General features: G+C 41.7%; 1 protein-coding gene across 1 annotated transcript; it reads right to left on the bottom strand.

The window, feature by feature from the left end:
* Positions 1 to 68,968: 68,968 nt before the first annotated feature.
* Positions 68,969 to 238,578, bottom strand: LOC126195566 (uncharacterized). Its single transcript, XM_049934190.1, has 3 exons — positions 238,506 to 238,578; positions 235,495 to 236,012; positions 68,969 to 69,133 (listed from the first exon to the last, which is right to left on the bottom strand). Exons 1-3 carry the CDS (start codon positions 238,576 to 238,578, stop codon positions 68,969 to 68,971), a joined length of 756 nt encoding a protein of 251 aa, XP_049790147.1.
* Positions 238,579 to 288,358: the final 49,780 nt, after the last annotated feature.

The raw sequence follows: 288,358 nt of genomic DNA, 5'->3' as shown, positions 1-288,358 counted from the left end.
AACACAAATAGTTTCTTCATTTCTCTTCTGTAAATCCTTTTGCATCGTTCAACTTATTTCTAATGCTACTAACTGTATGTAATTCACAAATACTATTATCTATGTACGCACTAGTCACTAATGTTCACCAGCAAGCGAAATATTAAACTTAACGAGCTTCCAATGTGCGCTATCGTTCAGCTCAATGTATCTATCTTGGTAACTGATCTCACCAGCATATATGGCCAAAATCTCTGTGCCTAGCAAAATATTGGAGCACAGATTTAGCACCACAAAAAGCCTATGCGCATACTTCAGTCCATCAAGATCAACCTCAAAGATAGCTTCACTTTCAACTGGCTTACTGGGATTGCCAGTAGCCGTCTTAATTTTCACATTGCTGACAGGGTGAAAGCAACATATTCGCTATTTACATGACTGGAAAGTGACTCTGAAACACAACTTACATCACTTCCAGCGTCGAACAGGCAATCTACAGCTGCTTTATTCGCCACAACCTTTATGATAGGCTGAAATTTTCTAAGTATTCATTGTTCAGTTCAGTCTCCGCCAGTAAATTGCTCTCAATCTCCTTAAAGCTGTCAATGCGGATGGTGTCAATTACAACGTCGCTCGGAAGTTCAACGTCAATATTACCATTAAAAACGTTATCGAGAACAGCACGAAATATCAGCTGAATTTCACTTAATATGCAAAATTTCCTGGCCACTTTAAATATCACGGTTGCCCACCCTGGTGGTAACAGTCGACTTACAAATTTGGCCTGCGAAACATAATTATTCGGGTTCAACTCATTCTCCTCTCTGCTGAGCCGGTCAGTACACATACCATTAAAGGCCACGTCCTGTAGATCAGCATCAATCAGCCTCATCTCGGCTATCTTCACTGCTTGAATTACTACCAAACTGCACTCGTCAGACCTCAGTGTGCACTCACCGTGTCTTTAATAGCATTTGCTGCAGCTCATTGCTGTTCAATAAATAAAACGCCAGCACACACAAGGCTCTTTGCGTGCCTGATCACCACTTCCTCTGCCGCGACTGGTTTCTTTTCCTGTAGGCTAGTAGCACAAAAATCTAACACCGACACGATTTCAGCCAAATCCACACTAAAATTATTGTATCCTTTACTGTTTGTAGCCATTAATGATTCCTTTCTCTGACTCACCCGCTCTATAACTGCCAAATTGACATGTTCATCATCCTCGCAAGATTTAAGATTAGATAATACCTTTAAACCTACGTCTACAGATTCAGTTCTCTGCTTCTGCCTGTTTCCAAATTTACTCTCATGCTGCTTCCAGGGTCTTCACAGCTCTTCGTTTTCGAATATCGCCTCCATGTTGAACACTCCGGTTTTCCCATGATCATCACTATTACTGAGCCTTATCCTAAATCCGTCTTCGGTCCTCTTTACGTCATATTTTGTCCTCCCTTCGCGGACCACGGTCGGGAGAAAGCGTTTCCCGAGTGCTGCCGCTGAATATTCCCATTTTCTTGCCCATTAGTGCATCGGCTGTTATTTTCGGGCACATCTCTGCTCAGCTGATTCCCACGGCTGTATAACTTTGGCTGATAATTTTAATATTGCGCTGGATGCGCTCACGGTCAGCGTCTTGCCAGATCCTATTTCCTCTACCGTTTCCAAAATTGTTTAGATTACCAGCACTTCTGTTCCAGTAAATCATTGAGCCATCAATTACTTGCACGAACTCAAGAAAGCTCTCCATTATTCCCATGGGGCTATGGACCAAATTCCATTGCATCTTTTCAGAGTTGAAATCTTTGTCAGAGTACACAAAAATCCGTTCGAATGCAACAATTTTTGTAGCTAAAACTCGCATGTTTTCACGGCTACTGCTGTAGCATGAACCGTTCAGAAAATCGTCCCGAAGTTACATCTGCTTTTCTACGCCCAATACTAATATATCAGTAGCATCTCAGAAGCTGCGAAATCAGTAAATGCTGTTACATTTTGATTTTGCCACGTTTGCACAGGGTGTGCTTTTTTATGAACTTGACTGTCTCCTCCTCTGACATGCCATTCTCAAACGAATCCTTGCGATATTTTCCTTGGGAATTGTAAATTTGTGGTAAGTTCTATGGGACCAAACTGCTAGACTTACACACTACTTAATCTAACTTACACTAACTCACGCTAAGGACAACACAAATGCTCATGGCAAAGGCAGCCGCGCGAACCGTGGCAAGCCACCTCAGACCGCACGGCTACCACCAGCGGCGATATTTTCCTTCCCCACGTAAATATTTTGTGACTTTCCACGAAAGGAATAGTCCGTCTCTTACTCGTGACGACGTTACTTAACGTGGTCTTAAGAGAAGCGGTTTTTCTCTTTCTTTCTTCTATCTCTCACAGGACAGCAGTTTGTAGACTTCTTGTCTCAGATTTTACTGAGTGCAGCTCTGCCTTCGCCTCTATCTGGCACTGAACAATATGGCCTGTGACGTAAATTTTAGTGCAGGCTTCATCTGTTCGTCTTTCCATTGCACTATATCTGCTCCAAATTTATCCTCAGTCCCAAATCTTCCTCGACAGTAGCACTTCGTTTTGAAAGCTACTTTCTAGGCGCTTCAGTCCGGAACCGCGCTACTGCTACGGTCGCAGGTTCGAATACTGACTCGGGCATGGATGTGTGAGATGTCCTTAGGTTAGTTAGGATTAAGTAAAGTCTAGGCGACTGATGATCTCATATGTTAAGTTCCACAGTGCTTAGAGTCATTTGAATCATTTTAAAGCTTCTTCTCTACATTTTGGAGCTAACCCCCTCTAAAATATTCTGTGTTTCCTCATTTAACTCTTTTAAATATTTTCTAAGTTCAGCATTTTGATCTTTTAAGTCATTAAACCCCTTAAATAGATTTTTAATCTCGTCGGTTATTCCCAGATACTGCTAATAGCTTCCAAATCTGCATTCGACCATCCTGATGCAAATATACCATGTTCTTCACCAAAAAATTTTATTTCATCTTCCTCAGGTATAGCGGGACTCCGCATGTTGGTGTCTACTCGGTCTGAACCACACTCTGTGAGCGATTGCTTCATACCATCAGCCATGGCTAACAAGATGTGAACGACGAAGCAACTAGCGAATGCTGCTAACTTTGATCTGCGACCACAGAGCAGGTGGTGGTGTGAAACTGGTGACTGCAACCTACATCTACATCTACATCTACATCCATACTCCGCAAGCCACCTGACGGTGTGTGGCGGAGGGTACTTTGAGTACCTCTATCGGTTCTCCCTTCTAGTCCAGTCTCGTATTGTTCGTGGAAAGAAAGATTGTCGGTGCGCCTCTGTGTTGGCTCTAATCTCTCTGATTTTATCCTCATGGTCTCTTCGCGAGGTATACGTAGGTGGGAGCAATATACTGCTTGACTCCTCGGTGAAGGTATGTTCTCGAAACTTCAACAAAAGCCCGTATCGAGCTACTGAACGTCTCTCCTGCAGAATCTTCCACTTGAGTTTGTCTATCACCTCCGTAACGCTTTCGTAATTACTAAATGATCCTGTAACGAAGCGCGCTGCTCTCCGTTGGATCCTCTCTATCTCTTCTATCAACCCTAACAGGTACGAATCCCATACTGGTCAGCAATATTCAAGCGGTGGGCGAACAAGTGTACTGTAAACTACTTCCTTTGTTTTCGGATTGCATTTCCTTAGGATTCTTCCAGTGAATCTCAGTCTGGCATCCGCTTTATCGACGATCAACTTTATGTGATTATTCCATTTTAAATCACTTCTAATGCCTAATCCCATATAATTCACGGAATTAACTGCTTCCAGTTTCTGACCTGCTATATTGTACCTAAATGATAAAGGATCTTTCTTTCCATGTACTCGCAGCACATTACACTTGTCTACACTGAGATTCAATTGCCATTCCCTGCACCATGCGTCAATTAGTTGCAGATTCTCCTGCATTTCAGTACAATTTTCCCTTGTTACAACCTCTCGATATACCACAGCGTCATCCTCAAAAAGCGTCAGTGAACTTCCGATGTTATCCAGAAGGTGATTTATGTATATTGTGAATAGCAACGGTCCTACGACACTCCCCTGCTACACACCTGAAATCACTCTTACTTCGCAAGACTTCCCTCTGTTGAGAATGGCATGCTACGTTCTGTTATCTATGAACTCTTCAATCAAATTACACAATTGGTTTCATAGCCCATATGCTCTTACATTGTTCATTAAACGACTGTGGGGAACTGTATCGAACGCCTTGCGGAAGTCAAGAAACACGGCATCTACCTGGGAACCCGTGTCTATGGCCCTCTGAGTCTCGTGGAGGAATACCGCGAGCTGGGTTTCACATCATCATCTTTTTCGAAACCCATGCTGATTCCTGCAGAGTAGATTTCTAGTCTCCAGAAAAGTCATTATACTCGAATATAATACGTGTTCCAAAATTCTACAACTAATCGACGTTAGAGATATAGGTCTATAGTTCTGCACGTCTGTTCGACGTCCCTTCTTGGAAACGGGGATGACCTGTGCCCTTTTCCAATCCTTTGGAACGCTACGCTCTTCTCGCATTCGGGAGGACGACGGTTCAATCCCGCGTCCGGCCATCCTGATTTAGGTTTTCCGTGATTTCCCTAAATCGCTCCAGGCAAATGCCAGGATGGTTCCTTTGAAAGGGCACGGCCGACTTCCTTCCCAGTCCTTCCCTAATCTGATGAGACCGATGACCTCGCTGTCTGGTCTTCCCCAAACAACCCAACCCAACTCTACGCTCTTCTAGAGACCTACGGTACACCGCTGCAAGAAGGGGGGCAAGTTCCTTCGCGTACTCTGTGTAAAATCGAACTGGTATCCCATCAGGTCCATCGGCCTTTCCTCTTTTGAGCGATTTTAATTGTTTCTCTATCCATCTGTCCTCTATTTCGATATCTGCCATTTTGTCATCTGTGCGACAATCTAGAGAAGGAACTACAGTACAGTCATACTCTGTGAAACAGCTTTGGAAAACATTTAGTATTTCGGCTTTTAGTCTGTCACCCTCTGTTTCAGTACCATTTTGATCACAGAGTGTATGGACATTTAGTTTGATCTACCTAGCGCTTTTACATAGAACCAAAATTTCTTAGGATATTCTGTCAAGTCAGTACACAGAACTTCTCTTTCGAATTCATTGAGCGCCTCTCCCATAGCCCTCCTCACACTACATTTCACTTCGTGTAATTTTTGTTGGTCTGCAAGGATTTGGCTATGTTTATGTTTACTGTTAAGTTTCTTTTGATTCCGCATCAGTTTTCTAACTCGGTTGTTGTACCACGGTGGCTCTTTTCCATCTATTACGATCTTGCTTGGCAGATACTCATCTAATGCATACTGTACGATGGTTTTGAACTTTGTCCACTATTCCTCAACACTATCTGTACTTGAGACAAAACTTTTGTGTTGAACCGTCAAGTACTCTGAAATCGGCTTTTTGTCACTTTTGATAAACAGAAAAATCTTCCTACCTTTTTTTAATATTTCTATTTACGGCTGAAATCATCGATGTAGTAACCGCTTTATGATCGCTGACTCCCTTTTCTGCGTAATCTGTTTCAAATAGTTCGGGTCTGTTTGTCACCAGAAGGACTAATATGTTATCGCCACGAGTCGGTTCTCTGTTTTACTGCGCAAGGTAGTTTTCAGATAATGCAATTAAAAAAATTTCTCTGGATTCTTTGTCCCTGCCACCCGTTATGAACGTTTGAGTCTCCCAGTCTATATCCGGCAAATTAAAATCTCCACCTCACGTCGGCTGCCCCACGTGCAGACTGCAATCACGTGGCGCTTGGGAAGGAGAGCTGCGGTGCAGTGGGCTGGTGTGGAAATGACCAAGTGGCTGCTACCGTGGCACACTGGAGCCCAGACCACCCGAAGCGTAATGGTGCGATGTCTTTGACGACTTGACGTGAGGGCGACAACGAGAGGGACGGACCCGCGCTCACGACGAAAACGAATCGAAAACTCGTTAGTACGGTTCGTACCTAGTAATCCTAGTCTTCCAGTCTAGTTAGTCAACATACTAGATACCGGACGAGCTCCAATTTGCAACAGCATAGGGAAAACGCTAAAATAATGTTGGGCTGTAAATTACAGTCCGTTGGCTCTCGTTGTCAATTGAATGGTCAAATAAAGTTATGCTGGTGGTATTACCCAGTAAGAGAATTAATCACTAGGTTTATCCAGATGCAAATTACATCAAATGATGACCCGCAGCTACAATCGTTCAGTTCGCACTAATAAACGTTTTTTGACTTTAAAATGTTCACACAATCTTAAAGTGTGCTGAACTCAGCTATTTCGGTAACTGTTTATAAGCAGCTCGAGCTCTTAATACAGAGGAAAGTAAGGTCGCTGTATAAAATCTAATAAATAGAAAAACTGCTGCAGAGCATTACCTGTGTCCAATGCCAATTATTAAAAGAGAATAAACTGCAGACTAACTCACACCTAATTAGAGACAAACCGACACCAAGCGGTAACTTCTAAGTGCCGATTTGTAGCAAAAATCATTGGAGTTCCCAACGGTAAAACTGAGATAGAGTCCTTTAGTGTTCAGAAGCAGAGTAAGAAACCCACTCCAATGAGAATCACAAGCCTAGGATGTCGCCAGGCGGAAGTTAGACACCTGATCAGGCCGTTACTTTTCCAAGTCCTGCTACTGAACTAACCATAAGACTTTTTCCGTTCCGTAGCTTGCGCGGCTGAAATCACCGCTCAACCTGATCAAGGCGTTGCTTCAACGAGCACGCACTGAACACTCTCCTGCCAGCATAGCTCCAGCCCCAACCAGGTCGTACCGAACTCCCCCCACATCACGATAGCCATCGCCCTTACGTAGACTCGGTCAACCAAACCCCCCACCCCCCTCCCCATCCTAAAACCGTACACGTCACTTAATGAGGTTCGCAGTTTCACCAGCTTCACTTACATCCTTTACGCAGAGAACTTACGAATGGTTCGACTCCGTCATTAGCAGAAATTTGAAATTATAGCCTAAAATGATGTATGGGTCTTTGTAACAGTTCGCCCAATAACTAAAGTTCAACAACTGCAAACTTCGTTTCGATGCTCAAAAGCGGTTCTTTCACTTTTTGCTGTTTACTATTATTACAACTATTTATTTGGCAGCAATTCATTCACGGATTTTTAATGTTCTTTCCGTTGTATTACTCGGAATTTACATATATTTAGTACTTCATTACGTAAATACGAAAATATGCAAAAATTATAAGCAAACAAAGAGAAATTCAATAAAAATTTTAAATCTCAGGAGCTAAAGCTTGTAATTTGTGTGTTACGAGTTCCGCCAACGAATACGGCCTCTTGCTGTATGGGTACTTGTTTGGCAGCAGATTTTATATCAGCTTTGAATTAGAGACCAATTAAAATGTGTTTCACTGCTGAATCAATTACATCATAATTCATGTGAATGTACCAATCAAAGCAGCTTGCCGAGAGCTGCAAACTGATTCTCTGATCCTCGTTGTACATTAATTAATATCGAAATTGCCGGCCGCGGTGGTCTAGCGGTTCTAGGCGCGCAGTCCGGAACCGCGCGACTGCTACGGTCGCAGGTTCGAATCCTGCCTCGGGCATGGATGTGTGTGATGTCCTTAGGTTAGTTAGGTTTAAGTAGTTCTAAGTTCTAGGGGACTGATGACCACAGATGATAAGTCCCATAGTGCTCAGAACCATTTTTTGAATATCGAAATTATTATACTTTGGCTGTTTGGCAGCTGCAGGAAAAGTTCTTGACGCTTTAACTACTTATACACAAAGATTACATATAAGATGTACACGTTGCCAGAATGGTGGGGCGCCCCTCTTTCTTACCATGTACCGTCCCTGACTGTATGATTAACTGTTTGCTTCGTATCAGCGCAAACGGGAACAATAGTCAGTTGTCATTGTGCGTTCATCGGCTGAGCTTATTTCACGTCCATATTGTTTTAGTTTTGACAGATAAGCATGGGGCAGCCACTGGACAGTGGCCAGCGTGCGTGGAAACGGGGTCAACATATGATAGCGCGTGGACCAAATCCAGCACTGCAGTCGACAGCACACACAAGCCTAACCGGCATCTCGGTCAGCCTCTATGTCATGGAGCGCATGCTATTCAAACGCCGCTCGCAACTGATCCCTCTGTTTCACACGTAAACATGGTATCTAATACATACACTCGTCCTCCAGTTGGGATTCTCAAAGGCTTTTCCCTACTGGGTAACTCGCCGGCTAACATAAGACCGTAAAAAGAAACGAAAGGCCATTTGCGCGGAATTGTATGCTTGTTACGAGACTGATCGTGACAATTTTCTGTCAAACATCGTCATAGACGATGAAATATGAGTTCATCGCTTCCCACCGGAAACTGAACGACAGTCCTTGTTTTGGCGCAACATCTTTCCTTCGAAGAAAAAGTACAATGTTGCACCTTTAATTAATTCAGTAAAGGCGGCAGTCTCATGGGATTCTAAATAAGTTCTTCTGTTTGATGTCCTCCCTTGTGGTGCAACGATCAGTTCGGAAGTGTACTGTAATGCCTTTAATAAACTGAAAAAAGGACTTCATCGTGTTCGTCACCACAAAAATGACAGCGAACTTTAGCTTCTTCAGGACAATGCTCCCCACAGAAGTCTCGGCACCCGAGAGGATATCGCAAAACGTAATTGGACTGATCTTACTTACCCAATCTAAAGCTCGGATGTCACACAGTTCAACTTCCGTCTGTTTGGCCAATTAAGTATTCACTCCGCGGGTAGCGGTAGATATATGATTGGGACGTTATTGATGTAGCAAGACATCGGGTCTGACGATGACAAGCAGAGTGGTATCATTCGGGCATACAAGCTTTCCCAATAAGGTGGTGTAAGGCCATCGCACTGAACGGAGATGATGTAGAAATACAGGGCTTTGTCGCCAAAAAGACCAGAAATAATACGGTATATTGGAATTCCCCCCCTTATGAATCATGGACCTACCCGTTGGTTGGTTGGTGGGGGTGGGGGGTGGGGGGGGGGCTTACACGCCCCAACGATGCAGGTAGCTGTATCGCAGATGCAACGATATCTGTTGAGAACTCTGACCAACATGTGGTTCCTAAAGAGGGTCAGCAGGCTTTTCAATAGTTGCAGGTGCAACAGTTAAATGACGATGGCATCCTCTTGGGTAAAATATTCCGGATGCATAATAGTCATCCATTCGGATATCCGGGCGGGGACTACTAAAGAGGACGTCGTTATCAGGAGAAAGAAAACTGTCGTCCCACAGATCGGAGCATGGAATGTCAGATGTCTTAATCGGGTAGGTAGGTTCGAAATTTAGAAAGAGAAATGGATAGGTTAAAGACAGATGTACTGGGAATTAGTAAAATTCGGTGGCAGGAGGAATTCTGGTCCGCTGAAGACAGGGTTATAAATGCAAAATCAAATAGGGGCAATGCAAGAGTAGATTTAATAATGAATAAAATAAATAGGAGCGGGGTAAGCTACTACGAACAGCATAATGAATGCATTTTTGTAGCCACGACAGACACAAAGCCGACGCTTACCACAGTAGTACAAGTTTATATGTCAACTAGCTCCACAGATGACGAAGAGATTCAAGAAATATATGATGAGCTAAAAGAAATTATTCAGACAGAGAAGGGAAGCGAAAATTTAATAGTCATGGGGGACTGGAATTCAATAGTAGGAAAAGGAAGAGATAGAAAAGTAGTAGGTGAACATGGAATGAGGCTAAGGAATGAAAGAGGAAGCCGCCTGGTAGAATTTTGCACAGAGCATAATTTAAGCATAGCTAACACTGGGTTTAGGATTCATATAAGAAGATGTATACGTGGACGAGGCCTTGTGACATTGGAAGGTTTCAGATAGATTATATAATGAATTGAGGAACCAGTTCTTCAATTGAAAGACATTTCCAGGGGCAGATGTGGACCCTGACCACATCTATTAGTTATGAACTGTAGATTAAAAGTGAAGAAACTGCAAAAATCTGGGAGTTTAAGGAGATACGACCTGAATAAACTGAAAGAACCAGAGGTTGTCGGGAGTTCCAGAGAGAGCATTAGGGTACGATTGACAAGAACGGGGGAAATAAATACGGTAGAAGAAGAGTGGGTAGCTTTGAGAGATGAAATAGTGAAGGCAACAGAGGATCAAGTAGATAAAAAGACAAGGGCTGGTAGAAATACTTGGGTATCAGAAGAGGTCTCAAAAATGGCTCTGAGCACTATGGGACTCAACTGCTGTGGTCATTAGTCCCCTAGAACTTAGAACTACTTAAACCTAACTAACCTAAGGACATCACACACATCCATGCCCGAGGCAGGATTCGAACCTGCGACCGTAGCAGTCGCACGGTTCCGGACTGCGCGCCTAGAACCGCGAGACCACCGCGGCCGGCAAAGAGGTCTCAAAAATGAGATAGACAGGAAGAGCAAAATAGCTAAGCAGGGATGGCTACAGGACAAATGCAAGGATACAAAAACAGATATTACTAGGGGTAAGATAGACACTGCCTACAGGAAAATTAAAGAGACCTTTGGATAAAAGAGAACCACCTGCATGAATATCATGAGTTTAGATGGAAAACCAGTTCCAAGCAAAGAAGGGAAGACAAGAAGGTGGAAGGATTATATTGGGGTCTATGCAAGGGCGAGGTACTTGAGGGCAATACTATGGAAGTGGAAGAGGACGTAGGTCAAGACGAAATGGGGGATATGATACTGCGTGAATAGTTTGACAGAGCACTGGAAGACCTAAGACGAAATAAGGCCCCGGTAGTAGACTACTTTCCATTAGAACTACTGATAGCCTTGGCGGAGCCAGACTGACCAAACTCTACCATCTGGTGAGCTAGATGTATGAGACAGGTTTCAAGGCTTCAGACTTCAAGAAGAATACAACAATTCCAATCCCAAAGAACGTAAATGTTGACAGGTGTGAAAATTACCGAACTATCAGTTTAACAAATCAAGGTGGCAAAATACTAACACGAATTCTTGGCAAACGAATGAAAAAACAGGTATAAACCGACCTCAGGAAAGATCAGTTATGATTCCGCAGATATGTTGGAACACGCAATACTGGCCCTACAACTGATTTTAGAAGGTAGATTAAGGAAAGTCAAACCTACGTTCCTAGCATTTGTAGACTTAGGGAAAGCTTTTGACAATGTTGACTGAGATAGCGTCTTTCAAATTCTGAAGGTGGGAGGGGTCAAATACAGGGAGCGAAAGGCTATTTACAGTTTGTGTAGAAACCAGGCGGTGGTTATAAGAGTCGAGGGGCACGAAAGGGAAGCAGTGGTTGAGAAGGGACAGAGACAGGGTTGTAGCCTATCCCCGATGTTATTCAATCGGTATATTGAGCAAGCATTAAAGGAAACAAAAGAAAATTTTGGAGTAGGAATTAAAATCCGTGGAGAAGAAATAAAATCTTTGGAGTATGCTGACGACATTGTAATTCTGTCAGAAACAGCAAAGGACATGAAAGAGAATTGAACGTAATGGACAGTGTCTTGAAAGGAGGATATAAGATGAACTTCAACAAAAGCAAATCGAGTGGAATGGAATGTACTCGAATTAATCAGATGATGCTGGGGAATTAGATTACGAAATGAGACACTTAAAGTAATAGATGTGTTTCCTATTTGAGGAACAAAATAACTGACGACGGTCGAAGTAGGAAGGATATAGAATGTAGAGTGGAAATGGTAAGGAAAGCGTTTCTGAAGAACAGAAATTTTTTATCATGGGGTATAGACTTAAGTGTGAGGATGTCTTTTCTAAAAGTATTTGTATGGAGTGTGTATATTGTTAAAACATGGACGATAAATAGTTTAGACAAGAACCGAATAGAAGCTTTCGAAATGTGGTGCTGCAGAAGAATGCTGAAGATAAAATGGGTTTATAACCTAACTAATGAGGTGGTACTGAACGGAACTAAGGAGAAGAGGAACTTGACGAGAAGAAGGGATCGGTTGGTAGGACACGTTCTGAGGCGTGAAGGGGGTCATCAATTTAGTACTGAAGGGAAGCGCGGCGGGTAAAAATCGTAAAGGGAGACTAAGGCATGAATACAGTAAACAGATTCAGAAGGATGTAAGTTGCTGTAATTACTCGAAGAATGTTGTAAAGGCTAGAGTAACATGGAGAGCTGCATCAAACCAGTTTCTGGACTCAAGGCAACAACAACAAATATTCTTTCTGAAGTCCAACCCGTCGCCCATATATGAAAGCATTTATAATCGTTACATGTGATTTTACAAACACCAGGATTGGAAAATATTCTGTGCTTATGGCTATTCGGATGCCGAAGAGACAAATGCAAAGTGTTGGTAGTTTGGATGCCTAATTTTACAATGAATCTGCGAAAATAATTTTTAATATTTTGAGAATCTTTACCCTATAATTTCATTGCAACTGATTTTGTTTTCTTATTATATTTCTGACGTTCAGTCATTTCCATTTTACTCTTGTAATAAATGTTCATTGCATGTTAACTTTTATATCCTTTAGCTACTGGCTTAAAGATGTTGTTCTTTGCTTATTTCTCCTAGAGACAAGATTTTTCATGAATTATACTATCTGTGATGGTTGGTTTCCTGAAAATGAAAAGAGAATGCTTAATGCTTCTTTTTTTCCAGCTTTGAAGTCTAGAAAATTTATGCTATTCTCTTTTCCTATTTCCACTGTGAAACTAGTCTTTGAGTGCACAGAGGTTATTGTTCGCTGAAATTTATTAATTTCATTGTCCTTATTTTGTAAGGAAAAATTATTTCATCCACATATGTTTTACAATAGATAGAATTTCGTTTAAAAATAAGGACTTTGAATAAAAGTTCATTTTCCATCGTTTCGAATGCGGGTCGGCAAAGGACGTTTGGTATTTGCTGCGTCAGATATTGGCTTTTCTCACACGCACGACTCCCGACAGGATAACTACCCGATCACTTCTTTTCCCCGATAAGATTTATTTCCCGAGAGCAAAAACGAACTCTGTGACGTGGATCAGCGGCCACGCTGTTCACTACCTCTTCGGTAATGGCGAAAAGACAGTACCCGATTTTTGGCATTACCTCAACGACCGACATTGTGCGATCGTCAAGAACCGTAAATATAGGCAATATGTTTCTAATTTTCTTTGGAGCGCATTCCATAATCCGCCTCGCAGCTGGATTATCGATGACATGAGAAGATAACCATAGCACCTCTTCCCAGTTCCTTTTTTTATGAGATTGAACAAACAACGGAAACAACACAGCAACGAGAAAGTCATCGAAAAATTCGCAGCGGGCTATAGTATAGAGCATCCTTTGTCGTAACGGGACGACTTCCTATTATTCTGTTTATGTGGCCGAAGAGGAACGGCCTTACTTTTATACATTTGTATAAAAAAAAGGGGGTAAAAAAAACGGCGGTAGCGTCTTTGACTCATAATCAAAACGTCTTCGGTCCCGGGTTCGATCCCCGCCACTGCCTAAATTTTGATAAACAATCAGCATTGGCGGCCGAAGACTTCCGGCATAAGAAGTCAGCCTCATTCTGCCAACGACCTTGTCAAAGAGGGCGGAGGAGCGGATAGAGGTTCAGGGCACTCTCTTGTCCTAGGGCTGGGAAATTTCCCCTAAAGGCGGAAGAATCAGCAATGATCAACGACATGAGAATGCAGAAGGCAATGGAAACCACTGCATTAAAGACACGTAACGTGTATCCACAGGACATGTGGCCTGTAGTTGAAGAAGTGTCATGATGATCTCCCCATTGGCAAAAGATTCCGGAATAGTCCCCCATTCGGATCTCCGGGAGGGGACTGCCAAGCGGGAGGTTACCATGAGAAAAAGATTGAATAATCAACGAAAGGATAACGTTCTACGAGTCGGGGCGTGGAATGTCAGAAGCGTCAACGTGGTAGGGAAACTAGAAAATCTGAAAAGGGAAATGCAAAGGCTCAATCTAGATATAGTAGGAGTCAGTGAAGTGAAAGGAAGACAAGGATTTCTCGTCAGATGAGTTACGGGTAATATCAACAGCTGCAGAAAATGGTATAACAGGTGTAGGATTCGTTATGAATAGGAAGGTAGGGCAGAGGGTGTGTTACTGTGAACAGTTCAGTGACCGGGTTTTTCTAATCAGAATCGACAGCAGAGCAACACCGACAACGATAGTTCAGGTATACATGCCGACGTCGTAAGCTGAAGACGAACAAATAGAGAAATTGTATGAGGATATTGAAAGGGTAATGCAGCATGAAAAGGGGGACTAAAATCTAATAGTCATGGGCGACTGGAATGCAGTTGTAGGGGAAGGAGTAGAAGAAAAGGTTACAGGAGAATATGGGCTTGGGACGAGGAATGAAAGAGGAGAAAGACTAATCGAGTTCTGTAACAAGTTTCAGCTAGTAATAGCCAATACCCTGTTCAAGAATCACAAGAGGAGGAGGTATACTTGGAAAAGGCCGGGAGGTACGGGAAGATTTCAATTAGATTACATCATGGTCAGACAGAGATTCCGAAATCAGATACTGGATTTCAAGGCGTACCTAGGAGCAGATATAGACTCAGATCACAATATAGTAGTGATGAAGAGTAGACTGAAGTTCAAGACTTTAGTCAGGAAGAATCAATGCGCAAAGAAGTGGGACACGGAAGTACTAAGGAATGACGAGATACGTTTGAAGTTCTCTAACGCTATAGATACAGCAATAAGGAATAGCGCAGTAGGCAGTACAGTTGAAGAGGAATGGACATCTCTAAAAAGGGCCATCACAGAAGTTGGGAAGGAAAACATAGGTACAAAGAAGGTAGCTGCGAAGAAACCATGGGTAACAGAAGAAATACTTCAGTTGATTGATGAAAGGAGGAAGTACAAACATGTTCCGGGAAAATCAGGAACACAGAAATACAAGTCGCGGAGGAATGAAATGAATAGGAAGTGCAGGGAAGCTAAGACGAAATGGCTGCAGGAAAAACGTGAAGACATCGAAAAAGATATGATTGTCGGAAGGATAGACTCAGCATACAGGGCCGGCCGTGGTGGCCGTGCGGTTCTAGGCGCTCCAGTCCGGAGCCGCGCAGCTGCTACGGTCGCAGGTTCGAATCCTGCCTCGGTCATGGGTGTGTGTGATGTCCTTAGGCTAGATAGGTTTAAGTAGTTCTAAGTTCTAGGGGACTGATGACCACAGCAGTTGAGTCCCATAGTGCTCAGAGCCATTTGAACCATTTCAGCATACAGGAAAGTCAAAACAACCTTTGGTGACATTAAAAGCAACGGTGGTAACATTAAGAGTGCAACAGGAATTCCACTATTAAATGCAGAGGAGAGAGCAGACAGGTGGAAAGAATACATTGAAAGCCTCTATGAGGGTGAAGATTTGCCTGATGTGATAGAAGAAGAAACAGGAGTCGATTTAGAAGAGATAGAGGATCCAGTATTAGAATCGGAATTTAAAAGAGCTTTGGAGGACTTACGGTCAAATAAGGCAGAAGGGATAGATAACATTCCATCAGAATTTCTAAAATCATTGGGGGAAGTGGCAACAAAACGACTGTTCACGTTGGTGTGTAGAATATATGAGTCTGGCGACAAACCATCTGACTTTCGGAAAAGCATCATCCACACAATTCCGAAGACGGCAAGAGCTGACAAGTGCGAAAATTATCGCACAATCAGCTTAACAGCTGATGCATCGAAGCTGCTTACAAGAATAATATACAGAAGAACGGAAAAGAAAATTGAGAATGCGCTAGGTGACGATCAGTTTGGCTTTAGTAAAAGTAAAGGGACGAGAGAGGCAATTCTGACGTTACGTCTAGTAATGAAAGCAAGGCTAAATATAAATCAAGACACTTTCATAGGATTTGTCGACCTGGAAAAAGCGTTCGACAATCTAAAATGGTGCAAGCTTTTCGAGATTCTGAAAAAAGTAGGGGTAAGCTATAGGGAGAGACGGGTCATATACAATATGTACAACAACCAAGAGGGAATAATAAGAGTGGACGATCGAGAACGAAGTGCTCGTATTAAGAAGGGTGTAAGACAAGGCTGTAGCCTTTCGCCCCTACTCTTCAATCTGTACATCGAGGAAGCAATGATGGAAATAAAAGAAAGGTTCAGGAGTGGAATTAAAATACAAGGTGAGAGGATATCAATGATACGATTCGCTGATGACATTGCTATCCTGAGTGAAAGTGAAGAAGAATTAAATGATCTGCTGAACGGAATGAACAGTCTGATGAGTACACAGTATGGTTTGAGAGTAAATCGGAGGAAGGCGAAGGTAATGAGAAGTAGTAGAAATGAGAACAGCGAGAAACTTAACATCAGGATTGATGGTCACGAAGTCAATGAAGTTAAGGAATTCTGCTACCTAGGCAGTAAAGTAGCCAATGACGGACGGAGCAAGGAGCACATCAAAAACAGACTCTCTATGGCAAAAAAGGCATTTCTGGCCAAGAGAAGTCTACTAATATCAAATACTGGCCTTAATTTGAGGAAGAAATTTCTGAGGATGTACGTCTGGAGTACAGCATTGTATGGTAGTGAAACATGGACTGTGGGAAAACCGGAACAGAAAGGGAATCGAAGCATTTGAGATGTGGTGCTATAGACGAATGTTGAAAATTAGGTGGACTGATAATGTAAGGAATGAGGAGGTTCTATGCAGAATCGGAGAGGAAAGGAATATGTGGAAAACACTGATAAGGAGAAGGGACAGGATGATAGGACATCTGCTAAGACATGAGGGATTGACTTCCATGGTACTAGAGGGAGCTGTAGAGGGCATTAATCAGTTAAACATCGATTACGAACGATTAATTACGATTCTTGGTGAAATAAATATCTCACGCACGTCGACATTTCGGTTCAGCACTGTTACTTTGTGTCACGTCGTCTTCGTAAATTGATAATGATCTCAACACTCTACCGACTGTCGCCGAGTTTTGCCCGAGGCCAAGTACAAGTCAAACTAAATCATCAAGAAGAAGAGGCGTTATATTGTACCTATATTTCTGATGCGCAAACCTCCTGAAACATACCCGGATGTCTCAAATCTCTGTCACACATAATCGATGTTATATTGTGTTCCGAGCGCGAACCCACCCACTTCTTAGAAGGTGGTCATTACGTTGTTGTTCTCAGGGTTTGTTGACCAGGCGTGGCAGCGATCGAGGTTTGGAAAAACAAAGCTTACATTTTAATTTGTGTAGGCACGTTTGTGCGATGATTTTAGTTATGGTACAGTGCTTGTGGTCTGAGAAATATAGGACTTGTCTGGGTAACGCTGGCAGACTTGGAAGGAAAGGCGGGGAACATGGCTTTCAATAAAACAACAAAGTTATGATACTGGCGAAGAGCGTAAGATTTAGAAAAAGCTGGCAATGCGTTAGGTGTGTTTTCGTTGGGTTCCTCACCGCCCAACGGAAAACCGCAGCGAAGGACTATCTGTGCAGAATCGCCGCGCGTCAGGAGGCTGATCATGATAATTGTGTGTCGAAATAGCTTACAATACGTTAGTTCGTCCAGTCTTAGAGTATTGTCTCTCTGTATGGGACCCTTACCAGTTGGGTCTGATTCAAGAGATTGAGAAGCTCCAAAGAAGAGTGGCAAGATTCGTGACTGGTACATTTAGCCATCGCTAGAGCGTTACAAATCTCATTGAAAGTTTGAAGTGGGACACACTTGCAGATAGACGACGCGCTAAACAGAAGGGGCTGCTCACTAAATTCTGAAATCCAATCTTCACCGAGGATGTAAAGCGTATATTATTGCCACCAACTTTCAAATCGCGTAATGATCATCATTCAAAGATAAGGGAAATAAGAGCTCGTACTGAGGCGTCCAGACAGTCGTTTTCACTCGCGCGACCCGCGAGTGGAACAGAGGGGGGTGGGGGGGGGGGGGGGAATATGACTGCCGCGAATTGTGCCCTCCGCCACACACCGTTTGGTGGCTAGCGGAGTATGTATGTAGACGCAGATGTACAACGCACTTTCTATCTGGCACGCTGTAAGTCAGTTTTTATTGTTTTTATAGTAGAACTTTACACACAGATACTTTAGTGTGTTAGGGATGTAGAACGGTTCGTTGTATAGTAAGATGGAATTCAAGAAGGAAGTAATATAAGATGGTTCGTCCCATGATTACTATATTTTTTGAGAGAACTAACTGTTACGCACCCGAATACACAACGAATATGTTATTCTAATGTAGGTGAACTGTTTATTGTAAAATATCAAGGCACAGGGTGCAGGCCAAGACAGGCAAAATTGTTTGCATCCTAGAATAGGTGACTTGGCAAGGTGCCTTGTGCCTAGAGGTGCATTGAGCAAGGAAGTTATAAAGGCAGGAAAGATGGGACTAATGTGGACGGGCTGCGGATACGAAAATCGTATGACTTTGAATTTAATAGGATAATGAAACGAAAGAGGAAGCAATTACAATGATATTACTGAATGTTTACTGGTTTGACTCTGAATAGGAAAGGATGGTGCCTTATGCTATCGATATATTCTTTTATAACTTAGGAATTTAGGATGGTATAGTGGTGTTCGTTCAAATGCTGCTATTGATGATACGTTAACGAGATGTCCTGAAGAATATTACAAACGTACGATACAGTTGGTTTTGCGAAAGAGTATGTACCTTTCGAGAGGCTTATGAATGCTGAAGACAGGGGGTGAAACGGTTAAAAAGATGTATCAGAATCTATCGACAGCTATATATATATTCTCCTACGTTATGTACGGGAGGCGTTCAGTAAGTAATTCAACACATTTATTACCCCGTTATCTTCGACTGAAAAAATGAGAAATTTATTTTGCAACATCTTGGAATAGTCCGGCTTCAGCCCCTATAGTTTCATGACGTTCCGATAGATAGCTACTTTATATATAGCCTAGAAAATGCCGCCTGTAACGGAAGTGCATTCCAAGCGCTGAGCACTTGGCGGACAACCAGAGCATGGCAGATATTCATAGGCATTTGCAAAACGTCTGCGGCGACCTGACAGTGAACAAAAGTACGGTGAGTCGTTGGCTGAAGCGTCTGTCTTCATCGCGGTAAGTCGCGTAAGCCTGTCCAGTCTCCCTCGTGCTGTCGACCGCACGTAGCTGCTACTCCTGGAATGTTGGAACGTGCAGACACTCTCATTCGAAGTGGTCGACGGATCAGATTCACTGACCTTAATGCTCAACTGAGCATCCCTCTTGACAGTACTGACACACTCAAAGATGTCACTCATGCGGTCTTCTGGGACTCTGAGTTATTCTGTTTGATGTCCTCCCTCAGGGTGCAGCAATCAACTCCAAAGTGTATTGTTCTACATTCAGGAAACCGGTGTTCATTGCCACAGAAATGCAAACGAACATCAGTTTCACCATGAAAATACAAGGCCTCATACATATCTGCGCACCCGAAAGAAACTCAAAAAACTTCATTGGACTGTTCCCCTTATCCACGCCACATTCCGGGTCTTGCACATTCCGACTTCTATCTGTTTGTGTCCGAAGGAAGGATGAACTCGGCCCGAAGCAGTACGTGGATGGTGGGGAGGTTATTTAAGCAGCAAGACGCTCTTTCCGACGTCGACCTTCAGAGTGGTAAGATGCGGACATACGGCCCTACCAGTAAGGTGGCGAAGGTCTTGCCATTGAACGGTGATTATGCTGGAAAATAGGGTTTTGCTGGGAAAAGATGGGGAATAACACGGTGTACTGGAATCCTGAATAAGACCAACAGCTTCTCAGTGTCATTACTTACTGAACGCACCTCGAAGACTGAAATTTAGCGAAGAAGGTATAATCAGAGTGTACGATGACAAAAGCGTAATCCTTACACAGGAATGCTCTACACAGCTCAATTCCAGTGAGTTACTGCCTTTCTGCTTCCTGCAGTGAAACCCTTCCGAGTCGTTAGAGGGCCCATCACGTTTCCCATTCCCTCAGTAAACCCTGCTGGTGGAAGTGTTCTGTTTGGAAGAGGGAAACACATCGCTTACATCCCACACTGAAGGCTTTTTAATGGCCAATGTTATAGCAGACAGCAATTTTTATTAGGATCGCATTCGATTTTACGAGAGTCAGCTAATGCCGCTGTGCGAGAGGGAGAAATAATAGTAACGAGGGCAGCCTCGGAAGCCTAACGTTTAGTTGCTGTATTTGATTGTGGTTCACTCTCATATTGACGTAGTTGCACTTACTCCAGGACTCATATTTAAGTAAACGCGAAACATTTCCTGACGTTGTTTACCACGCATTTGCCTGCCGTAGAGTTTAAATGATTGTAGTAAGGCATCAGAGATGAATCTTCGCTGAACTCACTGACGATCCCATCACACAATGTTTTCGAGTGCACCACCGAGCTCTTACATTTATTCAACAAATTAACTCTTTATTTTGAGATTGCCTGAAGAGCCAATCCAAATTAAAATATTTATCTTACGTATGTGGACACCAGCAACTCCAGTTTGTATTGGAAAGAACAAGAAGAGTTTAAAATCGGTGCTGCGAGTATGTGCAGACTAGCGACTTTTCACATATTCACTTACCAAAAGATTTTACTTATAAATTATTAGACAGAAGATTACTCTCTGTCATTCAGATTCATTCTATATCTACATAGCTACACCGAAAGCCACGGTAAAGTATTTAGTTGAGGGTACGCCGTACAACAACACTCCTGGAAATGGAAAAAAGAACACATTGACACCGGTGTGTCAGACCCACCATACTTGCTCCGGACACTGCGAGAGGGCTGTACAAGCAATGATCACACGCACGGCACAGCGGACACACCAGGAACCGCGGTGTTGGCCGTCGAATGGCGCTAGCTGCGCAGCATTTGTGCACCGCCGCCGTCAGTGTCAGCCAGTTTGCCGTGGCATACGGAGCTCCATCGCAGTCTTTAACACTGGTAGCATGCCGCGACAGCGTGGACGTGAACCGTATGTGCAGTTGACGGACTTTGAGCGAGGGCGTATAGTGGGCATGCGGGAGGCCGGGTGGACGTACCGCCGAATTGCTCAACACGTGGGGCGTGAGGTCTCCACAGTACATCCATGTTGTCGCCAGTGGTCGGCGGAAGGTGCACGTGCCCGTCGACCTGGGACCGGACCGCAGCGACGCACGGATGCACGCCAAGACCGTAGGATCCTACGCAGTGCCGTAGGGGACCGCACCGCCACCTCCCAGCAAATTAGGGACACTGTTGCTCCTGGGGTATCGGCGAGGACCATTCGCAACCGTCTCCATGAAGCTGGGCTACGGTCCCGCACACCGTTAGGCCGTCTTCCGCTCACGCCCCAACATCGTGCAGCCCGCCTCCAGTGGTGTCGCGACAGGCGTGAATGGAGGGACGAATGGAGACGTGTCGTCTTCAGCGATGAGAGTCGCTTCTGCCTTGGTGCCAATGATGGTCGTATGCGTGTTTGGCGCCGTGCTGGTGAGCGCCACAATCAGGACTGCATACGACCGAGGCACACAGGGCCAACACCCGGCATCATGGTGTGGGGAGCGATCTCCTACACTGGCCGTACACCACTGGTGATCGTCGAGGGGACACTGAATAGTGCACGGTACATCCAAACCGCCATCGAACCCATCGTTCTACCATTCCTAGACCGGCAGGGGAACTTGCTGTTCCTACAGACAATGCACGTCCGCATGTATCCCGTGCCACTCAACGTGCTCTAGAAGGTGTAAGTCAACTACCCTGGCCAGCAAGATCTCCGGATCTGTCCCCCATTGAGCATGTTTGGGACTGGATGAAGCGTCGTCTCACGCGGTCTGCACGTCCAGCACGAACGCTGGTCCAACTGAGGCGCCAGGTCGAAATGGCATGGCAAGCCGTTCCACAGGACTACATCCAGCATCTCTACGATCGTCTCCATGGGAGAATAGCAGCCTGCATTGCTGCGAAAGGTGGATATACACTGTACTAGTGCCGACATTGTGCATGCTCTGTTGCCTGTGTCTATGTGCCTGTGGTTCTGTCAGTGTGATCATGTGATGTATCTGACCCCAGGAATGTGTCAATAAAGTTTCCCCTTCCTGGGACAATGAATTCACGGTGTTCTTATTTCTATTTCCAGGAGTGTATTTGTCATCTCCGCTCCTGTTCCACTCGCAAACAGAGCAAGCAATAAACGACTGTCTGTACGCCTCCGTATGAGCCCTAATATCTGGTATCTTATCTCCGTGGTCCTTACGCGCAACATATGTTGGCAGGATCAGAATCGTTCCGCAATCAGCTTCAGATTCCGGTTCTCTAAATTTTCTCAATAGTGTTTCCCGAAAACAATGCCGCCTTCCATCCAGGAATTAGCATTTGAGTTCACAAAGCATCTCCGTGACACTTAAGCTTTGTTCGAACCTACCGCTAAAAAATCTAGCAGCCCTCTTCTGAACTGCTTCGATGTCTTCCTTCAATCCGACATGGTACGTATCCCAAACACTCGAACAGTACTCAAAAATAGGTCGCACGTGAGTCCAGTATGCGGTCTCCTTTACAGGTGAATCATTCATTGCCAAAATTCTCCCAATAAACCGAAGTCAACCATTTACCTTCCCTACCACAATTTTCACATGCTCCTTTACTTCACATCGCTTTGCAATATTGTGTCAAGCTCGACAAGAGTAATACTGTATCCTAACATTACAAGTTTGTTCTTCCTACTTATCCGCATTAATTTACATTTTTCCACATTTAGGGCTAGCTGCCATTCATCACACAAACTGGAAATTTTGTCTATGTCGTCTTGTATCTTCCTACAGTCACTGCGAAACCTTACTGTACACCACGGCATCATCAGCAAACCATAAACGTCTGCCTACCCTGTCCGCCAAATCATTGTGAATACAGGGAACGACAACTGTCCTATCACACTTCCTGCTGTGTTGGCAGAAGAGCCAACACCGTGTTGCTAGAGGAGGCCGAAATGCACGCGTTTAATTACACGCAGACTGGCGTGAGGTCTGGAACATTACAAGGAAATGAGAACTTAGAAAAACGGTTAGGTTAGGTTAGGTTAGTAGTGTTTAACGTCCCGTCGACAACGAGGTCATTAGAGACGGAGCGCAAGCTCGGGTTAGGGAAGGATGGGGAAGGAAATCGGCCGTGCCCTTTCAAAGGAACCATCCCGGCATTAGCCTGAAACGATTTAGGGAAATCACGGAAAACCTAAATCAGGATGGCCGGAGACGGGATTGAACCGTCGTCCTCCCGAATGCGAGTCCAGTGTGCTAACCACTGCGCCACCTCGCTCGGTAGAAAAACGGACACAGTTGCTGTAATACTTAACTTTAATCCACAATTGGTGAACATCTCTCTGGACTGTACATCATTTCCATCTTAATATAAACTGGTAATGGCGCCTTGCTAGGTCGTAGCAAATGACGTAGCTGAACTATCGTCTCGGCAAATGAGAGCGTAGTTTGTCAGTGTAGCATCGCTAGCAAAGTCGGCTGTACAACTGCGGCGAGTGCTAGGAAGTCTCTCTAGACCTGCCGTGTGGTGGTGCTCGGTCTGCAATCACTGACAGTGGCGACACACGGGTCCGACGTATACTAATGGACCGCGGCCGATGTAAAGGCTACCACCTAGCAAGTGTGGTGTCTGGCGGTGACACCACACTTCCCTTGTGCCTTTCTGGCGATACCTTTGTCTCTGTTGAACATTAATCGTCAAGGACAACATACTGGTTTTATTATTCAAGAAATCTTCGAGCCACTCTCATATCTCTGAACTTATTCGATATCCTCGTACCTTCGTTAACAACCTGCAGTGGAGCACCGTGTCAAATGTTTCCCGTATATCTACAAATATGGAATCTGCCTGATGCCTTCATCCATAGTTTTCAGTTTATCATGTGAGAAAAGGGCAAGCTGATTTTCGCACGAGAGATGCTTTCTAAAACCATGCTGACTCCTGGACATCAGTTGCTTACCCTCAAAAAAGTTTATTATATTCCAACTGAGAATGTTTTCAAGGGTTCAGCAGCAGACATATGCTAGGGATATTGGTCTGTAATTTAGCGGGTCCGTTCTTTCACCGTTCTTGTATACTGGAGTCACCTGCGCATTTTTTTTTTCAGTCATTGGGAATATTGTGCTGGGCGAGAGATTCACGATAAATGGAAGCTACGTAAGGGGCCAATGCCATATAGTACTCTTTGTAAAATCGAACTGGAACTTCTTCCAGACCTGGTGATTTATATGTTTTAAAATCTATAATTTGCTTCTCTACGACAGGTATGTTTATTTCTATGTCATCCATACGGGATTCTGTCCGATGGTCAAATAACAATATGTTTGTACGGTTCTCCTGCTGAACGATTTCTTGAACGTGAAATTTAAAACTTTGGCTTTCGTTTTGCTATCTACATCTACCACACCAGACTGGTCAACAAGGGACTGAATGGACCCGCTTAGCGATTTTGCATACGGCCAGAATTTTCTCCGGTTGTCTTCCAGATCTTTTGCGAAGGTGTGAAGGTGGTAGTTGTTTTATACTTCGCGCATAGATCTTTTCACAGACGCACGAATCTGTAGTAATCTTGGCGTGTCGTCGTTTGTCCGTCCCCTTTTGAACATAGAGTACAACAGCCTCTGCTTCCTTAGCATCTTACGAATTTCGTTATTAAAACTTGGTGGGACTTTCCCATTCTTTATTCACTTACTAGGTACTTTCCAGACCACGATTTACAATCTGCTTAAACGTTGCCCACAATTCCTCTACATCCATCTCACTGAAATCAAGGGATGCGAATTCACTGTCTAAGTAAGATGTTATTAACTGCTTATCTGCTCTATGTAGCACAAACACTCTCCTAGCCTTCTTGACTCAATCATTAACTTTAGTAACCATAGTTGCTATAATGACATCATGAACTCTAATCCCAGGCTATTTGTAAGACATTTCCATTGCGTTTGGGCTGCCGAACTAGCTACACCAGACAATTTTCATAAAAGGAGTTTAAAAGTATTTCATTATGAACTATTAATTCTACTAAAGTTATTGAGACTTGGAAGTATTAACACACGACACGTATTTCTACAATATTCTTGCTTTGCTAGCAGACACAACAGCGATACGATTCGGCACGCTTTCATTAAAAATAATGTGTCGGATCTGCTTACTAATGAGAAATTTGCTACAAATCAAAGTCTGTGTCAGCCCTCTCTCACACGACAACAGTAAACTTACCAGGAATATCAGAGTGTCAGACCATAGTGAAAATCATTACATTTAATAACCCCAAAAATAACCAAAAAGAGGAAGCCACATCCATGATTGTAGGTTTATAGCGTGCTATAATCAAACAAAACTGTCTTTACGAAGCATTATTTGATACAATTCAGTATCATAGGCAAAGAATTTTGGAAAGAGTCAGCTGATCCTCAGTAAAATACTGTTACTGCTAGAACCTTCAAATGATTCTTATACTAGAATGAGATTTTCATTCTGCAGCGGAGTGTGCGCAGATATGAAACTTTCTGGCAGATTAAAACTGTGTGCCCGACCGAGACTCGAACTCAGGACCTTTGCTTTTCGTGGGCAAGTGCTCTACCAACTGAGCTACTCAAGCACGACTCACGCCCCGTACTCGCAGCTTCACTTCTGCCAATACCTCGTCTCCTACCTTCCAAACTTTACAGAAGATTTTAGACAGAAGTATATTCTTACTAATTCAGTGAGAAACATCAACTCCGCACTAACAAGACAGTCAATATCGCTTCGCACTCACCAATGAGGCTTCCTCGTTTCAACGTTTCACTGTCTTTACCTCAAGACAGTTTAATTGACGTTTAAGATTTTTCCTTTTCGACATTTTTATCCCGATATCCACAAAGCGTCCGTATTAGCTGCTTAACAATAAGATGTAATGTCTTGGCGGCGTCACTTGAACTATACTGGGCAACAAGATTAATCGGTTGCCATTTGCAAAGAACTTTCTCTCATTCTGATGCAAAAGTTCAGAATGACGCTCGAAGATCACCATAAGCTTCCTCTGTAATGGTGCAAAAACGTGGCGTCCGGCGACGTCACCTCAGATTCGGCGGCGCTTAAAACCGCAAGTTGGCAACACCTGCACAAAGGAGGCCGGTCAGATCTCAGGGGTTCATATGTGACGTAAGATATGTTGATGATGTCATATTGACACTACATTACGGCCAAATTGTCCCCATCGCCACCCTGGATGTGTCACACCATCACAGAGTCGTCATACTTGCCCCTAGCGACATCTCAACCCTTCTCTTGACGCCTCTGCGACGAATTTTACAGCCGCGGCGCCTATCGCAGAAATTAAATGGTTCAAATGGCTCTGAGCACTATGCGACTTAGCTTCTGAGGTCATCACATCAGTCGCCAGAACTTAGAACTAATTAAACCGAACTAACCTAAGAACATCACACACATCCATGCCCGAGGCAGGATTCGAACCTGCGACCGTAGAGGTCGCCCGGTTCCAGACTGTAGCGCCTAGAACCGCACGGCCACTCCTGCCGGCTCGCAGAAATCGCTCAGTTTTCTGGTAGGTTGCCGAGGAAGACGGTTAGGACACACCGCCTCATAAGGTGCTTTAAAGGCTCTGTATGAAACCTCCTCTTTTCTTGGGGCGTTCAATTTCAAATATTTCACGGTCTATGATGGCAGAATGCAGTGCAATAAGCAGCAGGACGACGATTTTGACAGCTCACACTACTGACACCCATGAACAACTCAACCCTTCTGTGAGAATATTTGGGGCCACTAACGTGCTCAATGTGATCTCACCCCTTTAGAGCGTAGTCTCAGGACGCTACGCTCTTACGCTGTTACAAAGGAAGGTTGTAGGGCCCTTAGAACCTAATCTTGAACACCTGTGTCACCGTGGGAGAAATTCTTGTGGACTGAAAATGGTGATCCTTTACTTTCGTCATTAATAAGGCATAGCCACAACCACAGACTGCGTTAAGTACCTGTCACTTACATACAGCCTTAAAATTCTTCTTAAACATTTCACATAGCTTTCGTGTTCGTGATCAGTTATGACACAACATCAAAATATGTTTGAGTCATAAGATTCCATGAAACAAAGTTTGAGCAATATGAGCTGAGGACAATAACTACTTTTCCTACGTATTATCTGTTTCAGTTTTCTGCCGTAAAAATTTCGGAATAAACGTTACGTCATGTAATCACAGCAATTGCATTCTTGATATAGACAGTATAAATTACAGAATAGCCTTTAAAAGAAACACCGTAGAATGTGGGAAATGCTGATGTAGTAAATCAAAATTTCAATTCTAAATAAATTTGAAGCAGGAGAGTTTTTTATATTTTTTTCCAAGTTCTATACTGAGTTCCCCTATTTTTCAGAATATTTAGGGTCACTATGATTTCTTGTAAAAACACTTCCCACGTTCTTGTCATGCATGTATCATTAAATTACTGACAGAATTGCTTGTATTTTGCTAAGTTTTGTTCAGGCGTTCAGAATCCCTTTTACCTGGAACTTAGGTCATGAATAACTTTACCTATTTTTGGTAAGGACGCTGTAATTCTGCACTGAGGCATGATCATCAATATTACAATGAGTTCGATAAAGTATAAACAGCAACCAGTTACAATTACTATTGCTGTTTACTAGAAACAAATATTAGTGTTTTTTTATTTTTTTATTCTTTTTTTTTGTCATTCACACTACATGGTCCCTGTAGTAGAAAAACTGTCACGATGATCTTTCCATTGGCAAAACATCCTGAATAGTCCCCTATTCGAATCTCCGGGAGGGAATTTCTGGCCAGATGCGTATAGGGTAATACCTACATCACCAAAAAAATAGCAAAATGGGAGTAGGATTCGCTATGACTAGAAAGGAAGGGAAAGGAGTTTGTTACAGTGAACACTTCAGTGATAGATATTTTTTTTGTCAGAATCGACAGCAAAGCAACAGACAAAGTTATTTCAGGTATACATGCCGACATCGCAAGCTGAAGATGAAGAGATATAGAAAGTATATGAGGCTTTTGAAAGGGTAATACAGTACGTAAGGGAACTGCAATGTTAAATGCAGCGGAGAGAGCGGATAGGTGGAAAGAGCACATTGAACGTCTCTATGAGAGGGAATATTTTTCTGATGTAACAGAAAAAGAAACAGTAGTCGATTTAGAAGAGACAGGGGATCCAGTACTTGAACCAGGATTTGAAAGAGTTTTTGGTGACTTAAGATCAAATAAGGCAGAAGGAATAGATAACGTTCCACCAGAATTTCTAAAATCATTGGGGGAACTAACGACAAATCGATTATTCACGTTGGTGAGTCTGGGGACATACAATCTGACTTTCGAAAACGTATCATACTCAGAAATCCGAAGACTGCAAGAGCTGACAAGTGCGAGAATTATCACACAATCCACTTAACATCTCATGCACCCATGTTGCTGACTAGGGTAATATACGGAAGAATGGAAAAGAAAATAGAGGGCGTCCTAGCTGACGATCAGTTCGGCCTTAGGAAAGGTAAAGGCAATTCTGACGTTGCCGTTGATAATCGAAGCAACACTAAAGAAAAGTCAAGACAGGTTCATAGGATTTGTCCACCTGGAAAAATCGTTCGCCAGCGTAAAATGGTGCAAGTTGTTCGAAATTATCAGAAAAATAGGGGTAAGGTAGATGGAGAGAATGGAAATATACAATATGTAGGAGAGCAAAGAGGGAATAATACTAGTCAACGACAAAGAACGAAACGCTCGGATTAAAAAGGGTATAAGGCAGGGATGCAATCTTTGCCCCCAACTGTTCAATCTTTACATCGAAGAAGCACTGAAGGAAGTAAAAGAAAGTTTCAGGAGCGTGATAAAAAATTCAAGGAGACAGGATATCTGTGATACGATTCGCTGATGACAGTGCTATCCTGACCGAATGTGAAGAAGAGTTACAGGATCCGCTGAATGGAATGAACAAGCTAATAATTCCAGAATATGGATCGAGAGTAAATCGAAGACAAACGAAAGTAATGTGAAGTAGCAGAAATGTGAACAACGAGAAACTCAACATCAGGATTGATGGTCACGATGTAGATGAAGTTAATGAATTCTACTGCCTAGACAGCAAAATAGGCAACGAAAGAGAAAGCAAGGAGGAAATCAAAATCAAACTAGAACTGGGTTGAAATGGCTCTAAGCACTATGGGACTTTTAACATCTGAGGTCTTCAGTCCCCTGGACTTAGAACTACTTAAACCTAACCAACCTAAGGACATCACACACATCCATGCACGAGGCAGGATTCGAACCTGCGCCCGTAGCAGCAGCGCGGTTCCGGACTGAAGCACCTAGAACCTCTCGGTCACATCGGCCGGCAGACTAGGGTTGGGAGAAGGGACATTCTTGGGCAAGAGAATTATACTAACATCAAAGATAGACTGTAATTTGAGAAAGAAATTTCTGAGAATTTGCGTCTGGAGCACAGTATTGCATGGTATGAATCATGGACAGTGGGAAAACCGGAACAGAAGAGATTCCAAGAACTTGAGATGTGGTGCTACAAGCGAATGTTGAAAATTAGGGGCACTGGGAAGGTAACGAACGAGGAGATTCTGCGCAGACTCAGATGTCAAAGGAATATGTGGAAAACACTGAGAAGGGACAAGATGACAGGACGTCTGCTAAGATATGAGGGAATGACTTCCATGGTACTAGAGGGAGCTGTAGAGGGCAAAAACTGCGAAGGAAAATAGAGATTGGAATGCATCCAGTGCAGGAAATGACTGAAGACGCAGGTTGCAAGTGCTACTCTGAGACGAAGAGGTTGGCACTGGAGAGGATTTAGCGGCAGGCCGCATCAAATGCCGATGTTTCAATTGCATTCTTCATACTCAAGTACCTTTACCGGTTTAAAATCGATAGGTACGTTCTCATGTTGCTGTTCTGGTTTAAAATTACATTGTGCTGTACATGTGATGTTCGCTAAATTATTACAACAGTTTCTTCGATTTGTGATGGCCTACAACACAACAAAATATGAGAAGAAACCTGAAAATTTTTATGCTAAAAGCACCTATAGTTAATTATTACAAGTACACGACTTCTTAACTTAAGAAGTGAATTACTTTTGCAGCCAATGGCCTTGCCTCTTTGAATACACTGTTTCTCGTTAGGTATCCGAAGTTTGGCAACGTCTGGTGTACTCGTATGGGTAACGGGTAACCGTCTTGGATCGTCATGTGCTACTGGCTGCTTCTTTTCAAAAGTATCCACAGTGCCCAAAGAAACGGGGGCATGGTACATTGTTGATGGTGATTCGCCCGCCGTATGGGGACGTCAAGCTCGGCGGTGCCCTTACTTTCCGTATCTTACGATCGCCCAACACACACATGACACCACATTACACAAATATATTAAAGTCATTTGCACGTATCAACTACAATGAAACACAGTTCTCACACCTTACAAATCGGAACTTCCATTATATACAGAGGGAATAAATACTTTTTCAGTTAGGTGGCTGAACGTACCCTTTCGGGGTCCCACAAAAAAACATGTCATAGATGTTAATTTTTTAAAATTGTATCTGTGTTACTCACTTCGAAAATTCGGTGTATTTTTATTGCATTGTTGACTCTTTCCAAATAAATGCATGTATCGTTGAACGGTTGGAAGGATTCATCAGTTTCCTAAGCTTTGAAACCACAGTATAGAGCAACACACACACGTAACTATTTCAACCACATGAAAGGTTGTATATAAAGATGGCGATTCCCAAAGACCAAACTGAGACAGACTGCGGCTACGAAAAAGTTATAGTATCAACACTCTTTGACATAAAATCTAGCTGGCTGCCGGCCGCAGCAGAGTCTGTCTGCACCGATCGCGACATGGGCCAAATAAATTTGACAGAATGATAAACTCTTTAAGTCTGGCATCTGCACAACCTGTCTACAATGTAAGCTGTGGCAGTTCCTGGAGGAAATCTTGTGTTCTGTTCTAGGATCTATGCTACGTTTACGTCCGTGGACTACCTGGAAACCACGGAATGTTTGGGTACAGTGTCTCCGGGTGAAACCGATCGTTGCTTTCGTCTGAACCCTGAAGTACTGAGTATAATAGCGGAACAGCTACGACGTATTTCACTTTCCTACTCGCCGGCACTAAAAGTTCCGCGCAATAAAATTTCTGCGAAACATTTCTTGCAGACTATCTGTCTTCGAAGGTCACACGCTCTCTGGAGCATGTTTGTTGGCGCTCAGTTGCCGCATCCCCATTGTCTCTGTACTTCTTCGCCTGTTGTCGAAAGCGTCGGCCATCGCTAAGCGCTTTAGATAGTATACAATGCTTTACAGTTGTTGAGTGAAACTCCACAAAAATTTCAACGATTTCCATATCACGCACGTTAGCAACGGAGGCAGACGACCCTTTTTATATAGTGATTATTGTATTACACTAATATGAACGACATGAGTATGCTGCGAAATAGATCATATTCTTTGTGACCCAACCAGAATGCCACGGTATGTTGTTTCATGTTGTTATTAGTAGTTTATACCTCGTTTCTTTTCCTTTTGGAAGCGATTTATCACGGAATTCTTCAGTTGTTATTCCGTATGCTTTCGTTAAGCCACAGGGTGAGTAACTGTCTTCCGGTAAATGTATAGGACAATAGGACAATATGTGTAACTACCTGAAAGTTTATGAAATATACAAGCACCAACACAGGCACACTGCACAATTAGATGTCAGCGTATGGATTCATAGAGAATTTTAACAGTCATGGAAAATGATATTTAAAGCATTCAGTTAGATTTTGAAACAATGAAACTGCTCATTTTTGAAGGTACCTAGTGGGAAGGAAATTGCTAACGTTGGTGACAGCAAGCAACTAAAGCAATTATGGCAAGCAACAGCCTTAGCACAGAGGTTCTGTGTTCACTTTATAACTACTCCCCTGCCATATGTATCCTACGGGCTGAACAAAACTCAATTTTTTTGGGTGACGGCTGAGTCGATCCCTCACAGAAGTATGTGTAGTGAGCGAGCTTGGAATTTATCAAGCAGATATTTATGACCATTAACACAGCTTACTGAATCGAACTTGTGAGAAGGCCTAACGTGTGAAGGTTTTCATCAGAGTTTGTTAATGAATTTGATCTATCAATTTGCAGCTCTATTAAATAAAACAGAAAATAATAACCTAAAGTACGCCGATCGACACTCTGACTAGAAGTGAGCTCGCACCACCGTTGCAGCAGCAGACTTGTGCGGAACAACCATCCGAACAGAACGCTACTGATAACGCGGCTCTCTCTCATCGCAACACTGGTAGCTGAACCTCATAACACAAAGCTGAAAAAAGGAACGCGTATTACTTATGTGATGTGCGGCATTCCTGGAGTCCAAAACTGGTATTTTCTGTTTCAGTGCCTCGTATTCCCTGAGAATTAAGTAGTATAAGCCATAAATGTGAAGAATGAAATGAAATGATCGTATGGCATTGTTGGCCGGGAGGCCCCATGCGGGGAAGTTCGGCCGCCGTATTGCAAGTCCTTTTTAGTTGACGCCACTTCGGCGACTTGCGAGTCAATGATGATGAAATGATGATGAACACACAACACCCAGTCATCACGAGGCAGAGAAAAATCCCTGACCCCGCCGGGAATCGAACCCGGGACCCCGTGCGCGAGAAGCGAGAACGCTACCGCAAGATCACGAGCTGCGGACATAAATGTGAAAAAAAGAGTGCCAAGAGAATTTAGCGGAACAATTGATGACCACATGCGGAAGTAAATACAGTATCAATGAGCTGCCAAATATTTGCAACGATTCTGGCAGTTCTTATCTGTGCTAGGGGCAGGAAGGTAGCCAAATGCTTATCATGCTCGTGTTTCAGATGTTCTCAGAGGAGGGGTAGTGATCGCGTTTCGATTTTATCCAGTGTTATCTCACGATACTTTCCTTCGTTGTCTTTCAGGATATTTATATTTAAAGGATTCATTCAGTTTTAGCCCAGGGACGACAAATTTTGTAATACTGGTCTTCGCTCATGCAGCATACGACATGTGAAACATTGAGGTATATAATTTTCCAGCACGATTACGATTTATCCAAAAGGCAAAGGCATAATATACTTACACTGATAGTTTGCGACAAAAATTACTTCATTTCATTACAATGTAACTGTAAATCAACCTTTCCCACACTCGTCAGGAAAAAGTAAGACATGTAAAACTTTGCACCTCATTATAGCTTGTATCAACGTATAGTATTGCGGCAAATACAAATTGAATTTCACGGCTACTACTAGGATGCAGAAACACGTTGGTAGGGACGGAAGCAAGAAGAAACGCAGTTAAATAATCAGTACCACATAGCAATCGGTTCAAATGTGGAATCAGAAGAGGGGAAACTGAATATTACGTCCAGTAACACAAAACTATACAGTAAACGTGAGCAATGTGCTATTCTGCGCCTTCATATTTTTTTCAGCTTATGATATATACATACAATGCATACCAACTAGCCTGCTCAGTGCTTTCGTAATGTTCCCTTCATGTTTGGTCCCTAAATAATTAAAGGAATCGACGTCCAAGCCATTGATGGTTCCTTCGAAACTTACCAGTCAATTTTTTGTGTTTTATTGCTTGATACTCATAAAGCAGATAGTGGCGCAATCCACACTGCATACTCAATTATAGAGTAATATGCTGTTTCCACTAGTACCCTGGAAGTCATTCCTTCATGTCCCAGATGTCCAAGCATCCTGTCCCTTCTTCTTATCGGTGTTTTCCACATATCTCTTTCCTCTCCGATTCTCCGCAGAACCTCCTCATTCCACCTAATTTTGAAGGTTCGTCTGTAGTACCACATCTAAAATGCTTCTATTCCCTTCTGTTCCGATCTTCCCACAGTCCGTTTCACTACCATACAGTGATGTACTCCAGATGTACATTCACAAAAATTTCTTCCTCAGATGAAGGCCTATGTTTGATACTAGTAGACTTCTCTCGGCCAGGAATCCCCTTTTTGCCGTTGCTAGTCGGCTTCCTTGCTCCGTCCGTCATTGGTTATTTTATTACCTATATAGCTGAATTACTTAACTTCATCTACTTGGTGACCATCAATCCTGATGTTATCTTTCTCTCTGTTCTCATTTCTGCTAATTCTCATTACTTTCATCTTCCTTCGATTTACTTTCAGTCCATATTCTGCACTCACTAGATTGTTCATCTGTTCAGTAGATCATGTAATTGTTCTTCAATTTCACTCAGGATAGCAATTTCATCAGTGAATCGTATCATTGATATCCTTTCACCTTGCATTTTAATTCCACTCCTGAACCTTCCTTTTATTTCCATCATTGCTTCTTCGATGTACAGATTGAACAGTCGGGGTGAAGGACTACATCCCTGTCTTACACACTTTTTAATGAGGGCACTTCGTTCTTGGCCGAACAAGCGCCGTATAAACCACTTCCTTTTAGGATGACTTAAATTTCCCTAAGATTCATCCTGTGCGTCCCAGTCTGGCATTTGGATTTCCTACTATTTGTTTTATGTGATCATTCTACTTGAGGCCGCTCTCGATAGCTACTCCTAGATATTTTACCACATGTGCGCAGTGTGTTTAATTTCTTTACGTTCAGAGTCAACTGCCAGAGTCGGCACCGTTCATCATTTCTCTGCAGGTCATGCTGCAAAACAGTACTGTCTTTCAGCGTTGCTACTTTCTTACAGACCACTCTCAAAGAGAATCCTGCAGCTTTTGTTCCTTTATGAGCGACATGTTGAACTCTATCTGCAAAAATTCTCGAAAGCAGTCCAATATCTGCTTCAGTACTAGGTAATCTCGTATTTAACGACAGTGTGGGACTGTGTTAAATGCCGTCCTGAAGTCAAGGAACACATCAGCCTGAGCCCCGCTGTCTACAGCGATGTGGATCTCATAGAAGAACGGAGCGAACTAAGGTCCACAGGATCTCTGCTTCCGGAATCCATGCCAATTTTTACAGACAAGATTTTCTTTCTCTAAAATCGTCATAATTCTTCATCATAAAACATGTTCCACAATTCTACAAAGAACTGCAGTCAACAACGATATTGATTTATAAATATATGCATCTGTCCTAAGACATTTCTTGAGAATGGGAATGTCATGCGTCTTTTTCCAGTTACTAGGTACCCTTCGCTACTCCAACGATCTAAAATAAATCTGTTAGAAATCGAGAAATTTCTTTACCGTAATTTTTGTAGAATCTTAAGGTATCTCATCTGGTTCTGATGCCCTTTTACTACTAAGCGACTATCATTTTTTTTTCTTTATCTGCAATCGCTTATTTCTTTACCTGACATTTAGACTGACTGAGACGAGAGACTTTTTTACGGTTTTCCGCGGTGAAACAGTTTCATAAGACTGAATTCAGTATTCGGGCTTTTGTTATATTCCGTTTCAGTGCCAGTATGGTCACTCAGTAAGTGAATAGATGATTGCGAACCGGTTACTGATTTAACACAAGATCTAATTCTGTTTTGTTTTTCAATCAGATTGGTTGATAAAATTTTACTTTCAAAGTCTTTAAAAGCTCTCCTTACACTCTTTTTCGCTTCCTTCAGATTTATTCAGCTATGGTTTGATTTGTCTTGCATCTGATGAAGCTCTATTTACTTTCATTTCGGGACGATGAAAGTGGTGTGACATTACAGCGCCCACTCAAAATGAACACGGTTCTGCTTACAGGTATCAAATTTACAGTTCATTAGAGTAACTTATGCAACAAGTTACAAACTGTACAAACCTTAGATTTACGGTTTGCCATAGGATTTCATCACTGATTAACTATGTAGTACAAGCGTTCGTGCTGGCACCATTTAAGAGCATTCTTTGTCAATGCCGCTGCTCTTTCCTAAAAGCCTCTCAGTTGATCTCACGAGTCTAAATTATGTTTCCGTCAGAGGAGAGTCTGAGGCAGCATGTGGAAATCGTAAAGTGTAGCTAACCACGCAATCAGTTGAATTACTTGTGACAAAATGAGGGTAGAGCGAACATTTTGTCAATATATATTAAATCACGTCAGAGAGAGATACATTCCATTAGCACAAAATAAATGGAATCTAAAGTAATAAATTACCTCGAAACAACGTTATTACATTAGCTAAATCGAAATTGCCAGCAGTATCGGTTGGAAACTGACGATTTGCTGATCATGTTATAGAATTATTCGATTCTCTTTAAAGCGGTATAATATTTTCAGTTTCATGTTATTCTGGCGTTTTCAAACACATGACATAATTTATAGCAGTCATAGGCTTGTTCGTTATTTGTTGCCCACGTGGGACCTACAATAATAGAGGAAAGATCAAACCATTAGTTGCTAATGGGTAGTGTGTAATTGAGGCTTTCATCAGTGTGCGGGACGTGTATCGAATCCGTGATCTGTAGTGGCGACCATTGGTGTGGCGCTGCGGCCATTACCAACAAGTTTTTTCAAACAGTATCCCGCAATAGTCTAGTCAAACACTTCACCTCTGAAAAAATGTGAAACACAAACAGTGAAAATGCAAACACAAGAAAAAAACGATACGATTAACAGCTGTTGGGGAACACATCCTGTTTGCCTGACACAGAGGAGCTTAATAAGAACTGAGATTCTTTATTTTCTCCCGGCGTGTTTGTTGATCAGACAGTCCACTGGTGGACTGACAGTCCACAGTGTCTAACGGGGGCCATATTTCTGCGACCAGGCATGTCGCCATCGTCAGGAGCATGGACGATCTGAGGTCCTGAGTCCGCGCAGCCGACTTATATCCCCTCTCTCCATAAGAAGTTCCTTCCGTGGTTTGCACCCGATGGCGCGCTTCGGCCATCGCGGAGACGCTTGCGGCGGTGTCTGTGGTAGCGTCGATGTAGTTGCTCTCTTCGCCGGATCGTTGTGTTTGCTGAGCCTCTTCTTAATTAGGCCCAGTCGTGGTTTCCAGACTTTGCTAAGATTTAGCTGTAGTCCTGATGGATAAGATTACCTCTGGTGCGAATTTAGAGGGCTTTTCTAACGACACTGTCCCGGTATTCGGAAGTCTGAGCTAAAATCTTGGCATGTTCGTATTTCATCACACGATTCTCTGGCAAGCAATGGTCTGCGACCGCCGACTTGGGGTACAGCAGCCGAGTGTGCCGCTGGTGTTCTCGGCATCGAACTTGGATGGTGTGCCTTGTTTGTGTAATATATATCTTGCTCCATTCTCACAGAATCTCATGTACTTTCCGCAAACCGAGGTCGCTATTGAGACTCCCCAAAAATTCACATGTTTCATTGGGTGGGCGAAAGTCTGTGGCTACCTCTTTACCCGTGTTTTCTTCCGTCCCCACAAATTGTATTGTTGTGATGGGGTGAAGAACGGGATAAATATGCCATCCCGAGTATTTAATTTGTCCGGAACACAGATCTGAGTTGTTTCAGTTCCTGGTGCAGACTGTCTGCTTCTGAGACGGTATCTGACCCTTGTACTAGCTTTTTTAGCAGAGGGGATCATCAAGAAATTGTCATCACAAGGATTTGTACCGCCAATACTTTATGGATTCCCCAAGGTCTACAAGGGTGGGGTGCCGCGATGCCCCATTGACAGCAACATCAGAGCACTTACTTATTTGTTACCAAATATTTGACAGAGATACTAAGTCCCTTTGACGGTAAATACCTACATCACACCCGCAATTCTGTGGATTTTGTGAGTTGACTCTGCAACTTCAGCCTGAAGTTATTTCATTATTCACCAGCGAGCCTCTACGTGAGTAGCTAGAACTCATTGGTCAGAAATTTGACGAGAGAACCATCGACCATTTCAGGCATGTCCTAACCTGTACGTATTTTCTATTTAATGGAGAATACTATGAGCAAACTGAGGGAATGACAATAGGCAGCTCACTCTCGCCAGTGGGAAACTTCGAGGAACAGGCCCAGACGTCATCCAGATGGAAACCCACCAGATTTTTCTGTTATGTGGGCGACATGATCGTCATTTGGCTCCGTGGAAGGGACGTATTCATTGAGCTCCTTGTACATCGAAACTCAAAAAATCACATCAGATTCACTACGGAGACCGACTTCATGTTCAATAGAAGGGTCGATGGAACCCTGGGCCACTGTGTGTATGGGAAGAAAACGTACCATGACCTGCATTTGGACTTAGACAGTTGCCACCACCCTGCGCAGAGGAATGGGTACCAAAAACACTAGCACACAGGGTGCATACCATCTCAAAAGCGGAGAGCCTACCCCAGGAACTAGAACGCTTGAGAACTGTGTTCCTAAGAAACGGATACTTAGAATGGCTAACTAAGGGCAATCTTCTTCCCACCATTGCAATACAACCTGTGGAGACGGAAGAACCCACGGACGGACAGGTAGCCACTAGCCACATCCTTTATACCATATACCGGAGCGCTGTGGGAGACATTCGGGCACACAATGGATAAGCACAGCATAAGATCTGTCTTTTGACTTCCCATTAAAACACAGGCATTATTGGGGACTGTCAGAGATGACCTCTGTTTGCGGAAGGAAAGGGTACATCAGATACCAGCCAACATGGCAAGAGACGTATTGGACAAATAGTGCACACCGTTGAAAATCGACGCAAGCGTCTGCGTTCATGTAAAATATATGAAACAAATAAGTTGTATATGTACACCAAACGTTTGAAAAAAAACTAGAAAAGAAAAGGGGGGAAGCATAAGAAGCTCATTTCGTAAACGCACTTGACGATAGCGACATGTCTGATTGATCGCCGAAATATTGTGCCCGTTGGACAGTATGGATCGGCAGTACACCCGCGGACTGTTTCATCATAGAAATTAATACCAAACAGTATCAGTGTGATTATTCGATAAGATATGTTTGCCACGGCCGGACAAAAGATAAGAAACAAGCATAGAGTGCTTTTCTGCAGCACACTATTCTGTTGTTGCATTCTTAATTCAGCGGTTGCTTTACTACTTAGAGTATTCTGTCCAGTTCCTTCCGTCTCAGCATTGTTACTGCCGCTTATATGCACATGAAATTGCTGAAGATAGTCAAGGTTTGGTCTCCATCTACAATTTCTGCCTCTGGCAGTTTACACACACACACACACACACACACACACACAAGCGCGCGCGCGCGCGCGCTGTGCCGACGTAGCATTGACACGAGTTAGTCCTTGACATATACTCTTTTCTTTTTAGTTTATTTTACGCGTGTAATTCTATTTAATTATGCTGCTATGTATTTATATACTGTGTAAGAGCAGTGAAGGAATAGTGAGGGAGTTTTGTCTTGTGTGAGGGAGACAGACGCCATGATTAGTGTATAGTAGTGTGATGAAGTGTGAGTTGGAGGAGAAGGTGAGGACGAAGAAGTGAAATTAAATTGGGAGGGGGTTGGTTGGGAGAGCGGGAGCGGGTGAACGATGAATAAGGCCCTTTTCTACGCAATTTCATCAATTGTTTTATACAGTCTGGTTTCCAGTATTTATTTGGCCGTTGATCAACTGTTTATTTTGCGTTAATTTTCTCGCAAAGGGAGGAGGTGTCTGTCTTTAGTGATTCTCATGACGTTAATATGGTTGTCAACATTCCTTGGTCTCCGGTGTTCTTGTGTTAGATGATCTGTAAATTCTGAATGGTTTGTACCGTATTTAAATGACAACACCACAAAACAAAGTCAGAAAACAGTGATGTGCGAATATATGTGCTGTGTAAAACATAAAAAATGCATACCCTTCACTTAAAACTTCCGAGCTGATAGGCCGTGGTCGAAGTATAAGTTTTATACTTCGACCACGGCCTATCAGCCCGGAAGTTTTAAGTGAAGACAATACCGGCCGTGAAAGTTTACATTGTATGATCAAAAAATGCATAGTGCTGCAGAGCACTTAAAAATTAGACTACAGCTACCAGTGTCTAAAGAAGGCGGCGTTTCCGATGTAGGAGAGAAATCAAACGGAAATCACAGTAATTAAGAAGCAACATATTGTAAACGAACTGTTTTCCGATCTCACAAATCAAAACTAAATAACTTAATTGCACACCACTGATGATGCTTTACGCCAATAAAGCGAAAAGCGCTTGGTGAAAAAAAGCACACATTTCTTGTAAATAACCTCAAGGATTTTAATAATTGCTTGATGGAATTATTCTCTACCCTCAGAATGAAAACCCTTATTCCTATCTTGTCAGTACTGTTAAGTGTCCACATTTCATAGCCATAAAAGCCTACACTCCAGTCAAATACTTACGGAACGGACATTCCAACACCTAAAATTATCTTCATAGTGCTACAGTTAGTTGCTCATTTCTTACTCTAATGCTTTCAGCACAGCCGGATTTAGTTATCCCCTTGTTATACACTTTTAATATTCATTCGTTTCTTGCAAGACATATCCATTCAAGTAACTTATCATTCAGACATTGTCATGGTTGTTAGATCGGATAACAATGAAGCTTTAGTATCTTCTACGTGCACTTTAAGTTCATTTCCAAACTTCCACTTCAACAAACGTTAGGAGTGGTAAATTGCTGGGGGTTGTGGAGGAGTAAATAACTGCCACCGTCAAGAATGAGATTTTCACTCTGCAGCGGAGTGTGCGTTGATGTGAAACTCCCTGGCAGATTAAAACTGTGTGCCCGACCGAGACTCGAACTCGGGACCTTTGCCTTTCGCGGGCAAGTGCTCTATCATCTTAGCTACCGAAGCACGAGTCACGCCCGGTCCTCACAGCTTTACTTCTGCCAGTATCTCGTCTCTTACCTTCCAAACTTTACAGAAGCTCTCCTGTGAACCTTGCAGAACTGTTTTAATCTGCCAGGAAGTTTCATATCAGCGCACACTCCGCTGCAGAGTGAAAATCTCATTCTGGAAACATCCCCCAGGCTGTGGCTAAGCCATGTCTCCGCAATATCCTTTCTTTCAGTAGTTCAGTAGTTCATGGTTCAGTAGTTTCATGGTTCGCAGGAGAGCTTCTGTAAAGTTTGGAAGGTAGGAGACGAGATACTGGCAGAAGTAAAGCTGTGAGGACCGGGCCTGACTCGTGCATCGGTAGCTCAGAAGGTATAGTACTTGCCCGCGAAAAGCAAAGGTCCCGAGTTCGAGTCTCGGTAGGGCACACGGTTTTAATCTGCCAGGAAGTTTCATGTCAACGTTAATATTATTTGTTAACAATAACCCAGCTAATCAGAGCGTATTAGTTTAAATGAAAATGTCTAAACATATTATCAAAATGGATGAATGCATGTGCGTGTAATATGTCTGTATGTTCCTCATCTTCTACGAAACCACCGCTCCGACTTCAACCGAACTTGGTACACATATCTCTTATTGTCAGACAACAATCTCTGTGAGTGTAAGAACTGCCTACCATCCATAGTTCAGGAGGTAAGATGTCGTAAAAAATGAGGTGCGTGAGGAACTGTCGCTTCATCATGACATTTTAATTTATTACTTCTGTACTGCTAACTCTTTTCGCAATACTCTTAGTAAGCTGTATCCCCATACGACCGTAAATGCACCTACAAAACTATACCATTGTACCACTCACAAATCAAGAGTTATAACGTCACCATAAACACTGAGATGAGTGAAAAAATTAATGTTTAATAGATCAATTCTTTACTGCTAAGATACTCTTGCAATGAAGTCAACTTAAGCAATTCCGTGACGCGTTTTTGACGGCTTTCAACTCGGAGGCGCAGAAGGCTGTAGCCAAAAAAAAAAAAAAAAAAAAATGGAAATTTGTGGTACGTTCCTATGGGACCAAACTGCTGAGGTCATCGGTCCCTAGCCTTGCACACTACTTAATGTAACTTAAACTAACTTACGCAAAGGGCAATACACACACACACACACGCGCGCACACACACACACATTCCCGAGGGAGGACTCGAACCTCCGCCGGTGGGTACCCGTGGGAACCGTGGCCAGGCGCACAAGACCACGCGGCTATCCTGCACGGCTGTAGGAGATAGCCCTCTATAGAGATAGAAAAAGCCGTTGTCATAGAAACGTTTACCGTATCGCATTGTAGACATTCCAAGCAATTGCGCACAGTGTACAGAAACTGTCAGTATTCATCTCCCACCGAGTTTACTGCATGATTTCAAAGGCGCTTTCACGAAAACATGGAAGTGAAATTTTGTCGGTATTACATTACAAACACAGTTAATTTTTGTTTTCTTTTCTAGTGGAAAATTGGCGAAATAAATACCTTCCCAACGTCGGGCTTGTGATATAGTAAGAACGGTAATATTAGTGATCTCCAACAAAAAATACATGAACAATATATCTGATATCAAATGTCAAAGTGACATAAAGTTTCTAGTAAAAATTGGCCAAACGAATACCAACGCAATGCCGAACTTGTCAGCTAATATGTAAGGTAATACTACTTACGCGCTACAAACAAGAAATGAATAGTATATGGCATATCAAACGTCAGTTTAACAGAAATTTTTCATAATTTAAATGTTGCTTTAACAAGAGAAGTGGAAGGCAATGTAATTTAACAAGCGCATAACTAAATATCTATACATGCTGACAATAAAACATGTTTGTAGGGCACAAGCTCAGGACTATTTTCTAAGTGAAAGATAAGTGAGACATGGCTGAAGACATCCAGATGCTAAGACTGAACCTGAAACTCAACCCAATAATAACAAGAAATGTTAAATTTAAACGGCGTAAATTAAGAACTACACAGTGATGAAATAAGTGATATACTGGAGTAGGGTGACCTAGCGGATATGACGAAAGGCTACATTGTTACCAAATTGCCTCCTCCTGTTATCCCAATGATGTCATTGTCATACAGAGGATAGCCTACGTATAAAATGGTGGACAATGTAAACACTGAAGAGATATTCAGAACAGCCTAATCATGCTAAAGATTTTCACCCACCTCTATGATATCATTGTGGAAGTAGGTATCCTGTTGCTTTGAAATTCAAAATAACAATATGGCGATTCAAAAGTGCGTTCTGGAGGTATGAGGACAGCCTCTATGCAGCCAGAATCCTAGATTGCTGAACAAAATATGCGAGGATAGGCTATTTGACAACGTAATCCAAGACGGCGAACTAATATGGAATCTTTGGGACGTGAGGATAGCCACGAAGATAGAATACGCAATGGCTGACCTGAAGATTGGAGGGCAGTCTCTACATTACATAATCCAAAGTCGCAACCTAGAGATTCGAGACAGTCTTCATAATCGCCAAGTCATATAAGTGCAAGATAGGATAAGGGGATATTCTGCATGGCTACCATATTTCATATGATCTAAGATTACACCATACACTAAGAACAACAGGTGCGAAATTCAAAATACATTGGTCCGCCACCTGCTACCACATAGTTTGGAGTTGTCTCAAGCTGAAGTCCATTTGTGTTATGCTCATTTCTACAACCATTTTTGGGTAAATTAGAGTTGTGGGTTGTGATTAAAAAAGTATTGCCATTTGAAAAATGCCGCTGAACCGGTCTCAGTGAAGGAATGCTTTGCCACACCTAGTTCTCCATCTGTAGAGAAAACAGGCACTGAGTCCTAAGTTTGAAATCCCAGATCTCACCTATTTTTAAATTGGAAATTCAAGTTTACTGTGGTGGAATTCCACTACGCAGCAGTCCTTAACCACCTCCTCTTAACTCGCATATCAGAGGCGCTGAGTCTCACTTTAGAATGTAAGAGCCTACTAACCTGAAGTTAAAAATTGAACTAAATCGAAAAAATAAAAGAAATAAGAGGAATATGCAGGTTATGTAGAACATTTTTCATGCAAGAATTGGTCTAGAATGAGATTTTCACTCTGCAACTTAGCGTGCGCTGATATCAATCTTCCCGGCAGATTAACACTGTGTGCTGCACCGGGACTCGAACTCGGAACCTTTGCGTTTCGCAGGTAAGTGCTCTACCAACTGAGCTATAAGCCCAACTCACGCCTTGCCTCACAGCTTTACTTCCGCCAGTACCTCGTCTCCTACTTTCTAAACTTCACAGAAGCTCTCCTGTGAACCTTGCAGAACTGTTTTAATCTGCCAGGAAGATTCATATCACCGCTGCAGAGTGAAAATCTCACTCTGGAGACATCCCCCAGGCTGTGGCTAAGCCATGTCTCCGCAATATTCTTTTTTCCAGGAGTGCTAGTTCTGCAAGGTTCGCAGGAGAGCTTCTGGGAAGTTTGGAAGGTGGGAGACGAGTTACTGGCGGAAGTAAAGGTGTGAGGCAAGGCGTGAGTCGTGCTCGGATAGCTTAGTTGGTAGAGCACTTGCCCGCGAAAGGCAATGGTCTCGAGTTCGGGTCTCGGTCCGGCAGACAATTTTAATCTGCCAGGAAGTGTCAAGAATTGGTCTACTAAATGCATGTCCAAATCTGAATTGTGATACAATAAAAGAAATGAGAGAAATTAAAACTCAAATATGAGTATGAGGAGCGAACGATACTGGTCGTTATATCTTACGAAGTGATGGAGATCAGGTTTTATTCTACGTAACATAAAGGACTGTGGGAAGTAAACCTGGTCGCGAGCTTGTCTTTTGCCCACGAACCTAGATAACGCAGAAACTGTAGGAAACGTGGGAAACAGTGTTCCAGGAACGTCCGGCGTCCCAGATCGGACTCAGAAACGGGCGGCGGCGAGGGACGCGATACGCAGGCCGTCAACGACAGCGCTGGCGGACTAATTACCACGGCCTATCACCCAGCAGACAGCCGGACGGCCGCCTTAATTACAGCTGAGAACACTGCGCACAGCGCACCCTTGCCTGCAGAGGACGGGAATTCCGCGAGCGAAAAGGGCGGCCAGCGGGGCGGGAGAGCTGCACGCGGCGTACGTCGGCGCCCCCTCCCTGTATCGGCAAACGACGAGCACACCACGAGAAACGTGCAATTAACGTCAGCGCCTGAGTGACGTGCCGCTTCCCGCCGCGCCGGTGGGTGGACAAGACTGTCGTCCCTGCTGGGTGGGTTCCAGCTCTCCTACACCTTGTACGGCGGAGTGTGTTAACGGCTGCAGTAACTTCTTGCAGCTCCAACACCACTCTGTACTCTTTATCTTTATGTACCTATCTCTGTCTCTCGCACTGTGTGTGTGTGTGTGTGTACCCCACTCTCTATGTCCCTATCTTTAATGCCATGCCCCTATCTCTATCTACCGGATTGTGTGTGTGTGTGTGTGTGTGTGTGTGTGTGTGTGTGTGTGTGTGTGTGTGTGTCTCCAAGCACTGTACGAACCATTACTATTCTATGCATGTACACTACTGGCCATTAAAATTACTAGAGTACGAATATTAGAAAACAACAACATTTTGTTAATTATTGCAGAAAGAACACATAATTACATTTCTGTGTGATGTGGGATGTATATAAAGTGTGAAATTGAGTACGTATAGTTGCCACTTGTGACAGTAACAATGGCTGTAGCCTAGTGGGCATCGTCAAACAGAGTTCCGATGACAAACCCGTTCACGACACAAAAGTTTTCTGTGTGTGGTACCGCGCCATAATGTATAAAACTACTGCTGCTGGAGAAAAACCAACGTTTCGGCCGTGTTTGCAGCGGCCTTCTTCTAGTTCTACTGGTGCGTTCTAGCTATGCACTATCCCTTACATTTTGTTGTCACTGTTCACTGTGCGTGCCGTTACGTCATAATTTAGAAGGATAGTTCGTTTCGTAAGTCACTTAAGGACGAATGAGAGGGAACATTATTTTAATAGGTTGATGCAGTGGAGGGAGAACGTAACCTCTGTAGCCTATTGGCTCTTGTGCTATGTGCCATGATTGGTAGTCACATCTTTACAAAGAAAATAACATATTAGCAGAAAAATTCTAAAACATAACTTTTATTAGCTGAACACATTAAGACAGGAAAAACACAAATTCACATAGTGTAATAACACAAAAATACAGGACAGGGTTTGTTTTCAGTGTAACATTCGGTACTGCAGTCCAACCCAAAACTTCATTCCATAGATCTTTCGCCTTATTTCAACATTTGTTTCCACCAAAAAAATCCTATCCTGTATTTATATGTTCACATATTTCTTACCTCATTATTTATTTTCCATTATCTTACCCCATCATTTATTTCCAAGAAAATCCTACCTAAACCTGTTGTCCCTAAACCCTACGTTTTTGCTCATATCCTCTTTCAAAATACTTTTTTGGCCAAACCATTTTCTTATAGCTTCTCAATGCATTTCTTCAAATTCATCACAACTCGTTCTCTCATATAGCCTACCCCATCTTAAGCTAACTTAAATCTACTGAGCTCAGATGCTAAACTAAGGGACGAGCCAATGCAGCAGCACAAAACAATTAACACAAACAGCAATGATAAAAAATACAAAAGGCAAAGCAAGCAGCATAAATTAGCAAAGCAAATGCAATATTACAACTAAAATAAGGCAATTCACAGCAAACAAGATAAATAAATTCGTAGTAAAACTGGCTTAACACAGTAATACAAAGTGAAATTTAGTAGCACTATGCCTGACAAACAGCAGCAGCAAATGCAATAACTTATATCCAAACATGACATAGTTCAAGCAGAAAAAAATTACACTAAATACAACAATGCAGACAAGGGAAATGTGTATTTATATCGTAATGTATATGTAATTAAAGTGGTGCACCACGAAAACCAATTCTACAAAAAATTACCAAGTACTTGAAAAGAAAGTTATATATGCAGTTACTGTTATTAGTCCCTTCTTATTATTCTTTCCATTCCAAGAGCTCCTTTTTCGAAGAATGTGGATCATAAAATAATTATTTAATAGATCTGATGACAGAAAGTGTTCACATTAGCAAATGCATTTAATTTTATTTTATGAAACCAATGCTGCAAGACAGCTGGAAACCAGATACCAAATGAAATAAGCAACTATGTACAAAGTAAAGCATAAAATAATCATTCAGTAGTCATGAGGCATTTCATAAGTTAGTATAAATTCTCTGAATTCTCATAGATAGACACTTGTCCTAATCAGGTGTGCAGATGTAAGAACGTTTCCAAGTTATGAGCGTGTCGTATTCGCGGTGCTTTCTGCAAAGGAATGTCAATAGCGAGGTTAATGGCCTCCTTTTTTCTCCACCTGTGCCTCTGAAAGGCACACACTAATGGCTTTGTTCCAGGCGACTGTCATGCAGTTGGGTGCCCCCGACGCATTACGTGCAGGTGGTCACTTAACTTTCTTACCGAAATATTTACGACAGCTGTTTCCGCTACAGTGGCAGTGTCATATAAAAAAATTTCACAGGCTGGGAATTTGCGTTACAAATATGTAGAAACAAAATCCTATGAATATAACAGTGTTCAAAAAGTTTTCGTCGCCATTGTGATACAATCGCGCATTTACACACATTTCATAACTCTTAAAGTACTATTCTTGGTTTCCAACATCCTTTTCCACAAATCAGAGTCCCTAACCACTACTCATTATTCATATACATATTCGTCGACACTTCTTCAATATTTCATCATAATAAATACGTAGCATAATCAAATTCCTCATATACGGTAGCATCATCTTATTGATCATAAACATACCTCAGCAGCATAATACACATCGTCGTCATAATAATAACATCATAACACCTCAGTCAAATGTTGAAAAAGTCGTAGCTTTCTGCAATAATTTCAAAACCTAAAGAAAATTCTCTGCTCATTTCAATAGCGTCATCTACCTCAAACGTACTATAAAAATCATGACCCCATACCAAACACATCATTCAAAGCTCAAATAGTATCACAATGGTTCCGGAAAAAAATGAAGAGTTCCCAAAGTACAGACAAAATACAATTTCATAAGTGTGAAGTTACCCAACTGTGTAATTGCGTAAACATGTGTCACTAATGTAGTAAAAAAAATGTTTATCTCTCAGTTAAATGATCAGATAGCTGTGTAATTTGTGTGTTAGAGAAGTATGGTACCGATGTGTAAAATTTTATAAGCAAATACCATATTAGCTAGGGCTCCTTGTGCTTGCTAAACACGTGGTACACAAAGTAAGCGTGTACCCCCCTGAGGATCAATGTAATTATACCCTAAGGTGTTGCAGATTATTGCAATGGAATGAAATGTATCACAGAAAACTTTCTTTGTAATTCAAAAACCTTTAAAAATAAATGTTTTAAGTATAAAATTAATCATTCAAATACGTGTACTGTAGCGCTAAACTGTGCGTCTTGTTGCAACATAATCTCTGTGGAAGTGTCATAGTTATCGTCCTCCAAAAGTTAAGTTCTGCAGAAGTCAATGTACTTACCTCATGATAAACAAAAGTGAAATGCTTTGCGTATAGATATCTTAGTTAATACGTTTATTGGCGTGATGAAGAAAGTACTGTACAGTAACGTATTGTTGTGCCACGAAAAAGGCTGTCTCATTGTTGCTATACCACAAAAGTTACTACTAAAACATGTTTTACTTTCCAGAATAATTCAGAAAAACTGTGCAGATATAAAACAGATGCACCGCAAAAACAACATTGTAAATTGTCACTCATTAGCAGCGTCGTGATAAAACCGTGTAATTGTCACATAAACTAACCACTATGTCATCTGGTATCTCACAGAAAGTACTTTAAATCCAGAATGTATTTTCAAGTAAACCAAAACGTTGCATTAAAATCTCATTAGCAGTACCAGTATATGTTCTAAGTATGTAAGCCTTATAGTCGTTGCGTAATCATGCAACTAACAAGCAAGAATGTACACATACAATAACACTGTGTCGTCTGTTCACTATAACAATGCTTTCGTAATTATTGTCTAAATATGTTCCCTAGGTTCTAGACTGGATAGTTAATTTTAAAACATAGTTGCATGTGAAGTTTCTAAGTGTGACAAAAAGTACTAGTAACATGAAGTGAAAAAATTTTATAGCAAAGACTAAGTTAAAAAGCAGATTATCACTCAATAAATGGTTTTACATGTGAAATGTGGTGTAAACCTTTACTCTTCCTAGTACGCAGAGTTTAGCTTCAACGCAATCATCGTGTGGTATATGTCGGTAAAGAATACTGGAATTTTTCTCGAGGTTAGCGTCTATGTTATTTTTCTCTGAGCCAGCCGGCGCACGTGGCTGCCTGCGGTGCGAGTCATTGCCTGCTATCTCTTTGTTGGCGTGCGTCGTTCTAGGGATTAGGAAACCTAACTTCTACAAATTCACCTTGCCCAGAGGGCCCAGCCCTGTTTAAATCCCGCCAGTTCTGATGAAATTCAGGTCTGTCGTTATGATTATATCGTCTGTCGTCATGTCGGTAGTTCCTGTAGTTTCTTTCTTGTCGGTTAAGTGATGGAGAATTTCTCCCTGAATTATCACTGCACGGTGGACCGTTGCGTCTGAAGTTATTCTGTCTCCCGTGATAATAATAGTTCTGGTTGCCATATTGTTTGTTTCTGTGATTGTCTCTGTCATATTCATTACTACGGAAATGCGATCTTTCTTTGTAACTTTTTTCTGCCAATGGTTGTCATGCGGGTGGTGTCTGTTTTGGTCACGATTTACGTTGTAAGAATAGCCTTGTCGTGTATTATTTCTGTCATCGCGGAATTGTGACAGATGTGACCTGTAATTGTTGTGCACCTGTTTTCGTGTTCCGCGATTGTCAGTGTCAATTTCCAGTTCTTGTAACAGTCCCTGAAAAGCTTCAATGTCGTCTTTGCAACGTCCTGCTAAAATAATATGTCGTAAATGTTCAGGCAGTTTGATTAAGCAAATGCGGATGAGTTCTGAGGGGCTGTATGTGTTAGACAGGTACTGATTTTTGTGCAACATGTCTTCAAAATATTTCACAAGACTGGAAAATTCACATTGTTCAAAGTGTTTCATCATCATGATGCTATGTTTTACTCGGTCTTGTGTGGCTTGAGACCAATACGCTGAGAGGAAGGCATGGTAAAATTCTCCTTCAATGTGGCAATCGGGAATGACCGATCGCATTCTTACAGCTGGTTCATTCTCTAAGTAGCCACACATAAATTCTAATCTGTGCTCTAATGACCAGTTGGGAGGAAAAAAATGAGAGGATTGATGGAGCCACGCTTGTGGATGAATGTCGTTGCCAGAATTCTTAAATGTTTTGAATTTACGTGTAGTAAAGAACAGCTTATAGTCAAAATCATCATGTCGGCGAGTCGCATATCGGTCATTGTTACGTCGTTTCGGCGGTTCCATTTCAAAATTCGGTGCACCTTGCCAATTTCTTTCATAATTTCCGAAATGTCCTGTGTTATTATTTTGTGGTTGTTCCGTATTTCTATGTCCCTCTTCCCTTACTGGAGCGCGAGTGTCCTCTGAAATATGTACTTCTTGTATTACTTGTGCCAACTGATCTTGTACTTCCCGATTTCTCTTTTGTACTGTGTATTGATTTGATTTTGTTTTTGTTTGAATTTTCTAATTTCTTCATACTCAGTGTCCGTGAAGGCTACAGGTCTTGTGTCATTCAGATCATTATCTACCTTTGTAGATAAGTTAGTGAACTGTGCATGGGGGCTTAGTTAAAATAGAATGCAAATAATTTTAATTTCTTGCTTCAGTAGCTGTCTGTTCGGTTACGAAGTCTCGTAACGGTTGGCCCTGACTAGTATTATTACGCTATCTGACTTCAAAGAACAACAACAAAGAATAAAATGGAAATTTTCATTAACACAATTAATTAATTAAGTCCCCAGCAACCATAAAACCTACGAAACCAAAGCACAAGTGTAACTGTTCTGTGTGTGGAAGTATGACTCAACGTACGCATCTGGCACGGTTCTTCTTCAATAACACAAGAAATTTTAAATATCATTTATACTGAATTAATTAAAGAAAATAAAAATACCATAATTACTCAAGAAAACCAGAATTACACTCTAATACAAGAACACAAGCCAGATGCTTTGTTGACTGAACCTGTAATGACGCATTATGTAAAACATGGAAATAATGAAAAATAAATCAAGTTTCGTTACCTTCATATATTGACCAAAATCACTCTAATCATTACAATATATCTCCACACCGACTCGCTATTACCACATCTCAACAAGAACTTTTCAGTATCACATCTCAGCAAGCACTCCCTACTAGCACATCTCAACACGAACTGACTACTACGAGTCCTCGACAAGCACTGCCCACTACGACATCTCAATAATCACTGCCAGTGGAGGCGGAGGAACAATGCTCTCTAGCGATCTCTGGCGCTGTGGCTCAGTGTAGCCACCTTTCATATGCCCTTCCTCCACGGCTAGAATTTGATGGTATTTTGGCCAGCATTGGTGGTGAAAATACCACCAAATTCGTCAAAAAAAATACAAACAAAAATAAAAGATAATATTAATACGTAAATATCATATAACTAGATAAAATTTTGGCTTTGCACTGACCTTTCAATAACCTATTATATAGAATACAGTAAGCAATACAAATTCTTTCATACATGTGACTTTACATAATAGTTTACACAAGTATTATGTGGTTAAACAATTCAATCAATAGCGTCAGCAATGACGAATATGTGCAGGTAAGAGTCTCATAACTTTTCACAAACAGTAATACACAAAAAATCAGTTTATACAAATATTCACATAAACGCTTTCCATAGCTCAAGAATAAGCAGTTGACAGTTCCAGCAGTAGCACCCAGCAATGGTCAACAGGTGCAAAACCAACAAGTGACATTTTTTTAGTAGAAACAGTCCATCAGTGGCACCCAGTAATGTTGAATAGGTGCAGACACCAACAAGTAACACCATTTCAGTATAAGCAGTTCCATTAGTGGCACCAGCAATGTTGAGCAGGTGCACACGGCAACAGGTGACATCTTCTCAGTAGAAGCAGTCCATCAGTGGCACCCAGCAATGTTGAGCAGGTGCCGACATCAACAGGTGACATCTTTTCAGTAGAAGCAGTCCATCAGTGGCACCCAGCAATGTTGAGCAGGTGCAGACACCAACAAGTAACACCATTTCAGTATAAGCAGTTCCATTAGTGGCACCAGCAATGTTGAGCCGGTGCACACAGCAACAAGTGACATCATTTCAGTAGAAGCAATCCATCAGTGGCACCCAGCAATGTTGAGCAGGTGCAGACATCAACAAGTAACACCATTTCAGTAGAAGCAGTCCATCAGTGGTCCCAGCAATGTTGAGCAGGTACACACAGCAACAAGTCACATTTCTCAGCAGAAGCAGTTCCATAAAATTCACTAGTACTGATCACACTGTTCACCAGAGTTTATAAGCAGAAATTAAACATGTCCTAGTGGCACCAATCATGTAGAAAAGGTACAAGTAACAGTCCATAATTTTTTACAATCACTGATTACACAGTTCATCAGCAGAAATTAAACATGACGAAATGTCACGCATCATGTTGAAAAGTGCAGCACCATCACTAATCAGACAGTTCAGGCATGAACAATAGTTTGAATACACATACAATGCTTTCACACTAAACATACAAATCATAACAAACACACAAATGATATCAGATAATTGTCCTATTAACTATTACAATACACAAATACCAGTAAACCTATAACATTTATGGGTGTCAGTGCAAGCCACTACCAACAAATAAAATAATATTTAGGAGATAGGTGTGTAGGATTAGGAAAGGAAAACACACAAAACACATCCACTCATCTTTCATCCACATTAAGTACTACTGTGTAATTGAATAGTGTTAATTGTGTAAATGTAACTCTGTCCAAGATTTGCATGTGTACCAAGTAGTAGTGGCAGCAATGTATAACAGTCAATAATAGTTAAGTCAACGTCATAGTCATCAAGTCAAGACCAATGTTTGCCAAGCCAGATCAAAATGTACGGTTGCTGACCAACTGTCAGTGTACCAAGATATGCAAATGATTCCTCTCTCAGAAAAAAGTATATACTGCTTAGTGATTTGACAAAGTGTGTGTGTAGACAATCTTCCTTCTACTTGAGTGTTCTAGTCTGCCATCTTCATCCTCCTTGTTCCATATGGACCAACAAAAAAAAAAAAATATGCTCCTCACTTACTTTACCTCTTATCCACCAAAACTCCAATAATCAACATAATCTCAATACTTCACTAATACCTCTTCAATACGTCGATACATATAAACCTTATCATCAATATCATTTACCTTACCTCTTGTCCACGCAAACTCCAATAATCATCACTTAATCTTAATACATCAATAATACTTCACTACGTCGATATATATAACCTCAGCACCAATATCATTTCACTTCCATAACAACTCTTTCCTCTAGTCAGTCTCCTCGAACAAGTACAGACAAAATCCTAGTGCAACTTCAATTCATCATCCCATACAATCCGAAGACACAGTGTCCACACACAACCTCTGTGTAATCCATCTGACCCAAATTTTCTACTCATTATAAATTATAAGATACATTTTGGTTCCTTGTCCATCATTAAATAAAAGAAATGCATACATGACCTCTAACAGACTTTAGTTCGAATAACTCTCAGTAATTAAGTACGATTACGGAGTGTGAATGATCATAATATTCCACAGTGTGTACACCACTTCAAGAATTATGGCAGAAGCAAACATGTGGAGTATTTCTTGTGTCAAGTGTCACTTACTATTTCAATTGCTCACGAATAATGCAGTGTAATAACTGTCAATGGTCTAAACCTAGTATCGGTATGTCATGTCGTTAGCTTCCTTCCTATCAGCATAAATTTATACAGCTTTCATAAAACCTCCAGCTCATGTGACTTCTATGCAGTTTCTTGTACCAATGTCGTTCGTAGAATTATAGCAGTTCATTTTCTTATCTTAAAAATATAAGGCACTAAGCGTAAGCAAAACATGCAATAGCGAGTAAATATACCAGTAGAGAACAGAATGTCAACAAGTGGATGCAGCACAATCCCTACAACGAGGCTCTGCCCAGCGAACAATCTATAATTAATACCACAGTGTAACCTAAACTTCATGTTCGTACACAGTATATCAACATTTCTATACACCAAATTAAAGAGTAGTTATCACAACAAAACAGAAATGTGTAAATATGCAATCCATACGCACAGCAGCAAATATATATCTCACACAATAAACAGGTCATTAGCATCATATCAGCATAAGCAAATAAATGTTCATACGTAATCTTAATAAGTAAACATGAAGGCGCAAGCAGATAAATCACAAAATATAACTTACATACATAACAGCACAACTAATCAGGTGACAATTATAATTTAAATAAATAAGCACAGCAGGCACATAATAAAAAAAATATGACATCAGTGAAAAAGCAGTACAGCCAAGCGATGCATAATATACACAAGTTACAACCCAGTTCATTAATAATCATTGTCAAAATCTGTTAATGTGCGCAAGCACGTCGTTTCATAAGTAAATTCATAGAACATGAAATTTAGCACAAAGAATGAATCACGTAATCGCGAGCAGCAAATTACGTCTAAAGTACGTACCTAAGTGGAATTATGTTACCTGAAAAATAAACTCAATTAATAGTTACCCTTTTTAATTTATTACTTTTTTTTTCGAAATTCCATTCTTCCTGAAATTTTCTCCATAGCAAGTCGTCTTAACGTCGGACACGCACAGAATTTACCTGAAGGTCTTAAATATTTTACACAACCGTATCCTGAAAAATACTGAACGTTAATAACATAATTTATGAAGTCACCATAGCTTTATACAGAATTTAGTCGGAGAAATTACACTGTGTATTTGTTTACGGCTGTCAGTGCATTCACACTGAGCGCTCGATCAGCTGTAGACGCGTGACGTAGAAAGTGATTGTTTGCGGTCAACGACTGCCTTGTGCGGCGCGCAGACTTCACTGTTGCTTTGAGTATCTGCCGCCGCCGCAACACGGCGCGGTATCCTTGTACTCTCCGCATGTTTACGTATAACTGTTGGTTTCTCAAAAGTATGTCATTCCACAAAAATTTTTACGTTCGATATATGATGTATTCCCTTAGAGCGTCGAGATTTAAGAGTTTCTACTTCGACAGTGTTATCATGAATAATTTTGCGAACTCTATACGGACCGTTATAAAGCAGAAAAAATTTGCGACACAAGCCTTTTCCTTTGTGAGACAAACGGTGAGACTTAATTAACACCTTCTGACCAACTGACAAGATTTTTAAACGACCAGGACCTTTAGCTGATTTCTCTCTTCTAGCAGCCGCAGATGCAATATTTTGTAGAGCCAGGTTGACAACTTCAGAATGCCGCAGTTTCCGTGAAGGCGGAAATGGAACGATTTCAGAAATGCGATTTGTTGGTACTTTATTTTTTAATATCAATAGAGGCGGTAAAGAAGTTGAGTCATTAGGGAGTTCATTCAGAATGTTTTGAAAAATATGAAGATACTGATCCCACGTTCTGTGATTCTGATGACAATAAAGACGGCACAATTTATTGATTTCCTTCATCCATCTTTCTGAAGCGTTAGATTGAGGGTGAAAAAGTGAAATGAAGATTGGTTTAATTTTACGACGCCGTAGAGTACGAAGCCAAATTTTAGAGCGAAACTGTGATCCATTATCTGATATAACCTTATCAACATGACCAACTTCTTTAAGAAAATGTTTGATGAAAGCATTAGATACTGAACGAGCTGTTGCTTTGCGTAAAGGTGTAAAACACACATATTTTGATGTTAATTCCACTGCTACCAAAATGTACGCAAAACCATTAGTAGAACGAACCACTGGACCGAACAAATCGACTGCAGCCATGTCCTTTAATTTCGCTGGAATGATAGGAAACAACGGTGCTCTGTGAGAAATTGTTGGCGGCTTAGCCTTTTGACATAATTTGCATTTGGCAAGAACAGATCGAATACGTTTTTCCATGTTACTGAAGTAGCAATTTTCCCGTAATTTATGAAAGCATTTTCTGGGACCAAAGTGTGCATAACTGAAATGCGTATACCAAATCAACTTATTAACCCACTCATCAGGAATACAAACTAACCAAACATAGTTGTCGACCGATTTTCGTTTAAAAAGAATGTCGTTGCGAACTAAATAATGCTGTCTAATCGCTACGCTTTCCTTTCTCCTCCACTTCTCCTTAATGTCCTTCCAGATTGGATCCTTATTTTGCTCCTTAGCGATGTCCTGGAGCGAAGACGAAATAAAGTTCTCAAACGCAACACCTTGAATGTACATCAAACAATAATGGTTTTCTTTGCAGTCCTCTTCAGCACTTTGTTTCAAACCCATAGGTGCACGTGATAAAGCATCAGCAACAATATTTGAAGATCCCTGTATGTAAACAATACTAAAACCAATTCCTGTAGGTACAACGCCCATCGTGGGACAATCTGCCATGAGTTAATTTTGTCGACATAAGAAATTCCAAAGCTCGATGATCAGTGTAAACCTTAGTATGTCTGCCATACAAAAATGCGCGAAATTTTGTGAAAGCCCAAACAACAGCCAAAGCTTCAAGTTCCGTAATCGAATAATTCTTTTCGGATTTAGAGAGAACACGACTGCCAAATGCAATAGTCTTCTGTACTACAACGCCGTTTTCTTCTATCTCTTGAAATAAATGTGCACCTAGGCCTTTGTATGATGAGTCCGTCGCCAAACGAAAATCTTTAGATAAATCCGGATGTGAAAGAAGTGGAGCAGCAACTAAAGCATCACGAAGTTGTTCAAATTCTGATTGAGCTTCCTCATCCCAACACCAATTAGAATTTTTTCCAGATAGTTCACATAAACGAGGTGTGGCCAAATCGTCCAATCTAACAAAGCATCTAAGAAAATTACAGACACCAAGGAAACTACGAACATCACGTTTTGTGGTAGGAACAGCATAATTACGAATAGCGTCTAGTTTCTCTGGATCAGGGAGAATACCTTCTGTAGAAATAATGTGACCGAGAAATTTCACCTGAGAACGACCAAATTCTGATTTTTCTAAGTTCACTGTCATGCCAACTCGTGCAAAAATACGTAGTAATGAATCCAAAATTTTGTTGTGCTCACTCCATGAACGTTTAACAATAAGAATGTCGTCAACATATGAAGTAATATTGTCACGAAGATAAACAGGTAAAATTTCTTTTAAACTACAAATGAATGCTGCAGAAAATATAGTAAGTCCAAACGGTAATTTCCAAAGTCACTTTTGGGTAAAATAGTCAAATCCGGTTATTCTTTACCTACTGTCTAGATAGATGGATAGTAGAAGAGTTGTTTTTATAGATGCAAAGAATAGTATAAGAGTAGGCAGCGGTGCAGAAAACTAAAAGGGAAATAGCACCACTACAGCTCGGGGCCCTGTGAGCTCTACGGCACATATTCACTTAGTGTAGTGAATCCCCTGAGGACTTTAATAGCTGCACATAATTTCCAGTTTGTGACTTTGTGGCAAATCTGGCGGAAGTGCGCACGTAAATCGATCCAACCATGAACATGGACGTATGTCATTCCTAGAATTGCAAAAGATCTTAAATTTCCGAACAGTCAAGAAGTGTTTACAGTCAAAGCTTCCGCCTCGTGGCGACAAAGACCTACCGCGTCTGTCCCAGTCCCAATGTCGATTATTGTCAAGTTCGCGCGCCTGGCGCTCTCTTGTTGCGTCCCGTAAATGAAACAAATTACTTTCTTCAAAGCCCTCTGCTATCTGTGATACTAAAATTCGTCTGCTGTCTTTTCCTACGATTTCGCTTTCAATATGTTTGACTTGCTTTCGTAATGCCTCAACTTCCCTTTTAACGCGTTCATTAAATTTTCCCTGATTTTCAACATGCTTATTTATGTTCTGGTACTCTTCGGTTTCTGCAAATGGTAATGGAGCTGTATCATCTGAATCTCTATCCCCATTTAAACTAAGACTTGTCAATTTATCTGAAATCTCAACTCCTTCCGATGAGTCACCTATTTTTCCTTTCTGTTTATTTACGTCTTCCGTAAGTGTCGCAACTCGGGTTTCGGTATTGTCACATTTAGTAGTTGACTGTTCACACTGTTGCGTTAAGTCATTTGGTACGGATTCCTCGATTCTCTCAATTATTTTTTCCTTATCATGTGCACGTTGTAAATTTAATTCTGAAAATTTTTGTACTATCACGCGATCTTTTTCTTCCCGTTCTCTATCCTGTTCCCTTTGTCTAATCTCTACTGCAATTAATCTATTATTGTGAGCATTCAAAATCGGTTGTACTTCTTCTCTGATCTCTTTCTTTAACTCATCTTTCATGTTTTTGAAACATGTCCCTATTCGTGAGTCTAACCGTGTTTCCATTGTTTCCAACTCTGTTTCTAAACGTGTTGCCACTGTTTTTAATTCAGATCCTAACCGAGTTTCCATTGTTCCCATCCGTGTTTCCATTTGTGAGTCTAACCGTGTTGCCAAAGTTCCCATCTCTGTTTTTAATTCAGATCGTAACTGTGATCCCAAATTTAATATTGCACTCATCAACTGTTCCGTATGATCTGGTTCGAAATTCTTTTCGCCCCTAACATTTCTCGCAAAACCAGTTTCCTTCGTCATAGCTGTAAAGCTATCTGTGTTCGATACTATTACAGAATCTTCTGTCGTTAATCTCTTATTCTGTGAATTTTCTGATTGAGAAAAATTTTGAAATGGTTCCGGACTATTTTCCCGACTTATTACATTGTTTTCCACTTCATTATCCATCATACTGTTTTCCTCTGTTGGCGAGTTCGCCATGTTAACAATTTCGTGATTCTCACTATCCATCATTTTTGCCTTTTTCATTGATCGCGTGATCATTTACAAAATATACAAAACTCGTCACTATAAAAAAATTACACACAATCACACTTTATCATCAACAATATCATTCACACGAGATGTTTCCCTCAAACACGATCATCGAACAATTGAAATAATTGCACTAATTGTCAAACCCATAGACAAGACAACAGAAATGAAATTTTGCAAAAAAAATACCATTAGAGGAATGACAATTACCAGATCTACACATGCAATATAGACTACAATTACTAACTACAAATTACTACAACAATCCTACTGTCTACTATTTTTACAATCAGAAGAATTCCAAGGGACGATCCGAAGCAGCGGTCGCCACGTGCATGGGGGCTTAGTTAAAATAGAATGCAAATAATTTTAATTTCTTGCTTCAGTAGCTGTCTGTTCGGTTACGAAGTCTCGTAACGGTTGGCCCTGACTAGTATTATTACGCTATCTGACTGCAAAGAACAACAACAAAGAATGAAATGGAAATTTTCATTAACACAATTAATTAATTAAGTCCCCAGCAACCATAAAACCTACGAAACCAAAGCACAAGTGTAACTGTTCTGTGTGTGGAAGTATGACTCAACGTACGCATCTGGCACGGTTCTTCTTCAATAACACAAGAAATTTTAAATATCATTTATACTGAATTAATTAAAGAAAATAAAAATACCATAATTACTCAAGAAAACCAGAATTACACTCTAATACAAGAACACAAGCCAGATGCTTTGTTGACTGAACCTGTAATGACGCATTATTTAAAACATGGAAATAATGAAAAATAAATCAAGTTTCGTTACCTTCATATATTGACCAAAATCACTCTAATCATTACAATATATCTCCACACCGACTCGCTATTACCACATCTCAACAAGAACTTTTCAGTATCACATCTCAGCAAGCACTCCCTACTAGCACATCTCAACACGAACTGACTACTACGAGTCCTCGACAAGCACTGCCCACTACGACATCTCAATAATCACTGCCAGTGGAGGCGGCGGAACAATGCTCTCTAGCGATCTCTGGCGCTGTGGCTCAGTGTAGCCACCTTTCAACTGATCTGAAAGTTCGGCTACTTTATCCGATAATGAAATTATTTCCTCTGTGTGTTTTTCTGAACCAAGTTTCAGAGTGTCCATTTGTGTTGAAATCGTATCTACTGTGTCCTTTAAGTTTTCCTGAGTTTTTACGAGTTGCGTAACCGAATCGGTAGATGCAACTGAGTCAATTTTAGCTTGCTAGGTCTCATGATTTTCATGAACAATAATTTGCAGTTCTTTTATGGCTGCTTCGTGATTCTGTAATGCATTTTCATGCCGCGAAAAAATAGGTTGAAAATGCTCACAAATTTGTGTTTTTACGTCATTACAGGCTTTTTGACATTTCGATTCAATGTTATGTAACTCAGTAGTTAAATCTTCACGTGTTTGTTCAAGAGTTTGTTCCAATGAGTCTAACTTTTGAAACTGTTGCTGTGTTTGTCTCTGATTTTGTTCCATCGTGTCTAACTTTTGAAGATTTTGTTCCATTATGTCTAACTGTTGCTGTGTTTGTCTCTGATTTTGTTTCATTTGCTGCATTAATTGCAATAATAATGTATTAGTGTCTGGAATCTGTTCCTCTATGCTTTTCGGCAGTGCATTTGCACCGGCTACATTTACATTCTGATGAGCAGAAAATGTGTCTTGGCTTATTTGAGAAAACGGTGAGGACCCAAAACCTGAGTCTACAGTATTTGCAATATTGTGTTCTGTCATTTCGGATTCCTGAGGCGAGCTGTTGCCGATCGATCGATCGATAATGCTTCCCTGTTCACTACTTGTTTCACTGTCTACACCATGATTTGCAGCCCGCTCCATTTCACTATGCACAATTACCAAATTACTACTTTGAACATTAGTTAATTAATTACTCTGCGGCGCTAACACACTGCTTTCGTCTTCACTGTCATTTCTCAGTTTACTTTGAAGCCTAGTATTACGTTTTTCACACGCCATTATTGTCACAATATTTCACACGACAACACAGAAAAGCACAATTTGAAGAGCAAAATAAGAAAACACATTAACATAGCATTGAAAATATTATCTAGTTAATTGCAAGCGCAGCTGCGAAATACTTGGTGCAAATCTACATACATGCCACAACTGTGTACAACAATGAAAATCTACAACTACAAAGGAAATTCTCTCTATAATCACGCGCTAGCAATAAACAAAAGCTACACTAATTACACAAGCTACAAGAAAAATCAGAAGTTTCCAGTGAGGTATCCTCGGTTAAGGGTCGACATACACTGCTGGCCACCGTAAATGCAACACCAAGAAAGACAAGAGGTAGCACAACAAGATTTATTTTGTAGATAACATGTTGACCAAGTGTCAAATGATTACGTTTACAGACGTCTGTGACATGTGGTTCCTGCCAGAATCAGTAGCGAGAGTAGCCGCCATTGTTGGAGATCACCGCTGCCACACGTCTCGGCATTGAGTCAAAGAGACGTTGGATGTGTTCCTGGGGTACAGCAGCCCAAGCAGCTTCCACACGTTGCCAAAGATCATCTGGCGTGGCAGCTGGGGATGTAATCTGGGTCACTCGTTGAGCAACCATGGACCACATGTTTTCTATCGGCGAAAGATCCGGAGAGCGAGCCGGCCAGGGAAGCAATTCAATCTCTTTATTCACGAAGAACCTTTGGACAATGCGTGCCACGTGTGGTCGCGCATTATCCTGTTGAAATATGGCTGTGGCCGAGCCCTGAAGGTAAGGAAGGACAACTGGCTCCAGCACCTCGGATATGTCGCGCCGGCTATTTAAAGTACCGGCAATGCGTACTAGAGGCGTGCGAGAGTAATATCCAATACCGCCCCATACCATAATACCCGGTGCAAGACCAGTGTGGCGGTGCATAATGCAGCTGTCCAGCATCCTCTCTCCACGGTGTCTCCACACTCGAATCCGACCGTCGTGGTGCTGCAGACAGAAGCGTGCCGCGTCAGTAAAGACAACGTCATTCCATTCTGCCGTCCACATCCGTCTGTCATCACACCATTGGCGACGGAGACGTCTGTGGTTCTGCGTCAATGGTAGACGAAGCAATGGACGTCTTGCGGACAGACCACTCTGCTGTAAACGGCGTCGAATGGTACGCGCAGACACTGGATGATGCGTTACAGACGCAATGTGCTGTGCTATGGTTCGGGATGTCACTGAGCGATCCGTCACTGCCATGCGCACAATTTGCCTATCAGCAAGTGCAGTGGTGCACCGAGGTGAATGCGATCGACCACGTCGGTGCGTCGTACCCTCCTGCATCCAACGGTCACATATCCGCATTACAGTTGTTTGGTTTCGTCCAACACGGCTAGCGATTTCTCTGTACGATAATCCACAATCTCGGTAAGCCACTATCCTTCCTCTGTCGAACTCGGATACTTGATCAAAAGATGTTCGCTGTTGTCTACGAGGCATAACTGATCGTCTTGTGAAACAACCACAAGGTAAACACAGGTGCCGAACGTACACTCGTCGAAATCGCCAAGCCTTAAATGGCGCTATGAGGTGGCGCCACAGGCGCGCGTGATGTGCGTCTGCGCTGAAATTCTAATCAGTTGCATATCTCATCGCTGCAAACCCATGGTGTAAATTTCACTTGATTCGGATGCTTCCTTCAGGGTGTTGCATTTACGGTGGCCAGCAGTGTATGAAACGTCCCCTTTGAAGACTTAAACTGACACACAATATTCTTTAGCGCAACGCAATCTGACATTCAATAATCCCTACAAAAGAATGGCCCTGACTAACATTAACCTATACCTTTCAGAAATCACTTACCTCACAAAAATCTTCGTTACTCGAACCACTGCAATACAGCGAGCGCCACTACTGCCAGCTAAATAAAAGATTCAAACTACGGAAGGCACTGACTACTGATAGTCATAGTTAGCAAATGAAAGATTTTAATAGAGAACAAACAATGTATTTACCTTAATAGTCATAATATATATAGCAGTTCATGACATCCAGTCTTACAAATTTCAAAACTCCGCCATCTCTCTCCCCACATCCACCGCTGCTGGCGGCTCACCTCCAACTGCGCAACGCTACGCGCTGTTCACATCCAGGTGCCCAACACTACAATGGCGAATATTACAACAATGCAAACCAGCCACAGACTTCACACAGCACAGCCAGTGATTTTCATACAGAGCGCTACGTGGCGTTACCAATATAAAAACCTAAACAGTCTACTTACAAGATGGCCATCCATCAGGAAACCAGGTTAAAAGGATCCAGGCTCTGATTAACCATTTGCTAAATGGACTCCGCGCTTTGAAACAGTTACAGATTAGCAAGGAATACGGCTTTCTTTTACAAAAACTGTTGAATCAGATCTAGGAGTTACAATTAGCTCTTAATACTGTGCAGTGGCAACAGGAAACCACTGAGATTGAACAACGTGAGTTCATTCCCCTATTAGGTTCTGCAAGTCCTTCCTTTAGACACAGTCCAAGGGAACTTGGTATCCGAACCTTTTGCTAAATTTCCTAATCCCATTACGTGCGTGCTACAGGGTTTGGAGGTCCTAGATATTGAACATTTAACGCGAGTAGTGCAACTGCAGTGGTTGCTACTTCGGTTAGAAAAACATACCGCGAAGCATTGGGAATGGGCCAGCTTGTGAGTTTCCAATTACTGTATCCTTTGGCCAGGGGACGGTTAGCGTCTAATATTGCGGAAACCTTGCCTGGACAAGGAACCCCGCCAAATTTAGGAATGGGCGGCATTAGGAATAACGTTTCTCCTCGGCAGACTGTTAGTGTCTTAGAGATAAGTGTGAGTGAACTGGAAGCTATTAAGAAACCTTGGAAGTCCTTAACACAGACAATAAATCACGTCTAATATTCTCTGAGAAGCCCGCCACCTTTGACGAATTCGATGGACTGGCACTGAATATCGATTATGTGTGTTTTCCTGAAGCACGACGGGAAGGCGTAGCTGGTTTTTGTGTTGACTTCACCGATGTGCCCTCCTTCGGAAACGATTGGAATGATAGAAACCAACGTTTCCGTTTCAGGGATCCTGGTCATTTAATGAACCGATGTCCAGTGGCTCGTAAGTCTAGTCCGAAGACCTGACACCAGAGGTAGTAGGCGTTTCAAGGGTTATGAAGCTTGTAACCGCATCAGGGCATCCGTTAATTTCTTCTTGCCTTTTGCCTGTCCCGAACTCAAACAAGAACTGGTATGCGCCTTAATCGATTCTGGGAGCAGCCTTTCATTGATGGATTATGACTGAGACCTTCGAAATTGCAGTGGCTGCAAACTTCCCGGCTTGCAACCGATCCGGCAGGGATGTCGTACTGCCAATGGGCAGCTGTGGTCTTTTGTTGGTCTTTGCTAGGCGAGTGTTTCTATATAGGGCTTTTCTTGGCCTTTCCGCTTTGTGGTCACTAGACAGATATGTGTGAAAATTATTTTTGGTGTGGTGGATTCAGCATACTGATCTAATTTTAAACATTTGAAGAAAGCGTTTTCCATTATGTTTTGCCATCAGCGACAGTTTAAGTTGTCACTTACTGTCGGTTACACAGATTAACACGGCCATGAGATGAGATTATAAATTTCAAGTGGACCACCTAGTTTCCGGCTCTTGATATATTCCCTGATGTACTAACCCACAGACTGGGCGTCACAAACAGGATAAAATGTATGATTCGTCTCAACGGTGACGTCAGGGTGGGTCATTCTCCTTATCGATTGTCACCCCTTTAATGACCTTGCGGCAGCTTATTGAACTGATACTCCGGGATGGTGTTTCTAGGCCTTTATCCTCCCCCTGTGCCTCGCTCAACATAAATCAAAGATTTCATTATCATAAATACATGCTATTAGTTAAGGCTGCTATATCATTTAAGCTTGACAGTGGTGAAATAAATATTGTCTAGAATTTTTTAATTGTGAATGGTGTTGCTGTTGTGTTATCCTTGGGTTTTCCTTCCACGCCACTTCCCTTGTGCTGGCTTTGACCATTCCCCTGGTAAAACCCTTTCCACAGCAGTTAGGTCACATATTTTGATATTCGGAAACTCACTCATTAAGACCTGTAGGTTAATTGCCGTTGAGCTTAAATAATGAAATTTGGCAAGAAACCAGGCTTCACAGCGCAAGTAGAGCAAAAAATCAGAAAACCATTAATTTTTAATTATATCATGCGAAAAAATTTTCTTTTACTATTTGTTATCCGACGTCAAACTTAAAAGTAAAACATTACTGTGACCTATACCTTGCCAGTATCAGTGTCGATAGCAGGGAAAAACATCGAGATTCGCAAACATCGGGATGGATAAAGATTGTGCGGAACCATCAAACGGCGAGTCCTACTCGCACACGCCCAACCATTTTTTCTTTGTTACTGTAGAGTGCCCTGCCTTCCCACTTGTTGCTAATCCTTTCATGGTACACGCAAAGCAAGTGCAACTTTAATGTTTAGTTTTTCATGAGCTTCAGGGCTATTGCAGAATGGACAGAAGATACACCTGAGGAAATGGTGGAAGATAATCACATGAACTGTCGATGAAGTATACTACATTTCAGTGTTGTAAAAGATAGGCGTTTGCCACGCCAAGGCGCTTGGAAATCCGCAGCGTTGATGTTTCTGGCACAGAGGAGCATATTTTCTCCATTTGGCTGCCTGCGGGAAAGAGATGTGCCTTTGGGGATCCGACCCCCAGCTGTCTGGCGGAAATGTAAACAGCAGTACAGCAGTCTCATTGTTACCAACACATGTTGGTGGCCGCTTTTTTCAAGATGGGAGAACTTGTGGTCCTGAGTTGCAAGGAGGTGTCTCGCTACATATCATCAAACTAAAGGAGAAAACTAGTAGAAACGGTCGTTTGTAATTAGTATTTAAAGAATTTTTTGAGAAGCACAAAAGAACTAAGACAGATGTCACGACAGTATGTATAGTAGAGGTGCTGGGCTTTGTGAGCAGTTTAGACTTGGATGACGTCGTGTGTTTTTGCGCTTTCAACTCTCCACACGGTGGCATACAGTGGACTGGCATAGGTCCGGCCCACTATCGAGTCGCCGTTCTCGTCAGTTAAGTATCACACAAGCTGGCCGTAATGCAGAGACGGCGCATAGTTGGAACTAAATGGGAGAGATTAACAAGTTCTGGTTCTTGCCTGACTACGCAGCAAAATCTCCCGAAAACATTTGTCAGGTGGTGGGATGAAAAATATTTTAATTTTTGTGTTTAATTTATATCTTTCAGAATGTCATTCTTTTGCCGAAATAAAACCAGTATTTTATGTGTTTGTGTTGTGGAAGAATGGTGAATACTACAATGAATGCAGAGGTTTTTTTCTTCAGCAGAACGTCCCAGCTAGCTGGGAATTGAGGAGACACGATCTCGATCGGGAATATTTCAGAGGAGACTTACGATTCCGCCTTTCCTTGAAAACGAAGTGAAACCTCCCAGAAAACCTAGGTCGGCGTTCGGTCAGTTTTATCTTCCTTTAGACAAAAATTAAAATGTAATGGGTGTTTGTGTGTGTGTGTGTGTGTGTGTGTAAGTAAATAATATCCAACACACTTGCCACGTTTGTAACAAAAGTCTCCGCCATAAACAGTTCCCACAAATAGTGGTTTTTGTGTCGAACATCAAGAGAGTCAGCGTCGGGTATGCAGGGACACGAAACATCGACAAATTATTTGAGAACTTTATCATCCATCAGTAATAAGATCAATTATAGTTGTATATCCAAGCAAATGAACTTATACTTTATAAATCAAAATCATCCAGCAAGAAATGTGGAAAGAGAAATTAAATTTATGATACTCTCATTACTATTATCCCACAACAGTGCTATTACCCCATAGCAGTCCAAACAGCTACGGAAGCGTACGAGAGTCAGCTACTCGCGGTAAGTAAAATGCATGATTTATTTGTAGTTTTGTTTATATCTGTTTAGCAGAGGGATTTTGACATGTTCATAGTGTTTCATGGCAACAGAAAGATGACCATCCATTAAGCCAGCCCACAGAAGTGGCCATTACATGGCCACACATTTAGTAGATTTTAGAGACGGCCCATAGTTACTTCCAATCATTCGGCAAAATCCGCAGGCCAGGTCTGTGCTTTAGAGGAGACGATTTCCCCGCCTCAGCTAGGTCACACGCACACACACATTTCTGTGACGGGCCACGTTCAGAAATTGCGTCACCAACAACGACATCGAAAAACTTTCAAATGTTTCACAAAACACCGTGTTTGTGCAGACTGACCCATGACTATTATGTGAACAAGAACACAAAAAATAGGAGTACGAAAAGATGTTTAAAACATTTATAGACGGTATTCCAACTTGGACCAGAGTGCGATAAAAGTTAAGCTACAAACTTTGAAACCACGTTTCGGAAAAGAATTTTTTCATTTACAAGGTCATATTGCCCTTAGTTGCTCTATATTTTAAGTACGTATTAGGAACTACAAGAAAAGGTATAGTTTTGCCACTATACGCGTTTCGTTTCATTGAAATAAAACATTATTAGTGGCCAGCAGTGAAACTTACTCTCAATTTCTCGCCCTTTCTGGACCTGGACAGAGTTCGTTAGAAAAAGTGTTGGTTTCGCTTACGGTACTCAATGTTCGAAGAGAAGAAGATATACTTCGAGAAGGATGGGAAGTACAAGAAGATATCAGTTTGATCACATCGTGATCACATAGAGACTTCGAAATCACGTATTTCGTTGTAAGGCGTATCAGTACTGACTCAGTTCACAATTTAGTAAAGCTGAAGAGCAGACTGAAGTTTAAGAGGTTAGTCAAGAAGAATCAATGAGCAAAGAAGTGGGATACGGAAGTACTAAGGTACGAAGAAATGCGCTTGAAGCTAATAGAGGCTATGTATACTACGATAATCAATACCTCGGAAGGCAACTCAGTTGACGATGAAATGATATTTATGATGAGGTCAATCACAGAAGTTGGAAAGAGAAATATAGGTTCAGTGTAGGTAACAGCCAATAAACGTTGGATAACAGAAGAAATATCTCGAAAGAGAAATATAGGTGCAGTGTAGGTAACAGTCAATAAACGTTGGATAACAGAAGAAATACCTCAGCTGATCGACGAAAGAAGGAAGTACAAAAATTTTCCAGAATAGAGGAATACGAGTCACTTATGAAAGACATGAAGGGGAAGTGCAGGGGGCTAAGAGGAAAAGGCTGCATGAAAAAGTAAAAATATCAAAAAGGGTCTTTTATCTCTAAAAGCGCCGTTGATGATTTTAGGAGCCATAATGATGCGTTGTGCTAGGAGATCACAATTACAAATGACTTGAGAGGTTGTTGTGAAACACCATACGTATCGCGATACTTGGAGTGATTCCTTTTGAAATGCCGCGGTTTCCCACCAAACCGTATCTGTGTGGACCAGTTTCTCTGACAACTTACATAGAAACCGGCTTCGAGAAACAACTATAAACATCTGAGGTAGTTATTCATCTGTCTGCAGCTTATGACATTGTTTGGAGGCAGGATCTTATTAGCTGATGCACATCGTACCCTGCAGAAGAATAGTACAACTCCTTAACAATATGTTGACTGACAGACCGACCCAAGTAACTAAAAGCAATACCATAAGTGACTAGAAGGCCCTCAACAGTGGCCTGCCTTAAGACTGAGTTCTAGCTCCGCTGCCGTTTAGCTTGTATGTTGCAGATACGCCAACAACTCAGTTCAGAATATTTGATAGTGCCGATGACTGGGTGATATCAACACTGCACAAGCAAATCGAGATCACTCAAGACACATTAATAAAAGAACTAAGCATAATGAGACATCAACCGAACTCTAAGAGGACTAAAACATTTTGCTTTCATCTGAATATTATCCGAGCCACCCATGAACTGGACTTACATTTCAAGTAAAATCACACGGAACGTAGCAAACATTTACGGTACTTTGGAGTTCTAGTTGACAGAGCGCTGCCATTTAGACAACACCTAACAGAGACTGCAGCTAAACTTATGTCAAGAAATACTATTCTGCAAAAAATGTTTCGCTACCATTTCGAGCTTTGACCTTACGATCATCTATTTTGGCTTTGCTACTCAGCAACAGAATGTTGCAGCCCTTTCTGAATAAACAACAGCCACACGACGAAAGGAAACCAAGTAAAACAGTGCGGATTGTTACTGGTACAAGTTTGCTCTAGCATTCTGAATACTTGTCCTGAACTGCATTCCACCAGGATGTCCTTCTGACAGAGTACTTGCAAAATCTGCAACAACCAGCAGCTGCAAATTCGAGGAGACATATCCGTTACCCGAATCACAAGACTTGGGTCCAAACATCCCCTGCACAGAAAAACAAGCAACCTGATGCACAATAATTTCAGTCTTCGTGAAGCTTGGACGCTGAATGGTATAACAACAATCTACCAGAGGTCCAGAGAACCTCCAAACCAACAGCAAACCATTTTCTCCGGAAGACATGGGTGCATTGAACGGGATGTGAACTGACCATGGGAAACGCTGTTACGTATGATACAGATGGAGAAAGAATACTACAGAGTAGGGCATCTGTGAATTTCCAAAACAGAATGTCAGGCACATTGTTCAAACGTTAGCTCAAAATCAGTGTGCTTCAAACCATTCAGACTTCATGGACACTACAGCAGATGTGCTCAATTATATAAATATTTGTAAATTACGTACATCTTTCATTCGTATTCCTAAAGTGATCTGAAACTGTCATCCGAGTAATAAGACGTCCGCAAAATAAATGACCTGTGGGGATAATAGAATTGTTACGCAGCGGTTCACTTACATCGATTTTGTTAATTGACGCAACCGGGTTCACGAGAACAACGCCTTCCTCCCAAAGATCCCAAGATTTTCTGATCATCACCGTTAACACCCGAAAAACCCTACAGTTTTTTAAATAAAACTCCTATTCGCGTTCCTTACTGCTGCTTTAATGTATCTGTTCCACTTTGCATCGCTCTTAGTATTATCCACAAACATTCAACAAAAACTGACTGGCTCCTGAAGTACACATTTAATTTCTTTTATTTTCCCAACACAGCAACACTGACACAGAACATCCAGTAAATCAAGTGGATCTAATATTGTTCAGCATTTCCTCACAAGGACTTTTCATTTCTTCTTGAAGATTCACATTTTCCGCTGTATCTATTTTACATAATTACCTAGGTTTAAATTGTGCAGGTTTATGCCATAGTTATATAAGGAGCTGTGAAATGAGAACGAGAAAGATGATATTTCATGAAATCTGATTGGTGTTTCTTGAAGTATATTCTGTATTGCGTATTTAGTTCTGTATGACCCATATGGAGAGAGTAGCGAAGTTGCTGAACCTTGTAGGACGATCAGAACACCAGGAAGTTTTGTCACAAAGAGTACGGCTACCTCAAGACAGGGAATGCCCTTAAAGACGGCGCTGTTTCGTACAATTATTGCATTACAAAGATGCTCACAAAATTTTGTGCAAGACTCTATAATTTTCTCAGAAGAGCTTTGTCTCTCTTTATTGAAAGCCAGATCTAGCTTCGAAATACGATACCATATTTGATACTGGAAGGACAATACAACGCGTGAGGTGATAGCGAGAAAAAGCTTGAATGTGATTCGAAACAAAAGAAGCCCGAGATTGTAAAAAAAAAAAAAAGAAACGCTATTATACTTTATTTGTCTGTGGATGAAGAAGGTGCGATCCCTATAAGAGAGCGGAACCCAAAGTCGTCGCTAGAGGGACACGAGCGTACACTCACGTGACGGCCAAAGAGAGGACTTGCATGCCTCGTCGCTAGAGGGACACGAGCATACACTCACGTGACGGCCAAAGAGAGGACGTGCATGCCTCGACGGTCCGCTGCACTCAGACGTGCTGAAAATAGTAGCGCTCGGCGCTAAGGCTCCATCGAAGAATTAGACAAGTGCACGAAGAACACTGCATATTCGTCTCAACGGCCAAGGTGTGACATTTGCGTTGCTGGGAAAGAAGGGTGTCGTGGGCCGATGATGCATGGTCAGTAACACCACACCGCATTACCAATGGCGTTGTCCGGCACTGGATGCCCTCATTACTCAAGACCGGCAACTTGTAGCAGCCAGTGCCGTAGAGGTCTGACTGAGCGTCACAAGTGTTCACGTCATCACTGTGCGAGCAGTGACTACCTACCTTTTCTTCAACCAGCAGAGGTAGCTTGCCGAATAGAACTCCATATTGACTGTCTACAACGCTATGCCAAGGAATGGCTCGTGTCACATGTGCTCGCTGGAAACGTGACATGGCGTACTCAACTTTAACAGGAATAAACGAAAATATCTCCCGCCGAATGACAAAGGTTCGCCACCACCAAGGAGATCCAAGGCTGTTCAGACAAGTGTCGGAAAGGTCAAGATGACTTTATTCATTGACCACAATGATCCCGTTCTTCTCGATGTCGAGAAGCCTTGCCCACCCTTAGCAAAGCAAAGAAATCGAAACAACGGCAGCTCACCCATGACGCCATTCTGTTCAACAATGCAAAACGCCAGACAATAAACGCAGTAAGGAACTCTTGCAGACATTAAACCAGGAGTTAATTAGTCACCCTCCACACATTCCGGACATGCCACCAAGTGACTATCTTTGTTAAGTTAATGAAGGCCAACCATCCGCCTCGTACGAGGACGTCAAGCAGACCGTTCGGGACTATTTCACAATGCAGCTCAGGAATTTCACGAGACTTCCATTCAGCGCCTTTTGTCGCAATGGACAATTCCTCAACTGCGCTGAAGAAAATACAGCTACAAATTTCTGTTTACTGACCTCCGGTAGGCTATTTTTAATGCAATCCATCGTATTTAGCGCAAACATTTCGTAGCCTTAATATTACTTCGAGAAAACATATATCTTGAGACTTACTGTATATTGAAACTATGGACGGAACAGGGACTCGAATTGGGTTGTTTACCATTCGAAGACAATGCTCTACCAGCTGAGCTATTCAAACACAACTCAAGATCCGCCACCAGACTTCTAGTTCCGCTGATACGTTATCTCTTCCCATCTAAACTTCACATTAGTCCTCCTGGATACCATGCAAGACAGGCACTGCTGCAAGACTGGATACTGTGGAGAACTGACTTCGCCACCGTCTAGGGGACTGCTTCCAGAAAGATTATTATACAATACAGTGTGTGAATTTGAATCTGGCAGACTAAAACTTTGTGGGGTAATGGGAATCAAAACTAGCAGTCGATATACCACGCAAAGTACTCCGTAGAACATCTGTGAAGTTTGAACGGTAGAAGATCAGGTACTGGTGAAGTAAAGCTGTGACGACAGGTCGTGAGTCATGTTTCGTTCAATTGGTAGAGCATTTGTATGCGAAAGGCCAGTGTCTCAGCTCGGAGTCCTGGTCCGCAAACATTGCTCATAAAAGGTTCACTACAATGATTCATTCTGAACCGGTCTCCGCCAAGGGCAAAATGCAAGTTCGTTTCTTCTGTGTGCACTATGAGATCATTATCTTGGTTTCCGCCAAAATTGTGTTCACAGAAAACGGTTTCGCCTTAACAATGCCTAGAAGCTCCTTGGTTAGAGCATAATGATTATGTGTTTGCCAGAGGTGAAACACCATCACATTTACGGAGAACAGGAAGAAGAAAACGAAGCAACGGTAAAACGAAAGCGAGTTTCCTCACCTCTAGAGGCAATGCCGCCTTCTTGAAAGACGGCTGCTATACAGCTCGACGCCTGATCCTGCTGTTGGAGATAAGGCACGGCGAGCTCTCTCTCTCTCTCTCTGTGTGTGTGTGTGTGTGTGTGTGTGTGTGTGTGTGCCTGCGCACGCGCTGGAAGCAGGGCAGAGAAAGCTGGACTGATTGAGGTTACCGTTATGGGCGAAAGCCTTTCTCCTTCAAGCTCAAATGCAATCGGCACACCAGCGTTGTTTGTCGAAATGATAATCGAAAATACGGCGGCAGGTATGAAAACCGAAGACGCACATCAAGGCTAAGGTGGAGGGTGTCACCATTTTCTTCGTCTGTCATCTTGTTATACGTACGAGGAATAAAAACATTGCGTCAAAGAACGTAGAAACTACAGATTCATTTCTCGAGTGGAAAAATCTGTAACGTCGTAACGTGTTCTGAAACCGCTAAACACCAGTTACCTAACCAGTTTGTTTATCAGAAGGACTACTGAGATCGCACAGTAGATAGGGATCCGGATTACAACTTGTGTTACAGATAAACGTACGTATTTTTCCCTACTTACTCTTGTTTTAATGTAGCATAATAATAAAATATGTAGACACTTTACACGGCTGTCAATACATTTCAAATAAATAGTTCATAATTATCCATTCCATACTTCATAAACACACTGGTAAACGTCATCTCGTGGAATCGGGTGTACTGCCGGTAAATCTGCTTCTTCCCAACACAATATTTCTACGTTGTAACTGGGCGCCTTCATCATGTGTGATTCCAGGAGATGACACCGAATCGTCAGGAAAGTCTAAGAAATTACATTCTGGAATATACTTACAGTGTCAAACGTCACCATTTCTGGACTTTGATATTAGAGATTAATAATTAAATTGTGCAACAGACCGTATTCTCAATTGAGATGGTTAAATTTGTTAGTAGAAGAATTCAACCGGTTCTGGCTAATGTTTTCCAAGAAATCTCACTAACTCGTTCCACTCGTTCGTTCACTTTCTTAACAAAACTGACCCAGAACTGGTTAAATTCTTCTACTCGACCTCATTTTCACAATTCTCACACACATTTCTTCTTATAAAAGTTTCTCTTTTTTCCCAAAATGTGAACATAATAAAAGCATCATATTTTCTGAAAAAAGTGAAATCCTCTAATCTTCACACTGTACCGGAGTGTGCACTGATATGAAACTACCTGGCGAAAGACAAAAGTCCCGAGTTCGAGTCTTGGTCCGGCGCACAGTTTTAATCCTCTAAATCTTTTTTACCCAAAATCTGATACTATCTTCTTTTACAACCATGGTACTTTTATGAAACATCGATTGTTCATGTGTTTTGAGACAAGACTTGGTAACAGTTTTACCACATTCACATGTTACTTTATTTTTCTGGTATCTCTTAAAAATATATCGATAGCCAAGTTTTCGGTGTATATTGTTAGGAAACTCTGAATTACTATTTTAATGCATAAACTGACTACACTCGTTGGTGTTGTCCATTTAAACATTACAAAATTTAAGAGGGAAAATATAAACACTTTAGAAAATTTCACAGAGCGAATTCGTAATCATATTTCTTACAAAATAATCAAATAATTCATATAATGAATCGCAAATTGTGAAATTTATTTTTAACATTATTTTTAAATTTATTTGTTCCTTTATATCTCAATTCAATATTCCGTTCTTCAAGAAAATGAAGAATCCAGTTACTAATTATTTTTAAATATCCTTCATATAAAATAATTTTAACTTCATCACCGAGCTTCACATATATTTTTTATCCATATCCAGTATGTAAATATTCACAACAGTAATACTACATAAATCACTTACTTGTAAGTCACTAATCTTTTAACAAATGAGTATTTCTAACGTTGTTCAGCTGTTTGAAAAGTGATTCCATTTAAGTATTATTAGATTTTCGCAATGTGTAATGTCAGTATGTAATGTACGTATTTTATTTTCCAAAACTTTACTTTTATCATCATGAGGAGTGAAACCTTTCTTATTTATTTCAACTGTGTAGATTTTTGTGTTTCTTACTTCAAATCACATTAATTGTCCAGTGTGCCGCTTTATTGTTAAACAAACAATCTATATAATCATCTAAGCCAATGATATTTGAGATCACATTTGCTCGCTCCTTTTGATTATTTCTTCTCCTTGTTACCAAGTTTATAACCATATATTTTTGCTCTGAAACTACATAATTCTTCCATTACTTTTCCATTACAAGCTGGCCGCTGTGGCCTAGTGGTTCTAGGTGCTTCAGTCTGGAACCACGTGACAGCTGTGGTTGCAGGTTCGAATCCTGCCCGGGGCATGGATGTGTGTGATGTCCTTAGGTTAGTTAGGTTTAAGTTTTAGGGTACTGATGACCTCAGCTGTTAAGTCCCACAGTGCTCAGAACCATTTCCATTACATTCATCTTTCATTTTACTAAAACACGCTTGTTTAGTTGTAAATCTTCAGTTTGTATATTGTAGAAGTAACTGCCTGTATCTTGATAACATAACACAATATCTTCTCCATATTTTTGTTTAATTACTCCATAGTGAAACTCATACATCAGTTCTTTGTCTAAATCAAGTATACTCATACCAACATATATGGGTTTATTAAATGTGGTTTTTCTCATGTATGTGGAAATGGTAACAAAATATATATTAAACTCAGTTGAACCTGTAAGGTTCCTTTTACATACTCATTTATCACACCTTTTTCCATTGATATTAATTCTGTATCCACTCTGTTTCTTCTATTTTCCATTGTCTTACCAAATACAGAATTATTCATCAACTCGTGGAAATAATTTCCAAAGTAAATTCTTGTTTTAGTACTCATTTCTGTATTTAAAAGGTGTATATTTCAGCGAATCAGACACCTAAACATTTTTCTATATTTGTTATTTTCATTCCTAATGATAGATACCATTTGAGATTTCTAAAGTGAACTACATAATTATGCTTATCATTCAAAGTAGTCAATAACTTGCTTTCGTTACCATTACGTACAATTTTATTTTCAGGAGTGAGTGGTAGACCTTTAATTAAATTGTATAAATCTTTTTAATGTTCTTGATCTACTTCAGACATACATCCATGTATAGTATTACCTGTAATTTTACTTGTTTTTCTACAAGCAAAAGAATCTAGATTATTCCATTCAAATCCAGAATGTGGTAAATATTGAATCACAGCATAACCCTACAGACTTGTTGCATTTAAATATGCTAAACAATGTTATGTCTTTTTTGCACCATAATCTCTCATATATTTATCATTTGTCTTACATAGCATTTACAACATTGGGATATTCCTCTTCTTAATTATTTTTCAAATATAAGACCCATATCATAATCATTGAATAATTGTAGTAGTTTTCTACATATGTTCAACATTGTATCCAAAGGAAATCCAGAAGTAGTAAAATACCAAGATGGATCTAAAGTATTTCAACAAGTTTTTGTAATATCTTCAAACAAATCTTCAGTTTGTATATTGTAGAAGTAACTGTCTGTATCTTGATAACATAACACAATATCTTCTCCATATTTTTGTTTAATTACTCCATAGTGAAACTCATACATCAGTTCTTTGTCTAAATCAAGTATACTCATACCAACATATATGGGTTTATTAAATGTGGTTTTTCTCTTGTATGTGGAAATGGTAACAAGATATATATTAAACTCAATTGAACCCGTAAGGTTCCTTTTACATACCATTTATCACACCAGAGCCTCTGATTTAGACTCTCCCCTTGGCTCTGTACCAGAGGTCTGCAATCGATCCTGTCGACTATGCTACAAAAGATGAACTCTGCTTTTGTCTTGCAAGCAAGAGCGGCAGTCTTTTACCACATCTGTTAGCTACTCAAATGCAGAGAGAATCTTTTCCTTTCCAAAGCAGCAAACCTCATTGGTGCCACTGTGAGCTACCACCTGCAGTTGGCTGCACCCCATGCTCTTCATGGCATCCAGAAGGACCCATTCCATATCTGTAATGACTCACCCTGATATTCACATGTAGTGCACATGGCCTTCTTCCCCTTACTGGCAGCCATGTGCTCAACAGGCCCCATAATGCACTACCAACTACCAATAATACCACCCTCTCTGATTGCCCAGATCTTGCAGGCTGAGAGGATTCCTCTGAAGCATATGGCTAGGTGACCTTGGCAGCCACAGACAACATTCACTCACAGGTAAGTTGTCAACCTTGGTGTGAGGAGTACCTGGGCTGGCCACTGGTGAAGAACGATCAGAGGACAGATGTGCTGGACGTCTGTAGGAACCCAATTGCAGGCTCACAACAGTGATGACAATCTACTGCAGCTTCAAGCTGTGTAACTGGAGTAATCTCCAACTATCAGGACTCTTAATTGCCCATATGTGTTTCTAAGGGATCACTAATCACAACTGTGTAACTGGAGAGTGAAGTGTAACCAACTCGGTTCACATCTGCACATAACAGTCACACTTCCCATCCATACTAAAGTTGGTGGGAAACTACATTACTAAGACAAACGGCCTATCCACATATGCTTTGGAACTCTATTGCAGACTCTGACGAAAACACAAGAACTGTGTCATCTTTTACACTTAAAATGACATTCATGCACATCTGCATGGAAAAGTTCATCCAAGAAAAAAATTTTTCATCCGGAATATGTGTTGACTTCAACATTTAATTTAAAATTTTCATGTAATCCTAAACCAGATACTGGTTTTCGATTTGTTGAAATTAGTTGTAATGTATTTAAGTTTATCATATATGTATCATATTGTCAACAAATGAAAGAACTTCACCATTTGGTCTTTGATATATTAGATTTACTTTTTTGCAAATTTTGTGGTAAAAGTATAAACCAATTAGTTATTTGCGGAGATTTTATATACTTATCTATCCACGCCCACTTTTGATAAAAATATATGAAATTCCATTCACAAATTATAATTTAATAAACTTATTAATTTGACATACTCAACTGATTCAAGTGAAACAGGAATTTTTCTCAGTTGTGTTGATGCTATTATTTGTTTTTACATACAAGCTTTGAATAGCATAGAATACCTCTTGAAATAATTATAAATTCAACTGTTACAGTAAAGATATAGTATTGCTTCATCATAACCTGTGCATTCTAAACCTAACAAATGACAATTTCATGAACAAAAATTTTAAATATATTTGTTTTATGTTTCGATGTACTTTCGTAAATGTCGAACTGTCAGGACTCTTCACCACCCATACGTATCTCTAAAGGATCACTAATCACAGTTGGAAAAATCATGTTCTCTATTGCACTGCATTTTACACCAAGATTCTTTGGCCAGCAGTGACCAAATATTTCATAAATATGTACACACCTTTTATTTGTTGTTGAAATATCAGCATTATTATCATCTTGATGAAATTAAATGTCAATATACTTTTGTCATAAATTAAATACTGCATTTGTAATGCATTTCAGGTGGCACATTTATAATGCTATTTTATATTTCTTTATTCCATTTACCCATAGTACTTCTACAGACTGTATTTCTATCATTTACACAACTATAAGTGTTATTAATAAATTGTAAAGTTTATTCATTTTATTCACCAGTTATTTCAAGACTGTATCACTCCTGTAGTATTAATGTTTCAGTAAATTCATCACGACTCACTTGAGTAAGTTTGGTATGGGACAGGCATCTGCCAAGGATGTCTGCAGACTGTCTCTGCATTAATATCTAAGTAATCATGATCATTCAGTATATTTAATTCCTATATTCTCTTCTAACAGCAGGCCTAAGCCTACTACAGCTGGAGATGCAATTACTATTTTTACAAGCAACAATACTAGAGATGACATTTACATATAATTAAAAAATTATAACAATAAAGCATATTTGAAAATTTAGTGCCCTGCAATTTGGAGGGTCTAACATTTGAAGAAAAATCAACTCTTTATTAGTAATGAATCTAAGAACCTTAGCAATTATAAAATTACAAATTCTACTATATGTTTTTATTAAATGTAGTCGATCATAGATCAGATCAACAACAAGCTTAGATATAACAATAAGCAAGTGTTTATGATTATTGATGAACACAATAAAAGTTGCATATGTTTTAGGATATGAATACCCTCCAGATTCTATAAATCTCCATGTTAAGAAAAGTACTGTAAGAGGTTTGAAGTTTTCAGTAGGGGTAAAACATATAGAAAAATCAATAAAATTTATTAATAAGACTGCAACAGCTAAAGAAGTCTTCAGACTGCATCAGGTCTACATTCTTTATGAAATCTAATATGCCTTTTCCTGAAAAATCCAAGATTAGATTTATGAAGAAGATTTACCATCGATTTGGAAATGAAAAGAATATAAGATTAAAAACGAAGGGAAAAAACTGTATAATGACCAGATAACTCACTTGCAAAATTTAAATAATGTTGAAGGTGATGGAATTAAAATTCGAGATGAAAATACAGATTATTTAGTAGTGTCAGGTAGACATCCAAATTCTGAAGAAATGTTAAGAATTAATCACAGTCCTAACTCAGTTATTTTGTATCAAAGAATGAAAGAAACTTTCGGAATTCTTAATTGGCATAATTACTTTAATATTTTGGATAACTATACAAAGAACAACTGATGAATGACATATTCTTTCTCCATCAACAAATTTTAATTACATTCCTTTAAAAACATGTCTATATATTGCACAAGAACTTAAAAAATAGAAATCGATCAATTTCGAAACATGCATCATTTGGTTAACTTTGAACAAACATGAATTAATTAATTCTGTAACAAATCAGTTAATCAGCAATGAAATGAAGATGAATTACTCAGTTTTGAAATAGATATAAAATTATTCCATTTAGAGATGATGATTGTGTTTACATTATTTTAAAATTTTTCATATACACATTCAAGAAGAACCTTTCCTTTTAACAATTTATCAACCTTGTCTTTATCAACAAAATGATTACAGTTTTTACATACTGAAATTTTTGCTCACGTATGCATATAGAACATTCCCTACATTGTGAAGAATCTAGAATTTTATAAGGTTTCATTACTTTTGATAAGAATGTTGAAATAGATTTTGATATTTTTAAATATTTTAAATTTTTTTACCAATTAACATTGTTTTGGTATTCATAACATCCAACTTAGTTTGTCTTTCGGTCTCCAGTCAATTTTTGACTCATATTTCATGCCAATTTAATTTTTTTGACATTATCTCATAAATTGTTCAAACTATTGTTGTTTACCTGATATCTATTTCGAATATAATTCATCATATAAATTCTCTCGTAAATTTTGCAGGTAATCCTTATAATCTTGTTACTATATATTTCCATTCAATGTCAACAAATGGATTCTCCTTTTTAATATATTCAAGAACTATTTTCCATAGGTTTCATTTGTTATATATAATTGTTTAAAATTTAAATGATTACACATAAGGTGAATCATGTAAATAAGTTGTTCTTCTCTAGGTTTTATTTCAATCAACTGATTGTTATTACTTTTTTTACAGTTAATAATTTTATTTTTATTGTTATGAGAGCTATAAGTTTTTGTTTTTTTCTATTTCAAACAAGCTTTAAGTCCTAATTGTACTGCTGTAGTTTTTTATTTTGTTTACTTTCAGACTATTTCGACTCACTATTTATTAAAAATATTTTTAATAGAGAAATAAATTAAAAAATAGTAAAAACACAGTTAATATCCTTCCTGAAGATGCCTAATATAATAAAATATATATCTTTTACTTTCAAAAAACCGATTTTCCCGTTTGATTGTCTGTCTTGATTTGATTCATAGATTTAAATTACAAATGCTCTTGTGGTGTGTTTTATTCATTAGGGTTTTTCAGTATCCAGGAAAAGGACATTTTACAGAATCTCTAAATAATTTCGCAGATCACATAGCAATCATGATCTACAACTCTAAGGATTCTGTCATTGCTTTCAAAGCACAGCATGAGATAGCAGTGAATTCAGGGTTAGTAATATCGTATGACGAGACCAAATACTTTGAGAACCAACAATCCAGTAACATCCCTTTGACGACTATACATGGAACATTATGGAGGTGAATTGGTCCACCCATATGGTATAGACAGCATCTCCATCTTAGAAGGATGTAAATAACTCATTGGTGCATACCCTCAGGCCCACAATCTGGACAACAAGAAGTACATTTCGAAGAATGCTGTCATTACAGAACTGCTGTCAGACCACAGTTTTTGTATGCTGCAGAGACCCCCTTGATGAACAAAAAAGGCATGATGGATGACCTGGAGAAAGCTAAAAGACGTATTCTCAGAAAAATAAATGGCCCAAGATTTCTCTGAGATGGAACCTACTGATTGAAGTCTAATTCTGAACCGTATCAAAAGTTGGAATCAGGTATCACCAGTATGCAGCATAGAAAGCTCAAGTTCTATGGGTACCTACAATGAATGAACAACAATAGTCTTACCCAGAAGAGCTTCTCATTGGTTAAAAGCTTTAAGGCTCTAAGCCTGTGGCTCTATGAAGTACTAAAGGTCTTGAATTTAGCTGGAATATCTGATCTTGATGTAGAAGATCGTTCCAAATTTTGTGCTATGGTAGAAACTTGGACCCCACCAACTAGAGTTCCTAAATGTCGGAAGCCTCTTTCACAGGAGGGTAGGAGAAATTTTCAGCAGGGCTCAAGAGATATTGTTTGGAAAGAGCAATGAAGAAAAAATAGTCATAAGAGCTCCTTAGTGTGCTTAAATAGATAATAAAAACAATACAATTAGAATATACAGAAATAAAATACTATGTTTCTCTTGTATTATAATATGAATTGATTCAAAACGAAATTAACAATTAAGTAGAAAAAGCTTGCAGTTATTAACAGATACACATTGAAAGGAAACTAAATTGTTTCATTGATTAATGAAGAATGTCCATTTGTTTCATTAACTGAATGAACTAATACAATGTTTGGTTGATTAAAAAGTGAATTCATTAATTAATTTCAATTAATGTCTGTTTTAATGGATTAATTTAGCTGCAAAGTTGATCAATAGTTATCTGAAAATCAAGTAAAATAACAAATTTGTTTGATTAATTAATTCCACATCAGTTTCTCTTCTATTGAATAAATAAAACTGATTCAAGTAGCCCTGGAATTTTAGTGTCCAGGAAGATGGACCCATATTGGAATTGGAATTTCAGGATTCTCAAAGAATATCAAATTCATTATGGAATTCCAGCCAGTGGCATTACCTTCTCTGGAGAACTGAAGAGAGGTAGAATGTCTAAAAAATTCCTGAAACAAAATATGTTAATCCACTTGCTAACGTTACAGGAAAAGATACTAAAAATTTTACATAACTCATCGCAGAAAGTTTCGAAAATCTCCACCCAACAAAGAAGACTACCATTTATTAATTTACTATGAAACCTAACTTTAGATGGTGACAGCATCTCCTGCTTGCAAGAACGTTTTTGTGTCTTCTTTGTGTAGGTCTAGGATACTAACAGGCCGATTTTCGCATAACATTCCAAGCTCTATTTTTGTTTCAGGATGCCTCTTATATAAACAGTCTGACAAAAAATATCCAAGCCTGATTCTATTCCTGGCATACAATGCCCAAAAGAAAGACAGGACACGGCGCATACGGGACGGCATGTAAGGCTGCAGGTCTGAGTACCAGCAGCCATCTCCATCAGGGAAAGAGTAACTGTCTCAGATGAATTTATTAATTTTTGACTTGGCGATTAAATGCATGCAAGTCACGACTGCACAAGACAAATCTAAGATATTTAATGAGTGTCTATTCAGTTACGATTAGTATGACGACACAAGTTCGCTGCAGGAGCCATATAGCTCGTTGGCCCCGAGTCAACTAGTGTTACATCACAAGATTGCTGCGGGTCTCGTATTTCTCCTATAATCAACGTCTGTGCAATAACTCAGGTGACAGCTTCAACTAACAATTGTTAACAGCAGATGGACATTCAACCTGTAAACTGTGAGCGGGTGGTATTAAGTAGTGGACGTGCCACTGTAATGTATCAACGCTGTTGTATCGCCGACGGCATTGGAATAACATCTCTGAATCAAGTGCTGATGATATTCTGCAGAATGTTTAGAATAAGGTCAAAGTGTACGTGTAACGTTTGTCCAATACACCTCGACCTCCTAACAACAGCAATGATGCGTGGACATCTGCCGCAGCTTGAATGAAGTGAAGATCGTGGAGAATTGGTTTCTGTAAAATATCAGCACAAGTGAGTCGTCCTGGTGTTGTTGATACGAATCTACTACAAAATAATGATGTGGACAAATTAGCAGGAAGGGTCGACGCGAGGGCTGAATGACACCCCGAAGACAGACTTTTCTGGTAGTTTCACATGGCTATGTGAACTATGCGTTGTATTCGTTGCCAGAATTCAGTCTTGAAGCCTTGAATACTGATGTGATAAGATGAAAAACTGGCATACTAAATTTCAACACGTCAGTGCTGTGTAGAAACTAAAATGATTTACATCGGTCAATTTTTGTTATTGATATTTTATGTTGTATACCATCAGTTATGCCATCACAGAACGGTAACGGGGTGATGGCACAAGGGTGTGGGGTGGTATTATGATAGGTGCACGTACACCCCTGCATGTCTTTGACAGAGTAGGTGTAACAGGTCAGGTGTGTCAAGACGTCATTTTGCACCAGTATGTCCGCCATTTCAGGGTGCAGTGGGTCCCACCTTCCTCCTGATGGATGATAACGCACGGCCCCACCGAGCTGCCATCGTAGAGGAGTACCTTGAAACCGAAGATATCAGGCAAATGGATTGGCCTGCCTGTTCTTCAGACCAAAGCCCCATTGAGTGCGTCTACGATGCTCTCGGTCGACGTATCGCTGCACGTCTTCAAACCCTTAGGGCACTTCAGTAGCTCCGAAAGGCACTGGTGCTAGAATGGGAGGCTATACCCCAGCAGCTGTTTGACCACCTGATACAGGGTATGCCAACCCGTTGAGCAGCCTGTGTATAGGTGCATGGTGATCATATTCCATACTGATGTCGGGGTACATGCGCAGGAAACAGTGACGTTTTGTATCTCACGTGTTTCGGGACAGTTTTCTCAACTTATCACAAATATCGTGGACTTACAGGTCTGTGTCGTGTGTGTTACATCTACATCTACATTCATCTACATTCATACTCCGCAAGCCACCCAACGGTGTGTGGCGGAGGGCACTTTACGTGCCACTGTCATTACCTCCCTTTCCTGTTCCAGTCGCGTATGATTCGCGGGAAGAACGACTGTCTGAAAGCCTCCGTGCGCGCTCTAATCTCTCTAATTTTACATTCGTGATCTCCTCGGGAGGTATAAGTAGGGGGAAGCAATATACTCGATACCTCATCCAGAAACGCACCCTCTCGAAACCTGGCGAGCAAGCTACACCGCGATGCAGAGCGCCTCTCTTGCAGAGTCTGCCACTTGAGTTTATTAAACATCTCCGTAACGCTATCACGGTTACCAAATAACCCTGTGACGAAACGCGCCGCTCTTCGGTGGATCTTCTCTATCTCCTCTGTCAACCCGATCTGGTACGGATCCCACACTGATGAGCAATACTCAAGTATAGGTCGAACGAGTGTTTTGTAAGCCACCTCCTTTGTTGCTGGACTACATTTTTTAAGCACTCTCCCAATGAATCTCAACCTGGTACCCGCCTTACCAACAATAAATTTTATATAATCATTCCACTTCAAATCGTTCCGCACGCATACTCCCAGATATTTTACAGAAGTAACTGCTACCAGTGTTTGTTCCGCTATCATATAATCATACAATAAAGGATCCTTCTTTCTATGTATTCGCAATACATTTGTCTATGTTAAGGGACAGTTGCCACTCCCTGCACCAAGCGCCTATCCGCTGCAGATCTTCCTGCATTTCGCTACAATTTTCTAATGCTGCAACTTCTCTGTATACTACAGCATCATCCGCGAAAAGCCGCATGGAACTTCCGACACTATCTATAGGTCATTTATATATATATATTGTGAAAAGCAATGGTCCCATAACACTCCCCTGTGGCACGCCAGAGGTTACCTTAACGTCTGTAGACGTCTCTCCATTGATAACAACATGCTGTGTTCTGTTTCCTAAAAACTCTTCAATCCAGCCACACAGCTGGTCTGATATTCCGTAGGCTCTTACTTTGTTTATCAGGCGACAGTGCGGAACTGTATCGAACGCCTTCCGGAAGTCAAGAAAAATAGCATCTACCTGGGAGCCTGTATCTAATATTTTCTGGGTCTCATGAACAAATAACGCGAGTTGGGTCTCACACGATCGCTGTTTCCGGAATCCATGTTGATTCCTACATAGTACATTCTGGGTTTCCAAAAACGACATGATACTCGAGCAAAAAACATGTTCTAAAATTCTACAACAGATCGACGTCAGAGATATAGGTCTATAGTTTTGCGCATCTGCTCGACAACCCTTCTTGAAGACTGGGACTACCTGTGCTCTTTTCCAATCATTTGGAACCCTCCGTTCCTCTAGAGACTTGCGGTACACGGCTGTTAGAAGGGGGGCAAGTTCTTTCGCGTTCTCTGTGTAGAATTGAATTGGTATCCCGTCAGGTCCAGTGGACTTTCCTCTGTTGAGTGATTCCAATTGCTTTTCTATTCCCTGGACACTTATTTCGATGTCAGCCATTTTTTCGTTTGTGCGAGGATTTAGAGAAGGAACTGCAGTGCGGTCTTCCTCTGTGAAACAGCTTTGGAAAAAGGTGTTTAGTATTTCAGCTTTACGCGTGTCATCCTCTGTTTCAATGCCATCATCATCCCGGAGTGTCTGGATATGCTGTTTCGAGCCACTTACTGATTTAACGTAAGACCAGAACTTCCTAGGATTTTCTGTCAAGTCTGTACATAGAATTTTACTTTCGAATTCACTGAACGCTTCTCGCATAGCCCTCCTTACGCAAACTTTGACATCGCTTAGCTTCTGTTTGTCTGAGAGGTTTTGGCTGCGTTTAAACTTGGAGTGAAGCTCTCTTTGCTTTCGCAGTAGTTTCCTAACTTTGTTGTTGTACCACGGTGGGTTTTTCCCGTCCCTCACAGTTTTACTCGGCACGTACCTGTCTAAAACGCATTTTACGATTGCCTTGAACTTTTTCCATAAACACTCAACATTGTCAGTGTCGGAACAGAAATTTTCGTTTTGATCTGTTAGGTAGTCTGAAATCTGCCTTCTATTACTCTTGCTAAACAGATAAACCTTCCTTCCTTTTTTTTATATTCCTATTAACTTCCATATTCAGGGATGCTACAATGGCCTTATGATCACTGATTCCCTGTTCTGCACTTACAGAGTCGAAAAGTTCGGGTCTGTTTGTTATCAGTAGGTCCAATATGTTATCTCCACGAGTCGGTTCTCTGTTTAATTGCTCGAGGTAATTTTCGGATAGTGCACTCAGTATAATGTCACTCGATGCTCTGACCCTACCACCCTTCCTAAACATCTGAGTGTCCCAGTCTATATCTGGTAAATTGAAATCTCCACCTAAGACTATAACATGCTGAGGAAATTTATGCGAAATGTATTCCAAATTTTCTCTCAGCTGTTCTGCCACTAACGCTGCTGAGTCGGGAGGTCGGTAAAAGGAGCCAATTATTAACCCAGCTCGGTTGTTGAGTGTAACCTCCACCCATAATAATTCACAGGAACTATCCACTTCTACTTCACTACAGGATAAACTACTACTAACAGCGACGAACACTCCACCACCGGTTGCATGCAATCTATCCTTCATAAACACCGTCTGTACCTCTGTAAAAATTTCGGCAGAATTTATCTCTGGCTTAAGCCAGCTCTCTGTACCTATAACGATTTCAGCTTCGGTGCTTTCTATCAGCGCTTGAAGTTCCGGTACTTTACCAACGCAGCTTCGACAGTTTACAATTACAATACCGATTGCTGCTTGGTCCCCGCATGTCCTGACTTTGCTCCGCACCCTTTGAGGCTGTTGCCCTTTCTGTACTTGCCCGAGGCCATCTAACCTAAAAAACCGCCCAGTCCACGCCACACAACCCCTGCTACCCGTGTAGCCGCTTGCTGCGTGTAGTGGACTCCTGACCTATCCAGCGGAACCCGAAACCCCACCACCCTATGGCGCAAGTCGAGGAATCTGCAGCCCACATGGTCGCAGAACCGTCTCAGCCTCTGATTCAGACCCTCCACTCGGCTCTGTACCAAAGGTCCGCAGTCAGTCCTGTCGACGATGCTGCAGATGGTGAGCTCTGCTTTCATCCCGCTAGCGAGACTGGCAGTCTTCGCCAAATCAGATAGCCGTCGGAAGCCACAGAGGATATCCTCCGATCCATAGCGACACACATCATTGGTGCCGACATGAGCGACCACCTGCAGATGGGTGCACCCTGTACCCTTCATGGCATCCGGAAGGACCCTTTCCACATCTGGAATGACTCCCCCCGGTATGCACACGGAGTGCACATTGGTTTTCTTCACCTCTCTTGCTGCCATTTCCCTAAGGGGCCCCATTACGCGCCTGACGTTGGAGCTCCCAACTACCAATAAGCCCACCCTCTGCGACCGCCCGGATCTTGCAGACTGAGGGGCAACCTCTGGAACAGGACAAGCAGCCATGTCAGGCCGAAGATCAGTATCAGCCCGAGACAGAACCTGAAACCGGTTCGTCAGACAAACTGGAGAGGCCTTCCGTTCAGCCCTCCGGAATGTCTTTCGCCCCCTGCCACACCTTGAGACTACCTCCCACTCTACCACAGGTGAGGGATCAGCCTCAATGCGGGCAGTATCCTGGGCCACCACAGTCTTAGTCCGATCGGGGGATGCGTGGGACGAGCTGGCCGTCCCCGACAAACCCCCATCCGGACCCCCACAATGATGCCCATTGGCAACAGCCTCAAGCTGTGTGACCGAAGCCAACACTGCCTGAAGCTGGGAGCGAAGGGATGCCAACTCAGCCTGCATCCGAACACAGCAGTTGCAGTCCCTATCCATGGTAAAAACTGTTTTGCAAAGAACGTCTGAACTAATCTACAGAGAGCGCAAACAAATCGACAAAATTTAAACGGTTATTAAAATACAAGACTGCCTAGTAAATGCAGTAATGCTGCTACTTGCGCACTGCTGACACACTGCTCGGCAGCGGAAGGAGACTACGCGATTTTACACTATTCAGGTACTAAAACGCGATGCTACAACTCGCAAATACTATAATACGCCCGAAATTTATGTATCAAACAATGCAAGTACCAAAAACACTCAAAGAAAGTGCCTATGCTATTATCGCCAGTTTTGTGTAGTGTCATGTTGTGTGGCACCACATTCTGCAATTATCCTTAATTTATGAGCGTGAGTGTAGTTCACGGGCAGCAGTTGTTAAAGTATACCGCGGGTGGGAAGATGGCACAATCCAGAACCGCAGCCGAGGCAACTATTGTGTGCCACGGGTCATGGACGACAGGGCTGAGCGATGCCTTTAGAGATATGTACGGACGAATATGGACGTATATCGGCTGAGAAGCTGCGCGGCCCAGAAGAACCAAGGAGCTACCAGCAATGTTTTGTCGACGACTGTTGACCGAACGTTGCTGCATATGGGCCTCCACAGTAGACACCCGGTTTAGTCACCTATGCTGACTCCTTTTCATCCGCGACGAAGGCTGTAATTCGCATGCCAATACCACAACTGTGGGTCCACTAGGTGGAGAATGTGATCTTCTCAGGAGAATAGCATTTCATGCTCTATCGGACACACAACCGTTGCCTCGTGCGGCGTGAAACGTTTGAAACCAAACACCGTGCAACAGTCCCCGGAAGCGTTCATATTGGAGGGAATTGCCCGGGCGATCTCGTCAACACAAGTATACTTGTGTGCTTGGAGACAGTGTTAACCCTCACATTCAGTTTATTTTTTCTCCTCATAATAGCACCTGCAAAAAGATAATACTTGTCACACAGCTCGTAGCGTACGTGCGTGGTTCGAAGAGAACCATTATGAGCTGACCATACTACCCTGGCCACCAAACTCTCCGGATTTAAACCCAATCGAAAATCTGTGGGATCACCTCGATCGGGCTTTTCGTGGCATGGATCCTCACCGAGTGACCTTGAGCAGCTGGCCACGGTATAGGAATCAGCACGGTTCCACATCCCTGTCACTATTTCTAGACTGCTGTTGACTCTCTTCCTTCACTTGTCGCAGCGGTCCGCACTGCAAAAGGAGGTTGTTAAGGGTTCCGAAAGGTGATCGCATCAACGTGACTGGACAATGAAGATTACTTTAAATTTCCATATGTATGAATGAGGTGCAAGCCAGTAGAGCAAGTGTCACTGTCTCCTTTGTGCCTGCTCACTACTAGGATAACTCAGTGAGCAACAGGCAGCTACACCTAACCAGCTGTGTTTATTGCAACTTCCGTTGGACCCGCATGCACTGTCGGTCCGTAGGTTACCGCTGGCAGCCAAGATGACGGGACTCTGCACCAGTCATCGATTTTCATACTGCCTGACTTCTTCACAGTTTCATTTGCCTCTCATATCGCTAGGTTGAAGTTGCTACCTAACCAGTACCTGGACATCACAGAGTTGTTTAGTTTTGTCGCACTCGATATGCTGTCCTGCCACCAGAACAGCTATGTACACCGATTATAACGTCTATTGCCATATGAAATTTTGCGTACAGCAAGATAACAACGTCGTTCGAAACTTCTTGCGAGATGTAGGGAGTTGTGCAGACTATCTTCGGCTGGTGGAAACAGTTGCAGCTGAATACAGATAAAGTAAGGTAAGGTAGTGGGCTGCTAGGTGAAAGGAGCTGGAGTGTTTTTTCAGACGCGACAGCAGTTGCTCACCAGAATTAGACGTACAAAACTGTAGTTCCCATTTAATCGTTTATTTTTTCATACTGAGAGTCTGTTCAACAAGAACTCTATTTGTGATGTATAATAACAATATTTGAACAATGTGCTCGTGTCAACACAGTATTATAACTTTCATCATTTAAATAATGTAACTTACGTAACAGTTCACTTCCTTCGTTCATCTGTAGTAAATATTGAACTATGAGAGGTACAAATTCCAGCAGAATCTGTCTCAAGAATGATTTCTTGTATTGAGTTAAAGATAGGAAGCTACTGTTTGCTTCACTATCTCGGCATTTACGAAATCGTAAATATTGCACAATAGATAACATGAGTACAAATAAATTATTGGGTAAAGCATGAACTACCGAAGTGTCCTACTGCCTGGCGAATAATTTGAAATATTAAAAATTTTTCGGTGCAATTTATAGAGGAAGTTTTACTAATCCGTTCCTCAGTTTCAAGTAACGGCATTAAATCTCTGAGACGAAAGCATCAAATTGAAGAATCACATAACTAACGAGTGAAAATGTCAGTCTTAACGCGCCTCAGAAACATCTACATAATTACAGATATATATTATGTTATTCGGAATTATGAAACGCTTGAAAACGACTAACGTGGCTTCTCAGGCCAAGGTTAGTTAATATAAAATTAGTAGAATTAAGTGAATACCATTTTCAATTTTCGTTTTTGAATTAGTTCCTATTCTAGCTATCCCAGTTAATTTTACGATATAAACCTCTTCCATTTTCAGCCACCAGGTACCATATATTCCAGCCACCAGCTTCATTTTATCATTTTCTTGGGGCTTACAATGCCTCTTTTCAGGCACCGTCGTCTCCAGTGAACAGTTGTAGAGGTCCACCAGCTCTGTCCGACCCTGTCCGACCCCTTGTCCCTTCAGTCTTACAAACTCTGTTAGCACTGTTCATTTTAATAACCCCTGGACGAATCCTATCCCAAAGGCTGATTTCTATCACCTGTAGCTTCATGGCTCACTGTGTGAGCTGTAGTTACAGGCACTTGCATTAGAGTGGGCTGCAATTAATAGTACGGAAATACTAAATGCTTTATCGTTCAGGTTATTTGGGAGATCTTTGTTGATTAGAGCGAATCTTATTTTCCATATCGCAGCTCATCTCAGCTCTACTCTGCGTGGAATTTTTGCGTTTTTTTTTTATTTCTTTCCCCAGGGAGACATTTCCACAAGATAGGTATATTCATCAACAGTTCTATAGACTGGTTTCTGACTGCGTGTTGTTTGTTGTCTGAGCTTGGTAGTTATTGTTTTATTGGTGCACATCTCCAGGCCAGTCTTTGCAGAGGCAAATTTTACTTCCCTGATCATACCCTTCAGTTCTTGCACATCTTCACTTACGAGCACAGTACCATCGGAAGAGTGCAAATGATTCAGATGAAATTACTAAAGTTATATAACAGATGAATAAAATTCAGTGATTTCACTGCATCTAAGAGAGCAGACGAACAGACAGAGATTCAGGGTACTCTGTTGCCCTTGGGGTCGGAAACACCATAAAAGCAGGAAGAATCAGCAATGATCAACAGCATGAGTATGCAGAATGCGATGGAAACTGCATTAAAGACGTGTAATGTATATCCACATTGGCCTGTAACCAAAAAAGTGTCTTGATGATCTCTCCATTGGCAAAATATTCCGGATGTCCAGGAGGGGACTGCTAAGAGGAAGGTGACCATGAGAAAAAGATCGACTAGCCAACGAAAGAATAACGTTTTACGAGTCGGGGCGTGGAACGTCCGAACTTTGAACGTGGTAACGGAGCTAGTAAATCTGAAAAGGGGAATGCAAACGCTCGGTCTTGATACGGAGGAGGTTAGTGCAGCGAAGAGAAATGGAAAGGGGGAAAGAATTTCTAGTCAGATAATATCAACAGGAGCAGAAAATAGTATATATAGTAATGAGTAGGAAGATAGGGCAGAGAGTGAGTTGAGTGATAGGGTTGTTCACATAAGAATCGACAGCATACCAACACCGACAACAATATTTCACATATACACGCTTATGACTCAAGCAGAAGATGGAGATATAGAAAGTATACAAGGATACTGAACAGCTTATTAAAGCTGTACGAAAAGGGAGATGAAAACATAATAGTCACGGGGAACTGCAATGCGGTTGTAGGGGAAGGAGTAGGAGGAAGGGTACAGGAAAATGTGAGCTTCGTAGTAGGAATGCGACAGAAGGAGACTGATTTAGTTCTACATTAGCTAATAGCTGGTAATAGCGAGCACTCTATAGAAGAATCACAAAAGGAGGAAGTATGCTTGGAAAATGGCGGCAGATACGTGAAGTTTCAGTTAGATGACACCACGGACAGGCAGAGAATTTCAGGAGACTGGATTCTGAGGCGTATCCTGAAGCAGATTTAGACCCAGATCACAATTTAGTAGTGATGAAGAGTAGGATGAAGTTTAATAAATTAGTCAGGATGTACCAGTGCACAACGAAATGGGGTACGGAAACACCAAGGAACGAAGAGATACACTTGAAGTTCACTGGGCTATAGCTACTGCGATAATGAATAGTTCGTTAGGCGGTGGAGCTGAAGGAGAATGGGCATCTCTAAAAGGTGCAATCAAAGAAGCTGGAAACAGAAACATATGTCACAGGAAGGTAACTGCGAAAGAACCATGGGCAGCAGAAGAAATATTTAGGATAATCGTGCAGTGACCAGGAATTTTCAAAGGGCTTCCAAAATACAGGGAATCAAACGTTTTCAGGTAATCTGAAGTTACATTCATTGTCAGTTCTGGTCAGTTCTATTCTCAAGAAGAAGCTGTATAACATGGATGTGATCCAAAGTCAAATAACTTTACAGACCTCCAGCTTCCTCAGCAGGGCTTATAGAAATCAGTTACTCCATTGAAACGATTTGTTACAGTTTGACTCAGAACTTTCTAAAAATGAGATAACAAACTATCTGTACACTAACTCGGTTAGTTTACATCAGCCTTCTTGTCTTCAGCAATTTTCAATTTTTCTAATTTCCAGAGGAGTTTTTTTCCAGCTTTCTCCCAGAGTTGACGCACTTGTTAATTAACATTCTCTTCCCTTCGAGCAGTTTATTTGCAACTACTTTCAGCATTTCATTTGTTCAGAGACTTTTTGTTTCTTATTGGTTTAAGCGCTTTTTCAACTTTTCAACTTAAGTGGTTGCTATTTCCAGCGGTTCTTCTTGTGAATCATTCAGTGCTACATTTTCTTCTTCTGTTGGTCTGTCAATAGTCCTAATATAGTGCTCCTGGAAGAACTATTCAAAAAATTCAGCAATCTTATGTCTATTTCTGAGTAGCTGTCCTTTCTGGTTTTTGAGTTCCAGAGTTATAGATATTTCTGAGGATATACCAAACTTTAAAAGTGTCATTTTCGATTTTTTTCACCATACGAATTACCGGATTATTGTTAAGTATCCTCAGATCTTTTTTTTCAAAATATCTTGTTAAGAGTTGTATATTTTTTTGGATAACCCTCCTGTGACTTACTGTTTTCCATGATCTGAATGATACTAACTGAAAGTCAGCAAATTTTCGTTGCATTCGGCAGTGGGATCTCATTTGCTGTAATTTTCATTCTTTTTGCAATGTTTTCAGCGACTTCGTTTACTTCTAAAGACTCCAGATCTACAAATTTTACGGGTAAGGTTGAACTATAATAGTGCTGTCTGTTTTGCTAACACATCGGCTCTCAGTAAAAGACTCTTCCTTACAATTTTTGATTGCTCAAGTTTGAGGTCAAATGTGATGGTCGTTCATATTAGCCTCTGGTCGCTCCTAGTGTCGAATGTGTAGAGTACTGACACTCCTTTACAGTTCTGGTTTCGACTTCTTAATGAAGGTATTCATTTAACAGAGGGTGTGTGGTGTAAGATCCTGTAGCATATTTTCATCTGTTGATAATTACCAACAATTAATAATATTTGAAGGGTCTAAAATCTTCTTTGGTCGTACATTTTTAGCGTTCTGCCCTCACAAGACTATGATGTGTCTCCCTAACTCTTTTGCTTTAGTGATATCTTCGTATTGATGTTCAGCCTCCTCTTCATCAGAATTGCAGATTGGAGAATAAGCCTGGGCCACGTTTGTGGAAAATTTGCTGCTCAGTGTGACGACAAAGTGTATCGCTCTGAGAGAAACGCAAACCATTTTACGTACTACTTTACTAATACACTCCTGGAAATTGAAATAAGAACACCGTGAATTCATTGTCCCAGGAAGGGGAAACTTTATTGACACATTCCTGGGGTCAGATATATCACATGATCACACTGACAGAACCACAGGCACATAGACACAGGCAACAGAGCATGCACAATGTCGGCACTAGTACAGTGTATATCCACCTTTCGCAGCAATGCAGGCTGCTATTCTCCCATGGAGACGATCGTAGAGATGCTGGATGTAGTCCTGTGGAACGGCTTGCCATGCCATTTCCACCTGGCGCCTCAGTTGGACCAGCGTTCGTGCCGGACGTGCAGACCGCGTGAGACGACGCTTCATCCAGTCCCAAACATGCTCAATGGGGGACAGATCCGGAGATCTTGCTGGCCAGGGTAGTTGACTTACACCTTCTAGAGCACGTTGGGTGGCACGGGATACATGCGGACGTGCATTGTCCTGTTGGAACAGCAAGTTCCCTTGCCGGACTAGGAATGGTAGAACGATGGGTTCGATGACGGTTTGGATGTACCGTGCACTATTCAGTGTCCCCTCGACGATCACCAGTGGTGTACGGCCAGTGTAGGAGATCGCTCCCCACACCATGATGCCGGGTGTTGGCCCTGTGTGCCTCGGTCGTATGCAGTCCTGATTGTGGCGCTCACCTGCACGGCGCCAAACACGCATACGACCATCATTGGCACCAAGGCAGAAGCGACTCTCATCGCTGAAGACGACACGTCTCCATTCGTCCCTCCATTCACGCCTGTCGCGACACCACTGGAGGCGGGCTGCACGATGTTGGGGCGTGAGCGGAAGACGGCCTAACGGTGTGCGGGACCGTAGCCCAGCTTCATGGAGACGGTTGCGAATGGTCCTCGCCGATACCCCAGGAGCAACAGTGTCCCTAATTTGCTGGGAAGTGGCGGTGCGGTCCCCTACGGCACTGCGTAGGATCCTACGGTCTTGGCGTGCATCCGTGCGTCGCTTCGGTCCGGTCCCAGGTCGACGGGCACGTGCACCTTCCGCCGACCACTGGCAACAACATCGATGTACTGTGGAGACCTCACGCCCCACGTGTTGAGCAATTCGGCGGTACGTCCACCCGGCCTCCCGCATGCCCACTATACGCCCTCGCTCAAAGTCCGTCAACTGCACATACGGTTCACGTCCACGCTGTCGCGGCATGCTACCAGTGTTAAAGACTGCGATGGAGCTCCGTATGCCACGGCAAACTGGCTGACACTGACGGCGGCGGTGCACAAATGCTGCGCAGCTAGCGCCATTCGACGGCCAACACCGCGGTTCCTGGTGTGTCCGCTGTGCCGTGCGTGTGATCATTGCTTGTACAGCCCTCTCGCAGTGTCCGGAGCAAGTATGGTGGGTCTGACACACCGGTGTCAATGTGTTCTTTTTTCCATTTCCAGGAGTGTATTTCTGCTAACGAAAAGAGCATCTACATGTAAAGAAGCATTCAATTTTGATGAAGCCTACATGTTGCCCCAAGATACGCTCAAGTCACCATTGGAAACTCCACGGAAATTCGTCCAGTAGTTTTGGAAACTAGCGTGTTCAAACAGACAGACACAACAATTATATACAGTAAATTATCTCTCTCTTCCCACGATTTGCAATGATTCTAAGTGCAAATGTGGCTAAACTGAGTTGTTTTACGAGTTCCAAACCGTACATTTTCAAGCTAAAATTCTCATCAATTTGGGCCCCTACTGCATCTGAAGTTTCGACCTTCTCCTTCATTTGTTACACTTACCATTGGAGAAATACCCCCAAATGTGAAGAATTGAATATGTGTGTGTTTTTAAATTCTAGGGTGAGACCATTCGCAGAAATCTAGTCAATTACACTTGTAAGGACATTGTTCACCTTTCGTTCGGTTATGCTAAGTATTCTTGGAAGTATTAATTTTGCTTCTTGTATAGAAGAAAGAAGATCGTTTAATATTTGAGGAATAGAAGATCGTTTAAAATTTAATGAATAGCAGGAGACCTAAGATTAAGCCTTGGGGAAATTCCTATGTGATACCTTTGCAGGCAGAAAACTGTCCACATGCTACACTGATAAATTACTAAGTACAATTTTCTGTATTTTTCGATGAGATATGACGTTATGCATTGGTTCGCATTACCATCAGTCACATAAAAACTCAGTTTTTGTAGAAGAATATTGTGATTCATACTGTGAAATCCCTGAGATAGCTCTAAAAAATACCACTCAGCTCTATTTTCTTATGTAGTGCTTGTAAAATTTGGTGAGTGAACAAGTAAAGGAAATTTTAGTTGAGGACCTCTTTTGAAATCCAAACTGCAATTTACTGAGGGTATTATTGTAGCTCAAATGAGATACTGTTCTAAAATGGATCAATACTGTTCTAGTATGGATCACCTTTTCAAAAATTTTGAAAAATGTCCTCAGTAATAATAAAAGTCGGTTGTTATTGACATCCCACCTACCATCATTCTTACGAGATGGGTTCAACAACAGTATATATCAATCTCTCTGAAAAAAGTCTTGATTTAGTGATGCATTACGTATTTCAGAGAAGACAAGGTTTATTGTATGGGAACAAATCTTTAGTACTATATTGAAAACATCATCAGATGAGTTTTTATTTTTGAGAGACATATAATTTTCTGAGTTACAGAAGGAAAATTTAGTGGCATTTTATTATAATTCTAATTTATGAGTTTCTTTTTCAGTGTACTCTTGTGATTTTCCGGTTGAGATTTTTGTCCCTATGTTTTTTACCGTAAATTGTTCTCTTCTATGGCCATCTATCCTTTCTCTCGTTTCACTTGATTCCACATAGCCTTAAGTCAATTTTCGTAATTACTGATTCTGACAATATGCATGTTACTTCATTTTGTAATAACATTTCTACATATTTTTGTGTAGTTTCTGTAAGTGTTAGACTACTGCAGGACCGCAGGACCCCTACTTTTTCTGGCAAACAGGTACATTTCCCTTTTCCTTTCAGGAACTAAACAGTCTTGTGAGGGACAATTTATTTTTTTTGGCATTAGTGCTTAATGTTCTTCCTCAATAAATTATGCACTAAGCTCTTTTAAAATAATAATACAAATTTATCATGGAATAGATTAAATTTTATGTCAGCATCTGGTTCATTATAAATTTCATCCCGGGTCATCTTTGGCAAGCTGTTCTGAAAGACATTTGTCCTGCAGGCATCAATTATTCAGATCTCCATGGAGGAGTAAACACTGTAAGGCACTATCTTACTTATCCTAATCAACTGTGTATCTTGGTCAGATAGAGTATTTATTACTGGGGTAAGAGTAATATTTTTTTAAGCTTCACGGAAAAAAGCATTATCAGTTAAGATACTACCGTGTTTATCCACCCTTGCTGGAAATATAATCACTAAGATCAAATTGCAGGCGCAAAATAATTTGGTCCCTCAAAATCTTTTACAAAATCTACATTGAAGTCACCACAATCTATTAACTGCTTACTGCTGTCTGACAGACAGAAAAGAAAGGAATCAATGTTCCTCATACGCAGTAGGGATCTATATACAGTTACAGTCAAAAGCGAATTATTTTGCAATACTAATTCACATGCACACACCTATGTGCTGATCACTTCCAAATCTACATGTCTCAATGTTTTTGAACTTATATTCTGTCCTAATATACGTAAAAACTCCTTTTCGCAAAATAGTTCTGAAAGAGTAAGTTGATTTTTATATGTAAAGTATCTAACCATGCTATTTAGTAGTGCGCAGGTAGGTACAGGATTTTCAACTTTCCAGAGCTCTCTAAGTTATCTGAAGCATCAAGACGAACTTAGACCTTATTACCCAATCCTGTAATATTTTGATCAAATTAGATTACCTTCCTTCTGTGCATTCTTTAGTATTTTATGGGGCGCCTCTCGGAAACCAGTAGCCCCAGGGATCTTGCTTTGTGTGATGGCGCCTCCCCATCCACCCCCCCCCCCCCTTCGCCCTTCGTACAATTTCTGCAACAAGACAGCGAACCTGTGTCTTACGCGCTTCGCGCTTACTCGCGTGTTAGCCTTTCCGTGCAGACCCTCCTCAGTTCTTATGTTATCAGTCCATCCAAACTTCAACATCCGTCTGCAGTACCACATCTGCTTTTTATTTGTGTTTTCCCACTGTTCATCTTTCACTACCGTACAATCTGTGCTCCAAGCATATATTCTCAGAAAATTAAAGCCTATGTTCAATACCAGTTGACTTCTTTTGCAGGAGAACGCCCTCTTTGCTTCTGCTAGTCTGCCTTTTATGTCCTTGCTTCGTCCGACATCTGTTATTTTGCTTACAAGGCAGCAATATTCCTTAACATCTCTTCTTCAAGATCACCTATTTTGATCTTAAGTTGGTTGCTATTCACATTCCTGCTGCTTCTAATTACTTTTGTCTTTCTTCGATTTACTCTCAATCCATATTCTGCACTCATTAAATTGTTCAATACATTAAGCAGATCATGCAAGTCATCTTCACTTCTTCACTTTCACTAATGATAGCAAAGTCATCAGTGAATCTCAATCTCAAAATCTTTTCACTCTGAGTGTTAATCCCACTGCTGAAACTTTCCTTTATTTCGGTCATTGCTTCTTCAATGTTCAGGTTGAAAAGTAGTGGCGAAAGACAGCGTCCCTGGGTTACACACTTTATAGCTCCGACACTTCGATCCTGGTCTTCCAGTATTAATACTTTACTCTTAGTACCTGTACATATCGTGTGTCACCCGTCTTTCTGACAGCGTAGCTCCATTTTCCTCAGAATTTCGAACACCTTAAACCCTATTACATTATTGAGCCCTTTGTTTAGGTCGACAGATCCCATGTGCTTGTCTTGATTTCTCTTCAGCCTTGCCTTTATTGTCTAGCACAATATCAGAACTGCCTCTCTGGCGCCTTTGTGTTTTCAAAAGCCTAATTGATGTCGCGTAAGTGTTCCATTCTTCTGCATGCTACTCTATCGCCAGGTTGGATGCATGAACTGACGACTGTGCTGTTGTTTTCGCTCGTATCTCTCATACTATCTTTAGAATTGTATGGCTGATATTTATCCAAATGTCTGACGGTGTACCGTCAGTTTCATATATTCCACAAAGTAACCTAAATAGTCTTTTGGTTGTCACTATCCTCAATGAGTTTAGGAATGGCGATGGAATGTTATCTGTCCCTTCCACTTATTTGGTCTCACTTCTTCACGAGGTCTTTTTTCCATCCTCATCACAGAGGCTTTTATGTACTCTTTCCTTCTATCCGCTCTCACCTTTGCTTTTAGAAGTTGAAATTGCATTGCAGTCTCTATGTTAAAACCCTTGCTTTTAATTTCGCAGCTTCTCCGCTGAGTCAGTCCTCCCGGCGATTATTTTCTTCTTAGACTTCTTCACATCCTTTCTGCATCCATTTCACCTTTGCTGCCCAGCATTTCCCAGTAATTTCAGTCCTATTAATATCGTTGTATTCCTGTCTTTCAGTGAACATCCTTCTACTTCGTTCTTTGTTCGATCCGTTTAAGTATTTCTTCTGTTACCAGTCGTATGTTGACGATATATTCCTTGTACTTTCCTTGTACTTATGTTTTCAATCTGCGATTGCATTATTTGTAAAGATTTTCAGCCCTCTTCCATTGAACCGTCTACTCTGGTATTTGTTATGGGAGTGAACTTTAAACGCGCCTCATCCTTCCTGAGTGCTTTAGTATCCCACTTCCTTCCACACTGGTTTTTCGAGTATGATTCTCTTGAACCTCAGTCTACTTTTCATCATTAACAAATTTTGATCTTTTTCTATTACTGCTCTTGGATGCCCTGCACATCTGCCATGGCTACTACTTAGCATCAAGAGCATTTCCTTCCTTCTTTCTTATGGTACAGATCTACACATAGTTATTTTGCTAGAAGTCCGCTGTATGGTACTGTGACCTACAGCTCGATAAGGGACTTCCCCTCGCTTCATGCAACAAGCCAAACTAATTCTACACTCCAATCTCAAATGTAGATGAAGTAGTCACAGAGCTGTTCCTATTTTTGGCCTCTTCCCACACACTTTTTCCACCACCATATTTTCTAGTTCAAATTTCACGTGTTCTGAGTCATGCTGGAGGGCAGAAATCCTTAACTCCTGTTCAGCGACTCTGTTATCTTTTTTGCAGTGCTTACAGTTCAATGGGACTGTCTCGCTGAGTTCCACATTCTATTATCACTTCTAGTCGCCCCAGTGGAACTCCAATCCACTATCTACATATAGCAATCCCCGTCTCAATATCCTGCGTCAACGTCCGCACCTGCCACTTAGTTAAACATCGATCAGACCCTGAAAAATAAAATTAAATCACTTTATAACTTTGCACTATACGAATTTTTGTTAATTATGACCCACTAAAATGAGGGGCACAGTTTAGCGGTTCAAGTATACAATATAACGTATAAATTGAAATATCAAGTGAGTTATTCACAACTAACTGTAGTGTTTAATGTAATCTTAATGTAAGCAAAGTTTGCCTAAACAAACAATTAAAGCAAAATTTCTGGACTAAAAATGATTTATGCTGGTTTCCGGAAATCTGAATGCAGAAGTGAAGGGATGTGCTCTACTTTAACTGCTGGAAAGGAATACCTATTGAAAGGTGTTCCATAACCTTTATTCTGCCAAAACTAAAACAAAAACACGACTACTACCTAGGATCTTTTTGCGTTTTATGGTATAATAAGTAAATAAATAAAACCTTTAATAATAAACTTAGAAAACAAGCTAGCACACGTATTTACCTAGTATTCTGTAGTAAACTAACTGCAAATTACAATCTAAACAACTTATCATTACGAGAATAAAAAGATTAGTTACTTGAATTGTGGATAGTCGAGTCATACTTTATCTATCATGCAATATTGTGTATCTTGGAATGAAGAGTCTTTTTAACTTGTAAAACGTGACATTTGCAAATAAACTTAGTTGTTTAAATTTTTGAACAATTTTCCATTCTCAGAAATGAAAATGTGTTTTAAATGGAAACGGTTTCTATTTCAACATCTTAGTAACTTGTAACTAGCATTTAGTAAAACTACTTCTTGATTTCATTTGCTGATTTTTGATCTGTAGTGGAATAATAATATAGCTCATAGACTATTTAGTACAGTACTTGCAAGACATTCTAAATTTCGAGAATTTTAAACCTGAATGGAATATTTTCTCCTATTAGTGATCATGTTGCATCATGTTGCTTTACACATTTGGAGGAACTTCACTTTTTGAGTCTTTATTATAATTTCGGAAAAGAACTGCAGCGCGCATAGGTGAATCACGTTTCAACGTGGAATAAGAGAATCTATTAAACTTCTAATATAGAACTGGCTACAGGCGGAAGTTTGAAAAGAGTTTCAGGACACATCACTCTCTCCCCTACTACTTTTATACCATCCTTAAAAGCAGGACTGCCTATTCTGCCAGTGCCGCCGTACCGAAATTCTTCATCTCCGTGTTTACCGATTCTGATTGAAATTTAGAGTGTCGTTTTAGGTAAAGATGTGTGTTGTCACATATTCTATCTATAATTTAACATTAAATTCACAGTCCAAGAGTTTACTCTGTTGATCGATAAACTGATTAGCTCTATTACTTTACGTCAATCAGCAAATATATATCTCGTAACTGTTGTGATGATGTTAGGTCAAGTAAAAAATTCGTGCTTAAGCTTAAACCTCGAGGCCATTACGATGTGCTTGTAGTATCTCTTAGCGGCTGTACAACTGTTAGCAGAGGGCAGATGTGTAATTACACTCCTGGAAATGGAAAAAAGAACACATTGACACCGGTGTGTCAGACCTACCATACTTGCTCCGGACACTGCGAGAGGGCTGTACAAGCAATGATCACACGCACGGCACAGCGGACACACCAGGACCGGCGGTGTTGGCCGTCGAATGGCGCTAGCTGCGCAGCATTTGTGCACCGCCGCCGTCAGTGTCAGCCAGTTTGCCGTGGCATACGGAGCTCCATCGCAGTCTTTAACACTGGTAGCATGCCGCGACAGCGTCGACGTGAACCGTATGTGCAGTTGACGGACTTTGAGCGAGGGCGTATAGTGGGCATGCGGGAGGCCGGGTGGACGTACCGCCGAATTGCTCAACACGTGGGGCGTGAGGTCTCCACAGTACATCGATGTTGTCGCCAGTGGTCGGCGGAAGGTGCACGTGCCCGTCGACCTGGGACCGGACCGCAGCGACGCACGGATGCACGCCAAGACCGTAGGATCCTACGCAGTGTCGTAGGGGACCGCACCGCCACTTCCCAGCAAATTAGGGACACTGTTGCTCCTGGGGTATCGGCGTGGACCATTCGCAACCGTCTCCATGAAGCTGGGCTACGGTCCCGCACACCGTTAGGCCGTCTTCCGCTCACGCCCCAACATCGTGCAGCCCGCCTCCAGTGGTGTCGCGACAGGCGTGAATGGAGGGACGAATGGAGACGTGTCGTCTTCAGCGATGAGAGTCGCTTCTGCCTTGGTGCCAATGATGGTCGTATGCGTGTTTGGCGCCGTGCAGGTGAGCGCCACAATCAGGACTGCATACGACCGAGGCACACAGGGCCAACACCCGGCATCATGGTGTGGGGAGCGATCTCCTACACTGGCCGTACACCACTGGTGATCGTCGAGGGGACACTGCATAGTGCACGGTACATCCAAACCGTCATCGAACCCATCGTTCTACCATTCCTAGACCGGCAAGGGAACTTGCTGTTCCAACAGGACAATGCACGTCCGCATGTATCCCGTGCCACCCAACGTGCTCTAGAAGGTGTAAGTCAACTACCCTGGCCAGCAAGATCTCCGGATCTGTCCCCCATTGAGCATGTTTGGGACTGGATGAAGCGTCGTCTCACGCGGTCTGCACGTCCAGCACGAACGCTGGTCCAACTGAGGCGGCAGGTGGAAATGGCATGGCAAGCCGTTCCACAGGACTACATCCAGCATCTCTACGATCGTCTCCATGGGAGAATAGCAGCCTGCGTTGCTGCGAAAGGTGGATATACACTGTACTAGTGCCGACATTGTGCATGCTCTGTTGCCTGTGTCTATGTGCCTGTGGTTCTGTCAGTGTGATCATGTGATGTATCTGACCCCAGGAATGTGTCAATAAAGTTTCCCCTTCCTGGGACAATGAATTCACGGTGTTCTTATTTCAATTTCCAGGAGTGTAGATGACGCGTAGTTCGGCTAAGGACACGGTTACACGCATGGAGGAGTTTAATTGAAGTTTATTGACGTTCGAAAAAACGCTTGTCTGTAATGACTTATACGAGAGACGTAAATGCACGTGAGTCTGTTTTGTAACGGCTAAATTACGGAGTTTTACGCGTGAAAGTGTGCAGTGAACCACAAAACGTGCTTTGACACGTCATTTGTAGATGATCTCACGGGAAATAGCAAACGTGTACATGCCTATCATAAGGCTAAGCAGGTTTAATGGAACAGTAGTTACATTTCTTTTTGATATCAACATCCTCACTAAAAGGTACAAAGCTTCGCGCGTGCTTTGAATACTTTTATCAGTCGATAACTGCCACACGCCCACACGCTACGCTGAGTATGGAAAATATGTGCGTTTCTTTTCCCACTCATATCGACTGTGTAGGATGCAGGGGCCGAGTTTGTCCGCGGTCGAGTAACAAACAGCTGCAGGGATGAAACGAATCCTTTGTCAGACTGAATCGCCGAATACAAAGTGAAAGCCAGGCACAAACCACATCTTACGGAGTGGAAATGAGAATTTTCCACATGAGTTCTGCTAGAGATGAGCAGTTAATTGTCTGCAAGTCTCCACTGTGCAGCATGATTGGTTGGAGGTTTATGTGATACAGTGCAGTAGGCAACCTAAAACCCTTTCTTTGACAGCTGGTACATTAAAACGAATATTATTAATATGGACCAACGTTACAGCATTATATGAGATTAGTGTGTTAAAAGTGGTGCTGACTCGTTTTATACATACACAGAGCTGGAAAAAGTGGTTTGCATTGAGCAATAGTACAACAATGGAGATGGTGCGGCTTAAAGTTGTTTAGCTCTCGTAAACAGTAGAATATGAATTCGCTTGGCTTTCTAAATAATTAGTTTTTGTTCTGTTCTCAACTGCATTACTTGCGGCGGTGCATTTGTGGCACACATTGCTCTCTTTCTCTCTCTCGCTCTTTACGTGTGTGTGTGTGTGTGTGTGTGTGTGTGTGTGAGTGCGCGCGCGTGGAGAACTAGTGCAAATGAGAACTTTAGCTCGGGCCTGGGGGGGGGGGGGGAGGGGAGAGGTGGATATAGACTTCCTTCTTGGCTTTCGAATGCCAGTAATTTCATAAGGAATCTGTCAGAATATGGGAATTATGTATCAATTGCTTGTGATATTTCCTGCTCTCCACAGACATGAAATAAGCTTATTTTTACCTGTCTCAATATATATATTTGCACGACTCGTGGCAGAGGTTTAAACTCCCGTCATCATAGGAAATTACACTGTAAGCCAAAAAAGAAAAGAAAAAAAGGTAAAGACGCACCACGAAGGAGTTAACCTAATGGGACGGAAATCGTTAGATGTGATGTACAAGTACAGAGAGAAAAATTATTAGAATATAAGAAAAACTGACGAACTTGCTGGCTAAAGTACGGTTTGGCATGGGCTAGGAGAGTGGTAGAAAAATTCGCCGTGTGCGGGTGGACCTTATTTTGCTAAAATGTAAGAGCAGGATGGCTCGCCATGAAAGGCAACTAAACGAGATGTAGACTATCATCGAATGACCTCTATACTGCAAGTGTGCCGCTGGTGGCAACCAAAGTGGTCCTGCTATGAAGTGAGTGGCACTCCAGATCGCCTCTCATGGTTGTCCGGGCGTGTGGAGGGCAACAGTCAGGTTTGTATCCCACCACTGTCCGGGGCGCCTCCAGACACACCCTTCCTGGGTCATCGGAGTACAGTTAGAAGCGAGACTCGTCACCAAAGAAAATTCTTCTCCTGTCAAGAGATTCCAGACCGAACATGACCGACACAACAGCAAACGTGCTTCTTGGTGTACCGACGTCAATGCTCGTCGGAGCAAGGTGCGCCACTAGCTCAGTCCACGTTCTGTGAACATCCTATTAGTGATCCCTGTGGTCACTGAAGCACCAATTCCACGTCGGATCGATGATAATGATGACTCCGAAGCTCTGAGTGCCTCTCCAACGATTGCTCGATCCCCACGTTCTGTCGTCTCCCTTCGTCCAGAAGGACGCTGTGTCCGACCTTGGTTAACCCATTCTTGCCAACACCGTTGAATAATGGCATCGCTACTGCTCAAATGTCGAGCGATTCGCCGATTACTCTAACCGGCTGCTTTGAGGCCAACACACATCCTCTCTCAGATGCTGATATCTGCATATAACGTTCATGCACCTGCCTGCGAGGCATCTTTACTGTCCAACTGAGCACACGGGACAAATGTGTAAAGACGTTACGCGTTGCACATTCATCAAATAGCCGCCAAATTTTAAAATTTTGCATTTTCCGTCCATGGCTGTCTGAGTATCAGTTTTTAATCTATTGCCATAACTTCAAGTAGTGCGCCGATTTTCTGCTTTTTTTATTTTTAATTTTTGTATTTTTTTATTTATTTATTTTTATTGTGTGTGTGGATTAATACTTCCTGCACCATATGTGTTGTGTAACGACTCTGGGGTAGCGTGTGACATATTCTGCGTTGGTCACTAGCTTCTATTTGTGCCGAGTTACAACAAATACTCCACCACTCTTTCTAAACACTGCAGAACTGTGCACGTCCGCTCCACTTTAACATCACTTTTCTAAAATTTTTGCTAAACTGGTTTGATAAAAATGAAACATTACTGAAACGTAATGCACTGTAGTGATGTAAAATACTGCACACCTCATATTGGCTGTGTCATTGTAGAAAGCAAATTAGGAAATACGAAGTGAAAGTAAAAACCATACCTACACATTATTGTTTTTGTAAGGTACAGTTCATTGGTTTCAGCACGTTAGATAATGAATATATCTTTCGTTTGCAGCTCATATTATTACTCGCTCATAAATTATTAATTAGAAAAAAGGGAGCTAGTTTGTCCTTGAATTCAGTTTAACTTACACAAAGATCCTGCCAACAGAAACTCGGCAGTCGCAAAAGTACAGGCTGGAGGAGCTAGTAAATTATAAATTACGTATCCTATCCCCATTTTTGCTTGCTTACCTCCACCGACGCGCCTCCCTCCATTCCTCAGTCGACAGGAAGCCACAAAAATCGTTAAGTATACGATTAAATTGTATACTTGCGTCAGCACTCGCTCACCGACCTTAGACACCGTACAACGCCATAGACAAGTACTAGCACGTTCTCCGTTCTTGAACATGAGTCAGCGTAAGGTATAGCTGTATGAACCAGTAACACCATTGCGACATAAACGATGTAACGATAGAGAGCTCGTCGATAGTAGTTGTGGCTTTATGGTACTGCTTGGGCGATGTGGTACTGTAAAAGTGACATTTTGACATAGGTGTGCATTTCCAAACATGAGCGGAGTGAATATCTTCTTCTCGTAGGTAAAACATAGAAACGAAGAGACTGGAGAACTCACGTACCCCTTGCGTAATTCTCTAACCATTAGTTTTTAGGTTTTTGTCACTTTATTCATTCAGCTTTTTTCGCCCCATCAGAGTCTGTACCATCGGTAGGGCCCGACCTTGCCACTGACTCGGCGCGACCTGGGACACCAGAGCACAGCTTGTTTCACCGGAAATGACAACCCATGGCGGGGAAGTCCTGTTACCAAATGCACCTCAGAAGATTTACAATTTAACAGGACATTGCAGTTTACAGGTCTTGTAGAGATGTTGGTGAAATTACCATGGATCATGAATGAGTTTGAAATGAACGTATTTGACGTGACTAAGCATCTGTTGGCATGGGAGGCGAAGGCGTTATGGAACAAGTGCGAATGTTGCTAAACTAACAGTTCTATTTCAAAGAAAAAGAGCATGCTGTGGGCAACAGAACATATTTACTTGAATGCTGATGAAGGCATCTTTCCCAGCTTGGCTGCCACGTCACAGATTCTCTACGCCGATATGAAACTCCTTGTCAGATTAAAATTATCTGCTAGACAGCAACTTGAACCCGGAATCTTTACCTTTTTCGTGCAAATGGTGTCCCAGCTGAGTTATCCACATACGTTCTCCCTTCGTCCACCCTCCCCCCACACACAGCCCCACGGCACGTTTACTTCCACCAGTACCTCTGCTGGAAGGCAGGAAATGTTATTGGCAGAAGTAAAGCTGCCAGGGTGGGTTCTGCTTTGATAGCTCTGTCGGTAGAGCACTTGCCAGCATATAACAAAGATCCCAGCTTTGAGTCCCAGTCCCGCACACAGCTTTAATCCGTCAGGAAATTTCTCTACTGTTGTAGATATCTTCCATGTGAAGCTTATACTGCCAACTGGCATAACCATTACAAATTTCGTAAAGTGCGAATATCACTTGTGAACTGCCTGGTACGGAAGAACTGTAAACAACTCCCACAGAAATTTGTGCGCCGCTTTCCAGTTTCTCTGAAAGCAATAATCAGCACTCAGGAAAACTAAGCCTGAGATTATTGTTGAGATCCAGACATAATCAACCAGTATCACGCTAGATATGCAAGCGCTGCATGGGTCAGTATTCTTCTAAAACGGTTTGCCTCTAAGGAGAATAACATTTCAGCATCCCACCACAGAAATACCTAATAACATTCAGCATCATTTTGCACGACGATTATTAGGCCTTCGCCATTTCCAGTTCTTCAAAAATGGTTCAACTGGCTCTGAGCACTATGGGATTTAACATCTGAGGTCATCAGTCCCCTAGAACTGGAAACTACTTAAAGCTAACTAACCTAAGGACATCACACAGATATCTTCCATGTGAAGCTTAACACAGGGCGTCTTTCTGTCTTCTCTCACAATGATAAGAAACATTGCACAGAGTACAATTTCAATTTGTTTAACTAGCTTCACCTTCGAGTGGCACAAATTGAATTATCTGTTTAAATGGCCATCTGGTTAAGCGTGTCACTCTCCCACTACACACATGTCTGCAGAAAAACTCACTGTGAAAATCCTCACTCATTATAATTGTCCTCCATGGTCAATATACTTCATGACGGGTACTGGTCTTGTGTCATGGAGTTGTATAGCCAGAGCTTTAAGCTCAGGGCCGATAGCTGGTGTGTTACTATACTATTGTTTTCCATCAGCACTAGTGATTGCAGGTGTCCAGTCCTTCCTCTCTGATTAAGACCAATCACAATCGGAACATCTTTTTATGATCTGATCCTTTACATATGCAGACATGTTGTGCCTCCTCCCCCCACCTCCCCCTTCCCCAGCAGAATGGTCAGCTCGTCTGACACCCAAGCAGCGGGCTCGTGTTCGATTCCTGGCCTAGTCGGAGACTTTCTCCACTCAGGGACTTCGTGTCGTGTTGTCGTCATCATCATTTCATCGTTATCGATACGCCAATCGCTCAGTATGACGTGACTTTAAAACACTTCATTCAGACACATTACAAGGCAAAACATAGCCTCAGTATTTCACCAACTGTATGAAATATTACAAGGTGAAACACAGAATAAATGCTTGAAAAACTGTGTGAATTTTAAATGAAATCCATGGCCGTTTCTTTATATAAAGGGAACCGCACTGTGAACTATGCAGTATCGAATACGTATCACAATATACAGAGAAATGTTTAGCTGTCTGCTAATTTCACAAAGTTTCCGCGAGAGGAGTGGGAGAGAGAAAAACACTGCTGATACTTCTGGCCTCCTCCTCTTTGTTGTGGCATCAGCTCCGGGCAAGACTATGTTGGTGAGCCACGGACGCAGTTCTGCAAATAGGCGCAGTAATGGTGCAGCTGCAACGCTCTGCAACTGCTGTCAGTGTCGGACCAGATTGCTGTATGGTGTAACGCAACACGCGGTTTCACAGCTAGCTACGGGACGGGAGCCTACCTCCTATCACAACACACCCAGCTGCAGAGGGTACAAATAGTTCTATCACAGCTCCGTCCAATCGACCAATCTGTGGCCGCACCAGTCATCTGTCGAATATGCTGCTGTTCTACTGCTTGAAATAGCTTTGTGTGTTATTTGTGGGTTTGCTGTCGCTTGCTAGGGCTCGTCATTCTACCGCACTTACGTAAACACAGAAACATTATACAAGGTGTTCAGAAATTCCTGTTACACATTTATGAATTTGTAGAAGGGCGTGAGGAGATAACAGTTCCACTTATTACTAGCCCAAAAAATTGCTCATGTACTCGGTGACGACCCTCTCTTCAGAGTGATGAAGTACGGCCTCTTCAAATTCGCGAGTGCAATATCTCAATGGAGCACCCCAGTCACCCGTGCTGACGGTGAAGGTTTTCTTTTCCGAAGCCGTAGCGTAACTGTGGCGAAAAGGGTGTGCGATGGCGTCGGACGTTGAGAGGAACGATCCTGATAAAAGCTACGAGCAGCTGTTCCACTACCGTGAGCTTCACCATTCAGAAGGATTATATCGAATTAGTCTGCGAAAGTGTACTCAACCACTGTTGCTCTGGCACTCACAGGCGTATGAAAGATGCACGAACCACATCCGAGAGGAAGACGTCCAATGACATCAGCCGAGCCAACGTAACTATTCCCCACCACGACTACCCTGTTGCATACCTACGCAGCAGACACGGTTTCTAACGGCTGTAGCACAGGAACGGTACATTTCTGGACATCGGTTTTTGCTCAAAATATTATGTACTCACTACCCTCTACAAGTCCTGGAAGTTTCCAGACAGCCTGTACAACCTAGTGTACGCGTTGTACATCATTAAACCAACAATTTACTCCAGTTACAGCAATTGAAACTCTCTAAAATCTCAGCCCTGTGGTAAATAAAAATGAGAGAAATTCTCATTAACCATTGGCAATATAAATGGAATAAGTTCCCTTCAGCACACATTAAACATTTCAAGCAGGAGCACCCGTTTTATAATGGAACGCCGCCACAGTGAGGGCACTGTTTACCCATGTAAATAAACCCTTCCATGGTTTTAATTTTAAGTAAAAATCGTCTGACAAGGATATTTGTAGGACGAAAGTATAAGAGTACCAAAGGTTTAACGTATGAATTTTGACGTATGAGTTAAATTTTTACAAGACTCTTTGACCATTAGACTGTTTACAATTAATTATTTGAACAAAAGGTGAATATCAGTTCACGTAATTATGTCAAAAACGGTTCCTGACCTGAAGCTCACAAACATCGTAGACCTCAAAATGAGTTTACTGCACTCCAGATTTTAAGTCAATCGGAGTTGACAATTTTCTTTCATCACTTTGTAATGCTGCCCGCCACGAATTCCTCTCCTGTGCCAACCTCTTCATCTCAGAGTAACACCTGGAACCTACGTCCTCAGTTATTTGCTGGAAGTATTCCAATCTCTGTCTCCCTCTACAGTTTCCTCTATAGCTCCTTCTAGCACCTATCCCAGATGTGTTAGAAAGTGACAAATCATCCTGTCCTTTATTGTTGGCAGTGCACGCCTTGTATTCTTTTCGTGACCGGTTCTGCGGAGAACCTCTTCATAGATTGTGTAACAAAGTTAATTCGATAGCGGAATACAGGTATCTGTGCGATTATACAACAATGACTTCTTGAGTGAAACTCAGTTGTTACATGACGCACCTATAGCAACCGCTCGGTACCTCGGACTGCAAGGAGGATACCTACCGAATCGCGCTTGGCTTTTCAAATCTGTGCAGCTCGCAGACGCAACGTAAAGCCGGAACGAAGATCCAATTCAGTATAATTACTGAAGACCAAGCACAAGATGCGAAACAGTGAGGTTGTCAGTGCCCTACAGTTAGAACTACTTAAACCTAACTAACCTAAGCACGTCACAGACATCCATGCCCGAGGCAAGATTCGAACCTGCGGCCGTAGCAGCAGCGCGGTTCCGGACTGAAGCGCCTAGAACCGCTCGGCCACAACGGTCGGCTCACATGGTGTGTGTGTGTGTGTGTGTGTGTGTGTGTGTGTGTGTGTGTGTGTGTGTGTGTGTGTGTGTGTGTGTCAGTGAGTGAGTGAGTGAGAGACTTAAGCGCTTCATGCTTCACTGTAGCTGCTGGTCATAATAACCTTCAACTATATATACATTTACAATCCGCAAACTACTGTAAACTGCATGGCAGAGGGTACTTAATTTTGTACCTATTCCTAGGGCTTGTCCCCGTTCCATTCACGAATATAGCACCCGAAGAATGTCTGGAATGACTATTTAAATGCCATGGTGCGCACTGTAATGAACCTAACCTCCCTCTTGCGGTCTGTACTACAACGATATGTAAGTGGTGGCAGATCATTTGAAGCTGGTTCTTGAAACTTTGTAAGTAGTCGTTCTTGTGGTAGTATACATCTTCAAGTGTCTACCAGTTCGGTTTCTGCAGCATATTGGAGAGATTCGGTCAAGGATGAAACGAACCCGTGACCACTCGCGCTGCCATTCTCTGTACACATTGTGTGCCCACTGCTAGTTATAATCGGTATGGGTCAACAGTATTCTAGGTTGGGTGGCACGAGTGTCTGTACCCATTCTTCTCTGTACACCGATTTCATTTCCCTAATATTACACCTAAAATCCGAAGTCAGTCAACAGTTTTACTTTCCACTGAGCCTATGTGATCGTACCATTTCATTTACACACAGTCAGCCCCCGGTAGCTGAATGGTCAGCGTGACGGATTGACCATCCTCTGGCCCAGGTTCCATTCCCTGCTGGGTTGGGGAATTTTCTCCGGCCAGGGACTGGGTGTTGTGCTGTCCTCATCACCATCCTCATCGACTGCAGGTCGCCGAAATAGCGTCAAATTGAAAGACCGGTACACGGTGAACGGTGTGCCCGACGGGGGGTCCTAGCCATACGATTAAATAAATAAAATTTATACACAAATCGTTGTATCCATGGATTTTTGTAAGACGACAAATTCCAGTTGTCACTCACTGATACTTAAGTCAATAGGTCTACATACTCTAGTTTTGGCAAGTGCACTGTGTCACATTTTGTAGGGAAGCAGCAAACTCACGCCTTATAAAATTCACATCTCTCTTTCCATTGTGTGCCAGCCTAGTCCGCTGTAACTAAGTCTGACGTCATAAATATTGCGCAATACTTTAAAATGAAGTAAATAACCTGAAACGTTTCCAGCATGTCAGGAGTAATACAAAATCAATATGTTGTAACCTCCCCACAGAAATTTTTGAAAAAAGACAATACTTAATGGAAATGGAGCTAAGCGTAACCTTCCCACAGAAAATTCGAAAGGACAATACTTAATGGAAACGGAGCCACAGCTAAGTGTAAACTCCCGCAAAATTATTAATGACAAAGACAATTAAGCAAAAATTAGCAATCTGACCCAAGTATAAGTTCTCCACACAAAATGTAAGATAATCCCATGACAATGAACTACAGTGATAATCAAAACTCAATTTAACCGAAATGTCGGTCTTTGGCCCTGTGCAAATATCAAAATTAATTTCTTACCTTAATATGACTGCATGAGAAATATCTGCTCTTATTCCGCGGGACAACTTGCAGCAGATGTATGGCAATAACTAATTTTTTTTTGAAGTTAACTGAAAATTTTGTTTAAGGAAATGCAAGGGAATCAAATGATTTTTTTTTGTTAAAAAATTGCTTTCAAAATCAAAATTATTATTGGGGGCGATTTTTACAGAAAATTACACTTAATTAACATTACTAGTTGAGCGCGATGCTGATTAACAATATACCTTATCCTGAATCTCGACCATTGCGGTGCCGACGCCCGCCGACTGCTCTGCGCTACCACTACTGACAGACTACTGCACACTGACTGACTGCTCGCTACTGCGAGTCGAGCGCAACTGCTCTGGTCAGAGATTCTACAATGTCTCAGCATCGCTGCCGCACAACATACGTGTTTCATAACCCTCCACTGGGGGGGCAAAAATTTGGCAGCGATGGTGAGTCATTTGGACTTGCCATCGTAACAAATTTTTCCTTTAATTAATTAACATTTACAAAATATTTGGATGTAATACATGAATTAAATGTTGTGCGCATGCACCAATTACAAAACATTACAGACAAGACAAAATATAAGTACAAAACAAATCAGGAAAAATGTATATACAAATTATTTGACAGATAACAAAATGCACACGCACTGAAAAGTTCTTTAGCAGTTTCATAACAGGCAAAAAAAAAAAAAAAATCATGTTGACAAGTGTCATGAGTGCACATGCACTGCAGTGGAGAACATATCAGTAAAAAACGAAATGTATATACAATGAGTAACAAGTGACATAAATCATAAAAGGTATACAGAATGAACACAAATCATATCGTAAATTGGGAAGAGTGCAGAGGCACTAGAGTTCAGTTGAAAACATATTCACATAAGTGCACATGCACTGAAAAGCTTTTGAACATTTTCATAAGAAATAAACACAAGGGTAAATAATCATCAAATCACAAAAAGTATATACAATAGAGATGACAAGAGTGCACACATACTGCACTTCAAAACAAATCGAAAATGTTTTTAGTATTTTGACAACAAATGGCAAAAATCATGTCGACAAGTGACACAAGTGTACTCACACTGGAGTTCAATAAATCGAAAAAAATGTATAGGCCATGAACATAAATGATGTTAGCTAAAAATGTTTTTCACTATTAGGATAGGAAAGGAAAGGATTGCATCATGGTTGTAGCACTTTAGTTTGCACATAGCTGCACTGAAAGTCCATATCTTTCCACAGAATCACAACTAAGTGATGCAATCTGCAGTTCCGTTCCCAGAAGTATTTATCAGCGTATCAAGACAGTGAAACGTCGTAGTATTATTCCATGCTATCATTTGGCAGTACATCAGGTACACCAAACAGTGGGACCATAATAACGTCTTCTTCGCTTACGGTGGTGGACAGCATGTCGTGTCAACACCACGCTCTTAAGAGGCACACCAACGTAGAATTAGTGCAAAAACCAAATATAGCGCTCCATGATAATGAGGATGGACAAGACAAATGGATGTTACAATAATTCCAGGTAGTTAGGTCAGAAGGTGAAGGACATTATATCACAGACTAGTTTTGATTACATTAGTAGTTTGCGGTATCCATAGCCTAGTTATTGAACATTTCTGTACCATTTATGTAGTATTACAGAAAAATGTTCATTAATTGTTTTACAGACAACATTGTCATTGCTCATTTCAATACCGTAATCAGTAGCATTCATTTCCTAATTACAAAGCGTAATTAATTAATCATTGGTCATTTCAATACAGTAATCGGTAGCATTCTTTTCCAAATTACAAAGCATAATCAATAGCATTCAATTCCTTGTTACAAAGCGTAATTAGTAGCATTAATTTCCTAGTTACAAAGCATTAGTAATTAATCATTGGTCATTTAAATACAGTAATCATCTCAATACAGTAATCACTAGCATTCTTTTCCCAGTTACAAAGCATAATTAGTAGCATTCGTTTCCTAGTTACAAAGCGTAATTAGTAGCATTACAAAACATAATCAGTATCATTCATTTCCTATTTACAAAACAATGAATAGCATTCATTTTCTAAATACAAAGCATTATTAATCATTGGTCATTTAAATACAGTAATCGGTAGCAATCATTTTTCAGGTGACATTATTCATAGCTGATCAGCATTACACAGAATTCTCTTAAACTGCTATCATTATTTGGGACTGGTAATACATTTTTGTTAGCAATGCATTGCGTTGGGATCGATAATTAATTGCTCAGGCATAACAATATTTGCTTTTGACCTATTGCTGCAAATGAGGATAGGTAACGTCATTCGTCATGAGTCAGCTGTAGCAAGGTTATGAAACAAGGCAGTATATGTGATCACATTTATAAATTATAGACACAAATGGGTAAAAATAAAAATGCAAGTATTAGAACGGTATAATAAGTAACAGGTTTAGTAAGTATCATGAAAAGCTTCTGCTGGAAAATACAAAAGGATTATTAAGCTGAAAGAAGAAACGTAGACTATGCTGAAAAGTAGTGAACTTCGAATTAACAAGTAGTGAAATGTGTATAAAAAATGTGTTCCATAGCTGTCCTTTCCAAAATCTTCAGTCATCCTACTATGCAATATAACACCTGCTGTCAAAGCAAACTGCAACAAATACTTAAATAACTACATAGCATAAATACATAACTTCAACATTATCCTCATCTGTAAAGAAAAACTTCATTATTCATATCATCATAACTCCATTATTATCATCACCTGTAAAGAAAAAACTTCATTATTCATAGTACCATATTCTTCATCATTATTCTTCAGCATTCATTATCATCTGTAAAAAATCACTTCATTACTCATTACATAACTATTCCTTATCTCTAGCATATTTTATCACTTAAAACTAAAATGTGTAGTTCTGTCTGACAGCTTGCATCAATCGCCTTGTATTCTGAAAGAAAAATTAGTTAAGACTGCTATTCTGCGATGTGTATAGTATATTCTTGTTAATGCTTGTTAATTCTGATCCATTTACTCGTCCTCATAAGGTTTTGTATCTTCTTTCATCTATTCCGTAGTTGAAATTCCCATTTCTGTTTAATTTATTTCCTTTACGCATCATTTCTTTCTGAAATTGATGAACAAAGATTAATGTCTTGCATTTAAATCATATACCCACTAAATAATGACTGGTTAATGGTGACACAATTAAGCATACAGCATAACATGACAGAAAACGTAATATGTCAAGAGCATAGACAGTGTTCAAAGGCAAAAATGTACAGAGAATATCACAATGCAGCAGCAAAAAAAAGAAGAAAATGTAAAACAGTCACGATGTTGAGATATCATAGGGCAAAATGTCAAAGTCAAATGGTGTGTGTTATACCTTAACTAGTTCACAGTGCATACAAACAAAACAGGAAAACAGTCATACATACAAAAAAAATGAAAAATGTGCACGGTCTCATGTGTAACGACAAGAAAAGCGACCTGCTAACCTTACCTTGCCGGGCACTTGCCAAGAAAAAATACGATAGTCATCATCAGTAATTAGTCATATGAATATAATTGCATAAGTGGTCATAAAATGTGTAAACGGCCTCATAGCATGTTACATCGTAAAGTGGTTTCATTCGATGAAGGGTTTAATGTTTGACACATGATGGTTCCCCTTACTTTTCCTGGTTCTCAAAGTTTCGACGTGTACAACATTGGGGTGAGGAATGCTGCGAATCCGATATGGACCTGCATATAGAAGTTCAAATTTACTGCACTTACCTTTTAATTTGCTGGATAAATAGTGTGTACGTACTAATATCTTCTGTCCAACGTGAAAGTCTTGGCGTCTACAAACCTGTTTTTGCTGTCTTCTCCGGCGCTCTGCGGCACGTTTGATGTTGTTCAGCGCAATGTCAATTATTTCGTGGTGTCTTAGTCGACGTGATCTAGGAAAATTTACTAACTCTTTGATTTTGTTTGGTGGTTCTACGTTTTTCAGTATAACAGACGGAGATAGCATAGTAGATTCATTTGGAATGGAATTAATTACATCTTGGAATGAGTGTATGTGTGTGTCCCAATTAACATGTCTTTTGTGGCAGTATATTCTACACAGTTTACCAATTTCTTTCATTAATCGTTCACAAGGGTTCGAAGAAGCGTGGTACTTGGATATATAAATCGGAGAAATGTTTCTAGCTCGTAACATGCGTGTCCATATAGCAGAACGAAATTGTGATCCATTGTCAGAAATTACTTTCTTCACATGCCCTACATGAAATAGAAAATGCTTTACAAATGCTTTCGAAACAGTTTTAGCAGTAGCTTTGCGTAACGGAGTGAAGGTAACAAATTTTGAAGTGAGTTCAACAGCGACAAAGATGTAGCAGAAACCTCTGTTAGTTCTCGGAATTGGACCAAAAATATCTACTGCGGCCATATGTCTTAATTTAACAGGTACAATGGGGTATAATGGAGGAATATGTGAAGTGGTGTCAGACTTAGCTTGCTGGCAAATTTTACATGACGCTAAAACTCGTCGTATACGTTTTTCCATGTTTGAAAAATAACAGTTCTGTCTCAATATAAGAAAACATTTTCTTGCTCCGTAATGTGCGTAGCTTAAATGCGTGTACCATATTAATTTGTTAACCAGTTCGTCAGGAATGCATAATAACCAGTTGTTGCTGTCTGGATGAGAGCGGCGAAACAGAATGTCATTGCGTACAGTGTAGTGGTTTCTAACCGTAACATTATTCTTATCTTGCCAAAGGTGTTTAATTTCTTTCCACACATTGTCTTTATTCTGCTCTCGTGCTATGTCTTGTAATGACGATGAAATAAAATTTTCAAATGCAACTTGTTGAATGTACATGACGCTGAAATTTGCTTTGCAGAGGTTGGTTGCTACGTCTTGCTGATTGTTGCTGAGAGAACGCGAAAGTGCATCTGCTATAACATTTTGTGTGCCGGGAATGTGAACTATTGTAAAATTAAATTCCTGTAAATAAAGCTTCCATCTGCTTAATCTGTCGTGTGTGAATTTAGCTGAAAGTAAAAATTGTATAGCTCTGTGATCTGTGTAAACGGTGGTGTGTCTGCCATAAAGAAAATGCCGAAATCTCGTAAAAGCCCAAACAACACATAATGTTTCCAATTCTGTGACGGAATAATTTCGTTCAGCAGGTGACAAAATGCGGCTTGCAAATGCGATGTTTTTAATTACTATTGAGCCATCTTCTTCAATTTCCTGAAAAATATGTACGCCTAAAGCTGTGTTGGAACTGTCGGTGGCAATGGAAAAATTTCTGGTAAGATCTGGGTGCGATAAAAGTGGAGCATTCAACAAAGCATGTTTCAGGTTCACGAATTCAGAGTGTGCTTGCTTATCCCATGACCAAATAGTGTTTTTACCTGTTAATTGGCATAATCTAGGCGTGTCTAAAGCAGAGTGATGAATAAATTTACGAAAAAAGTTAATTAAGCCCAAAAAACTGCGTAATTGTTTCTTTGTCGTAGGAACAGTAATGTCACGTAGAGCTTGAAGTTTCTCCGGATCAGGCGCAATGCCTTCTGCTGAAATTACGTGTCCAAGAAATTTTATAGAAGTTTTACCAAAATGCGATTTACTGAGGTTAACTGTGAGTCCTTGTGCATGGAAAGTTTGCAATAGTCGTTCTAAAATCAGATTATGTTCAGACCAGTTAGCTTCTGCAATAAGAATGTCGTCTACGTACGTCGTAATTCTGTCTTTAAGTTCTGTCGGAAGTATTGTGTTCAAACCGCGAATAAAAGCAGCAGAAGAAATAGTTAAGCCGAACGGTAATTTACAAAATTGATAACAGTCGCCGAAACAGAGAAAAGCTGTATATTTTCTGCAATTTGGATGAAGTTGAATTTGCCAAAATCCCGATTTTAAATCTAGTGTAGAATAAATAGCTGTACCGTGAAATTTCTGTAGCAGTTCCTCTAAAGTCTGTGGTCGATCGGTTTCATTAATAATTATGTCATTAATGTGACGCGAATCAAGTACAAGGCGAAGTGAGCCATCTTTTTTCTTAACAATATGTAGCGGGTTTATGTACGGACTAACTGCCGGTTCTATAATTCCTTGGTCGAGCATATCCTGCAATTCTTTTTTAACTTGTTCTCTATGAATATATGGAATCGGATAATGTTTTGCTTTAAATGTATCGTGCTGTTTCACTTGAAATTCATACATAAATCCGGACATAGTACCAGGAATGTTGTCAAAAACTGGAGCTTGCTGCAAAAGAATTTTGTGTAATTGCGTTCGTTCGTCATCTGCATTTGCACTGCTTTGTTTAACTTTGTCAGAAATCATCTGCATTACGTCGTAGTCAGTTTCGTCTGGAGTATTGTAGTTCTGTACGTACGTGTCTGTGAACAATGCGGAATTACAGTCTATGTTACGTGTTGCGGAGATGACCTCTGTGCGGTTAATTGTTTGTTCTTCCGCAGATAAAGAATGCTGAAACTCTAAAGCTAATTGTACATTTTCGTCCTTCAACATTAAATAAGAATTTTGAAAATCAACCACTGCGTCGTGTTGTACGAGAAAATTAGTACCTAAAATTACGTCTGTTGTCAATAAGGGAACAATCCAAAAATTTGAGTGAAATGTATGACCTCCAATACAAAATGATAAATGCGTCTGTAATTTAACGTCTACTCCTTTACTCGATACTGCTCCTTTCACTTTTGTTTTGCCTAAAGGTAATGTGGGATAGGTGTTCTCTTTGTTACACTCGTTAAAAGTTTCCTCATTTATAACTGACATAGGTGATCCGGAATCAATTACTGCTGAAAATTTCGATGAACCAATTTTAATTTCGATGACAGGATGTGAAATGGTTTTCTGAACAACTGGTTTTTCCTGCAAAAGAATGTCTCGGATATCGTCGAAAGTAATAACATTTTCGCGAACAACATTTTGCGTGTCTAAAGTAGTGCTTGTGTTATTGGAAGATGCGTCCTGTACAGTATCTAGTCAGATTCTATCTGATGTGTTATTATTATCAGGAGGATGTTGTGGCATTTCTACAATTTGAACAGTTCTATTACTTCTTCCAGACGTATTACGCTCTGGATGATACCTACTGTCGGGTTCATTCATGAGAATAGGTTCTTGTGGATAATTTTGCTGTTGGTATGATCGACTGTTATTGTACGTACGCTGATAACTGTGCTCATCGTTTTTACGTCTGTCGTGATAGTCATCCCTATACGGTGCATTGCGATAGGAATTGAAGTATTGTGTTTTCTGTACGTAGTTGTTTCTTTGCTGCCGTGCGTTACTATTTGTTGTATCAGGGACTATACGTCCACGCGGTGAAACATTAAAGTTAGGCTGACCTTGTGCATTACATTGTTGGTTATGTATTCGAACCGGCTGACTTTCATGCTGTTGTGGTGGAAAGCGTCTATTGTTACCAAAATGTGCTTCCTGTTGCTCATAATTTTGACGATGCCGATAATTAGAATTTTGTCTGTCATTTAAGTTCTGGTAGTTGTCGTTTCTAAAGCGTCTGTTACCTCTCCTATTGAAATTACGTCCCTGATCGTAATTGCTGTACGTTTGTTGGCCTTGGTTGTTATACGAAAAGTTTTTGTTTACAAAAGAATAATCAGATTGCTGCACTTCTAAAAGCTGCAATAGATCTCTGAAAGCTGAAATGTTTTCTTTTTGCTGACCCGTTAGAAGTGACACTCTTAATGACCGTGGTAATTTAGAGATACATAATTGAATGAGGGCGGATTCACTGTACGGTTCACTTAGGTACTGGTTCTGTTGCACCATGTGCTCAAAAAATTGCGTCACACTCGGAAAATTGGAGTTCTCATAATTTGGTAAGCTAATTAACTGATCTTTAATTCCGCGCTGTGTCGTTTTTGACCAATACGCAGATAGAAACGCATTCTGAAACTCTTCCACTGAATAACATTGCCTCGCGATCGGCCTCATACGAGTTGCCGGTTCGCCTTCCAAAAAGCTGCAAATAAATTCAAGTTTATGCGTTACAGGCCAAGTCGGTGGAAAAGCAAAGCTAAATTGTTGTATCCAATCTTGCGGGTGAATCTGTGTTCTGTCGTTTTTAAACACTTTAAACTTTCTCACTGACAGAAAATGTTTGTAATCGAAATTGTCGTCTCTGTGTGATGAAACAGGTTCATGGTTGTAAGAGAATCTGTTGAACTGTGATTGTTCGGAATCTAAGTCCCGTACTCTCTGTAGATTACCCAAATTATACGCGTTGCGCGAGTCTGGCAAATGTTCGAAAAGTGGTGTCTGCTGTGCTGTGTTATTAACTGAAGTGTTTTTCATCTCTGTTACTTCTTGCTGTAAACTTGACAGTTTTCGACGCAATGTGTTATTAGACGAATCAATCTCATTAATTGTCTGCTGTAAATTTTGAAATTCCGGTGTTTGATTAAATGCAGCCGGTGAAGTATCGTCTGATTTATTGTCATTAGTAGTTTCGATGACGTCAATACGACTGGCCAATTCATCACATTTTTCAGTCAGTATTTTTACCTGATCATCGGTTTTAGTGTCATTGGCATTAATCTGGTTTTGCAATTTACGTGTAGTTTCGTTCAGTTTTTTAACATCAGCATTCACACCATCGGAATCCTGTGTTAGTTCTAATTGTTCGAGTCTGTCGGTCACTGTTTGAAAATCTGTTATGTATGTGTCTGTTTTCGATTTCAGATCAGAAATTTCGTCACGTAATTCTGTGTTTGACTGTTCGATGGTATTAATTTTGTCCGAAACTGTGGCAATATTATTGTCTACATACGTTTTTGCCTTCGCAAACATTTTACGTTTGTCTTCTTGTCTCTGTGCAGTGATTGTTTCCATTACCTGGCGTTTTACTTTATTTTGATCATCAATAAATTTACGAAAACGCGTATTACTGTTTTCTATGTGAAGACTAAGACGTTCGTTAATTTGAGTGTTCTGTTGTTCGAATTTCGCGTCAATCTTTTCATCCATTGTGCGCGAAAGTTCTACTGTCATTGCTTTAAACTCGTCGCGTAATTGTGTAGCTTTTTCAGAGCATTGTTTAGCGACTGTACTGATTTCCGCTCTAAGTGTTTCTGTTGCAGCTGTTTGCAATTCCCTTAATTCCTGAGCAACAGACTTAATTTCTTCGCTACTTTTTTTTGAACAAGCCTCGATTTCCTCGCGTAACTGTACCTTAGTGTCATGACATTGCGCGGCAACGGCTCTAATTTGTTCACTAAGTTTGTCTTGTTTGTCATTCTGTTGTTTGAAATTCTCTTTAAATTGTTTGTTATCTTCACTATTTTGTAGCAATATTGCCATAATTTGTTCCAAGGTAACATTACCTACTCCAGTCTCTGTACTGTTTGTCGGTGTATTTGCAATTGTCGCGTTTTCTGTAACCAATTGGTTATTCTGAGATTCACAAAAAGGTTTGTCAGTCGGATGTGTACTGTCAGACATTATTTCGGAATTAAATAAATCCGGCGTACTTTGTGTATCCTGTTCATTTTCATTAGACAAATTTATCTGTACGTTACTTGAATTTTCCAAATCGGGTGTGTTAAGCTGGGCAACGCTCATTCCAACAGAACGCCCCGCGTCATCAATTGTCGTCAAATTAACAGAGGAGACAATTGAGTTCTCTTGTTCATCATTCAGGTAAAAGTCGTCATTCGCGATTGGAACGCACTGACTGTTAGTGAACACAGCATTGTCATCATTACACTGCGTGTCACTAGTACTATTGGTCACGTTGTTTAGGTCGGTAACTTCATTCATAATGCCTCGCGATACACTATTCACTGTCTTTCGCGGCATTTTTACAATAGTCACAATTAATCACAAAACAAATAAACACAATGCAAAATCAATACACAAATACAACAGAACAACGAATTGCCGATGATCTGAGGAAAGAAAGTCACAAATTAGTAAAAGCGTTGCGCCAAATTATAATTATATTTAAGCAAATAAGAGCAGATATCTGACTGTTTTTCAAAAGATTCTCAACGAAATACGATCCTGGACTGGGTGTCGCCAAGTGTAACCTCCCCACAGAAATTTTTGAAAAAAGACAATACTTAATGGAAATGGAGCTAAGCGTAACCTTCCCACAGAAAATTCGAAAGGACAATACTTAATGGAAACGGAGCCACAGCTAAGTGTAAACTCCCGCAAAATTATTAATGACAAAGACAATTAAGCAAAAATTAGCAATCTGACCCAAGTATAAGTTCTCCACACAAAATGTAAGATAATCCCATGACAATGAACTACAGTGATAATCAAAACTCAATTTAACCGAAATGTCGGTCTTTGGCCCTGTGCAAATATCAAAATTAATTTCTTACCTTAATATGACTGCATGAGAAATATCTGCTCTTATTCCGCGGGACAACTTGCAGCAGATGTATGGCAATAACTAATTTTTTTTTGAAGTTAACTGAAAATTTTGTTTAAGGAAATGCAAGGGAATCAAATGATTTTTTTTTTGTTAAAAAATTGCTTTCAAAATCAAAATTATTATTGGGGGCGATTTTTACAGAAAATTACACTTAATTAACATTACTAGTTGAGCGCGATGCTGATTAACAATATACCTTATCCTGAATCTCGACCATTGCGGTGCCGACGCCCGCCGACTGCTCTGCGCTACCACTACTGACAGACTACTGCACACTGACTGACTGCTCGCTACTGCGAGTCGAGCGCAACTGCTCTGGTCAGAGATTCTACAATGTCTCAGCATCGCTGCCGCACAACATACGTGTTTCAATGTGTTGAATATCAGTTCAATGACTTTAACCATTTTCGAAATGACGACTTTTTCTGTAAAAATCTTTGGTGCAACAGAATAGAGCTAGAAACTTGAAAATTTATATTTAGATTCCTTTTGCATAATAATTTAGTATAATCAGTATTCTGGATCTCACAAATTAAAATTTTAGTTAAAATTCATGATTTTCTGGTTTTTGTCTTAGAAATTATGGAAGCAAGATAGATTAAGTAGGCGGATAAATAAAGCTAGGATGTTAAATTTAAGTAGAAGGGAGATTCACTATAATCATAAAGATGTGAGAAGTTTCAACTGAATAACTATAAAACAATAGCGATAGCGTTTCTCCAAAGGGCAAGTTCAGAGCTCGTCTACTGCGAGTAGTGTAATTAAATTAATTTTCTCGCCCGAAGTATTTGACTTAGCCACGTCAGACTTTTATTATGATTACTTACTTGTGTGCTGATTGCACAATTAAATTGAAAACTTCATCGGCCATCAGCAAAGGAGGCAATGATTTATTCGATAACTTAAAGTGGTGCATTACACGCCCAGCGGCGGGTCGGAGAGCAGATTTGATCAGGCGTTCCCTTAGCCGTCCGCACCGCGGCTTTATATATAAGAACGCTGCGAGATCAAAGGAAGGCCCTAGTTCTCTCCAGACGCTGATTAGCGCACCACCTGTGCCGGGAGTCGCGTCGCGTCGGTATCGTTCATATAAACGGGTCGGATGCAGTAATAAGTTACTCGGGATACACGCAACCATGGAAACGTTTTCGAGTGAAGTGTAAATTTTGGGATGACGTTAATGATCTATCTTTAGTTTGCGTATGTCATATTTTCACGTGCCGCCGCAGGACAGACATTCTACCATTATTAGCGTGGCGTTTGATGAACATTATCATCAAATTATGGCGAACATTCACTTAAACATTTAATTTGATCAGTTATAGTTGCATCAGCGCATTAGACTCTGAACTGCCCTAGTAGTTGGATTGTGTGGATTCTATTAGATCTGTAACTTTCAGAATATAGTGAACATTTTAGAAAGAATGGCCGGCCGCGGTGGCCGTGTGGTTCTGGCGCTGCAGTCCGGAACCGCGGGACTGCTACGGTCGCAGCTTCGAATCCTGCCTCGGGCATGGGTGTGTGTGATGTCCTTAGGTTAGTTAGGTGTAAGTAGTTCTAAGTTCTAGGGGACTGATGACCTAAGACGTTAAGTCCCATAGTGCTCAGAGCCATTTTAGAAAGAATGGTTTTTGATTATAAATCCCAGACAATCTTCTAATTCCTCAGAGCTATAAGCTATAGCTATAAATGTATTTCTCAGATGAAGTGGGCACAAGGAATTCTAATTACAGGCTTAACGTTTTGCTAATCACTTTCTGGTTGCCAATATTGTAATTAGAGAGCCAGTCTTGAGAACGGCAAACAACAGCAATAAATATATAACAGGAACATGGAACAATTATTCCATCCGCCGCCCCACATATGGTGCATCGGCTGGGAAAGAAACAGAGTAAAAGTGAAAGTGATTTTTAAATATTCGGATTCGGGAGTGAAATGCGACACGCAACTGAGTAATAGAACAGCGACAGTGTTACGTGTGCATGTGGACGACGCAATTAGATTAACAACACATCTGGTTTGATGGAGCTGGCACTGAGTCTAGCGGCGCTGCCGGCATCGCGAGAAGCCAGTTTCGCCTAACCGCAGTCGTCCGTCAGAGCAACTGGAGCCGCGCCAGCAGTTGCGGGCCATGCAAACACACAGCAGCCCTCGAAGTGCCGCCTGCAGTTCAATGCGCCGCGTCGAATCATTAATCCTGGCACACCGCGCCGGCAACGACGTACGTCGTGCAGAAGGAACTAAGTTAAGTGAAAAGCTGTTAAAATTTTTACTAACCTGCACTAAAAGACTGTCAGCGATGGAACTGCCACAAGAAACTGAGGTTAAACTTAAATCAGAACCCATGTCTGTTGAGGGAACTGTAAATCCAGACAACAGCTCAAGTGTAAATATACATGAAAATAGTAACGTTAAAGTGAAATATGAAGTATTGTGTCCTGACAGTAGCGTGAAAATTGGCAATGAATCAATATTAGAGACCCCTGTAGTAAAGCAGAAATCAGAAATTGTTATTTTATTGTATGATAGTTTATCCGATGAGTTAAAAACGAAACAGTCATTAGAGGTGGTAGAGTTTAAAAAGGATAAGTCAGATATGACTGATCAATCAGATGTTTCATTTCGTTTTGATGATTCTGGCATTGGAGCTAGTTTTTCGTCATCTGAGTGTGATAAAAAACCAGATAGTGAGCAACCCAAAGATACTGGGGCTATTGATTTAAATGTTATGTTACAGGCAATAGCTACCAGTAATGCTAAAATGGCAGCTGAATTAAAGTCTGAAATAACTGAGGTCAAAAGCAGTAATGCTGAATTAAAGTATGAGATTGTGGCCAGCCAAACTAATTTCAATAAATGATTGGAGATAATGGACTATACCTTCAAGGCTGGTTGCAATAAGTTGAAAGAGGATCTGGACAGTTTCAGTTATAAAATCATGAGGATATTAAGAAAAAGGTTGCTCAAAAATTTTCTGAAATGTATGAAACAGTAAAATCCTAAGTTGCTGAGGTTCGCAAAGACTTCCAAATGGAAGATGCGAAGCTGGAGCACAGGTTAACAGAAAAGATCGAGGCTGAATCTGAACTGTGCTCAGATAGGTTTAAAGGTGTTAATATAAAAGTAAACAAACGTCAAGCAGAAGTAAATGCAATCAAAACTGATACTACTAATATTGTGCAAAGAGTAGATAATGTTGAAATGAGAGTTGAAAATATTAGTACTAACATTGCTAACATTGAGAGTAAAGTAGCTTCAGTAACTTCTGGTAATGGTAGTATACAACAAGTTGTAGCTGCAAACGCCGCATTTATCGGATATCGGCAGTTCTTGCGGTTCGATCCAGATAAAAATATCCACCCGCTAGATTTCTGGAACGATTTTAAGATGTGATTCCACCAACTTGGTCTGAACGAGAGAAAATCTCATTTATTAGAAGCCATTTAGCAGGTGACACTTCCTGTAACAAATCTGTGTGTTCTTCCCAGGTAGGAGTTGCTAGTACCATATCATCTAAGTAGACTCTGATTTTATTAATTAAGGCTGGTCCTAAAACATGGCACATCACACGTGCGAAGGCACAAACAGAGATATTAAGTCCGAAAGGTACCACACGGTATTGGTAACAAACTCCTTCGTACAAGAAAGCTGTTTACTACCTTGAACTTTCCGCCAGTGGCAAATTCCAATATCCACACGTGATGTCCTTAGAAGTTAAGAATTTTACTCCCCGGAACTTTTGCAATAACTCGTCCATGTTCTGCGGTCTATCACTTTCCCTAACAACTATTTGATTCATCCAACGAGCGTCCTAGACCAATGTGACACTCCCGTCTCTTTTTGGTACAACAACAAGAGGATTATTGTACTCACTGACCGCTTTTTCAATCACACCCCACTCTAGCATTCTCTGTATCTCCTTTCGAACCGCCTCCTTCCTAGCTACATGTATTTGGTATATTTTCCTGAAAAACACTTGGCCAGGTTTCACCTTTAATTGACATTCATAACCTTTGACCACGCCAGGTCGATTTGAAAATACCTTATGATGCCTTTTTAAAACCTGTCTCAGTTCTTCCTTCTGATTAGCTGAAATTTTATCGATTTCCTGCAATTTAGCTTCTATCTTGTCCAAAATAATTCCTTCTTCTTCTTCTTCTGTGTTTAGCTTACTTTTACTAACATTAACACCTTCGTCCCAATATCTCCTATTTTTAAGAACTCGTAAGGGCAGCTCCCAAGTTTCATCTTTCGTTACCACATGTTTATCAATGAAAGGTACCGTAATTACTCCGGTTATCGGCAAGACCATTTTCAACTGGCTTCTTTCAAAGTCAACAACACTCTCATATTTTGACAAGAAATCTATGCCAATTAAAACCTCAATACTGAGATTATTTACAATTAAGCATGGATGATCAATTAAATTACCATTAATGTTAATGGGCAGCCAGTAGCACCACTTACTCTTAGTCCTCATACCCTCATTACGGTAAGCTTGTCTTTACTAGGCAATGCATCAAAGAAGGACTGAGATATCGCACTCACCTCACTTCCACTGTCTAAGAGACAACGTACACTCTTTGACATAAAACTTGACCGGCGGCCGGCCGCTTCAGAGGCTAAGTCCGCGCCGATCGCGACATGGGACAAAAAAACTGGCCAACTCGCTAATTCTCTAAGTCCGGTTATCTGCACAATCTGGCAACACTGTAGACTGCGGCACTTCCTGGAGGAAAACTTGTCCCATGATAGAGAAACTCTAGGCTGATTACGCCTGTGGGCTAGCGGTAGCGTGCGTTGTTTCTGTTCATAATGTCAGTGGATCGAGAACAGCTGGCATAAAATATTTTTATAGCCTCTTCTTTCTGAATGCTGAAGACGTGAATGTAATGGTAGCGCAGATTCAATCTATTTCGCTTTGTGACACACCGATATCAAAATTTTATCCAGTAACGATTTTGCGGCAGATTTCCTGCAGACTGTCCTCCTCTGGACGCCGTATGCGGCAAAGCTCCGGGATCCATTTGCTGGCTACTGGCAGCGGCCGTGGCGACAGCAGCGGCGCTGCAATTCCCCGTTCTTTATCGAAAGCGCCTGCTACCGCTCATGGCTTTTGATGATTTAAAACGCTTTATTATTAAATGTTGCTCCACAGAAAATTTCTACAATTTCCATTCACGCTCAAAAGCAACGGAGACAGACGCCCTGATTAGTAGGCGGGTATTATATTACATTAATCGGCAAGAGCTGAGTATGGCCCGAAATTAATTTTATAGACTGGGACGAAATTAAACCACCTCACTACATTCGATGAATTTATAAATGCTTCATACCTCGTTTCTTTTCCTTTCAAACTCAATTATTTGTGCAACTTTTGGTCAATGTTTGGATGTTTTCGTCAAGCCAGAGTGAGCGTCTGTGGTGTAAAGTGTATTACAGTTCTTGTTTCATTCCTTATGGCAAGTCTATGCGATAAACTGTGTGAATACCTTGCAATGCATGCTCTGTAGCAGTGCAGGAACACTGCACATTTGGAGTTCCATGTATGGGTTCATGAAGTATTTATTGTTGATCCGAAGTGATAGTTAAGGTCATCAGATTTAAACCAGAAAAATTTGTCGTTTTGAAGGTTTCAGAGAACGGAAAGGAATTGCTAACGCCGGTGTTAGAAAACGTCTACAGTTAAATGCTATTGCAAAAATTTAGAAGAAGGGAACTACATTAATGAACATGTGCACTTCATAAACAACCTTCTGACATGTTAGACCTATATGACGAACAAAGCTCAAATTTATATCGTTGACAGTCGGTTTGAATCTTTTCAGGGTCTATTTTACAGTGAAGCACCTTGGAATTTGCAAAGCAGAAATCCATGATATTAACTTAATTTACTAAGTCGAAATCGGACGAAGATTGATGTTTAAAGGCATTCTTCAGATTTCGCATAAGAAATTTTTACTAGCAGTTTGCAACTCCATTAATTAAAATGGAAAATAAAAGGTTGTAGTCAGCGGCTTCTACCGTGATTCGAACTGCTATGTCTTATAGTACAAGCACTGCAACGCACAAGGGAACCTCTGAGCTAACGACACACTGGCGGCCAGAGGCGGAATATAGTCACTGCGATGTTGCCTGAGCCTCAAAACGCAACCTTAAACACACGAACAGAGGAGGTGGAGATTACTGTTTTAACGTCCCGTCGACAACGATGTCATTAGAGACGGAGCACAAGCTCGGATTAGGGAAGGATGGGGAAGGAAATCGGCCGTGCCCTTCCTAAGGAACCATCCCGGCATTTGCCTGAAGCGATTTAGGGAAATCATTGAAAACCTAAATCAGGATGGCCGGGCGTGGGATTGCACCGTCGTCCTCCCGAATGCACACACAAACAGGTGTTACTTATGTGAAGAACGCCGTTCTTGGAGTCCAGAAATTAAATATACTTTCTAATTGTGTCATCTTGCAGTGGATTATATCGTACGAGTCTTCGATGTGGAAAACGAATGTCAAGTGAATTTAGCGAGGTAACGCCGACCTACACCCGGAAGTAAATGCACTATCAGAGTGTTGACAAATACTTGCTACGACGCTGCCATTTCTAGACTCTCTGACGAGGCAGCTCTTCAGCGAAATGCTTGCCGTGATTCTCCGATACGGTTCTTCAGAGTGGAGACGCGCGCGCACGTTTGGTTTTTATGCGGCGTTCTCCCCTGATGGTTTCTGACGTCGCCTTGTGGGCTATGTATACATATGAGACATTCAATTATCATTAATCCAGAATGATACAAGTTTCAGCTTCCGGGGTGGAAGAAGGCTGTTGACGCCGACATTATATCATTTCAACGTAGGGAAAGCAAAACGGATCATTCAATGTTTCTCATTCAACATTCATGATTACCACGAGAATGAAGAAATATGTTGGTAAGGATGGAAGCAAGAAGAGACGCAGTCAACAAATATTCTATTCCTCATGGCATTCATTTCATTTGACACGTAAGAAGAGGTAAAGCGGGAATTTACTTTCGTTAACACGAAAGATATGCCGCGCATATTGATAACGAGGAAGTCTGCGTCTTCATACGTTTCCTCCTTGAGATCTGTATGCTCTATTATATACTAAGTAGCCCGATCATTGTTTCAGTAATGTTACCCTCTTGTTTGACCCCGTAACGATGAACAGATTCCAAATGTATGTCTCCCTTCCTGGGTTGTTTTTTGTGTTTTATTGCTTGGAATTCCTGAAGCAGACCACTGTGCTTTCCCCCCTCGTTGGTTAGGTCTCAAAACTAAACCGCTTTGTATCCAATGGCATAATTTATTCAGACAGCATCAGCATAAGACTATCAAACAAAGCCTTCCATTTACAGTTGCAGCACTCTAACCAGCACTGACCAAAGTGTAATCCACGGTCATGGTCCTAAATTACCAGCTGTCTGCTACTGTGGCAAAGTCCGTACTACACTGTCGATTCCGCAGCACCATTTTATCTGGTAACACTGTGTAGTTGCACAGTTGTGCTACCAGGTCTGTCCTCACACTGTCAACTTTATGTATCTCACTTCTCCTGTAGCGTAGATCACGAGGAGCCGAAGTAAATGAGTGTATTCTGCATGACGTAACATTCAGTATTCCCTTCTTTCATAGCCACTCTTCATGTGCATCGATACCAAATAGGAATGCGAAAACTCTTGCGAGTGAGAGAATGACAATAACAATCGTAACAAGAACACGCAAATAACGAATGATGTTTATTCCAACGCAGAACGAGAATGGCTTTAAATATAAAAATCTGTATCTATATCTATATCCATATCTATTGATCTTTGAGTTGGCACAATGCAAATATATTCTTAGCATTTAGTTACTGAATTTAGTTCTGGATGTTTGCAGAGAAAAGGAAAAGTCGGTACTTCTCGCTAGTGCAATATAATGTGAACCAGCAACTACCCTTTCCTTAGAACACGACTCAAGCAGGTCCTCAAGTAGGTAGCAAGGCACTGCTGCATTCTGTTCCCTGACATTGCTCTGATGACGGTTAATGCAGATAGTTCCGATTATGAAATACAAAACGTATTGCAGGTTAGTTCCTAGGATAGTAACATTAAATTTGCGTTGTAGACGGCACATGAACGTGACGACTATCCATAATACTCATCAATATAAAAAGACAATATTTTGGGTTCAAAATGGCTCTGAGCACTATGCGACTTAACTTCTGCGGTCATGAGTCGCCTAGAACTTAGAACTAATTAAACCTAACTAACCTAAGGACATCACACACATCCATGCCTGAGGCAGGATTCGAACCTGCGACCGTAGCGGCCGCGCGGTTCCAGACTGTAGCGCCTTTAACCACTTGGCCACCACGGCCGGCAATATTTTGGGAATTTAGCAGGATTACTCAAAATGAATTCTGAAATTGGGTGACTGACTGCACAGGTGCTAAACGTCGTCAAGAGTATACGATGTCCTAATCGCATTAGGAATATGAAGATCGTCTTCGACAGCTCGCAACTTTCACATTGCTATCTCCACCCTACTCCAGACAGCCCTCGGTGGAGTTGCACTACGTTGCCGATGTTATGGAAGGCCTTCAAACCGACAACAGACCACATATTGAAAAATACAAGCGAATTCTCTTGCAGCGTAAGCTTATTGTAACTAATCTAAAAATTATTGGAGAGGAACTTTGTCCTATTCAAAAAAAGTAAAATGTTACACACTGTTGACGTCAAACGGACATTATCTATGTCCTGTCTTGTGTCCTACTCATCTATAATATCAAGTGTACTATGAAAATGATTATATATAATGGATGATAGGGTAATGCATTGATACGAGATGGTGGGGGCCGGCCGGTGTGGCCGTGCGGTTCTAGGCGCTTCAGTCTGGAACCGCGTGACCGCTACGGTCGCAGGTTCGAATCCTGCCTCGGGCATGGATGTGAGTGATGTCCTTAGGTTAGTTAGGTTTAAGTAGTTCTAAGTTCTAGGGGACTGATGACCTTAGAAGTTAAGTCCCATAGTGCTCAGAGCCATTTGAACCATTTGAACTATTTAACACAAAATGACATTAAAAATTAAAGTTATTCACGAGCAGCTAGTTGAGAATATGTATGAACATTAAATGACACGACGAACTGAAATAATATGACGAAGAGTTCAGCGCTCACTGGGAATAGAGCCCCACACATATCGTTGTTGACTACACACAAGGAGACGTCAGCTACCGAATTTTTCTCCACCAGCTGCTCAGAATAGCATCTTGAACTTACAGTCATCTCGCAAATAGTTCTGTGTCTCACTGGGAGTTAAAAACGTCAGATATCGTTAGTGTTGACAACGAATGAAAATACATTAAAAATCAAAATTATTATCCACCAGCAGATAGGTGTTCTCATGATAGAGCTTGATAATACATAATTAAATCTTTAGTGCCGGGCCAGGATTCGATCCCATTCACGCGTAATATGTGAAGGTGTTGAGGAATCTGCAGTTTTGAACAAACAACAAATTGTAGCCGAGCTGTATTGCCACGAAGGGATCAAATTCCGCGTTAAGGGCGGTCTGAGTTCCATTCCCAGTTTAGAACCAATTTTATCGACATACAGAAGCTCAAATAAAAGATGGAATAAGTGTCCTGTGACCATACATAGCGTTTGTGTCGTCACTTGAAATAAATAACTAGTATAAGAAAGGTTACTGGTGATAGAGTTTCTACATGTCGCCACTCCAGACTTTATTGTGGTTCAACCTACCGTCTACTTGGTAAAGAAGGAATATCATCTTTAATGTGAATTTTCAGACCACGAAGCCATTATATCTCCTTCACTTGGTGTAGCCAGGAGAGAATGGAATCTGTCTCTCCCTATCTAAAATCATTGACGGAAGTGGGAATCGAACCCAGACCATAGGTATAACAACCTACCATCCGTCCAACAGACCACGAAATCCTCTTCTCTGCGAGGCATTTTTCTATCGTAACGCAGTTGCGCCACACTGGATGAGAATTCTGACACACAGGCTCCCTGTAGTAATTTGCAGCATGTTCAGTAAATTCATTTACATGGTTGACCGAATCACCATGAACTAGCTGCCTCGGCTACCCAGTGCATACATTCGACTATTTTGTAATCACAGAAATAAAATCACGTAACTGCCACCTACACACAACTGCCAACAGTGTAGGATGCAGAAGTTTAAATAGGAAGTGTTCCTTTCCACTTGAGCCATTCTATTGCGCTATCTGTTACTAGAAAACGTCGTTCAGTCCAAAAGAAAAGCTGTAACTGTTTGTCTCTCAGAAGTCAAGACCTGGCCATATGCATAATCTCACAGTGCTGTGGAATCCAAAAGTTCTGGAGGAATAGTTGCCGAGCTCTGGAGCTGCTGTAGCTACGTGTCAGCTTGTAGCATAGATAAGATGTCGCGAGTTCGAATACATTCAGTGCTACATTTTTTAAAACGCAATTCTGCTCTCTGCTGAAGGTATCAATCTAATGGAACTTTGAACATAATTCCCTTCACTTCTCAACCCAAAGTAGTCGCATGTGGAAAAAGGGCTAACTACTGTGACATTTTGTTCTATTCAGGTTTAATAGACAGCAGGCAGCAGATGCGTCTCGAAGATGTGCAGGGAGAGCGCATCGTGCCATAATATGTCAGAAAAGTATTTTCTACATTAGCCGTCGTGTGGTAGTGATATTTTATTCTTCTTCAAACTTTGTTTGACAGCTTTAACTCAGAACAAGTTTTCTACATGCATGTAATCAATAAACTGCATGTGCATTGTCAGACTGTCATAGGTAACATCAGAGAATTCGCATATATCGTTGATGATTAATTTCTCTCTCATGTTTACTATTGTTTTAACAACACTAAAGGAAACCTTACGAAAATTGTGCACTGTATTATAAGAAATGAAATAAAACTAACCATGATAACCTTACGACGAAAGTATCTGTACACAAGCATGCCTCTATCGACACGAATTAGTAAAATACTACTCACTTAGATTTTGATTGGGTCTGTGTTTAATTGGTATGCTGTGTCATACTCAAGAGGTATGCAAATGTGGCATTTCATAAATATAGTTACGTATTCCTAGAAACCCAAAATTCGCTTGTCAGCAGTGGAAAGAGGCCTTACCTGTTGTGCAGCATTGTAAGTTTTTCAACATTGCACTATGAGCTGAAAGCATTTTTTTGCGATTTCCTTATTGATGTTTGATCTGACTGCTTGTAGCTCTTTCACAGAAGGGATAAAAACGTTACAGTCAGTGAGACTGGAACTGCGAACCGTAACAGACACCCTTTTCACAGGTTAGCACGTTACCACAGAGCTGGCGAGGTGGTATGGGTCTTAGCTTCCTATTACGAGGGCAATAGTAACTAGAACTCGTAAACCGCTATTTGAAGGTCGAGATTAGTTGCGGTTTCCACCTGCAACGACTTTCCTGGGCTGAAAACCGTAAATTTTCAATCTTTTGTTACCCTTCAAGCGATAATAACTCAGATTATTCAATGGAAATGACAGGTAAAATCAAGTGAACTTTGAGGCTTAATTCCGTGCACACCAGGAAGTAACTCGTCGATCACAGAGTTGCCAAACATACGTTGCCTTGTTGCCAAATCTCAGTTACAGTACCAGCAGGAAGAAGACGAACCGATGTGATCCTACAGCGGTCTGGGAAGTGACCATAGCTGGTGTCTCCAAGTCACGGCTGCTACGGCCTGGAATACGTAATGCGTCTGATTCGCTTTCTGTAACTAGGTTTAGGGACTGGAGCGTAGTTACTAATAATACTCAGAACTGACTGCAAACTGAGCATCATAAATCAGTAACTCTCATTGTTGTTTTTATATTTCTTTCGTAAGTGTACTCAAAACTAAGAAAGTCATTCACAGGCGTTTTCGTGCCTCGCCGATAGTCGAGCACAACATACAAATAAAAATAAAAAAGAATGTGTGTGTGTATGTGTGTGTGTGTTTGTGTGTGTGTGAGAGAGAGAGAGATAAATAAAAAGCAATGAGAGAGAGTGTAAAAAATTGTTGTAAAGAAATTGAATCATGGTATTTAAAGAAATCTTACATTAAAATGACACATTCCACATCATTACGAAATGTCGTATTCATGATCTATGGAACAAGAGTTAATCTAATGTAATCTAATCTAATCTAATCACATCATATTGATGATTAGCCATGAAGAGTCATGAATTACCGAAATTTTGGCCAATACCAGTAACCAAATCTAAACTTGAAAATAAAAGACGACAATTTTTGTAATGAACCGTGACTCCTATCAAGACCCTTTCGTCCCTGTTATCTAACCACGAAAGATGTCTGATATACCTCCATTCTGAAGTAACAAAGTGTGCATGCATTTAAAGATGAATTGCATGATGTGAAGTTCTGTGACGGAGATACGAACCCAACACGTAATCCGATTGTTAACTAAGAAAAATCAAATGTTACGTATCGGTTTTTCTTACGAGCCGCTAGGTGTCTGAATCTAAAATAAGGATACAAACTTTTGTGCCTAAGCGACAATCGAACTGCACACCTACCGTGCATCCACGAATATAGCTTAAGTATCAGTTGCTTACTCATGAACAGTAAGATGTGTGCGTGTTTGACCAGAAATAACGACACCTGTTGCGATTGTTGGAAACACATGAACAGACATTGAAATTGCGCGTTAATTTTCACTAGCAGGTGGGTGTGCACTTGATAAAGCTAGAAATTAAATTATGACTATTTTTGTACTGGATCAGGTTTCAGACCCACATACTTACCTTTGGAGGAGACCTAGAGAAGATTGCAGTCGTGGGAAAAGGAACGAAATGACTGAACTATACTGTTCCGAGAGATTCAGATCCTCGAAAGAGGAGATACGAATTCGAGTCACAGTCCAGCACCAAATTTTTAAACGTCTCTAGTTCAATCAAGTACAAGTAAAATAAGAGCCCTGTCCCTTTAAATGGCTATCGGTTCATCAAATAAAATAAAATTTTCTAATGTAAGTAAGCTTACTGGCGACTGTATTTCTGTTTACCATGACTTCCGCTGTGACATTTCCCAACGTAAACCGGCTCTGCCCAGTTGATAATGAAGGAACGTGATGTTTAATGCGGATTCTGGATTATAACGTCTTTCTCTTGAGGTTACCAGAGGTAAAATAAATCTGTTTGTGCCTGTTAAAAGTAAATGCCTGAACCCACGCATTGCACCTGTGATAGCTCGTTCCACCATACCATTGTGGCCACATTACCCAGCCCCAAGAGTGTGCTGTAACGGATGATGTGCTTAGCTTACGAAATTAGTCACGGTGGAAATGGCTATCGAGTACTGACAAACCAAAAGGCAAGAGATCTTACTGCCTTCCGATATACGTTGCTGTTAGTTCTTCCACATGATTTGGTCGACATGACCTGTTTCAAGTTGTCTTTGACAGACAGTGTTTTAGAAAATGTATTGTTTCCCTTTGAAATAAACAGAAGTATTTTCATTCTAAGCTGTCCAAGTACAAAAATTTTCGCAATATTATCCGGCAACTTCACACTTCACAGTGGATTTTCTCGAACTAAGAAATTTGCTGAATTTGTGATAAATCAAAATGGCTTCACATCCAGCCTATGATGCCTAGAAGAGTCTTTACATCCTGCTGACATGAGAATAGCATAATCTCTGCGTCAGAAGCTTGCTTCTACTTGACCATTTAATAGACTCGCATTTTTTCCACCGTGACTAATTTCGTAAGCTAAGCACATCATCCGTTACAGCACACTCTTGGGGCTGGGTAATGTGGCCACAATGGTATGGTGGAACGAGCTATCACAGGTGCAATGCGTGGGTTCAGGCATTTACTTTTAACAGGCACAAACAGATTTATTTTACCTCTGGTAACCTCAAGAGAAAGACGTTATAATCCAGAATCCGCATTAAACATCACGTTCCTTCATTATCAACTGGGCAGAGCCGGTTTACGTTGGGAAATGTCACAGCGGAAGTCATGGTAAACAGAAATACAGTCGCCAGTAAGCTTACTTACATTAGAAAATTTTATTTTATTTGATGAACCGATAGCCATTCAAAGGGACAGGGCTCTTATTTTACTTGTACTTGATTGAACTAGAGACGTTTAAAAATTTGGTGCTGGACTGTGACTCGAATTCGTATCTCCTCTTTCGAGGATCTGAATCTCTCGGAACAGTATAGTTCAGTCATTTCGTTCCTTTTCCCACGACTGCAATCTTCTCTAGGTCTCCTCCAAAGGTAAGTATGTGGGTCTGAAACCTGATCCAGTACAAAAATAGTCATAATTTAATTTCTAGCTTTATCAAGTGCACACCCACCTGCTAGTGAAAATTAACGCGCAATTTCAATGTCTGTTCATGTGTTTCCAACAATCGCAACAGGTGTCGTTATTTCTGGTCAAACACGCACACATCTTACTGTTCATGAGTAAGCAACTGATACTTAAGCTATATTCGTGGATGCACGGTAGGTGTGCAGTTCGATTGTCGCTTAGGCACAAAAGTTTGTATCCTTATTTTAGATTCAGACACCTAGCGGCTCGTAAGAAAAACCGATACGTAACATTTGATTTTTCTTAGTTAACAATCGGATTACGTGTTGGGTTCGTATCTCCGTCACAGAACTTCACATCATGCACTTCATCTTTAAATGCATGCACACTTTGTTACTTCAGAATGGAGGTATATCAGACATCTTTCGTGGTTAGATAACAGGGACGAAAGGGTCTTGATAGGAGTCACGGTTCATTACAAAAATTGTCGTCTTTTATTTTCAAGTTTAGATTTGGTTACTGGTATTGGCCAAAATTTCGGTAATTCATGACTCTTCATGGCTAATCATCAATATGATGTGATTAGATTAGATTAGATTACATTAGATTAACTCTTGTTCCATAGATCATGAATACGACATTTCGTAATGATGTGGAATGTGTCATTTTAATGTAAGATTTCTTTAAATACCATGATTCAATTTCTTTACAACAATTTTTTACACTCTCTCTCATTGCTTTTTATTTATCTCTCTCTCTCTCTCACACACACAAACACACACACACATACACACACACATTCTTTTTTATTTTTATTTGTATGTTGTGCTCGACTATCGGCGAGGCACGAAAACGCCTGTGAATGACTTTCTTAGTTTTGAGTACACTTACGAAAGAAATATAAAAACAACAATGAGAGTTACTGATTTATGATGCTCAGTTTGCAGTCAGTTCTGAGTATTATTAGTAACTACGCTCCAGTCCCTAAACCTAGTTACAGAAAGCGAATCAGACGCATTACGTATTCCAGGCCGTAGCAGCCGTGACTTGGAGACACCAGCTATGGTCACTTCCCAGACCGCTGTAGGATCACATCGGTTCGTCTTCTTCCTGCTGGTACTGTAACTGAGATTTGGCAACAAGGCAACGTATGTTTGGCAACTCTGTGATCGACGAGTTACTTCCTGGTGTGCACGGAATTAAGCCTCAAAGTTCACTTGATTTTACCTGTCATTTCCATTGAATAATCTGAGTTATTATCGCTTGAAGGGTAACAAAAGATTGAAAATTTACGGTTTTCAGCCCAGGAAAGTCGTTGCAGGTGGAAACCGCAACTAATCTCGACCTTCAAATAGCGGTTTACGAGTTCTAGTTACTATTGCCCTCGTAATAGGAAGCTAAGACCCGTACCACCTCGCCAGCTCTGTGGTAACGTGCTAACCTGTGAAAAGGGTGTCTGTTACGGTTCGCAGTTCCAGTCTCACTGACTGTAACGTTTTTATCCCTTCTGTGAAAGAGCTACAAGCAGTCAGATCAAACATCAATAAGGAAATCGCAAAAAAATGCTTTCAGCTCATAGTGCAATGTTGAAAAACTTACAATGCTGCACAACAGGTAAGGCCTCTTTCCACTGCTGACAAGCGAATTTTGGGTTTCTAGGAATACGTAACTATATTTATGAAATGCCACATTTGCATACCTCTTGAGTATGACACAGCATACCAATTAAACACAGACCCAATCAAAATCTAAGTGAGTAGTATTTTACTAATTCGTGTCGATAGAGGCATGCTTGTGTACAGATACTTTCGTCGTAAGGTTATCATGGTTAGTTTTATTTCATTTCTTATAATACAGTGCACAATTTTCGTAAGGTTTCCTTTAGTGTTGTTAAAACAATAGTAAACATGAGAGAGAAATTAATCATCAACGATATATGCGAATTCTCTGATGTTACCTATGACAGTCTGACAATGCACATGCAGTTTATTGATTACATGCATGTAGAAAACTTGTTCTGAGTTAAAGCTGTCAAACAAAGTTTGAAGAAGAATAAAATATCACTACCACACGACGGCTAATGTAGAAAATACTTTTCTGACATATTATGGCACGATGCGCTCTCCCTGCACATCTTCGAGACGCATCTGCTGCCTGCTGTCTATTAAACCTGAATAGAACAAAATGTCACAGTAGTTAGCCCTTTTTCCACATGCGACTACTTTGGGTTGAGAAGTGAAGGGAATTATGTTCAAAGTTCCATTAGATTGATACCTTCAGCGTTTTAAAAAATGTAGCACTGAATGTATTCGAACTCGCGACATCTTATCTATGCTACAAGCTGACACGTAGCTACAGCAGCTCCAGAGCTCGGCAACTATTCCTCCAGAACTTTTGGATTCCACAGCACTGTGAGATTATGCATATGGCCAGGTCTTGACTTCTGAGAGACAAACAGTTACAGCTTTTCTTTTGGACTGAACGACGTTTTCTAGTAACAGATAGCGCAATAGAATGGCTCAAGTGGAAAGGAACACTTCCTATTTAAACTTCTGCATCCTACACTGTTGGCAGTTGTGTGTAGGTGGCAGTTACGTGATTTTATTTCTGTGATTACAAAATAGTCGAATGTATGCACTGGGTAGCCGAGGCAGCTAGTTCATGGTGATTCGGTCAACCAAGTAAATGAATTTACTGAACATGCTGCAAATTACTACAGGGAGCCTGTGTGTCAGAATTCTCATCCAGTGTGGCGCAACTGCGTTACGATAGAAAAATGCCTCGCAGAGAAGAGGATTTCGTGGTCTGTTGGACGGATGGTAGGTTGTTATACCTATGGTCTGGGTTCGATTCCCACTTCCGTCAATGATTTTAGATAGGGAGAGACAGATTCCATTCTCTCCTGGCTACACCAAGTGAAGGAGATATAATGGCTTCGTGGTCTGAAAATTCACATTAAAGATGATATTCCTTCTTTACCAAGTAGACGGTAGGTTGAACCACAATAAAGTCTGGAGTGGCGACATGTAGAAACTCTATCACCAGTAACCTTTCTTATACTAGTTATTTATTTCAAGTGACGACACAAACGCTATGTATGGTCACAGGACACTTATTCCATCTTTTATTTGAGCTTCTGTATGTCGATAAAATTGGTTCTAAACTGGGAATGGAACTCAGACCGCCCTTAACGCGGAATTTGATCCCTTCGTGGCAATACAGCTCGGCTACAATTTGTTGTTTGTTCAAAACTGCAGATTCCTCAACACCTTCACATATTACGCGTGAATGGGATCGAATCCTGGCCCGGCACTAAAGATTTAATTATGTATTATCAAGCTCTATCATGAGAACACCTATCTGCTGGTGGATAATAATTTTGATTTTTAATGTATTTTCATTCGTTGTCAACACTAACGATATCTGACGTTTTTAACTCCCAGTGAGACACAGAACTATTTGCGAGATGACTGTAAGTTCAAGATGCTATTCTGAGCAGCTGGTGGAGAAAAATTCGGTAGCTGACGTCTCCTTGTGTGTAGTCAACAACGATATGTGTGGGGCTCTATTCCCAGTGAGCGCTGAACTCTTCGTCATATTATTTCAGTTCGTCGTGTCATTTAATGTTCATACATATTCTCAACTAGCTGCTCGTGAATAACTTTAATTTTTAATGTCATTTTGTGTTAAATAGTTCAAATGGTTCAAATGGCTCTGAGCACTATGGGACTTAACTTCTAAGGTCATCAGTCCCCTAGAACTTAGAACTACTTAAACCTAACTAACCTAAGGACATCACTCACATCCATGCCCGAGGCAGGATTCGAACCTGCGACCGTAGCGGTCACGCGGTTCCAGACTGAAGCGCCTAGAACCGCACGGCCACACCGGCCGGCCCCCACCATCTCGTATCAATGCATTACCCTATCATCCATTATATATAATCATTTTCATAGTACACTTGATATTATAGATGAGTAGGACACAAGACAGGACATAGATAATGTCCGTTTGACGTCAACAGTGTGTAACATTTTACTTTTTTTGAATAGGACAAAGTTCCTCTCCAATAATTTTTAGATTAGTTACAATAAGCTTACGCTGCAAGAGAATTCGCTTGTATTTTTCAATATGTGGTCTGTTGTCGGTTTGAAGGCCTTCCATAACATCGGCAACGTAGTGCAACTCCACCGAGGGCTGTCTGGAGTAGGGTGGAGATAGCAATGTGAAAGTTGCGAGCTGTCGAAGACGATCTTCATATTCCTAATGCGATTAGGACATCGTATACTCTTGACGACGTTTAGCACCTGTGCAGTCAGTCACCCAATTTCAGAATTCATTTTGAGTAATCCTGCTAAATTCCCAAAATATTGCCGGCCGTGGTGGCCAAGTGGTTAAAGGCGCTACAGTCTGGAACCGCGCGGCCGCTACGGTCGCAGGTTCGAATCCTGCCTCGGGCATGGATGTGTGTGATGTCCTTAGGTTAGTTAGGTTTAATTAGTTCTAAGTTCTAGGCGACTCATGACCGCAGAAGTTAAGTCGCATAGTGCTCAGAGCCATTTTGAACCCAAAATATTGTCTTTTTATATTGATGAGTATTATGGATAGTCGTCACGTTCATGTGCCGTCTACAACGCAAATTTAATGTTACTATCCTAGGAACTAACCTGCAATACGTTTTGTATTTCATAATCGGAACTATCTGCATTAACCGTCATCAGAGCAATGTCAGGGAACAGAATGCAGCAGTGCCTTGCTACCTACTTGAGGACCTGCTTGAGTCGTGTTCTAAGGAAAGGGTAGTTGCTGGTTCACATTATATTGCACTAGCGAGAAGTACCGACTTTTCCTTTTCTCTGCAAACATCCAGAACTAAATTCAGTAACTAAATGCTAAGAATATATTTGCATTGTGCCAACTCAAAGATCAATAGATATGGATATAGATATAGATACAGATTTTTATATTTAAAGCCATTCTCGTTCTGCGTTGGAATAAACATCATTCGTTATTTGCTTGTTCTAGTTACGATTGTTAATGTCATTCTCTCACTCGCAAGAGTTTTCGCATTCCTATTTGGTATCGATGCACATGAAGAGTGGCTATGAAAGAAGGGAATACTGAATGTTACGTCATGCAGAATACACTCATTTACTTCGGCTCCTCGTGATCTACGCTACAGGAGAAGTGAGATACATAAAGTTGACAGTGTGAGGACAGACCTGGTAGCACAACTGTGCAACTACACAGTGTTACCAGATAAAATGGTGCTGCGGAATCGACAGTGTAGTACGGACTTTGCCACAGTAGCAGACAGCTGGTAATTTAGGACCATGACCGTGGATTACACTTTGGTCAGTGCTGGTTAGAGTGCTGCAACTGTAAATGGAAGGCTTTGTTTGATAGTCTTATGCTGATGCTGTCTGAATAAATTATGCCATTGGATACAAAGCGGTTTAGTTTTGAGACCTAACCCACGAGGGGGGAAAGCACAGTGGTCTGCTTCAGGAATTCCAAGCAATAAAACACAAAAAATAACCCAGGAAGGGAGACATACATTTGGAATCTGTTCATCGTTACGGGGTCAAACAAGAGGGTAACATTACTGAAACAATGATCGGGCTACTTAGTATATAATAGAGCATACAGATCTCAAGGAGGAAACGTATGAAGACGCAGACTTCCTCGTTATCAATATGCGCGGCATATCTTTCGTGTTAACGAAAGTAAATTCCCGCTTTACCTCTTCTTACGTGTCAAATGAAATGAATGCCATGAGGAATAGAATATTTGTTGACTGCGTCTCTTCTTGCTTCCATCCTTACCAACATATTTCTTCATTCTCGTGGTAATCATGAATGTTGAATGAGAAACATTGAATGATCCGTTTTGCTTTCCCTACGTTGAAATGATATAATGTCGGCGTCAACAGCCTTCTTCCACGCCGGAAGCTGAAACTTGTATCATTCTGGATTAATGATAATTGAATGTCTCATATGTATACATAGCCCACAAGGCGACGTCAGAAACCATCAGGGGAGAACGCCGCATAAAAACCAAACGTGCGCGCGCGTCTCCACTCTGAAGAACCGTATCGGAGAATCACGGCAAGCATTTCGCTGAAGAGCTGCCTCGTCAGAGAGTCTAGAAATGGCAGCGTCGTAGCAAGTATTTGTCAACACTCTGATAGTGCATTTACTTCCGGGTGTAGGTCGGCGTTACCTCGCTAAATTCACTTGACATTCGTTTTCCACATCGAAGACTCGTACGATATAATCCACTGCAAGATGACACAATTAGAAAGTATATTTAATTTCTGGACTCCAAGAACGGCGTTCTTCACATAAGTAACACCTGTTTGTGTGTGCATTCGGGAGGACGACGGTGCAATCCCACGCCCGGCCATCCTGATTTAGGTTTTCAATGATTTCCCTAAATCGCTTCAGGCAAATGCCGGGATGGTTCCTTAGGAAGGGCACGGCCGATTTCCTTCCCCATCCTTCCCTAATCCGAGCTTGTGCTCCGTCTCTAATGACATCGTTGTCGACGGGACGTTAAAACAGTAATCTCCACCTCCTCTGTTCGTGTGTTTAAGGTTGCGTTTTGAGGCTCAGGCAACATCGCAGTGACTATATTCCGCCTCTGGCCGCCAGTGTGTCGTTAGCTCAGAGGTTCCCTTGTGCGTTGCAGTGCTTGTACTATAAGACATAGCAGTTCGAATCACGGTAGAAGCCGCTGACTACAACCTTTTATTTTCCATTTTAATTAATGGAGTTGCAAACTGCTAGTAAAAATTTCTTATGCGAAATCTGAAGAATGCCTTTAAACATCAATCTTCGTCCGATTTCGACTTAGTAAATTAAGTTAATATCATGGATTTCTGCTTTGCAAATTCCAAGGTGCTTCACTGTAAAATAGACCCTGAAAAGATTCAAACCGACTGTCAACGATATAAATTTGAGCTTTGTTCGTCATATAGGTCTAACATGTCAGAAGGTTGTTTATGAAGTGCACATGTTCATTAATGTAGTTCCCTTCTTCTAAATTTTTGCAATAGCATTTAACTGTAGACGTTTTCTAACACCGGCGTTAGCAATTCCTTTCCGTTCTCTGAAACCTTCAAAACGACAAATTTTTCTGGTTTAAATCTGATGACCTTAACTATCACTTCGGATCAACAATAAATACTTCATGAACCCATACATGGAACTCCAAATGTGCAGTGTTCCTGCACTGCTACAGAGCATGCATTGCAAGGTATTCACACAGTTTATCGCATAGACTTGCCATAAGGAATGAAACAAGAACTGTAATACACTTTACACCACAGACGCTCACTCTGGCTTGACGAAAACATCCAAACATTGACCAAAAGTTGCACAAATAATTGAGTTTGAAAGGAAAAGAAACGAGGTATGAAGCATTTATAAATTCATCGAATGTAGTGAGGTGGTTTAATTTCGTCCCAGTCTATAAAATTAATTTCGGGCCATACTCAGCTCTTGCCGATTAATGTAATATAATACCCGCCTACTAATCAGGGCGTCTGTCTCCGTTGCTTTTGAGCGTGAATGGAAATTGTAGAAATTTTCTGTGGAGCAACATTTAATAATAAAGCGTTTTAAATCATCAAAAGCCATGAGCGGTAGCAGGCGCTTTCGATAAAGAACGGGGAATTGCAGCGCCGCTGCTGTCGCCACGGCCGCTGCCAGTAGCCAGCAAATGGATCCCGGAGCTTTGCCGCATACGGCGTCCAGAGGAGGACAGTCTGCAGGAAATCTGCCGCAAAATCGTTACTGGATAAAATTTTGATATCGGTGTGTCACAAAGCGAAATAGATTGAATCTGCGCTACCATTACATTCACGTCTTCAGCATTCAGAAAGAAGAGGCTATAAAAATATTTTATGCCAGCTGTTCTCGATCCACTGACATTATGAACAGAAACAACGCACGCTACCGCTAGCCCACAGGCGTAATCAGCCTAGAGTTTCTCTATCATGGGACAAGTTTTCCTCCAGGAAGTGCCGCAGTCTACAGTGTTGCCAGATTGTGCAGATAACCGGACTTAGAGAATTAGCGAGTTGGCCAGTTTTTTTGTCCCATGTCGCGATCGGCGCGGACTTAGCCTCTGAAGCGGCCGGCCGCCGGTCAAGTTTTATGTCAAAGAGTGTACATTGATACGCAACATATTCACTATTATTATAGGGTGGCTTATTCTAGGTTGTACAGGTGATTCCTCAAACTCATCATATAGTTCCTTTAGGATTTGTCTCCAACTAAAGTGATCGACATCTGTCTTCATTACATTTAGATCAAAGTGTGTAGGGGTTTCCTGATCTACATTTTCAGCTGCCTTTTCCAGTTTGTTTATTAATTTCAAATCGAAACACCGCACGACTTCATTACATTTAGTTTGCTGAACATGACCCACATTACTGTAGACTGAGCGATTCTTCGCCTCCAGACCGGGCATAACACTAGTTACAGCTAAACCACTTTCACTATTATCGTCGGGTTCCTTCTCCAGTGACAACTGGTCACAGCTACTGGGTTCATCGACCCCCAACAGGCTATCCTCTACCTTCTCACTTACCTTCAGTCCTAAATCTATTAATACAGTATCAACATCCTGCACAGGCACTTTAGATAAGAGCACATCATCCTTATAGTAAATATAAGCATGAATTTCTTCTGCTTCTTCACCTGACAATTCAGTATTTTGTAGCTCTTCCCTACCGTTACACTGCTGCGCCTTCTCTATCTCTTCCAACTTAGAAAGCGTCTCTAACATGGTATCTATTAAATACTGTGACTGATCTAATATTTCTGCTGTATCCTTAGATGCTACCGACCCCTCATCTACATGTTCAGTCTGAGTATTCTGATCTGTCTTACCAATTACTGTAATTACTGTCTTAGGAAAAGTAACCGCCTGATGAGCGCCAGTGTCCTCATAGACGGGACCTAGTTTTCCTGCCTCGGCCTACTACTGTTTCCTTTATTTCCATTATAGTTAAGTGGCACAGCATGGCTTTCCGCACTGTTGTTTACCTGCATAATTTTGTTCGGAACAAAATTTCTATCATTTGGATGCCATTGTTGATTCTGATAATTATTTCTCCAATTCCTACCCCTCTTAGGATGGCGAACACCAACTGTTCTGATGTTTACATTGCCATTCTGTTCGTTCTTAAAATTACTACTAGTGTTATTACCATTTCTGTTATTAAATGCTTGCTCCTCATTGGAAGCAACACGCTCTACACGTTCCAAATACTCAATGAAACGATCAAGATTGTCTCTAGGGCAGACATATTTCTAGTTTGCCAGTACCATGGCAGTTTGGCTTCAAGACTTAGTATGATCATTTCAGGTTTCAGCTTTTCCGCCAAATGTGATAAACGTGAAATCCATGACCTAGCAAACTCTTTAATAGATTCCTTGCCTGCATTGAGGGCTTTCCACTCCAAAATTCTCTCAACACTTCATTTTGCTTATTGCTAGACCAATACTCATTAACGAAAGCTGTTTTAAATTCCGCTAATGTTTCACACTTCAACATAACTTCAGCTGACCAACGCATGGCGTCACATGCTAAATGGCTTCTAATAAATGAGATTTTCTCTCGTTCAGACCAAGTTGGTGGAATCACATCTTCAAAATCGTTCCAGAAATCTAGCGGGTGGTTATTTTTATCTGGATCGACCGCAAGAACTGCCAGTATCCGATAAATGCGGCGTTTGCAGCTACAACTTGTTGTATACTACCATTACCAAAAGTTACTGAAGCTACTTTACTCTCAATGTTAGCAATGTTAGTACTAATATTTTCAACTCTCATTTCAACATTATCTACTCTTTGCACAATATTAGTAGTATCAGTTTTGATTGCATTTACTTCTGCTTGACGTTTGTTTACTTTTATATTAACACCTTTAAACCTATCTGAGCACAGTTCAGATTCAGCCTCGATCTTTTCTGTTAACTTGTGCTCCAGCTTCGCATCTTCCATTTGGAAGTCTTTGTGAACCTCAGCAACTAGGGATTTTACTGTTTCATACATTTCAGAAAATTGTTGAGCAACCTTTTTCTTAATATCCTCATGATTTTATAACTGAAACTGTCCAGATCCTCCTTCAACTTATTGAAACCAGCCTTGAAGGTATTGTCCATTACCTCCAATCGTTTATTGAAATTAGTTTGGCTGGCCACAATCTCATACTTTAATTCAGCATTACTGCTTTTGACCTCAGTTATTTCAGACTTTAATTCAGCTGTCATTTTAGCATTACTGGTAGCTTTTGCTTGTAATATAGCATTTAAATCAATAGCCCCAGTATCTTTGGGTTGCTCACTAGCTGGTTTTTTATCACACTCAGGTGACGAAAAAATAGCTCCAATACCAGAATCATCAAAACGGAAGAATCATCTGATTGATCAGTCATATCTAACTTATCCTTTTTAAACTCTACCACCTCTGATGACTGTTTCGTTTTTAACTCATCAGATAAACTATCATACAATAAATTAACAATTTCTGATTTCTGCTTCATTACGAGGATCTCTAATATTGAATCATTGCCCCTTTCCACACTACTGTCAGGAGACAATACTTCATATTTCACTTTAACATTACTATTTTCATGCATATTTACACTTGAGCTGTTGTCTGGATTTACAGTTCCCTCAACAGACATAGGTTCTGATTTAAGTTTAACCTCAGTTTCTTCTGGCGGTTCCATCGCCGACAGTCTTTTAGTGCAGGTTAGTAAAAATTTTAACAGCTTTTCACTTAACTTAGTTCCTTCTGCACGACGTATGGCGTTGCCGGCGCGGCGTACCAGGATTAATGATGTGACGTGGCACTTGGCACGTTGAACTGCAGACGGCACTTCGATGTCTGCTGTGTGTTTGCATGGCCCACAACTGCAGGTGCGGCTCCGGTTGCTCTGACGGATGACTGCGGTGAGGCGAAACTGGCTTCTCGCGATGCCGGCAGCGCCGCTAGACTCAGTGCCAGCTCCATCAATCCAGATGCGATGTTAATCCAATTGCGTCGTCCACATGCACACGTAACACTGTCGCTGTTCTATTACACAGTCGCGTGTCGCATTTCACTCCCGAATCCGAATATTTAAAAATCACTTTCACTTTTGCTCAGTTTTTTTCCCGGCTGATGCACCATATGTGGGGCGGCGGGTGGAATAATTGTTAAATGTTCCTGTTATTTATTTATTGCTGTTGTTTGCCGTTCTCAAGACTGGCTCTCTAACTACAATATTGGCTACCAGAAAGTGATTAGCAAAACGTTAAGCCTGTAATTAGAATTCCTTGTGCCCACTTCATCTGAGAAATACATTTATAGCTACAGCTTATAGCTCTGAGGAATTAGGAGATTGTCTGGAATTCATAATCAAAAACCATTCTCTCTAAAATGTTCACTATATTCTGAAAGTCACAGACCAAAAAGAATCCACACAATCCAACTACCAAAGCAATTCGGAGTCTAATGCGCTGATGCAACGATAGCTGAACAAATTACATGTTCAAGTGAATGCTCGCCATAATTTGATGATAATGTTCATCAAACGCCATGCTAATAATGGTAGAGTGTCTGTCCTGCGGCGGCACATGAAAATATGACATACGCAAACTAAAGATAGATCATTAACGTCATCCCAAAATTTACACTTCACTCGAAAACGATTTCATGGTTACGCGTATCCCGAGTAACTTATTACTGCATCCGAGGCTGTTTATATCAACGATACCGACGCGAAGCGACTCCCGGCACAGGTGGTGCGCTAATCAGCATCTGGAGAGAACTAGGGCCTTCCTTTTATCTCGCAGCGTTCTTATATACAAAGCCGCGGTGCGGACGGTTGAGGGAACGCCTGATCAAATCTGCTCTCCCGACTAGCCGCTGGACTTGTAATGCACCACTTTAAGTTATCGAATAAATCATTTCTTCCTTTGCTGATGGCTGATGAAGTTTTCAATTTAATTGTGCAATCAGCACACAAGTAAGTAATCAGAATAAAAGTCTGACGTGGCTAAGTCAAATATTTCGGACGAGAGAATTAATTTAATTACACTACTCGCAGTAGACGAGCTCTGAACTTGCCCTTTGGAGATACGCTATCGCTATAGTTTTATAGTTATTCAGTTGAAGCTTCTCACATTTTTATGATTATAGCGAATCTCCCTTCTACTTATATTTAAACATCCTAGCTTTATTTATTCGCCTACTTAATCTATCTTGCTTCCATAATTTCTAAGACAAAAACCAGAAAATCATGAATTTCAACTAAAATTTTAATTTGTGAGACCCAGAATACTGATTATACTAAATTATTATGCAAAAGGAATCTAAATATAAAGTTTTAAGTTTCTAGCTGTTTTCTGTTGCACCAATGATTTTTACAGAGAAACGTCGACATTTCGAAAATGGTTGAAGTTGTTGATCTGATATTCAACACACATTGATTTTGTATTACTCCCGACATGCTGGAAACGTTTCAGGTTATTTACTTCATTTTAAAGTGTTGAGCAATATTTATGACGTCAGAGCTAGTTACAGCAGACTAGGCTGGCACACAATGGAAAGACTGATGTGAATTTTATAAGGCGTGATTATGCTGCTTCCCTACAATTTGTAATCCTTTGAATCAAATTGTCAGTATCCACACAGCTTTGAAAGTTTATCAACACACGATTTATCATTTTTGCTTCATACTTCAAATAAACTGCTGGGAAAAGAATTAGTGCACTTTTTAGAGGTTCCTGATTCACTCATGATTTATTGTTGCAACCGTGCATTTGGAGTACATGATATAATTGTATTTACCGGTCAAAAGCACAAGCAGTTGTAATGCACCAAGACATCGACCCATATTGAAACACGCGTACGCTAGTGTGTGGTGTAGCCTCCATATGCGGCTGTGCAGGCATTGACTCCGACATCCAGTCGCTCGTACGGATGTCGAATATTGTCCTGGGATATTTTATGTCACGTCTGCTCGACCTGTTCACATATTTCTGTAAGAGTTTTTGGTTGACTATTAGCACGAGTCACTTCTGGTCACATCACATCCCACAAGCGCTCGATAGGGGACAAGTCCTGAGATCGTCCTGGCCAGTTGCTACACGTCCTGCAGAACACCTTCAATTTCACTGGAACGAGTGTGTGGGCGAGCATTATCCGGCTGGAACGACATGAACCTTCCTGTTGCAAGAACTGGAAAAGAATTACTCTATCAACATTCTGAATGTACCGTCCATTGCTTAGCGTCCCATCCTGAAACACAAAAGGTGAACGAGAAGTATAGCTTATCGTACTCTGACCGAAGGTCCTGGGGTCTGACCAGTGTGTTTCGGTCGAGCTGATTCTACCTAACAACGCTCTCCAGGTCTACGATGTATGAGCAAATGACCACTACTTGTGTGCGGGCGGAATCGCTGAAGGTCACAGCTTGCTTTTCCCTCTTCCAATTGAGCTCCTGAAAGTATCACTCAAGCACTGCACGTCGACACTGTGGCGTCAGTGGTAGATGGGCGAAATGTTATCGTGCTTGTAGTCCCATTGCTAATAATAGTTTCACTACAGTTCGTATGACACGTCCCTGCTCACAAGCCGTCTTATCTGTTCTATGGTAGCTGTACGAGCTGCCACTGTTGCCCTTTCAATACGACGGTACTGGCGGGCGTATTTACTGTGTGGAAGTCCAGAACGTCGTCTATGGGTGAGAGAACGTTCAAATCACCACTTGCTCCAAGCATTGTGGCACAACTTGTGTGGCAATTCTCCTGCAGCGTCATTCCGCCACACGCTGGGTCACTGACTCCTTTCGAACTCGGTCATTGGCCGTAGGAAGCACAAGTGCGTCTCCGTGGCACGTTTGCCTGCTTCCTTTACACGTTTGCACCACACTGAGTCTTCTGACTGAGAGCATTCCTCTTTAAAGTATAGACAAATGTAGCACTTTGGCAGCTATAGCACTACACTATTTCTTGGCGGACAACTATGAAACCACTATCTGTACATCTACTATACCTGAGGTGACATAAGCGGTCATCGGATCAGGATCGACGTCGTCTTTCCAGGTGTACAATTTCTTTTTCCGGCAGTGTAATACTGCGTTATAGATAACTGCATCATCTGCGAAAATCTTGAGTTTGATATACTAACATGAACATATCCCTGTGACACACCTGAAGGTACTTCTAAGTTTGGTGACGGCTCTTCATCCAAAATACCGTGCTACGTCTTCCCTATGCAGTGCAGTTCCTTGTATGAAAAGGACTTTTTCGGCTATTTTAATAGTAGTCAACGATATCTTTACCGTCGCATTTGCTACGGCAATTGACTGGCGACTCCGCAGAATGCTGTGTTCACAACGACCATATGACACATAAAATTAGAAAGGTCAGCGTTGCCCACACTTTTGATTATTTATTAACAGTAAAATCGATTTTCTATCACATAACGATCATCTTTTGTGCTGGAAGTTAAAAAATTTCACATAGCGATCATCGAATAAGAAACAAAAGACTACATATACAACTGAGTATGAACCAACTGTTGGTCAGAACATACCTTTAGCGTACAAATTAAAGCTCATAGGCACTGGTGTCTAGTTATTAGCAGTAACAGAAGCTATGAAACAATCACAATAACTGAAGCTGCTATTTACATTCACCTATACAGCAGACCTCGGAGTGGCACGGGCTTGTAACGCCCTCTATGTGACATGTGTCACGTGAAGACTTAACATTACTTTATTTGGCAAGGAATTACCACAAAATACATGGAAGAAAAAAAACCAACATGCAAAATTCTTAGCAATTTGTAACAGCAGTTCTCACTCATGAGTGCGCTAAACGATCTCTGCATCCACAATGTGCTTTTATATCGTTCTGACTTTCTTAATTACGATGATTTTTTTGTAATTAATCCTCAGAAATAGTTATAATGTGTTGACATGTCCCAACGGGACGAATGAGACGTATGTATCATCATGTCGTTTAATACGATAAAAAATTGTTAGTCTGCACTGTAAAAAACTTTTTATACAGCACAATGTGTTTCGTGAGATTTTGACCTGTTAAATAGTGGCATATATTGTACAATCACCACTATTGATGTATTTGACTTCTTGGTTTCAACGTAATATTTTACGTAAATTTAGAACTTAGCACTTCCGACTTCCAACCCCAGATAGCGGTTACTGTGCTATAACAATTTCTGTTATATTTGAAGTCATGTTATTCGTATATTTTTCTTTTTCTGCTTGCCGTGTAATCTGACACCTTATATTTGTACCTGTTGATTTTTATTCTTGTATGTTTTTTTTAAGTTGTTTTGAAAATAACACGCCAGTGTATGTTGGCAAGATGTGCATTTGTCCCTTCCCTTTTGCTATGCTTTTTTAATGTACAATTTTAAATTTTAAATATATTAAATTAATGATTTGCAAGTGAACATTTGATATTTTGTGGTAATCTCTTGCCAAATAAAGTAATGTTAAGTCTTCACGTGAGACATGTCACATAGAGGGAGTTCCAAGGCCCTGTCACACCGAGGTCTGCAGTATAGGTGAATGTAAACAGCGGCTTCAGTTATTGTGATCGTTTCATAGCTTCTGTTACTGCTAATAACTAGACACCAATGCCTATGAGCTTTAACTTGTACGCTGAAGGTATGTTCTTACCAACAGTTGGCTTACACTCAGATGTATTTGTGGTCTTTTGTTTCTTATTCACTGATCGCTATGTGAAAATCTTTGACTTCCGGCGCAAAAGATGATCATTAAGTGGTCGAAAATCGATTTTACTATTAATAAGTAATCAAAATTACGGCCAACGCTGATCATCCTTCTAATTTTACAACGACAGTTACTTTACATTTGTTGAGTCCAGAAAATAATTGAGTTATGCTGTTCTCTTTCCCTTGCATCACAGGGTTTTGGTTTTCAAGGACGTGTTCAACCTCAGCAATCCGGACCTACCGATCGCTTCAGCTAAACTCAACGTCAAGCAAGTCCGCAGTCGACCTTATCAAGTAATCGGATCACGTTCGTGACGCGAGTGCTGATGTTGACTTAGCAGTTACTCGCGTTAAAAGGCCAACGCCGGCCACCAGATGACAGTCTACTCGCATCCGTCGCGGCTGGCTGTCTGGCCTTTCGTGTGCGGCACTGACGCAAGCGCTGCCGGCTACTGGTAGCTGCACCGCTGAGCCCGCTAGTACCCGCTGGCTGACACCGTATTACTGGATCTGTGGGCACGCCGCGGGACAGCAGCTGAGTACATCGGGGATCACCTCTGAGACCTGCATTCTGCGCAGAGGGCCCGTCTAACACAAGGCTATTCTAATTGACACTGGTTTTTCCTATTTGGTATACGTCCTCTGAGAATATATAGCTACGATTGGTTCTGTACCAGAAAACTTTCAGAGACAGTAGCACGGACGAACACAACAAATAGATCTCTACATCGACATTTATACTCCGCAAACCACCCAACGGTGTGTGGCGGAGGGCACTTTACGTGCCACTGTCATTACCTCCCTTTTCTGTTCCAGTCGCGTATGGTTCGCGGGAAGAACGACTGTCTGAAAGCCTCCGTGCGCGCTCGAATCTCTCTAATTTTACATTCGTGATCTCCTCGGGAGGTATAAGTAGGAGGAAGCAATATATTCGTTACCTCTTCCAGAAACGCACCCTCTCGAAACCTGGCGAGCAAGCTACACCGCGATGCAGAGCGCCTCTCTTGCCGAGTCTGACACTTGAGTTTGCTAAACATCTCCGTAACGCTTACCAAATAACCCTGTGACGAAACGCGCCGCTCTTCTTTGGATCTTCTCTGTCTCCTCCGTCAACCCGATCTGGTACGGATCCCACACTGATGAGCAATACTCAAGTATATGTCGAACGAGTATTTTGTAAGCCACCTCCTTTGTTGATGGACTACATTTTCTAAGGACTCTCCCAATGAATCTCAACCTGGTACCCACCTTACCAACAATTAATTTTATGTGATCATTCCACTTCAAATCGTTCCGCACGCATACTCCCAGATATTTTACAGAAGTAACTGCTACCAGTGTTTGTTCCGCTATCAGATAATCATACAATATAGGATCCTTCTTTCTATGTATTCGCAATACATTACATTTGTCGATGTTAAGGGTCAGTTGCCACTCCCTGCACCAAGTGCCTATCCGCTGCAGATCTTCCTGCATTTTGCTACAATTTTCAAATGCTGCAACTTCTTTGTATACTACAGCATCATCCGCGGAAAGCCGCATGGAACTTTCAACACTATCTACTAGGTCATTCATATATATTGTGAAAAGCAATGGTCCCATAACACTCCCCTGTGGCACGCCAGAGGTTACTTTAACGTCTGTAGAGGTCTCTCCATTGATAACAACATGCTGTGTTCTGTTTGCTACAAACTCTTCAATCCAGCCACACAGCCGGTCTGATATTCCGTAGGCTCCTACTTTGGTTATCAGACGACAGTGCGGAACTGTATCGAACGCCTTCCGGAAGTCAAGGATAATAGCATCTACCTGGGAGCCTGTATCTAATATTTTCTGGGTCTCATGAACAAATAAAGCGAGTTGGGTCTCACACGATCGCTGTTTCCGGAATCCATGTTGATTCCTAGAGAGTAGATTCTGGGATTCCAAAAACCACATTGGCTCGTAGGTGCATACCATAAGAGCTACGACCACTTCTTCATCTTCGATAATGGGAAACAAATCGCTTCTACACCAAGCACTTTGTTTCCTTATTTTGGTAGGAGGTAGTATGAAAGAAAAAAGAAAAGAGTGTTCAGTAAAAATGGGCTCTAAAATGCGTACATATCACGTAATGTGCACTTGTTCGGTAGAAGTGGTATATTTCAAAGATGAAAGGATTTACAAATGCTCATGGCTCTTGGGGCAAGTATTGTAGAGCCCGTGTTTACCAGAGATTTATTTTTCCCTGGTTTGCTCCATACTGTCTATACCGGAAGTTTGTCGATTTTCTGTTTCGACCGATATGTCTACATAAACGTGCAAGCCTCTGTTCGATGCATGGCGAAGAGTATTTCATATAAACAGCTACGATTTTCTGTTCTATTCCATTCACATATTGAGTAAAGGAAAGATTCCTTACAATGCACCCTAGTCTCGCTCAACTTTCATTAATCCTACGAGAAATGCTATGGTCGTAGCAAAAGTAAATTTGCCCTAGAGGGTTTCGCGACAACTACATGGCCATTCTTCCAGACATACCCATTTTGATTCGTCGGCACCCTTTGTTGCTGTTCTCTATGTGCTACACCGACCACTTAACAGTCTAATAGTGTACATCTCCATTACAGCGTCAAGATTCGTGACTGGTACATTTAGCCATCGCGAGAGATTTGTAACAATCTCATACAAAGATTGAAGTGGGACACACTTGCAGACAGACGACGAGCTAAACGGAATGGGCTGCTCACTAAATTCCAAAATCCGATCTTCACCCAGGATGTTGAGCATATATTATTACCACCAACTTTCATATCGCGCAATGATCACCATTCAAAGATAAGGGAAATTCGAGCTCGTACTGAGGCGTCTAGCCGCCGTTTTTCCCTCGCGCGATCCGCGAGTGGAACAGTGGGGAGGAAATACGACTTTGTCGCGAATAGAGCCCACCGCCACACACAGCCTGGTGGCTAGCGGAGTATGTATTTAGGTGTAGATGTAGAATGAGAAGTCTGCTGTCATGCCAACTTGATGCCATACTCTGCAGCAGTATCTAAAGTTTGTCACACTAGTGACTTGTCAGCGACTCCAGAAGAGATGCATTGCGTGTTCTCAGAACTCTTCCAGCAACTGTATAACTTCCAAACCTATTACCTCATCTCACGGCAGCGTCTACACTTCTCAATATATGTTTCATATAATCCAAGCTCTGCCTTTCGCTACAGATTTAGGCGTCTGTGGCTCCCTGTATTATCATGGAAGTTCTTCCGCGATTTCATAACACGTATCCTGTCATCCACTCCCTGTTTAAGCGTCTTCCAGGTTTGCCTTTCGGATTTTGCGCAAATCTCCTCATTTCGTAACTTAAAATGCATCAGAATTTTTGCATCCTTCTAGAACATCTCACATCAAATTCATCTTTTTCTGTTGTCACACTGTCCACTGTATCAGTTCCACAAAATGTCTGTGATCCAGATATATATTCTAAGAAGTGTTTGTTACTATTAGACTTCCTTTGGAGCCCGCATCTCGTGGTCGTGCGGTAGCGTTCTCGCTTCCCACGCCCGGGTTCCCGGGTTCGATTCCCGGCGGGGTCAGGGATTTTCTCTGCCTCGTGATGGCTGGGTGTTGTGTGATGTCCTTAGGTTAGTTAGGTTTAAGTAGTTCTAAGTTCTAGGGGACTGATGACCTTAGATGTTAAGTCCCATAGTGCTCAGAGCCAGCCACTTCCTTTGGAGAGGAACTGAACCTTCGGCCATACTAACTTCCCTCTTTTGAGAATTTGACAAATGTATATAACCGTCGCGATAAATTCTTGCTTGAACATAAACGCAGATACTAGCGAAGGCTGCATGTTGAGCTGCTGTCTTTGAACACGAAATGCCACTAAAAATGTCCTCAATACATTGCAAATGACAGTCAATGTCAGAACAGAGTTCTGTGTAGTTGTGATTGCATTCTGTCGAACGAATGATGGTGCTAATGAAGAGGAAGTGTTTGGTGTTTGAAGAGGCATACTATCTAATATTTGTACCGCGTAGAGGAAAAACATATAAAAATCGCCGCAACTCGGAAGACAGTATGTATTGAGAGATCGTGAAAGACTGTCATTGAAAAGTTCCGTAACGAAACAGCTGCAAAATTTAGTGCAAAACTGAATGTCGCACTAGGGAACCCCATGAGCACCAAGATTAACATGAAGATAGTTCAGCAAGCTGGAAACTTCAGAGTGTGCTAGAATTCCACAACCACAGATCAGTAATGCAAATGCCCATAACAGGATAAAGTTGTGACAAAGACATAAAATTCGACTATGGAGCAATAGAGGAGAGTCATTTGGCTGCATGAGTCCTATTTCACGCTCTTTCCCACTTCTAGCCACGTTTACGTCTAAAGAGTAGAACGTTTCGGGCTTCGGGGATGATCTGGGCAGCCACATCGTAGTATTCCAAGGGCAACACGATTATTCAGCAAGAATTCCGTGTCTAGTTTGGTTGATCAGGTCCATCCCCTGGTACAGTGTTTGCCCCCAATGGTGATGCTGTGTTCCAAGAAGACAGGGCCCCTTTCACACAGCTTGCTTCGTTCAGGACTGACTTTTTGAGCATGATGACGAATTTTCACGACGCTCGGGGTACCACAGTCAACAGATATCAATATTATTGACCTTTCTAGTGTACGTTCGAGAGAAGGACGCGTGATCCCTGACCACCTTCATAATCGTTACCTGGACTTACCACTAAATTGCAGGAGCAGTGGCTTAGGACACCCTTGAAAACCATACACGACTTGCATTTATTCATTCCGAAACTGTTGGAACCTATTCGGAATGCCAACGGGTTTCCTAGACCATCTTGGTCATGGTGTTGTGTTGTGTCTTTGGCGTTCTCGTATTTTGTGCTGCCGCTGTATGTCAACAAGCGGCTACGAAACCCTTAAAAATTGTGGACTTATACTAATCATTAAGCTTGCGTGCTGCAGATTTAATATTGCTGCCCTTCTGTAGTTGTAATTATATTTATGTTACACGAAAGACATTCTAGTCAATCATTTTTGCTCTTATTGCTTGTGACTAACTTCCCCACCGAAGAGGTAAAGAGTGTCATTTATTCTTACTCATAAACATATCTATGTGATTGGACTGATAAGTTTGGTAAACAAAACCGCTATCAAAAATTGTCTTCAGGAATGGGCCTTTGTATGAGCATAATCTGAATAACATACCTGGTCTAACAAATTTCAAACCTTTGTTAATTACTTTAGAAAAATGACACTCATCGAACTTTCTATTATTCTTATATACAGTATGGATAACCAGTACTGTCTGTAAGGTTATGAAGCAGGTTACTCGCAGATGAGAACTACTTCGAAACTAGGACTGTCGTAGCGACCCCTTATTCAGAAGGCCCGCACAACCTACACGCAAGATGGGTTGCCGACCTTCTTGCAGCAGTGCGGAGAGAAACATCGACAACGGATATAGACAAACAGACTCTCCAAATAAAAACGGAACTACTTCGCCAGACAAGTGACAGCGTTCCACCAATCGGAACTCATTATTCGCCCACAGATCCGGGACAATACAGTTGAGTGCTCACTTAACCTACTGTCAAGTCTCAACTGCTGTCAAGTCTCAACTGCTATCACATCTCTTCGTTTGATCCTGATTGTGGCTTTCAGGGAGATTCCCGCGAGCAACAACATGTGTGCATTGAAGTCGGCGAGAATTGCAGCCGTCTTCCTGTGTGGTGTTTAACTTAATTTAATTAATTCCTTCATTAATGAAGTGTACCAGCGGTACCTTCTACCTAGTGGCCGTTCACGTTTTGATGACCTATCCCGGCCGTTGACGTAGTTTACGTCAGTGTTCTTTCCTCGTCGTGGTGATGCTGTGCACCACGGCGTGTAGTTCAACAGCTGAGGTGTTGTTGGTAGCTTTCGGCGTTTATTCTGACTAGGCTGGATTGGGCACCAGTATCCAGATCGTTGTGCTATTGACATCTTGTTGTCGTTTTGCTGCTCGGGTGGAGCAGAACTGATCTTGTTGGTTGGTTCGTCAGCTGGCTTTCGGTTGGGCTGCCTACCGATTAAGAGGTTGTTGGTCTGGCTGCCTGCCTCACCTAAACGTGCGTTAGTGTTACCTTCCCAGGTCGATCCTTAAAACCTTCTGAGAACCGCTCCATGTGTTTTACATAGTGATTTCCTTTTTAGTCTTAAATACTCTGTGTGGTCTTCAGCCGAGATTTAGCTTATTATAACTGCAACTCTTTTCTTCTTAGGCCTTAAGTCGTAAAAAAATTGTTTATTGATTGGTATGTGGCCTTTAGCTGAGTTTCAGCATTTCAGAATCAAAGTTGAAAATTCCTTGTGCCAAGGCATTAAGCCGTAAATTTTTTTCAAGATGGTATGTGGCCTTCAGCAGAGGTTTTAGCCTTTTCGAATCAAAAGTAGAAAAAATTTGTCTAGGCTTTAAGACGCAAAAAATATTTTCTAGTTTTGTATGTGGGCTTCAGCCCTGTCTTACGGGAAGCATTTTAGGAAAAGCCTTTGTGCCTATTTCAGTTGAAATTTAGGACTCTTCCCTTGAGGCCTTAAGCCGTAAAATGATTTTCTGCATGGTGTGTGTCCTTCATCTGAGTTATAATGTCTCTTTTATTCAAAATCCTCGTCTTGCCCTTAAGCCATAAGGTTGTTATTCTCTAGCATGAAGCCTTCAGCCGAATTTTACACGAAATATTTTAAGAAAACGCCTTCAGTCTTTTCAAATTGAAAGCTCTGCTTCCTCGGCCTTAGGTCGTTAAATTGTTTTTTGATATGCGACTTTCAGCCGATTTTTCAGCCTATTTAGATTAAACATTGAAAATCTTTGTCTCGGCCTAAAGCCGTAACACTGTTCTTGATTAATGTGAGGCCTTCAGCCGAGTTTTATGGGAAGAAGTTAAGGTAAGGCTTTCAGCCTATTTATATTGAAGATAATTTTTTTTTCTAAATAAGTGAAAACTCCAGAAGAACTCCTGTATCTCAATTCCTTGCTTAGGCCTTGTGCCTTGGGTTTTCGATATAGCCTTCAGCCGATCTAAATTAAATCAAAGGAAGTATTTCGTTAAAACCTTGAGAGGTTTTGATTCTTGCATGTGTGGTTGTCTGTTTAAGAAATAAAGTTTATATGTTGAGTGCAACGGACAATAAATTATTTTGGCCCCTTTCTACAAATATAACCTCATCCCGGAATTTCAGTTGTAAGCATGGAAGTGCTGAACACATCTCCCAATTTCTAAAAAGCACCTCTACCACAACGGACACAAATCTAGAAACCATAAGGATAAGCATCAAGAAACACCTCCACTCTCTAGACAATAACAGCCATTATCTCTTCACCGATGATGTCGCATATGCCTTCAACCAGACAATCGTCGGAGACGTGTTTGGAGGCAACCTGGTCAGGCTGATCGCCTTAGACACACTGCACAGCGAGTGCAGCAAGGTGTACATTGCCTGCTGTTTTGGGGTGGCATTATGAGGGGCCGACGTACGGCACTGGTGGTCATGGAATGCGCCGTAATCGCTGTACTATACGTGAATGCTGTCCTCCAACGGACAGTGCAACCATATCGGCAGCATATTGGCGAGGCATTCGTCTTCATGGACGACAAGTCGCGCCCCCATCGTGCACATCTTGTGAATGACGTCCTTCAGGATAACGACATCGATCGCCTAGAGTGGCCAGCATGTTCTCCAGACACGAACCCTATTGAACATTCCTGGGATGGATTGAAAAGGGCTGTTTATAGACGACGTAATCCACCAAGCACTCTGAGGGATCTACGCCGAATCGCAGTTGAGGAGTGGTACAATCTGGATCAACAGAGCTTTGAGGAACTTGTGGATAGTATGCCACGACGAATATAGGCATGCATTAATGCAAGAGGACGTGCTACTGGGAATTAGAGGTTCCGCTCTGTACAACAATCTGGGCCACCACCTCTGAAGGTCTCGCTGTATGGCGGTACAACATGCCAAGTGTGGTTTTCATGAACAATAAAAAGGGCGGAAATGATGTTAATGTTGATCTCTATTCCAATTTTCTCTACAGGTTCCGGATCTCTTGGAACCGCGGTGGTGCGAAATTTTACCGATGTGTGTAGTACTAAATGCAGGTATATGATCCTACTTAGCACCATAGCACATTCCTTCATCCACCCCTCCACCCCCCCCCCCCATCTCTTGCTGTTTCAGTCTGCCATTCTCTCTGTCTCCAATAGACTCCTCTCCAGCACCTCCTTTTCTTGCCCCCCCCCCCCCCCTCCCTGTCCATCACTCCACCAACTCTAACAACTAGTCGATTTTTCTCACAAATATTCAAGAGACAACTAAAGAATACTGTAAAATAATACAATAATAATGCAACAGTAGTAGTACTCACGGCACCGACGAAAAGAGAAAACGCTAAATGCAGTACTGAATGATACCCGAGGGCAGTTGTGTGACGTTTTACATACATAAAGCCAAAGGAAAACGAATTGCAGCAAGAACGAAACCGCATACAGAGAGCGATATTTTTACTACAGTCTCTGATTGCAACAAGATAAAAGCTTGTTTTCTTAGAAATTAAGAAAAAGGACGAACTATAGCCCTCGGTAAGTTGTACTCCAAATTAAGAAGGAAAACTGATTTTAACTCTATAAAAATCAAAATTTATGCAAAACGTAGAGAATCACTGCTCACCATGCATCTCATGTAACACTGCCTTAAAGCGCAGTAAGTTTCCGACAGAAATTAATTGTTCTGACAGTCCATCTTCCTTGGAAGATTACCATGCAGATGAAAATATTATCTCTACCAGATTACAGTCAAAGTAGTTTGTGTTACCAATAAGTATTAAATAAAATACCTTTATTTACTGAGTTTGTCAACGTAATATAACAAGCCACATTTTTTTCTAGAGAATCCGTTGCATTCATTATCTGTGACAAGTGAAATATCTGTGTAGGTCTGGGTACAGCTACAGCCTTGTTTCTACGTTGACCACAGTCTCAGGATGCTGAATGACATGTACCAAGTTTAACATCGATTGAAGGTGGTACAGCTTACAGAGACCGTTTCAGGAAGCTTCAGTACAGACCCTTTTATGTCACAATAGGTGCAAAAGAAAGTTTAACTCCACAGATAGTTATACCATAACTGAAACACTCACCGGTGCCAGTAGGGCAATGCCGTAGCACTGATTATTATGTAGCCTGTAGGAAAATTCTATAAAAATTATTAAGCCCTATGTCACAGAAATCAGTGTCCAGATACTTGTAGAAATGCTGCCTTTTTACAGAAGAGACTGCATAGGAAGCGTCAGCGCGGTCATTAACGCCCTAATTTGTGGTTACCAACGACAGGAGAGCAGTGTGATCGAACTCTGAAATCGTCCAGATATAATAAATAGATACCTTTCAAACAGACGCTTACGAGAAACTATTCCAGAAAGCCAACCACGAGGGGAACAGGAAGAAATATCATTATATGTTACTAAATAGTACCCTGTTACACTCACTTTAGAGTCACTTACAGACTACAGAGGTATATGTAGGGCAGTGTGAGTCGTATGCAACAGGCTTGGATATGCAATTCAAGTAAGGCCGTTCTGGTTTAAAGTACCATGCTTTGTCCAAATGGATTCGTAACAATATCCCGACGCTCTCTGACATTCCTCGTGGCCTCTTCATTATTCCATAATTGCTCAAGTGAGCTACTCTTTGTTCTTTAATGACCGCAATGACGAAACACCGAAATTCTTCCAGTTATTTCTTTCATTTTGCAGGATATGCTGTGTTTGACATTTGTTATTCCCTGCCCTTTTTCGGTAACGATGCATTTACCATAGGATAAGGGCAGTGCTTTTCTGAAACTTTGATGTAACTGAGAGAACCAAGTGGCAGACAAGAGCTTCGAGGCGGCGCCTCAAGCATTCTCTGTCAGTCTTTAGTGGCCGTTACCCAACATATATTGGTGTCTTGAAACAGCTACCCGCCCCGACAATTCGTCAAAAAGTGACATATTTCGCCAAAACTTTGTCCTTCGTGTGTAAGGTACCTTGGAGACGAAAGTCCTCGACACTGCGACACTTTTCCTCCAAAGCTTTCTCCTTTATCTGAGAGCTTCCCTGGAGACCAAAGTCTCCGTCACGAACTTTCACCTCGCGAAGTTCACACTTGCAACACGAGTAACATTTTTAAGAATTTTGTGTTTGCTGTGCGATAACTTCTCTCTATGACACTTGCACTAAATTATATGTTGACTATTACCCGTGGTAGGGAAGGGAGATTTAATATCGGTTGGACATGGATTGTAAATGTAGGTAATTGAATTATTGCCGATTATATAAATTTTAGAACTTGATGTAACGGAAGATTATATAATTTTTAAAACTGGATGTTACAAGATTGAGGTAAGATCTACTAAATACAATAAACAAAATGTTTCATTTACTAACCACACGCCTATTACTAGTTAGAGCCTACAGTAGTAAGAATCTTTTTATTTACCTGGCTGTATACTTGTAGTTCCTTTGATAAGTGTGAGATAAGTGTCTTAGGAAATGTGTGTATTATTGTTAGGATTTCTTCTAATTCAGGGCATTTTTCTGTGTTAATTAATAGTGAGATTGCATTATCCTTGTATACTGTGGGCCATTAATGAACAGAATAAATTTGAGCTATATTTGTGAGGGAAAATTCTTTAGGTCAGTGTTCAAACGATAAAGACAGGCAACGTGACAGTACGTTCAGTTGCACTCAGCAGTTTTAGGAGGTTCAGTTGCATTAGAAGTTTTACCTTCTCAGTTATTTCAGTTTAATTGACATGTATATTAAGAAGTTTCATCTCTCGACCCTTAGCAGCGGGTCCCTTACTGGAATATTCTGATTTTTGTGTAGTTTAAATAATTAGTGCATGATTAGAAATTAGTTATTGTCTACCGCTAGAGCGTAATTGTATGTAGAGAATTTCCTTCGTAGTTGTAGCTTCTTATTGTTGTACTATATTTTAATGAGCAAAGCAGTTTTTGCATTCAAGTGGATTTGTACTAAGTGTTTCGCATTCGCGTCTCCAACTAATCAGATATTGATTATTTTCAGTGCTATTTTAGTGTGCCTTCTTATTTTTGCTTTTCAAGTTTTGTTTTTTCTGTGTTATCGTGCGAAATTATGCGATAATCATGGCGTGTGAAGAACGTAGAACTAGGCTGCAAGCAAACTAAGAAATGACAATGACGATGAGCGTAGCTTGTTAGCACCACCTTATAAGGAAGTGGCAAATATTGGAGACAATAATTTGACAATCGTACATAGGGAAAAGGATCAGGCAGTAAATAACGGGGAAGATATTCAAACAATTAGTGAACAGAGAAATATTGTTGATAGATCGGTCGGTAACAATTCACCTCAGGATTACGAAATAACAAAACAGAATCTTGCAAATACCGTAGATTCAGGTTTTGCGTCATTACCCTTTTCTCAATTAAGTCAAGATCCATTCTTTGCTCTTCAAAATCCCTATATTCCCGGTGCCAATACACTGCCGAAAAGCACAAAGCAACATGTTTCATTCACTAATATATTGTTATTGCAATTAATGCAACAAATGGAAGAAAATCAGAAACAAATTAGACAAACACGTGAACAAACACGTGAAGGTTTAACCACTGAGTTACTCAAAACTGAATCGAAATATCTAAAAAGTTTCTGAGAATGTAAAAACATACATTTGTGAGCATTTTCAGCCTATTTCTTTGCGACACGAAAACGCATTACAGAATCATGAATTAGCCATAAAAGAACTGCAGATCATTGTTCACGAAAATCACGACAGCATTCAGGCTAAAATTGACTCATTTGCGTCTACCGATACGGTTACGTAACTTGTAAAATATCAGAAAAACATAAAAGACTCAGTAGATATTATAAAATTTTGTTCAGAAAAACACACGGAGTAAATATTACCGGAAAAAGTAACCGAACTTTCGGATCCGTTAACAAATTCATCTGCGAATGTAGATGATAATTTGAATGTTAGAAGACCGGTAGCCTCTACTGACACTGAGTACAAGGAAATTAGGAAATTTCAGCAAAGTCAGAATCAAATTAACGCGCAACATAAAAGGGAAATGCGGGAACTACAAGATCAGTTGGCTCACGTGATACAAGAATTACATATTTCAGAGAATACTCGCGCTCCGACACGGAAAGAGGGATTTAGAAATAAGGAAAAGTCACAAAGTAATAAACGGGGTATTTCGGAGATTTTGAAAGGAGTTTGCAAGGTGCAGCGAGCCTCGAGATGGAACCACCGACACGACGTAAAAATGACCGATTTGCAAGTCACCGTCATGATGATTTTGACTATAAGCTTTTCATCACTACGCGTAAACTTAAAACATACAAGAATTCCAGTAATGACATACATCCACAGGCCTGGCTTCATCAATTTTCTTATTGCTGTCCTCCTAATTAGTCATTACAGTACAAAATAAAAAGAATTTTAACGAAAGATTATACCACATTTCTCGTGTAAAACCATTTATTAAGGTTTGTATGTAGGCAGCGCTTTATACTGCATTAATATCACTGAGGCGCTGTGCACCCTTTGTAAAAGACGCTGTGGCTGGTTGGACTCGCAGTTAGCAGTGAGCAGTGATGGAGGTTACAAGCAGTGTTGGCGCGAGCGGACGGTCTGGACGTGTGACCGTCATTGAGATTTAATATTGGCTGTACGGGGTTTGTAAAAGGTGGGCAATGGAATTATTGACGATTCTATAATTTTTGGAACTGGATGTCACGGATGACTATATAATTTTTGGATCTGGATGTTACATGATTAAGGTAAAATCTGTTAAATACATTGTTTACTCTACAACAAAATCTTTCCTTTGCTAGCCACATGCCTATTAGTAATTAGAACCTACAGTAGTGAGAATCTTTTTATTTAACTGGCTGTATACTAGCAGTATCTGCTGTAGTTCGTGTCATGAAGATTTTCTGTAAGGTAAGTGACTTAAGAAATGTATGAGTTATTGTTAGAATTTCTTCTAATTCAGGGCCATTCTTACATGTTAATTAATAGTCAGATTGTATTATTCTTGTATATTGTGGGTAATAAATGAATGAGACTGAGTTGTATTTGTCATGCATAATTTTGTAAGTCAGAAATGAAATGATAAAGAATAGCAAACTGACGGTACATTCAATTTCACTCGGCAGTTTCAGAAATAAATAAAAACGTTTCAAGTAATAAAGTGTACATTGGTACTGATTAATAATCTTAGAAATCGACTTAAACGATGGTAAAGGTATAAGTTTGTGATGTTCAGAATCCTTAATATACTATGTAAGTACGTACAGAAGATAATTTTATGCATATAAGTCAATGGTCGCATGTCTGTGAGAATGTAATGTATTGCTCGGTAGGACAATGTAATGGATCTTATCCTTTGTGCGTACTGACATGATTCTTTCACGCTCTACCTTGTTTGTAATGGTTAGTATCTTGACTGTGTCGATGATAGGGAATGAAACTCATGTGGACACACAGTCTGTCCCTCAGGCATAGCACCAATTGAACCTAAAGATGTTGAAGTCCCCAATATGAGAACGAATCGTCATCAAGAGAGAACCTTATTCTGTTGTCTCTCTCACTACTTATGTGGAAATCACTTCACTCAAAAGAATTCTGACAAGGTGTCTACAAGCCACGAGCCAAATTTCCCGAAGGTGTTAATCAACCCAAATATAAGAGAAATCAGTCTAATGCGGATTTAAGTATAGAACGACTATGTAGAACTGAGAGCAGTACTGTATTCGCACTCATTTTGACCCATAAATCAAGAGATATACACAGTGTGCAACTAAATAACTGTTAGCAAAATGAACAGACTGTGGACGATCTCTGACGTAAATGTTGAAATAGACACTACGATATTTTTTTATTAATTAATAACATTTCTATAGACTGAAATGCTATAAGGAAAAATAACAACTATTAATAATCAAAATGTAAGTGCACTTTGGTATGGAAGTAAAAGTAGTAGGTTGTAAATTTAGCTAAAGAAATGACTACATTTAGGGGATATTTGTTGAAAAACGTCAACGGAAAACAAGCTGCAACATCGAATCGGTATGGTTGTAAATTTTTTTACTTAAATTCGTTGCGATCTTGTCGGCTAGACAGTCCTCGAAACCAGGAGATGAGAGCTTTGTTTGAAGAGGTGACATCAACCGTGAATGGCAGGTAGAGAATAAAGCGGAATTCGTCATCACCTAAAAGATAGACAGGCACGACTTGTCCTAGTCCGAGCAATTTGAAAAGAACGGTCTTTAGAACATAGTATCTCTCATCTGTTATGTAGAACCGGTCGAGGGAGACGTGCAGCGACTAAATTACAGGGAGAGAGATAAATTTATCTCGTGCAGAAATTTATTTCTCACTGTCGAGGCAGAGGACATTTATCTTCTCCTCTTGGCTCTTGAAGGAGATGCTGCGAGGTCTTTTGTCGCTACTGAATAGCAACCTGATTCTCCCAGGCTGTAATTGCTTGAATAATATTATTTCTGTTCACAAGAGGGAATTCAGATACTGCAGATATTTCTATGGATTTGCATACCATTCAAGCTCTGGCAATGTATTGTCACGTTTTTTCCTCGTGTACCTCAAAAAAATTAAAGTCACTTTTGTAATTATTTCCCGAACCTCTTTTCATTCCAAGCTTTTTTTTTTCGGCCTCATCATTGGTCATGTTTAGAACACCACATGAATATGAAATATATACGTACATCGTTATGTCGTTCTGAAAATTCTGATTCATGCGGCAGTTTCCGGAGTTAGAATGTAAATTTATTATTCCATATTCTAACGAGTAATCGTTGTAATATTTAATTTTCATCCAGTTTAAGCAAATTATCCAGGCCAATATCCTTCTTGGGTTTTTACTTACATTTATTTCATGTGTTTGATATACATATTTACAATCTGAAACCCACACTTTTCAATATCATTTCATTCACGCGTCACTAGACGATGATAGAAAACTTAAATATCAGAGCTGCCGGTCTTGTGTTTGAAAATGAAGGCAATGTAGAAATTATTACTTCGCACTACTGTTGAAACCAAACTGTCGCTTCTAATTTTTTGGTGTAAAAGTGTATTACGTATTTTGAAATGGGTTTGGCGTAGGATACGTCAACAGAAATCACATTTCACAATTATCACCTTTAGCAAGCTCGAAAATAACATCTGAATGACAACCAGCAGTGACAGAATACGGAGAAAATAATTAAATGTAAATATTTTGTTGTGTATGCTTATCTGATGGAACCACAAAACAAGTATCTTACACAAAATACTGCAGCGATCAGAGTTCATTATCTGAAAAAAACATATTTGCATAGAAACTTTGTCAAGATGCTTTAATGCATGAAAATACGTAGTACGATAATTAACCTACATTCTTAGACTATGACAGCTATGTAATAAGATTTAGAGAGTCTAGTCTCTTCACAGCGCTACAAACTACGTCATTAGAAATTTATACCGTATCATATATTGTTAGATGGTTACTGTTAAATTGTTCCCACGGAAAATATCAGTAATGAAGCCTGGAGAGTAATTGACCGGGTACACTTTTGTTGCTTGTTCGTGTCATCTTCAAAAGTAACAAAATGTATTCTTAAATACATCACGAATGAAAACAAATGAACTTAGTAATAATGCGATCCTAAAGCAAAAAGAAAAAAGTTCAGGCAACATCTTTCCTTACATTTACTTCGTGCTGTAATAGCTACATGTAAAATCTTTTGATCAGGAAATTCCAACGAAAAATCTGCAGCAAAAGAGAAAGTACGCTAAGCGAACATTATTTCTATTTCGGGGTTAAGATAGACTATTACGAGTATTTGCCGAAATGTTCAGTCAGAGTGTAGTTTCTTAGCGATGTTCGAAATTTCTTAAAAAGTTAAACACAGCTGTTTAGGTCAGTTATTGTTTCAATGAAACTTTTCGCAGAGAAAGAGTGGCAAATGCTACGCCCCTTCATGCCAAGAAAGCACGTTGTCGCTTACTTTGCCACATGGGGATAGGAAGCTACTTTCTCCATGCAATTACAAACTTCAGTATTAATATTCTGCACATTTTTTTTTTTCGAAGTGCTGTTAGAGATAGTCACTAAAAGTACAATAGTGTAATTTACAAATCTGTAGTAGCATATCGCATTTTTGAAGTTTTCTATTACTATCCATGCTGTAAATTACGCTCAGTTTCACATATTATCACTACCCGGAAATCGTTTACTGACACTTCAGTCATCGGCGAAATATTAAGACTACACATTCTGGAGGACACAATTTGTTTGTACACTTTTTCTACCCATCAAGTGTTGTGAGGTTTCGCTAAAACCGATTGTCTACGATATGATTAAGAGTCAGTCCGGATATTTATCGTCATCATAGAACCGAACATAAAAAGAAACAATTCCGCTCTCTCTCTTATTTTACGTGAAGCAGTTAGAGGGAGTCAATTAACTCTCATAATAGTTATAGTTTCCTCCCAAGTAAATAATGTGCTAACTCTTCGCGACACTAACTGCCATTGTGGGAGCGAAACAGAATATAAACCTTTAGTGTGCTAAGAAACATTAGAACCGTTCCATCTCATCCTGTGCATGGGGCATGTGTAGCTGAGGCACCCACCCGATAGTCTTCGCAGGTTCCGTCTCACAGAACATCAAAATACCAAAAGTCCAAGGAGCATGTTACTACACGGAGACGGGAACAACAGCACCGCTAATAGATGCCTAAAAGTCAACCTTGACCACGAATAAATATGGCGTGAAGATCTCTATTTTAAATTCTATGTAAGCGCATTAGATGAAAATGCACACATCAAAGAAAGTTTTGCATCACCGCGGTTCCGAGAATTCGGGAACCAGTACAGAAAATTGGAATAGAGATCAACATAAACATCATTTCTGCCCTTTTTATTGTTCATAAAACGACACACTGCATGTTACACCACCATGTAGCGAGACCTTCAGTGGTGGTTGTCCATATTGCTGTAGACACCGGTATCTCTAATACCCAGTATCACATCCTGTATCATCGATGCATGCCTGTATTCGTCGTGGCATAGTATCCACAAGTACATTAAGGCACTGTTGGTCCAGATTGTCCCACTCCTTAACGGCGATTCGATGTAGATCCGTCAGAGTGGTTGGTGGGTCACGTCGTCCATAAACCACCCTTTTCAATCTATCCCAGGCATTTTCGATAGGGTTCATTTCTGGAGAACATGCTGGCCACTCTAGTAAAGCTATGTCGTTATCTTTAAGTAAGTCATTCACAAGATGTAAACGACGGGGGCGCCAATTGTCGTCGATGAAGACGAATGCCTCGCCAATATGCTGCCGATATGGTTGCGCTATAGGTCAGAGGATGGCATTCACGTATCGTACAGCCGTTAACGCGCCTTCCATGACAACCAGGGGCGTACGTCGGCCCACGTAATGTCACCCCAGTACAGCAGAGAGCCCCCACCATGCTGCACTCGCTGGACAGTGGGTCTAAGGCGTTTAGCCTGGTCGGGTTGCCTCGAAATAGGTCTCCGATGATTGCTTGGTTGAAGGCACATGGAACACTCATCGGTGAAGTGATGCCAATCTTTAGAGGTCAATTCGGCACATTTTTGAGCCCATTTGTACCGCGCTGCATGGTGTCGTGGTTCCATAGAAGGACCTCGCCATTGACGTTGCCATGAAGTTGCGCATCATGCAGAATCTTGCGCACAGGTTGAGTCGCAACACGACGTCCTGTGGCTGCACAAAAAGCGTTATTCAACATGATGGCGTTGCTGTCAGGGTTCCTCCGAGCCATAATCGCATGTAGCTGTCATCCACTGCAGCTGTAGCCCCTGTGCGGCCTGAGCGAGGCATGTCATTGACAGGTTCCTGTCTTTCAGAATCTCCTCCATGTCCGAACAACATTGCCTCGGCTCACTACAAGACGCCTGGACACTTTCTTGTTGAGAGACCTTCCTGCCACTAAGTAACAATTCGGATGCGATCGAACAGCGGTATTGACCTTCTAGGCATGGTTGAACTATAGACAACACGAGCCGTGTGTCTCCTTCTTTGTGGAATGACTGGAACTGATAGGCTGATGAACCCGCTCCGTCCAATAGGCGCTGCTCATGCATGGTTGTTTACATCTTCGGATGGGTTTAGTGACATCTCTGAACAGCAAAGGGACTGGGTCTGTGAAATAATATACAGTCAACGTCTGTCTTCAGGAGTTCGGGGAACTGTGGTGATTATAAACTATTGTGCTTTGCGGGTGTGCCTCACACTTTCGTAGTAAAACGCGTGCCTGGTAACCGAACGTTTTTTGGAACCTTGCAAACTAATGTATTAGAGAAATGTCATAGGAAAACTTATATTAACTTATCGTAGCTGGGGATCAGATTCATGTAGAATATTGTAAATGACGTCAAGGTTTCCTCTTGACTCTAAAATTATTTCTTTCTAAATCCCAATGTTGCAATTTCGACCATGGGGCCAGTATCAAGCGGAAATAATTACACTTTAGCACATGTGAAAAGGTAATATTTGGTGGAGTAAATGGTTATACTTTGTTTATGTTTCTTATACACTGAAGCGCCAAAGAAAATAGTATAGGCATGCATATTAAAATACAGAGATATGTGAACAGGCAGAATATTGCACTGCGATCGTCAATGCCTACATAAGACAACAAGTGTCTGGTGCAGTTTTCAGATAGTTTACAGCTGCTACAGTGGCAGGTTATCAAGATTTAAGTGAGTTTGAACGTGATGTTATAGTCGGCGCACGACTCATGAAGTGGGAGTATTCCCGTAGGACCATTTCACGAGTGTACCGTGAATATAGGATTCCGGTAAAACATCAAATCTCCGACATCGCTGTGGGTGGAAAATGATCCTGTAGCAACGGGACCAACGACGACTGAGAAAATCGTTCGACGTGACAGTAGTGCAACCCTTTCACAGATAGCTGCAGATCTGAATACTGGGCCGTCAGCGTGCGAACCGTTCAGCGAAACATCATCGGTATTCTCTCTCGGAGCCGAAGACCCACTCGTGTACGCTTGATGATTGCACGACACAAAGCTTAAAGTCTTGCATATCAGCAGGGGACTGTTCAAGCTGGTGGATGCTGTGCAATGGTGTGGTGCGTGTGCAGTTGGAGTGATGTGGGACGTCTGATAGGTCTAGACACGTCTCTGGCAGGTGACACGTACTTAAGTATCCCGTCAGATCACCTGCATCCATTTACGTCCATTGTCGGTCCCGATGGTCTTGGGCAACTCCAGCAAAACAATGCACACCCCACATGTCCAGAATTGACACAGATTAGCCCTAGGAACTCTCTTCTGATTTTAAACACTTCCGCTGGGCACCAAACTCCCCATTATTGAGCATATCAGGGATGCCTTGCAACGTGCTGTTCAGAAGAGATTTCCTCCCTCTCGGATTTATGGGCAGCTCTGCAGAATTCATGGTGTCAATTCTTTCCAGCACTACTTCAGACATTAGTCGAATCCATGCCACGTCTTGTTGCGGCACCTCCGCGTGATCGCGGAGGTCCTACACGATATTAGGCAGGTCTTCCAGTTTCTTTGGCTCTTCAGTGTAAGACAAAAGTTGGTTTTGTCGCATAGTGTTCTGTGGACATTTCTTCGTGCCGATGAATGCTTGTGTGAACTGCTTGATTTAATTGCGTTGTAAGTATTTTTTTCGTATAGCTGCACCACGAATAAGTGCAGTTCCTATAAATTTTGCACAGCTATTGCTGGAGGGAAGTTGTTCAGGACCGGGTGTCACATTGGGTGGCGAAGGCAATGTTGACATTTAGGAATCAATTATGCTAGGCTGACGTGCTGTGAAGAACCCATACATTGCAGTTATAAGAGCACTAGTGGCCTGTGGGTAGGGGCTGAATCAGGCTGAAGATAGCTGACGTAATTATTACAGAGCACTCCACTTGTCCCCTCAAGAGGACGCAAGTCAGATGCATAGAGAATAGACATATAGATAAAGGAGCCGTGTGACTCGTAGTGGGCGGTCGTGTCGCTGTTCTGTCCGCGTCCATAACAGGAGAGTTGCAGGCCATCATGGGTGTCGGAAACCAACTGGCCTGTTCAAACTACCACAGACGCGCCATAGCACTTTGCAGCTGCGCCGGCGGGAGGAACGAGAGGGCTGCTAGCATCCGCTCTCACGGTGACTTGGCGGACTGCAAGCTGGCGTCCGCACGGTAGGGGGCGGGGTGTGAGCTCTCGGCCTCCCGTGTGCAGAGCTCTCTGCGGCCAGTGACCGAGCAGCACTGGGCGGACTGTCGGAGCTCCTACGGCTCACTACAACGACGGCGGTTGGCTGCTTCCCTTCGGTGCCATATGTGAGGTCCTCGAGTTGCGATTGAAGGAGCAGCCAGCCGCGTCTCGGCGTATCGGCGCAGCCAACACCCGCGGCGACCACTTAACCGTGGCATGGGTAGGATCGCTATGTCTGCAAGGCTGGGCGGCCGGCACTAGCATTGGCGCTGCATTCGCAAACATGCCGTTTGTCGCCATCACTGGGAGCAGCAGAACGCCCGCTGTGAATCTTCGATGCAATAAATTCATTTTCACACTGGATGTTTTTCTGCACGCTTCGGGGTGAGTAACCCTTCTCTCCCAAACCATGACTCTCGGTCTTTCTGACATATTACCACCTCTGAACTCGGAAGATGGGGGGGGGGGGGGCGTAATAGCAGTATTCTACCCCGTAGTAGTTCTCATCCGGTTTTCGTAGTTTCCAGCATTTAATGGAGAACTACCTGTTAGCAGATTATGACAGAACATGTGTACAACTATATTTCATTTTGTCTTGGAATGAACAAGGCCTATGTTCAAATGTGTTGTGTGTGAAATCTTATGGGACTTAACTGCTAAGGTTATCAGCCTCTAAGCTTATACACTACTTAACCTAAATTATCCTAAGGACAGACACACACACCCATGCCCAAGGGAGGACTCGAACTTCCGCCGGGATCAGCCGCACAGACTATGACTGCAGCGCCATAGACCGCGCGGCTAATCCCGCACGGCTAACAAGGTCTATGTACTTCTGTTTTAATGGTGTTGCTACATGTAACTAAGTATGCTATGTAGTCTTGGTGACTAAGGCATTCTTCCTTGAAAATGCTAAAACTGCGGCAGTAGTTATGGAAATGTATTCACACCTTCTTATTTAGTACTACAAAAAATTCATTTTAACCAAAATCTGTGTACTACAATCATTGTCCAATTCCAAAGCAAATATAAAAGCAAATATTAAACACACTCTTGCTTTCATCATTTGATCTACTTGAGAATTCTGTAAAACTAGACGTAACCAAATTCAGTAGCATTCAGTACGGTAGAAGTAGATTCACACTACATCTCAAATCCCGTCTGTAAATAGGCATTTCGATACAGAATATTTATGCTATTTAAGGGGAAACGACAGGGTGACCGATGACAAAATTAGATTTTTTTTCTTACGAAATTCGAATGTGCTTGCACTGAAGAATTATTCCCCAAAAATTATTTTCAAGCTCCGAAACGTAATTGCTCTGTGAACTTTGAAGCCGAGCGTACACAATACAAAACTCCACCTCCACAAGTAATTATCGGTTCATCAACCCTACATACATCGATCTGAATAAACCTGCTATGCTGGAGCGTTGTTTGGGAGGTTTTACTCAAAATGGTAACGAAAATTCCAACAGTTTCGTTTGGAGGTACACTATGTGATCAAAAGTATCTGGACACACCAAAAACATACCTTTTTCATATTTGGTGATTTTTGCTGCCACCTAATTCCAGGTACTCAATATCAGCGACCTAGGTAGTCATTAGACATCATGAGATACCAGAATGGTGCGCTCCGAGGAACTCACGGACTTCGAACGTGGTCAGGTGATTGGGTGTTACTTGTGTCATACGTCTTTACGCGAGATTTCCACACTCCTAATAATCCCTAGGTCAACTGTTACCGATGTGATAGTGAAGTGGAAATGTGAAGGGACACGTACAGCACAAAAGTGTACAGGCCGACGTCGTCTGTTCACTGACAGAGACCGCCAACATTTGAAGAAGGTCGTAATGCGTAATAGGCAGACATCTATCCAGACCATTACACAGAAATTCCAAACTGCATCATGATCCATTGCAAGTACTGTGACAGATGGGAGGCTAGAAAACTACGAACTCATGTTCGAGTGTCTGCTCGTAAGCCACACATCACTCCAGTAAATTCGGAACGACGCCTCACTTGGTGTAAGGAGCGTAAACATTGGACAATTGAACTGTGGAAAAAAGTTTTGTGGAGCGATGAATCACGGTACACAGTGTGGCGAACGGATGGCAGGGTGTGGGTAGGACGAATGCCCAGTGAACGTCGTGTGCCAGCGTGTAGTGCCTACAGTAAAATTCGGAGGCGGTGGTGCTATGGTGTGGTCGTGTTTTTCATGGAACTGGCTTGCACTCCTTGCTGTTTTGCATGGCACTATCACAGCATAGGCCTACGTTGATGTTTTAAGCACCTTCTTGCTTCCCGCTGTTGAGGAGCAATTCGAGGTGGCGATTGCATCATTCAACACGATCGAGCGTCGGTTCATAATGCACCGCGTGTGGCGGAGTAGTTACGCCACAGCAACATTCCTGTAATGGACTGGCCTGCACAGAGTCCTGGCCTGAATCCTATTGAACCCATTTGTGATGGTTTGGAACGTCGACTTCGTGCCCGACGACGCCGACCGACATCGATACCTCTCCTCAGTGCAGCACTCCGTGAAGAATGACATTCCCCAAGAGATCTTCCAGCACCTGATTGAAAGTATGCCTGACGAGAGGGGGGAGCCGTCATCAGGGCTAAGAGTGGTCCAACGCCATGCTAAATTCGTGCCTTACCGATGGAGGGCGCCACGAACTAGTTAGTCATTTTCAGCTAGTGTCCGGATACTTTTGATCACATAGTGTACGCTCCAAAAAATAACAATAATGCGAAATTGACAACATTGCTTCAAATTGGGCTGTATGTCTATTCATTAGAGGCCACACTGCAGTAATGCACTTGGCAAAAGCCCTTCAATCAAAATCGGCGATGAAATGCACCGAAAACGGCTTTGAGGAGGAAAATCAGGGCTTATCAGGTCAAAGTAGCAGAAAGACGTCATCCGTTAGCCGGGCCGATAGTTATTATGGAACAGGCATCGATGATATCTCACAAGTTGTATGATTTGTCCTTGTTTTTTATATGACAAACACCTGTCAAACTTTACAAGCGTTTATCTGAAAACAATGTTTTCCGGCATGGTTGTCGTCGCCCACATCAAAAATTTTCATAAAACTTTGAACATAGCTGCTAAGGTTCAGTGACAGTGTCAGAATTATATTGGAACAAATAAGCCCTCGGTCACAAATATTTAGTCAAAGTTGACCTGGTTTCGACGCTACTATGAGCGTCGTCTTCAGAATTAGACTAACTATACTAAAACATATTAGGTATATAGTACATTAACAAAATTAAAGTTTGTACTGACTCGAAAAGATGCAGTACTTACAAGTCACAAATTGATTGTTTTAAATATGTGATTTGTAAGTACTGCATCTTTTCGAGTCAGTACAAACTTTAATTTTATTAATGTACTATATACCTAATATGTTTTAGTACAGTTAGTCTAATTCTGAAGAGGACGCTCATAGTAGCGTCGAAACCAGATTCGTTTTGACTTATTTTTTGTGACCGAGGGCTTATTTGTTCCAATTAAAATTTTCATCCCGTTTTAATTATTTGTGGACTCCCTTCAAGCGAACTGAATTCCTTCAGTTCTTTGTAGCCGATTTTATTTATTGTTGATATTTAGTATTTTTTAACGATAAAGAGGGGTCCAAAAATGTCCATTTTTTACTTCGCCCTTTTTTTTTGCAAATCCCTAGGAAGAACTTAAATTACATCTGTAAGAACCACGGTGGTCCGTTAATTTCATGTTTCAGGTAACCGCAACCGGAGGTACAGCGACAACGATCGATCTACCTCCTTCACTTCAGTTAGAGCTGCCTCGGAAAAATTCCGATTAAACAGTGAAGAGATTAATATTCGTCAATAGAAAAACTTCAGTGTATACTTCATTCATTGCAAGAAACCCCTTTTGCCTCCAGTCAGAAGAAAAAAATTCTGAATTTGAGTAATATTTTCGGCCGTCACCCTGTTGTTCCCCCTTAATAGTACCTGGCATAGTAATTATATAATCTGTTTAAGGTTAGTGCCTTATTTTTGGTATTCAATGAGAATGATGTGAACTCTCTTTTTATTCGAAGTGTCAAACTCCATATTTGCAGACAGGATATTTTTCAAACAGTCGATACGTTACGCCACAGTGGCTCTGAGTATAAACAATGCGGTCTTCGGTAGTCAATAGCATTGTCGTTGCCACTGTAGCAGCCAGCGAGAAGTAACTGTGAAAATCGCGTGTTAGTCACGCTGCAAAGCGGTATGGAAATAACTAGCAGAATGCGAAAACACAAACAATGAGGATGTTACATTTGCCGATATGGTTTTTTAAAAAGTGCTTTTAAAAGTGTGAATTGTTTCAGGTAATGTTGTCGCAGCATTCTTTCCTCGCACGTAATTTGTCATGAGTTTGAGAAAGCCGGATTTCTACCACGACTTTTCTTTATTGACTTCGGCCAGTAAATTTCACTGTCGTGACGTTGCAAGCTCCCTTATGACGACACTACTCGCTTTGTTTGCATTTCGTTAAGTTTGCCTCTGTGTTGTATGTATACTGATTACTATTGAATTTAGAATGGCAGGCTAAGAAGCGGGTGCTTACTTTCATTCCTTTTATATGGCCTGCTGTGATAAAAGATCTTGGACACACTCTTATTATCGCCGACGTAACATTCTCTGACAATTATGCCCGTTAATAGACTAAGGTTTTGGCCCACCTTAATTTTGAGAGCAATCTATCACCTGATTAAACTTTATTATCGTATGATCTTTTCCACTTACGGATATTTTATAAGGTCGCAACGGATAACGCAATAGGAATTTCGAGGCGGTCAGGGAAAACTACGTGCTGGCCTGAACTAATCTTATGCCGAGAACTTGAGATCATAGTAGCCTAATTATGAATGCTATTAAAGTGTCTCTCTTTTCAAGTACGTTTATAAACAAGGTAGCGATAAACGGAAGTTGCTTTCAAATTATAAGTTATTTTTATTTTTGTTTAATCTTTTTGCACTTAACAGTTTGACAAACATTCGTGATATTATACAGGGTGTTACAAAAAAGGTGCGGCCAAACTTTCAGGAAACAATCCTCACACACAAATAAAGAAAAGATGTTATGTGGACGTGTGTCCGGAAACGCTTAATTTCCATGTTAGAGCTCATTTTAGTTTCGTCAGTATGTACTGTACTTCCTCGATTCACCGACAGTTGGCCCAATTGAAGGAAGGTAATGTTGATTTCGGTGCTTGTGTTGACATGCGACTCATTGCTCTACAGTACTAGCATCAAGCACATCAGTACGTAGCATCAACAGGTTACTGTTCATCACGAACGTGGTTTTGCAGTCAGTGCAATGTTTACAAATGCGGAGTTGGCAGATGCCCATTTGATGTATGGATTAGCACGGGGCAATAGCCGTGGCGCGGTACGTTTGTATCGAGACAAATTTCCTGAACGAAGGTGTCCCGACAGGAAGACTTTCGAAGCAATTGATCGGCGTCTTAGGGAGCACGGAAAATTCCAACCTATGACTCGCGACTGGGGAAGACCTAGAACGACGAGGACACCTGCAATGGACGAGGCAATTCTTCGTGCAGTTGACGATAACCCTAATGTCAGCGTCAGTGAAGTTGCTACTGTACAAGGTAACGTTGACCACGTCACTGTATGGAGAGTGCTACGGGAGAACCAGTTGTTTCCGTACCATGTACAGCGTGTGCAGGCACTATCAGCAATGTGTCAATCCTCATTTCAGTGCAAATGTTCTCTTTACGGATGAGGCATTCCAACGCGATCAAATTGTAAATTTTCACAATCAACATTTGTGGGCTGACGAGAATCCGCACGCAATTGTGCAGTCACGTCATCGACACAGATTTTCTTTATACGTTTGGGCAGGCATTGTTGGTGATGTCTTGATTGGGCCCCATGTTCTTCCACATACGCTCAATGGAGCACGTTATCACGATTTCATACGGGATACTCTACCTGTGCTGCTAGAACATGTGCCTTTACAAGTACGACACAACATGTGGTTCATGCAGGATGGAACTCCTGCACATTTCAGTCGAAGTGTTCGTACGCTTCTCAACAACAGATTCGGTGACCGATGGATTGGTAGAGGCGGACCAATTCTATGGCCTCCACGCTCTCCTGACCTCAACCCTCTTGACTTTCATGTATGGGGGCATTTGGAAGCTCATGTCTACGCAACCCCGGTACCAAATGTAGAGGCTCTTCGTGCTCGTATTGTGGAAGGCTGTGATACAATACGCCATTCTCCAGGGCTGCATCAGCGCATCGGGGATTCCATGCGACGGAGGGTGGATGCATGTATCCTCGCTAACGGAGGACATTTTGAACAAATCCTGTAACAAAGTGTTTGAAGTCACGCTGGTACGTTCGGTTGCTGTGTGTTTCCATTCCATGATTAATGTGACGTGAAGAGAAGTAACAAAATGAGCTCTAACATGGAAAGTAAGCGTTTCCTGACACATGCCCACATAACATTTTTTTTTTCTTTGTGTGTGAGGAATGTTTCCTGAAAGTTTGGCCGTACCTTTTTGTAACAACCTGTATACAGGGGATGATGTACCTTTCGAAATTCTGTTTCACAATATCTCATCTGAGAATTACAAGCCATGTTGGCTTCAATTTGTATAGTCCTGTGGTGAATAGAATGTTTTGGAGAGCACGTGGTCACTGTTATGTTCTAACGACAGGCATTCACATGCACTAAATAACCAACACGGACAGGCAAATATCGACAGCATTTTGGAGAGAAGACTGTTTATACCTCATAGCTGGCATCTAACAGGATTTTATGGCGGAGTATTGGTAGCGTGAAGCGCTTGTAAAGAAACTGACTCGTCTCACAAAACGTGCACTTAGTACAAATTTTGAAAAAACACACTCCGACATCGACAGAATATAATTTAAAATGTTCATCAATAATAAAAGGAAAGCTGTAACATTTCTTACTAAATTTAACGGAACTTTATATTTGAACTTAAGGACCGCCTGGTCGCGCCTAACGGAAATCACATTCTCAGATTACTCTGAATCCGATTAATTCGACTAAAATCATAACCGGTCCTTTAATAATCCTCACTGAAACATCTAACAAAAGGAAATTGTTGAGTTACCAAATAAGCACAATTCAAATACCTTTGTCCCGTATTCGACACAGCCTTTCTGAGGGAACGTCCGGTCGCTTACTTGTCTTCAAACACCCTCCGCTACCAACGACCGTGTGGAGCACTCCCAGAGCAGCCTGAGGTGGTGGGGGAAGCCCATGACCAATCTGTGCTAGGAAAACTTTTAGCTTTTACACATCTTTGGCCAAACCCTCCTGTTCCTGTTCTTTGCCTTCCACTGACAGCATTTCTGTTCGTAGAAGATTCAGAAACCCACCACTTCTCTGGTTGGACTACTGCTACATTCAAAACATTCATACATGAGCACATGCTGTAAGGAGGGATGAAAAAGGGCAAAGTAGGACACTAGAGGTGCATATTTGAACGACAATCAAATACGTCGACCCATAATTTTCCACATTCATGCGGTAGTTGGGGCTGAGAATACTCCACAGTTAATTAATTATGTAAAAGGTGCTGATTTTTGTGTATCAGATAGCACTAATTTTATTCACGGAACGGCACCTACTGTGGCGTTACTACGTGGCTAAATTAAGTTATCTGCTCACGTACCTTGGACTGAGAGCTATAGTTTTAGCACTCCTTTAGCATTCCAGTAAAGCGTTATATGGCATATTAATACTTTCGTAATAAGAAACGAGTTTTGTAAAGCCTGTTGTAACCGTTAAGGAATCAGTTTCAGTATTTACAACACAGTTTTTGAAATTTATTCTCTTCCTCATCGTTTGATTTCTATGACCATCTACTCACGAAAGTTTTATTTTCTAATTGTGTATTGCTACACTGCACTTAGCGACACACCGGTGCCTAAAAGATGAAGTATGATGTTCTTAGTATAGCTGCTGCTTTTGCACTGCATTTGGCATGCCTTTTTTCTTTTCCTTAGCTGATTTGCTAGTGCGCTGGATTTTACTATTCACAATTTTTGAGCAGTAACGAGTTTCCGTGGCCACAAGGTGGATTATCAAAATTTGTTACGGCCAGATTAAAACAGTTTGGACACAGTAAGATAATTCATAGTTAAGCATCGCCTTTCAAAATTATCTTTATGGTCAGTTTAGGAGAAGTTCAGTTCAGATTTCATTTCTTATGCAGACATTCTCATTATTATAGTGCAGTGTTATAAAAATGGTTCAAATGGCTCTGAGCACTATGGGACTCAACTGCTGTGGTCATCAGTCCCCTAGAACTTAGAACTACTTAAACCTAACTAACCTAAGGACATCACACACATCCATGCCCGAGGCAGGATTCGAACCTGCGACCGTAGCAGTCGCACGGTTCCGGAGTACGCGCCTAGAACCGCGAGACCACCGCGGCCAGCCTGCAGTGTTATACACTCCTGGAAATTGAAATAAGAACACCGTGAATTCATTGTCCCAGGAAGGGGAAACTTTATTGACACATTCCTGGGGTCAGATACATCACATGATCACACTGACAGAACTACAGGCACATAGACACAGGCAACAGAGCATGCACAATGTCGGCACTAGTACAGTGTATATCCACCTTTCGCAGCAATGCAGGCTGCTATTCTCCCATGGAGACGATCGTAGAGATGCTGGATGTAGTCCTGTGGAACGGCTTGCCATGCCATTTCCACCTGGCGCCTCAGTTGGACCAGCGTTCGTGCTGGACGTGCAGACCGCGTGAGACGACGCTTCATCCAGTCCCAAACATGCTCAATGGGGGACAGATCCGGAGATCTTGCTGGCCAGGGTAGTTGACTTACACCTTCTAGAGCACGTTGGGTGGCACGGGATACATGCGGACGTGCATTGTCCTGTTGGAACAGCAAGTTCCCTTGCCGGTCTAGGAATGGTAGAACGATGGGTTCGATGACGGTTTGGATGTACCGTGCACTATTCAGTGTCCCCTCGACGATCACCAATGGTGTACGGCCAGTGTAGGAGATCGCTCCCCACACCATGATGCCGGGTGTTGGCCCTGTGTGCCTCGGTCGTATGCAGTCCTGATTGTGGCGCTCACCTGCACGGCGCCAAACACGCATACGACCATCATTGGCACCAAGGCAGAAGCGACTCTCATCGCTGAAGACGACACGTCTCCATTCGTCCCTCCATTCACGCCTGTCGCGACACCACTGGAGGCGGGCTGCACGATGTTGGGGCGTGAGCGGAAGACGGCCTAACGGTGTGCGGGACCGTAGCCCAGCTTCATGGAGACGGTTGCGAATGGTCCTCGCCGATACCCCACGAGCAACAGTGTCCCTAATTTGCTGGGAAGTGGCGGTGCGGTCCCCTACGGCACTGCGTAGGATCCTACGGTCTTGGCGTGCATCCGTACGTCGCTGCGGTCCGGTCCCAGGTCGACGGGCACGTGCACCTTCCGCCGACCACTGGCGACAACATCGATGTACTGTGGAGACCTCACGCCCCACGTGTTGAGCAATTCGGCGGTACGTCCACCCGGCCTCCCGCATGCCCACTATACGCCCTCGCTCAAAGTCCGTCAACTGCACATACGGTTCACGTCCACGCTGTCGCGGCATGCTACCAGTGTTAAAGACTGCGATGGAGCTCCGTATGCCACGGCAAACTGGCTGACACTGACGGCGGCGGTGCACAAATGCTGCGCAGCTAGCGCCATTCGACGGCCAACACCGCGGTTCCTGGTGTGTCCGCTGTGCCGTGCGTGTGATCATTGCTTGTACAGCCCTCTCGCAGTGTCCGGAGCAAGTATGGTGGGTCAGACACACCGGTGTCAATGTGTTCTTTTTTCCATTTCCAGGAGTGTATGTTTGCGTGTATGTTATGTAGTGTTCGGAATTTTATGCAGTTAGTTTGTGTAGACATGTTTACAAGCCATTTTAATGGAAGCAATTAAGCAATTTTTGACAGCTATTTTTTCAATGGCCAGCTTGTAATTTTATGTACAACTCACGTCGGTCGTTCCGTGCGTTGGTATTGCAATACCCGTTCTGTGACGTCACGCCCTGTAGCACTGTTCACGGCACTGCACGACAGAGGATTTCATAGCAGAACTCTTTTAGTATACAGTTTTAGAATTTTTATTTATTTTTGTAAAGGTTGCAATACATTTACACGATGTGAGAGGGATTTCGCGACTCTTTCTATCAGATTTCGCTTATGTAACCACAACACATGCATTGCTCTTCAGGTTCTCATACAACAGACCCGCACACACACACACACACACACACACACACACACATATCAGTTAAGAATAGCAAGCCAGTTTCATACACACAAACAAACAATAATAAAACAAAGCAATTACATTTGTCACTGTTTGTACAAAGCGGTCTCAATCGCAAGAAGCAACACCATTCAAAGCACATTAACATGTTCATTTCATGACATCACGTAGTAAAGTTAAATACTAATTCTCTGAAAAGCTGCTAACATGGAGTGGTCTGTTAAATCCGAAAAAGTACGAAAACTGGATGCGAACTAAAGTTGAGCAGATTACGAACAATGGGGTCCAGATTTACAGCGCATTAAATCCAGCAGTTCACACACGGAACGGTAGGAAAGAACAAATGTCTGTACGGAACAATATCCGACGTAGTTAGCTTCTGTTTCAAATGAAAGAAAATACTGAAACGTTTAGTCCAACCATTATTACGGAGGTGAGGAAAATTCAAGCTGAATAGAAGCAACAGACTCAGAATACAATTTAAAAAGTAAAAAGTACTCAATAAGTCATAATCAGGAACACAATATGATGAAAGCAGGTTCCCTTGAATTTGGAAATAAAACCCATGTGGTATACTTAAATCAACCAATAAGAAACTGTGATGATGGACATAAACGTAGAGCACGCCAAGTGGCTGGCAGCGAACCAAAGTTCCTGTTACCGGAACTCCCTATAACAGATTCAGCATTGTGCGTTGTCATCCCCAAGCAAACTGCCACGAACGCGCGAAAATATCAGGCAGCTGCCAGAGGCTGAATTCTCCACGTGAACACATTCGTTCGGGGCATCGTGGGTCGCACGATGCGACGAAGCAAATGCAACAAGTTCGTTTGATATTTTCACGTGATATGGACGTGGTTTGCTGTTTGTTTCTCAGGTGAAATTGCCTAAAATTTTGACCAGTGCTGTTCAAGAACGCTGTGTTCATCTACATCTGCATGTACAGGGAGAATCATCTTAAACTTTCAGCACAGATATTGACGTAAATGGGAAGAGTTACTGATATGCGGCTTTCACAGAATGGATTGAAAATCAGCCATTCGTACTGTTAGCCAGTCAAGAGATTGCGATAATTCTTAGAAAGTGTATTTTGGTGCAACATACACTTTTGTAGGTGTAACAATTCCTGTTGACCTTCAAAGACTAGACGTCGGGTAAAATACAATGCCAGTGGTATTTCTTGCAGGATTCTAGTGCGAGTCACTTACGGTATATCATATTTTGAAAATTTCCCACTCCGATACGTCTACAATACCTGTGGTAGCACACATTAAAGAGTAACAGAAGTATATACTTTAGTTATGTGGATTCTGTCTAGTAACAAGATAATCGTATAACGAGACAATTGTATTTAAATAGCCACCGGCAGCAGAAATACACACTTCCAGTCTTTTATGGAACGAGTGCTGCACACGTATTAGCATTTCAGGTGCGTTGTCCGAGGAGGCTGCAGCAATACGTCGTTGCATATCATCGTGAGTAGTTGGTGTATCGTTGTAAACACTGTCTTTAAATTTTCCGCACAGAAGAAAGTCAACAAGCGTCAAATTCGATTAGGAAACAATTTGTGAAGACATTCTGTAGAGCGTTGTGCGCTATGAGCTGGACAGCCATAATTTTTGAACCACAGGTTTCTCCTACTCTATAAGGGAACGTCTTCTAGCAATCGTTGGATATGGTCTACTAAGAGGCTGCGATACTTGCGCTCGTTCAGTGTTCCGTCTCTGAAAAATGGGTCTCTGAGATGACGGCTCACTATCCCAGATCACACATTTACGCTACATTGACGGTGACGTTCCACCTGATGAAGCCATCGGAGATTGTGAACAGACCCACAGTGGTTGTTTCGGCCGTTTATTTGGCCTTGATTGGTAAATGTGGCTTCATCAATAAACGAGGTACGTGATACATCTGGAGCATCATGTCTTTAAGCGCATGTACAAGAGTTAACATGAGAGATGTGATAGGGAGGAAACCTATAGTATGTCGGTGGGGAGCTAACGTGCGGATCAGCTGCAACAGTGCCAAGAACATTAATTTCCCCTTGTTCTGTCGCCATTTGTTTCTTGTGTTACGTTGTCCAAAGGTTGCACAACCACTTTCACGTAACTGGTTGAAGAGGTTGATAAATAATTGCCAAATTGCTTGACGTCTATTGGGATACTGAGATATCTTGGCACGTACACCGTACAAGAACGGATTGCATTCTCCCTAAGATCTCTATAAAACATGGGAATGTAAATCCCATGTCCACTCACGATCTACTGCTTGGACTCTCACACACTAACTGGCTATCAAATCGCAGTTCACTCAAGGAACACCCAAGCATACTGTAAGCAAACATAGCAGCATCGTACCCATAAACTTCGCTGGTTGCATGTACGAACAAGAAACGGTATGGGAACTTTTCAATATACGATACCTCTTATGAGTCTCGCACTAGAATCCTGAAACAGACTCCACAAACATTCACATTTAGCTTAGTTTCAGTTTCTTAAAGTCAGTAGGAATTGTTCCACTAACAGAAGTCGAACTTTCTAAATATTATTGCAATCTGTCTATTGCCCAACAATGCGAGCCCCTGACTAGCAGTCCTTTCTGTATAACCCGCACATCGATAGCATTTTCCATTTCCGCAATAACTACGGTGCCAGTTTTAGGTGATTCTCCCTGTACACCCTCCAAACCCCTGTGCAGTACTTGGTAGAGGGTACAGACCATTGTACCAGTTATGTGGGCTTAATACAAAGTACATTTTGTATTTCAAAAATCAAGTGGCAAATCTAGCGCGGTATCATTACATTTGAAGTGGGTACATTTTACTTAATTCCTGCTTATGGTCCCACATAACAATTAAACTTTGATCAGAGGGAATGCTCACGTAGTATGCTGTATTTTTGTATAAGTAGTGTGAAGTGCTGTTACACCTTGTACTTGACATCTCAGTTTAAAAGAAACTGAGGCAATTAGAAGCCCTCGTGAAAGATTACTTCAGCAGCCTTACTGGAAAGGATTGTTGGCTAGCTTATATCATTATCTGTAGCAATTAAACATTAGAAGTGTAGTAAAGAAATAAAATGTCTCAATGGAAACTGAAATAATTAAAACTCACCGTTACTTAGTGATTAAATCCTGTGACGTAACAACAAACAGACAATTAATAATGCAATTATGCAGTGCATTACAGAGAACCGTTGAAGATGCGTTATTAATTTGCTTTATTATTTGATGTCTAGTTTCGAGCTTAAGCTCATTATCAACTCGTTCAATAAACTATGCAATAACTTACAATACGAAAGCCTCAAAATTTATTGAGTGATTTGGTAATGAGCTTAGGTTTGAAAGTAGTCATCAGGTAATAAAGGAAATTAATGTTGCAAATTCGACAGTTCTCTCAAATTTATGGCATAATTTGGTAAACCATACATCTGCTGACGTAATGCCTTCCCAAATTCTGGAAATTAAAAACAGGTATCGTTTCGAATGAAGGTAATTAATACACATAAAAAATCATACATGTTGACGTGTGCAATGCAACAGTATTCTTCTTGGACGAGATATTAATGCTGTTACGAAAAGATCATAATTCCATTGAAAAAGACTATATTTACTTCTATATTTTGAGTATTGACCATATGATAAAAGACACCTCTCTTTTATGAAACACGATAGGTGTTTGACCATGTGATACACAAGGCACAATATTGGGGCTGATGCACTGTACAGCACAACGCTTTATACAAAACCCAATGTCGCTGTCTTCTCAGTTTTAAATGCAATTTGACATATCAGCTACTTTTCATGTTCAGCAATTTATGACCGAAATCGAAACACACACAGTCTACCCAATGCGTTTCAGTGTCTGCAAACTCTTAAATTTTATCGTAATGATTTGTTTACTTACAATGCAGCATAGAACTATATACTGAGCGAAGAAATCGGGCTTTAAAACACGAAACAATCGAAGTTTTTCTTCTAACGTTATGTTTTTTATCAGACGGTAACTATGTCATAGTGGGCGGCATATCAGTTGAAACATTTAGGTGACGCTATATGTAACGCGGCTATGCTACAGAGTAACCGCATTTCACCGCTTCATGTTGGAGAGCACATCTGTTTCCTGGCGTTCTGTGACGTGACCACACATGCGATCAACATTAACATGGGAGTGAAGAAAAAGGCTAGGGTCCCTCTAAGACCTCCCAGTTCGACAACACCCTCGGCGCTACCCACGGAACTTCGTTGAGCACGTTAGAAACGTACCTCTCAGGAACTTTGTGACACTTGTTCAGCCTGGCAGGTAATCTAGTGACTAGCGTGGAACCGTTTGGATGGCATTTCAGAAGCTACATTTATCACGTTCTCAACAAAGTAGCGTGGGTGGCACCAAGGGTGTAGCCGAACTGGGGGATGAACCGTGGTACAACTCAATTCTTTAGAAAATAAAAAATTACAACCTCACCACAGTTATTTAAAGGAAATACGAAGCCCGGGATCACTAGTGACGGATAAACTTGTGATTGTTTTACAATTTAAATTTGACTCAATGCAGACTTTATTATAAAATTCAATTCGGACATTTTCCTTCTTACGGATGCAGTATACAAATCTTCACTTTAATTGAATTACATAAACACGAATAGGAATCATATTTGGTGTCCGCAACCAAAATCATAGATAATAGGCACGTTGAATAATCAATCATAAACAATCGTTCTAGTTAAACCATATTTCAAGAACTAGTAACACTATACACTTCCGACCCAAAGTTACACAGCGACGTAATCCCAAAACTTCATTAAAAGAACAATGATCTTAAAGCTTAATAAAACTGAACAGCCCACATAAAGGTCCACAGTGAATCAGGCTTGTACTAAAAATGCAAAGTGGGCCAACCAAGGTCGCAAAACTGGCACACAGGAAAAATAACAAGTTGCACATTCATTAAAGATACACAAATGATGGCCAGTAATAACTCAACCAGTAAAATGATTTACAGAAACGCTAATATTATCAAAGTTGCCTAAATTAACTAACAGCCATAATGAATCACAAGGGAACCTCCCCATCGCACCCCCCTCAGATTTAGTTATAAGTTGGCACAGTGGATAGGCCTTGAAAAACTGAACATAGATCACTCGAGAAAACAAGAAGAAGTTGCGTGGAAGTATGAAAGAATAAGGAAAATATACAAACTGAGTAGTCCATATGGAAGGTAGGCAACATCAAGGCTAATGTCAGTTGAAGAGCGCCGTGGTCTCGTGGTTAGCGTGAGCAACTGCGGAACGAGAGGTCGTTGGTTCAAGTATTCCCTCGAGTGAAATGTAATTTTTTTTATTTTCAGACAATTATTTTGCGAAGCTGCACAAGTACACAGAGCAGTATTGTTTACGTGATCGTGTGTAAATTATCAAAGTTCGGGCACTCACACATAATCAACTTCGCTCTCCAAAATTCCAGGACATGTTCAGATTTGCTTGGACATATACAGGATTTGACGGTCTACACACTGAAAAATTTGAAAACGTTAAAAACATATGTTTTGACAGAGCACAGGGAAAACTGTGCGACTGTGAAACTGTTGCATTCATTTGTTGCAGTTTATGTGACAAACTCTTATGTTTTCATCACTTTTTTGGGAGTGATTATCACATCCACAAGAAAACCTAAATCGGGCAAGGTAAAAGAATCTTTTTACCCATTCGCCAAGTGTACAAGCCAGGTGGGTCGACAACATATTCCTGTCATGTGACGCACATGCCGTCACCAGTGTCGTATAGGATATATCAGACGTGTTTTCCTGTCTAGGAATCGCACGGTTTTGCGGTGCGGTCGCAAAACACAGACACTAATCTTATTACAGTGAACAGAGACGTCAATGAACGAACGGACTGATCATAACTTTGCGAAAATAAAGAAAGTAAATTTTTCACTCGAGGGAAGACTTGAATCAAGGACCCCTCGTTCCACAGGGGCTCACGCTAACCACGGGACCACTGTGCTCCTGTCCTCAGGCTACCCTTTATGTTGCCTATCCTGCGCATGGACTATTAAGTTTGTATATTTTGCTTATTTTTTCATATTTCCACACAACTTCTTCCTGTTTTCTCGATTGATCTGTGTTCAATTTTTCAAGGCCTATCCACTGTGCCAACTTATAACTAAATCTAAGGGGGGTGCGATGGGGAGGTTCCCTTGTCAGAATGATTCCCAAATTACACTTAACTTTAGAGAACAGCGTTAAGACCCACAGTAATATTTGGAAGCAATAACGCTACGGCCGGCAGGAAATAGGAGCATTCACTCCCTACGGCTTATGCACAGGCTCACTATCAGGCGTTATATAATTATATATAGTCCGACCGGACTCACAATGAGCGGTTCTGACAAGAATCGATAACCGCACCGACGCCAGGAAACGAGCAACCTTAACAAATGGCCAGAAGCACAAATAGATTGCAATGAAAACAAGGCCAAATTATAGCCACACTAGAATATATAATAAGCATGCACAAAAAATCTTATGGAGCAATACTTTAACATTACCCGTCTCCCAGAAAATTAGCAGAACACTTAGAGATCACTTCCAGTTCCCTTAAGGCACCTTCAACATTAAATAAACATACCAAATCCTGCCGTGACAAATTATTTAACCATTAACTCTACGACTGCCGGGCGCGTATACAAACGCAACCAGTCCCAAAACTGGTCAATATGTCCTAAAACAATTTAAAATTTGTATGAAATCCACTTAAAACACACACTCCACAGATGATGAGAAACGAAATGAGGAACATCAGCCTCCTTAAAATAGCCACTGTGCAACCAAATTCACAACGATCTCCGGCAGCTACCAATGCCACAATAAGCTTCGAACAATCTTCTTAGTTAAACACAGAATAAAAGTCATACGTAATTTCTCCATTGTATGAAGACCTGTGAGGTGGAATGAAGGGTAAAGCCAGGGGTCGTAACACATCTGAAATGTAACGTCCACTGTTGAAAGTGCCGTCAATGCGAACAAGAGGTGACCGAAATGTGTAACCAATGGCACCCCATACCATCACGCCGGGTGATACGCCAGTATGGCGATGACGAATACACGCTTCCAATGTGCGTTCACCTAGATGTCGCCAAACACGGATGCGACCATCATGATGCTGTAAACAGAACCTGGATTCATCCGAAAAAATGACATTTTGCCATTCGTGCATCCAGGTTCGTCGTTGAGTACACCTGAGTACACCATCACAGGCGCCCCTGTCTGCGATGCAGCGTCAAGGGTAACCGCAGCTATGGTCTCCGAGCTGATAGTCCACGCTGCTGCAAACGTCGTCGAATTGTTCGTGCAGATGGTTGTTGTCTTGCAAACATCCTCGTCTGTTGACTCAGGGATCGAGACGTGGTTGCACGATCCGTTATAGCCATGCGAATAAGATGCCTGTCATCTCCACTGCTAGTGATACGAGGCCGTTGGGATCCATCACGGCGTTCCGTATTACGCTCCTGAACCCACCGATTCCATATTCTGCTAACAGTCATTGGATCTCGACCAACGCGTGCAGCAATGTCGCGATACGATAAACCGCAATCGCGGTAGGCTACAATCCGACCTTTATCAAAGTCGGACACGTGATGGTACACATTTCTCCTCCTTACACGAGGTATCACTACAACGTTTCACCAGGCAACGCCGGTCAGCTGCTGTTTGTGTATGAGAAATCGGTTGAAAACTTTCCTCATGTCAGCACGTTGTACGCGTCACCACCGGCGCCCACCTTGTGTGAATGGTCTGAAAAGCTAATCATTTGCGTATCATAGCATCTTCTTCCTGTCGGTTAAATTTCGCGTCTGTAGCACGTCATCTTCGTGATGTAGCAATTTTAATGGCCAGTAATGTACACTCCTGGAAATGGAAAAAAGAACTCATTGACACCGGTGTGTCAGACCCACCATACTTGCTCCGGACACTGCGAGAGGGCTGTACAAGCAATGATCACACGCACGGCACAGCGGACACACCAGGAACCGCGGTGTTGGCCGTCGAATGGCGCTAGCTGCGCAGCATTTGTGCATCGCCGCCGTCAGTGTCAGCCAGTTTGCCGTGGCATACGGAGCTCCATCGCAGTCTTTAACACTGGTAGCATGCCGCGACAGCTTGGACGTGAACCGTATGGGCAGTTGACGGACTTTGAGCGAGGGCGTATAGTGGGCATGCGGGAGGCCGGGTGGACGTACCGCCGAATTGCTCAACACGTGGGGCGTGAGGTCTCCACAGTACATCGATGTTGTCGCCAGTGGTCGGCGGAAGGTGCACGTGCCCGTCGACCTGGGACCGGACCGCAGCGACGCACGGATGCACGCCAAGACCGTAGGATCCTACGCAGTGCCGTAGGGGACCGCACCGCCACTTCCCAGCAAATTAGGGACACTGTTGCTCCTGGGGTATCGGCGAGGACCATTCGCAACCGTCTCCATGAAGCTGGGCTACGGTCCCGCACACCGTTAGGCCGTCTTCCGCTCACGCCCCAACATCGTGCAGCCCGCCTCCAGTGGTGTCGCGACAGGCGTGAATGGAGGGACGAATGGAGACGTGTCGTCTTCAGCGATGAGAGTCGCTTCTGCCTTGGTGCCAATGATGGTCGTATGCGTGTTTGGCGCCGTGCAGGTGAACGCCACAATCAGGACTGCATACGACCGAGGCACACAGGGCCAACACCCGGCATCATGGTGTGGGGAGCGATCTCCTACACTGGCCGTACACCACTGGTGATCGTCGAGGGGACACTGAATAGTGCACGGTACATCCAAACCGTCATCGAACCCATCGTTCTACCATTCCTAGACCGGCAAGGGAACTTGCTGTTCCAACAGGACAATGCACGTCCGCATGTATCCCGTGCCACCCAACGTGCTCTAGAAGGTGTAAGTCAACTACCCTGGCCAGCAAGATCTCCGGATCTGTCCCCCATTGAGCATGTTTGGGACTGGATGAAGCGTCGTCTCACGCGGTCTGCACGTCAAGCACGAACGCTGGTCCAACTGAGGCGCCAGGTGGAAATGGCATGGCAAGCCGTTCCACAGGACTACATCCAGCATCTCTACGATCGTCTCCATGGGAGAATAGCAGCCTGCATTGCTGCGAAAGGTGGATGTACACTGTACTAGTGCCGACATTGTGCATGCTCTGTTGCCTGTCTCTATGTGCCTGTGGTTCTGTCAGTGTGATCATGTGATGTATCTGACCCCAGGAATGTGTCAATAAAGTTTCCCCTTCCTGGGACAATGAATTCACGGTGTTCTTATTTCAATTTCCAGGAGTGTATTTGCATCGCTGATATCGATATTCGGCTATCTTGCTATTTTTTACTGCAACCCCCCCCCCCCCCCCCGCGGTTTTCCGATTGAACGTGTCAAGAGAGAGTCTCCAGTCGGCGTTCAACGAGCGAACTTGTATTGAAAACAAGCCTGCGTCGCTAACCGTGGTTGCTGCCCTTGTCTATTGTCGGATGTACGGTGCCGATCATTGGGCGGATTGACTTGCAAAATTGTGTTTGGTTCGTCGTCTCAAACTGAACAGCTTCCCAGCTCGTAATTTGCTATTCCTGGGAATCAAACAGAAATGAAACCACAGGCGATGTGAAATAAAACCACAGGAAAATGTGATTGGCTGAATAAAAATGGTTCAAATGGCTCTGAGCACTATGGGACTCAACTGCTGAGGTCATTAGTCCCCTAGAACTTAGAACTAGTTAAACCTAACTAACCTAAGGACATCACAAACATCCATGCCCGAGGCAGGATTCGAACCTGCGACCGTAGCGGTCTTGCGGTTCCAGACTGCAGCGCCTTTAACCGCACGTCTACTTCGGCCGGCTGGCTGAATACTTACAAAAAACTTTGTTAAGCGAGTCACCTTGTTAACATATTAAGAACATCTCCCTAAACTTTTAGCTAGTAAGTTATAAGTTGGATATATCACAAAATCTTAAATCTCTAATCACATTCGTTTCAGTGACATTTAAAAGAGAATGCAGGTGTGCCGGAAAATATGCCGTTGGTCTCTGGTCCGAAAATAAAACTCTGTCTAGTAAAATGTGGTGCACAATTTTTATGCGCGCTAGAATCACTACACATTGGAGGAGTCTCTCGCCGGAGCAAGAAAACGAGGAGACGAAAAGGCAGGACCTTGTGCCGTCTTCATGACCGAAAAGAGGTCTGCCACAGCCGGGTAGTGGGCTTTCCTAGATGCAGGTTATTATTAATCAATTCCAGTCATTCGTTTTTCCATCAACACAAGACTCCGTATATCAACAGCGAGATGATAGCATGCAGGGGGATAGCAAACAGGAATACTCGAGGATCGCTACGCGCCTCCTTGGGTGCTACATCCACCCTTTCGGTTCCCCGCAATGCTCATATGTCCTTGTAACCAGCAGAAATACATCTCATTCCCCAGACATTGTAACTTATGGAGGGCATCTTGGATATTCTGGACTACTTTCACTACTGGATACAAACATTGTAGAGAGGGAAGGGCAGTCACAGAATAAGAAGAGACAAGGAATTTAACAACGCACGCCTCAACTGTTCCAGTCCCTGCAAAATAGCATACACTTCTTCGTTGGAGACGGTAGAGTCTCGAGGCAGTCGGAGCTTGAATATACGATAAAGGACAACAACAGAGCAACCAACGGAGTCACCCTATTTCTACCAACCCCTAAAGACAGCTGAAGACATGTGGTGCACTGTTAAAGTGGCAGACAATTAAAAACATACGCAGGACAGCAATCTCTATTGTATTGCAGTAGATCAAAAATTAGCCTGTTCCTGTGCAGCAGCGGTGGTGGCAGGTGCAGTGGTGGCGTGTGCCTCTCATACATAAAACCTGCAGACCCAAAACGGCATTGTTTCTCGTGGACGATTGGCGGAAAGGCCTTCAAAAGGGTGACGGGCAACATAATGGTATGCAAGCGAATTCGAAGCTGCGAGGAACGTATGTGCCTGAGGCACTATGAGGAGCTGCGCGCTAGAGGACTAAAAACACGTCTTTGCAGACCGCTCCTCTAACCTCCGAACCCTAAATTTCAATTGACAGGTCGCAGTTGAGACACCGGAGGAGGAACAGAAAACAGCAAAATCTTCCACATATAAGGAGCACTGAGCAGGACGCCTCACCGAAGACGTGGTACTGTGTAGGACTTAGGACACCGCCCCAAATAACACCATTCTCCCACTCAAAATGACCCGACAGCACGTCACTAACTCCAGACCTAAAAAATCGCCAGGAAGGACCCATAAAGATTGGGAGGTGGTCACGAAAGCCACGTTCATGACGTTGGATGAGAATACCGTGTCTCCAAGTAGTGTCGTATGCATTACTTATATCAAAGAATACAGCAAGTCAGTGATGTGTACAGAGGAAAGCCTGTTGAATACTCGCCTCTAGTAGGGTCAAGTTGTCAACAGTGGACCGAAATCTCCAGAACCCGCATTGAGAGTGACTTGATAGCTACCTGGTCTCTAACAACTAGACAAGGCGATGGTTAACTATTCGCTCCAGGGCTCTGTCCACAGTCATGTCGTCCCTTTGGTGAAGGGTATAGCTCAGTGGTGTCTGTGACTTTAAAATATTTTGTTGTATACAAGGCACAGGAAGTGGTCCTTTGCTGGCCGTTTCAGTTCCTCCACATGTGTCCTGAACCCATAAATGTTTACTGTAATACTGGAAAAGTCTACCATGGGGGTTGCACTTTCACCCTGTCCTACCACCGGGGATGGGAGCCCATAATGTGTGGATGCTCAGACTCTGGGCGAGATGCTTGCGCCAGGACGAAATCAAGGTCCATTGGCTCTACAGAAGAATCATGAGAGACATCAAAGAGGATGACTTCGACACCATTGGATAGTTAATTTCCTGACTTCGTCGCTAGTGGACGTTTGACCCTTGATTTTTAGCCCTGAGTTAGCTTTGGGGCTACAGTTCTGGCTATGCTTGTGGCAGCACTGGCCGCTATGCCAGGCTGAATCTGTGGAGAAACAGGAAGCTCTGTAACATTGGCAACCACAACCTTTTTTGGAGCTCTTGTAGAAGAAACAGGCATCAAAATAACTGCTGCAGCACAAGTGAGTTGACAGACGCTTGTGTAGCAGCATCAGCTTTCTGCACTTTATGTCTAAGAAGAAGTTAGCTGGGGGCACCATAGCTTCATACACCTTTTTGACCTCGTCATGCGGAATGTGCTTCGTAGTCTTAAACTCTTATATCTTCAGTTGTTCGAGATGTACGCGGTAGTCCCAAGGCCAGACAGGGCGAAGTCCAGAGAAATGTATACACTTCAAAGGAGACGAACTCCGACTCCTTTGTGGGCGGCGTTACCACGTTTGCCACAAGTGAAACGCTCTGCTACTCCCGCAGGACAGGACAGATAGAATATCAGAACCTTAAACATCGCAGTGCGTCAGCAATCGTTGGTTAATACATTAAAAATCTAAAAACCCGCCTCGATTGCGAAAAAAGTGTTATATCCTAGCCAGTAATGCCAACCGAGCCCGCTGCCAAAAAGGTTGGCAGCATCAAAGTCCGGACGCCGTCCGCATAAGCAGCGCCAGCAAGACAGGAAATCGCCGCAAGTCTGCGCGCGCCACCGCTGGCTTCTGGGTTCTTAAGCGCTGGAGTCGCGAGCGCTAGGACAGTTCTGTATTCGCCGCTCAATTGTAGACTCGCCACCGAATTGTGTACTTGCTAGTCAGTTGTGTGTTCATCGCAGCAGAGTTGTTGTTTGTCGTCAGCCGACGCTGACCTAGCCGCACCGACTCGAACTAGACAGATTTCTGTAGACCATGTTCACCACTGTGTTCTGTATCGTCGTTAATAAAGATAAGTACCGACTTTCATTTAATCCGAGTGTTTGGGTTTTCATCTTTCTGTTCACTGTTCCAGCGGACCGGTCGGCCCGCTATTAAAAGTGTGGCGGTGACTTCGTAGGCCGTTTCTACAGCGAAGTGTTGTCGCTACGAAGGCCGTCACAAAAAAAGCACCTAACGTTAAGTGTTAACGCAGGTTTCGGCATAGATAACTACTCCTTCAGAACAACAATACAACCCACAAGTGCCTAAGAAGACCTTTGTCAATGATTAAAAGAACACCATAGGTATACATATGTACTGTTTTTGTTTTTCTTTTCTTTTTCGTTTATAAATGTATAGCTATGGTGTTCTTTTAATAATTAACAAAGGTCTTCTTAGCCACTTGTGGGTTTTATTGTTGTTCTGAAGAAGGTGTAGTTATCTACGCCGAAATCTGGGTTAACACTTAACACTAGGTGCGTTTTTCGCAATCGAGGCGGGTTTTTAGTTTTTTAATACATTAATACGGATAGAATAACTTGTGGAAGGGGCCAAAATAAGGGGCTGTCAGTTACACTCTAACATACAACTTTATTATTTGATCAAACATTTCAAGAGCCGAAAAAAATTCTTAAACAAACAGCTTTAATCTTTGGGACTTAATTACCGACTGAAAGCCACTTTCATTTAAAAACAGCTGAAGGCCAATAACTTAAAACGAATGCATAATCAGAAATTTAAAAGTAAGCCTTATCTTAAAACTGTTCTTTAGTTAGGCTTAAATAAACAAGTTAAATTCAAATCGGCTGAAGGCCGAAGACTTTAAAATTCAAATTATTTTTATAAATGTCAAAGGGCTTACGTGAAACAGTACTTTAAACTTGTCTGAAGGCCTTAAGAGTAAAACAAATCTAATTTAAAACACAAAACGGGCTAGAAGCCATAGAAGTACCAACAACAAGAACAATTTTTTGTTTAAAAAAGTAAGGCAGTCTACAAAAGGCACCCAGATGTTCGAGGGTCGGCCTGTAATTCAAACACTAACGCTCTCTTAGGTGAGACAAGCTGTCGGGCCAACCATTCACGTTCCGACGACAACCCAACCGACCGACACTCAGCGGACCCACCGACAAGATAACTTCCACTTCACTCGACCAGGGCACAACAGGGAGTTCAACGCAACAACGTAGAAGATATTGGCGCCCACAACCAATCATACATGGAGCTCTCAAACTACACACCGTGCTGGACAGCAACAACACGATGAGGAAACAAGACTTCCTGAAATTTACTTAAACGTCCAGGGCAGGTAACCGGAACGTTAACGACCACAATGCAGAAGATTTCGCTATGCACTTCAATTCAAATAACCAAATACAGTGAAACTCCTCCGGAGGGTGACTAGAATTTTTCAACTTGAAAACCACGTAGTTGCTTGCGGGAATATCCCAACAGTCGACAACGAACTCCAAACGTCACAATGTGAACAATCTTCACTTGCTGGTAGATTAAATCAAAACTCAACTTTCGTGACCAGGGTCGGTGAGCCACGGACCTCGTAGCAATGAGAACAGCGGCACACTCTCAGACACCGCGTAGAGACCGCCAGCGGGCCCCGGCCAAACTGCACCCCGCAGAGAATTCCTCGATGCCCCACGCCAACCGACCGACTCCTCAGAGGCAGTACGCTGACAACATTTAAAATAAATTGTCAATCAAAGCACACAAACCACTTACAGTTGCACGAACACTTGCACGAAGAACCAGACAATGCTAACGGCAGTGACAGTACAATAACAGAGATGAATCACGAGTCGGCAAACACAGCCAACCCATAAGCGATCGCCGGCCAAATACACGTCGTCCGGCAAGACGACCGACTGACGACCAACCAAAGTCGTCACCACTCCAGTCATGTTTGTCGGTAACCGTCGGGCGAGTCATGGCGGTCCGGACGTCACTGCTGCCGCACCCCGACTGAACTTGTGCCGCGTGTCAACTCAAACAGTGGTAGGTCCGAACTAACTGCTGGCACGTTCCAGCCGAGTGGTCGACATACGACGACCGGTAAGTAATAGCAGTCCAGCAAAGACAATACACCAGGTCCTATATCGATAAGTGCAGCTGCTGCCGCTCACGGGCAAGCCAGGCAGCAACTCAGTGACATCAGTAATTGAAAATTAACATAACGATGTGGCAGTACGTTAAAAACAAGAGGTAAATTAACAAATGTCACGAACACGAGCCACGCATGGTTCAACAAGTGGCTTCTCACCTACACCCAAGAGTAGTGTGCCCAAAGCGATGGCATTTGAAACAGTACATACGGCTGGGAACACATGGCCACACACTTAGACGAAGGAAACCTAGCTTAACGTGCACTCGAAGAGTCATGCAGCTGAGAGTCTGTATAAACGAGTCGGATTTGACAATATCATCATCTACCCTTTACATGACTTTTTCCCATTATCTATTCCTTCTTTGACCCATTTAACTTTCAGTTCTTTTTTTGTGATGTCATTTGGGCCCATTTAACTTTCTGTTCTTCTTTGGAAATGTCCACCTCATCCCTGCATGTAACAACACCTTTGCTATAATTCAACATGGTGTGGATTCAGCGTCAGAGTCATATTCCCCATGGCAATTCACCTTCTTCAGGTTCGTTGCCTGCTGGGAATTGGATGTTTCTACCATGTCCCAATACATAATCATTTGACTGATTTTAATAACTCTACGGTGCTTTCAAAACACCTTTGAATGTAAAAAGGAGAGACTTTCTGAAGGGTGCCCACTCTTCTTTTAACTATCAAAAACACCTTCTGACCTGCAACGTACATTCCCTTACTAACTATCAAAGTGCTTTTAAGGTTAGCTGGAAGGCCCTATCTCGGCAATGTTTAATCTAGCGATTAGGCTTCCCTGTATTCCAGGAAACACTGTAGCCATTGACATAAAACTTTCACAGGACATTAAACTGTATGTTCTGAGTCTATATGTTCTGAGTCTACTGATCTACAATAACTGCATTACAGCTACTGCATTCCGAAACACAATTTTTTATTTACACGGTTAAAATTTTGTGTACTTTTTTTTGACGTTGTCCTACATAATCTTAGTTATACGTAACATTATGCTCTTCTTTCATTTCAGTAGACTAAGGATATGTATGTCATTAGTCGTAAAATTTCAATACTCTGCTTGAAGTGCTTTCTGAGATTTAGGGGAAAATTCAACAGAAAATGTAAATTTTCAGTAACGGCTTCCAAATTTTTAAAGACTGTAACTCAATATATGCTTTTTTTTTTTACTTTTAATCGCTGAGAAGCACCCTGCACCATTCTGTATAACATCCTCTTGATCGTTCTCCAAGTTTTTTTTTCTTTTTTCCTTCTTTCTGAACTCCTTAGTGACCAACTGAGCTGCATACTCTGCTTTATCAATGCGAACCTTGTCCATCCGTTCAAGTCCTCTGATGCAGTTTGCTCCAGGATTAATTCCCATATGCTGTAGCACTTTCACCCTACCTATATTGCCATCATTAAAAGCAATAACAGTATTACTGACCTCCCACTTTAGTGTCTTCATTCCAACAAAAACATTTTTTGGTAAGCGAGTCCATGTAAGATTATTGAACGATTCACTGGGATTTTCAGACTGACCATGCAGACACTTCTTCAGTAATTCAGGATTTGCCAGATCTCTCTAAATAGGTTTTATGATATCCATGACTACTGCTGGGATAGAATGTTTATGGCTATATGAACTGTTTGAGTAGTGAGCATGCCCGCATCTCGTGGTCGTGCGCTAGCGTTCTCGCTTCCCACGCCCGGGTTCCCGGGTTCGATTCCCGGCGGGGTCAGGGATTTTCTCTGCCTCGTGATGGCTGGGTGTTGTGTGATGTCCTTAGGTTAGTTAGGTTTAAGTAGTTCTAAGTTCTAGGGGACTGATGACCATAGCTGTTAAGTCCCATAGTGCTCAGAGCCATTTTTTGAGTAGTGAGCATTGCGGTAATTGCACCATGAATCAGGTCCAGGAGGGCAAAGGTGTTGTACTGGTTTTTCATCAGTTGACAGTCTGTGGAAGGAGGAAGCCCATACTGTCTGCTTCATTTTCAACAAATCCTCTGAATTATTTCTAATGGCCATCCCATAATACTACTGTAGTTCATCAATCATTTTGTCTGTCAGCCTGCCTCTTATGGTTTTACCATCAGAAATTTTCTTGTCTCTTAAACTTTGTTTCAACTTCCTCAACCGGCTGCCTATCCTCTTCTTGTCTCTCAAACTTTGTTTCAACTTATATATATATATATATATATATATATATATATATATATATATATATATATATATATAATTTTATTCGGAAAATTGTAACTTCTATAATGACATATAAATCCGAAAACATATAAATCCGAAAATGTGAAAAAAAAATTTCCCGTTCTAGCTCCCCTTAAAGACTCTAGAAACTGAAGGGCTACTCGCATGAGGCCTCTTGTGAGATTGGGAGTTGGTACATCCAAACACCCACCCCTTCCACTGGGAGGAGGAAAGGATTTTGAGGGTTCTATCGTGGTATCATGAACTGTTAGGTAAATAAAAGACTTTCTAGACAGAGCCCCGTGGGCCTAGGTACGCCTTATTTAATTCTGGTGGGGCAGGTACCCTACAGAATGCTCAACAACGACTGTTCCACATCAACAGCCATGTATCTCATCAGTGAGCAGCACACCTTGAGAATTTTTTCTATAGATTTTTCACCATCCTCGTGATCTGGGCAGTCAAGGCAAGATGCCAAGATCCCTGTTCCCTGTGACATACCATACAGTGGTCGCTGAAGCATTCCAATAGCTTACAGTGATAGGGGACTGGCGTCATTTACCAGTCCCCAGCTCAGGAACCCTGAGGACAGCAGGGCTGTACTCGACAAAGGAATGCTGAGCCCGTGAGAGCTCTTTACTCCAGCTTTGCGCAGGAACATTGAAAGTGTAACGACAGTGATAGATATTTTAGTGATACTGTTGCAGTCCTCTCAAGTAGCAATTTAGTGGGCCAGACTTTGTAAGGAGGTAGAAAATATAACCACATAGGCTATGACATGGGCTCCAGAGCTGCAAGTGGGACATAGACACTGCCAGCAGTCGTAGGCCCGCCGGCACCAGCCCCCACCACCACCCCTGTCGTCAGCCTGCTATGAACACACTGCTTCAACGGTTATCTATGTTTGGAAATAAATAACTTTAACAAAAAGCTGGTTGCCTATGAAATCTGCAGTTCCACCCACTTCCACCTGTCGACACCCATTTCACTTGGAATGTGCATAAAATGAAATGCCCTGTTGCATTTAAAATTAATACAGCCAACCTTAAGACTTTTTCCTACAGATTTTGCACGTAATGACTTTTCTCCTCATCAGACAAGTAACTGAAGTTTTCAGACAAGGTAGCTGAGATTTTCACCAAGGTACACATATTTCACATTTCATTTCAGAGTCACTCATACCCCTTTATGGTCCTGTCCCTTAGTTACTTATGTTTCTGTGACGTTCCAATTTCTCTGCTTCTTTCATTTGTCCACGCATGGCAAATAGCTGGCAGCATCCAGAATTTAAATCATCTGTCTGTGATTTAGCTTCTCTTGCTCTTATTCGTATTAACCACTGTATAAGACATTAATTTCAGCTATTTCTTTCTTTCCTTCGCCTACACTTTTTCTGCCAAGTGGGGTAGCCGTGCGGTCTTCGGCACCTTGCCACGGTTCGCGCGGCTCCCTTGGGCATGGTTGTGTGTGTTGTCCTTAGCGTAAGTTAGTTTGAATTAGATTAAGTAGTGTGTAAACCTAGGGACCGATGACTTCATTGGTTTGGTCCCAAATAACTTATCACAAATTTCCAAATTTTTTACATTTTTTCTACATTTTCTAAGGTGTTTCTTCCTTTCTTCTGACTAGCTTACAGAAGATTCTTCTTGAGTTTTTTCGTGGAAGCATTCACATTTTTGCAGTTTCTCTTTAAGCGATGCCCATATTAGATACCATTGTGAGTACTTTGAGTTCTTCGACCTCCACTCACGTATCCAAATAATTACGTAATTATCTTGTGAGTCTGTTAGGGTCAATTCTTTGAATATTAAAATAAAAAGCAATTCTGCTTTTTCTGATTTATCGGTAAGTTTTGTGGTTGCTGACTAAACTTTAATATTATGGTTTTTACTACATTCTTCTCATTTCTTAAATTAAGCCTAATATTTTTCTTAACATCTCTCTTTCCATGACTGCCAGTCGCTACACTACCATTTTTTAATCAATTACAGACATCATGCAGCGTAAACTGCCTGAGAGAATTACTTTCGCAGTGTGTCCAAACTTTGTGTTTATGGTTATTAACTTTAAAATATCTTTGGCTAACGTGTAAGCTGTTTTCTTTTGAGCAGCTCTTGAGTGATGTGCCCCTTTTCGCCACTTTTCATCATGAAACTTTCCTAAACATCTGAATTTTTTGCTTCGATTTATTTGGCCATCATTAGTTATCAGGATCTTATGGACAGTGTGAGGGAAGAGGTAACCGTGTAAAAAATATTTAATAACTAACGACAGGGTAAAGTTCTACGATTCGGGGCGTGGAATGTCAGAAGTTTGAAAATGGTAGTGAACATAGAAAATCTGGTCATGGATATACTAAGGCTCCATTTACATATACCGGGATCAGTGAAGTGGAATGGAAAGCAGAAAATACTTTCTAGTCACGTTAATGTAGGGTAATATCAACAGGCTGAGAAAGTGGTACAACAAGAGCAGGAGTTGTTATGAATAGGAAGGCAGTGCTGAGACTGAGTTACTGTGAACAATTCAGTGATGGAGTTGTTCTCACCAGAATTGACAGCAAACTAACATCGACAAAAACCGTTCAGGTACACATGCCGATGTTTCTAGCAGAAGATGAAGGGATAGGGAAAGTATATGTGTAAATTTAACAAATTATTCAGTACGTAAAAGCAGATGGAAATATGATAGTCATGGGGAATTGGAATGCGATATACGGGAAGAAGTAGAAGAAACTGGTCACGAAAGGCTACGGGCTTGGTAGTAGGAATGAGAGGGGAGAAATACTATTTAAGTTCTGACATTAATTTCATCTAGTAATTGCAAATAGTCTGTTGAATAATGACAAGAAGAGGAGCTATACTTGGAAAAGGCCGGGAGGTACGCGACGATTCCAATTACAGAATATTATGAATAGGTTGAAATTCCAGAATAAGAAATTATATTGTAAGGAGTAACCAGGAGCAGATATAGACTCATATCATAATTTAGTAATGATGAGGAGTAGGCTGAAGCTTAAGAGACTAGTTTAGGAAGAATCACTGTGCGATGGGGTGTTATATGGAAGTACTAAGGAACAAAGAGATACGCTTGAAGTTCCGGAGACTACAGATATAGCGATAAGGAATACTTCAGTTGATCGATGAAAGCAAACACTACAAAAATGTTCAGGAAAATTCAGGAACATAAAAATACAATTCACTTAGCTACGAAGTAACTGGGAACTGCAGGGAAGTTAATGCTAAATGGTTGCATAAAGAACATGAAGGAATCCAAACAGAAATTACTGTCCGAAGGACTGTCTTAGCCTCTGGAAAAGACAAACTAACCTTCTGTGAAACTAAAAGCAAGAGCAGTATCATCAACGGTGCAGTTAAAATCCCACTGTTCATGCAGTGCAGAGAGTGGATATGGGAAGACTACGATGAAGGCCTCTATGAGCGGGAGGACTTGCCTGGTGAAGTGATATAGGAAGAAACAGTCGACAGGGAAGAGATGGGCGATCCAGTATTAAAGTATCTAAACGCCTTTGGATGACTTAAGATGAATTAGATATCATTCCTTCTTAAGTTCTAAAATCATTTGAGGAGTGGCAATAAAACGACTATTCACGTTGGTGAGACAGGCGATATACCCTTTGACTTTCGGAAAAACATAATATACACAATTTAGAAGAGAGCGCGAGCTGGCAAGAGCGATTATTATCGCACAATCAGCTTTACAGTTCATGCATCCAAGTTACAAAAATGGTTCAAATGCCTCTGAGCACTATGGGACTTAACTTCTGAGGTTATCAGTCCCCTAGAACTTAGAACTGCTTAAACCGAACCAACCTAAGGATATCACACACATCCATGCCCGAGGCAGGATTCGAACCTGCGACCGTAGCGATCGCGCGGTTCCAGACTGTAGCGCCTAGAACCGCTCGGCCACTTCGGCCGGCCCAAGATACAAACACGAATGAGATGCAGAAGAATGGAAAAGAAACTGGAAAATGTGTTGGGACGACGATCAGCTTGGCTTTAGGATAGGTAAAGCCCCCAGAGGGGCAGTTCTGACGTTGCCGTTCAAAATGGGAGCAAAACTGAGCAAAAATCAGGATATGTTCATAGAATCTGACGACGCGGAAAAAGTGTTGGTCAACATAAAATGATGGAAAATATTCGAAAATCTGACGAAAATATGCGTAGGCTATAGGGAAAGACGGGTAATATATACAAGAAACAAAAGGTAGCATTATGACTGGGAGGCCACGAACCAAGTCCTTGGATTAAAATGGGTGTAAGAGAGGCATGTAGTCTTTCGACTTTACTGTTCAATCTCTGCTACGAAGAAGCAATGACGGAAACAAAAGTTCAAGAGTGGCATTAAAATTCAAAGTTAAATTATTGCCAGATGACACTGCTATCCTCAATGAATGTGAAAAAGAATTGCAGGGTCTGTTGAATGGAATAAATAGTCTAATGAGATTAGAAAATTGGTTGAGAGAAAATTGAAGAAAGATAAGAAGTAATGAGAAGTAACAGAAATCAGAGAAACAGGGAGAAACTTTGTCAGAATTGGGGATCATAAAGTAGACGAAGTGAAGGAATTCTTCTACCTAGGTAACAAAATAACTCATGATGGACGAAGCAAGGAGGACATAAGATGCAGACTAACACTGTCAAAGAGGACAATCCTGGCGAAGAGAAGTTTACTGGTCTCAAACAAAGGCCTTAAACTGAAGAAGCAATTTTTGAGACTATACTTTCGGAATGGTTGTGAAACATGGACTGTAAGAAATCCGGAAAAGAAGAAAATCACGGAATTTAGGATGAGGTGCTAGAAAAGAATGTTGAAAATTAGGTGGAGAGATAAAGCCAGGAATGGGGAGATTCTCCGCAGAATCGGAGAGGAAAGGAAAATACTGACAAGAAGAAGGGATAGGATGATACGATATCTCTTGAGACATTAGGGAATATCTTCGGTGGTACTACAGGGAGCTGTACGGGATAAAAACTGTAAATGAAGAAAGAGATTGGAATTGAGGACGTCGGCTGAAATTGCTGCACCGATGTAAAAATGTTTGCACAGGAGAGGAATTCGTGGCGGGGCGCACCAAGCCAGAGGCTAAAAAAATAAAAAATAAAAAATAAATAAATACGCCTACGTACAGACGTACGGTATTACTCCTAACGTTAGTTGTAAATCACATTTTCTGAAAGGAGATCTGTACAGCCATTGCCTCAACATGTTACGCTTGTTTGGTCGCTTTTCAAAACCAAATACTGACAGTGTTTGGTTATCTGCTGAAGTTATTAAGGTGTGCAATATTCATGCCATAACTATTTCGTACTGTTAAAGTCCATTTTAGTTGTACGATCTCTCATAATGTTTGTGTCGTATTGAATACAGCCTAAAATACATTGAACGCTTGATTTTCTCTAACATAGAGCTTATTGCCTCAAATTTTGCAGTGATAAGTAAATCAATAAATGAAAATGAAATTAAATATCTGGTACCTCTAAGGCCGAATGTACTCTGCTTGACCCAGGAAAATGCTGAATTTCGTGCACTTTCTATACGAACTGCATATCTGGTACCTCTAAGGCCGAATGTACTCTACTTGACGCAGGAAAATGCTGAATTTCGTGCACTTTCTATACGAACTGGGTCTGCAAGTTGTCGGCTGCCTTTAAGGCGACTGGCAGATATTTATACAGACTTGCCCCGTAGCCTGCTGCGGGAACCCAGCACGACGATAATAGTACGTGATTGGCATATAGATAAAGCGACAGTGGCGCGTCGCAGCCATGCCGTCCCCTTTTTGCAAGGCGGACGGGAGGCACCAATTTCCCAAGGCTTTAGGTGAACAATTCTAGACGTGACCTGAATGGCACGGACTAGGAGAGTGCTTCCAGAGAGCCTAGTGTCTTCGTTGATGCTCTTGCAGCGTAATAAACCGATTTATACGCCGCACGTTTAAAGTATTGCCTTAAGGTGAATTCCGTGGGCGTGTGAATGTACAGGAGTAACGTTTTTGTGAGGCGATAAAGCGAGGAAATACTCTTACGTAAGCTGGCAACGACCTTTTTCGCGTCGTTTAGCGACCTTTGAGGGTCTGCTCTCTGTTTTAGGACGATTGTCACTGCGAAACCACGTATCGTTCTCCTGATATCTCAGTGTACTTGAGTTTAGTAGTGAACATCAAGTTTAGCAAGTTTTCGTAGTTTTCATGGTCTTCAAATGTCACCTGAGTCTCCTTTTCAAATTAGAAGACGTTTTTATGAGCTCAGTTTTGGCGATGTAGATTTTATTTTTTGGTCTACCACATTTTTTATATTTTTATTTATTTTGTTTTATTTTATTATTTGTCTGATTCGTCTGATACAGTGCGTCTTCACTTCCTACTCTAAGGTCTTCATCTGAGAGCAACCCAAAGTCGTCAATTGTTTCTTGTATATATTGTAAACTGTCTCTTCCCTCACAACGTTTACCCTTTATCGCTCCTTCTAGTGGCATGGGAGTCGTACACATACACTATTTTTTAATATATTTCTTTCCTTAGCGAAAAAGAAATTACGTTGAAACAAGGATAAAAGATGCAGACTAGTTTCAATAAAGGGGAAATTCCTATCTGCTAGTATCAAACAAATGACATATTTGACGAAAATATTTCTCAGGATGTAAGTCTTCTGCACGACAATGTGTAGATTTGGGATAACCAGGAAACGCGAGAATCGAAGCATTTGAGATGTCTGACTGCAGAAAATTAAATGATCTTTTAAGGTAATAAAGGAAGCTCTCAACTGCATCGGCTAGGAAAGGAGCATGTTGGAATCATTGAGTAGAAGAAGGAGCAAAATGATGGAAAAAGTACGAAGTCTTTGGGGAATATTTCCCATAGTACTGTACATGTAGGGGAAGACAGACTGGAATAAATCCAACAATGAGTTGGATCAAGATGTTATTAAGCTGTTAATTCATTTTAGTCGTGGCTTGGAATATATTCAGAGTTTTGTTCTTAAAATTTGATTGGTAGTTCTAAATCTGCTGGATCTCGGTTCCCTACTAAGTCAACGAGAGACTCAGGATGTAAAACAATAGCATTTATGCTATAGAGTTGTCTACACAAAATTACTTGTGACAGATGGTTTTCTTTTCAGATTAGCTGAGAGCGCTAATGCGCTGCTTCCTGGACTCGGGTAGGCGCGCCGGACGCGGATTGAATTCGCCCAGCCGATTTACGACATGGGCCGGTGTGTTAGCCAGCCTGGATGTGGTTGTTAGGCGGTTTTCCTCTTCTCTCTAAGTGAATACCGGGCTGGTACCCATATGTCGCCTCAGTTGCACGACTCGCAGACATTCACAATACGTTCGCACCGTTTCATGGTTTACACTAGTCGCAGAGGGACTGATGACTTGGACGCATCCAGCAAGAGAGTTGGTAAGAGCGTTCCCCACTAGCCGTAGAATAAAACTTGCATACCAAACACGCATGCTGCTCAGGCAGACAGACAATTGTATCTCTTCAGTATGTGCTTGAAGAAACTGGCAACACGGTGGATATTTGCTAGTGGCATATGTCCGCAGAGCCAGTAAAGCTATATATGAACGAATTTCACAAATTTTGCAAATTAGTAACATTTCCCAGGATATAAATATTTGTGTTACTAAAATTTTAAAAAATGATGATCTGGCTGGAAATCTTTTATAGATCACACAGAAGTATACTGTTGCGAACATAATCATTTGTATACTCTTATCAAGTTTTATCCGTAAACCTCACAGAAGTTTCCTATTGTGAATACTTTTCGTCCGTACTAATATAGCGGGTTATAATTCTTCTCCAATATGTATCATGGTATCTAAACATGTGGGATTACAAATATTATAACGGAATATGGTGAGTAAATGAAATTAAAAATGTACATAGAGCCACTGACGTGAATCTTATACCTAATTCGCTCTGCCCTACCTTCTGTGCTGGGTATGCTCCTTGGCGAATGTCTGCTTATACTTGGTCCAGTCACATTAATGTGAGCACTGCATATGTTCGACAGCAACGTGCAAACGTGCAATAAGCACTGACAGACGCCCCTAGGTGACAGCACTAGCAATGGAGGATCTACAGAGTATCAGCACAACAGTGCAGTTGTTCTCGTAAATTCTGAATCGGAGCGACTTGTCGAACATCCAAACCAGCATTCGGCCCAAGTATGGCGCATTTTTGAAACGCCTACGTACTGAAGAAACTGCAAAAAGGCGGGAATTTAACGAGATGGGACCTGGATAAACTGAATAAACCAGAGGTTGTGCAGAGTTTCAGGGGGAGCATAAGGGAACAATTGACAGGAGTGGGAGAAAGAAATACAGTAGAAGAAGAATGGGTAGCTCTGAGGGATTAAGTAGTGAAGGCAGCAGAGGATCAAGTAGATAAAAAGACGAGGGCTAGTAGAACTCCTTGGGTAACAGAAGAAATATTGATTGACGATAGGAGCAAATATAAAAATGCAGTAAATGAAGCAGGCAAAAAGGAATACAGACGTCTCAAAAATGAGATCGACAGGAAGTGCAAAATGGACAAGTAGGGATGGCTAGAGGACAAATGTAAGGATGTACAGACTTATCTCACTAGGGGTAAGATAGATACTGCCTACAGGAGAATTAAAGAGACCTTTGGAGAAAAGAGAACCACTTGTATGAATATCAAAAGCTCAGATGGAAACCCAGTTCTATGCGAAGAAGGGAAAGCAGAAAGGTGGAAAGAGTATATCGAGGGTCTATACAAGGGCGACGTACTTGAGGACAATATTATGGAAATGGAAGAGGATGTAGATGAAGATGAAATGGGAGATATGATACTGCGTGAAGAGTTTGACAGAGCACTGAAAGACCTGAGTCGAAACAAGGCCCCGGGAGTAGACAACATTCCATTAGAACTACTGATGGCCTTGGGAGAGCCAGTCCTGACAAAACTCTACCATCTGGTGAGCAAGAAGTATGAGACAGGCGAAATACCCTCAGACTTCAAGAAGAATATAATAATTCCAATCCCAAAGAAAGCAGGTGTTGACAGATGTGAAAATTACCGAACTATCAGTTTAATAAGTCACAGCTGCAAAATACCAACGCGAATTCTTTACAGACGAAAGGAAAAACTGGTAGAAGCCGACCTCGGGGAAGATGAGCTTGGATTTCGTGGAAATATTGGAACACGTGAGACAATACTGACCTTACGACTTATCTTAGAAGAAAGATTAAGAAAAGGCAAACCTACGATTCTAGCATTTGTAGACAGAGAGAAAGCTTTTAATAATGTTGTCTAGAATACTCTCTTTCAAATTCTAAAGGTGGCAGGGGTAAAATACACGGAGCGAAGGGCTATTTACAATTTTTACAGAAACCAGATGGCAGTTATAAGAGTCGAGGGGCATGAAAGGGAAGCAGTGGTTGGGAAGGGAGTGAGACAGGGTTGTAGCCTCTCCCCGATGTTATTCAATCTGTATATTGAGCAAGCAGTAAAGGAAACAAAAGAAAAATTCGGAGTAGGTATTCAAATCCATGGAGAAGGAATAAAAACTTTGAGGTTCGCCGATGACATTGTAATTCTATCAGAGACAGCAAAGGACTTGGAAGAGCAGTTGAACGGAATGGACAGTGTCTTGAAAGGAGGATATAAGATGAACATCAACAAAAGCAAAACAAGGATAATGGAATGTAGTCGAATTAAGTCGGGTGATGCTGAGGGAATTAGATTTGGAAATGAGACACTTGAAGTAGTAAAGGAGTTTTGCTATTTGGGGAGCAAAATAACTGATGATGGTAGAAGTAGAGAACATATAAAATGTAGACGGGCAATGGCAAGGAAAGCGTTTCTGAAGAAGAGAAATTTGTTAACATCGAGTATAGATTTAAGTGTCAGGAAGACGTTTCTGAAAGTATTTGTATGGAGTATAGCCATGTACGGAAGTGAAACATGGACGATAAATAGTTTGGACAAGAAGATAATAGAAGCTTTCGAAATGTGGTGCTACAGAAGAATGCTGAACATTAGATGGGTAGATCACATAACTAATGATGAAGTATTTAATAAAATTTGGGGAGAAGACGAGTATGTGGCACAACTTAACAAAAAGAAGGGTCCGGGTAGTAGGACATGTTCTGAGGCATCAAGGGATGACAAATTTAGCATTGGAGGGCAGCGTGGAGGGTAAAAATTGTAGAGTGAGACCAAGAGAGGAATACACTAGGCAGATTCAGAAGGATGTGGGTTGCAGTAAGTACTGGGAGAGGAAGAAGCTTGCACAGGATAGGGTACCATGGAGAGTTGCATCAAACCAGTCTCAGGACTGAAGACCACAACAACAACGTACGTAAGCTGTTCGTGTGCTTCCTTGGTTAAAGTATACCGCACATAGCAAAACGAAGCTTTCAAAAACTGGCGTCGAGGCGATTGTGGTGCATCACGGCCCATAGATGACAGGGGTGAACGACGGCTCCGGAGATGTGTAGGAGCGAATAGACGTGCAACCGTTTAGCAACTGACCGTCCAAATGACCCAAGGCGAGTTTTGGACGAAACGATCCGAAATGTCTGTAAAATAGTTTTTTTGAAAGTTGCGACATGTTTTGCGTCAACTGAAGATGACTCCGGTGATAGAGATTCTATATAACATTTCATATGGGAATCATAATTGCCTTAGAGACACTCACCATCATTTACACTCAGTTAAAAAAATAAGCGCGCTAAAAGCGATAGTGCGTAATTAAAGTGAAGGTAACGGCACAGAATCATGCCAAGAGAAGGAAATATTTTACAGTACAAGCAAGTATTTCGCATTGCGAGATAACCCACAAGATAACACCTACCCACCACCCACCGCTGGAAGGCCTCTCGAAAGGGTTTAAATACGACGTTGGAAAATATACTCCTGATGTTCGTTGATGACGAACAGAAAGAGTGTAATAGAATTATGCATGTGCCGGCATTTGCATAGAACACAGAGAAGAAATACACTATAGGCCTACAGCCTTTCTTTCCGCTCACTACAGCGCGGGAATTCCCGCTGCATGCCCTCTGAGTGAGGTGAGATGCCTTACACACCTTTTCGGTGCAGCGACGACTCATCGCAAGTGAAACCATATTTTTAAATATACCATTGATAAAGTCAACATTTGCAATTGTTATTGTATGTAAAATTCGTAAAAACTGTAGTAGACATGCAAAGCTCACACATGACATCAAATGGTTCAAATGGCTCTGAGAACTATGGAACTCAACTGCTGTGGTCATCAGTCCCCTAGAACTTAGAACTACTTAAACCTAACTAATCTAAGGACATCACACACATCCATGCCCGTGGCAGGATTCGAACCTGCGACCGTAGCGGTCGCACGGTTCCGGACTGCGCGCCTAGAACCGCGAGACCACCGCGGCCGGCACATGACATCGTATAAAGCTCTTGATACTAGGAATAAAGCAAGATAGTCACTTTTTAATTACTGAACAAATCAGTAAATAGTTATAAACAATTCGCTGAATAATATGCCGCAAAATGCCTAAACTAAGATTTGTTCACACGAACACACTTAATTAAAACTAGCATGACCCTGGCAGTTTGTGAGACCAATGATTCATGATTTTATTCAACTACTGCTCGATGTTACATTATATTTAAAGTTGATGTTTGAGTAGCATCAAGCTGCTGCGCCGCTGCATGTGAAGTTGGTGTTTTAACTAGTTTGGGTGCTGCACCAGATGTGGCAAATAAAACTTTTAAATTCAGTTACTTTTACAAGATTTGAATGTGTTCTTTTGAGCTCGCTGACTGATCGAGAACATTAATAGTAAAATCTAAAATGTATATACATAAAGTTTTTCAACTTCCTTGAATGGCTTTTATTTAATATTTAACACTGAAATACGCCAAACAGCCGTGCAGTTGAGAAGTTGTATTATCTTATTTTCCCTGTCAGTTTCAGCAGTGCATTATGCCATCTTTCGGCCCCATATGGACGTTTCAAAAATAATCGATATTGACAGACGGGATTCAGTCCGAAACCACGCTGCTGCTGTGATCGCAGGTTCTAATCCTGCCTCGGGCATGGATGTGTGTGATGTCCTTAGGTTAGTTAGGTTTAACCTGTTAAGTGGGTAGTTTGCGCGCGCGCGCCTCTTCCACAGTGGGTAATATACGCCAGCTGCGCACTGTTCTCACATTTTCCTTCGCGCTTTCATTGTTGAATTTAAATTGATATTGGGTGGAAATGAATAAAATATATTGCAGAAGTTAACAAAACTGTATTTTCACAATATTACATATCGTTTTCAGTGTGAAACATTTTAAAACAAGGTGCTGCACACAAGGAAACTTCGCATTCTGCGCACCAGTATGAAGTCTCTTTACGAAGGCTTTTTCTCGTACAAACCACACACCTCCTTGTTGGTCTTTTATTCTTTGGGGGCGGCAGAAGGTCTGGAAAATGCCTGGCTGTAAGGCGTGTTGCTTTTGGTGTTCGAGGTGGGCGTCCTACTGGTGTCCCTCGATGTGGTGAAGATATGGTCAACTGTTCACCAAGACTAATCAGGAAGCTCATTCTACTTTGTTCGCCACCATGCTTCTTGTGCAGAATGTATGCATCGTAGCATCTAATGTCCAACAAGTGGCGGAAAAGCTTCTTATAGTATATTTTGAGCCTGCTTCTGGCCATATGGTAGCTTTGTAACTGAGAATCGCACCTATACACGCCCCCCATATTCTTGTTGTAGTCAACAACTTGTGGATGTTGAACGATTCCCTTCTTCGAGTTTACATTTACAAATGTATCGCCATTGAAGGTGCTTACCATAACAACGTCTCTTTTGTCTTTCCATTTCATTACCAAAAGCTTGCCTTTGTACCCTGTTTTGTGCTCCACTTTCTTCAGTTTTTCCTTTTTTACGAAGTCAGGGAACCCCTTCCTGTCTTGCCGCATTGTGCCGACAACATCGATGTTATTGCTGGTTAGTTTGTCCACCAAATCTGTACTGTTGTACCAGTTGTCAAGATACATACCGTGGCCTTTCCCGAGTATATGGTGTGCAAGCTCCAAAACAATTCCAGAGGTTATTTTTTCGTCTCGATAGTGGCTACCATAATTAGTGTCCTTTCCAGTGTAAAGAATAAAGTTCCATACATACGCGGAACTGCTTTCACAGAGTTCGTACAATTTGATGCCAAATCTGCTACGCTTTGATGGAATATATTGCTTCCATCCAAGTCGTCCTTTCTAGAGCAACATCGATTCGTCAACGGTGATGTTCCTTTCTGGCATGTACACTGATCTGAATTTACGCCGCAGATTCTCCATAATGGAGTGAATTTTGAATAGTTTTCTGCTGATAGTGCCTAGTGGATCATATGAGGTATTGTCAGCAAAGTGGAGGAATTTCAATAGAAGATGAAACCGCTTTTCACTCATCACTTTACTGAAGAAAGCTGTGTCAACTGATTCCCTCTTTGAAAAGTACATTTTGTGGTCTGGTTTGTGAAGAATTCCTTGAAGTACAAGCATTCCAGTAAGTGTTTTTACGTCGTCGCGTGTAGTATTATGCCAACTGTGAACCCTGGTGCGTGCTGCTAAATTGGGATGAGAAGCTATGAACTGTTCAGCATATAAGTTCGTCTGTTCAGCTATCATTGTGCACGAAGCATCATCCACAAAACACCTAAAACAACGCATCACATCGTTTTGTTTTACAGGCACAACTGTACCACTATTACCACTGAACAAATATTGAATACGAACTGAACTAGCACGCACAAATTCACTAGGTACCGTCTGCTGGAGTAGTGTCTCGTCGTCAGATGTTTCTGAATCGAAGTCACATTCACTAGCCTCAACAACTGTATCTTGAAAACTTTCAGAACTGTCACTGAAATTATCGTCACTTTCTAAAAGCAGCTTCTCAATCTCCGAATCTGATAAACGACTTATTTTCGCCATTGCAAAAGACCACTCACTATCGCTGCGGTAAACACAGACGAAAAAGGCGCGCTTTTGTGGCTGCTTCACAGGACGCATTTTCTCGACGCGCGCTCGGGTGGACAATGTTATAACTAGCCTAGAACACGTTGTGTTGCGTGACAAGAGCTGCCATCTAGTGGACGAAGCTCCACTAATACCACAGTGTCGACGGCAGGCCGATAACTCGTCATTCCCACTAGCTACTAGCCACAGAACGCAGTGGACGGATATATCCTTCCAACCCTCTGTGCAATAACAGAGCATGGACGGATATATCCGTTATGCCCACTTAAAAGTAGTTCTACGTTTAGGGGACTGATAACCTCAGATGTTAAGTCCCATAGTGCTTAGAGCCATGTGAACTATTTTGACATACGGGGCCATATGTTTCTGGATGTCGTGAATTCTAAGGTGCGAAGATTTGACTGCAGTCTGGATCAACAGAGAGTTCTTGAACGGTGGTCACATTATAAGACAATGTGTTGAATAACTGACCGACGCTTAAAATAACCATATAGAGCGAAGCTGTGGGTCTTATGTAGAGGTCTTGGCAGTTTTGTAGGGCGCCAGACCGTCACTGGAGTTTGAGACTGAAGTGGTGGGACTTGGGTGTTTTCGGTCATCACGAGCTGAACATTCAGAGATGTACGGGGCCTGAAGTCGATTTTCAGTTAGAGATTCTTTATATTCAAGTGAACTTTATCGCAGGTTAACTGTTTGTAAGCAGCTGTCAGTTCGGTGAATTTTCTGTGTTATAATAATTCGATTTAATTGTGAGACGAACTTTTAAGCTTCTGCTACTGTTCCTTCACGAAAAACTGCGTAACTCCTTGCATTTATTCTGCATTGTCTACGGTCTGTAAACGCTTGGTCTACATAACTGGACTTTGTTTTGCTACTTGAAATTATTATTTACTTAATTCATCAATTTTTATGAATAACCGTACCATTAAAAATCGAAACAACATGTAGACATCATTGTTCTCTGGAGTTGTTGTCATATATTTACCCACCGTTTTACTTATTTATTTACTTAATTCTTATTTCGTGTTTGATATTGCTATTGTCGTTACTAGTTAAAGGGCTTCAGGATCATTTAGTGCTTCGGCGAACCCCACGCTTGATTCAGTGAGCCATAATGATATATTAGGTAGTACGCTGGCCACAGCAAGCTGTTTATCCAGACGCTATTCAGTTGTGTTGAATAGTGCCACACATCAAGTCTTACTGTAACTGATTTGTCTCTTGCGGCAGAAACAATATTTTTGATATCAGCTTATTCATTTCCGATGTCATCCTCGTGTCGCCTTCCCAGTGAAAATCTTTAAATTGTAGGCAGCGTAGAAAATTTATTCTGAGCGGTTGTTCTGAAATATGTACTTTTAATCAAAGTGTCGCATACACTGTCTCTGTCGTGGCGCAATAAACGTTCTTTTTTCTGGTTTTGCAGGGTAGTCTCGTTGCAGAATCAGGCGGAAATGTGATTTATTGTGTTGGGCTTTACATCTTCAGCCTACTTCATTCCCGGTTGATTTATGAGTGACATTCTGGGGTACCAAGTGCGCGTAGGTCTGCATACGGTCTCTCTCTCTCTCTCTCTCTCTCTCTCTCTCTCTCTCTCTCTCTCTGTCACACACACACGCACACACACAGCTAAAAGCACACTCAAATACCATGATGATTCACAGTATGAGATTGATGCAAAAGATTAGCAATGAATTACATTTCAACTTCAAGACGAGAAACTCTTTTGGTAGATTCATATCCGCCCTGGAAAAGATAGTAACCCCTAGATAATGACCCTCCTCCCCGTTCAATGAATTTTACTTATTGAAACGAAATAGTAATTATATTAGCCAAATAAACTTGCTCATAAAGGCAAGTGGTTAGTTTCCTGTCTCTTTCCCTTTGTTTGTAGTGCTATAAGAAGTAGCCTAAGAGCCAGTGCATCTAAAATAAATGTACAGCTTGTTTTCTCATTATCATATACGTGCCTACTACTTTTATATCTACCAAAATGAGTGCCACTACATGTAATAACAAATCTGCGATTTTTCTTAAATGAATGGAATAAAACATGTTTTAGGTTTGCTCCCGTTACTGTAAAGATTCGGCAGTAAAGATAGTATGGCTTCATACAGGTGGAATTTTTTGAACTTGCTATTGTTAAAGGTCGCCGAGAAAACCTGTTGCATAAGTTTTGAACTGACGGCGGCCGCGTCTCGGCCAAGTATGAGATACCTCATCACTGGCTAACGGCGCTGAGCGAGAAGTAGAACTGTGACTGCATTCTCAGTGCCCTGAAAAAACCCTGAAAGTAGGATTACCAGTGGAAACATCAAAGTTAATAGACGCGTTAACGGTTAGTAATGGACATCGATGGTAACAGAAGGGTTATGAAATCATATCGGATCTAAGAATTCCGAGGCCACTGTGGATGTCAAGGAGCATCTCATTAGACGCAAGCGTCACTTTTTCTTTGACAAGCAATATTAGATTTATTCTGGATGACGACAATGCCGAGAAACGCTTTTGGGTAAACTTACCTATTCGCAGGGTTAGAAAAGAGTCGAGTGACCAATAAAGGTTCGATCCAGTTACTGTGATGCTTAGACGATGAATCAAAAAGACCGAAAGGTAGAAAGTGTATCAGTGTCGTGGAATGTGCTGGAGTTGCTAATAGATGAGGTTCAGCGGGAGTGGTCTCTCGGCTACACTGTGTGTGTAGAGTGGTAACTGACTATACAACGGCTGTAGTGGCATAGCATCCAAAGGGCTATGCCCCTTGGAATGGTGACGTAGCTGAAAGACATAGTTTTCGAAGCCAAAATCCAAAAGGCAATACTAACACGGAATAACCAATTTGTTGGCGGCAGAAGACTTCCGGCATAAGAAGTCAGCCTCATTCTGCCAACGACCTTGTCAAAGAGGGCGGAGGAGCGGATTGAGGTTCAGTGCACTCTCTTGTCCTAGGGCTGGAAAATTGCCCCTAAAGGCGGAAGAATCAGCAATGATCAACGACATGAGGATGCAGAAGGCAATGGAAACCACTGCATTAAAGACACGTAACGTGTATCCACAGGACATGTGGCCTGTAATTAAAGAAGTGTCATGATGATCTCTCCATTGGCAAATGATTCCGGAATAGTCCCCCATTCGGATCTCCGGGAGGGGACTGCCAAGGGGGAGGTTACCATGAGAAAAAGATTGAATAATCGACGAAAGGATAACGTTCGACGAGTCGGGGCGTGGAATGTCAGAAGATTGAACGTGGTAGGGAAACTAGACAATCTGAAAAGGGAAATGCAAAGGCTCAATCTAGATATAGTAGGGGTCAGAGAAGTGAAGTGGAAGGAAGGCAAGGACTTCTGGTCACATGAGTATCGGGTAATATCAACAGCAGCAGAAAATGGTATAACATGTGTGGATTCGTTATGAATAGGAAGGTAGGGCAGAGGGTGTGTTACTGTGAACAGTTCAGTGACCGGGTTGTTCTAATCAGAATCGACAGCAGACCAACACCGACAACGATAGTTCAGGTATACATGCCGACGTCGCAAGCTGAAGATGAACAGATAGAGAAAGTGTATGAGGATATTGAAAGAGTAATGCAGTATGTAAAGGGGGACGAAAATCTAATAGTCATGGGCGACTGGAATGCAGTTATAGGGGAAGGAGTAGAAGAAAAGGTTACAGGAGAATATGGGCTTAGGACGAGGAATGAAAGAGGAGAAAGACTAATTGAGTTCTGGAAAAGGCCGGGAGATACGGGAAGAATTCAGTAAGATTACATTATGATCAGACAGAGATTCCGAAATCTGATACTGGATTGTAAGCTGTACCCAGGAGCAGATATAGATCACAATATAGTAGTGATGAAGAGTAGGCTGAAGTTCAAGACATTAGTCAGGAAGAATCAATACGCAAAGAAGTGGGATACGGAAGTACTAAAGAATAACGAGATACGTTTGAAGTTCTCTAACGCTATAGATACAACAATAAGGAATAGCGCAGTAGGCAGTACAGTTGAAGAGGAATGGACATCTCTAAAAAGGGCCATCACAGAAGCTGGGAAGGAAAACATAGGTACAAAGAAGGTAACTGCGAAGAAACCATGGGTAACACAAGAAATACTTCAGTTGATTGATGAAAGGAAGAAGTACAAACATGTTCCGGGAAAATAAGGAATACAGAAATACAAGTCGCTGAGGAATGAAATAAATAGGAAGTGCAGGGAAGCTAAGACGAAATGGCTGCAGGAAAAATGTGGAGACATCGAAAAAGATATGATTGTCGGAAGGACAGACTCAGCATACAGGAAAGTCAAAACAACCTTTGGTGACATTAAAAGCAATAGAGTTAACATTAAGAGTGCAACGGGAATTCAACTGTTAAATGCAGAGGAGAGAGCACATAGGTGGAAAGATTACATTGAAAGCCTCTATGAGGGTGAAGATTTGTCTGATGTGATAGAAGAAGAAACAGGAGTCGATTTAGAAGAGATAGGGGATCTAGTATTAGAATCGGAATTTAAAAGAGCTTTGGAGGACCTACGGTCAAATAAGGCAGAAGGGATAGATAACATTCCATCAGAATTTCTAAAATCATTGGGGGAAGTGGCAACAAAACGACTATTCACGTTGGTGTGTAGAATATATAAGTCTGGTGACATACCATCTGACTTTCGGAAAAGCATCATCTACACAATTCCGAAGACGGCAAGAGCTGACAAGTGCGAGAATTATCGCACAATCAGCTTAACAGCTCATGCATCGAAGCTGCTTACAAGAATAATACACAGAAGAATGGAAAAGAAAATTGAGAATGCGCTAGGTGACGAACAGTTTGGCTTTAGGAAAAGTAAAGGGACGAGAGAGGCAATTCTGACGTTACGGCTAATAATGGAAGCAAGGCTAAAGAAAAATCAAGACACTTTCATAGGATTTGTCGACCTGGAAAAAGCGTTCGACAATATAAAATGGTGCAAGCTGTTCGAGATTCTGAAAAATGTAGGGGTAAGCTATAGGGAGAGACGGGTCATATACAATATGTACAACAACCAAGAGGGAATAATAACAGTGGACGATCAAGAACGAAGTGCTCGTATTAAGAAGGGTGCAAGACAAGGCTGTAGCCTTTCGCCCCTACTCTTCAATCTGTACATCGAGGAAGCAATGATGGAAATAAAAGAAAGGTTCAGGAGTGGAATTAAAATACAAGGCGAAAGGATATCAATGATACGATTCGCTGATGACATTGCTATCCTGAGTGAAAGTGAAGAAGAATTAAATGATCTGCTGAACGCAATGAACAGTCTGATGAGTACACAGTATGGTTTGAGAGTAAATCGGAGAAAGACGAAGGTAATGAGAAGTAGTAGAAATGAGAACAGCGAGAAACTTAACATCAGGATTGATGGTCACGAAGTCAATGAAGTTACGGAATTCTGCTACCCAGGCAGTAAAATAACCAATGATGGACGGAGCAAGGAAGACATCAAAAGCAGACTCGCTATGGCAAAAAAGGCATTTCTGGCCAAGAGGAGTCTACTAATATCAAATACCGGCCTTAATTTGAGGAAGAAATTTCTGAGGATGTACGTCTGGAGTACAGCATTGTATGGTAGAGAAACATGGACTGTGGGAAAACCGGAACAGAAGAGAATCGAAGCATTTGAGATGTGGTGCTATAGACGATTGTTGGAAATTAGATGGACTGATAAGGTAAGGAATGAGGAGGTTCTTCGCAGAATCGGAGAGAAAGGAATATGTGGAAAACTCTGATAAGGAGAAGGGACAGGATGATATGACATCTGCTAAGAAATGAGGAAATGACTTCCATGGTACTAGAGGGAGCTGTAGGGGGCAAAAACTGTAGAGGAAGACAGAGATTGGAATACGTCAAGCAAATAATTGAGGACGTAGGTTGCAAGTGCTACTCTGAGATGAAGAGGTTAGCACAGGAAAGGAATTCGTGGCGGGCCGCATCAAAGCAGTCAGTAGACTGATGACCAAAAAAAAAGGTGGGAGAAATGAAATCTGTTGGTGGAAAAATTTAAGAAACAGACTAGTTGTAAGGAGGAGTTTGTAATTTCTAAGGGTGTATCTACGATAGAAATGTTATTTTCGAATATGAACGATTGTATCTACTCATGATGATAATTTTCTTGAATTTTTCGACAGTCTGATATTATATAATGGGCGTTACAATTCACCGCAAGTTTCAATAGTCGTTACTAGAAACCAATAAAAAACATTTCTTTTCTTATCGTCTTTTACTTCTAGCAAGTCGTTTTATTTTAAACTGTATTTGCATTACATTACATGTGTTCCAGTGTAACAGTGCATGCACTAATCTTAACGTTTAGTGTATGTATAAGGGTTATGCGGAAAGTAATGTCCCTTGTTCTGTTCTGATGCTCCTATTGGTTGGATGTGGTCTACCGTCCGTGGATAGTGGCCAAACCAAGTTTGCCCTTAGTTCACGCAGGCAGGACATGCCCCTACGTGGACCTCTGTTCCGTGGGCCCTTTTAGAGCTGTATGCAGTGTTCACTTGAACAACAGTATGCTATCAAATATCAAATTCTACGTGAAATTGGGAAGTCAGCTACCGAAACAACGTATCATTACTGAGCAGCCACTACGGGATGCATGTCTGTCCAAACATTAAGTGTTTCTGTGGCACTAAGCGTTTTTGGAGATTTGGTATGAAATCATCGGCGAAACTACTTTGGACGCCCTTCAACATGGAAAAGTGGATACAGCTAAGCTCGTGTGCATCAACTATTGTACACAGACCGTGATTGAGTGTTCGTCTGGTAGTTCAGACTCTGGAGGTAGTACCCAACACAGCTATTGAATGTAATGGTAATGCGAATTTGGAGTCAACACTGATGCAAGTACTTGTTGGACGTAGCTTCTAATTTAGAATCATGTTTGCAGGGTAGGTGGGGTAGCATCTTCCAGTATCGTGGCTGAGTGCGGAGTCAAGACTGCTTAATGGCAACAGTTTTTATTTATCATTGCTTCCGTATAAAATGTAGATGACAGCATGTAGGAGATGGCAGTGGCTATTGGGCACTGAGATTGCTAGGGTGGCGGATTCTGCCACAGCAGAAGTTCGGCTGGCGGCGTGCATGAGCTTGCTGTTAGGCTCTGACCTAGCCTTACAGCTTCTTACTGCTTCTACTTTGTGTAAGCCGAATGCTTTTGCGCTATCCCTTTGTTTCCCATTTTGTTGCCCTTCCTTTTTAATGTAATGTTTCGCAATGTCTCGCATGTTTACGAACAGTTTAACGTGCTGGGTATTCGACCTATCTGGCTAGTGGCTGGTTTCCTAGGTCTGAGACAAATCTGACTGCTGCGACTTTTCGTAGAGCAACCTTCCAGTCGATTTGATCCTATTAATCATTAAGCGGATTACGGTGAGCTCATGCACTCCCTTGTTGGGAAGTTGCAGGTGAGCTGCTTTGCCAGCATTACATGAAGGTCCTATAGGTTTCAGATGTGACAGTCGGCTGTGTTTCCGCGCCCAACCGCCTGCAGTGTGAAAAGGGCTTTGTTCCTGACTTCATTTATATGAGGTCCCCAGGTGAGTGTGCCAGTCGAGTGTCACGCATAGATATTCTTCAGCCTCCCATGATTCGCATCACCTGAAAGTCAACAGGCACTCTTTTCCTTGTAATTATCCTACCCTGATTTTTTCTAACATTGCATTTCGGGCGCCAACTAGTGGCCCAAGCTGTCAGCGCACCGCATGCCTTCTGTAGTCATCGACGCATGCAGTTATTGAAGAGACCTAGTGTCGTCAGTGTGCAGCAGTAGCGTGACTCTGTCCACCTTCAGCGTGTCTGAGGTGAAGACAGTACAGCAAGGACGCGAGAACGGACCCGTGAGCTCCCACCTGTGGCACGGACATTAAAGGTCCTGTTCTTACAGTATGACGCAACGTGCTTCATATGTGGCGTCGGTACCCCAAATACAATTAGTTTTTAGAGGAAGCCCTCGTGTCACACGCAGTCGAAATCATTGCTCCTGAGTACTTCCGACGTTCCAGAGAACCCATCGCACTTTCCACAAGCCGTAAACGTTGATGTTGAGTGCTGCGTCCGCGATTGAAGCCAAACTGCTCTGGCACGATTAGGTCCTCTATATGTTGAAAGAATCTCTTTACATATAGTCCGTTCAAAACATTAGACATGATTGTTAGGAGACTAATTGGCCTATAATGCTATGGGAGTCTCTGGTCTTTTTGCTGGTTTGGAATAGCCACAACCTCTCCGTGTTTCCACGCCGCAGGGAGGTTGCCTGTCCCCAGAATCTTGTTTAATGAATATATTCTTGAGGGGACGTACGGCGTAGGGGGGGGGGGGGAGGGGAGGGAGTAGGCAAGGGGGCTCCTGGCGCGAGGCTAGAATCAGTTCTGCAAACTTACGGTTCAACTGCAGGCAGCCCCAAGTGGCTGGCGTGACACAAGAGCCTGCCGGCACCCTATATTGGATCCGGGACACGTGGAGACTGACAGAACTGTCCGGATTTGGCACCCAGTGGGTGGCCCCACCTGCGCGGTACCAGCGTGAGTCCCAGAAGCGTCAGATGTACCTCATGCTCGGGCATAATCGGTTTCAGCAACCTGACGTTGCCGATCGATGCGGGTATAGCTGCTTGGTCAGTGTTCGTCCAGTGACTGGCGCGAAGACTGTCAGGGATCCTGAGGAAGTAAAAATCCGAAAGTTCAAATGCAACTGTTCCTAGTGACTGCTTGGGAAGCATTTAAGTCGCTCCGCCCGGGTGTGTTTTGACAAGAGCCCTCTTCTGGTCACGGAAGCGCAACATTGCATTACCAAAAGTAATAACATGTGGTAGACTGCAGAACTGTTGTGAAATTCTACGCCAGCGTTATTTAGTTTCCAGATACAGAATTTCAAATGTGGTTAGGCTATGAATCACCTAGGTAACTGCGAGACTTGCCGGATGGTGATGCCGCCAAACAGAGAACTGTGTGCGCAAAACATGTACAAATTTTGACGGATGACAACTGCAGTCCAGTGTCCATCTATGAAAAACTCTTGTAATTGTGTGGAAACCTTTTGGGCGACCCTTTGATATGAGTCGTGGATTTTCGAATACAGCCCTGTGACAGAGGGACTTAGCTCAAAATGGCATACTTTGCTGTCTCCACGCCACGAGAATGCAATCGTGAGAATATCCAAAGTGAACGCTAATTGTCTGTTTCGATGCTACTGGACTCATCCGCTATGACTTCATACCTGCTTGAGAGACCGTCAAGGCTGCGTCTTACGTGACAGTGCTCAAAAAGCTGAAAAAGTGGTTCGTTCACATCAGAAGACAGATCACAGGTCCCCGAAAGCGCCACCAAGAAACGTGCCCTGCCATACTACCTCCATGAATATCTGGTCAGAAACGAACTGCTAACGCTACCGTAGGCCACTTATAGTCCCAAACTTGCTCCAATAAACTTGTCTGATTCCCTCAGCTGAAAAGGCCATTGAAAGGACATGTTTGGAGACGACCAACAACATTAAATCTGATGTTCCTCTTGCCGTGAAGGATTCATCCACCCCAGGCATTCCTGGATGCTTGCAGCGCTACGAAATAACGCTGGCTAAAAATGTGTTAACGCTGAAGAACGCTGTTTGAAGAATTTTGATGCATTGTACCGTTCTGCTTAATGAATTAGTTTCAGATGTTTAAATGAGTGTGAAATCCTAAGGGACCAAACTGCTGAGGTCATAGGTCATTAGACCTACACACTAATTAAAGTAACTTATGCTAACAACAACACACGCATCCATGCCCGAGGGAGGACTCGAACCTCCGGCGGAAGGGGCAGCGCAACCCGTGACACAGCGCCCTAGACCCAGCGGCCATTCTGCGCGCTTAATGAATTAGTCTACATGGATTTAGTAACATTACTTTTCGCGTAAACCTTGTATTATGATGTCACACTTGTCATAAGTTATTGATTGTAAGCTGATTTTCTTTTCGTTTACTTTCTAGGATTATAGTTATCAGGTATTTTGAACTCCTGCGACATCCTCTACAACTGTGCTCTAGATAGTAAGTACACACTAGATTACCCTTGTCTCGCGGGGAGTAAGGCAAATGTTCCTATTAAATTCAGATAGCTGTACCGATGGGTGGTGTTAGAGGCGATTGAACGTGAGTATCGCTCTTTATGTATGTAACTAAAGGGATGAAAGGCAGCCTTTGGCGATACTGGCTGGCTAAGGACCAAATGTTACATGAACACTGAAGAGAATTAGTTAAGGAATAAACAGCTTGTGTGCACAAGAAGCCGAACGAGAAGAAGGAAGTATGAACCAATAGCGAGAAAAGGAAAGAAAGAGAGACACAGGAAAGAAGATAAACGGCGGAAGTGTTGCAGACAAAATGGACGTAATAACAAAGTTGTGTCACAATTGGATCAGCTTGGGAAGGAGAAAGATCAGAAAGAGCAAACGTACAAAAAAGACAAGGAGGCCGAAAAGAAAGTTAAAAACAGCTAGAAAAGCACAAAAGGAAGCCGGCAACGAAAGAAAGAGTAGCAAGAAGGGGAAAGTAAAAACGAAACGGGAAAAAGTAAAAGGAAATAAAGAAATGGTAAAAACTGTACAGGGTGAAACGAAAATGGATCACTTCTACTCGTGTTTGTGTCCGATTGGTATCGGAAAAATGTGTAACACTTATTTTGACATCGAAACATTAAAATCTCAGTGCAGAGCAACAGACCTATGTAAAAATTTAATTTCAATGGAAAAATGCGCAACTCACGCTACACAGATGTGAAATCCAAACTAGCTTGTAGTTTAAACAATTCGTCTGCTAGAATAATTTACAATGAGATTCTTATATTCTATCTGACTGAGAAACAAAAATGAGTCAGATCCAAATGTTTTCCCAGAAAATAGCTAATCTTTTCCCTGTAAACAGTCACTTTAACAGAATTATTATGTAAAATTACAGAGCAAATGACCATAAAAATTAACGCATTGGAGTTACTGATAACACTGCTTGAAAATTCACAAGGCAGCACCATACTGAAATCTCCTACTGTTAGTAAACCTCTCAACTGATATGGTATTATTTTCGCAAGTACACAATGTCAAAAACAGTGTCTTATGATGGACATGAACATTGATGGTAATTCAATTCGTTGGCAAACTGTGTGCACGGAATGCTCGTCCGTTCTGCAACCTGTTACTTTTAAGATAACGATGAGACGGTCAAAAATCAAATTTCATTTACAGTACTTGCGATGTGCGACGTAAGACGGTATCTTACCAATCGCGATGTGCAATGCGAGTATACAAACACAGTCAAATTGGAAATTTGTGGTAAGGTCTTACGGGACTAAACTGCTACCGTCATCTGTCCCTAAGCATACACGCTACTTAATCTAACTTTAACTTACGCTATGGACAACACACACACACCCATGTCCGAGGGAGGACTCGAACCTCCGACGGGAGGAATCCGAACAGTCATAAAGGTAAAGAATGAAAAATGAGAAACTAAGCTTAACGACTAATAAATGAGAGCCGGCCGAAGTGGCCGTGCGGTTAAAGGCGCTGCAGTCTGGAACCGCAAGACCGCTACGGTCGCAGGTTCGAATCCTGCCTCGGGCATGGATATTTGTGATGTCCTTAGGTTAGTTAGGTTTAACTAGTTCTAAGTTCTAGGGGACTAATGACCTCAGCAGTTGAGTCCCATAGTGCTCAGAGCCATTTGAACCATTTGAACCACTAATAAATGAGACCCAAGATTCCAAGTGTAACTACGATACATTAAGCCTTAATAACAGTGCCCCCTATTGTAAAATTCAAGTTCTCACAACTAAACAAGTTAGGAAAATATTTCTTAATAATTTTCCTGTCTACAATTACGTCCCTTGACACTTGTTTCCATTATAAGACAAAATCATATCTTGCGTTATACTACTTCTACAGTAAATTTCATCCATACGCAATTTTCCAACAATAATAAATTATACAGTTACAAATGCATGTAAAAAAGCTGAATCATGTTAGAAATTCCGTTTTTGGGATTCTTCTATTGGTATAATCTCATTTTCTTTCCTCAGAACATTTTAGGACAAAACCTGTTTTAAATAACCCTTCTTCCACTACAGACAGGCTAGCTTCCATTTTTATCAAACCAAGTACTTAGCCAGACTGTCCAACACAGTCTGACTGCTTCTCTGAAAAAGTAAAACAAACCTCTCTGACCAACATCTCTCGTCACGAATATAGTTTTAATATATTTGCCAATTATAATGGCAATGTTAAAGCGATATCACAAAACCGTAGAATATTTACCAGATTTACAAATTAACACATATTTGTGACCTTTTACGCAGTCAGAAGTATCGTAGCAAATAGGACAGCCATCTTTCAGGGGTTTCAGAAATTCCCGTTTCAAACCTCTAGAACTTGTAGAGGGGAGTGGGTAAATGATATTTTGTGTAGGAACCTATGTCCGGAGACGTACCGTTTCCATGCTACAGCCTTTTGAAAATGTGTTTGCTAGGTAGGTGGAGGGGGGGGGGTTGCTTACGTAAGAGTGGCTAATGTCATTTGACGTTCGTCGTACCTCTTTCATTTGGTTCGAGACTCATTTACGTCTATGTGAGCGTAAGAGGCGGTATGGTGTTGGATGTGGTGTGGACGTAGTTGTCACGTACAACATACCATAGGGTGCTGGAGCAACATCCATAGCAGGTGCAATTTCACGCGTACAAGCTTACGGGTTCTCTTCTGCATGATGCAGTACGGCCTCTTCCAGTTCGGGTGTGCGGCGTCTACTTGGAGCATCACCGTCACACCTGCTGACGGTAAAGGTACCCATTCCTCGTAGCTGTAGCGCATAATTGTGGCGAAAAGGGTACGCTATGGAGTGAGACACCGTGCATAACGATCACGATAAAGGCGACGACCAGTTCTTCCATTAATGTGAGCTTCGCCATAGAGACAGATCATGTAGGTGTACTCTGCAACCGTGTACTCAAACATGTTCCTATAACACTCAAAGATATGTGATTGAGGATCGAACCAGATGAGAGAGGTGGGACAGACGTCAATTTACATCAGCCAGTCCGACGTAAGTACGCCCCGCCATGACTACCCTGTTGCAAACGTATCTAGAAAATGTGTGTGAAAGAAGTGCAGTAGACATGTACAACACAATAAACAGCGGAAGTGTATAAAAGTTAGAAGAATAAGTCACGACTGAAAGCTCAAAATACAGCTGTAGCGTCAGGCTAACTCCTGTTTTTTGAAGTTTAATTTTTTTCTAGTACATCCTTCTAGTTTCGTTCCATTGCACGGAAAAGTAAATGTGCAATTGTGCCCCTATATTTGACAATAAAAATAGGAAAAATTATATAAGAATCCCATTTACTATTGGTCTCATAAATCTTGTAGTTCATTCATCAATTACTTTGAACTGAATTATTGACTTTATTTCATTAACTAACCCAAAAAATCCACCGTGTGAGAGATCATAGTTGTGTAAGATTTTAAAAACTGCCGCACGGCCAAAACTGTGCGTTAATGGAATCTTAATGTATGGATGGTTCAGTCCGTCTGAAGGGAACAGGTGTGTTTAAGTAGTATCATCTGGTGGCTGTGGAATCTAAGACAAGGGCTATAATAGAGGGAAAGGAGAGTCGAGGACTGTCTCGTGAGACGTCTCAAGCAAAAGTGGATCATTTATGAGGTATGATGTAATTTTAGACCGCCGAAACTAGATTTCTATACAGCTTCTCACGAATCTCTGCACTAAATGAGTGTTGCACCCACTCGATTGGTCCGTTTGAAGATGTTGTTAAAAGTGGGGTTGATATAGCAGTAAATCAAAAGCATCAGCATCCCTGTCTTTGCCTCTCACAGTTTATAAAGGATAGTAATAATAATGTTTTAAGTATCGTCAAACTGCGGACTGGAAATTTCATAACACCAAGTGTTACGTGATAACACACTCTGTAACTGTATCCTGGGCACAATGGACTGACATACTGCTGAGGAGCAAAATCACACACTTGGACAGCTTCCCGTGATTCCCCGTTTCGACAGCCTGCTATAACCACTTCAGGAGATTTCCGTACCATGTTAAATACGTCAGCAAGCGAAGAGTTGTGAGCGGTAAGGTGTCAGGCCACAAAAATGGCACTTTACATATTGTTCGGTGGGAACGTAATGTGGTGATACCTATAATGACCTTCTGCCCCGTAATATTCTACGGTACAGAACAACCATTCAGCTACGCTATTGTGAAACTAAATACAATGGAAGGTTTGTACAGTATGCCTTATTTGTGCCCCTAGAAGTAAAACTGAAGTTGTCACAATGTATTACACTCCAAACAAAAAAAACTCCTATTATCTCCCACGTACACAAACAAATTTAATAAATGATTACTGAATGGTATCTACTGGAAAAGAGATGACATCTAAGATTACAGTAGATTTATTACACGAAGATTGACATCAAACATAAAAGGAAATAAACGAACATCGATTCGATTCAGGTATCTACTTCTGACATACAGTATGTACTAATGTACAGTTGACAGCGTTGTGGAATGGATGGAATAATTTACTAAACCTGCAAATTTTACTGTATCTACTTCAGTGGACAGTGGTCGTCAACTACAGGGCTGACTGCTAGCACGATATGCAACCACTGAACAGCGACTGCTGCTGCTTGAAACAGCGCGCTGTGCATAGAGGGAATTCAGCATAAAGCTTCCTAATGCACCGGAGCTGCAAAACGCTCACAGGAGTATCCAGTGGCGCGAACTGTGTGTCTCCTATCGACTCAAAAGGTGAACCTCAGTCTTCGTCTCTCGTCCTAGGATCTGCGGCCGCTTCTCCAGATAAAACCGAAGCCATGATCAAACAAAATCCGGACTCCCGACCGAATATACGGCCTGGCTCACATCGCGGTCAAAGCAAAATGCTCCTTGTTTTCAGTCTCCTCGCCATCATTTCCTAAGAAGCTCTACATGGAGTACTGTCGAAAAACTAAAACTAAAAATCGAAATGCGGCAGCTCTTATTCAGCCCAATCGCTCAAACCTCCTCTATCAATTCAGCACCCCTCCAGAAGAACGGCAAATTTCTCTCCTTCAATCGTATTGCTAATCGCGACAGAGTAATGACGCCCACTAATATGTCTGACTCCACAGTCCGAACAAAAACACTATTAAAGGCACATTTGCACGATGGGCGTGGATATATTACAAAAATGTAGTCATAATTTCAGAATATAAATTAAGAATTACTTAAGATAAAAAGCGGTTGCATCGACTGTGGCGTGCACATTTTTTGTTCTGGAAGCTGTCCAAATCGAACGCATATCTGCCATCGCTGCAGATAATTATTTGGCACTCCGCCATCTTTATCTTTTTTGTTCATCAGTCTACTGACAGGTTTGATGCGGCCCGCCACGAATTCCTTTCCTGTGCTAACCTTTTCATCTCAGAGTAGCACTTGCAACCTACGTCCTCAATTATTTGCTTGACGTATTCCAATCTCTGTCTTCCTCTACAGATTTTGCCCTCTACAGCTCCCTCTAGTACCATGGAAGTCATTCCCTCATGTCTTAGCAGATGTCCTATCATCCTGTCCCTTCTCCTTATCAGTGTTTTCCACATATTCCTTTCTCTCCGATTCTGCGAAGAACGTCCTCATTCCTTACCTTATCAGTCCACCTAATTTTCAACATTCGTCTATAGCACCACATCTCAAATGCTTCGATTCTCTTCTGTTCCGGTTTTCCCACAGTCCATGTTTCACTACCATACAATGCTGTACTCCAGACGTAGTTCCTCAGAAATTTCTTCCTCAAATTAAGGCCGGTATTTGATATTAGTAGACTTCTCTTGGCCAGAAATGCCTTTTTTGCCATAGCGAGTCTGCTTTTGATGTCTTCCTTACTCCGTCCGTCATTGGTTATTTTACTGCCTGGGTAGCAGAATTCCTTAACTTCATTGACTTCGTGACCATCAATCCTGATGTTAAGTTTCTCGGTGTTCTCATTTCTACTACTTCTCATTACCTTCGTCTTTCTCCGATTTACTCTCAAACCATACTGTGTACTCATTAGACTGTTCATTCCGTTCAGCAGATCACTTAATTCTTCTTCACTTTCACTCGGGATAGCAATGTCATCAGCGAATCGTTCATCGATATCCTTTCACCTTGTATTTTAATTCCACTCATGAACCTTTCTTTTATTTGCATCATTGCTTCCTCGATGTACAGATTGAAGAGTAGGGGCGAAAGGCTACAGCCATGTCTTACACCCTTCTTAATACGAGCACTTCGTTCTTGATCGTCCACTGTTATTATTCCCTCTTGGTTGTTGTACATATTGTATATGACCCGTCTCTCCCTATAGCTTACCCCTACTTTTTCCGAATCTCGAACAGCTTGCACCATTTTATATTGTCGAACGCTTTTTCCAGGTCGACAAATCCTATGAAAGTGTCTTGATTTTTCTTTAGCCTTGCTTCCATTATTAGCCGTAACGCCAGAATTGCCTCTCTCGTCCCTTTACTTTTCCTAAAGCCAAACTGATCGTCACCTAGCCCATTCTCAATTTTCTTTTCCATTCTTCTGTATATTATTCTTGTAAGCAGCTTCGATGCATGAGCTGTTAAGCTGATTGTGCGATAATTCTCGCACTTGTCAGCTCTTGCCGTCTTCGGAATTGTGTAGATGATGCTTTTCCGAAAGTTAGATGGTAAGTCGCCAGACTCAAATATTCTACACACCAACGTGAATAGTCATTTTGTTGCCACTTCCCCCAATGATTTTAGAAATTCTGTTGGAATGCTATCTATCCCTTCTGCCTTATTTGGCCGTAAGTCCTCCAAAGCTCTTTTAAATTCCGATTCTAATACTGGATCCCCTATCTCTTCTAAATCGACTCCTGTTTCTTCTTCTATCACCTCAGACAAATCTTCACCCTCATAGAGGCTTTCAATGTATTCTTTCCACCTATCTGCTCTCTCCTCTGCATTTAATAGTGGAATTCCAATTGCACTCTTAATGTTACCACCGTTGCTTTTAATGTCACCAAATGTTGTTTTGACTTTCCTGTATGCTGAGTCTGTCCTTCCGACAATCATATCTTTTTCGATGTCTTCACATTTTTCCTGCAGCCATTTCGTCTTAGCTTCCCTGCACATCCTACTTAATTCATTCCTCAGCGACTTGTGTTTCTGTATTCCTGATTTTCCCGGAACATGTTTGTACTTCCTCCTTTCATCAATCAACTGAAGTATTTCTTGTGTTACCCTTGGTTTCTTCGCAGTTACCTTCTTTGTACCTATGTTTTCCTTCCCAACTTCTGTGATGGCCCTTTTTAGAGATGTCCATTCCTCTTCAACTGTACTGCCTACTGCGCTATTCCTTATTGTTGTATCTATAGCGTTAGAGAACTTCAAACGTATCTCGTCATTCCCTAGTACTTCCCTATCCCACTTCTTTGCGTATTTATTCTTCCTGACTAATGTCTTGAACTTCAGCCTACTCTTCATCACTACTATATTGTGATCTATATCTGCTCCTGGGTACGCCTTACAATCCAGTATCTGATTTCGGAATCTCTGTCTGACCATGATGTAATCTTACTGAAATCTTCCCGTATCTCCCGGCCTTTTCCAAGTATACCTCCTCCTCTTGTGATTCTTGTACAGGGTATTGGCTATTACTAGCTGAAACGTGTTACAGAACTGAATTAGTCTTTCTCCTCTTTCATTCCTCGTTCCAAGCCCATATTCTCCTGTAATCTTTTCTTCTACTCAAACCAAACGGTTAAAATGGCTCTGGGCACTATGGGACTCAACTGCTGTGGTCATCAGTCCCCTAGAACTTAGAACTACTTAAACCTAACTAACCTAAGGACATCACACACACCCATGCCCGAGGCAGGATTCGAACCTGCGACCGTAGCAGCAGCGCGGCTCCGGACTGGAGCGCCTAGAACCGCACTTTTTCTCCTCCTTGCCCTACAACTGCATTCCAGTCGCCAATGACTATTAGATTTTCGTCCCCATTTACATACTGCATTACCCCTGCAATATCCTCATAAACTTTCTCAATCAGTTCATCTTCAGCTTGCGACGTCGGCATGTATACCTGATCTATCGTTGTCGGTGTTGGTCTGTTGTCGATTCTGATTAGAACAACCCGGTCACTGAACTGTTCACAGTAACACACCCTCTGCCCTACCTTCCTATTCATAACGAATCCTACACCTGTTATACCATTTTCTGCTGCTGTTGATATTACCCGATACTCATGTGACCAGCAGTCCTTGTCTTCCTTCCACTTCACTTCACTGACCCCTACTATATCTAGATTGAGCCTTTGCATTTCCCTTTTCAGATTTTCTAGTTTCCTTACCACGTTCAAGCTTCTGACATTCCACGCCCCGATTCGTAGAACGTTATCCTTTCGTTGTTTATTCAATCTTTTTCTCATGGTAACCTCCCCCTTGGCAGTCCCCTCCCGGAGATCCGAATGGGGGACTATTCCGGAATCATTTGCCAATGAAGAGACCATCATGACACATCTTTAATTACAGGCCACATGTCCTGTGGATACACGTTACGTGTCTTTAATGCAGTGGTTTCCATTGCCTTCTGCATCCTCATGTCGTTGATCATTGCTGATTCTTCCGCCTTTAGGGGCAATTTCCCACCCCTAGGACAAGAGAGTGCCCCGAACCTCTATCCGCTCCTCCGCCCTCTTTGACAAGGTCGTTGGCAGAATGAGGCTTACTTCTTATGCCGGAAGTCTTCGGCCGCCAGTGCTGATTATTTATCAAAATTTAGCCAGTGGTGGGAATCGAACCCGCGACCGTAGAAGTTTTGATTATGAATGAAAGACGCTACCCCTAGACCACCGCCATAGTTCTGTTTTATTGAGACGCAGTCTCACTAGGCGTACTCATTGTTGCACACGGCAATAGAATTGATGTATGTTGAAATGCCTGGGCTAGCAGGACAGAGCGGATTAGGTTGTGGAAAGGGACGAAAATAACTTGCTGTCAGTTGCACTCATCATACGAACTTAATTTATCAACACACAATATTACAACAAGGATGCAAAACACTCAAAACATAACTCGACCTCCTTTAATTAACCTTAGATCGGTTGATGGCCACACTCAAAATCCAAGACACAAGGCGTAAGCAAGAAATGGAAATACAAGGTTCTTCTGGAGGTTTCAACCGAAAATATTTTCTATATCGTCAATCTAAACAGGCTGAAGGTCTTAGAAATTTAATTTTAATGGAACTTGGCTGGAGGCCGGATATTAAACAATAAGAAGAGTTTCAATCAAAAGGCAGAAGGCCTTATCTTAAAACATTTCATCGAAAATTCCGCTGAAGGCCCCAACAGAATCATAGCTATCTTATGCCTGAAGGGCAAGAGAAGAATATTAATGTAAGAGATATAAAGACACGGCTGAAGTCCGCAGATCAGCAAATAATTCAACGGCTTAAGCCCTAGAAATTTAAAAGGCAGAAGGCCGCATCTAAAAACATTTCATATAAAATTCGGCTGAAGGCCCCTATAAAGAATAACAATCTCATGCCTTAAGGGCAAGACAAGAACATTAATTTAAGAGACACTGTGGGCTAAAGGCCACTCATCAACCAAATAACTAAATCCCAAACAGGAAAATTACTGTGACACACAAGGAACGGCGTTCAGATTTCCAAGCGTCGGCCTGGGATTGTAACCCTAACGCCCGTTTGTGTGAGACAGGCAGCCTGCCCAACGAGACCTTAATCTGAAGGCAACCCAACCGACAGACATCCGACCAACCAATCAACAAAATCAGTTCCGCTTCACGTAACCAGCAAACGACCACAAGATTTCATTATAACGACACACAGAATATTGGCGTCAACAAAGACCAAGAACACCTGACCTGTCGAACTACACGCCGCAATGGACAGCAACAATACGACGAGGAAAATACACTGCTTAAAATTACGTCAATGACCAGGGCAGGTAACCGGAACGTCAACGGACACAAGGCAGAAGATTTCACTGGTCAACTTCAATAACAGGGAATAAATTAAGCTAAATTAAACTCCACAGGAAGACGGCTGGAAACTTAGCCGACTTGAATATGTAAGTAGGCTGTTTAGGTTTTTATGTTCGTAACGCCATGTAGCGGTCTATATGAAAATCACTGACTGTGCTGTGTGCGGTCTGTGGCTGGTCTGGATTGTTGAAATAGTCGCTATTGTAGTGTTGGGCAATTGGCTGTTAACAGCGCGTGTGGGGAGAGATTTTGTGACGGCCTTCGTAGCGACAACACTTCGCTGTAGAAACGGCCTACGAAGTCACCGCCACACTTTTAATAGCGGGCCGACCGGTCCGCTGGAACAGTGAACAGAAAGATGAAAACCCAAACACTCGGATTAAATAAAAGTCGGTACTTATCTTTATTAACGACGATACAGAACACAGTGGTGAACATGGTCTACAGAAATCGGTCTAGTTCGAGTCGGAGCGGCTTGGTCAGCGTCGGCTGACGACAAACAACAACTCTGCTGCGATGAACACACAACTGACTAGCAAGTACACAATTCGGTGGCGAGTCTACAACTGAGCGGCGAATCCAGAACTGTCCTAGCGCTCGCGACTCCAGCGCTTAAGAAGCCAGAAGCCAGCGGTGGCGCGCGCAGACTTGCGGCGATTTCCTGTCTTGCTGGCGCTGCTTATGCGGACGGCGTCCGGACTTTGATGCTGCCAACCTTTTTGGCAGCGGGCTCGGTTGGCATTACTGGCTAGGATATAACACTCCTCCCCCCCAAATCGCCGCACCGTCGTTGAATAATGACGTGGCGAGCGTCGACGGCGGGGGAGGGGTCTGGCCGCAGGCGTAGCAGAAGAGACCGGGACGGAGACTGTTGTCTGTGGCAGTCCCCGGTCCGCACCCCAGCATTGGCCGCGCGGGGCCTCGGGAAACACCGACTGAAAACCGAGGTCAGGGTGCACGCCTGTGACCACGGGCGCAGCTTCTGGTACTGGACGCGACGGGGCGTCGGGACCCACGAAGAGAGGCAGCGTCTCCTGACGCTGCGTCGACGGCTGCTGAGTGGGCGCCGGACAAGGCGCTGCGGTGTCAGACTCCTTGGGGGTGCCCAAGGAAAGCGGCTGCAGGACATGCTGCACAGCCACCGCTTGGGAAGGCGGCCCGGCTGAGGGGTCGACGTCCATCAGCTCCGAAGGCGATGGCGACTGAAGAGGGACCGCAGGCGCCGGAGCGACCACCTGGGGCGCTCCCGGATGAAACTGCGCGGGAGGCATCAACGGGACGGGCTGTCGGCGTGGTAGCGGCGACGGCTGCTGCTGCTGCCCTGGGGGCGGCAGCGAAGTCGGAAGGCGCGGCTGGAACCCGCCGCGGACCAAATCTGTGGACAAAGAACGAGCGGCAGAATCCGGGCGGCCAGCGCGGCGCAACTGGTTCTGATGCCTCCTGTGCACCCCAGTAGCACCTTGAACAGTATAAAAACCGCGACCATGGACATTTATCACGGTACCCCGTTCCCAACTACGGCGACCGTGATAAACTCTGAAAAAAACGGCGTCGTTGCGCTGAAAACGCGTGCGATGCTCAGAAGCGGCGGGTCGATCCGGGGGGTGCAACAACCGTAGTAGGGTGCGATGACGACGGCCGTGGAGAAGCTCCGCAGGCGAAGTGCCGTCGCGTGGCGTGGTCCGGTACGACGACAGGAACGTGATGGGGGCCTGCTGACGAGAGTGCGTAGCACGAAGGCGGTCCATATGATCCTCGAATGTGCGTACAAAACGTTCCGCTGCACCATTCGATTGAGGGTGGAACGGCGGAGTAAGAACATGGCGAATGCCATTGGCAGAACAAAAACTTTCAAATTCAGCAGAGGTAAATTGTGGACCATTGTCAGACACTAAAACTTCTGGAAGACCCTCAATACAAAAAATTGAAGTCAACGCCTGTATAGTTTGTGCAGACGTTGTAGACTGCATGGGCACAACAAACGGAAAATTACTAAATGCATCTATCACGATGAGCCAACGAGAATTCCAATATGGACCAGCGAAATCAATATGTACTCGCTGCCAGGGACCGGCAGGGCGTGCCCACTCAAAATAGCGTTGAGGCGGAGCAGCTTGGTGTTCGGCACACGTCGAACAATCTGTAGACATCTGCGTAATCTGCTTATCAATGCCGATCCATGTACAATGACGGCGGGCAAGCTGCTTGGTGCGGACCACTCCCCAATGACCTTGATGCAACAAGTCGAGGACCTTGGATTGGAGCACTTGGGGAACCACTACACGAAGCTGGTCATTCTCGGTGCGTAACAGCAAAACTCCGTGCGAAACAGACAACAGATGACGTTGCGGATAATAGCGACGAACCACAGGATCCGATATGTCCTTCGCCTTGGACGGCCAACCACGTTGAACAAAACGTAATAGTAAACTCAGATGAGGATCCGTAGCTGTCTCACGTGCCACCTGACGATAATCAATCGGAAAATCCCGGAGGGATTGATGCTCATCGGCGTCAATCTGATGGCAAGAGTCGTCAGAGGAATCGAAGACCTCATCCGCAGCAATCGGAAATCGAGAAAGCGCGTCAGCGTTTGCATGCTGAGCTGTAGGGCGATACAGTATCTCATACTGGTATTGTGATAACAAAAGAGCCCAACGTTGTAGTCTCTGAGCTGTCCGCTGAGGAACTGGTTTAGACGGATGAAACAGCGACGTCAGGGGCTTGTGATCTGTGACTAAATAGAATGGTCTACCATAGAGGTAGTGATGGAATTTTGTGACACCGAACACAATAGCCAACGCTTCCTTGTCCAATTGGCTATAATTACACTGAGCTTTGTTTAACAATTTAGATGCGAACGCAATAGGACGTTCGGTGTTACCGACTCGGTGAGACAACACAGCACCGAGACCGAAAGAAGAAGCATCACAAGCGAACACCAGAGGCTTGTTAGGGTCGTAATGGACCAGACAACGATCATTCAATAAAGCCTCTTTCAGCTGCTGAAAAGCTGATTGGCAATCAGCTGACCACACAAACGGAACATTCTTACGGCGGAGACGATGCAACGGTGCAGCAATCTGTGATGCATTAGGTATAAACCTAATATAATATGTCAATTTGCCAAGAACTGCTTGCAATTCATGCAGATTGCGAGGGGCGGGCAAATCACGAATAGCTGCTAAATGTGACTGGGAGGGATGAATGCCTTGAGCATTAATAACATGTCCCAGATACTCCAACTCCGTAAGGAAAAATGAACATTTATCGATGTTGCAACGTAGGCCTGCCTGAGACAACACTGTAAACAAACACTCCAAATTACGGAAATGTTCAGCAGGCGTCCGACCGGACACAACAATATCGTCTAAATAGTTGCAACACGATGGCACATTAGCCAAAAGTTGGGACAAAAAACGCTGAAAAACAGCTGGAGCTGACGCACAACCAAAAGGCAAACGCAGAAAACGGAACAACCCCAACGACGTGTATATGACAAAATACTTTTGTGATTGCTCGTCGAGGGGCAATTGCAAATATGCTTCACGGAGATCAATTTTGGAAAAGAAACGAGCTTCCCCTAACTTATCCATCAGCTCGTCCGGTCTAGGCAAAGGAAAAGAATCTATGACAGTCTGAGGATTAACTGTCGACTTAAAATCAGCACACAAACGTAACTTGCCAGACGGTTTCTTTATAATAACTAAGGGAGAAGCCCACTGGCTCGCTAAAACGGGTTGGATAACACCGTTGTTTTGCCAACGACGAAGTTCATCTTCTACAGGTGCCCGGAGGGCGTGAGGCACTGGACGAGCACGAAAAAATCGAGGCTGGGTGGGTGGCGTATTGCGAACAAGTTTATTACCCACACGAACCGTGGAAGAGTCTTTAAACGCGACCTTCTGGGCGGGCTGGCTTTGAAGAACATGAATATCCATGGGCTGGGCAGCACTAGAATTGTTCTTGCGTTTACGCAAACAAACAGTCTGGATGTGTCCTTTCCTTTGACAAAAGTGACAAACCGCGTTTCTTAACGGGCAACGTTCACGAGGATGAGCAAGAACACACTTAGGGCAAGACTTAACTCTATCATTTTGCACACGCGGCTGACGAATGTGTTTAACATGACGCGGCCGGCTAGTGTTTACAGTCTGACTCTGCCGGTGGGGCCGCGGGCGTGACATAACTTGCTTAGCACAGGCAATTTGAGAAATACATAGCTGATCTAACTCACACTCAGCATAGTCAAAAGTATCTTGGGCTTCAATAATGTTCATCACAGACTCTAATGACGGGTCAGGCAACTTTAAGATAGCAGCACGAATACGAGAATCTGCAATGTTTTGAGTAATAGCGTCTCGTAACATGACATCACTGTAGGAAGGTCCACACACACAATTAAATCGGCACTGACGGGTGAGGCCCCGTAAATCTGTTAACCACTGTTTATTAGATTGATGTGGCAGTTTCTTTAATCTGAAGAACTTGAATCTGGCTGCTGCCACATGAACTCGCGACTCGAAATACTCAGCAAGCTTGTTAACAACAACGTCATTGTCTAAAGCTTCTGGCTTGGATTCCGGGAACAACTTACAAAGTAGTCTATAGACTTCCACGCCTGCAGTGGAAATTAAATAAAGCTGCCGCTCATTACCTGTGATTTTGTAGACTGACATGTGCGCCTGCAACTGCGCGAAATATTCTTGCCACTCTTCTCGTGATGCCTCAAAAGCACGAAAAGGCGGTGCTGCCTGTGCTTGTTCCTTGTGTGGTGTGGATTAGCCGCTTGTTTGGCGATTGCTTCCACCAGACTTTGTATTTGCTGACTCTGTAACAAGATCAACTATTGTAATTCGGCAGACATAGTGAACACAAATTAAACCAGCCCCCAAAATTCTATCTCAAGAAACAAGTTAAACCAGCCCTGCACACGAGTTCGGAAGTCCTCGTCGCCAGTTTTGTGACGGCCTTCGTAGCGACAACACTTCGCTGTAGAAACGGCCTACGAAGTCACCGCCACACTTTTAATAGCGGGCCGACCGGTCCGCTGGAACAGTGAACAGAAAGATGAAAACCCAAACACTCGGATTAAATGAAAGTCGGTACTTATCTTTATTAACGACGATACAGAACACAGTGGTGAACATGGTCTACAGAAATCTGTCTAGTTCGAGTCGGTGCGGCTAGGTCAGCGTCGGCTGACGACAAACAACAACTCTGCTGTGATGAACACACAACTGACTAGCAAGTACACAATTCGGTGGCGAGTCTACAATTGAGCGGCGAACTGTCCTAGCGCTCGCGACTCCAGCGCTTAAGAAGCCAGAAGCCAGCGGTGGCGCGCGCAGACTTGCGGCGATTTCCTGTATCGCTGGCGCTGCTTATGCGGACGGCGTCCGGACTTTGATGCTGCCAACCTTTTTGGCAGCGGGCTCGGTTGGCATTACTGGCTAGGATATAACAAGAGATATGGCGGAGTTTTGAGAGCGGATGATTTGGACGTGTTTCCATCAGATACAGTAAATTTGTAACACTGGATGTCATGAACTGATATACAGTGTGAGTCACCTAACGTTACCGCTGAATATATTTCGTAAACCACATGAAATACTGACGAACCGATTCCACAGACCGAACGTGAAGAGAGGGGCTAGTGTAATTGTTTAATACAAACCATACAAAAATGCACGGAAGTAAGTTTTTTAACACAAACCCACGTTGTTTTTTTTTAAATGGAACCACGTTAGTTTTGTTAGCACATCTGAACATATAAACAAATACGTAATCAGTGTCGTTTGTTGCATTGTAAAATGTTAATTACATCCGGAGATATTGTAACCTAAAGTTGACGCTTGAGTACCACTCCTGTTCGATCGTGTGTATCGGAGAGCACTGCAACATACATCGCGTTCTACAGAATGATCTGCCAACGTTGCTCGAAAATGTCCCACTGGAAACGCGTCGACGTATGTGGTATCAGCATGATGGTGCACCTGCACATTCCGCAATTAACACTAGGCTGACCCTTGACAGGATGTTACACGGGCGTTTCATAGGACGTGGAGGACGTATAAATTGGTCAGCCCGTTCTCCTGATATTACACCTCTGGACTTCTTTCTGTGGGGTACGTTAAAGGAGAATGTGTACCGTGATGTGCCTACAACCCCAGAGGAACAACGTATTGTGGCAGTCTGCGGCGACATTACACCAGAAGTACTGGGGCGTGTACGACATTCATTACGCCAGAGATTGCAATTGTGTGCAGCAAATGATGGCCACCACATTGAACATCTATTGGCCCGACATGTCGGGACACACTCTATTCCGTAATTGCAAACGGAAACCACGTGTGTACGTGTACCTCACCCCTCATGGTAATGTACATGTGCGTCAGTGAAAAAGACCAATAAAAAAGGTGTTAGCATGTGGACGTAATGTGCTGTTCCTGTCTCTTCTGTAGCTAAGGTCCATCACCGTTCCCTTTGGATCACTACGTAATTCTAAGGGGACGATACAAATACACACACGTTTTTGCTCGCGGGACCACCAGGATCAAACGAAGAAATGTAAACAGTTGAGGCTCAAAAAGCACCTCACACTCCAATCGCGCATGCACACCGCCAACGGCCCTGGCCAGAGTGCGCGCGACGGAGACTTCCTTGCTCCTCCACGCCAACCGCCCGACTGCCCAGGCCCGGAAACGGTGAAAGGTCCAAATATACGTCGGCCGATGAGACGACCAACCGAACGACCAACAGACGGTCGTCCCGCTCCAATCTCCCTGCATCGGAGAGTTCATGTGTGTCGCAAGTGGTCGACAAGCACTGGCTGTCCGGGCCTCATCGGTGCTCCGTCCACAACTTCACTGCACTGCTGGACCAACTGACTGCCAGGCAGACGACGTCGGAAATACTATTGGTCGCTCCAGGGATGGTACGACAGTGCTCTTAACGATACGCGCTGCTTCTGCCGCTCACGGGCAAGTAAGGCTGCAAGTTAGTGACGCCAGTAAATGGAATAGGAATACGAGGTGGCAGTACCGTAATAGAAGGTGACAAACAGTAAGTGGCATGAACACGTACCTTGCACATTTCGTAAGTGTCTATGTAACTTAATTTAGTGTCATACGATGGTCGTACACATAGTAACTTCTGTTTGGTTATATATAACAATCGTGTACAGATACAGAAAAGATATTTATTGTAGAAAAATCTGCAACTTTAAACTAGTTTTCAACATAGCTTCCAAAATTTTGTAGGCACTTGTCATAGCGTGCCACAAGTTTCTGTATGCATTCTTCGTAGAAGGTTGCCGCCTATGTATTGAACCATGTGGTAACATGTTCTTCCATCTCGTCAGTATCATTGAAGTGTTGACCACCAAGGACACATTTTAGGTATAAGAAGAGATGAAAATCGGTAGAAGCGAAGTCTGGGCTGTACGGAGGATGATCAAACGCGTCCCAGTTCATCAGTAACTAAAGATGGACGTCCACTTCGTTCTTCATCGTGCACTTGATCACGTCTTTCATTGAACAGTCTGACCCATCTTCTATCCACTGAATCACTCATAGCATTTTGTCCGTAAACCTCGCAGATTTGCAGAATAATTTCCTTTTGTTTTTCTTTGCATTTAGAAAACGAAGCACAGATCTGATTTACACGTGTGGCATTTTCAATTACGGCTGACATTATAAAGCACCAGTAAATAGCACACTTCGGCAGCAGTGATCTGAAAATAGCGTACATATCTTCTCCTTGAGTCATAGTAACTGCCGCTCATGCCCGGAACTGCGATCGTTGCGCTGCCGCGTATAGAAATTGAAACGGAACTTACTTTGTGGACGACATTCGTATTTTGTGAATACTGTGATATTATTTAATCTTGTGTTTCATTCATGTTGCAAGCTATTGTTCCAATTAAACGGCGTCTTGGCATGGCTAAAGGTTCCGTGTTACAAATGGTCCAGCACGAACCAAATCTTTGGAATTATTCAATCTACGACGTCCGATAATTTTGAGAAAAATCACGCACAGTCAATATTACAAAGAAGGGACCTTTCGCAAAAAGCCATTGTCAAGTGCCTAACATTTTTATAAACTGATCACATATTGTTATAATTTTATTATTTGTCTGTTCTCTGATATTCTCAAACCAGACAGGAGAAGCCACGATAAATCAAACACAGTTTCTCTGATCGCATAGATAGCGACTTGGCGTGGATGCCTAAGGACTGTTAAAAAATGGTTCAAATGGCTCTGAGCACTATGGGACTTAACATCTGAGGTCATCAGTCCCCTAGAACCTAAGGACATCACACATATCCATGCCCGCCTAAGGACTGTAACAGCTATCTCGTTGACAGTGTATTGGGCGTCCTGCCGCATCTGTCCATTTCAGTCATAGAGGCGAAATGTTCTTCATGATCAGTACCGATACGGATCTCGTATCCACAGAGAAACATCGGGTACATACCTGCAGAACCTGAAAATGTGAGGCCGCGGTGGCCGAGCGTTTCTAGGCGCTTCAGTCCGGAACCGCGCGACTGCTACGGTCGCAGGTTCGAATCCTGCCTCGGGCATGGATGTGTGTGATTTCCTTAGGTTAGTTAGGTTTAAGTAGTTCTACGTTCTAGTGGACTGATGACCTCAGCTGTTAAGTCCCATAGTGGTCAGAGCCATTTGAACCATTTTTTGAAAAATGTGATCTCATTGACAGGGCTAGTTATCAGGGCGTCGGTCCCTCGCGATTCACTAAAAAAGACGTAAAAAACCTTTTGGACTATGTGCCTCGACCCCCTAAGATCACTTCTCTGCACGTGGCTGGGGTCCTTCTGACACCATATATTCCCAACCAAGACAGTGTTTCTCTGCTCGGAGAGGAAACCACTTGGCGCAGATGCCTAAGTGATGTCTAAAAAAGTGCAACAGCTGTCTCGCTGACAGTGTGTCTGGAGTCCTGCCACATGGGCCAATTTAGCCATCGAGGCGAAATGTTCTTCATGATAATTACAGACAAGGATCTCACAATAACGTCCACACAAAAGTATATGGTGGATACCTGCAGAATCTGAATAATGCACTCTCTTCGACAGAAATCAACTATCAGAGCTTTCATCCAACTCGACTTGGCTAAAAAAGCTGTAAAAAGACTGTTCTGCAAATCTCTAGGACAGTGTACATTTGCCCACTAAGAGCACTTCTGTATACGTGGCTGGAGCATCTCTTGCTGTTCTGCTCATATGCGCAAGTTTGCCACCTTCTGTGTAAAATCAGCGATCGAGTCCCACAAGCCTATGTTATAAACCTGTATCTGCTCCCCCTCCTTGTTCTCTGTAGCGACACCAACAAAGCGGCCTTTCTGCTAATTCCATGGGGCGAGTGCTCTGTCACCAGCTGTTGCCGTAACTGTCCCACAAAACATTCTACCAAACACAAATCAGTCTCATCTTCTCAAACTACTCCATGCAATTACCACTGAACTCAGTACCCAGCCATGGTCAGCCTTCTTTCATAAGTACCATATTAGTCACAGCGCCTTCGTAACTAGATGTAAGTGACCTAACTACATACGTCACATGATGTGAATAATTAAAGTAAAGGAAACATGAGCCCATAGGGTTTGCCGCCTTTCAAGGAAAACGCGCTTGTACTCTACGACGAGGTTATCAGCGACCTTCACCCAGTAATAGACTGATTTATTGACACAAACTTATTATGAACTACTTATAAAGAGGGAAATTTTACAAAAACCTATGAATACAAGAGAATCAGCAACGTAGCTTTACTATTTGAAAGATGAGTAGTTTTCAGTTGATGATATTTCGACTGACAACCACTCAGACATCTTTACTTGTTTCACACTGCAGATTGCTAGTTCACATCGCTATCAGTACATGAAAAGTTGGCCCGAAGTCACGTGCGCAAAGGCAGCATTGACGTGAGCGAACTCTGTCGAGTTTCGAGCCGTCGTGGAATATTTCTCCCTCCACTACGTGCAGGAGCATGCGTAATGATGGTATTGCATGCGCGCTCTCTGGCGGAATGCGCGCTCGCACAGTTAAAATTCAGATGTCAAAATTCATGAAATTAATTGTCGCAGACGTGTTATTAGTGATAAAATGTTTTCTTTCAAATTTTTGGTATAAGTTAGCGATTTGAACTGCCAATCTCCAGTGCAAATCATTAAAATGAAGATATTTGAATGGTTGTCAGACGAAATATCTCGTCAAGAAGTCAACATAATCCGGCTGCAGTCCCGAAACTTCACGGACTACGCGTTACGGCGAGAAAATTTTAAGAATCACCATGGCTATCTTACACTGCTGAAATTATTTATGCCGTAGCAATAGCTGTCTATCTGGTGTGTACCCTGCAACCCCGAAAATTCATGGAATAAGTTAGCTAAATTACAACCGATAAACTCTCAAACCTAAAACAGTGTAAAACAGTGTAACACACATACGACAGGTGTAAAGAAACAGGCGGCCCATCTAATAGCTAGGAACAATTAAACTCGTCTTCCACCGTAATAGAGCTATGTGCTTCTTGGGCATGTAAGATGGTAGAATGAAACATCGCCTCAGCTGCTCGAAAGTAATATTCATCTATGGCAAATGCTCATAGCGCCCATGTGCGTCATGGCTCGCTGTACATGTCCTTGGAAAGCGCACATGTTCCCTCGTGGGACGTAAAGCAGGCGGTAGCTTACCTACACAGGCAATGAGATTACATCACGCTTTCAATTAGCTATCGAAGCGCTGCACAGGTCAGTATGCTTCTATAACGGTTTGCCTCTCAGGAGAATAATATTTCAGCACCCGATCATGGAAATCCCTAATAACAATCAGCATCATTTCGCACGACGATGGTTAGGTCTTCGCCATTTCCACTTGATGCTTTCCTCCCTTGGCAGGGATTATAGAAATACACCCAGCAATGGTCAATGGTTATTAACTGCCTAATGAAGCCTTCTGCACTGACCTGACACATCTGCAAGGTTTTAGCTCCCGCGGTCTTTTCGAATGGGTGTGAGAAATCGCAGGCAGTGGAGACCTTTGTCATGTCCAAAATGTGGCGCAAGATGTTGAACATCGATCAACGATTTTTCACTTTTTGGTGAACTGCCCTGCCCTCCCACTAATTAAAAAAATTTAATACCCTTGTGGCTGTGTATCCTTATGAGATTAGCATTAAATTTCAAGTAACTGTAACTCAGGCGTGCAGGCGCATGCTTAATGGTGCAATCATAAACACAAGAGGAACGAAATACTCGTAGTTATGGTCAAACACGGGAGAGCTAGGAACATAACCCAGAGGTCACAAAGTTTAAATTCGCAACAATTTATTATAAATTTTACATTAACTAAATAGCTGTTACTGAAAACATAATTAATTACAAGACTCTTCAACCATCTGACGAGACACACGCACAACAGGCACCCAGCTTTAATATCGTGTCGACAATGGACGCTGCCGTAGCGTGAACGCTCTTGTTCCAGGGTGTTACAGGTGGCTTCTAAAACAAGAAACGAACATACATATAACAACAAAAACACGGTTGTTTTAAAGCCCGTCAATGTTTGAAACCCGCTCCGAACTGCTGTATTTGAATGAACAAATTATGGGTGTAATTCTAGGAATTTTTGATAAAGAATATCCTGTGCAGAACAAAAAGCTTTAAATGTCTCTAAAAAAGGACTCTAAATTAAAAACACATGTCATCTACTAAATGGTGCAGCAATAACAACACATTTCTTAATTTGTTGTAACTAATTAAACACTAGCCATAACCGTCCAGTAAAAGACATTTTGCGAACCATTACTGCCACGAATTACTGAGCTGATGAATCCAAGGTCCAATAATTAATTGACGGTCACTTTAAATCTACCACACTACCCCCGGTACCAATTAAAACCCTTTGAAAATAAAGTCACTGAAAGACAATTTCAGACTTTAAAAGCAACTTGTAGTAGCAAAACCCTAATTCTAAATGCAGGTAGCGCATTTGCTAATAAAGGTAACGCAAAGAAAAGATGTAAATATAAAACTAATAAAATTCATTGAAGTTGGACACATTATAACACTCTTGTCTGCTACTGCTGTACCATAACCTTAAAGCTGGAAACAGGTTTTGAAATAAAACTGTTTTGTTAAAGCAATTATGGAATAAAGCAACAGAGCAGTGTTACCCTCTGAGAGGGATTTTGTTATGTTGACCGTGTTGCACCTAACGGAGGTGGCTTATCGGAAAAGAAAGTCAGAATTACGTAAATATTTGAACAGTAGCAAACAAAATTTTGCCTATCTGCACTGTTTAACGGATAAAGAAAACGGTCGCCAGCCTAACTAGGCAAGAGAATGATTAACATTCTCGTTCAAGAAAATAGTTATTAGTAACTTTAATGGATAAACACAACCTATACTTTGTCACACACGAGTGCAGTGAACTCTGACACATACATATGTTTCCGGTAAGATTGAAACCAACAGTTAGAGCAGCACCAACTATTTGCAAAATTATAACATATACCGAAACACACTATTACTTTCAGGGCTTACACAAACTGAGTGGTCTTCATAACATTACCATTAACATTCCCTGCAGGATCATACATTGGACTTAGGTTAAGTCTCTCTCAGTTAAATACTTAACTATTTAAAATGAAAGTTGGTTGAAATTCACTGACAGGTTACTTATCACTGTCTTTCTAATAAATAGATTATGGTTTTCATAAATAGAGATCTTTCCGTTACTTGTTACCTAGCATTAGCACAATAGACAGACTGTGTATCTTGTTATACTATTAATATACACTTCCAATACACAAGAGAGACAAACACTTAGCAATCATGAACATATAATTTTCTACTATTGCAGTTTCCCACTTTTACTACAGCGAAACACAATGTTGACAAAATTGCAAGAAAATGACTCACCTTTTAGAATTTACTACAGACAGCAATGTGATCATTTACTTTATAAGCCTCAGTCTTAAGAACTTTTAATTTTGAAGTTGGCAACATCACTTTAATAAGCAGTTTTAATAGAAATATTTTCAGCAAACAACATTTACTTTAACTCACTCTCTTGCCACATTAACTTTAACTTTCATTTTACTATGTTGAAGAGGCATTAACGAGCAAAATACTGGGCTTTAATGTTCTTTTAGTAAGGACACTCGGATATCACTTTAGCTCAAACGGAGAGGAACCTGAGAGGTGTTATGATAAGGAAAAAATCAAGGTAGGTACATAAATTCAGATATAAATTACCTTATATTTGAGCACATTAACACATCCATTAAGCTGATCCTTCACTGTACATCATTATAGCATCCCGATGCAATGATTGCGCAATGTGGTGGCAACTGCATGTTGGTAGGTGGAATTGCAGGCAGAATTGCTGGACTCTGTCATTTCTTGGTGGTGATGATAGATACAAATTCCAGAATAGTTCCAGCTATTTATCCATCCATCCGATGCATTGGAAAGAAGCTGAAAAAGCCTCTCTCGGAACCAGCACAATATGCATCTTTTACACGGCAGTGCACAGTTTGGTAGCTCGTCCCCGACTCGTAGCTCGTCCCCGACTGACTCTTATTCCACCTTTTCTACCTAGGCCAACCACAATTTGCGCGCGCTACACAGTACCGTTCCCGAGGGGAACCACTACACCGTTTACATACAAACTAACTAAGAACACTAAGTGAGGATCAGCAATTTACATAACAGCAAACATACATTTTAAAAAAGACAGAATATTTGCACATATTGACATTTCTACCAAAAATTATTCACACAAAATTACAATTATGTACAGTAGGATTTGTTCCCTCCAGTTGAGGCAAAGAATTTAAATGGCAGATACACTATACAGCACAGAATCAAATCATGACATCAAAGTTTTAACATGGAAAGGAGTAAACAATTTTGTGTTATCGTTCAATCAAACAATATTTACAGAAGCTTAACGTTGTAGTATTAAATTAAACAAAAGCAAAATAAATCAGTAGAGCATGACGGGAATCGAATCCAACAATAAAACCACGGGCAAGGTATAGGGTTTATTTCATGCTGTAGACGCTCACACTTATAACCGCGTAGTGAAGACTGCTTTCATCCAACCTCATAGCATAATTTTCCACCAGGTAGAACACCTTCCAGCACAGTGCCAACCAAGGCGCATGGCAACCACAGTACACCGCATTTTGCGAAACACACAATGTCACCACCAACTGCGGCTGCAATGGCCGACTCAACTCCATTCAGTGTGAAACTTACTACCATTCCGGACGGCGTATCCCAATGAACATGGAGCAAGAAGGGTGAATAACACTTCACATCGGATATAGCACATTTCTGGTGATATATTTTCTAGACATCACATTGCCAACACAGCAGTCTTAACGTATTCATTGATACACATTGTAACCCTCGACTGCTGTCTGCAACAATCTAGTGCCCTTCTGTAAACCAATAACCGTATGGAGCACAACCACTCGTTTATGCAAAACTGCATTCTCTCCACGCAGTCTGGGTCTCCAGCATTCATGCTATGGGCATTCAATGGCCGCCACCTAGAAGCGAGCGATATATTACACGAGGGCAGCAAAATCACCTCTGGAGTCGATTGTAAACCGTCTCATTTGTTTTGATCTTCAATATGAAATGGTTCAAATGACTCTGAGCACTATGGGACTTAACTGCTGAGGTCATCAGTCCCATAGAACTTAGAACTACTTAAACCTAAGTAACCTGAGGACATTACACACATCCATGCCCGAGGCAGGATTCGAACCTGCGACCGTAGCGGTTCCAGACTGTGGCGCCTACAACCGCTCGGCCACGCTGGCCGGTGGTCTTTAATAACCACGGGCTCCAGGTCTATTGCGATTCCCAGTTCTGCATAGAGAAAAGACGCGCCATGTCGTTCAACGACATTCGAATGTGTTTTACCACACTGGAAACATATGCTCCCCCTAAATACTACGTTACATGATGGCTCATTGCTGCCGTACACTTCCACAGATTCAGCGTGGATCGTTGCAGAGTTCCCCTTCTAGTGCAAAAATAAGTAAAGAACATTAAATAAAATTCTGCACAGGTGTAATTTTAATAAACTCCTTTTCCTTTAGCCTACGTATTTAGTTGCTACACACCACGGAACGGGCCTTTCAATGTGTACCGAGATAGCAGACGCGTTACACAAGACACATAAAAAATTACGAAATAGCAGTGCCCGTTCTGTTGTATCGTACTTCTTAACAACACATACACTGCTGTTTATATTTGCCAACACCATGCCCGCAACTATCAAGAAATATGTCCTTCCAGTGCAGGTTGCGATAAAATGACGACGACGTATGGAAATCTATGTCTGGCCGCGATTCGTGTACGCATAACATAAACGATTAAGGCAGCTGCTCGCTCAGGGCAGGAAATCCACATTCGGGTCCCAGCCCGGTCAAATTTTCATTGTCGTCAATCTAGTACACAGCTGAAGGTGGTCATATTCGTAGCTGCAAATACGTTTCCTGTACAGAAAAAATTACAGACGTTGCTTCATTTCTTCAAGGTGATGATTAAAACACTGTAGTGGTCCACGCAAGTGGTCGCCCAGTTAAATCCGCCAGCTATCTAATATCGGGAGGAAGGCACTTAAGAAGCAACAGCAAAGGCTATCAGTAGCTCGAGGAACGGAAGAAATTGTCTGGCAATAGGGGCAGGGGGTGTGTGGTGTGGGGTTGGCTGGGCACAGACCGCACGGCGGTGTCCTGTGGTGGGACAAGAGGCCGCTAATTGAATTGCTGGCCGCGGCTGGGCTCTGGCCCGCAGGCACCGCCCCCGCTGCTGCCGCCCCCGCTTCTGCCGCTGCCGCCTCCGCCCTCGCCTGTGCCCTGGCCGGGTCTCCCCTGCATAGCCGCGCCTCCGATGCCTGCAGCCTGTCGGATGCTCGCTGATGAGACCACCCGTCTAATCTGCACAGCGGCGCCACGTGCTAATCACCCTGCGGCGCAAACACACGCACGTACACGGCTACCGGCCGCTAACGATCTCCATCCCGACCATTCGCCAGGTAATGCTCGTATGCTGACCGCTCGCCATCCGATATCGTTCCCTGCTAGCCGCATTACACGACGATGAGGTCATGGGAAGAACTCAGAGCCACACATGCAGTATATTTAGCATCCATACGCAGTAGATTGGACGATTTCAAAATATCGATTTATTGATGCGTTTTTTTTTTTAATCATACTACCAGCACTCCCATCCCTAATCTGGCGGCCTTAAAACTGCAACACTGGGAAGATAACAAATAACGAAATTTGGATGTGCCTATACTGTAGAGCAGAATGAATGCATGATTAAATTCGTAGGAGATGTAAGGATATAAAGCGGCCAACGTTTAGTATACAGAGCTGCCGACAGTGGCCCTAACCTGGCTGAGCATCGATTCGAACTCAGCTTGTACCATAGATAATAAAGACCATAAGCTGCAGTGGCTCGCCCGCCTGGAGTAGCCGAGCGGTTCTAGGCGCTACAGTCTGGAACCGCGCGACAGCTACGGTCGCAGGTTCGAATCCTGCCTCGGGCATGGATGTGTGTGATGTCCTTAGGTTGGTTAGGTTGTAACCTCCCCACAAAAAATGTAAAATGACTGTAATTGAATGTTAATGGGAATAGAGGCAAATGTTGTTGAGCTCCTACAAAACATCGTTAAATTGAAATAAAAGCGACTGTACCTTCGCTTCATAAATATTGAAAAATAATGGCCCAATGTAAACTCGACACAAAAATTGAGAAATGAACATTAATCATTAAACCCACAAGAATAGGGCAGCATCGCTGATCTTAGGCCCTGTGCAATAATTAATCTGATAAATTGATTCTGGGAGGAAAAGCATAGGAAATATTGTTTCAATTGGAATGATTCTTTTCTTAAAAACGACTGCTTTGAAAACAAAATTATTATTGGGGCATTTCTTGAACAAATTAATTACAATTAACATATGTTACATTATCAGCTCACACACAACTTCCGACTGAGTACAACTCGCAACTTACTACATCCTACTCGCAACTGAATTGTCCTGCCGACTCGCTACACGCAACTGCAACTCACAACTGAACTGTTCCTGCCGAATCGCTACACGCAACTGAACTCTCGCACAGTCAAGCGCAGACTAGCAACGATAAATAACTCTCTGGTCAGAGATTCTGTCATGCCTCGCCATCGCTGTTAATGAAAACATATGAAACGTACGCGTTTCATAACCCTCCACTGGGGGGGCAAAAATTTGGCAGCGATGGTGAGTCATTTGGACTTGCCATGGGCAACATATTTTTTTTTTGACTAATTAACTTTACAGTCACAGAATATACAGATGTAGAACATGAAGTAAATGTGGTGCACATGCACCGAGTACAAAACATATCAGACAATGACAAAAAATATATATACCATGAGTACAGAACATATCAGCAAATCACAAAAAATGTATATACAAATCATATTGATAGATGACAAAAGTGCACACTCACTGATGTTCAGCACAAAACATATTAACAAATGACATAAGTGCACATACACTGAAAAATTCTTTAGCATTTTCACAACAAATACACGTAATGGCAAAAAATCATGTTGACAAGTGATATAAGTGCACATGCACTGTAGTTCAGAATATATCAGCAAATCAAAATGTACATACAATGAGTAGTAATCATGTTAGAAAATGACAAAAGTGCACACGCACTATAATTCAGAATATATCAGCAAATCAAAATGTACATACAATGAGTAGTAATCATGTTAGAAAATGACAAAAGTGCACTCGCACTGTAGTTCAGAATATATCGAAAAAAATGTATAGGCCATGAATATAAATCATGTTAGCAAAATTGATTTTCACTTTGTTACAAGAATTAGGATAGGAAAGGGAAGGATTGCATCATGGTTGTAGCACTTTAGGTTGCACGCAGCTGCACTGAAAGTCCATATCTCTCCACAGAAGTACAACACCAAGTGAGACAATCTGAAGTTCTTTTCCCAGAAGTATTGATCAGCGTAGCCAAGACACTGAAATGTCGTAGTAATATTCTATGTTATCATTTTGGCAGTACATCAGGTACACCATACAGTGGGACCATAATATCTCCATCGCTCACGGTGGTGGACAGCATGTCGTGTTAACACCACGCTCTTACAAGGCACACCAACGTAGAATTAGTTCAAAAACCAAATATAGTGCTCCATGATCAAGAGGATATACAGGACAAATGGATATTGCAGTAATCCAGGGTAGTTAGGTCAGAAGGTGAAGGACATTAAGTCACATACTAGTCTTCATTGGGAATTACATTAGTAGTTTGCGTCAGTCATAGCCCAGTTATTGAACATTTCTGTACCATGTATGTAGTATTACAGAAGAATGTTCATAAATTGTTGTAAAGAGAACATTGGCATTCATTGCCTAATTACAAATCATCAATAGTCATTCGTTTTACAGAGAACATTGAAATTCGTTGCCTAATTACTAATCATCAGAAGTCACTCGTTTTACGGAGAACATTTTACAGAGAACATTGGCATTCATTCCCTCATTACAAATCATCAGAAGTCATTACTTAAAACAGGAGGTAGTCAATAACATAGTATTACAGAATAATGTTGATAATTAATCATTGGTCATCCCAATACAGTAATCAGTAGCATTCATTTCCCAGTTACAAAGCATTATTAATTAATCATTGGTCATCTCAATACAGTAATCAGTAGAATTCATTCATTTCTCAGTTACAAATCATTATTAATTAACCATTGGTCATCTCAATACAGTAATCAGTAGCATTAGCATTCATTTCTCAGTTACAAAGCATTATTAATTAATCATTGGTTATCTCATTACAGTAATCAGTAGCATTAGCATTCATTTCTCAGTTACAAAGCATTATTAATTAATCATTGGTCATCTCAATACAGTAATCAGTAGCATTAGCATTCATTTCTCAGTTACAAAGCATTATTAATTAATTATTGGTCATCTCAATACAGTAATCAGTAGCATTAGCATTCATTTCTCAGTTACAAAGCATTATTAATTAATCATTGGTCATCTCAATACAGTAATCAGTAGCATTCATTTCCCCATTACAAAGCATTATTAATTAATCATTGGTCATCTCAATACAGTAATCAGTAGCACTCATTATTCAAGTGACATACTATTCAGAACTAATCAGTTTTACTCAGAACTCTTTCAAACTGGTATCATTATTTGGGACTGGTAATACATTTTTTTTTGTTAGCAATGCAATTATAGGGGACAGCAAGAAGAAAAAAAAAATGCTTCTGGGTTGTTCCTGTAAATGAATGTGTAACGTCATTCGTCATGAGTCAGCTGTAGCAAGGTCATGAAACAAATAGAGTATATGTAATCACATTCATAACTGACATAGATTTAATGAACAACTGCTTATAGCACATTAATTTCATAAATAATTTCTCCTGCAAAAATATATAAAAAAATGGATTATTAAGCTGAAAGAAGAAACGCATTTTATGCTGAAAAGTAGTGAAATTCGAATTAACAGGTAGTGAAATGTGTATAAAAATGTGTTCCATAGCTGTCCTTTCCAAAACCTTCAGTCATTATACTATGCAATATAACACCTGCTGTCAAAGCGAACTGCAACAAATACTTAAATAACTACATAGCATGAACACATAACTTCCACATTATCCTCATCTATAAAGAAAAACTTCATTATCCATCACTTCAATATCTACACTCCTGGAAATTGAAATAAGAACACCGTGAATACATTGTCCCAGGAAGGGGAAACTTTATTGACACATTCCTGGGGTCAGATACATCACATGATCACACTGACAGAACCACAGGCACATAGACACAGGCAACAGAGCATGCACAATGTCAGCACTAGTACAGAGCTGAAAGAAGCACAATGCAGGCTGCTATTCTCCCATGGAGACGATCGTAGAGATCCTGGATGTAGTCCTGTGGAACGGCTTGCCATGCCATTTCCACCTGGCGCCTCAGTTGGACCAGCGTTCGTGCTGGACGTGCAGACCGCGTGAGACGACGCTTCATCCAGTCCCAAACATGCTCAATGGGGGACAGATCCGGAGATCTTGCTGGCCAGGGTAGTTGACTTACACCTTCTAGAGCACGTTGGGTGGCACGGGATACATGCGGACGTGCATTGTCCTGTTGGAACAGCAAGTTCCCTTGCCGGTCTAGGAATGGTAGAACGATGGGTTCGATGACGGTTTGGATGTACCGTGCACTATTCAGTGTCCCCTCGACGATCACCAGTGGTGTACGGCCAGTGTAGGAGATCGCTCCCCACACCATGATGCCGGGTGTTGGCCCTGTGTGCCTCGGTCGTATGCAGTCCTGATTGTGGCGCTCACCTGCACGGCGCCAAACACTCATACGACCATCATTGGCACCAAGGCAGAAGCGACTCTCATCGCTGAAGACGACACGTCTCCATTCGTCCCTCCATTCACGCCTGTCGCGACACCACTGGAGGCGGGCTGCACGATGTTGGGGCGTGAGCGGAAGACGGCCTAACGGTGTGCGGGACAGTAGCCCAGCTTCATGGAGACGGTTGCGAATGGTCCTCGCCGATACCCCAGGAGCAACAGTGTCCCTAATTTGCTGGGAAGTGGCGGTGCGGTCCCCTACGGCACTGCGTAGGATCCTACGGTCTTGGCGTGTATCCGTGCGTCGCTGCGGTCCGGTCCCAGGTCGAGGGGCACGTGCACCTTCCGCCGACCACTGGCGACAACATCGATGTACTGTGGAGACCTCACGCCCCACGTGTTGAGCAATTCGGCGGTACGTCCACCCGGCCTCCCGCATGCCCACTATACGCCCTCGCTCAAAGTCCGTCAACTGCACATACGGTTCACGTCCACGTTGTCGCGGCATGCTACCAGTGTTAAAGACTGCGATGGAGCTCCGTATGCCACGGCAAACTGGCTGACACTGACGGCGGCGGTGCACAAATGCTGCGCAGCTAGCGCCATTCGACGGCCAACACCGCGGTTCCTGGTGTGTCCGCTGTGCCGTGCGTGTGATCATTGCTTGTACAGCCCTCTCGCAGTGTCCGGAGCAAGTATGGTGGGTCTGACACACCGGTGTCAATGTGTTCTTTTTTCCATTTCCAGGAGTGTATATCATCATAACACTATTATTATCATCACCTGTAAAGAACAACTTCATTATCCCTAGTAGCATTATTCTTCATCATTATTCATCAGCATTCATTATCATCTGCAAAAAAATCACTTCATTACTCATTACATAACTATTCCTTATCTCTAGCATATTCCATCACTAAAGCTAAGATGTGTAGTTCTGTCTGACAGCCTGCATCAATCGCCTTGTATTCTGAAAGAAAAAATTAGTTAAGACTGCTATTCTACGATGTGTATAGTATATTCTTGTTAATGCTTGTTAATCCTGATCCATTTACTCTTCCTCACGAGGTTTGCATCTTCTTTCGATCATTCCGAAGGTAAAATTCCCATTTCTGTTTAATTTATTTCTTTCACGCATCATTTCTTTCTGAAATTGATGAACAGAGATTAATGTCTTGCATTTAAATCATATACTCATTAAACAATGACTGGTTTATGGTAACATAATTAAGCATACAGCATAACATGACAGAAAACGTAATATGTGAAAAACTTATATAGTGTTCAGAGGAAAAATGGGAAGAGCACGAGGAAGCGGCAGCAGGCGAGGCTACAGGGGCGCAGGCGGCGCGGGCGCCCGGTCTCCGGCGGCAGGTGAGGCCTCGCTTCCCGACATCGGGGAGCTCGTCCGGTCCCAGGTGAGTGCGGCGCTGCACAGCAAAGACACGCTAGACGTAATCGTGCAATCCACCACGGACTCTGTGACGGCCGCGGTCATGGACAAACTGCAAGAGTCTGTCGGGCGCAACAGCACCGAAATCCAGTCTGTTAAAAAGTCCCTGGCCGCACAAGAGAAAAAAGCCGCCGACCTAGAAGCTAAACTGTCTGCGGCCACCGATGAAATCGAGCAGTATCAGCGAAGGAACAGCTTGCGCTTGTTCGGGGTAGCTGAAAACGATCGCGAAACCACCGACGACCTGGTCATTAGCCTCGTGTGTGAAAAACTTGGCGTGCGAATCGACGTGACCGATATTGACAGAAGCCACCGTGTTGGGTGCACGATACCAGGTGCCATGAAACCCAGGCCCATCATAATTAAATTTGTGTCATATCGGAAAAGAGCTGAAGTGTTTGCTCAGAAAAGAAAACTCGCCAAGAGTGGGGTTACCCTGAGGGAAGATCTGACGCGCGAAAGACTAAAAATTTTGAACACTGTGATCACACAGTTCGGCCTTCAAAATGTATGGACCCAGGATGGCAGGATCGTAGTCAAGATGGAAGGAGGGAGGAAAACGGTGACGAACATGTCCGAACTGAAAGACTGAGCGAAATCTCGCGAGACACAAAGTCTCATATTGTACTCTGTCTAATATAAGTTAATTAGTATTCTTTCTTTTCATTTTTTTACGTAAATATTGCTTCGTTAATTCTATAAGTACCATAAGTACTCTATTTAAAATCAGTCAATTGTTTCACATAGATATTGCTTCTTTATTTGTGTATCATAAGTGCTCATGTATATTCATATTGTCAGTCAAACGGGAATTAACATTCACCATTAACAGGAATCTCCTTAAAACCGCCTTTCTATATCTGTTATCTTCATCCTCGTCACTACCACTACTACTACTATTATCTTTTTCGTAAGCACCACTGCCACTTTCCATCTTTCTTTTCGCTCCCTTCTCCGATACCTCCAGCTTGTCTTTCACCTTTAGCCCACAGACGCTTGAGTCAGTCACGACCTTGGACACACCTGTAAATATGTCTTCCCCCGCGAAATCCAGCTTTTGTCCCTCTTCCGGCCAGCAGGTAAACGGAGCGCGGTCGGTCCTACAGGCGGCCACAATGGGACGGACCGGTTCCGGCGGCGGGCTCTTTGTGGCCCACGCGAACGCTCAGTCGCTAACGGCTCACTTCGACGAGTTCTGTAACCTGTTCTGCCAATCGCTGTTCCATATTATCCTCGTCTCTGAAACTTGGTTGAAACCAAACATCTCTTCCGACGCTATCCGAATCACTGGTTACACTCTCCTAAGGGCAGATCGTGAAACACGACGCGGGGGTGGTGTGGGTGCCTATGTTCGCTCTTATCTGAGACCTACTATACTATGCACATCGGATGCAAAGTGCGAAGGAGAAGCAGAGTTCTTGTTTTTCGAAATAAATACATCAAATCAGAAACTGCTAATTGGAGTAATCTATAAACCTCCAAACGTCGGTGCTATGTCCTCCTTTCAGTCTGCCCTGTCCTCGCTCGTGACACTGTATGAACACATAATCATTATGGGCGACACAAACATCGACTTACAGTTAAAATCTCCCTCTGCAGAAAAACTAAGGAGACTGTTCCACTCCAATGATATGAGTTTAACACCGCTGGACCCAACTCATCACACGCCACACAGCCATACACTCATAGATATAATGGCAACAAAGCGACCAGATAAAATAATTCGCGCCAATCAGACATCCGCTCCAGGACTCTCTGCTCATGACGTGATATTCTTAAATTACTCAGTGCATACTACCAAAGAAAAATCTCACCTGGTAACCTACAGAAACCTAAAAAATGTTAACCATGACGCTCTTCAAAAGGATTGCTCAGACATCCCTTGGTATGATATAAGCAATGAACCGACTTTAGACGGAAAAATTCGGGAATTATGTCGCAAAATCATTGCACTGTATGATAAACATGCTCCTCAACGCACTGTCAAGGTAAAGAGAGCTCCCGCTCCGTGGCTCACCACTGCATTACGCCAGTTAATGAATAAACGTGATGCTGCACATAGGGCCTTCAAGCGTAACCCAACTCCCGAGGCGTACGAAGCTTATAGGAAACTCCGAAATAGAACCAAGCAGAGCGTGAGGAATGCCAAAATCAGACATGCCCGCTCTGTCGTATGCGGCATATCAAAACCTGCTGCACTGTGGAAAAAGCTGCGCAGTTTCGGTATAGGGAAGCGAAGATCTGACGCTGTTTATCAAGCGTCTGCAGAAGAATTAAACGATTTCTTCTCAACAGCTGTAAACTGCCACGCAGCGACAAATTACCAGCCCCAAGATATCAATCTCTCGAGAGACAAGTTTTTCCTAAAACATGTCACTACCGGCACAGTACACAAGGCAATTACGAGAATCTCTTCCGAGGCAGTAGGAAATGATGGAGTGAGCATTGGCATGATCAAGAACGTCGTAGACACTATTACTCCAGTTATCACAGACATCTTCAACCTGTCTCTTGTCAGTAGTACATATCCTACTGAGTGGAAGCAAAGTTTAATTCAACCTATACCCAAGACTGACAACCCTAAGTCGCCAGGTGACTACAGGCCGATCAGCATACTACCTGCAATATCTAAAGCCCTAGAATACATCGTCCATGAACAGCTGACGGATTACCTCAAAACTCATAACATCCATGACAAATATCAGTCAGGCTTTCGAAAGCACCATAGTACAGCAACTGCATTAATCAAAGTAACTGATGACATTAAACATGCTATGGACAGACGTGAAGCTACCATCCTAACACTGCTTGACTTTAGCAAGGCTTTTGATACAGTTTGATATATTACTAATTAAAATGAAGCAGCTGAATTTCTCAAACAGCGCAATACACTGGTTCGACAGCTACCTCAAAAACAGAAGTCAACAAGTCATTTGTGGGTCGGAAAAGTCATCATGGAAAAACGTGCGCTCTGGAGTTCCCCAAGGCTCCGTCCTTGGTCCATTACTCTTCTCACTGTACATTAATGATATTTCTTCAGTGATTCACTCCTGCAACTACCATCTATATGCCGACGACATCCAACTGTACATAAGTGCAAGCCCCAAGAACATTGCTGACGCAGTAGCGAGTATGAACGCAGATCTTTGCTCTGTTTCTCGATGGGCACAGAACCTAGGTCTGAAACTAAACCCCAAGAAATCCCAGGTCATACTTATATCTCATCCAAAGTTAATCAGTCGGTACTTTCACGAAACAGTCCCTCAAATACACCTCAATGGTACCCAACTACCATACCAAAAAACAGTAAAAGACCTTGGAATAATCTTGGATGAACACCTAAACTGGGAAGAACAAACAGTTACAGCTTGCCGGAAATCGCTCTCCTCCCTACATGCAATTCAGAAATTTAGAAAAATATATCCAACCCATGTTAAACAAAAATTAGTCCAAACACTAGTCTTGCCTAATCTTTACTACTGTGATGTAGTTCAACACGGCACAAATAGTGAAAATTCGAGACGCCTCGAGCTAGTGATGAACGCTTGCGTTAGATACGTATGCAATATACGGTTGTATGATCATATCAGTCCTTCATACTCCCAGCTAGGTTGGATACGCCCACATAAGGCACGCGATCTCCACACGATGTGCTTACTTCATCGATTTCTTAGCCACTGGTGCCCCCAATACTTATCTTCTCACATTAAACACCTATCATCATTCCACAACCGCAATACCAGATCGGATACGTCTAGCATCTTGGCTGTACCTTTACATAACACAAAATCTTTCTCCATGTCATTCTCCATCTCAGCCATACGACTATGGAACGCGCTCCCCTGTGATCTGCATCTTATCCGGAACCACTCAACATTCAAGAGTGAACTCAAGACTTACATATTAGGGACGGTATAGCCACCATTGTTGGGCCCCTCTCATCTCTTTCTTTCTCCTCTCCATCATAACTTCGAATTTTACCATTCTATTTCTCTTCCTCTAACCTATCTACCTCTTCTATATCTCTTTCACCCCATTCTATCGTCTTATGTCTCTGCTTGATGAGAATAACTCACAAGCTGCAAGAATATAACGAGAAAATTCCCAACTAGCAATAGGACTGACATTCATAAAAGAAAAATATGTTTACTTTCATATACATAGTCATTATTATTATTATTACTATTATTATTATTCTTGATTGTTATAATTAATTTTTGATTGTTATAATTATCATTGTACTACGTTTATAATCTCTATTTTTTTTCTTAACATTAATACTGTATAACATGTAATATGTCCTTAATGTTCTGTAGAAACTGAAATTTGTTGAATCTGAGTATGCCTGGTTAGGTGTAAGAGAGGGCCTGAAGGCCCTAATCTTGCCAGGTAAAATAAATGCATAAATAAATAAAAAATAAATAAAAAAAATGTACTCAGAGTATCACAATGTAACAGTAAAGTAGTCACGATATTGAGATATCATAAGGCAAAATGTCAAAGTCAACTGGTGTTTGCTATATCTTAACTACTTCATAGTGCATACAAACAAAACATGAAACAATCGGATATACCTAAGAAAGACAAAAAATGTGACGTTCATTGTGTTCAGCTTGTATGTTATGTAGTTAATAGAGGCGAGAATTAAAGACTTTAATGGAGAGAAAATTTAATAAAATTAATATGTCACTAGATAACATTGCATAATTATTCATAAGATACGTAAGTTTGTCTGGAAAAAATGTGCAATGTCTGATATGTAACGACAAGAAGAGCGACCTGCTAACCTTACCTTGCCGGGCACTTGCCAAGAAAAAATACGATGATCATCAATAAGTAGTCATGTAAATATAATTGCATAAGTGGTCATAAAATGAGTAAATTCATCTGGAAAAATATGCACGGTCTGATGTGTAACGACAAGAAGAGCGACCTGCTAACCTTACCTTGCCGGGCACTTGCCAAGAAAAAATACGATAATCATCAGTAATTAGTCACATAAATATAATTGCATAAGTGATCATAAAACTAGCAAAATGGTATTATAGCATGTTAAATAATAAAGTGTCTTCATTCAATAAAATGTTTGATGTTTGACCAATGGTGGTTGCCTTTGGATTTTCTGGTTCTCAAAGTTTCGACGTGTACAGCATTGGGGCGAGGATTGCTGCGAATCCGATATGGACCTGCGTATAGAAGTTCAAATTTACTGCACCTACCTTTTCCTTTGTTGGGTAAATAGTGTGTACGTACTAATATTTTCTGTCCAATGTGAAAGTCACGGCGTGTACAAACCTGTTTTTGCTGTCTTCTCTGGCGCTCTGCGACACGTTTGATGTTGTTCAGCGCAATGTCGATTATTTCGTGGTGTCGTAATCGACGAGATGTAGGAAAATTTACTAATTCTGTAATTTTGTTTGGTGGTTCAACATTTTTCAGTACAACGGACGGAGATAGCATAGTGGATTCATTTCGTATGGAATTAATTACATCTTGGAATGAGAATATGTTTGTGTCCCAATCAATATGTCTTTTGTGGTAGTATATTCTACACAGTTTACCAATTTCTTTCATTAATCGTTCACAAGGGTTCGAAGAAGCATGGTACTTGGATATATAGATCGGAGAAATGTTTCTAGCTCGTAACATGCGTGTCCATATAGCAGAACGAAATTGTGATCCATTATCGGAACTTTCAACACATGCCCTACATGAAATAGAAAATGTTTTACAAATGCTTTCGAAACGGTTTTAGCAGTAGCTTTGCGTAACGGAGTGAAGGTAACAAATTTTGAAGTGAGTTCAACAGCGACAAAGATGTAGCAGAAATCTCTATTAGTTCTAGGAATCGGACCAAAAATGTCTACAGCGGCCATATGTCTTAATTTAACAGGTACAATGGGATATAATGGAGGAATATGTGAAGTTGTGTCTGATTTAGCTTTCTGGCAGATTTTACATGACGCTAAAACTCGTCGTATACGTTTCTCCATGTTGGCAAAATAACAGTTCTGTCTCAGTATAAGAAAACATTTTCTAGCTCCGTAATGTGCGAAACTTAAATGAGTATACCAGATTAATTTGTTAACCAGTTCGTCAGGAACGCATAGTAACCGATTTGTTGCTGTCAGGATGAGAGCGGCGAAACAGAATGTCATTGCGTACCGTGTAATGGTTTCTAATCGTAACATTATTCCTATCTTGCCAGAGGTGTTTAATCTCTTTCCATACGTTGTCTTTACTCTGCTCTTGTGGTATGTCCTGTAATGATGACGGAATAAAATTTTCGAATGCAACTTGTTGAATGTACATCACGCTGAAATTTGCTTTACAGAAGTTAGTTGCGATTTCTTGCTGATTGTTGCTGAGAGAACGAGATAGTGCGTCTGCTATAATATTCTGTGTACCGGGAATGTGAACAATTGTAAAATTAAATTCCTGTAAATATAGCTTCCAACTGCTTAATCTGTCGTGTGTGAATTTAGCCGAAAGTAAAAATTGTATCGCTCTGTGGTCTGTGTAAACGGTGGTATGTCTGCCATAAAGAAAGTACCGAAATCTCGTAAAAGCCCAAACAACACATAACGTTTCCAGTTCTGTAACGGAATAATTTCGTTCAGCAGGTGACAGAACGCGGCTTGCAAATGCTATGTTTTTAATTACTATAGAGCCATCTTCTTCAATTTCCTGAAAAATATGTACGCCTAAAGCGGTGTTAGAACTGTCGGTCGCAATGGAAAAATTTCTGGTAAGATCTGGGTGCGATAAAAGTGGTGCATTCAACAGAGCATGTTTCAGGTTCATAAATTCAGAATGTGCTTGCTTATCCCAGGACCAAATAGTGTTTTTACCTGTCAATTGGCATAATCTAGGTGTGTCTAAAGCAGAGTGATGAATGAATTTACGAAAAAAGTTAATTAAGCCCAAAAAACTGCGTAGTTGCTTCTTCATTGTAGGAACAGTAATGTCACGTAAGGCTTGAAGTTTTTCCGGATCAGGCGCAATGCCTTCTGCTGAAATTACATGTCCAAGAAATTTTATACAAGTTTTGCCAAAGTGCGATTTACTGAGATTAACTGTGAGTCCTTGTGCATGAAAAGTTTGCAACAGTCGTTCTAAAATCACATTGTGTTCAGACCAGTTAGCTTCTGCAATAAGAATGTCGTCTACGTACGTTGTGATTCTGTCTTTAAGTTCTGTGGGAAGTATTGTGTTCAAACCGCGAATAAAAGCTGCTGACGAAATAGTTAAGCCGAACGGTAATTTATAAAATTGATAACAGTCACCAAAACAGTGAAAAGCTGTATACTTTCTGCAATTCGGATGAAGCTGAATTTGCCAAAATCCCGATTTCAAATCTAGTGTGGAATAAATATCCGTACCATAAAACTTCTGTAGTAGTTCTTCTAGTGTCTGTGGTCGATCTGTTTCATTAATAAGTATGTCATTAATGTGACGTGAATCAAGCACGAGCCGAAGTGAGCCATCTTTTTTTTTTTAACAATATGTAGCGGGTTTATGTACGGACTAACTGCCGGTTCTATAATTCCTTGGTCGAGCATATCTTGTAATTCTTTTTTAACTTGTTCTCTGTGGATATATGGAATGGGATAATGCTTTGCTTTAAATGTGTCGTGCTGTTTGACTTGAAATTCATACATAAAACCGGACATAGTACCAGGAATGTTGTCGAAAACTGGAGCTTGCTGTAAAAGAATTTTGTGTAGTTGCGTGCGTTCGTCGTCTGTATTTGCACTGCTTTGATTAACCTTATCAGAAATCATCTGCATTACGTCGTAGTCAGCTTCGTCTGGAGTATTATAGTTATGTACGTATGTATCTGTGAACAATGTGGAATCACAGTCTATGCTACGTGATACGGAAATGACCTCTGTGCGATTAATTGTCTGTTCTTCTGTAGATAATGAGTGCTGAAATTCCAAAGCCAATTGTACATCTCCATCCTTCAACATTAAATAGGAATTTTGAAAATCAATAACTGCGTCGTGTTGTACCATAAAATTCGTACCCAAAATAACGTCTGTTGTCAATAAAGGAACAATCCAAAAATTTGAGTGAAATGTGTGACCTGCAATGCAAAATGATAAATGTGTCTGTAATTTAACGTCTACTCCTTTACTCGATACTGCTCCTTTTACTTTCGTTTTGCCTAATGGTAATGTAGGATAGGTATTCTCTTTGTTACACTCGTTGAAAGTCTCTTCATTTATAACTGACATAAGTGATCCAGAATCGATTACTGCTGAAAATTTCGATGAACCAATTTTAATTTCGATGACAGGATGTGAAATAGTTTTTTGAACAACTGGTCTTTCCTGTAAAAGAGTGTCTCGGATGTCGTCAAAAGTAATAACATTTTCGTGAACAACATTCTGCGTTTCTAAAGTAGTGCTAGTGTTACTGGAAGATGCGATCTGTACTGTATTTAATCAAATTCTATCTGACGTGTTATTATTTCGGGAAGATGCTGTTTCAACCATTTGTACTGTTCTATTATTTCTTCCTGACGTACTACGCTCTGGATGATACCTACTGTCGGGTTCATTCATGAGAATATGTTGTTGCTGATCATTTTGCTGCTGGTAAGACCGACTGTTAGTAAACGTATGTTGATAGTTATGCTCATTGTTTTTACGTCTGTCGTGATAGTCATTCCTATACGGTGCATTGCGGTAGGAATTGAAGTACTGTGTTTTCCGCACGTAGTTATTTCCTTGCTGCCGTGCGTTACTATTTGTTGTACCAAGGACTATACGTCCACGCGGCGAAACATTAAAGTTTGGTTGACCTTGTGCATTACATTGTTGGTTAGGTATGCTAACCGGTTGGTTTTGTTTCTGTTGTTGTGAAAAACGTCTATTGTTACTAAAATGTGGTTCCTCTTGCTGATAATTTTCTCGATACTGATAATCAAAATTTTGTCTGCTATTAAAGTTCTGGTGGTTGTCGTTCCTAAAGCGTCTGTTACCTTTGCTATTGAAATTACGTGGTTGACCGTAATTACTGTAAGTTTGTTGGCCTTGGTTGTTATATGAAAATTTTTGTTTACGAAGGAATAATCTGATTGCTGCGCTTCTAAAAACTGCAGCAGATCCCTGAATGCCGAAATATTTCCTTTTTGCTGACCCGTTAAAAGTGACACTCTTAATGATCGTGGCAATTTAGAAATACATAATTGACTGAGTGCGGATTCACTATATGGTTCACTTAAGTACTGGTTTTGTTGGACCATATGCAAAAAAATTGCGTGACACTTGGAAAATTTGTGTTCTCATAATTTGGTAAAGTAATTAGTTGATCTTTAATTCCGCGCTGTGTCGTCTTCGACCAATACGCTGATAGAAAAGCATTCTGAAACTCTTCTACCGAATAGCATTGTTTCGCGATCGGTCTCATACGAGTTGCCAGTTCGCCTTCCAAAAAACTGCAAATAAATTCAAATTTATGCGTTATGGGCCAAGTCGGTGGTAAAGCAAAGCTAAATTGTTGTATCCAATCCAGTGGGTGAATCTGTGTTCTGTCATTTTTAAACACATTAAATTTTCTCACTGACAGAAAACGTTTGTAATCAAAATTATCGTCTCTGTATGATGGAACAGGTTCAGGATTGTAAGAGAATCTGTTTGACTGTGACTGGTCTGAATCTAACTCACGTACTCTCTGTAGATTACCTAAATTATACGCGCTGCGTGAGTCTGACAAATGTTCGCGAAGTGGCGTCTGCTGTGATGTGTTATTAACTGAAATATTTTTTATCTCTCTTACCTCGTGCTGTAAACTTGACAATTTTCTACGCAATGTGTTATTAGACGAATCGATCTCATTGATTGTCTGCTGTAAATTTTGGAATTCAGGTGTTTGGTTAAATAAAATCGGTGCAGTATCGTCTGATTTGCTATCATTATTACTTTCAATAATATCAATACGACTGGCCAATTCATCACATTTTTCAGTCAGTATTTTTACCTGATCATCGGTTTTAGGGTCAGAGGCATTAATCTGTTTTTGCATTTTACGTGTGGTTTCGTTCAGTTTTTTAACGTCAGCTTTGACGACATCGGAATCCTGTGTTAGTTCTAATTGTTCGAGTCTGTCGGTTACTGTTTGAAAATCTGTTGTGTATGTGTCTGTTTTCGATTTAAGATCAGAAATTTCGTCACGTAATTCTGTGTTCGACTGTTTGATGGTATTAATTTCATCGGACACTGCAGCAATATTGCTGTCCACGTATGTTTTTGCCTTCACGAACAATTTACGTTTGTCTTCTTGTCTCTGTGCTGTGATTGTTTCCATTACTTGTCGTTTTACTTTATTTTGATCCTGTATAAATTTGCGGAAACGCGTATCACTGTTTTGTATGTGGTGATTAAAACGTTCGTCAATCTGAGTGTTCTGTTGGTCGAATTTCGCGTCTATCTTTGCATCCATTGTGCGTGAAAGTTCTGCTGTCATTAGTTTAAACTCGTCGCGTAATTGTGTAGCCTTTTCAGAGCATTGTTTACCGACTGTACTAATTTCGTCTCTGAGTGATTCTGTTGCAGCTGTTCGCATGTCCCTTAATTCTTGAGCAACAGATCTAATTTCTTCGCTACTTTTTCTTGAACAAGTCTCAATTTCCTCGCGTAACTGTTCCTTAGTATCATGACATTGCGCGGCAACGGCTCTAATCTGTTCACTAAGCTGTCTGGAATTGTTGTCTAATTTTTCATTAAGTTTGTCTTGTTTTTCATTCTGTTGTCTGACCTGTTCATTAAGTTGTTTGAAATTTTCATTATTATTGTCTAGTTTTTCTCTCTGTTGTTTGAAATCTTCACTAAGTTTGTCTTGTTTTTCATTATTTTCATTAAGTTGTTTAGTCATTTGCAGCAACAATGCCATAATTGGATCCGACCCAGAATTAGCATTTCTATTCTCTGTGCTGTTTGATGGTGTACCTGCAATTGTCACGTTTTGTGTATCCATTAGGATACTCTGTGATTCTCGAAAAGGGTGGCTAATCGGATGCGCACTGTTAGTCACTATCTCCGAATTAAATAAATCTGTCGTGCTTTGAGTACACTGTTCATTTTCATTAGAAAAATTTGTCTGTTCGTCACGTGAATTTTCCAAACCGGTTGTGTTAAGCTGGGCAGAGCTCATTACAACAGAACGCCCCGCGTCATCAATTGTCGTCAAATTAACAGACGACACAATTGAGTTCGTTTGTTCATCATTAAGATAATAATCATCATTAGTGGTTGGAACGCACTGATTGTCAGTAAACGCAGGATTGTCATCATTACACTGCGTGTCACAAGTACTATCGGTAAAGTTGTTTAAGTCGGTAATTTCATTCATTACACCTCGCGATGTACTATTAATAGTTTTTCGCGGCATTTTAAGACAAATCACAATTATTCACAAATGAAACAAAGACAATGCAAAATTCAACAAATACAAGTACAACAAAGAGCAACGAATTGCCGATGATCTGTGAAAGAAATTGACAAAAATTAGTAAAAGCGTTGCGCCAAATCCTAATTATATCTAAGTATATAAGAGCAGATATCTGACTGTTTCTTAGAAGATTTTCAAAGAAATACGATCCTGGACCGGATGTCGCCAAGTGTAACCTCCCCACAGAAATTATTGAATAATAATGACCCAATGTAAACTCAACACAAAAACTGATAAATGAACATTAATCATTAAACCCACAATAATAGGGCAGCATCGCTGACCTTAGGTCCTGTGCAATAATTAATCTGATAAATTTATTCAGGGAGGAAAAGCATAGGAAATATTGTTTCAATTGGAATGATTCTTTTCTTAAAAACGACTGCTTTGAAAACAAAATTATTATTGGGGCACGTGAATTTCGCGATACACTTCATCACAGGTAAGTAATTCGTTCAGCATGTGTGTCACCTAATAAAAATATTGTTTGGAGACATAGCCAAATGCAACACGTATGTTTAGAGTGTGATATGTGATATCGCCACCGGCGGCCACTTTTACCGACTCACACCGCCAGCGGCCCAGGAGGAAGCCAGTCGAACCCCATGTGGCGAGCACCTGAGATGCAGACACTGGAACCATTCTGCAGGTGCACAGGGGGTACCAAGGTGGATGCCCTAGCCTCGCCTAAGAATGAGTACGTTCTGAAGAGTCTGGCGGACAATGGGAAGAATGACGAAAACTGTTGGGTCGCTACATTCAGTAGCGCACGCAAAAGCATGGGAATGTTTCTGCTCTGACAGAAGCCATCTTACCTGCTCAGAGAAAATAAGAAAGTGTCATCTATTCCAGCATCCAACAGACACTGGGAGGAGTGTACACATAGCGCAAAGAATCCACGTTGGGAGGAGTACGAAAGAAGTCAGATTTTTTCAAAAGATGTTTTCTGGACGGTAAGGACTATCCTTATTAATCACAGACGCCACGGGACTCTGAGACGAAGGCCAAATATGAGTCTTTCCAGGCCTCATGTAGGGACAGCTGCTAGACAAGTCTCGTGTGGCTACTTTCACTACAACTTCAGAATGCAGAGAAACATCGGAAAAATGTGCCACCTATCTTTGTGATATCGTTAAGAAGGCGTCAATTACCGAATCACTCCCGGCCCACACAAGAAAGGAAATTTCCACCCTGTGCGGAGAGGCGATCAGTCGGTGGGTGGCATTGCAAATTGAGTCCGCCAATAACAACAACGCGTGAAGATAGAATTTCGAGAAATTGTTGAGCTGAGGAGTGAGACAGAGTGGAAGCAAGACAACGTGGCGTTCCTTCTATACATCATCATCCTCTGCCTTCCGACACCGTGATATCGCGAATTTGGCAACGCAACAACAAAGGACACACAGCACGGAGTTCATCGTTAGGCCTCTCCACCACCATAACAACAAAGCCTTGTCCACGTCCAGTCAAGACGTACCTGAGACTGGACACTTCGTTTTGTTTTGTGTAAGTGTTCTTGCTTTCTTTGTTTTCATGTTTTAATCCTTTAGGCATTCTGTTCCATTCATACATCAACCCCTTAACGTCATAATATTTTGTCTTTGACTTTATTTAATTACTTAATTTTTGGCTCCCAGAATGCTGTGTGATATCTCAAAGGATAATTTCTCGATCCACCACAGTTTCACGACACGACTCAAGAATTCTTTTTCCTTTATTAGAATGTGGTGACCTCTTTGGTATGTCAGACGTACGAATGGTTTGTTTGTGTGTGCTGAATGTGTTGCAAGTAGGCACATGAATTAGACATAGCGGTAGGTAGTGTATTCAGATCCAGTTCCCACAGCCTCCCCCCTATTTTGTGTAGAGGTTTTACAACGTGTAGTTTGTTGTTGTGAATATTCTGTTCCATGTTTCCATTGTCCTGTTCGTTGCTACCAGAGTTACCACTAGCGTTGTATTCCCTCTGTTACTTCTGTGGAGTACTATTAGTTTGTGGTTTCGTTTTTCTAAGCACCTCAAGTCTGGGAGATTGATAAATATGGAAACTTTCAGGTTATTTAAGGAGATTTCATGTGTGAGTGAAAAAGTGACAAGCACCACTGTGGGAAGTACCCAAAATCAGAGTGCATTACGATCAAGCAGGCCAATTGAGGGAAGTACGAGGGTTACCAAGGAAACATAAATCACACACAAAGTCAGCGTCCAGGGGATCGAATTCTCGCGGTGCTGGGAAACCACACACCGCAGTTTACCACCATAAGAGAGTACAATAGAAAACGATTTGAGAGACTGGAAGCCAATACTTTGCAATCAGAAGCCTGATGGGCAAACCGCTGAAATTAGGCACAAATTGGAGACCGAAGTCAAAAAGATAAGGATGGAGGTCACCAACAGCCTGGACGAGATGGGAAAAGACTGCGAAACGAAGGCCTGACAACTTAGAAATGAGGGTGAACGAGAAAATGACTCATACGTACACGCGCATAGATGAGGAAAATAAATCGTCCATGAAAACACAAACTCATGTGTCAGTCCTCGAGCATGAAGTGCCCAGAATGCGATGAAGTACTGTCCTAGTAACGTAGGTCACGTCAACGAATTTGCAGGACGCATTCCCTATGGGATACCACTATGTAAGTTCGGTCGAAAGAGCAATACCCAGCCGAATTCATATCTAAAGAGTTTAGACATTGATCGATGTGCAAAAGGAATGGCGTAATGTAATGCTTCACTCGTTGCACGGCATTTGTTCGACCTGGAGGAGGCTGCCAGGTTTGGTGTAACAATTTGCGAGAACAGTAGTTACAAGCATTTCTGCACAACATTTCTCGAAGCTTACTGGCACCTGGCCTCACAGTCAAGTGCAAAGATTAGCGTGCTCCACAGTTACGTCGATCTGTGTGAACATACGTTATTCGCTTTGTCATTCTGGCGGGATACTTGGACGTCCAAATGACAGAGGAGGAATGGTGTAGCGCGATTGGTTCAGATTCTCCTGCTCACATATAACGTGCACTCGTTGGGGCACTGTCGAGAGAACTGTTCCTCAGTATTTTAAGGTCCTTGGAATTCATCGAATGGCAGGAGAAAGTGGGGCAGTAACAGGCAGAAATGGTACAATAACGGACGAAGGAGTGAAGAAGGGAATAGGCGAGAGCGCGATAGACGCCTTGGTCCCCGCCGGGGAGAGCAGGATGTGCCTGAATACAGACACCACCTGAACTGCAAGCGTCGCCTAAAAAGAAAGGCCATGAGAGTAATGGAGATTCACTAACACTGCCCCACCACAAGCAGAGATGCATGAGGTCGCACACGTGAATGACCATAGACAATGTGTTGACACGGAGTTGCCAGAAAAAGTGGACAATCGGTGTCCTCTCATTGATATAACCGTGGAAGGAGTTAAGAAGAAAGCATGTCTGGATTCTGGTTCGAAAGTACCAATACTTTAGATGTCTTTTAACAGAAGAGTGGAAGATTTGGTAGCGTGTGTTCATGCAGCTCTTGTTGCTGTGGATGCACCGTTGGTGTGAAGGGACCAGAACTGTATGATCCGGCGAGTTGCGCAATGTGTGGACGTGGAGGGAGATCGCTTTGAGCATCTGTTCTTCTGAGGACAATGTATTCTGTTGTGAAGGTCATGCGGTCATTAATATGGACATTATTATTGTCACTGATTGCTTACGTGCGACGTCTGAGCACTAATATTACATGTAGTATAAATCTCAAGTAGGTGTTGAGTTATTGTAATGTGCTGTCATCTTTAACATTTCGAAACTGTTATTGTTTTTGTAGTTATCTGTCCTATGACAGGTCATTTGTTTCAACTGTCTATATCTTATTTGTCTAACCACGTATTTGTTATGCTCAGCGTTACAAAATGTTGTAAATTTAAGATACACGTGACCTAAGAAATAATGTATATTACTGAATCAAATGTCAGAATGAAATTAGCAAACAATAAAAATGCGACCCAACGCAGGATCGAACCCTCATCCTCCTACATGCTAACCCAAAATTTTATACACTGCACCAACTGCACAGTAGAAGCAAATGTGCTGCAGATGTAGTCATCGTGCATGTGATTACAGTGTTGCCAGATTGCCAGTCCTTAACGACCTTTTTTTGCCAGATGTACTCGCCAGACGAAATTTTGAGACAGACATTTTTTTATCCCTGGCATGTGAGGAGTTAACGCTACGAAGCCCGAGTGCGCAGATTTCGCTTTACCCTGTATATTGACAATGGGGTCACAAACACAGAAAAATGTTACTGAATAATGCTGGCTGTTGCAAACGGTCGTTGGATGTGAAAATGTGAGGGCTCGGTGCAGTTCATTAGTTACAATGTAGATTAGTATTTAAACACGATGAAATGATGATTGCTACTGAGAAGAAACTCTAAATTTATTGCCGTTGGTTAGCTAATCACAGCCTTATTATAGCATATGATTGCAAATTCGTGCTACAAGAGACTGAATGCTGTTACTGATCGTGTAGCTGGTATATTATGGAACGCGGTTGATTATTTATTAAAGCATTGTTAAGGCTGCTATCCTGTTTTTATTCACTCGAAATACTTTGCCAGAGGTCTGTTTTCGCAGGCCGGCCGGGGTGGCCGTGCGGTTCTACGCGCTACAGTCTTGATCCGCGAGACCGCTACGGACGCAGGTTCGAATCCTGCCTCGGGCATGGATGTGTGTGTTGTCCTTAGGTTGGTTAGGTTTAAGTAGTTCTAGGTTCTAGGGACTGATGACCTCAGACTTTAAGTCCCATAGTGCTGAGAGCCATTTTTTTTCGCAGGAGACAACTAAAAATATGCTGGCTGTATGATAGTCTTGGAATCGCTTATATTGTTATCCTGGTGATGAATTGCACTGTGGTCGACTCTTTGCTTGTAGTGAGATGCTGCTGTTCTTTGATTACTACTGGAAGTCAGCAAGATCTTTATTTTATTTTACACTTCTGGTTTCGTAGGACCAAATTGAAGAGCAAATCTCCAAGATAATGTAACGTCTCACCATATGAAATTACAACAGAAAAGTAATAACAGATTAAATAAAACGTTTATGATTCCAAAGAAACGACAAGCCATAAGTTTAGGCAAACGCTTTCAACTATGTAATTCAGGGATCAGCCCTAATTTTCCATGAAATCTTCGACGGAACAGAAGCAGGAAACTCTTCAGTTTCGATTTGAAAGTGCGTGGATTACTGCTAAGATTTTTGAATTCTTATGGTAGCTTACTGAAAATGGATGCTGCAGTCTACTGCATGCCTTTCTCCACAAGAGTGTAGGTAGTGCGATCAAAATGCAGATTGGATTTCTGCCTAGTATTGACTAAGAAACCAATGTCAGATAACCCAGACTAATGAAGCGTGTTCACAAGAGGTTCACGAAAGTATACCATTTATTGAAAAGAAGGAAATTAGACTACTTTACTATTGACTAATCTCTTACTTCAGGTACCATTTTAACAGTAAAAATGACAGTATTAGGTCTTTTAACAAGATAGTGAACACATAGAAATTTTAAGTGTTCATTTTCACTAATAATATTCCCGTTCTGAGAAATTAAAAAGTCATGTTTTGTTGAGTTGTGAGTTGCAAACCGTAAAATCTGAGTATTACTGTGATTTAGCATTACTGTGTTTTCTAAAAAGGATGAACTTATTTTTTGAGCTGTGCTAATTGAAATTTGTCACCGTCGCACACATATGCTTTACTACCAAGTTATGTCATCAGCAAACAGAAATATTTTAGAATCTTTTGTAGTACTGGAGGGCATATCATTTATATAAATAAGAAACAGGTTTGGCCACAGAACTGATCCCTTAGGCACGCCCCCCCCCCCCCCCCCCATTTAACTGTAGTCCATTCGGAACCAACATCATAACCACCGTAAATATTGTGGAAAACGAACCTTTTCTGTCTCTTATTAAAGTAAAAGTGAACCGGGATGAGCTATTCCCTGTATTCCATAATGGAGTTATATTTTGTTATCAACACAGTCAAACGCCTTAGTTAAATCGAGAAAGATGCCTAGCGTTCGAAACCTTTTGTTTAATCCATCCGGTACCTCACAGAAAAAAGAGAATGTAGTATCTTAAGTTGTTAAACCACTTTTAAAACCAAACTCTACATTAGATGGCAAATTATGTGAAATAAAATGGTCATTTATCCTTACATACACAGAATTTTCAATAACTTTAGCAAACATTGATTTCATATAAATAAGTCTATAATTGTCCACATTATCCATTCCTCCCTTTTTATAAAGCGGCTTTACGACTTAGAATGTTAATCGTCCAGAAAACTGATCATTCCAAAGGGAAACTTTACAAATATGGCTGACTACAGGGCTAACATGTAGAGCACAGTTCTTTAATATTCTGATAGATACTCCATCATATCCATGACAGTCTTTGTCTTTAGTGATTTAATTATTGATTTCATCTCCCGCTTGTCAGTATCACAGAGGAGTATTTCAGATACCAGTCTCGGAAAAGCATTTTGCAAGAGGGTTATATAATTCTCTGTAGAAAGTAAGTTTTTATTTAATTTAATGTTCTGAAAGTGATTGTTAAATACTGTACATATATCTGAATTATCAGTAACAAAAATATTTTTACCACGAACTAAATTTACATTGTCGACTTTGTGTTGCTGGCCAGACACTTCATCCATAAATGACCATATGGTTTAAAATTTATCCTGAGCGTTAGCTATTCTATTTGAATACCACATACTCTTTGCCTTCCTCACAAGATTTTAAGCACTTTATAGTAATATTTGTAATGGGCTAATGCAGCTCGATTGTGACTACTTCTAAAATTTTGATAAAATTCCCATTTCGTTCTTCATGATATCTGTATCCCACTAGTCAGCCACTCAGAATGCCTCTTACTATTAGTATCCTGAATGAGATTTTCACTCTGCAGCGGAGTGTGCGCTGATATGAAACTTCCTGGCAGATTAAAACTGTGTGCCCGACCCAGACTCGAACTCGGGACCTTTGCCTTTCGCGGGCAAGTGCGCTACCAACTGAGCTACCGAAGACGACTCACGCCCGGCACTCACAGCTTTACTTCTGCTAGTACCTCGTCTCCTACCTTCCTAACTTTACAGAAGCTCTCCTGCGAACCTTGCAGGAGAGCTTCTGTAAAGTTTGGAAGGTAGGAGACGAGCTACTGGCAGAAGTAAGGCTGTGAGTGCCGGGCGTCAGTCGTGCTTCGGTAGCTCAGTTGGTAGCGCACTTGCCTGCGAAAGGCAAAGGTCCCGAGTTCGAGTTTTGGTCGGGCACACAGTTTTAATCTGCCAGGAAGTTTCGTATTAGTATCCTGTTTAGGGCGTTGCAATGAAAATCAACTTTCAAAGCACATGAGAAAAGCGTTAAAAAAAGAATTGAATTTGTCATCTGTGTTATCGGCAGTATAGGCAACTTACCACTCTTGTTACTTAACGATGCTTAAAAAACTCTCTATTACCGTTGGATTAGCTCTACATGATTTCCAATTAAATATAACATTTGTTTGAGTAAAAAAACGTTTTATTGTCAAAATATTTTCGTCACGGGCTGAAAGGTCATTCAGGCTTTTCGTAACAGAATGCCCATCTAGTTATCAAGAGTGAATAAAAATATTGTCTACAGCTGTGATACTGTTCCCCTGCACTCTGGTTGTGAAAAATGCAGTCTCCATCAGATCTTATGAAATGGGGAGATCTTGCAAGATCCTTTTCCTTGCAAAATCGCAAACAAAATTAATACTGAAGTCACCAAAAATAACTAATTTTTGGTACACTCTATAAAGTGAACGAGGGACCCTCTCTAGTTGAGCACAAATGCTCTGACGTCAGAGGTAGGGGACCCATAAATAACAGAAATTAGAAGTTTAGTTCCGCTAAATTCAACTGCTCCTGCACAACATTCAAATATCTGTTCAGTGCACTGCTTTGACACATATACGGGCTCAAATGGAATACTGTTTTTACGTACATGGTCACTCCCCCAATCTGGAAAGAGCTCCTTGAAAAACAGCCAGCTAATCTATACCCTGCTAAAGGAAAGCTCTGAATTATCATATTATTTAAGATGGCCTTGGCTACCTCCTAAATCAATCCTGAAAATTCAAATAGAACTTCGCTGGTGCATCAGCGTGCTATTTGACAGCAGACTACACGGCAAAAAAATTTAAATCGTTTCCAAAAATGCTGTGTGTTTGATAAGCCACGTTAACACAATTAGTGGAGAACGATTTTGCACTTTCAACAATGTCGTCTATGAAGCTACGTTTTAAAAGGCAGACCGCTCTCAAAATTAATTGGTTTGGGGCTGAGGATCTCACACTGTTAAAATATACTCTTGAAGCGGTTCACAGTTCAATGCGTAGAAACAATACCAATCATTCTCCACGCGTAAGTCCGTAGAACGGTAGATATCAAGTCACTGTTATGTTTTAAGTACAATGGTAAGTCAGTATGCTGCTTGAAAAATCACAGTATAACAGCAGTCTCCGAATGTAATTGCTTTGGGCTATTGACTGTTGGTCGCACTTCGGTTTCTTCTTCCCGTCGTCTTCTGCGAAAATCTTGAAGTAACTTCTCTCTCGTAATTTTCGGTTCTTCTCCGAGATGTTCGCAAGTTGTGCTTTCCTATTCTTCGATCTTTGAAAGAAAAGCTTCGCCCCAAAGTAATAGTATATTATGGCAACAGTAATGATGTAATCGTTTTCCAGAATATTCTGCAATTTATTTATCTTTCTACGTAAAGACACAGTACTCTGCGTCAAAAACACAATCCTTGAGATCTTCCAAGCTTCCCCTCCTTCCACCACTTCTGAAACTATTCATTCCACAAATTAATTAATTGTTCCCGAACTTATTCCGCACACACAGCCGAACTTCTTCTCACTTCTGAGAACCGCTATTAGACTGCCTCATCAACAGCGCTTCCTTCCTCACAATATTTTGTTAGATAATATATTTCCTACTGGTTGGAGCTTTGAGAAGTTCTGAGATCGCATGTATGATTACACTGAAAGGAATATTACAACTCAAAACAGCTTTTTCTTTCTCCCCATCCACGTTTAAAAAGTCACTGAATAGATAAAAGTAAAGAAAGAGACAAAATATTTGTAATTTTTTACAATGCATTCCTATGGAATATTATATTGGTGAAGAGACTGCTGTATAATAAATGAAGGGCGTGAAATATGCCATTCGCAGCTTGAAAAAATATCACTTACGAGACTTAGACCACATACAGAACTCCGTAATGCGGACAACCACAGCCGTAACGAATTGAAGCAAACTGAACTGCAAAACAGTTGTAACTGGTGATTTATTTATTGACACAACCGGTCTCGCTGCATTATAACATCAACATCAAGTGATCTACATAAGACAGAAAAGAAACCATGTAATACTATAAGAATTTTTTCAAAAGTATTTTTAAAGAATTTAAAATTTTTCGAGAATTTAAAAAAATTATATTTTTGTAGAGTCTATACAAAGCACTTAAACAGGCAAAAATTGAAACGTACTTACAATTGCACACCAAGACGCCCAAAAACTTCGTAGTCAAAAATGAAAGAATGCCTTAAAAGCGTACTTCTTCGAGAATCGGGACATACAGTTTGTTACGTACATTCCAGTTTATCTACTTTACGCTAAAAAGAGAAATGTTTAATTCTCAAAATCCTCGAGGAGGTGGATACCATGCGCTCTAAGAACATCCTCCCACTGCGAACACTGAATAACCAGATGAAACTCATGCTCTTTAATATTTTGAATAACTTTGATTGTCTAAAAAGCAGTTTTCAATTTTATGTATTTTGCAAGTCTATTTATTTGTACGTGTGTTGACTGTAGCAGAGGACGCATGGCAGCCCCTAGTGGCTTGCACCTCTGTTGCATTTTATTTTAATTCTGACTATCTGAGGCTGTCAGGTATGACAGCAGCTTTCGTATTTTTTGATACGTTATGCTGTAACGTTTAGCTTTAACTTTGTCGGAAGAAGGTGTACCTTGTGACACCGAAACCTCGGTTACAAATTAATTGTGTTCGCGACTGAGGGCTGTGTTTTTCAAAATTTTGTATTATACAACAGTCGCTGATTGACAGCCATGTTAAAAACCTTACTTTCATATATTTACCACTAATTAGACAGGTAGATTACTTCACGATTTTGATAGAACTTCTGTAAATCAACTTAACTACAGCGTATTTTCTAATGTAAAGTAATGAATGCTTAAACTGGTATAAAGTAATTTAGTAAAGGTGATGATAGGATAGAAACTGTAACATGAAACGGCTTGCCTGAATGTCACTTTGTAGACGGCCTTGACATCCTTTACTTAATTTAAACAATACTGCCATAGTTTCGACATCGAGTGTGCCAAACCGACTCTCGAACTCGGAACCTTTGCCTTTCGCAGGAAAGTGCTGTATTCACTGGTGTGTAGAAAAAATGAAGCCGGCCGGGGTGGCCTAGCGGTTCTACGCGATACAGTCTGGAACCGCGCGACCGCTACGAATGCCGTCTTAGATTGTTTGCAGATGATGCTGTCATTGCCGGCCGCGGTGGCCAAGCGGTTCTAGGTGCTTCAGTCCTGAACCGTACGACTGCTACGGTCGCAGTTTCGAATCCTGCCTCGGGCATGGATGTGTGTGCTGTCCTTAGGTTAGTTAGGTTTAAGTAGTTCTAAGTTCTAGGGGACTGATGACCTTAGAAGTTAAGTCCCATAGTGCTCAGAGCCATTTGAACCATTTTTTTTTAATGACTGTCCAGGCAAATATAGCATAGCGAGTAGGCCGGTGAGACAGCGTACCATTATACTTCATACAGCACGTGACGGCCGGCGGAGGACACAGCTGCAGGACAGACTCACAATATTGTGGTCGACACACAACTGAACGGGCATTAGTGTGTGTGTACTACAGAATAATATGTGCAGTATCCCTGGTGACGACGTCGAAACCGCATTGCGAGGCAAGGATGGTGCTATGTTACCTTGATGGACTCATATGATTTGATATGGACACCGGTGCAGATAAGGAACATTTCCATTTCAGACCTGTTTGGATCGGACACAACTACCGATGCCTCAGACGTGGAGTGTGCACCTGGCCGATTCAGCCAGTATGAAAGTGGTACAGCGGATGAGTTACGTGTCATGTTAGCAGAGCCCAATCTGCCCAGTGCTTCGAACGACACTACACCCACTACGTCAACGATGGACCTATCGGAGGAGGCTCGTAATTCAAAAAATGGCTCCGAGCACTATGGTACTTAACATCTGAGGTCATCAGTCCCCTAGACTTACAACTACTTGAACCTGACTAATTTAAGGACATCACACAAATCCACGCCCAAGGCAGGATTCGAACCTGCGACAGTAGCAGCAGCGCGGATCGGGACTGAAGCGCTTAGGACCGCTCGGCCACAACGGCCGGTGGGGATCGTAGTATTGGTACCGTAACGGCACAGCAACGATAAAAAAGACAGGTCCTTAATGCACACATGTGGGCACGGAACATTCGAAAGAAAAGCGATTGAAAGGGAAAGAACACATTTACGTCAAGGGAAAGGTAGTGCCGAAGAAATGTCCCACCATCGGAGCATGAGCGTGTAAGAAGGAATGTGGTCCACATTATTCACCTGAACACCAGCAACATCTATTTGACTCGTTCTATGCATTAGGTAGTTTCAATTTGCAGTCGGCATCATTTTTGCTATGGTGAAGGTAGTCCCTACGGCACGTGTGTATTCCTCTGGTACTACAGAGTCGCGACGAGTAACAACACGGCTATACCATTTCCAGAATGAAGAGGGGGAGCACCTGAAGGTGTACAAAACGTTCATTAAGAACATTTTGCTGATATCAGGATTACAAGGGTTCTGCTGCACAAAGTACATCACCAGATTCCACCCATCGATAAGCGAGGCGCATGCCTTGCTAAAAACAAAACACCAATAGGAAAGACGAAAGAGGTAGAGAACTTGATAAAACGGTTTCAAGCATATCGGATCCATTATGCACGAATGAAAGAAACAGTGGATCGGAAGTATGTGTCACCAGACCTGAGTATGGGGAAGTTATACGATTTATATAAAGCCGAGCATGATGATCCGGTGTCGTACTACATATTTTGTCAGATTTTTAATAAAAGATCTAATCTGTCTTTTCATCCCCTCGTAAGTGATTCCCTCCGTAAATGTGACCTCTATAACATCATGTTGCTGCAGCCGACACCGCGGAAGAGAAGGGTAAATGGGAACGTGGAAGAAAGTTACATCAACGAAAGGCCGAGAGCGGGCGGACACGAATGCACAGCGATGCAGCAGAAGGGAGGCTCCAGGACAACGATACGACCGTGACTGCATTATATTTGTTGTGGATTTTACCGACACCGGTACTTACGAGAGGTATCTGTTACTACAAGCGGCGATTGTGGACATACTGCCTTGGAATATACGACCTATGTACCAAGAAAGCTACTTTGCATGTATGGAGTGAGGGTGAAGCATCCCGAGGACCACAAGAAATTGGATCGTGTCTCATGCATTACGTTAAACGTAACATCCAAACAAAGCGAATGATAATGTACTCAGATCAACGTGCCTGGTAAAATCGGAATATAAAAATGGCCTTACTGTGTTAATTCATGGTTCTGCATCCAGACTTCACACAGGAAATAATCCACCATAAATTCCTAGTCAGAGGGCATTCATACCTATCATGTGACCAGGACTTCGGTATCATCGTGAAGAACAGGAAATTTCACCCGAAAATATACACACCGTCTGACTGAATGAATGTCATCATCACTGCACGAAAACGACAACCCTTCACCGCTATACCGAAGACGAGGAATGATTTCTTGTCCACAGTACGTTTGTAGAGACACATACGTAACCCTAAAGTGTCGACACAAAATACCAGGGTGAAATGATTCCATATTCAGTGGCTTCAGTATAAAGCATCCTATCCCCATATCATGTTCTATAAGTACCCCAATGAGTCAGATGTCCCGTTTGCCGACGTCAGTTTTGCTAAAAGAGGGTCGAAAGTAGCTGAGACTCTGGACGTACCATATCGCAATGGACGCGTAATTAGTGCATTGAAAAAAAAACGATTTAACGACGTTGCTGCAATTTTTACCCCCGCTGTACCATGGTTATTAACGTAACTTGAAGACATCTGCACAGCTGTGTGGCGACACCATCCCTGTAAATGATAATACGGATGATGAACATTAACGCATCTTGTGTATCTTGTCTAGTGTTTGACTACTGTGTGTAAAGCAACAACAGCCTGTTCCACATGTGCAAGTAGGCTGTTTAGGTTTTTATGTTGGTAACGCCACGTAGCGCCCTGTATGAAAATCATCTACTGTGCTGTATGCAGTCTGTGGCTGGTTGGCATTGTTGCAATATTCGCTATTGTAGCGTAGGGCAGTTGGATGTGAACAGCGCGTAGCGTTGCGCAGTTGGAGGTGAGCCGCCAGCAGTGGTGGATGTGGGGAGTGAGATGGAATTTTGAGAGCGGATGATCTGTACGTGTGTCCATCAGAGACAGTAAATTTGTAAGACTGGATGTCATGAACTGACACACACACACACACACACACACACACATATATATATATATATATATATATATATATATATATATAAAATGGCTCAAATGGCTCTGAGCACTATGGGACTTAACTTCTAAGGTCATCAGTCCCCTAGAACTTAGAACTACTTAAACCTAACTAACCTAAGGACATCACTCACATCCATGCCCGAGGCAGGATTCGAACCTGCGACCGTAGCGGTCACGCGGTTCCAGACTGAAGCGCCTAGAACCGCACGGCCACACCGGCCGGCCATATATATATATATATATATATATATATATATATATATATATATATATATATATGTGTGTGTGTGTGTGTGTGTGTGTGTGTGTGTGTCAGTTCATATATATATATATATATATATATATATATATATATATATATATATATATATATATATAATGACTTTTGAACACTATTAAGGTAAATACATTGTTCTCTATCAAAATCTTTCATTTGCTAAATATGCCTATCAGTAGTTAGTGCCTTCAGTAGTTAGAATCTTTTATTTAGCTGGCAGTATTGGCGCTCGCTGTATTGCAGTAGTTCCAGTAACGAAGATTTTTGGGAGGTAAGTGATTCATGAAAGGTATAGGTTATTGTTAGTCAGGGCCAGTCTTTTGTAGAGATTATTGAAAGTCAGAATACGTTGCGCTAAAAATATTATGTGTTAGTTTAGTGTTGATCAGAATAGGTAATGAGCGAAATGTTTGAGTACGTTCAGTTCTGCTCAGCTGTTTGAAAATCTAATAATGTAAGAGGTTTATCAGCACATTATTTCATTAATTTTTCTAAGGGGACGTTTCACATGTTTCGTGTATTACGGCCAAGTGCGACGAAACAATAGTGGCCTAACACATACAAAAACGGTCTAAAAACACTATTACGGTTAACTGCACGTATTGCCGATTACCGGGCACCATACCACGTTATGTATGCCAGAATCATTGCTATACGCCGCAATCACTACCTTACACTTCATTTCTGCAAACGTCAATATCTTCCAGTGGCCATTCCCACAAACCAGTGTGCTGTGGATTAGGCCACTATAGCGCTGATAGCCTCATAGATGTTGCATCTCGTCGCGTCATCCGTTAAAAATAATACTACTGTATTAATAGGCCGTGTTGAAAAGGTCGGTATGTTAGCGAATCAAAGCGGCGAGTGGCCGTAACATATTATCCAGATAGTATAGCAGGAATAACGTTTGTTCTGTGGCTCTCTTCAGCAGAGATGTATTGTAGGGGTGACGTAAGCACATATCCGGCCAAAGTGTCGCCACGAGACTTCACCTGCCATTGCAGCCGCACGTTCGTGACGTTCTCGGGCCCTCTTCAGTGTAACGGCTACTCGTTCAACTGAACGACAGCACGATCCTCCCAACGACCGGCCTCCGTGACTCGTCAGTAACCGCCGTACCTCCCTCCCCTTCGAAACCATCTCATGCTTTACGGGGCAGACAGAATCCTAGTGCATAATTGCGGTAATGATATAAATATCCTCATTAGTATATAACGGTGCTCCTCCAAAACTGAACAAAACGTGGATAATCACACGACTGTACACGAATGAAGAACATCTGTCTTCGTTGACTTAGAATCTACGAACTGCTTCAGATTTGACAGACATATGTCCTGTTAAGCAATGAGACAGTAGACACCTGTACTCTGTCGTAAGGCTGCCAGGAAGGACTATATTCTAGCCTAATATTTTATACCATGTAAACAGCTTATAACGAAACTGATAATGTGACCAGCTGTTACAATGGCCTTTACTCTTCGGGATACCTACCATGGATTAAATATTACTTATCAGTTCACAAGTAACGCCGTCTGCTGATGTATACTGTCTCATACAATATCTTGACTTGTGGAAGACGTCGATGTGTCATTCGATATCCATAACCTCGACTGTACGATACAAGGGATAGCTGAAGAGGTAGGTGTACAACATACAACTTCTACCGAGGCTAATGAGGTATTATTAGCTTACAAATCAATCTTTGAACAGAACGTTATCAAGATTGCACTCAATACAATTGCGTTAGAATGTCAGTAGGAGCCATCCCTTCAAAACCTACCGATGTTCTGCTGTCGCAAGCTATGGAAATGACTCATGCTATTCTGCTCCAGTTCGTGGCGCATAACCTCCAAACTCTGGAGTCTCCAGTAGCTCAGATATTAGCTGCTTTAATACAGCTTCTTTGAAGCAACTACCGTATTTCTAATGAAACTAACAGCGGATCGCTGAATGGTACTTTCTACTTAAAGTCAACACTTCCTTATTACCTAGAACAGTGGACGAGACATGCTTTCTAAGATCCTTTGTCTCAGTCACTCGCTTGATGCAACAACCAAGTGCTCCTCGAAAGTGAAACGGCAGTTGTCAGCCACATGTTCTCTATTTCTGTTCAAAAGCAGTGCCCAGGTGCATCGGTGGATCGAGAGTACCAGATGAAACATATGACAGTAGCGCCGTCATTTGACGTGATCTCCAAAGAGAGCGGTCGTTGTTCCACCTTCAGAATAAATTACTGGATACCTCAGGCGCACTTGCTTTCGTCCAACGTCTTTGTCAGGTTGCATGGAATGAAAAAAGACCCTGGTGAAAACCGATTTGTTAATTGTACTAACTGAATGACAACACTTCTCATGAACTTGAGGTCGAAGGATACTGAGATACAGTAGTACGGAAATTGTCAGCTCTCTCGGTCTATCAGCATACCAGGGCATTCTGACTGACCTCCCCTAGTGGTGCTTACTAAGCAGATCCCTGTGATGAGACTAAAATTTAGACAGTTGGACGATGTACGGTTCTGATTGGAAAAGAAGCTCGATATCGTCGTTGAGTCGAGGCGTAAACTTGCTGCGGAGGTAGTGTTATCGTGTGAACCCTTAGTTAAATTAATCTAAACATTATAACAGTGAATCCACAAACATTGTTTACCGTGAAATAAAGGTACAAAAAATATCAAATGCTGTGAAGATTGTTTGACTGCATATTTAAAGTGTTAACTAATTCCAGAATTACTTCTTAAAGACTTTGGTCGGCGAAGAAAAAAGCCAGTTTCGTTAAACTAAAAATAAAATATTCGGCAACTCATAAACGTATGTAGGTCACTATGGCGATTAACTTATCAAACATCGAGTAATCATGAGTTGATTCCCAGAGTATATTCAAGAATAGTTTCAGATCTGCAGCCAAAAATAAACAAATTTCAACACTGGCGCAGCACTTCACCTCTGCTTGGATACAATTTTAATCGAAATTTTTCTAAGAGTCAACCAATGTTAAAGCCTTAAAAATTTTATTTTTGTTGGGGTCCACGACCTCAAGGTGTTTTTAGAATGAAAACATGGCCCAGATAGGCTATATATTTTTTTATTATCTATGCCATTGACCAATTTCAAACATAATATAAAATGAAGCGGGAAGTCTAAGATGCGGTTTGAAAATGAACGAAAGTTGAAATTGGCAAATCGCATAGATAATAAAAAGAATCAGACTACCTGGACCATGTTTTCATTCTCAAAATATGTTAAAGTATTGCCTCCCAAAAACAATCACTTCACAAGTCCAGAAACAATCTATCAACTCCTCAACGCACAAGTTACTCGTATCTCTAAGGCGGATCTGCACAGAGCGGCCTTCCAAACAGAATGGAGCTCTACGCAGAATGGCCTCAAGCCTTCGCTCGCTCGTGCTGATAAGGCTTCGGTTTTCCCACCAAACTTTGCAACTGACATACAATACAGAAAATGGCTCTCCATTTAAAATATATACAACATACAATTACAACATGTTTTAGAAATGAAAGGTCTTTCCCTCCCTTTGGCCCTCAGACCATAAACATTATCCTATCACTAATATCTTAATACTAATAAATTCGGCAACTCATAAACGTATGCAGGTCACTATGGCGATTAACTTATCAAACATCGAGTAATCATGTGTTGATTCCCAGAGTATATTCAAGAATAGTTTCAGATCTGCAGCCAAAAATAAACAAATTTCAACAAAATAAAGTATGAAATTTGCGGAAACGCCCTTATGATCGGTGGCAAAGGAATTGTTGTCGAAACATTATAAAAAATAAAAATAGCTTGTTCAATAGAAGCGTCTCTTTGGGATGTATTCAATGATGATATCAAATATTACATTTACTCAGGACAGTCACGATAATATGACCACATGTCAAAAGCGTGTATAACCCATGTTTTGCATGGCGGACGTGCAGGAAAAGGGTCTAGGAGGTTCTAGAACGGATCGACAAGAACACGGAGACATCCTAACTACAGTGATGCGACCAGCTGCGCTAGGCTTCAAGGTTGACAGTACATGGCACCAACAGCTCATTTGAGGTGGTCCCACAGACTCTAGATTGGGTTTAAATCCGGGGGGTTTGGTTGCCAGATGACTAGAGTAAAGTTTTCCTGGTGGTCGTCGAGCCGAGCACATGCAGTGCGACCTGTGTGAACGTTGCATTGTCCAGCAGATAGATGACAAAGAGGTGAGGGGAAAAATCTGCATATAAAGGGGGACGTACTCCCCAATGGTAGATCCACACTTCCGTCTATCACTTGTGCCTTACAGAATGACGAGACTACCAAGGGAATACCTCGAAAACATTCCCTAGTCTAAAACGCTCCTTCCTCCGGCTTGAACCCTTCGACGATTGTTGCAGGGCTGTACACACCAATGGTCATCTGTCCAATGCAGGACAAAACGTGAATCACGTAAAATAGCGAACTCTGGCTACTAAATGGACTCCCATCTACATCTATATACATACCCGCAATCCACCATACGGTGTGTGGTGGAGGGTACCTCGTACCACAATTAGCATCTTCTCTCCCTGTTCCACTCCCAAACAGAACGAGGGAAAAATGACTGCCTATATGCTTCTGTACGAGCCCTAATCTCTCTTACCTTATCTTTGTGGTCTTTCCGCGAAATGTAAGTTGGCGCCAGTAAAATTGTACTGCAGTCAGCCTCAAATTCTGGTTCTCTAAATTTCCTCAGTAGCGATCCACGAAAAGAACGCCTCCTTTCCTCTAGAGACTCCCACCCGAGTTCCTGAAGCATTTCCGAAACACTCGCGTGATGATCAAACCTATCAGTAAAAAAACTAGCAGCCCGCCTCTGAATTGCTTCTATGTCTTCCTTCAATACGACCTAATAGGGATCCCAAACGCTCGAGCAGTACTCAAGAATAAGTCGTATTACTGTTTTATAAGCGGTCTCCTTTACAGATGAACGACATCTTCCCAAAATTCTACCAACGAACCGAAGACGACTATCCGCCTTCCCCACAACTGCCATTACATGCTTGTCCCACTTCATATCGCTCTGCAATGTTACGCCCAAGTATTTAATCGACGGGACTGTGTCAAGCGCTACACTACTAATGGAGTATTCAAACATTACGGGATACTTTTTCCTATTCATCTGCATTAATTTACTTTTATCTATATTTAGAGTTAGCTGTCATTCTTTATACCAATCACAATTCCTGTCCAAGTCATGTTGTATCCTCCTACAGTCAGTCAACGACGACACCTTCCCGTACACCACAGCATCATCAGCAAACAGCCGCACATTGCTATCCACCCTATCCGAAAGATCATTTATGTAGATAGAAAACAACAGCAGACCTACAACACTTCCCTGGGGCACTCCAGATAATACCCTGACCTCGACACATTTGCAGTGCTGGCGTGCAAATTCCAACCTTAGTCGCCAATGAACAGCAGTCACCGTTGATGTATGAACGAGGTTCTTGCTGCGGAGGCCTATATGCAGCAAGGTCGCTAACGAGTCACTGTTAGTAGCCCCTTGGTTAATCTGGACGGTCACCAGCTCAACAGTTACACATCTATTCGTCTTTACACGTCCGAAGCCGTTATTCATCCCTGTCACCTATGACCCATGGTGCACAACTGTTGCCTCAGCGCCGGTTTTAAATAGCATAATTCTGGCATACACGGAATACTTTAACCACAGTACAGTGCGAACGGTTTTAAAATTTATCCGTATCGGAAATGTTTCCGCTTTGCCCTTCTGGACGTCACATAAATCGCTCTGTATAGACATCACAACGACTGTACTGTTTTCCCCCTCCCCCGACAAGCTTTATACAGCCCTCACTGCCAGAGATGCCATGTATCGTCTGTGAGTTGTTATTGCACGTTGGCGTTGAAAATATGCAGTTGTCACCTTATTGTGTCTGGATCGTGTAAATTACTATTTTTAAGTGGTGAGTGTCTTTATTACAGGGAAAATTTAATTAGATTAAAGAAACGTGAAATATAGTAGGAAGTTATATATATAATACACATTTACATAGGGTAAGGTACAAAGACTGCCACGCTGCGTTCAAGTACAAATATTGACAACACGCTGATCTGGAACGTTTACATAATTAAAAAACGATGAAACACGTAATAATTCAATAAATAATATACGGACGTGTATCTTTCAGTGATAGTAGCTGGTATCTTACGTAATAATTTAATGCCTTGTTTGTTAATGTATAATGAAACGCTCAACTGTTGTTAATTTTTAATGATTTTTATAAGAATATTCGTTTGTTGTCACGACATGTGTAATTTTTTTTGATATCCATGATGTCAAAATCTGAAATTGTGAACGTGAGTAGCGTGATAGTCTGATGTGACGGATTTTGCTACATACCAGAACTGTGGATTATCAACATAGGATT

This window comes from Schistocerca nitens, chromosome 7, assembly GCF_023898315.1.
Source record: "Schistocerca nitens isolate TAMUIC-IGC-003100 chromosome 7, iqSchNite1.1, whole genome shotgun sequence".
Lineage (NCBI taxonomy): Eukaryota > Metazoa > Arthropoda > Insecta > Orthoptera > Acrididae > Schistocerca > Schistocerca nitens.
This window is presented reverse-complemented; position numbering and strand designations above follow the sequence as displayed.

Excerpts from the sequence above, each read along its gene's own strand:
- LOC126195566 (XM_049934190.1), bottom strand. The coding sequence starts at position 238,578 with ATGGATATTCATGTTCTTCAAAGCCAGCCCGCCCAGAAGGTCGCGTTT. Across the intron at positions 236,013-238,505 it reads CTCTTCCACGGTTCGTGTGG|ATTTGGTCCGCGGCGGGTTC; the intron begins GTAATAAACTTG and ends CTTTGTCCACAG. Across the intron at positions 69,134-235,494 it reads AGACAACAGTCTCCGTCCCG|GGGATGTTTGGACCCAAGTC; the intron begins GTCTCTTCTGCT and ends TTTTCTGTGCAG.